At 57.6% G+C, this 234259-nt stretch overlaps 32 protein-coding genes across 57 annotated transcripts; 20 read left to right on the top strand and 12 right to left on the bottom strand.

Moving 5' to 3' along the window:
• Positions 1-888: 888 nt before the first annotated feature.
• Positions 889-13976, bottom strand: STAT3 (signal transducer and activator of transcription 3). Of its 2 annotated transcripts, none has more exons than XM_039565915.1 (24): positions 13872-13976; positions 10014-10160; positions 9337-9481; positions 9075-9173; positions 8712-8807; positions 8547-8628; positions 8069-8163; positions 7709-7860; positions 7137-7295; positions 6945-7037; positions 6225-6284; positions 5904-5933; positions 5692-5785; positions 5562-5609; positions 5256-5339; positions 5062-5160; positions 4774-4909; positions 4504-4556; positions 4322-4416; positions 3910-4049; positions 3344-3556; positions 3072-3114; positions 2625-2737; positions 889-2546 (listed from the first exon to the last, which is right to left on the bottom strand). In XM_039565915.1, exons 2-24 carry the CDS (start codon positions 10139-10141, stop codon positions 2491-2493), a joined length of 2313 nt encoding a protein of 770 aa, XP_039421849.1. In that variant the 5' UTR covers positions 10142-10160; positions 13872-13976; the 3' UTR covers positions 889-2490. The 2 variants fall into 2 exon arrangements, with proteins under 2 accessions (XP_039421849.1, XP_039421848.1); XM_039565914.1 differs by having other exon boundaries at positions 3341-3556.
• Positions 13977-14992: 1016 nt separating this feature from the next.
• On the bottom strand, positions 14993-30115 carry CAVIN1 (caveolae associated protein 1). The gene is made up of 2 exons (XM_010412784.3): positions 29467-30115; positions 14993-17409 (listed from the first exon to the last, which is right to left on the bottom strand). Exons 1-2 carry the CDS (start codon positions 29884-29886, stop codon positions 16744-16746), a joined length of 1086 nt encoding a protein of 361 aa, XP_010411086.1. The 5' UTR covers positions 29887-30115; the 3' UTR covers positions 14993-16743.
• Positions 30116-32202: 2087 nt separating this feature from the next.
• On the top strand, positions 32203-59432 carry ATP6V0A1 (ATPase H+ transporting V0 subunit a1). Of its 10 annotated transcripts, none has more exons than XM_039565893.1 (23): positions 32203-32307; positions 32460-32601; positions 32755-32833; positions 33132-33229; positions 33727-33855; positions 38160-38263; positions 39069-39195; positions 40441-40523; positions 41135-41228; positions 42541-42753; positions 43365-43515; positions 43756-43895; positions 44663-44820; positions 45274-45364; positions 46184-46302; positions 46594-46810; positions 47386-47493; positions 48195-48263; positions 50365-50472; positions 51049-51066; positions 52839-52956; positions 53368-53539; positions 58088-58181. In XM_039565893.1, exons 2-23 carry the CDS (start codon positions 32485-32487, stop codon positions 58179-58181), a joined length of 2607 nt encoding a protein of 868 aa, XP_039421827.1. In that variant the 5' UTR covers positions 32203-32307; positions 32460-32484. The 10 variants fall into 10 exon arrangements, with proteins under 10 accessions (XP_039421827.1, XP_039421828.1, XP_039421830.1 ...); XM_039565894.1 differs by having other exon boundaries at positions 38178-38263; XM_039565896.1 differs by having other exon boundaries at positions 38181-38263.
• Positions 59433-59647: 215 nt separating this feature from the next.
• Positions 59648-64717, top strand: NAGLU (N-acetyl-alpha-glucosaminidase). The gene is made up of 7 exons (XM_039565569.1): positions 59648-59695; positions 60469-61427; positions 61539-61686; positions 61813-61959; positions 62148-62233; positions 62370-62626; positions 62839-64717. Exons 1-7 carry the CDS (start codon positions 59648-59650, stop codon positions 64053-64055), a joined length of 2862 nt encoding a protein of 953 aa, XP_039421503.1. The 3' UTR covers positions 64056-64717.
• Positions 64718-65086: 369 nt separating this feature from the next.
• Positions 65087-66813, top strand: HSD17B1 (hydroxysteroid 17-beta dehydrogenase 1). The gene is given in 7 exon segments (XM_039565943.1): positions 65087-65113; positions 65115-65217; positions 65367-65528; positions 65826-66005; positions 66082-66175; positions 66275-66458; positions 66530-66813. Coding segments are annotated over 7 exon segments (921 nt in total). The 3' UTR covers positions 66701-66813.
• Positions 66814-67030: 217 nt separating this feature from the next.
• Positions 67031-71101, top strand: COASY (Coenzyme A synthase). The gene is made up of 9 exons (XM_039565570.1): positions 67031-67646; positions 67967-68181; positions 68331-68462; positions 68673-68862; positions 69215-69279; positions 70065-70149; positions 70275-70372; positions 70462-70608; positions 70848-71101. The coding sequence occupies exons 1-9, from the start codon at positions 67031-67033 to the stop codon at positions 70902-70904; spliced, it is 1605 nt and encodes a 534-aa protein (XP_039421504.1). The 3' UTR covers positions 70905-71101.
• A 470-nt stretch (positions 71102-71571) lies between these two features.
• Positions 71572-75181, top strand: MLX (MAX dimerization protein MLX). Of its 3 annotated transcripts, XM_039565937.1 has the most exons (8): positions 71572-71659; positions 71961-71997; positions 72122-72211; positions 72650-72756; positions 72976-73075; positions 73341-73440; positions 73665-73866; positions 73979-75181. In XM_039565937.1, exons 1-8 carry the CDS (start codon positions 71615-71617, stop codon positions 74033-74035), a joined length of 738 nt encoding a protein of 245 aa, XP_039421871.1. In that variant the 5' UTR covers positions 71572-71614; the 3' UTR covers positions 74036-75181. The 3 variants fall into 3 exon arrangements, with proteins under 3 accessions (XP_039421871.1, XP_039421873.1, XP_039421872.1); XM_039565939.1 differs by lacking the exon at positions 71961-71997 and having other exon boundaries at positions 71583-71659; XM_039565938.1 differs by lacking the exons at positions 71961-71997; positions 72122-72211 and adding an exon at positions 72212-72260 and having other exon boundaries at positions 71600-71659.
• Positions 75182-75349: 168 nt separating this feature from the next.
• On the bottom strand, positions 75350-77280 carry LOC104697817 (PSMC3 interacting protein). The gene is made up of 8 exons (XM_039565940.1): positions 77067-77280; positions 76847-76953; positions 76687-76776; positions 76507-76618; positions 76248-76393; positions 76056-76109; positions 75916-75975; positions 75350-75836 (listed from the first exon to the last, which is right to left on the bottom strand). The coding sequence occupies exons 1-8, from the start codon at positions 77095-77097 to the stop codon at positions 75777-75779; spliced, it is 660 nt and encodes a 219-aa protein (XP_039421874.1). The 5' UTR covers positions 77098-77280; the 3' UTR covers positions 75350-75776.
• A 360-nt stretch (positions 77281-77640) lies between these two features.
• On the bottom strand, positions 77641-85236 carry RETREG3 (reticulophagy regulator family member 3). The gene is made up of 9 exons (XM_039565933.1): positions 85022-85236; positions 84400-84506; positions 83228-83258; positions 82021-82147; positions 81245-81329; positions 80699-80836; positions 80158-80237; positions 79670-79802; positions 77641-79178 (listed from the first exon to the last, which is right to left on the bottom strand). Exons 1-9 carry the CDS (start codon positions 85219-85221, stop codon positions 78745-78747), a joined length of 1335 nt encoding a protein of 444 aa, XP_039421867.1. The 5' UTR covers positions 85222-85236; the 3' UTR covers positions 77641-78744.
• A 173-nt stretch (positions 85237-85409) lies between these two features.
• TUBG1 (tubulin gamma 1) lies at positions 85410-92479 on the top strand. The gene is made up of 11 exons (XM_039565932.1): positions 85410-85522; positions 85745-85857; positions 86435-86602; positions 86859-86927; positions 87747-87826; positions 88414-88540; positions 89258-89344; positions 89565-89714; positions 90940-91092; positions 91378-91539; positions 91768-92479. Exons 1-11 carry the CDS (start codon positions 85474-85476, stop codon positions 91963-91965), a joined length of 1356 nt encoding a protein of 451 aa, XP_039421866.1. The 5' UTR covers positions 85410-85473; the 3' UTR covers positions 91966-92479.
• An 872-nt stretch (positions 92480-93351) lies between these two features.
• Positions 93352-100407, bottom strand: PLEKHH3 (pleckstrin homology, MyTH4 and FERM domain containing H3). Of its 3 annotated transcripts, XM_039565904.1 has the most exons (13): positions 100175-100407; positions 98166-98221; positions 97413-97501; positions 97087-97281; positions 96750-96907; positions 96468-96591; positions 95973-96270; positions 95669-95876; positions 95302-95438; positions 95066-95186; positions 94538-94987; positions 94274-94465; positions 93352-94192 (listed from the first exon to the last, which is right to left on the bottom strand). In XM_039565904.1, the coding sequence occupies exons 1-13, from the start codon at positions 100325-100327 to the stop codon at positions 94010-94012; spliced, it is 2364 nt and encodes a 787-aa protein (XP_039421838.1). In that variant the 5' UTR covers positions 100328-100407; the 3' UTR covers positions 93352-94009. The 3 variants fall into 3 exon arrangements, with proteins under 3 accessions (XP_039421838.1, XP_039421837.1, XP_039421836.1); XM_039565903.1 differs by having other exon boundaries at positions 94274-94987; positions 95311-95438; XM_039565902.1 differs by having other exon boundaries at positions 94274-94987.
• A 1732-nt stretch (positions 100408-102139) lies between these two features.
• On the bottom strand, positions 102140-104683 carry CCR10 (C-C motif chemokine receptor 10). Its single transcript, XM_019293825.2, has 2 exons — positions 104619-104683; positions 102140-103610 (listed from the first exon to the last, which is right to left on the bottom strand). The coding sequence occupies exons 1-2, from the start codon at positions 104628-104630 to the stop codon at positions 102528-102530; spliced, it is 1095 nt and encodes a 364-aa protein (XP_019149370.2). The 5' UTR covers positions 104631-104683; the 3' UTR covers positions 102140-102527.
• Positions 104684-106836: 2153 nt separating this feature from the next.
• CNTNAP1 (contactin associated protein 1) lies at positions 106837-115408 on the top strand. Its single transcript, XM_039565890.1, has 24 exons — positions 106837-106973; positions 108053-108154; positions 108349-108542; positions 108644-108791; positions 108992-109195; positions 109263-109447; positions 109533-109676; positions 110011-110272; positions 110349-110498; positions 110567-110738; positions 110827-110933; positions 111039-111158; positions 111301-111504; positions 111587-111743; positions 111899-112026; positions 112141-112308; positions 112385-112603; positions 112681-112920; positions 112994-113230; positions 113392-113519; positions 113630-113723; positions 113841-114074; positions 114197-114244; positions 114330-115408. The coding sequence occupies exons 1-24, from the start codon at positions 106895-106897 to the stop codon at positions 114518-114520; spliced, it is 3915 nt and encodes a 1304-aa protein (XP_039421824.1). The 5' UTR covers positions 106837-106894; the 3' UTR covers positions 114521-115408.
• Positions 115409-115775: 367 nt separating this feature from the next.
• Positions 115776-128293, bottom strand: EZH1 (enhancer of zeste 1 polycomb repressive complex 2 subunit). Of its 3 annotated transcripts, none has more exons than XM_039565911.1 (20): positions 128159-128293; positions 126963-127083; positions 126486-126614; positions 126083-126202; positions 125448-125568; positions 124587-124760; positions 123601-123703; positions 123165-123328; positions 122300-122391; positions 121559-121733; positions 120945-121141; positions 120453-120544; positions 119876-119916; positions 119307-119432; positions 118614-118792; positions 118018-118113; positions 117561-117642; positions 117340-117420; positions 117153-117237; positions 115776-117044 (listed from the first exon to the last, which is right to left on the bottom strand). In XM_039565911.1, the coding sequence occupies exons 1-20, from the start codon at positions 128275-128277 to the stop codon at positions 116984-116986; spliced, it is 2358 nt and encodes a 785-aa protein (XP_039421845.1). In that variant the 5' UTR covers positions 128278-128293; the 3' UTR covers positions 115776-116983. The 3 variants fall into 3 exon arrangements, with proteins under 3 accessions (XP_039421845.1, XP_039421846.1, XP_039421847.1); XM_039565912.1 differs by lacking the exon at positions 128159-128293 and adding an exon at positions 127649-127718; XM_039565913.1 differs by lacking the exon at positions 128159-128293 and adding an exon at positions 127645-127663.
• A 285-nt stretch (positions 128294-128578) lies between these two features.
• Positions 128579-134326, top strand: RAMP2 (receptor activity modifying protein 2). 6 transcript variants are annotated; one of them, XM_039565935.1, is made up of 8 exons: positions 128579-129464; positions 129548-129652; positions 129975-130118; positions 130225-131807; positions 131950-132100; positions 133163-133273; positions 133666-133768; positions 133899-134326. In XM_039565935.1, exons 5-8 carry the CDS (start codon positions 132040-132042, stop codon positions 134152-134154), a joined length of 531 nt encoding a protein of 176 aa, XP_039421869.1. In that variant the 5' UTR covers positions 128579-129464; positions 129548-129652; positions 129975-130118; positions 130225-131807; positions 131950-132039; the 3' UTR covers positions 134155-134326. The 6 variants fall into 6 exon arrangements, 1 of the variants encoding a protein (XP_039421869.1); XR_005603708.1 differs by lacking the exons at positions 133163-133273; positions 133666-133768; positions 133899-134326 and having other exon boundaries at positions 130225-131031; positions 131174-131807; positions 131950-132042; XR_005603705.1 differs by lacking the exons at positions 133163-133273; positions 133666-133768; positions 133899-134326 and having other exon boundaries at positions 128579-128745; positions 129237-129464; positions 131950-132042.
• Positions 134327-134622: 296 nt separating this feature from the next.
• On the top strand, positions 134623-137410 carry VPS25 (vacuolar protein sorting 25 homolog). Of its 2 annotated transcripts, XM_039565858.1 has the most exons (6): positions 134623-134733; positions 134864-135009; positions 135104-135157; positions 135562-135650; positions 136157-136232; positions 136763-137410. In XM_039565858.1, exons 1-6 carry the CDS (start codon positions 134687-134689, stop codon positions 136873-136875), a joined length of 525 nt encoding a protein of 174 aa, XP_039421792.1. In that variant the 5' UTR covers positions 134623-134686; the 3' UTR covers positions 136876-137410. The 2 variants fall into 2 exon arrangements, with proteins under 2 accessions (XP_039421792.1, XP_039421793.1); XM_039565859.1 differs by having other exon boundaries at positions 135009-135157.
• Positions 137411-142066: 4656 nt separating this feature from the next.
• Positions 142067-154248, top strand: WNK4 (WNK lysine deficient protein kinase 4). Its single transcript, XM_039565652.1, is given in 21 exon segments — positions 142067-142414; positions 142417-142617; positions 147764-147936; positions 148116-148336; positions 148417-148574; positions 149102-149190; positions 149265-149484; positions 149561-149891; positions 150052-150182; positions 150260-150327; positions 150418-150559; positions 150641-150757; positions 150831-150986; positions 151261-151318; positions 151459-151593; positions 151730-152304; positions 152542-152638; positions 152751-153177; positions 153292-153494; positions 153617-153714; positions 153796-154248. Coding segments are annotated over 21 exon segments (3867 nt in total). The 5' UTR covers positions 142067-142165; the 3' UTR covers positions 153814-154248.
• Positions 154249-154407: 159 nt separating this feature from the next.
• LOC120411328 (cytochrome c oxidase assembly factor 3 homolog, mitochondrial) lies at positions 154408-155238 on the bottom strand. The gene is made up of 2 exons (XM_039565697.1): positions 154887-155238; positions 154408-154806 (listed from the first exon to the last, which is right to left on the bottom strand). The coding sequence occupies exons 1-2, from the start codon at positions 155221-155223 to the stop codon at positions 154694-154696; spliced, it is 450 nt and encodes a 149-aa protein (XP_039421631.1). The 5' UTR covers positions 155224-155238; the 3' UTR covers positions 154408-154693.
• A 10-nt stretch (positions 155239-155248) lies between these two features.
• CNTD1 (cyclin N-terminal domain containing 1) lies at positions 155249-159467 on the top strand. Its single transcript, XM_010412793.4, has 7 exons — positions 155249-155658; positions 155751-155826; positions 156069-156240; positions 156670-156832; positions 157289-157433; positions 157808-157904; positions 158290-159467. Exons 1-7 carry the CDS (start codon positions 155487-155489, stop codon positions 158449-158451), a joined length of 987 nt encoding a protein of 328 aa, XP_010411095.2. The 5' UTR covers positions 155249-155486; the 3' UTR covers positions 158452-159467.
• On the bottom strand, positions 159342-163414 carry BECN1 (beclin 1). Of its 2 annotated transcripts, XM_039565677.1 has the most exons (11): positions 163254-163408; positions 163104-163171; positions 162967-163025; positions 162496-162586; positions 162106-162242; positions 161763-161957; positions 161410-161556; positions 160775-160924; positions 160629-160689; positions 160033-160175; positions 159342-159732 (listed from the first exon to the last, which is right to left on the bottom strand). In XM_039565677.1, the coding sequence occupies exons 1-11, from the start codon at positions 163378-163380 to the stop codon at positions 159564-159566; spliced, it is 1347 nt and encodes a 448-aa protein (XP_039421611.1). In that variant the 5' UTR covers positions 163381-163408; the 3' UTR covers positions 159342-159563. The 2 variants fall into 2 exon arrangements, with proteins under 2 accessions (XP_039421611.1, XP_039421612.1); XM_039565678.1 differs by having other exon boundaries at positions 162967-163171; positions 163254-163414.
• Positions 163415-163581: 167 nt separating this feature from the next.
• On the top strand, positions 163582-169818 carry PSME3 (proteasome activator subunit 3). Its single transcript, XM_039565687.1, has 11 exons — positions 163582-163687; positions 164269-164301; positions 164593-164655; positions 165108-165212; positions 165509-165557; positions 166158-166270; positions 166754-166822; positions 167035-167102; positions 167257-167311; positions 167556-167642; positions 168104-169818. Exons 1-11 carry the CDS (start codon positions 163646-163648, stop codon positions 168182-168184), a joined length of 765 nt encoding a protein of 254 aa, XP_039421621.1. The 5' UTR covers positions 163582-163645; the 3' UTR covers positions 168185-169818.
• A 4250-nt stretch (positions 169819-174068) lies between these two features.
• Positions 174069-175730, top strand: LOC120411302 (membrane primary amine oxidase-like). The gene is made up of 2 exons (XM_039565571.1): positions 174069-175635; positions 175717-175730. The coding sequence occupies exons 1-2, from the start codon at positions 174069-174071 to the stop codon at positions 175728-175730; spliced, it is 1581 nt and encodes a 526-aa protein (XP_039421505.1).
• LOC104697770 (amine oxidase copper containing 3) lies at positions 175673-182360 on the top strand. The gene is given in 5 exon segments (XM_039565665.1): positions 175673-178992; positions 178994-179636; positions 180628-180913; positions 181088-181217; positions 181749-182360. Coding segments are annotated over 5 exon segments (2271 nt in total). The 5' UTR covers positions 175673-178065; the 3' UTR covers positions 182034-182360.
• An 877-nt stretch (positions 182361-183237) lies between these two features.
• On the top strand, positions 183238-186787 carry LOC120409621 (membrane primary amine oxidase-like). The gene is made up of 4 exons (XM_019293840.3): positions 183238-184947; positions 185046-185331; positions 186027-186156; positions 186320-186787. Exons 1-4 carry the CDS (start codon positions 183378-183380, stop codon positions 186620-186622), a joined length of 2289 nt encoding a protein of 762 aa, XP_019149385.2. The 5' UTR covers positions 183238-183377; the 3' UTR covers positions 186623-186787.
• Positions 186788-190216: 3429 nt separating this feature from the next.
• G6PC1 (glucose-6-phosphatase catalytic subunit 1) lies at positions 190217-193165 on the top strand. Its single transcript, XM_010412799.2, has 5 exons — positions 190217-190505; positions 191016-191125; positions 191445-191553; positions 191791-191906; positions 192006-193165. Exons 1-5 carry the CDS (start codon positions 190276-190278, stop codon positions 192515-192517), a joined length of 1077 nt encoding a protein of 358 aa, XP_010411101.1. The 5' UTR covers positions 190217-190275; the 3' UTR covers positions 192518-193165.
• Positions 193166-194673: 1508 nt separating this feature from the next.
• On the bottom strand, positions 194674-199190 carry LOC104697825 (alanyl-tRNA editing protein Aarsd1-like). The gene is given in 13 exon segments (XM_039565679.1): positions 194674-194898; positions 195040-195134; positions 195676-195730; positions 196179-196270; positions 196463-196529; positions 196636-196766; positions 197415-197531; positions 197622-197778; positions 198124-198181; positions 198620-198767; positions 198769-198780; positions 198855-198977; positions 199051-199190. Coding segments are annotated over 13 exon segments (1230 nt in total). The 5' UTR covers positions 199090-199190; the 3' UTR covers positions 194674-194762.
• Positions 199191-199278: 88 nt separating this feature from the next.
• PTGES3L (prostaglandin E synthase 3 like) lies at positions 199279-201575 on the bottom strand. Of its 2 annotated transcripts, XM_039565698.1 has the most exons (7): positions 201441-201575; positions 200921-201034; positions 200719-200785; positions 200326-200424; positions 199858-199947; positions 199700-199753; positions 199279-199470 (listed from the first exon to the last, which is right to left on the bottom strand). In XM_039565698.1, the coding sequence occupies exons 1-7, from the start codon at positions 201446-201448 to the stop codon at positions 199462-199464; spliced, it is 441 nt and encodes a 146-aa protein (XP_039421632.1). In that variant the 5' UTR covers positions 201449-201575; the 3' UTR covers positions 199279-199461. The 2 variants fall into 2 exon arrangements, 1 of the variants encoding a protein (XP_039421632.1); XR_005603677.1 differs by lacking the exon at positions 199279-199470 and having other exon boundaries at positions 199858-200017; positions 201441-201526.
• Positions 201576-201678: 103 nt separating this feature from the next.
• On the top strand, positions 201679-205628 carry RUNDC1 (RUN domain containing 1). The gene is made up of 5 exons (XM_039565674.1): positions 201679-202053; positions 202600-202758; positions 203024-203222; positions 203491-203580; positions 204117-205628. The coding sequence occupies exons 1-5, from the start codon at positions 201724-201726 to the stop codon at positions 204980-204982; spliced, it is 1644 nt and encodes a 547-aa protein (XP_039421608.1). The 5' UTR covers positions 201679-201723; the 3' UTR covers positions 204983-205628.
• A 350-nt stretch (positions 205629-205978) lies between these two features.
• RPL27 (ribosomal protein L27) lies at positions 205979-208043 on the top strand. Of its 2 annotated transcripts, XM_039565700.1 has the most exons (5): positions 205979-206087; positions 206191-206273; positions 206355-206524; positions 207099-207209; positions 207953-208043. In XM_039565700.1, exons 2-5 carry the CDS (start codon positions 206193-206195, stop codon positions 207999-208001), a joined length of 411 nt encoding a protein of 136 aa, XP_039421634.1. In that variant the 5' UTR covers positions 205979-206087; positions 206191-206192; the 3' UTR covers positions 208002-208043. The 2 variants fall into 2 exon arrangements, with proteins under 2 accessions (XP_039421634.1, XP_039421635.1); XM_039565701.1 differs by lacking the exon at positions 205979-206087 and having other exon boundaries at positions 206190-206273.
• A 586-nt stretch (positions 208044-208629) lies between these two features.
• IFI35 (interferon induced protein 35) lies at positions 208630-211732 on the top strand. The gene is made up of 9 exons (XM_019293830.3): positions 208630-208790; positions 208867-208935; positions 209202-209354; positions 209667-209774; positions 210075-210219; positions 210439-210572; positions 210745-210934; positions 211211-211317; positions 211440-211732. Exons 1-9 carry the CDS (start codon positions 208776-208778, stop codon positions 211629-211631), a joined length of 1113 nt encoding a protein of 370 aa, XP_019149375.2. The 5' UTR covers positions 208630-208775; the 3' UTR covers positions 211632-211732.
• A 193-nt stretch (positions 211733-211925) lies between these two features.
• On the top strand, positions 211926-218438 carry LOC120411323. The gene is made up of 5 exons (XM_039565654.1): positions 211926-212252; positions 212783-212886; positions 213834-216725; positions 217060-217268; positions 217726-218438. Exons 1-5 carry the CDS (start codon positions 212075-212077, stop codon positions 217793-217795), a joined length of 3453 nt encoding a protein of 1150 aa, XP_039421588.1. The 5' UTR covers positions 211926-212074; the 3' UTR covers positions 217796-218438.
• Positions 218439-218701: 263 nt separating this feature from the next.
• On the bottom strand, positions 218702-227075 carry VAT1 (vesicle amine transport 1). The gene is made up of 6 exons (XM_039565680.1): positions 226749-227075; positions 225672-225879; positions 225182-225352; positions 225005-225094; positions 223840-224081; positions 218702-222811 (listed from the first exon to the last, which is right to left on the bottom strand). The coding sequence occupies exons 1-6, from the start codon at positions 227073-227075 to the stop codon at positions 222710-222712; spliced, it is 1140 nt and encodes a 379-aa protein (XP_039421614.1). The 3' UTR covers positions 218702-222709.
• Between the last annotated feature and the right edge of the window lie 7184 nt (positions 227076-234259).

A 234259-nucleotide genomic window follows, 5' to 3' on the forward strand; every position in this document is an offset into this window, starting at 1 on the left:
CCAACACAGGTGCCTGGGGAGCAGGAATGGGTTTGGGGCATCCGGGCAGAGCCCTGGTTTGGTTTGACCATGAAATGGATGGGTCCTGGAGTGGGGCTGGTTCCCAAAGCAGGGATGTGGTCAGCTCAGACCTGAGCAGGATGCTCCAGGGCACAAAGAGGGCAGAGAAGGCTCTAGGGCACCTCCAGTGCCTCAAACGATCCAGCACAGCCAGTTCCACATGACCCGCATGAACAATCCCCTTAATCCTGCTCTGACACAGAAATAATCTCTCCCTCTTGGCCTCACCAGAGCACAAACCCTGGAATGATCCTGTTCTCCATGGCAGTGCAGAGGGCTAGGGGTGCAAGTGCTGGGGTGGGATCCACTGGGGCCCTGTGTGCAGAGCATGTCACTGTCACCAGCCAGTGCTCCCAGCCTCATACACCCATCCACCCCTTGCCCTGCAGAGCCTGGGACCTGCAGCCCCCAGCCCCAGCTCCAGCCCAGTCACCTCCAGAAGCACTCGCAGGGGCCCCCACTGCAGGCCCAGACACCCTGGGCTGAGAGCAACCAGAGCAGGGCCCCAGTGCAGCCGTGTCCTCCCACGCTGGCACCAGCATTTCCTTTACACAAGTGGAGGAGACCTAGGCATGTCTCTGGGGCACAGAAAGCAACCACGGGCTGGGACACGGCGATTGCCCCCTGCGTGCCCCGGGAAGAGCCCTGCAGGCCCCGCTAAGGGGCAGCTGCCCACGCGTGCCGGGCAGGTGCCGGCAGCACTGGAGCTGGTTCGCACCGAGCAAACCGCAGCTGCGGCAGCGGGGCTGCGTTTCGCTGACGGAGGCCCCAGTTCCCGGAGCGGGGTCAGGCGGGTGCCACAGGCAGAGCCAAGCTCACACGCCAGAGCACATCGCTTCAGGGCCTTTATTTTGGAGAAAGTTAAAGCCTGTAGATACAGCAATAAAATATACAAAAAATAAAATTTTTTACAGTATTGAATGCTGCCCTGGGCTCCAAGGACTGTGGCTGGAGGCAGCTGTGGCAAGCGAGCACAGGGGCAAAGGGCCCTCATCCCCTCTGAGCATCCCCAGGGCCAGCCAAGGACCTCCCATCCTGTTCCAAACACAGCTTGGAGGGGCTTGCCCAGACCCCACAGCCATGGGGATCCTCCCCCCGCCCTATGGTTCCCTGCCCACCAGCTGTGATGCAACTTGGGGGGGGGCAGCTCTCCCACTGCCTCCCCCACCCCTCCACTGCTCATCCGTATCTGTGTGCCCACTGCATGGAAAGGGCAGGAGGGCTCCCCCAACTTTGTTAAGTGCAGGACCACAACCATCAACCCCCCCCCCAAAAGTCAGGACACCTGCCTTTCACAACACCCATGTGACTGTCCTGCATTGCCCTGCAGCAGGTTCTTCTCCTCACATGCACCTGCTCCCTTCAACTCTTGCCCCTTCCCACCTTAACTGTGAGGGCCAACCTCCAACAGAAATCCACATGAAGCCCCCGAGAAGCTGCAGACCCCATGCCTGGCTTCTCACAACCCAGAGAGAAAGGGACAGGCCAGGTGCCCCACTGTCAGCCATGCTGGTTCCACCAATTCCCCAGGGTCTAACTGGTCTAATTCAGCACAGTGCTGGAAGCAAGACCATGCTCCCAGCACCAGCCTGGCCACAGGGAAGCCAGAGCAGCCCCTGTGGCTTCACCCAGCTCCCAAAATGGGCCACAGCTGCAAACACTGCTTACACGCAGGTGCCAGCACTGGGTAGCAGCACTGCCCTACCCCAGGGACACCAGCCATCCCAAGAGGAGCCCGGGCTGCTGGCATTGGCCAGACCGCTGTGCCCGAAGCAGGAAGCTGGGGACAAGCACAAGCAGCTCCCGAACCGCTGGGCTCTCAGCAAACCCAGGCTGCGTCCAGCAGGGGCGGTGCCTGCTGAGTCCAGGGAGGGAGCATCTGGATACATCCCCCTGCAGCTCCAAACCCTGTGCTGGTCATCCTGGCCAAAAACAGGACCAGGCGGGTGCAGAGAGGGGACCCACCCCAGCACCCTGCAAGCTCTAGGAGGTGCTGGGAGCAGCAGGGCAGACCCTGCCACATGGCCAATCCCCTCTGCAATTCCAGACTTGTAGGGTCTTGTGGGTTTGGGTGCAGGCAGTCAGGGCAGCAGCTTCCAGCAGCGGGACCGGGGCTGTGGAAGCGTTTGTAGGAACTGTGGCTGCAATCGGAGGCAAATAGGCACTTGAATGAGCAAAAATAATAAAAAACTGTTATGGAAGGAAATAGAAAAAGGTTCATCCCCCTCCCCCAGAGATGAGTGGCACCACCCCAGAGAGGGGCTGCTCTGTTGGGTCAGGTGAGGACCTGACCCATTCAGGGACCCTGGCCCCCAGCTGTTCCCGAGGGCAGGCCCAGAGCAGCTGCAGCCGAGTGGGACAAATCCAGGGGAGCGCTCTGGAGGTGGGAAGGCTGAGCCCGGGGAGGGCCCCGTGCGCCGGCGCAGCCCCTCACATGGGCGAGGACGCACACTCTGGGGTCAGCTCCATGTCGAAGGTCAGCGACTCTGCGGGCAGACACAGCCAGGGTTACGGGGCCCGCACGTGGCCGCAGCCAGGGCCCCCGGGAGCCCCCCCTGACTCACCAAACTGCCCGCCCGCGTTGCTCTCTGCGCCCTCGCTGCTGTTGCCGAACTGCATGAGTGAGTCCAGGGTGCGCGGGGACATGGGCAGGTCGATGGTGTTGCTGAAGGAGGTGCTGTCCGAGGGAAAGCACAGAAACCTCCAGAGTCAGGGCCTGGCCAGAGCTCTCTAACATCCCCTCTACCCGCTGAGGGCCCCCCAGGCATGGCCCAGCAGCCCCCAGAGCTCTCCAGAGGAAAGGGGCCCCGGAGGGGAAGAACAGGGCTGTGGTTTGGGCAGCAACCGGAGCCTGGCTCAGCCCCCACCATCACCTCAGGCTGGGAACCCCACAGTAACCATGCAAAGCTCAGAGGTGGAAAGAAAGGAAGGAAGGAAACCTCTCCCTCAAGCAAGGCTGAGCACACAAACACCCCTCCAAGCACTGACAGACACCCCCCAGGAACACTCACGGGGTGACACAGATGAACTTGGTCTTCAGGTATGGAGCAGCACCTGCAAGGAGGGAGGAGCTTCGTCATCAGCCACCTAAGGACGAATCCTTCTCTCCACTCCCTGGAGCACAGGCAGTACCCACCCTCTGCCCATACCCCATGGGACCCCATGGCTGGTCCCACACTGTGGCTGTGCACTCCAGGGATGGCACAGGGTCCTGGCTGGTGACAGCCAGTGCTATTCCCGGAGCCACTCTGTGACAAAGGAGCCACAGAAAGTCAACGACTACCTGAGTCCGTCGCTTCCGAGTGTTCCTGGCTCTCGGAGCGGCAGTACTTTCCAAACGCCTCCTCCTTGGGGATGTCTGGGTACAGGTACACCAGTGGGGACACCAGGATGTTGGTGGCATCCATGATTTTGTAGCCCATGATGATCTCCGCAAACGACATGTTGTTCAGCTGCTGCTTGGTGTAAGGCTCCACCGACTGGATCTGCGTTTTCCCTGTGCAAGGAAGGAGAACTTTGGCACAGGACAAAAACAGACACTCCCAGAGTGGTAGGGACAAGATGGGCCTGGGGCAGTGATCAGGTGTACTAGGCACTCAGCAGACCACAGGGCAGGACTGGGACCTGACTGGGTTCAGTGCCATAGGAAACTGCGTCCGTGGGCAGCATATGGGCACGGACACCCAGAAGGTAAAGACCAGCAAAGGGCAGCCAGGCTCAGAAGTTAACCCAGGCAGACAGCTTGTTGGGACAAGAACAAAGGACAAGTGCTTATCAGAGGGTCCAAGCCCCCTTTGGAACCTGGAATGCCAAGCCAGGCACCCAGGGCAGCGAGGGTAGAGCTCGTACCACTGATGTCCTTCTCCACCCACGTGAAGGTGATGCCACCTTCCTTGCTGCTCTCACTGAAGCGCAGCAGAAAGGTCCCCGGGGGCTTGGTGCTCAGGATGGCTCGCTCCCGCTCCTTGCTGATGAACCCCATGATGTACCTGGGCAGGAGGAAGCAAGCACAAAAAATGTGGGTCAGGGCACAGGAGCAGCTCCTCCAGGATGTGAGCCCTGCCAGCTCTGCTCAACAGCAGGACTCAGCCTGGCCACTGACATTTTACGGATTCCCAGGCAAGTTTTCACTCTGAACCAGCAAAAAGTATCCCAGTAGAGTACACCTGCACATGGACAAGGCACCCCATGCCATCAGGATGGAACCTGTGGGACCCCTTCCAAGGCCCAGCCTAACCACGGGTTCTGGGCTGGCACTCACCCTTCATTCCACAGCGCCAGGATGTACTTCTTCACCAAATCAATGATGTTGTCCAGCCAGACCCAGAAAGAGAAGCCTTTGCCAGCCATGTTCTCCTGAACAAAAGGCAGAGAGGCTGCTAGCACACCTTGGAAGAAGGGAACAGCCAAGGGAAGTTGCTCAGGGAAGAGAGGGAATTGTACCTTGCAGAACTTGGCCCAGGTGATCTGACAGCCAGAGTAATTCACGCCTGGTCCTGGCAGAGAAAAAGAACACAACCATTTAAATAGAATTGTTCTTCCAAAGACACCATTTCCAGGGTTTGTGTCATTTGGGAGAAAACCAAGCAACTGAAAATTACAGCTCTCAGGCCAAAAACGGGCCTCACTCTTGGATGACATGTAGAGGCGGGGAGTCACTCCAAGGGACAAGAGGGATGGGCAGGACACCACCCCACGTCACCCAGCACTTACCCAGCAGTTTTTCTGCCAGCGTGGTCAGCTGCTCAATGCTGAGGCCACGCTTCGTGGTGGAGGAGAACTGCCAGCTCAGCACCTCTGCCACCTGGTCCCAGGTCCCAATGGGTGGCTTGGTGAAGAAGTTCACGTTCTGCACGAGGGAACACACAGCCCTGAGTGGGACATGGGACAGGAGAAGGGCCAGGTCCTGCCTCAGCCTCGCTCCCCGGCCTCTGTTTCCCTCTCTCACCGTGACACCCCCATCCTGACACCTGCCCTGCTGCCTCCCCAAGCCAGCCCTACCTTGGGGTTGTTGGTCAGCATGTTGTACCACAGGATGGACGCCCAGGCATTGGGCATCTGGCAGATGTTGGAGATGACCACCACAGGCAGCGAGTGGGTCTGCAAAGAGAGGATGTGACCGTGGGCTGGGACAACTCCCAGGGCTCCTCTTCCCCCAGGCCCGTGGTGGCAGAAGACAGTGACCCATGCCTCACCTCCAGGTCGATCTTCAGCCCCTGGTGATACACCTCTGTCTCAAAAGTGATGAGGTGCAGCTCCTCAGTGACTATCAGCGAGGCCTGAAGCAGAAGGGGACACCATGAGCACTACAAGACACCCACCCTCAGCCCAACACATGACCACGAGGCCCGGCACATCTGCTTGGGGCGGGCCTGGCGAGCTGCCATTGCGCCAGTTGGTGCCAGTGGATCCCCCACCTCAGGGCTAGGCTCCTGCATCCCCTCCCATCTCAGCTGCCCCTGTCAATGGCCAGTCCCCCTCCCAGGGCCCCCTACACTCACGTCACAGTTGGCTCGGCCTCCATTCCCACAGCGCTGCTCCCGCAGGGTCTGCAGAGAGAGGGACAGGCTGAAGCAGCACCACAACGACACCTGGCCGTACAGGAGCAGCCCAGGAGTTCATGGTACCCACCAGGTGCTTGAACTCTGCTGAGAGGCTGCCATTGTTTGACTCCTCCATGTTCATGACCTTGGTGTTGGTCCCCAGGATGTTAAACTTCCGGGACCTGGGAAGAGGAAAGAGTGTGGCTGACAGGGCTGTCTTGGAATGAATGTGTGGGAGAATGTTTGCCAGGAGTAAAAGCAGAAACAAGAAAAAATGACCAAAGCAAACAGTGCACTTACCCCCTAAGTGCTGCAACATCCCCAGAGTCCCTAGGAAACAGGAAAGAGACACCAGGTCATGGCAGTGGCCTTCCCACCCTGATGCAGACAAGCTGGTGTGTGGTGCTAGCTGTATTCCAGTATGAGTCCCATGAGCCCCACAGGCTTTTCTCCCACGTGGGGATGAACCCTCGGGATTCAGCACCACCCTGCACCCTCCCCTTCAACTGGGGGCCACGCTGGCCCTCAGTGTGGAGATGGAGCCCAATCCAAGGGCAGCAGGAATCAGTCCCATCCCAGTAAGCCCACCCAGTGCCACTGGAAGGGAAGCACAGGACTCACTTGTCAATGCAGACTTTGATTTTCAGCTGATAGTTCAGCTCTGGAAACTTGACCAATAATCTGCAAGAGTCAGGAGACACAGAGCATGAACATCCTGTGCACAGAAGCACCTCCTGTTCCACAGGGCACCTGGCACAGCCAGCAGCATGGATCAGCTTCTCCGGTGGCCCTGGGCACAGCTTCACACAGGCCCAGGACATGTTAGCCCTGACACCTGTCCTCAGAACCAGGGAGGTGCTGATGCTCCCCTGAGCATCCTGAGGAGCTCGGTTGGCCTGCTGACTGCCCACACCAGGCTCTCAACAAACACCCTCCACACTACTCCAGGCCAGATTTGGGAGAGGGCAAGGGAGCTCCAGGCAGAGTCCAGTGTCAGAGCAGCCTCCCTCCATGGAAGCTGGCAGGGAATATGGCCCAGCTGAGCAGCAGCTGGCCAGAGATGCACTGATGCTTCCCACCCCCACAAGGGGATTTACCAGAACCCAGCTGCCTCCAGGAACATGGTGGATCCCCAGCCAGCCCTGCACTGAGTCATGTGGGCGGCACTCCAGCCTGCTGGGATCATCCCTCTGGGATCTATCCTGCTGGTATCCATCCCTTCCCAGCACCAGAGCTCCCCAGATAAGCCAGGGGCTGCATTTGCAGCAGCATCTTCAGAGAGCGATCCCAGCTGCCCTCCCTGCACAGCTCCCTCCCTCACCCGTGGGGACGGTGACCCACCTGACTTTGGTGGTGAACTGCACTCCTGTCTTGATGACGAGGGGCCGGTCGGGGTGCATGGGCATGCAGGGCTGCCTCTCCACGACAAAAGCGCTGCAGGAACAGCACAGGGACCACAGTCAGACCTCCCTGCCCACCCTCCACCCATGGCCATAACCAGGTCTGCCTGTGGCTCCCGCCTGCCTTCAGTACCTTTTCATCAGGTTCCTGAACAGCTCCACAATCCGCTCCTCCAGCATGGGCCGGTGCTGGACAATTGGGTCACCCTTATAGGATACTTTTTGCTGCAGTTCTTCCAACTTCTTGATCTGTTGCCGGGTCTGTAGCTGCGATTCAGCAAGAGAGGTTATCCTAGGGGAGCAGGGAGAACCAGCATTAGCTCTGGCTGCCAAGCCCACACCGTCCAGCCTGCAGAGCCCTCCTCCTCCCATGCAAGAAGATGCTCTCCATGCCAAACCAGCCAAGAACTGAGTGTGTCTGTGGCTCCAAGCCCAGAGCATTTTTCTAGGCCATGCATTACAAACAAAACCTGCACGTGCCCAGGTGACACCAGGGCCAGAAACTTTTCAGCAGCCTCAGAATCCCCCAGGCACTGGGACACCATTCCAGCACTGTGCCCACCATCGTGGCTCAGGCTATGTTGACATGTGCAGGCATCAGAAACCGTTTTGCAAGAACATTTCCAGAGACCAAGAGCTCATCTCCACAGCAGGTGTATGAGTGCCACTGCTCTGGGGACTGACACAGTCCCAGCCAGCTCTCACCAGTTCTCAAGCCGGTCCAGACAGATATTTGGCGGGCCACCGATGCAGGCAATCTGCTGCCGCCTCTTCCAGTCTGCCAGTTCCTCATCTGCCAGCATCTTCTGCACATATTCCATGGCTGACAGCAGCCCAGCCAGCTCGCTCACTATGCCCTGCCAAGAGAGAAAGCAGAACCTTCAGCACCCTGTGACTTCCCCCACGGACCCACAAGTTTCACATTCAAAGACAAGGAAGAAGTCACATAGGGCTGTGCTTGCTGCACTGCTCCTGGTTCTGGCCATGCAGGAACTACCAAACTGCGACCCTGAAGAAGAGGGATCTGCACCCGGGGGAATCTGGAGGGCCAGCTGCCCCACTTACCCTGCGCATCTGGTCCAGTGCCGTCAGCATTTGCTCCAGCTGCTGCATCTTCTGCCGGGTCACCGACTGGTTGTTCCCGTTCAGGTCCTGCATGTCTGTGCAGAGCCACACACATGGACTCTTCCCACCTCTCCAAGTGCCACAACAACACAACACTTCCCAGCAAAGTGCAGGCACCCTGAAAGCGCCCTATAGCCAAGCAGGAATCTGGCACAGCATCCAAGCACCTCCGTGGCTCTGCTGCACCCACAGAGGCCAATCCCTCCCCACCCCACTGCTGTGCTTACAGCAAAGCTCAGTTCAGCTCCCTCAAGGGCAGCATCAGTGGTAGAAACAAAAGACCAGGCTTCTCTAATTGCCATGCAAATGCCCTGAGCCTGAGCACATTCCCGCTGGGAGTGGAGGCTGAAACACCTCTCCAGCAAGTTTCCTTGCTGGAACACACTGTGGTTTGCAAATGGTAATGAGCTGTCATTACCTCCTTGGCTTTTCAAAGTCTTGTAGTTAAAATCGAAATCATCCTGGAGATTCTCCACCACTTTCATCTTCTGCTCCAGATCCTGCAAGGCAAGAGATGTGGTTTCATTCAAAGCATTCAAGAACTGTGGTGGGGAAAGCAGAAGGTGCCCAGGAAGACACATACCTGCACCCTCTTCCTGACATCCTGCAGGTGCTGCTCCAGCATCTGCTGCTTCTCTGTCACCACAGCTGCTGTTGGATGTGTTGCCTGTCCCCCTTGCTGCAGAGGGGACAAGAAGGGCATTAGGACAGGGCTGTAGCCTGGGGATGCTCCCTCCCAGCCTGAGGAGGTTCTGCAGGGTCTTCACCCCATCCCTAACACACACTGGGGCAACCAGCTGCTCACTTCAGCATCAGCTCCAGGATGGCACAGGGTCAGGGAGAGAAGAGATGGGGGCACCCAGCTCGCCACACCAGCCAGAACACCCAGGCTGTGTCCTGGCTGTCGGGAATCAGGATGGAGGCCCTGGGATACCTGGCCACTGACCTGGGCTGCAGTGGCAGCAGTCTGGAGGAGCCGGGACTCTTCCCAGAGGCAGCGAGCCACGATGCGGGCTATTTCCATTGGCTTCTCCAAGTATCTGCTCTGTAAAGGGTGGAAAAACCCACGGTCAGCAGGCACAAGGCAACCCCTAGGATCTCCACATCCTTGAGGGCTGTGGATGGTGAGCTGTGCCAAGGAATTGCTTGGACTCTCACCAGCTTCCCCACCATGCCTACCCCTGCCAAGCTGGCACTTCCCACCTCACCTGCAGGAACTGCTTGATGCGGCGCAGGTTGTGCTGGTAGAGGACATTGGACTCCTGCAGAAAGCGGCTGTACTGCTGGTCGATCTCCCCCAGCAGGTTGTGGAACACCAGCGTGGCGTGCGACTCCTTGCTGGCAGCGTATGCCCTGTACAAGGGAGGGAGAGAGCCCTGAGTGCCTGGCACAGGGGGCTCTGCTCACACCCACCATCCCCTGTGCAGCTTACAGAATCACACAGTCATTTAGGTTGGAAAAGACTCTAAGATCGAGTCCAACTCGTGACCGATCACCATCAAGTAGACCAGAGCACCAGGCAGATGGTGCACACCAGCACCTCATGTGTGTGAGCACGTCCCACATGCTTATGGATGGGATCCAGGTATCAGCGCTCTGTGTCAGCCCCGTTTACAACAGAGGTCAGTGTTAGCCAGCCCTGGATGGGGACATCCTCCTGCTTCAGAGCTGCCTCTTCTCCCGGTCCAGGGTCTAACACAGTGCACAGAGTCCCACTCCATGCATAGTCCTGCTTCCCTCAATGCCACATGAGCCCCAGGGAGGAACGTCAGTCCCACCACACTGAGGGCCCAGGGAAAGTGACAGAGCTCCTCCAGCCCACTCGGACCCCTGCGGGTGGGTGTTCTGAGCAAAGTCCCCTCGCTGGCGTTTCACAAGGCCTTACCAGTCCTGGCTTTCAATCCAGGGGGCCAGGAACTGTCGGAGCTCCATGGGGAAGCTGTCACTGTAGAGCTGGTGGAGCTGCTCCAGGTACCGCGTGTCGAGCTGCTGTAGCTGGTTCCACTGCGCCATCCTGGCCAGCTCCGGAGACCTGCCGGGATGGGCACACACGTGGCTCAGAGCTGGCTCCCAGTGGGCTCCTGGCTCCCTCCTGCCAGGACCCAGCTGTGACCCCTCTGAAAAAGGCTGAGGGGCCAGAATCAGAGGCAGCCAGGGCACAAGCCCAGGGCACAGTGCTCCAGGACAGCTGGCACAGGCAGGCTGGTCACTGGCAATAGGTAGGAATGAGGCTTTAATTTGGTCTCACAGGCACCCCTGGTCGGCCCTGCTGGGAGGCAGGGAAGTGGCTGTGGAGCTTACAGTAAGTGCAGAAGGCGGAGACTGCCAGGAAACTACAGAAACAAGGAAGGAGCAATTTTCAAGTTCATGACTTGTATCAATGGAAATCAAACTGACGCTAACGAGGGAACTCCAGCTGTGCTGGAAAACGAAGGCAGAGCTCTGCGTGACACCAGCAGTCACTTCCCTAAAGAAAGCGGTTTGCTTTTCCCACAGGTCCCTGCGCTGAGTGATGCAGCATCACTGCATATCCTGCTCTCCCAGGAGACTCTTTCCCCATTTGTCTGGGTGGGAGGAAGGAAAGGTGGAACATCATCTGTGAGCTGAGGCACCAGGAGGGGACAGACATTGGCACTGACATGGGAGTTAGAGAGGTTTTTAGAACTTCACAGCACTGAACAGCCCCAAAGGCAGGAGCAGCAGGACAATAACCTTGAACTACAACCCTCTGGTGCAATCCTCAGGGAGGTCCACATGAACCAAACCTGCTTTCAATGGAGCAATGAGTGAAGACGAAAGGAGAGAGCCAGTGGCCATGCAAGGTTCTGCAGACAACAGACTCTTTCAGCTCTGGAGTCAGACCTGGCTGCAGACCAAGGGCTGGACTGTGAGCCATGGGCCAGGGCTGCGTGTGGGGCAGCACAGAGGAGCCCCCATTCCACAGGGCGCTCAGCTCTTTGTGGCCAGTTCTCAGCTGTAGCGGCTTGGGGAATGCTCCCCCTTGCCCCAGCAGTTGCAGGGTCCCAGCCCTTCCACTCGGTCCTGGAGGCCACTCCTGCAGCATGAGTGGTGCTGCTGCTGGGGGGGAAAACCCAACAAATGCACAGGCCAGGCAAGAGCGAAAGCCCACCAGCCCCACAGGGAGTGCCCCGCCGGGATGGTGAGCTCAGCTGCCTCGCTTCCTATTGCGCCATGCACCAGGGGCGGGGGGGCTGCACCAGCCCCTCCGGAAACAGCAGCAGCTGCTGCCCCAGCCCAGCTCCTGCCAGAGAAGTATTTCCAGCTCTGAGCCGAGGACAGTGCTGCAGCACCATGGCACAGGAGGCAGTTACCTGGGCAGTGCCTGGTGCCAAGTGGCTCACGGGCCATCAGGCTGCAGAAACTGAACCAGACGCCACATCCGGACCCATGATCCAAGCAGATGTTCCAACTAAAAGCCACAATCTCGGCATTTCAGGGCAGTGCTGGAGTCACAATCTGAGAGCACCAAAGGGCCAAGAGCAAAGCTCCCAGGCTGCCACGCGGCAGCAGCACTTGGACGGGACTCAGCCACTTCCCGCTGCCACAAACAGCTGCAGGACAAGCCAGCTTGCAGCACTAAATTCCAGCTCTTCCCGGCATCCACACAAGGCATTCTGACATTCCTGGAGGAAAAGGGTCCTTAAGACACTCCTTACTGCAGCAGGCACCACTACCAGGGAAATTCTAAACCTGCCAGCCCTGGAACCCCACGCAGGAGCCTCTACCTGGCCAGCCCCACCAATGGGAAGCCTCCCTTGCCTGGGTTAAAGATCTGAGGGTTGAACCTTTCTGATTCCGCCGGGCTTGCCCATCTCTGCGGTTTGCCTCTCCTCCGTCTCTGGAATGGAGCCAGAGAGCAGCCAACATGGCCAGGACCAACAGAGCATGATGCAAGCTCGGGGGTAAACATGCTGTCCAGAGCTCAGAGGAGGGCTGCTAAAAGTAGCTCAAGAGCTAAAGTTCATCTGTCTTTATCTCCCTGCAAGGGCAGAGCACAAGAGTCGGGCCCAGCTGCGCAGTGTCACCAGCAGCCTGGGACAGCTCTGCGCACTCCAACCACCTTGCTCAAAATGCCCTGCAACTGCTTTCTGTCTGCCTTCTCATCTCTGGGACACACCTGGGAACACCCTTCACGTGTGCCCCCACAACAAGCAATGAGTCCTAGGGAGTCACTGGAAAGGGCCTTAGAAGGACCCCGGGACTCTGTGCCCCTTGCAGTGACATGAGTAGGATGAAGCTCAGTCACTGACAGAGTTGCACAGGCCACATCATCATGGTGTCATCACAGGGTCATGACAGATGCCATCAACAACACTTCACAGAGTCCCTGCACCAGGCACCCTACACCAGCACCAGGCACCTCGCTGCCCTCTCTTCCACACAACCATCAACAGCCCGATGGAAAACTGTTCAACACAGCAGCCATTTGCTCCGGCAGCACAAGGGCCCATTTGGAAAGGCTGCTAGAAGAATTTGGCTCTGCTCCTCTGGAGCGATTTCAAAGCCAGGCTTGGAGGTGGAAAACAGTGATGCAGAGATTTGCAACAGGAGGAGGGAGATGGCAACCTCACAGTCATGGCATGAGTTTCTTTCACCCCACATACCACAGTTCCTCATCACAGCTCTCCATAGTCCATCCCAGCGGAACTCCCACTGCAGGAGCTGCGAGTGACACTGTCACCATCCACCCCGGGGCAGGGGACACCCAGCCCACACCCCTCCTGTCTGCCGTCACCGCCCCTCCAGCAGCTCCACAGGAAGCAGAAGACTGGAGGAGTGACAGTGACAGCGATCACCTTCAGGGTGGAAGCGGGGTCTGCTCCCTGATGTGCACACCAGGCAGGGCCAGTCCCTGCAGGTGCGAAGGGAGTGGGGCCCAGGGCAGCCACCCTCCCAGTTCTCCCCGCAGCGCCAGTCTCGTGGCTGTGTCCCTCCGACAGGAATGCGGGGGTGTCCCATGGCCCGTGGGACAGGAGCCACCCACACACGGGGCAGCAGCGCAGTGCCGGGAGCCGGGGGGGCAGGAGCAGCGGGCAGCACTGTCAGCTCCCGCAGAGCTCTCGGGCTCGTTCTGCCGAGCTGCAGAACTCCACTGCTCTGCTCGGCCACCACCCGTCACACCAAGCACCCACGGGGACAGTAAGCGAGGCAAGGCCCGGTCCGGGCAGGAGGCCCCGAGCTGCTGCTGCTGCAGTCCAAGAGGCATGTGACAGCCGGGAGCTCGCAGCTCCACAGATCCCAGCCGGGTCTTCCAGCCCCGGTGTGCCCGCGCCACCCTTTCGGCTCCCAGCCCTGGTTCTGAGTCCTGGCACCAGCATAATGCCAGGAGCGCAGGGACAAGCCGCACCAGCCCGTGCCTCGTTCCGCACGGGAGCGCCGAAACCAGGGCACCGTGCCAGCCTCGGCCCATGCCCAGCTGGACCCGGGCGGGCCGCACCTCCTCCGGCCCTGCCGGTCCCGGCGCTTTTTGCTCTCCGAGAAGCCGGTTCGGGCTCTGCCCCTGTGCCGGGCCGTGTGCGGTGCGAGCCCGGAAGACCGACCCGGGCAGCACAGACCGACCCCGCTCCGCACCGAGGCGCGGACCTCCAGTGACGGGGGAGCCGGGACAGGCCTCCCCCGCGTCATCCCGCGATGCCGGCCCCGCTCCCGCCCCGGCCCCAAACCGGCCCGGGGGACACCGGCTCCCGGCGACGAGCAACGCCCGCGCGCCTCCCGCGCTCACCGGCGGTCCCGGCGGGCGGGGCGGCGACTCCCGGTGACGGCGACGATCTCGTCCGGCTGCGCCGAGGGACCGGACCTGCTGCGGCCCAGCCCTACCTCTCCGTGACGTCATCATCCCACTGCCAATGGCGACTCGGTGCTCCCGCGACCCCGCCCCGGCCGGCCTCCGACAGCCAATCAGCGCGGCCGTCGTGCGCCGCGTCACAGCGCTCGGCGGAGGGGGCTGCCCCCCCGGCTATTCCCGGATGGCGCCGCCTCCCGCCGCAGGGGTGCGCTGGGCAGAGGCGGTGCAGGGGGCCGGGGGGGGGAGGCTACCGGGAACAGCCGTGCGGGAAACCCAGCTGAGTTCCGGGCAGCGCCGTGACGTCACGCGGTCGCCGCCGCCGCAGCCTCTTAAAGGCGCTGCGCCGCCGGGGGCCGGGCCGTGTGCTGCGCCGGGAGCAGCGCCCCCGCGTGGGGAAACGGGGAAACGGGGATCGGCCCCGCGGGGCAAATGGGGATGGTCCCTGTGGGGCGGTGGGGATGGATCCCTGTGGGGCTCTGGGGATCGGTCCCTGTGGGGCGGTGGAGATGGGTCCCTATGGGGCGGTGGGGATGGGTCCCTGTGGGGCGGTGGGGATGGGTCCCTGTGGGGCTGTGGGGATCGGTCCCTGTGGGGCTGGATCCCTGTGGGGCGGTGGGGATCGGTCCCTGTGGGGATGGATCCCTGTGGGGCGGTGGGGATCGGTCCCTGTGGGGCTGGATCCCTGTGGGGCGGCGGGGCTGGATCCCTGTGGGGCGGTGGGGATCGGTCCCTGTGGGGCTGGATCCCTGTGGGGCGGCGGGGCTGGATCCCTGTGGGGCGGTGGGGATCGGTCCCTGTGGGGCGCTGTGGAGATGGATCCCATAGGGCTGTGGGGATGGGTCCCTGGGGGGCTATGGAGATCAGTCCCTGTGGGGATGGATCCCTGTTAGGGGCTGTGGGGATCGGTCCCTGTTAGGGGCTGTGGGGATTGGTCCCATAGGGCTGTGGGGATGGATCCCTGTGGAGCTCTGGGGGTCAGCCCTGTAGGGCAGTGGGGATCGGTCCCTGTGTGGCAGCCCCTCCCCAACGCCCGGTGCCACGGACGGGCTGCACGCTGGTGGTTTACAAAAGAGACTTTATTGCTGCGCTGCTGCCTGGGCACAGCCAGGGACAGGCGAGGATCACCCGGGCTTCTGCCGCCCTGGCCTTGCTGTCCTGGCCCCGCTGCTCAGAGAAAACCCGCGTGAAAACTGCCTGTGGGCCCGCAAGAGACTCTGTGAGGGCCGGTGACCTGCGGGCTGGGGCCCACAGTGGGCCAGGAACCACTGCCCTGCCGGCAGCCAAGAGCCGGTGCCCAGTGCCTCCCCACACCGGGAGCCCCGGGGCCACCGCTGTCTCAGGGCTGCCTGCAGCCGGCACACGGAACCGGCTGGTCACACCTTCTGTGGGGAGGGAAGCTGTGGCAGGACCCTGAGGCCGGGACAGGCTGGATGCACTGGACAATATGAAGGAAAATAATTCTTAAAGGAAAAACAAGTTTATATATTGGGTTATGTGAGGAGCAGCAGCCTCGTGCTGGGGGAGCAGGATGGGGGATGCGGGGCTGGGGCTTGCAGCAGGGGCTGAGTATGTGAGAGCCAAGCGGGGCCGAGCCAGGCAGAGACCCCAAGCCACCGTGTGCTGCCTTTGTGCTGCCTCGCTCAGGGCATAGAGTGAAGCTGCAGAAAGCGGGACACAGGGAGGAAAGCACAGGACATGGGCACGGGCATGAGCCTGAGCTGAGCCAGGACCCCTGCAGAAAGCAGATGCTCAGAAATGCTCAAGGTCCAGTGCTGGACAGGCGTCAAAGCCTCTCTGATGGTCTAGAGCTTCACATGGCAGCAGTGCATCCCATATCTCACTGGAAACCAGTCGCTAGCCGTGGCAGCTGCTCTGGCACCACTGCCTGCATGTCCCCCTCTCCCTGGGCAGCAAGCCTGGACCTCACTGCCTGCTGCCACCACCTCTGTGGGTGTGGAGGGTGCAGATCCACCACCCTACCTCCATGCTACTCCCTGCCCCCAGGACTCGCCAGATCTCTGGCAGCCAGATCCATGACCCGGGCGGGAAGCCTGCAGCCTGTGCTGTTCCTGCCACGGCCCCAGGGCACAGCGGGGAGGAGCAGCAGGCCCCAGCTTTGTGACACCCCACAGGCACCCATGGCAGGCCCAGCTGCAGGGTGGCTTCATGCAAAGGTCACCCAGTCCTTGGGAGGGCAGAGAGGAGCAGCCCCACCTGCCCCACACCAGCTCAGCTTTGCCATGCTCTGCCCATCAGCAGGACTTGCTCGGCTCTTCCCTCCTATGCACCAGCTGCATCCCAGTTCCTCTGGTCCCCCGAAGGAGCAGCCGGTTTGGGTGCTGGGAGTCCTCTTGCCTGTGGGGTGGCTGCACAGCCTGGCACAGGGAGCCGGGTGGTGTGGGCTGGTGGGCTACTTGCAGGAAGCTTTCTTGACACCAGATTTTTCTTAATGGAGGACTCTTGAACTTTCAGCTGTACAGCCATTGTCTTGGGATCAGAACTCTCCAGCTGGGCCGGGGCCCTGTCACTCAAAGCCCATCTTCAGGTGTGGGGCAAGAAGGCTGCAGCAGGAATGGTCTCCGAGGGTGATTTAGTAGTGTAAGAAAAACAGTTCTGTGTTCCTAATGTGTGCTAAAACTAAAATATAAAATACACCTTGTACAAGCAGGCAGGGGATCGGCGTCGGCTCTGCAGGGTAAGAAGGATGCATCGTGTACACTTCCCTGGGGCTCCAGGGCAGGGAGAGCTCGAAATGTGAGTGATAATGTGTTCAGCCGTCGTCCGCAACCCTTGCGCACTGCAGCCTGTCCTACTCGCTGTCACTCTTGTCCACCAGTACCGCGTCAGTCTCCTCCGTGATCTCCAGCAGTGTGTGCACATCAGGGCTCTCCCCACGCATCAGATCTGAATTTTCTCCCTCCTCTCCACCAACCTCCACCAGCTCTGTGGCTTTCACCTCCACCTCACCCTCTCGTATTTTCTTGACGTGGAAAGTGAAGGGTGGAACTTTGTAGACGGCTGTCTTGGACCTGGCATAGATGGTGTGGTCAGGGGTGAAAGACTTCCTCAGTTTGTCCCGAGAGCTCTTCATCTTCTCTCTCCTTTCGTTAGTCACAATTTTCGTGCCCAGTTTGTTCATCCTCTTCTCCAGGTTGTGGCGGGTCTTCTCCAAGTTGTGGCGGGTCTTCTCCAGGTTTTCCTTGGTCTTTAGCTTAGTCTTTTCCATCTTCTCCTTTGAAAATGCCTTCTTAAAGTCATCCACCCTTTTCATGCCGCTCCTTTTGATGCGTTCTGCCCGTGACTCTTCGATAATCTCCTCAATCTCCACCTCCTCATCCGAGGAGAGCTGGATGTGGTCCTCCTCTGCATGGTCCTCACCCACAGGCACCTCTTCACCCTCACCTTCCTTCTCCAGCTTTTCACCTTCCTTTAGGGACTTGCTGATGCTCAGTTTAGATGGGAGCTTCACTTCATCCTGCAAGACACAGAGCGGAGCCAGTGAGACACACACACACGGGCAGCCCTGGAGCCAGCCCATCCTCCCTCCCACAGTGCCATGGAGACATTGACCTCCACCCGGCTAAACAGACCCAGGTACCTCAGGCCTGGGCTCATCCTCCCTTACTGCAACTGATAAGTCATTGTAAAGAGGATCTGCTTAGGACTCTCTCGTACCAGGACTCAGGCACCAGCTCTGCTCACCCTGGGTTGGCTTCAAACTCATCTGTGACCCCAAAAGTATGGGAAAGGTGCAGCACTGAAACTAGAGCCATTTCACTTCCTCCTCTGCTCCTGTCACAGTCCTGTGCCCTCCAGTTTCATCTTTATCCCAGGACCTGGCCATTGCAGCCCCTCACTCCTGGCCGCAGGATGGTTGTCTTCAGGTCTCCAGCCTGGCCAGGTTCAGCTGTGTCCCCAGGCGCAGTGCAGGGCTGCAGAGGCATGGCCGGAGCTGAGAGTCTGGCCACAGCGGCAGCCTGCACACACTGTCCTGGCCACCCCCAGTCTGCACTCAGACTTTCCCAAGGCCTCAGGATCCAGATGTGGGGCTGGGACATCTCTTGGGATGCAGCAGGCTGCCCTGTTTTTCCTATTTCTCCACTGGGGAATAAGTTAGACAATTTGCCTGAGTCCATATCTGGAGATGGTGGAGACAGTGGCCCCAACTCACCCAGCCTGGTCTGCAAGGCTACACAGCTCTACTTGGGACAGGGCTGGATTCATTCAGCTTCTCCACGAGCCTGAGCCAGCCAAGTTTCTGATCCCAGTGGCAGAGGACAAGCATGTGCCCGTGAGAGGGGCACAGGTCTGGAGTGGGATTGGTTTTCATCTGAGCAGCACATAGCATGCGTCCCTGCTGCAGTGATTCACCTCTCTGTTCCCGGGACAGGCTGGAAATAGCCCATCACTGTACGGAGCGTCACAGCTGCGGGGCTGCAGCCCACGCTCAGAAATTTATTGCCCAAGCAGTTTTAATCTACAGAGCTGGGTGGGAGCTGTCAGAAATCCAGCAGCAGCCAAAGGGCAGTGTGTGGAACGGGCACACAGCATGCGGAGCTGCTGGGCTGAGGTTTGGAGAAGAGCCTGGGCAGCAGGACAGCCAGGTGCCATTCTGAGCCCTGGGGCAGACAGCAGCAGAATGGAGCTAGGACGGGATTCCAGTCCTGCACTGGCAGGAGCCAGGGCCAGGGAAAGAGGCAGGCCCTGGTGTACCCCAAGTGCATGGCAAACCCTGGAACACTGGCAGTGATTTGCCTGCCCCTGCCTTGGGGAGGTGCCCTGTGACCCGGGAGGGTGACTTTGCTGAGGCACCTCCTGTGCTCTGCATGTCACAGCAGCTGCCACTGCTCCACTGCAGCCGTGCACGAACGAGCTGCACAGGTGCAAGAGCCAGGACACTGGGGATGGTCATTCCATCGAGCACGAGGAGGGGCGTCCCTGGCGCTGCTGTGGGACAGAACATCCCGGTCCCTGCTCAGCGCCGGAAGGGACGGTGTGTGTGCACACCTGCACCCTCAGTGCTGTCCCACTGCATGCCACTGCCCTGGCTGACCAAGGTCACTGCCACTCTGTGGCTCTGCTCTGAGCCCCTGGACAGAGGCAGGAGGATATGCCCTCCCTGCAGACACGGGTGCTGTGCCTGGCCCTCTGCGCTGTCCCCTGCCCTGTTTTCCCTTGCACCCCTGGAGAAGTGACACAACTGATTGAATACGTGACGCCAGCACAGCTTCACCTGGTGAAATCCAGATGCTCTCAGCTGCTTTCTCATTTTTTTCCCAAGCACAGGTGCTGTTCCTTGGGCCAGCTGAAGTTCTGGAAGCACAAGGGCATGTGGAGAAACCTTTGTGAGCAGTGACAAGCCAGCTTCATGGAGCACTGGGCTCAGTGAGGATGGCACAGGCTACAGTGTCTGTGGTGAAAACACAGAGCCTGCTGGAGCAGAGGTTTCGTTCTGGGTTTTCTTCGGAGCAGAGAGCTGTGCTGGGTGAAGCTCTTCACCCTCCAGATCACAGGTCAGGTCCCAAATACTTTGTGAAGATTAGGGTGAAGTGGCCAACACATGTTTTCTTCATTCGATGAGCCACTTCAGCAGAAAACAATACACACGTTCTCCAGAGGGCCAGGTCAGTCCAGGGCAAACCTACACCATGGGGAAGGCAGGGATCCTGTTCTCCACAACAACACCTGCCAGAGCAATCCCAGAAACTTCCAGGGACCCTGCCCAGCCAGCAGAACATCAGGAACTCCAGCCACTTCCTTCCCTCTGAGTCAACACAATGAGCCAGAACAAAGGCATCCCCCTCTCGCCTGGCACGGCTGTCCCTGGAAATGGGCCATATCCTGCAAACCCTGATCCTATCAGCCCCTTGTGAGCTCCAGAATATGTGTCTGCAGAAAGAAACACCACCTCAAAAACTCCACGTCTGTCACATAAATAACAACCTTTCCTCCTGGTACACCAGTATATCCAGCTCCTGACTGAATTTTCTGATGTGGTGGGATGAGCTGCGCAAGCAATGCTCCCATCCAGCCTCAGCAGCATCCTGCAGCTCTTCCCTCACAGCCATGAAGACATGGCCAGCAGGAGCAACCCCTGTTGGGGTGCCTGCAACTCTCCCTTAATCCTGCACTTCACCTGGAGCACAGCAGCTGCCCGGCTCTGTGATCCCACAGGCTGCATTCAGGCACTTCACCCCCTTCTGCCAGCCCCACTCCATCCCCACAGCCCAACCCCAGCCCAGCAGCGCTCATGGCTCTGCTCTTGCCTCTGTCAGGAGGCACCTCATGGATCAGACCCAAAGGCACTGAGGGAGCACAGCCCTTCCCATACGTGAGGATCCCAGCCTCCCTCTTGGGACTGTTTCCGAGAGCTTTTCTCCAGCTGTGCTTGGGAAACCCTTCACATCCTGCTCCTGGCCTCTCTCTCTCTTCTAAGCATGGTATAATTCCTGCATTTCCCCCCCCACCCCAACTCCTCCTCACTCTGATGCTGATCTGAGCAGTAGATAACCAGCCCACTGGAGGATTTTCAGCAGTGTGCTGTGGAACACTCCCTGGAGTCCAAGCTCACCTGCATTCAGGGAGCATTCCTGTGGGTTCAGGCACAGCACAGCTGGTGCGAGAACATCCACAGCTGTGGCACATCAATGGGGACGAGCACATTCTGCTGAGCATCCCTTGCATGTACCTCCCCCCTGCACCCAGGCATTGCCTGAAAGCCTCCAAGCGTCTCCTCCTCCCTGCCTGGGAGGTTTCTCCAGTGGGGAAGGGGAAGGGGAACTGCCTGGTGTGCACAGGACATGCCTGCAGACACAGGAGTGGAGGATAATGGGACGTGAGTGGAACAATCAAGAACCATCCCAGGTCCACGGGTGGCTGCTGCACAAATCCCTGCTCTGAGCAAGGCACTATGTTCTCTGCACTTCATTTCACTCATGACTCATCCAGTTGAGCCACATTTTTAACACCAGGCATTCTATTTTTACTCGGAAAACACTGATCCTGAAGTGGGCGAGTCCAAAATCCTGTCTTGGCATCCCTGCCTGTTGGGGTGTTCAAAGCCTGGCTCCCAATCAGCAGAGGCAAACCAGTTCTGTCCTCTCAGCTTGGATCCAACTGGCACAAGGACAGCGGGTAAACAACATTTTTCAGAAGGTTTTGGTACCAGCAGCAGCAAACTCTGGCCCTGCTCTGTGTATGGTGCAGAGCTGCACCCAGCAGCAGGACAGGGACGGGGAGCGTGTGCTGTCCCTGCAGCACAGACCTCCTGGGAAGAGCTGTGCTTCAGGAAGCTCTCTGGCACTGGGCCGGTCCATCTGTGGACTTTGTGGGCACCCAGAAGGGCCCCAGTGCCCACAGCCAGCCCCAAAGGCAGCTGGCTGCCAGCTGCTCTGTGTCCTCCTACTTCAAACAATTCCGAGCTGTTGGATCCACAGCAGTCTCTTCCCGGCTCCCCTGAGTGGGCTTTTATCTGACATTGTTTTCGAGTTCCCTGGCAGTGAGTCACCCGCAGCCCACGGCCATGGACACCCGCCTGGTTGCTACAACACACGTAAACACTTCCCCTGGCGTATAAAAGGCCAAGGAGGCACAGAGCTGAGCTGCATTCCCAGTCAGTGTGTAAGAAACAGAGTCCCAGCACTCCCAGCCACTCCAGTCTCCAGTTGGAAGGTTTAATGGAAGGTTCTCACATGCACATGCAAATCACATCTGCAATTCATTTCACTACGTTATTTTTACACAACTGCAACAGCACAAACTGTGAGTTTGGTTGACATTTGCAGCCATAACATGCAGAAAACGACCAGCTCACATTCTCGGGCTCCACTATGACCAAACCAGACAGATCCCAACGCTGGGTGAGCTGGAGCCTGTAGCCCCTCCTGCACCCCAGCCCTTCCTCTGCCCACTCCGGACAGCACAGCCCGGCCCCGGCCTCGGGGAGGCCAGGGGAGGATTAGGAGCTCGGGCAGCAAACAGCCCTCCAGGTCAGATCAAGCTGTGCCAGAGGAGAACAAGTTCTGCTCTCCCGTTGCTATGATAACTGCTCTGCTCTGCCAGGCCTCAGAGGAGACTGTTCTGTGCTGACCTTCCAGCAGTGCCATGGGAAGGAGGATTCAGCTATTCCTGAGTAACAGCAGCACGCCTGAGAAGCACCCTGAGCCTAGCAGGGCTCAGGGGTGTCCGGATACACAGAGGAGGCTGTGCTTTGGAACAGACCTTTCTGCGGAGACTGAAATTACTAGATTTTTTTTTTTTTTTTTTTTTTTGCTAGATCACAAAAAAATGGCCTTTTTTTTACATCCTTGAAAAGGAGAAGTTTTCCCTGGCATCTTTGCCCTGAGACCCCAATTCCTGGACTGGGTTCACCCTCACCTGGCTCTCGGAATAGTCCTGTCCACCCAGGCAGCCATTCCCACTGGACAGTGCTGTGCACGCTACTGGGTGACCCCCAACGGGCAGCGGAGCTCAGGGCATTTTGTCCAGTAGCTACACAATGAGAGGAAGGCAATAGGCCACTGTGGCCTCTGTGGCCTAAATGTTATATGATCAGCAGTTGAAGTCACCACTCCAGCCTGTGCAGGGCCTGACTCCAAGCAAGCAGCACCAGGGGCTGCAGCCAGACAGAAATGGGAGATGCTGCAGGGGCTGCCCGAGGCACTGGAAATTTATGTCACAGCTTGTGCTCTCTGCCTGTTTTACCTGTTTAAAACAACAACTTCAAACTATTTCACAATCACAAACTAATGCTCACAAGAAGCCTGAGGAGGTGGGTGTTCCAGGGCTGTGTTTCAGAGGGAGAAACAGCAGCTCGGAGAACAGGTGGGATTTGCCCAGTCACAGCAAACTCCAGCTGAGCCAACTGCCCCTGGCCACTTGGCGCCCTTCATGCAAGCCACACAGCAGCTTCTCCCTCCCAGATCGCCTGAGGGAAGATCCAGGCTCCTCACACCCACGCTCATGCAGAAAGCGCATTAGTCAGCAGCAGGATCAGCCTCGCAGGTCTGAGAGCTTGAGGCAGCCCCAAGCAGGCAAGAAGCAAAGGCTCGGAATCAGCAGCTCCCAGAGCTTCAGAAGAGGTTCAGAGTGATCTTCAGGGGGTGCCGCTGATGAGGCCCTAAAGTGCTGCCTCCTCGTGTGTCTTCTGCTGCCCTGGGCCTGTCTCCACGGGGTGGGCTCACAGGGCAGTCCCTGGCGAAGGCTCAAGGCACACGCGCGGGATCTTCTCGGGCTAAGATGAGGAAAACTGCGTTTCAATGGCCGGGGAAAGGAAGCACAATGGAAACACTTACCTGTTCCTGACGGGAATCTGTTTGGGAACATGCCAACAGTGATCTGGGTTAGCACGAGAACAGGCAGAGGGAAAAGGCACAGGGGTACGTTTTAGTAAAGGGAGAAGCCAGGAAGCAGAATTTGACAGAAAAGAGTCAGCAAAGATCTATGGATGGAAGAGTGTCCGTCTCTGATTCAGAAGGTCCCAGGAGATGCAGGATCCCTTCTGTGGGTTCAGGCACATTCACACTGCCACTGCCACAGGGCCAGACTCTGCTCCCGGTCACAGGGATTCAGTGTTGCCTGTTGGGGATGTGTCTCCCTTTGCTGTGGTGTAGCTCAGAGTTTGCTTGTAAGTGTAAGATCATGAAAAAAAGGGTGTTGATTTTAAACCCCTGTGTTGATTAATTCAAGTGCAGAGGCTGCAGAGACTGAAACAGCCGGGTGCAACTCCAGAACTCTATCTGCTGGTTTTGTCACGTACTGACCTTACCCTAAACCAGCACCGGATAATTCCCAGCAGCTCCCAGATCTCTGCACCCAGTGACACAGCAAAGTCAGGCATGGCCTTGACACCGGGTTCCAAGGGTTGGACAAAGTTTGTCTCCAATAGTGCCAAGAGGTTCATGAAAAGAGAAGCCTCAAGCCTTAGAAACGAGACTTTTGAGTCCTGCATGTAAGAAGTCACCAAGGAATATTGCTGAGAGAAAAAGATCTAAAATATGAGGGGAGAAAGCAAATCAGGTTGGGATTAGGTAAATGTTGCAGGGATAAGTAGTTCATCCTCAAGTAGCATCTCCCTGACTAGCAGAGTCCTCCCACCCTCTGTAATTCTGGGTGTTGTGCAATCTGCCTGGCATTTCTTTCTATCAGGCACATCCAGTTACCCTGTGTTCTGAAAGCTGTGTCTGAAAAGCTGCATCTGCTTCATCAGCTGTGAAAAACAGCAGCCTGGTACAGGGTGCAAAGGAAGGGAGGGAGGGTGGGGAGAGGAGGAGGCTGTGCTTGGAAAAATGCTTTTGCCTATAGTGAGTCAGAAGAGAGGCAGGGCTGTAGGAAACAGAGAAGTAAATAGACTGAGAATGGAAAGGCGCTTTCTTCCCCTCTGACATCATTAAAAAGTTTTGATGCCATTATCAGTCTGTTTGTACCACTGGCTTTGCTCTCAGATCTACTCCTCCCGGATAAATCTGTCTGAGCTGATTGATGACTCTGGAGCTGCTCCTGAACAGCAAAGCAGCAAAGACGGGGTTTGTATTACAGATGATTTGCAGACACTGACATTTGCATTCTCACATAAAGCTGGAGACTAAACATCCTGAGACTTTTTATTCTAAATATTTGATTTTCCTTTACCGATACTGCACATTTTGTTTCTGTTCTTTGTCTACCTCGCAGCTGGACAGTGGACCCACAATTCTTCAGGTGCCCTGTAAGTTGTAGGAGATCTAACAAGAATCAAGAGGACAATCCCAAATGGGATAAAAGAGGGCTAAGCCTGTTGCTGAATACTTTATGAGTCATTGCTGTGCCTTCTGGGCTGTGCACATGAGAGGCCTGAGGGAGGAATATGTGATCAGGAGGGATATTACCCTGGGTTTATTTTCATGAGCCACTATTCATCCAATCTAACCCCATCCCTACGGCTGGGCAGCCTCTGGCCCTTTGCTCTGAGACAATTTACAGCTGCACAGCTCAGTCTGTAACTATACTGGTGAAAGGATTTCAGCAAAGCAAACAGTTCTGGCACCAACTGCTTATAAATAATAGCTGAGTAATGAAATATTAATGCAGTTGATACTAGATTGCAACAGAGAAATCCATGCTTCAGAGTTGTATATGGGTAGACTGGTAATCTGCACTAAGAAAAATCCTGGAAGCCAGAGCTATTAACATCCTGACTTTTTCTTAAGGCTCAGTCTCCTCTGAATTATTATCTTGAGGCTCTTATAATTCCATAATATGCAGAGAATATGCAAGATTTTTGTACATTGGGATGTTCATGTGGTGCCCCTGCAATGGAGGCAGCACTCACAGGAGCTGCTTCAGACTGGATTTGCAGTGAAAGTGAAACGAGCTTTTTATTTTAAAGTAATAACAGAAAATAAATACAGGGGCTGCTGCAATGCAAATGCCTGCAGTGACCCACTGGGAAGAGGGCTGGATGTTCCAGCACAGAGAGCTCTCAGCCACATGGAGCCAGCTGGTCTTGCAGGAAAAGCACCCTGTGGGTACCTGGTGCCCGTGCCTATCCCAGTGCTGTCACCCAAATTGCTTTGGAAATTCCTATTTCCTTTTTAATGCTGGTAGCTGGGCAAGCTCCGCTGAACTGCAGGCACATCACCCACCAGGCTGTCCCTCAGGCCTGGGGATCTTGCTGGGTCTTGTCAATGCTCCACAGCCACTAAACTCATCATGGTTTTGTTTCTGAATGATTAATTTGAAACAAAACCATAGCTCAGGGCAGATGCCATTCTGTTTGGGCAGTGACGAAAGGCTGCAGCCCCGGGGCAGTGGGTTTGTATGCCCTGGGCTCCCTGCCCTGGGCTCCCTGCGCTTCTCCTCAGCCCCCTGAGCTCTTTTCTTTATGTCCTTTTCCATACTCTCTTTTAAGGAGCACAGACCCAAAACCGAGGCAGTTCAGGTCTGGCCTCTAAATCTGTCACATTAATGTGTGGGCTTGAAATCTCCCCCTCCTTCTCATGATGTACAGTCTCGCTGCTCCCATCCGTATAAGGCCCATGCAAGCACAAAGCCAGGCTGGGCTATTTATATTTCCTTGCCCAGCCCTATCCACCCAACACTGCATGGCTGGGATCCAGGTCCCACCCTGCTCTCCCAACTGCACAGCCCTTCCCACGGAAACTCACATCTCACACAGCTCAGAGCGGCCACCAAGGCCCCCTGAAGAGCAGATGAGCCCCACTGGAGCCTCTGAAAAGGACAGCGTGGGGAGTGCTCACTCACACCCCTCGGGCAAAGGCTGCTCTTCCCAAGAAAAACACTGCACATCCCGAGCCAGAGTTCCCGGAGCTCGGCGCCCACACGAGCCTCAAAATAAAGGACCGGCACACTTTAGAAATTCAATACTCAGTGTGCGTGCCGAGTGCTGCAAGGGTTTGTCCGGTTGTAAGAAAATCAGCCTTTGACATTTGCAGGAATAAGTTTAATTGTCAAAAATTGTTTGGAGGAAAATGCCAAGCTTACATAAACTGCCACGTGCCACTCTCCAGCTGAACACGGCACAAAGTCTGGTTTCAGAGCAGTAGCTGCTTGCACAGGACATCCATTATTTACCCGTGAACTGCAGTAACCAGCCCCAGATTCAGGATCCTAAAACCAGGAGATTTGGGATGAAGTCACTTTAGTTTATTTTTATTAGCAACTACTCTCACCGAATTTTTTGGTGTCCTGATTTCTCTGAAAGACAGGAGCCCGGGACAGAGGCACAAAGGAAACTCTGAGCTCTGTTCCCAGGGGCTGCTGAGCAGTGCAGGCACTCACTGATGTCAGACTTTTTAGGAAGGTAAGTTCTGCCCTGAACATCTGCGTACACAGTAGCCTGTCAAAGCTGTCACCTCTGCTTTGGCTCGGCAAGTTTTCAAAAGAGAAAGATGGGGCAATTTGGAGGGGTATGGTTGTTTTTGAGTTTTATTCTAAAGAATTGATCTAATTCCCTACATTAAGTCTATAAAAAAACTCTTAACTTGGTAGAAATCAGACTAGCAAAATTAGCTCAAAGAGAGTAAGCAAGTGAGAAAACGTGAGCATGGACGGGACTGAGAGTGACGCCTGTAAATGTCCTGCTCCACACCTCCCCTTAGCCAGGATGTGGGAGTGATATCCAGCCCTGCACTTTCTCCCCCACATTTTGAAACTACCCCAGCAGATGTGCTCAGGATCATCCCACAGGTCAGGCTTACCCTGAATAAAATTTGGTTCTCATCTTCTCCTAATCCACAGCGAGCAAAATGCATTCTCACAGGCAGCCTGACTTCCCCTCCAAGATGCAAAAGGTCTTATTTGCACTCCTGAAATAATCCCTCCACAATGGCTGAAGCCTCAGGACTGGATACTGAGAGAATAATCAAACATCAAGAACCAGCAAAGAGCTCATTTATCTTTACCTCCTTTATTTCTTCCAACTGCAGAACTGTGCAGTAGTGAATCCTACGGAGCACGACTCCTGCTCCGCTCAGCTCTCTCACCCAGAAACAGCCACCGCTGGGATTATGGAATATTTTACGTCTCTTAGGATGAGTTTTTCTCTTGTTCTCCAAAAGAAAAGACTAATAAATCTTCGGACTTTTTTGCCACAGCAACTGAAACCACATAGGAGTCACTCCCAGCTTGGCAAAGCAGCTTTCCCTGAGTCAGAGAGGAGCAATAATGTGCTCAGCACTGCAGAATTAATTACATGACCAGTAATGTACCCAACAGACCCTTTGGTAGGTGGGGGGTCTGGGAAGTGAGATATTGAATTAGATAAGAGTTATTTTGTAATTATTTGGTTTTAACTGTAGACACTGTTAGGAAAGCACAGTGAATTCCTCAGTTAACCCCCAGGGTGGACCCCAGCACTCCATGTTTTCCTGCTGGGGCCGGGTCTGCTCTGGCTCCCATGGAAATGCCAGGATGTCCATGAGGGCACAAACGGCTCAATTTCACATGGCACAAACCTGGAGAATTCCTTACTTGTGCTCTGTGACATTCAAATCACACTAAATTCCATGCTGGGAAAGTATTCCAAATCCCAAATTATTTCTTCCCCTAATATCTCCATGATTCCCCAAGTCCCTGGCACTGTCCCTGGCCAAACAACTCTTTCAAGGCTTCTCTGTCCTCACCACAGCAGCAAGGGCAGGCCTCAAGCCTTTAGAAGCAGGATTGCTTTTTCATATTCAAAAAGAAACTCTGCTCAGTATCAATAAGCCACAGTAAACCAATACAAACTGCTCGTGAAACACTAACCTGCAGATGTTTGGGATGCTTCCCAAGGACCTTGAACCTTGCCAACTTCCTACCTATTTCCGTAACTGACATGGAATGTTATGTTTAAACAATTCCCTTCACTCCTCTCATTTTGCAGTGGTTGTTGCTTCTATTTTATTTTTCCAGGGATAAATTGATACAAAGAGCTTGTAATAAATCCATACACATATATCTGTCTATAACTGGTTGTGTTTCCTGTATGACCTGAACAGGCTCAAGTATGTCAGCCTTTCAGCCGTGATAAAACAACAAATGCTCAAGCTCTGAACCAAGGAGTCCCACAGGCCCTGTACATGTCAGACCCCTGAGCCTGTCACGAGCCACTCTCCCTCAGACCTCACAGTAAGGACCATTCTCCCTTTCATTCTGCTTTTCTTCTCTCTCTTCCCATGATCAGCACTCGAAGCTTCTCCATTTGTCCCTAGCGCTGGCTATTATTAACCCAGAGGCTTCCAATTGTAGCATTAACTGTTTCGCTCACTTTTCTCCCGTGGCCCAATAGAAGAGTTTGCTCTGATGCGGAAAACGAACTCCAGGCAGGAAACCTGACAGAACCATGTTCCTCTCTCTCCCCTTGTTTAATGATAAGTGAAAACTCCAACACTTAGTGCAGGGGGTGAACATCAAGCAAATCAAAGCTGTTATTGAGACCAAACAACAAGAATGTTCAAGGCTTGCAGGATGCGGAAGAAAGAAGGTGGGAATTGTACAAGCCCTCAGCAAATGCTGCCCCGAGCAGGTCAGGGGGCTGGGCTGGATTTTCTCTGACAGCTCTATCTGCCCTGGCTGGACAGATTAACCCTGAGGCTGGGGTTACTATCACTTGTTACCAGATGCATATCACAAATCTGAAATATTATCGGTCTCCACGTAGCCATACACATGGTGTCTCTTGGTAGAAGAGACATTGGCAGACAGATTTACAACACCCCCTTCCAGATCCCAGAGCACTCTTGCTCTTTGTTGAGCTAACCAGTAAAATCAGGTTATTTTGATACTTCTGGTCCATTGCAGTGAGTTCTTAGGGCCTCGTTCCCGATCTGCCTTAAAATTCCTGTTAAATGGGACAACTCTGTCAAACTTTATCTTAGGCCACAGAGAAAATGTTAAACCACAAATGAGAGTGACGAGGGACCCGCCTCAGTTTGAACTGCCAGACAATCTGGGGAGTTTGGGAGAGGGCTGGACCGAACATGCAGCGTGACAGGACCCTTCGCAAAGAAAACACCCACTAACAGGATGTAAACATAGTGAAACAGTTCCTTACCTGATAGATCATGACTTTGAAGTTCCTGCGTTTCAGGAGCTCCGCTTCGTTGGCCTCCAGCTTCTTGATCTGCCCGGCTTGCTTCTCCAGGTTCTGCCGCACTGTTTTCACGTTGACGCTCACCTTGCGCACCTTCTCCAGCATTTTGTTGACAGTGTTGCTGGTGGTGGTGTGTGCCTTGGTCAGCTTGGTCAGCTCTCCCTGGATGCTGGTCACTGCGCTGTCCATCTCTTGCTGTCTCTCCTCCAGCTGTGTTTGGGTCAGCTGGATCTGATCCACTGCTCCGATGATCTTGTCCAGAAGGGTCAGCACCATCACACCGTTGATCTGGTCTGATTTGATGGGCTCCTCAGGCACTTGCTCCTCCGAGGTCTCAGAAACAGTGGGTGGCTCGATGATTTGCAAGGTGGTGTCCTCCATGGTCGCTTGGGAGTCCTGGCTCACGGAGCCCGGAGAAGCTGTCACTGCAGGGAGAGAGCAGGGAAAACTGAGCCCGAGCCTCAGCTAACTCTGCGCTGGGAGACACGCCAGGAATGGAGAGCGCAGTGAGTGAGAGTCTGTGCTGAAATTCAAATGGCACAGCTCCGCACAGCCGTCCAGTGGAACTGCCCTGCAAAATTTTCCAGGCTTGCAGGTCATTGGCTGACTCCACCTCAGCTATAGAAAAGGAGCCACTGCCAAATGCCTGCTGACCCACCCTTTTTGAAATGATTAAAATAGTTGGAGGGGAGGCGATGGCTCTGCATGCAAACACAAGCACGGCTCAGCCAGGAATGCAAAGCTCGGGAACTGCAGCCGCCCCTTCTTTACCCTCAGTCTAAAGGCACTGTAAGTAACGGGAGGAAAAAACAAAATCCTTTAGTAAACGGCTCGGGAAGCTGCTGGGAAGAGAGTGGGAAGCAAGCAGCCCCATCTGGGCACAGCTGTGTGCATTGAAGGCTGGTTTAAACAACAGCACATGCTGAAGTTCAGCTGGAAGTTCAGACACTTGTCAATACTTAGGTTTGGGGGTTTTTTCCAAGGACTATGAGAACCTGATTTTCAATATTTTAAAGACATGCTACAATTTGAATTCAGTAGTTACAGCATGAAAACGTCTGTATCTTAAGAATGCCCCCTCCCATGTATGTGAATGTACAACAGGCACACACAGTACATGCAGGGTGCAACACGTCTCCACACAGATTTAGCTCCGAAAAGGATAATTCACTCCTGAAGTGAGGCTGCTGGGCACTCCCTCTAAAGGAGCTCTCCCAGCTCCACAATCCTTGAGCCTTCTACAGATCCAGTCACCAGACTTTCAATGCAGGACACGCTGCAGTGTACACTGCACAAAACTGTGCTTTGTAAACAAAGCCCAAGTACAGTGGGTTACTCGTGGATTTAGTGGTAAAACCTCTAAATGATTCAAAACAGGGAGACACATGGGAGGCACCACCACAGACTTTCCAACAACCCAGCTGGAACATGCCAGGAATGTGGGGAAGGAAAATTCAGATCTTGGGAGTGACCCTGGGCCAGACCTGGGCCAGACCCTTCACTTCTGGGGTGGGCTCAGCCACAGGGAACCAAGCTCCCATGCACAGGAGCGGCCACTTGGGAAGGCTGTGGACACACTGGGAAGGTGGCAGCTTCTCTCATTCTAAAGCTTTGACAACAGTTATTCATCCTCAGCACCTCCTGCCTCCTGCCAGGCCAAGTCTGCTCTCGGCCTTTGCCACTGGCTGGCAAATACCAGGAATGCCCGAGAGCCCTGGGCTCCTCCCAGCTCAGCTGCCTCAGGGCAGACGGGGAGAAATGTTCCGTCCCAACCACACACTGGGGAACCCGGCTGTCCCACAGATGCAGAGGGACATTGTTCATTCACAATGCCCACAGCAGTCAGCACTTTCCCTGCTGCGTCCCTGCCCCGTGACCGCTCGCTCTCCCCACTGACCTGGGCCTGGTGGCTCTGGGATCAGAGGATTGTACTCTGTGCCCCCACAACAGCCATTATGTCACAGAGTGAAAACAGGCTGCTTTCTGTACACTGCTCTTTCCTGGAGGGACCTTTTTCCAGAGCATTCATTTCCCGTGTTTGCTGCTGATCAGAGTTCCATGAAAAAACCTCTCACTATAGGCAGCCAGCCCAAGGCCCCAGAGCTGTTTGTCCCTGGGGACACCTGCTCCAGGGTGGGCTTCCACAGATACATGTGTGGGGATTCAGGTACGGGACGGGATGCACATGGAGCAGAGCTCCTTGTAGGCCTGTCATCCATTCCATGTGTGACTGCAATGCATCTCTTTGCCTTTGGATCTCCATCTGGGAATAATAATAAAAAACTCTGCCTGAGTAGGTCAGTCTGGATAGACCCAGATAAACCAACAGGACAGGGATTTACATCTGTGCCTGGGGCTCAGCGAGATGAAGATCCCCATTCGGTGCCTCTGTGCCCACAGCAATTGCCCCGGGCTGGAATGCCAGGAATCATTTTCTGTGTTTGGATTAACTCCAGTTCAGCCCCTTTTCTGCTGCAGAGACGCACCCGGAGCAGCCAACGGGCGGGAATTTGCAGCCTCCCCTCTGGAGACTCAGTCTGGAGTCGATCTCTCCCAGTGGGAGCAGCGGCTGGATCTGGGGCTGCTCCTCGCTCACGCTGTGCCACGGACGTCAGTGCGCTGGACACGCTCCCGGTGACGTCACCGCGCGGGGCCGCCCCTACCACCACTTCCGGGGCGGGGCCGTGCGCGGTCGCCAGGAGACGTGCGCGTGACGCCGCCCCGCGCGGACGGTGACGCCGCGGACGGGAGCCGGCTCGGGTGAGGCGGCGGCGGCGGCAGTGTCAGCAGCGTCAGCGGCCGGTAATGGGGGGAACCCAACGGAACGGGGCTGGATGGGATGGGATGGGGACGGGGACACCGGGCCGGGGTGGGGTCCAGGTGCAGCCGGGCTGTGACGGGGCGGGAAGGCCTCAGTCCCTGCCCCTCCCGGTTCTCACGGCCCTTCTCCGCAGAGGCCGCGGCGGGAGCGGCGCCGCCATGGGGGAGCTGTTCCGCAGCGAGGAGATGACCCTGGCCCAGCTCTTCCTGCAGTCCGAGGCAGCGTACTGCTGTGTCAGCGAGCTGGGCGAGCTGGGCAAGGTCCAGTTCCGCGACGTGAGTGTTCCCTGCGCGGCCCGCGGGACCGGGGCGATCGGGAGCACCGGGAGCCCCGGCCGGCCCCGCTGGGGCTCAGCAGCACCGGCCCCGCTGCCGGGAGGCTCGGCCCCGGGGGTAGGGGTTTGCTGAGTCCCGTGTCTCTCCCTGCAGCTGAACCCCGACGTGAACGTGTTCCACCGTAAATTCGTCAATGAGGTCCGGAGGTGCGAGGAGATGGACCGAAAACTCCGTACGTTCCCACTAGGGTTGATGTGGCTCTGACTCTGCAGGTTTTGCTTAAAAAAAAAACCCAGTCAAGGCAGGCTGAAGCTGCAGGGCAGTGTTAGGAACCGAGCAGAGGGGTGAGGGCAGGGGCACGGCTCGCTGCCTCCAGGGATTCACCTCCCCCTCGGAAGATAACTGGCCAAGTTAGACAATCTTGGAATAGGAGGTGAAGGAATCAGCTGCTGCTGGGGCCAGGTGCAGGTTGGGGTAACTGTTTGACACTGAAGTGTTTGTAATTAACACTTTTGATGCTGTCTCTGCAGGGTTTGTGGAGAAGGAGATTAAAAAGGCAAACATTCCTATCATGGACACCGGTGAAAACCCGGAGGTGCCTTTTCCACGTGACATGATTGACCTGGAGGTAATGATGTGTTAAGACTCAACTAATGTTGGACTCTGGACGGAAACAGGGAAAATTGTCTCTGTTAGTCAATGCCTGCAGAATTTAGTGGCAGGAGGGCATTAGCTCAGTCTCCAGCTGTCCCTGGAAGCAGTTCTGCCAGCACACAGTGGGCTGGCTGTGTTTGTCCAAATACAGAGGTGAGAGTACTCAATAGGAATTTCACCATTGAAGTGAGCCAAAAACTGATGGAACTACATGATTTATGGTGGTGAGTCATAAAACTCTTATCAATCCAGTCCATAAAAATCTGGCTGAGTATGAGAAGTCTGCAGTTGCCTGTAGATGTGGCAGATCTGGATCTGTGCCACAGCAGGCTGGAGATGCACCTGTAAATCCATGCGAGTTAGGTGGGGATGTGAAGCATCTCACCTGCTTCTGTGGGTTGATAGACTGAGCAGCACTTACTTATGGAATTGCTTAAAGTCCTTTTTCTTTCTCCTTTTCACATCTTCCAGGCAAACTTTGAGAAAATTGAAAACGAGCTTAAAGAAATCAACACCAACCAGGAGGCTCTGAAGAGAAACTTCCTGGAGCTGACAGAATTAAAATTTATACTGCGTAAAACTCAGCAGTTTTTTGATGAGGTCAGAATACCAGTGGGGTTTAACACTTGGGGAGCTGGCTCTTCTCATAGAAATTACCATTTTTATTCTCAAATATATTTTAGTTGCTGTTTTGGACAGCAGGGTCATTTTATGCTTCATTTAAGAAAGCCGCACAAATTGTTTTCCATTTTTCATGCAGTACACACCCATGATTTACCTCCTACGATGCTGATTTGGGCTTGTTCTAGTTAAGCAATGGTTTGTCTAAAAATTGTGTAAAATAATTAAGGTGTGAGTAGTTTTGAAAGCACATCAACAGCCCCAAAATTTGGTGCTACAGCAAGCAGTGTCCCGAATGGGTAAGAGTCTCTTCGGTGCACGTGCAGAGGAGTTACGATCGAGCTGAATTCTCTTCAGCCTTTAAAGTGTTGTGTGGAGACTCATCAGGGTCATAATAAAAAGTCCACTGAAGTAATAGATTAATTAATTATTGAATTGAGCCTTTGATCAAACCCTGAAGCTCTCAGAGGTCAGTTGTGGAGCAGAGCTGACATTTAAAGTCTTCGACATTTTGTCAAATACCATCTGGGCCAGGAACTGGCAACTTTCACTAGACCTGAGAGGAGCTTCTCCGATGTCGTTCATGGCACCGACATAAATCCTGCCTGGGAGAAGACATAACCCTTCCTTGTAAAGCCAAGTATCTCAAGAGTCTTGGCAGTTCTCTCAAAGAGCTCCCATATGTTTTTCAGGACGTGTTTTTGCCGAGTAGATGTCCTGTTTCCTCTAATCTCAGGATTTGATCAAAGAATTCTTAACGGAAATGGCTCCTGGTATTTACAAGGGCTATTGTCAAGTGGAGCTGGACTCCTGCACACTTCAGGCCGTTTATCTAACCGGTTTTTTTTGTTGTTGTTTTGGCACGAGGTGTTGCCTGTTCAGGCACCAAGGTTGGTCCTGTGCCAGTCATAGTCACTGCTGACACAGATACTGCTGTTGGTGTGAGGGCTGCTGGGTTGTGGGGTTGATTTCAGTACAAAAAACCCCTTGTCTTCGAGTGTTGAATGTTCACTTCAAAGTGTCCCTTGGACAAACAGGATTAACCTGATAATCCATTACTTTACTGTGTTAAAGTAGTACTGCCTGTTCTGAGTATCATGTAAACCCAAGTCCTGAGCACTTTTGTATTGAGAATGAATCCCAGACTGGTTTGGGTTGGGAAGGACCTTAAAGCTCATCCCCATCCACCCTCCTGCCATGGGCAGGGACACCTTCTACTGGGTCAGGTTGCTCCAAGTCCCATCCAACTTGGCCTTGTTAATTACTGTCCTCTCCAGTGAGGGCTGCCCACTCCTCTTCTTCAGCTGCAGTGGGATCAAACTAAATTTAAAGATTAAAATCAATTTTCTAAACAGTCCATGTCAGGTCACCCACAGCCTTACACAAACCAGCCACAGAAAGCTTAGATGTGTTCTGCTTCTCTTTGATTACTGTTTTCTGTAGTAATAAAACAAAATACACCAAATAACATGTGCTGCTCTATGTAAAAGCAAACAGAACAGCTCACAGGTGATGTTCAGTGAAACGTAAGTGTGGACAATTTAAACCTGTCTCAGTTCATGCTGTGCTCAGCAAACAGCCGGGGTGAGCCCCGAGCAGCCCAGAACTGCCTCTGCTCATCATCCTGGAGTGGCCAATGCTCCCCTTCTCCATGCTACCATTGCACAGCACTTTCAACACTTGAAGACTACAATAACTTGTAATTAAGATTATGTTATTCATAGTAATGAGTTGCACAAGAAATGGCTGACTCTCCAATTCCTTCGTGCTTGACGTTTACTCTCCAGAGTTCGAACATGGGGGGAGGGAGGGTGGCAAAATGTCCTCTTGTTCCTCCTGTGACCATTCCAGCCCAAGCAGCCATTTCTTGTTCCAACACACCATGTTGATGATTATGCTCCTTTTCTCAGTCTTCTTGTCCTTGCTTATGAAGAGCGATATGAGCTGGAGAGATTTCTCTGAGAGCTTTGCCTAGAGTCTGAGCGTAAAAGAAGACTGGAAAAGTAACGGTTAATGGCATGCAGTCCCTTCTTCCTCCCTCTGACTCTTCTGCCATCTGCTTTTCTCTGTTTGCTTTACATCTGTCACTTCTGTCTGGCTCTGGGTTACTAGTTAGGTGGTGACATGAATCTTTTTTTAGTTCTTGTGAACATTGATTTTTGTCCTGTTTGTGACCTGGAAGGGGCTTGAATTGTATGGTGTTGCACTGGGCAAGAACCATCCCTGGGCAGGACTGGAATCATGAGTGGAGGAAATGAACCTCTTTTGAGATGAAAGGTGCTGTTCTGGATGCTGATCAGGGGATCAGTAAGCAATTTAAAAATGTTTAATAATGAAAACTCTGCTTCTTGATTACTGACATGGAAATGCTTGGGGGATTCCAATCCTGAATGACCTCGTGTAGTAAAAAATACTCCACAATAACTCTGACATTTCACTCACTGCTGGTGAAAACTCATTTTCAAAGTAAATTTCCCAGAATCCTGTTTTCCTGCACTGGAACTGGATAGCTCCTCCATTTCCACGTAGTCTCAATTTTTTATTTCTATTAAATCCCCCAGCAGTGCTCTAGTTATCCTTCCAGCTGCAGAGCTGCTGCTGCTGTGCCTTTTCCTTTCTAGAAAGCGTGTGCTCATCAAAGCAGAATGGTTGAGAAATGAATTTAAGGAACATGGAATTCGTAATGCAAATAATCCCTGCAAAAGAACATTCTCTTTTAGTAAAACTGGTTTAATCCACATTTATTCTAAACTGTTCTGTTTTGTAATTCTAAGCAGGACTTGTCCTGAATAAAGGACACAAGTGGGCCAAGCTAGTATTAAACATATATAACAAATTATCTCTCAGGTGGGGCAAATCCAAAGGTGTCACATGTGCTGTCCTTCCTTTTTCATGAGTCATCTGCTAAAATGTGCATCACGTCACAAAAAATTACTGCAGACAGAGTCTTGATTACTGGAAATACAATACAAGCCTCTTAAAATTGTAACTTAGTGTTCTTCAACATCCTGAAATTGAGATGTCAAACAGTTGCTGGGATGTTTGGTCTGTGTGTTTCGTTTTCAGGTACCAAACTTTCTTATTTTAGTTGTGTTCTCTATGAAGTGAATTTTCATTCAGTTTTTGATGTTGCAACAAGTTGCCTTAGAGCTGAAAGGATCAGGGATTCCCTGTGGTGCCTTTCCAAGCTGAATGAAGAGCTTCCTCCCTCATGTTACATCCTAAGCTGCAGCAAGTGTGTGTACAAGCAGTTGAGCTGCATTTGGTGTCAGCCTTGCAAAAACTCTCTTGTATATGGCAAACACTTTTATTTGACAAGCAGGTAAAGTGTTGGAGAGATTTTCATTCTGACACAACTACTGCCCAAATACAGAGACTGGGGCTGTTACTGCACTTGCCACAGATTTTGCAAGGCTGTGCTCTGTGTGTGTGTGGATATGAAGTGTCCTTGGGTCAAACTCTGCCTTCCAGTGTGATTTAGCAAGTTCCCTTGATGGCTTTGTGGGAAAGACCTCGAGCATACCACAGAGGGTAGACTTTGGCCCTCTGGTTGTTCTCAGGAACTGTAATTTTTGGCATTTCATTATATAAGCTGCAGAGGTAGAACTAAGTGTGAGGCGGGGTTGAACAAGTGTGAAGATGGTGCACAAGAGGATGTGATCTGAGCATCCTTGACCTGAATTTCTGACACTTACAAGCCATATTACTAAGAATTTTAGCCTGCAAATGAGTTGCAAAGAAGGACAGTGTAAAACTGTCCTGTTTTAATGCCTGGCTGGCCAAGAGATGAGCCATGTTGCCAGCCTGCCCTAAGCAGTGTGTGTGCCTGGTGGTGAACCATACGATGAATAAGGATAAATTAATTTAATATCTGGGGAAATACATGACTCAAGTGTGTTTCTCTGGTTTGTGCCATTAAAAATGATTCTTGGGAACATCACTTGTATTTAAAACTTGGAATTTTTTTTTGAATTCTGCCTTTCTTCAGACTTATATATCTCTCAGCCCCTTTGTTGCAACAATCCTCAATCCTCTTGTATGGAAGCCCTGCTGAGCCATTCCATTTTTCCTCTTGTTTTTCTCCTTCCACGTGTGATTCTTGCTGTCTTTTCTGTCATCTCGTTCCTCTTTTTGCTGTCTTATGTTTGCTCTTCCTTTTCTTTTCTTTCCTTTCCTTTCCTTTCTTCCTTTCTTTCTTTGTCTCCCCCAACTATCTCCTGGCTCCTCATTCCCTGCATGCCACTAACTGGTTTCATTAGATATTAATTGATTTGTGAATTCAGGCTGAATTGCATCATCAGCAGATGGCGGATCCAGACCTGTTGGAGGAATCCTCTTCACTGCTGGAGCCAAGCGAGATGGGAAGAGGTGCCCCACTCCGACTCGGGTAATTGCAGTTTGGGATTCCTGGATTTGGGATTATCAGCCTGTGGAAGCCACAATGATTTGAGCATAGTTGTGGAACTTCCACACCAAGCAGCTGAAAGCTGATCTAAAACCAGCTCTCTGTTCTTTTCCTGCCCATATTAACTTCCCATTTCATGTTTATGCTTCACACGTTTCTCTTTGCACCAAAGAATTAACCCAGTTTGTTCTGTGTAAGTCTGTCTGGTGCTCTCCTCAGACATTCTGAGATCTCACAGCTTTGTTGAAAGTTGTAACTACTGTGGGCACATAATGGTCTGAAATAACTGTATAGTTCTACATCCTCTTTATCAGCTGCTTCCAGGCTTCCCTGTGTGTGTGCAATTCTTTATCTGGATGTGGGGGTTTGGTTCAGTGAGGTCTGAAGCATGAGCCCAGGACATAGTCACTGGCAGCTGTGGCTGCTCTAACCCTTGCAGCCAATGTACCAGGACTGTAGGGAAATGAAGGCTAGAAACTGTGTATCTAAATGCGTTTGTTTCTTCTATAAGCAGTGATTTTTTTTTTTAAAGATTATTTCATTCTGTTAAAAAACAGAGCCTGTGCTATGGTGCAGTTGTTTTGTTGTGTGTTACCTCCATGTATTTAGAGGACCTTGCATTTTGCTTGAAGAACTAATGTTAAAACCAGATTTTTGTAGCTTTCGCTGTGGCGCTGACCCCCGGTTGCCGTCGTGTGCTGGGTGCGAGGCCCTGGGGTGGTTCAGGTGGTTCAGGTGGTTCAGGTGGTTCAGGTGCAGCCCTTCAGGCCGTGCTGTCCCCTTGCAGGTTCGTGGCTGGTGTGATCAACCGCGAGCGCATCCCCACGTTCGAGCGGATGCTGTGGCGCGTGTGCCGCGGGAACGTCTTCCTGCGCCAGGCAGAGATCGAGAACCCGCTGGAGGACCCTGTCACGGTAAAGGGACTCTTGGGTACAGCAGCAGAAGCCTCCGGTGTGTAGCAGGATCTAAGAGCTGTGGATCTATAGATCGAAGCCTCTGTCCCTCAGTGAGGTCCATCCCAGCACCTGCTGCAACCTCTGTGCTTCATTAATAAATGTTTTCCTGTTTAATTAATACAAAATCAGGAGGCCGGATGGGGAATGTTGTTGGAAGGGGGAAAACAACTCAAAACACAGACTGTGGCAGGGCTTAGGGGTTTCTCTGGCCCAAACTACAAGTGCAGTTCTGAATAATTAATGATCCTCCTTGGAAGAGGCTCATTGGGCATTGTGTAACATCTGAAGTTCATTTCTCTAAACTCAAACTTTTCGTTTTTTTCTTAATTCACTAATCAATAGTTTAAACATACACCTTAGAACTGTTTGCATTAGTACAGATATAAACAGTAAATGTTGTGATTTGGCCTGGTGTTACCCCCAGTGTCCTCTGTGCTCAAACCAGTGGGCACTGCCCAAACTTGGGGCACCCTTGCTCTTAGCTAGTAAAGGCTGTGTGTGGGCTGCCCTGGAACACAGACCCAGGAGGTGAAGCTCAGTAACAGCCTCTCTTTCTCATGTGAGGCTGATGCATTCCCTTGTCCCACCAACCACTGGTAGCTGACCTGTGGAATCATCTGTCAGCTAGGAGAGACTTTGTTCTTATTGTGCAGAACTTCCTTAAATTGAGGTTACACCTAATGTAATTATTCTTGAAACATTATGTTAAAATTTCCTAAGTAAGGTAGAACAATAACTTGTCAACAAATGCAGGAAAGGGGCCCTGACTGCCCCCACGGACACAGCTGTGCAAGGAATGTGCCTCTGGCCTCCCTGGGAACCACACTAGTTAAACTCCACTTTGTTTTATCTTCATTCACTCTTTTGGCTTGATTCTGTAGGTGAGCTGACTGCGCTAAGTGCTGATAAATACTTCGTTGCATCTTCATTATTTTTGGAGATCTTACCAGGTTTTCCCATGTGCTGTATTGCATAGAATCACTACTGGATAATCTGGGGCATTTTGCTTCAGTAAACACAAATACAGTGCAGGTATTCTGTACTGAGGCTGAGAAAATTGCTCTCTTTGTGACTCAGGTGACTCAGGTACATTCTTGACCCGCTGTGCAGATCTGAGCTCTGATGTGCAGACCCAGAGAAAGGAAAAGTAGAACTCTGGTAATTATCTAATGCTAATTTCTACAATTCTTTCTATTGTTCTAGGGGGATTACGTGCACAAGTCTGTATTTATCATCTTCTTCCAAGGTGACCAGCTGAAGAACAGAGTCAAGAAGATCTGTGAAGGGTATGAAAGTCTGACAGCTGGGCAGCTCTCAATTATTTGAAACACACTGACATGATTTAATACCGATATTTCTCAACTCCCTTTTTTGCAGTGGCTGCAGGAGCACATATTTAGACAGCAAACAAAATGTGCCATAAGTAACTGAAACATGTTTTACAGTCACACTCACCACTCTCCAGCCTGTAATGCTCAAAGTACACAACTGCTGTGCTAGGGAATGCAAAAAACCAAGGGAGTGTTGATTTGTGGGGCAGGCCCGATGGGACATTAATGGGATATTCTCACAGCGGAGACAACAGTGACTGCTTCTGTCAGCAGTTGCACTGGCATGACAGCATCCCCCCTCAGCTGGATGGCTGACCAACCTCGTGACAGTGCCTGGAGACACCGGCAGCATAGGGAGCAGAGGATTCTCTCCCACTTCTGTTTTCTTTAGTACTCAGCTTCTGCTTTGGCCTAAAGCAAACTTCTGCATCCCTTTGATGTAGAGGCTGGAGCTCTGCTTGGCAGTCTCTGCTGATCAGAAGCTTCTCTTAAAGTGCCTCTGGCTCAGCCCTGACCAACTGATCTTCTTTCCATCTCTGTCACTGAGGTGCTTCCCTGTCTTCCAGGTTCCGGGCCTCCCTCTACCCATGCCCAGAAACACCCCAGGAGCGGAAGGAAATGGCTTCTGGTGTCAATACCAGAATTGATGATCTTCAGATGGTAAAATAACTGGGCTCAATGACCTTTATTTGGTTTTTTCTTTAATAATATGGTTGAAAAGTATATTTGGATCCTGTTAAAACAGGAGGATTTTTGCCCCTATTAGATGACCATGTTTTCAGCTTTGCGTAGCTTGAGATCAGCAGTGCAAGAGAGATATTTGGAGACTGCTCAGTTGTTTCCGTGTCAGGGTTTGGGATGGGGTGGTTTGATCTTTCTGGAAGGCTGAGCAGTTCATTATATACAAGAAAGTACAGAGAACTCCATACCAGGGAGCAAAGAGGAACTCACACGTGTAGGGATATCCTGTGTGTTCCGGCTCTTGAGAGCATGTTGTGTAATTGCCTATGTCATCTGAAAGTACTTTAGAAACATTTAAACATTTTTCCAAGCTGAGATAACAATGCTAACATTAACTTAGCTCTTTTTTTTCCTGCCTGTCTTTATATTTTAATATTGTGCTGTCCTGAAGAGCTTCTGCTTTACAGCTAATCTCTTGTGCAGCAGCCTGAGTGTTGGTAAAAAGTAATTAGCACCCAGATGTTGTGGGTGCCACCTCTGAAATACCTGGTGCTTGCTTCAAGGAAGAAAGGCAGTATGTGATAATGTAGAAAGATTTAAGGGATTTGAGACAAAAATCAAGAAAAAATTAATTAAGGTTCAGAAACTAAAAGGAAAGAGGGTTGAATTTGACCTGCTTATTTGATACAGAAACTGTCTCAAGCTGTGAGTTGTGCAGTGTAGCTCAAAACATAGTTTAAAGTAGACAAGAACTCAAAAGCAATGTAACTGCTGTAATCTGCATGTGCCTTGTGTCCTCACTTTCCCTGCAGTCTAAGACTTTCCACTCTGGAAATCTGACTTGGCCTGAGTTTGATATGTTCCAGTTGGAAAACACCCTCAGTAGGAAACACTTTCTCCATTTCCCTTCAGTAAACAAGTCTTTCAGGGTAATTTGTGTGTTTTCTCAAGGCAGCAAACCTGTTAGTTGCAGAACTCCTCTCTGCTCTTTTAACCTGGGTGGAGGTAAAACTGTTCCCTGTGGTCTTGGCACAGTTCATTGTTTGAAACAACCACTGACCTTGGAGCTGGAGGAGGTTAATAATCAGAAAGCGTCCCTGGAGAAAGCCCTTAAGCCTTTCAACAGAACTAATTAATATGGGGGCTACGGCGTAGACTGCAGGCATGGGGCAGCCTATGCCCAGGGTGGGGGAGCAGGCTGCTCGTTCATCCTCTGTGGGTAAAGCTTTGTTGGTGCACCTTGAGCTTTGGTCCATGACTTGGTCTCGTCTTTCTCCTGCTTCTCTGAAAGGTGCTGAACCAAACGGAGGATCATCGCCAGAGGGTTTTGCAGGCAGCTGCTAAAAACATCCGTGTCTGGTTCATCAAAGTGCGGAAGATGAAGGCGATTTACCACACCCTGAACCTGTGCAACATCGACGTGACACAGAAGTGCTTGATTGCTGAAGTGTGGTGTCCTGTTGCTGACCTCGATTCCATCCAGTTTGCTCTCAGGAGAGGCACTGTGAGTGGCTGCTGTGCCAGTCAGCTGTGGCATCACCGCATGGATTCATTGCCTTTTCTGTGTTGTGAGCCTCTGAACACCATCCCCCTGGGCTGTTGGAATCAGCCCTCACAGAGGACAGTTTATTTAGCGTGCAGGAATGATGACTTCGAGATAAAAGTAGTAACAAATGTGTTGTGTGAAGCTTAAAGCTCAGGTGAATGCTGGAATGGTGAGGATTTTCCCATGTGTGAGTCCTTTGGAACATTTAGTTACCCTGGCTGTGCTCTGTAGTTCTAGTGTCTGGATGCAGGAGCTCTCCGGGATGTTGGCAAACTCACCCTCTGCTCAGATAGACAAGAGAGTTGGATTTCTTTAAGTCCTTCCACTTGCTTTTTGTTTTCTTGTCTGTCCTACGGAGACAATGTTCACCTTTACTCCTGCTACACAAAGTGGAGGGCAGTGGAATCCTGGCAGCCTTCTTCAGCTGCTCCAGTGTCTCATTGTGCAAGCACACTGCAAACACTCAAGCTTGCAGTTTTCCAAATGCCAACGGGACAGCTGTGTTGTACTTTGTCCTCCAGTGCTCCAAGGGTGGGTTTGCTGATCTTCCCTTTGTTTTTCTCAAACAGGAGCACAGTGGATCCACTGTCCCATCTATTTTAAACAGGATGCAAACCAATCAGACCCCACCCACGTACAACAAAACCAACAAGTTTACTTCTGGCTTTCAAAACATTGTTGATGCTTACGGCATTGGGACATATCGGGAAATAAATCCAGGTAAATTCACACTTGGATAAGTCCAAGACTTCTGTCTCAAATTTTTTAGCCGTGATGTTTATCTGTATTGCCCGTCCTGTGTGGAAGTTTCTAATGGAGAATTCTAGTAGAGACTCAGCAGCTTTCAGTAGCAGAGGGGAAGCTGGGGAATTATATTTGCTGTATTGCCTGAATTGTACCGTGGTGAATCTGGGCTGACTCACACACAGTGCCCTGGGAGTGTTGTGTCTTCCTTTACAGCGCCCTATACCATCATCACCTTCCCGTTCCTGTTTGCTGTGATGTTTGGGGATTTTGGCCATGGAATCCTGATGACTCTGATTGCTGTCTGGATGGTGGTGAGGGAAAGCCGGATTCTGTCCCAGAAGAGTGACAATGAGGTGAAGCTTTGCATTTCAAACAAAACCTTGGAGCTTTGTTTACTCCCATCCTTTTGCCCTTGAGTTGACAATGCCCATTACTCCTCCTTTGGAATTTTTGGAAGCACATGGACAGGCTGGGAAGCCTGAAGAGCACACACACACTGAGTAGTGTAGTTTCATAATAGTATTGAGTTCCCTTGGTTTTCCATTTGGATATTTATAGGAAATTATTAATTTCAGTTTTCTGAATGAAATTATCAAGTGTAGTAGGTCAGTTAGTGTAAACAAATCACCCCAAATTTAGCTGGATCATACTGGGGTTCAGTCACTGCAAACCTCCCAGTTTCTGTATGTAAATATCCTATCCCCAGCATTTTTCCTATCTGCTACTCAAGGTGGGTTTTGGTATCTCAGGGCTGACAGGAGCTGAACCGGAGTTAAGATACACTGGCAGAGCTGGAGAAGGCTGCCAGGGTCTGTGCTCCTGGTTCCAAACTCATGCTGCCAGCTGGGAGTTGCATCAGCCTGTGCAGTGCAGTTTGTCCTCTCTAGCTAATCCCAAGTTCCCTATGGAGAGCTGCACGGCCCCTTTATCCTCGTTATCTGTGCTGCCATGCTCCCTCAGGCACCCTTAACCCCTGCCAAGGGGGAACAGAGACTTTGGGCTCTCGGTTGATATGGCCAATGTTTGTCCTACAACAGACTGATTCCCCTGGTTTGGCTTTAGGAGGGACCTTCCCTGTTCTCATGGACTTTCTTTGTTGCTTTTTGGGTTTTCACACCAGATGTTCAACATGGTGTTCAGTGGTCGATACATCATCCTGCTGATGGGGCTGTTCTCCACGTACACAGGCCTCATCTACAACGACTGCTTCTCCAAGTCCCTCAACATGTTCGGTTCCTCCTGGAGCGTCCGGCCAATGTTCAATAAAGCCAACTGGTCGTGAGTAAACTCTTGGTAACTTTGTAGAGACAGTGAGAAGCGGGTGACTTGTCCTTCCCCATTGTCCTCCCAACTCAGGAAAAGAAAAACTTCTGAACTCTCTCTCAGGTAGATTCAGAAGAGGGGTGTAAATGGGATGAAATGTGCCAAGATTCAAAACAGCCTTTTTTTTTCCCCCAGAAAACTTACAAAGTTGCAGTTTCTCACCTATTTCCCCATAGACATTTCAAGATTCCTGTCCCCTGCACCTGTCTTCTTTTGATGCTGAGTAAAAGGTCAAGAAACAGGGTTTTATTAATTTGGGAAAATCTAGAACCATCCAGGTTCTAGAACCTTAATGTTCTCTCAATTTGAGCTATTCCTTGCTCTCAAAAGGGAGGAGTGTTGTTAGTTTTTACAGAAGGAGGGTGGCATTGCTTTTGTTAATGTTTATATAATCTTATTCCCAAACAGAGATGCTCTGCTGGAGACCACCCCCCTGCTGCAGCTGGATCCTGCTGTCCCGGGGGTGTTTGGTGGGCCTTACCCGTTTGGCATTGACCCGGTAAGAGCTCATCCTTCCTCTGCATCTTTTGGGCAGAATCCTCTGTGTCAGCAGAAAGAGAAGTACCTGTTCTGTTCACAGTTCTGTGAAAGATTCCCCAGCCCAGCCATTCCCTTAGCAAGTCCATCAGTGGTGGGAATACTCCTGAATGATAGAATTCCTACTGAGATGCTAGATTTGGGATAGAGACCCTTGTTTTGAGCTCCATTAAAGGCTGCTTTCTCACCCTTTCTAACCTGCAGTGCTTTAATCAAATCTGATTAGACTTGAAAATCACTTTCTGAAGTTACTTTTTTACCCTGGGGAAAGCTGTTAATCTCTTATTTCAGTCACTCTTGGAAATGTACACTTCCCAGTAATCCTGTCACTTTGTACCTGCCTGCATCAACAGCTCTGCTCTTAAGCCTGCTTGTAATATATAACAAACCTTGTGTGGGTTCCACATAAAGAGGAAATGCAGGAAATCAGAGCTGTGTGTAATTGTTCCTTTAGATGGATTATCATATTCTTACAGTTAAGGATAGATTATCATATTCTTACAGTTAAGGATACAGCCTCTTTTCTCCTGCACCTTTGAGGTACCATGAAAACACATTTGATTCCTGCTCAATGGTGGGCTCAGTTGCTGTAAGACTGTTCCCAGCTGAAAACTTGTCTGCTCATTTCCCCAAAAGATACCCGTGGGACAAACACATCTTTAAAAACCTGCTTTTTCAGCCTCACACTTCCTGACTGGTTCACACTGCTTAGCTTGAAGGGAGTGTTTTCCTTCTCCTGTTTTCCTTTCCCTGGTGTCTGACTAGGTGTTGTTTTTCACAGATCTGGAATATTGCCAGCAATAAGCTGGCCTTCCTCAATTCCTTTAAGATGAAGATGTCTGTGATTCTTGGCATTTTCCAGATGCTCTTTGGTGTTGCATTGAGTCTCCTCAACCACATGTGAGTGCTTTGTTTTGGTTTTCTCATGGTGGGGGCAATGGAATGTCTTCGTGTGTCGCGTGTGTGTTGGTTTCAGATGCCCGTCAGCCCTCACCTCCTGATGGAAGGTGCAGTGCAGTTGTCTCTGGCTGTGTGTGGAACTGTGCCTGTCAGGCAGTTCCTGTGCTCCAGGCCCAGCAGTTGTTGAGCTGCTGAGCCCCTGCACTGTCCAAAGACTCTTATTAAAAGCTTTCACCCTAATTCTAACCAAATGTAATATAAATTTTCTTTTTTTTTTTTTTTCCCCTGTAGCTATTTTAAGAAGCCACTGAACATATACCTCGGATTTATTCCAGAAATGATTTTCATGTCCTCCCTCTTTGGATACCTTGTTATTCTCATCTTTTACAAGTGGACAGCGTACGATGCTCACACATCCAAGGAAGCACCGAGCCTCTTAATACACTTTATCAACATGTTTCTGTTCTCCTATGAGGACACCAGTAATAAGATGCTTTATAGTGGGCAGGTGCGTGCTCTTGCTAGAACAGAATCAGAGATGCTTCATGATACTGGAGTGTTTCATTAACCTTGTCATAATTGTGAAATCAAGCATGAAACGTTCTTCCACTGTGACAGAGCATTTCTGAAAGTTGATACTGTGTAATGTTGAAGAAGGAAGGAATAATCTCTATACCAGGAATTTTATCTGTCTGACCATAAGTCATCTGTGGCTTCAGAACATGTGGATCCTGATTAATAGTGGAAAGCAATTAGGAATATTGTCCCGTGTCTACAATGGGATACCTCTCCGCTTGGCGCAGACACCAACGCTGTTTCCTCGCAGCAGTATCAGACATCTGCCAAATTCTCATTCCCTGCAGAATCTTTTGAATTTTTCCCTAATCTCACCCAGTCTCAGCATTAAATGCTGTGCTCAGTCAGAGGTGGCAGCTGCAGGCGTTAAGTACTTAATTGCTGTTCCCAGAAGAGAGAGAGGTAGTGAAGCATCCACATACTGGGAATTCAGCCATTCTTGCTGGGTTCTGCATGTGTTTGAGCAGGGGCTGCAACGGAATTACCTGAGACTTGTTTCTTTTGCAGAAAGGGCTCCAGTGCTTCCTCGTGGTGGTAGCGTTGCTGTGTGTGCCGTGGATGCTGGTAGCCAAACCCCTGGTCCTTCGCCAGCAGTATTTAAGGAGAAAACACTTGGTGGGTGACTCCCTTTTATATTTTACACGTGAAAACTGTTTTTGGTTGAAAAGCTGTGTTCTCCATCCTGAGCTTGGATTCATGGGTTCACACTGCATTGAAACCTGTAAAGTGTTTTTGCATATTCCTGGGCATACCAGGTGGGTGTTACTGGAGACAGAGTGTGGCCTGCCTGCTTCCCAGATCTGGATCCAGCATCAAACCTGCTTTTAAAAACCCCTTATGTTGGTAATGATCAGAACAGTGTCTCTGGCTCAGGCTTTGGCAGCTGGTTTAGGAACAGTCTCACTGGCTGCTGGATGCACTTCTGTGGCTGGGCTAGGCTGGCAGTGGGCAACAGAGATGGAATTGGCTGGCAGACTTCTCAGCTATCTTTGTTAAAGCAGCTTGGATGGTAAAAAATAACAGTTAAAAGGAAAAAGAGACTTACAGACTCTTGTAGAGGTTGTCTGCTCTGGGGTGCTCTGTAGGTTCCCAGCTGCACTGTAAAGTACCCGTGTGTGAGATGCGGAGACGCGCGAGTTCTCCCTGCACGTGTGGCAGCGCTGTGAGGATGTGCAGCGAGTCAAAGATCAGTTCAGTTACAGACACTCCCTCTCCCTTCTCTGACCATCTTTCATCTTCCCATGTCCCCTCCATTCGTCTCCCTTTCTCTTTCTGTTTTCTTCCTCCTCCCTTTCTCTTCTTCCGTCCACCCCCAGGAGGGGCAGCCCGAGGAGGCCCAGGGCAGCACGAACGCGCAGGCGCTCGAGGCAGCAGCGGCTGCAACAGTGAGTGCACTTCAAACTCGCCTGATGCATTACAGATGGGAGTTGGCTTTGTGTCTGATTATCGAGGGAGCATGGAATGTATCTGAATTTCATAAGGGAATGGCAAGTGCACCTTTAGGGTGAAAAACACTTTCTCTTGGAAAGAGCAAAGTTTAGCCAAATTGATACATTCTGGATGAACACCCAGGCTGGAGGATGGTAGTTGTGTGTGCACAGAGACACTTCCTTGCAGGAGTGCTGCTGAATCCAACCTGCAGAGCAGCACAGGATTTCCTGCTACCACATCCCCCCATGTTAAATTCCCTTTTTTTCTTTGGCTTGTGTATTTGTTTAAGATAGATTAGGATTCTTCTCAGTGCAGCATTTCTGTTTGCATTACATGTTCCCAAACACACAGTGATGTGATGGCCTCCAGCAACTCCATGTCAGTAATCATGTGGATTTGTGACACATCTGTCCTGTACACACTTCGGCCTGAAATTATTATAAAATGGCTGTGCACAAAAAGCTTCTCAGTGGCGGTTGTTTTGACTTACGTGTTTCTAAGCCTACAGATGGCCCTTTGCTGCCAGAGCTTTCTGGTGAGGATTGTGGCAGCCCCCAGAACTTAGTCCCTTCCCCAGTGCTGCCTATTTCAGCTCGATTTTAGTTCTGAATCTGCCTGGCTGACTGGGAGGTGTGAATCTCACCGACAGTGTGAAGCACATCCTGCTCTCCAGGTGCCACAGGTGCTGGGAGGGACATGTCAGCTGGTTCTCTCATGACATTTTAGTCTCCTCACGGAAATGTCAGAAATGAAAATGGATCTTTTGTGTATGATCCATCCAGCGTATGAAATGCATCTCCATCGGGAAGCTGCAAGGGGAGGTCTTGTGTGAAGTGTGCTTAGAAGGATCAAGTAAACAATTGGAGCTGTTGGAGCTGTGTTTAGGATGGTTTATAGGGAATGGATCTGAGTGGAGTGCGAGGAAAAGCTGCTCAAGTGCAAGTTCACACAGACTAGAAATATATAAATAGAATATTGACAGGAGTCATCAGTGACTTGTGGTGTTTCAGAGATACTGAGAGTCCTAATAAAAGCATTGTCTTTGTTGTAAATATGGGGGGTTTTAAAATTGTATTTCTATTTTCAGAGCATAAACACCTACCTAATTTGTTTTTAGAAACCTGACAAAATCTCTAATTCATATCTGGCATTTTGGGCAAATTTACAGTTCAGCCTGAAATAAAAGCAGGCTTCTAAGGACAAAGGAGGTAGAAGAACTCAGAGCAGCTGTTCTGCTGGTCTCTGCAAGCGCCAGGTCACGGGACCTTCAGCCTCTTTTCATCTGCATGGGCATCCCTGGACTTCTGCAGTCTGGATGTGGCAAGTCAGCCTGGTCACATCCTGTGTCTCAGGTGACCCAAGACAGTGCTGAAGCTGGACACAGGGTTTATTTATATTTATGGTGTTGTCGTTTGCCTCTCTAGGGCTCAGACTCAGGGGTCAGGTGGGGAACTGCTCCCGATTTCAGCATTTCAGCTCAGTCTGTGTGTTGTTCTTTTGCCTTTGGAATCCTGGAGGTGCAGCTGAGGGTCAGATGCTGAATGTCAGCACAAATGTCTCTAAAAGGACCTGCTTGCACAACGTAGAGTTCCCAAGCAGGGGAAGATCTGGTTTTCTGCGCGGTGTCAGTGTGCCTGAGGCTGGTGGGAGCAAGCGTGTGTGTGTCTGTGTTCTGCTCCATGACCTGATCCAGTACCCAGCAGTGGTGTCGGTGCTTGTCCAGCCGTGCTGGGCAGGACGTGGGGCTGTTGAATGTCAGAGCCAGCAAATGTCCTCTGAGAGGTGTGCCTTTCTTGTCCTCATGATTGCAGTTACACTGTAGAAATGTACCAAGGATTCACTCAGACAGACTTTTTTTTTTCCCCAGCCCCAGCAGGAATCAGCACCTTTCCCATCCAAGCTGGGAAATAGAATTGTACCTGCCTTAATCTGGGCCTTAATATTTAATATTTTGTTTTCCTCTGTGAGCTGCTGCTGCACATGGAGTATGAGAAACCTGCACTTTTGCACTAAAACCCAAACAACACTTTGCTCTTTCTTTTCTGCATGTGTCAGGGCACGCACAACTTTGGTGGGATCCGGGTGGGCAATGGCCCAACGGAGGAGGATGCTGAGATCATTCAACATGACCAGTTATCTACCCATTCTGAGGAGGGGGAAGAGGTAAGCACCTGAGCATCCTCGCTCTCAGGGCACTGCACTCGGCAGCAGGATGAGCTCACTGGGACTGTAGTTACTCATTTCCAGGCTGTTTAAACAGCAACATTCCCAGTGAAGTGTTTTCCTAGCAGTTTTCTCACTGACTGTCTCTTGGTTACTCCCAGGAATCCAGAAAAAGCAGCATTTGTATATCCTGGGAGATGTGGCTCTATTTGTCCCCAAAGAGCCACCATCTCAGGGGTGCACAGCACTCCCAGGTGCCACATGTTACCTGCTTCTCCCATGCCAGTGGAAGTTCAGGGGCTGTGTTTCTGCAGCACTGAAATTTTGTTTATATATTCATTTTGACTGATGGGGGTAATATTAATTACTTCCCTTTCCTCCGGGAGAGGAGAAAAACAGTCAGTCTCACGTAGCTGGGGAGTTTTCTGATGCTCTGAACGACTGCAGCAGATCCTGCCTCTGTAGTGCATGGGATGTGTTACTGCTTTCCGTGGCGTGCGTAGGAGGGAATTGCTGAATGTGTTCATGATTAATGTGATCAAAACACTGCACTAAATGTAAATTTATGTTTTCAAGCCTACAGAGGACGAGGTGGTAAGAGCACAGCAGCTTTGCATTCATGTGTACCTGGGCCATTTCCCATCGGTGTACAGCGTGCTGAATGGAACTTGTTATGTCACAGCATTTTGTTTTCCAAAAGATCTCGCTGTTTTCATGTTAAAGGCCATTTTTAATTCATACATACATACATATATCAACAGACTTTTAATTACTTCATCTATACAGCTTGTCTGTCTGATCCCCTGTCTGCAGATTGTTCCCAGTTACCTGGGAAACTGTTCAGCTGGAGGTCTGAAATTGAAAAGTTTTCACTTTTGAGCCTCCAAAGAAATCTCAGGTTTTTTATGTTGTGGCTTTCTTAATTCTGTGCTGCAGCAAAATGTGTAAAGAGATTTCTTCCCACAAACTATCTGCCATGTTAAGGATGATGCTGGTTGACCCAGAGCAAACGCAGCATGGCCAGTCCGGTTTCATGTAGTTCAAGAACTGAACTGGCCAGAGGCTTTGTGTAAAAGAGAAGCTCCGTTCTTAGAAACTGCTCATCCATAAGCACTTGTAAAATGGGGGGTTTAATACTGATGCAGGATTGAGTGTAGGTTTCAGCACTATCAGGCAACCAATTTTACTACAAAAAAATACAAATGGCATGAAATCAGAACAGCTTGACCAGGCCACTGCTGCTGAAAATTGTGCTGAGAGTGGTTTGCTCAGAGCTCTGCTGTGCACAGGCCTGTGTGGAACTTGGGGAAGGGAGGGGGCATGGGGGTCCTCTTCTGGTGTACCTGATGTCTCACTGAACCTGGGGAAAATGTGTAAATCCGCAGGGACTATGCCACAGCAATCCCGATGCTCCCGCTCCTGGCACAGTGGTCGCTCTCTCTGGCAGTTGCACTCAGCTTTGTAAGGTCTTTGTTTCAACAATTCCCAGATTCCCAGTCCTGCCGGTCAGCTCGTGTGTCCAGAGCTGGAACTGTTGGCTAGGGCAGCCTTTAGTGAAGAACTTCACAGCTCATGTTCTGTGGAGAAAGGATTAGGCTTTTGACAGCTAATTTAACTGAATTGTTTGAAATATTTATTGCCTTGGATATGCTAGGGAAGAATTAAGAATATAAATAGCTTTGTGTGCATGCCTAGAGCATTAGTCACTGGATGTATTTAAAACATCATGTTCACTTAAATCTGAGCAGTTTCTGAAGCACGGATTAAATCCAAAATGCAGGGAATGCTTTCCCAAGCTACAGAATAAGAAACTGCCTTACATGGCAGACTTCCTTGTAAGTTCTTCTTTTATTATTGCAGAAAATTACCAAGACACAGAGACTTTGCCAGTGAATGGTGCACAGAGGTGACTTTTTCAGGATAGCTTAATGCATTATTTTTGCTTTCAAAAAGGGCAGGTTCATGTCTTGCAAAATGCTCCTGTAGCAAAGGCACACACAGCTTGGAGCACTGCCTCCTTCCCATAGCAGCACCTCCAGGTTACCGGGCAGTGCACACCACCACCACCTTCTGCTGAACAGTCTTTTCCTGGCTAAGCCCATGGATGAATTTGGAATATCTGACTTTCACACGCCAGAATGAGAAAACAGTATTCACATCACAGCATTTGTCATTCTGCAAAACCTGTCAAGACAAGATTCAGTTTGCATTTGTGAAGCTGGCGCGCTAAACCAGGAGAAGACAGTGTCAGTGTGCAGCGTCACACACAGTGTCCCTGGTGATAGCAGCAGTTCCCCTGCCCGTGCCCCTGCCTGGCCGCCCCACGCCACGCTCCCAGCTCCCCTCATCCTCTGTTCCCTTTGCAGTTCGACTTTGGGGACACCGTGGTGTACCAGGCCATCCACACCATCGAGTACTGCCTGGGCTGCATCTCCAACACCGCGTCCTATCTGAGGCTCTGGGCCCTCAGCTTGGCCCACGCACGTGAGTGTCCCTCAGGGAGCTGAGCCCTGGGTCCTGTGCCTGCTCAGCCCGGGCAGGTGGGAGGCAGGAACACAAGAGGCCTCTTGGGGCCCAGCTGGCACAGGACAGTGCTGCGTGTGCATTACCTGGGAGCAGTGAGCTCCACGCACCAGGGTCTGCTCCCACAGCTCTGCTGAATGGGAGGAATGGAGTCAAAATCACAGAATAAAGCAAAGAGCTGCTGAGCAAGGACTCTGCCCTGCCTGTGTGACAGATGGAGGCAATGTCCTGACACACTTGGCTGTGAAAGCTCTTGTTCCTCTTCAGTTTCCATCTCATTGTAGCAGGAGTTTGCTTGACTTTAGTTTTTGCTTTATAAGTAAACAACTCCCTGTTCTGCTGACACAAGTCTTCTCCCCTTTCTCTTGGCAGAGCTCTCGGAGGTGCTCTGGACCATGGTGATCCACATCGGCCTCAGCGTGAGGAGCCTGGGGGGAGGCTTGGGCCTCTTCTTCATCTTTGCTGCTTTTGCCACCCTGACAGTGGCCATTCTGCTGGTCATGGAGGGGCTCTCGGCCTTCCTCCACGCTCTGCGTTTGCACTGGTGAGTTACTGGAACATCCAGAAACTTGGAGAGCTCTTCATAACAAGAAATTTGATGTCATTTAGACTGTGCAGAAATGCCGTCTTCTAGAAGGCAGAAAGTCTTTAAAAGGGTCAGAGATATCAATCCTGTTTGTAGTAAAACACCTCTCCCTGATTGTTGCTTTAAGTTGTGGAGCTCTGCTTAGAAATAAGCACTAAAGGACTAAAGCTGTAGTACCACAGCTTTGGGACCAGGGACTGGGGAGGCTGTGCTGGCTGGAGCAGTGTGCTTTGTGGCTTTCAGCAGGACTTTGTCGTTCCATCTCTTGGTCTTTTCCCTGGTTCCCGTGTTTGTTGTCCTTTGTGTGCAATAGCCACTGACTGCAGGTTCCTTCTCATGCTCTTGTTCATCGCTGTAAAACCTTACCTTGGACAGGAGTGGCTTTGCCTTCTGCCTTTGAGGTACTTTGGGATGGCAGCGAGTTTTTGCTGGTCTTACTTTTGGAAGCTGCTTTTGCAGTCCCTTTCCTGTGATCATGAAGCTCCTGTGTATGCAGCCAACAAAGCAGAAGGAATTACTCTGCTCCCAAGTGTTCAAGAGCTTTCTCTAATCCATGTTTAAGAATGTTCATTGTTCCACTTCAGGTTCCCTTGTTAGTGCACTGGTGGGATCAGAGGAGCAACTGGCACTGGGATTTTCTCAGCCTGAAGTGTAGGAGAGTCTGTGCCTCTGTGGGGTTCAGGCTGCTGCCACCTCCTCAGGCTGCTGATTTCCTGGGCAGGGGGGGTCATTAGAGCAAAGGGAAGTCCCTGAAGATCACAATAAATATTCTGTCTTGCTTAAATGGGAAAAAAAGGTTGGGGGCACTCTCTGAAAGTAGTTCTGTAAGTGGAAAAGGAAGCCAGTGCCTCTAAAAACAACCCCAGAATAAAATCAGCCTTTTTGTACTTTTCCCCTGCTTGTGGGGAAGGAAACCTTTGGCCTTTTACCCTCTCCCTTGGCAGCTGGTGAGGTGCAGGCTGGAGTGTCCTGGTCCACCTGTGTCTCTGCAGCTGAGGGAGCCAAGCTGATCCTGGCATCCTGGGGCGAAGCCATCTTGTGCCGAGGGAGCCGGGGGGGCACTCCTGGAAATGGCTGCTGGACGGTGCCTCTGTTTTTCCTGGCATCCAGCCTGAACCCTGCATAGCAGTTGCTTGGAGCTCTCACTCGAGAGCTCCTTGCTGGCTGGCCAGAGCTCCCTCATCCTCTCCCTGCTGTCGCCGTGCTGGGCCACTCCAGCAGTGACATCAGGAGCCCTGCAGACCCTGCTGGGCACTGAGAGCAGTCCAAGAGGAGCAGAGGGCAGCAGTGCTGTAACTCCAGATGTGGCGGGTTTGCTCTGCAATTCCTTGAGGATTAGAGGATTTCCAGGGTCTGACCTCTCCGGGCTGTGGAGCTGCATGGCCATTTCTAAGCAGCAGCAGGGGAACAGCCCTGAGCAGCTCTCTAGACAGGCTCCATGGAGCAGAATGTACATTTTTGGGGGGGACCAGTCTTGTGTTAATAATCACAAACTGCACCTCCAGATATGGCTCAGATACCTGGAGCAGGTGTGAGCTGGAGGTCATGGTTCACAATGCTAGGCTTTCCCTAAAGGGCCATTAAGAAACCATCTGTATATGGTCAGTGAAATGGCAAACAGGCAAACCCAGGGGCAGCAGCAGTGAGTGCACGGATCACTCTGGCCGTGCAGACCAGTGCAGGGCAGTTGTGGAACTGGAGTGCTTAACAAAATGCTGTTTTCCCTAAACATGTGTTTCATACTTGCAAGCCCTCCATGCACAGGCTCTGAGAAAAAATCTGTTCAGGCTCAGAGCCCATAAAGCTAGTTTGAGGTTCTATTTCAGACTGCAAGTGATCTGCTAAAATGATTTTGGGGTTGCTGCATGTTGCTTATCACAGGGAGGCACCTGCAGTGGTTCCAAAGAGCACACTGTTCACATTCCTTTTTGCTCCTGAACCAAAAACAGGGTGTTCCAATGGCAGGTGTTCCCTATTTAGGAAGAGGAAGGGAGAGTGGAGGTCAAATACAGCTGTCCTGGGAGGAGCAGATGGGATTCTCTGGCTATGGGAGAAGAGTCACCTATCAGGAATTTGAGGAGTGGGTGGTTCAACCTTCCTGGAAAGGAGGAGGAATTGAGCATGTGTTTGACTGGTCAGGGAATTCACAGGTTGTTCCATATGCTGTGCCTGGCAGTCCCAAATGAGGGAGGTTTATTTTGTGCTTTTTCCGTGTGCATTCTTTGAGCAGGTTGGGCTTTTCAGGCCATTCTGGGGTGGAGGCAGCACTCTGGATTGCTGCCAGGATTGCAGGGTGTGAATCAGGGCTTCACTGCAGCTCTGTATGTGTCTGAGCTGTGGTACTGTCAGCTTCTTTTGCTGTAACTCTTCTGAAATATTTAACCTTTCCATATATTGCTTTTCAGTGATGCAGTTTGAATGTTCAGATTAAAGCAGCTTCCCCCTTTTTAAGATAGTCACCTCTTCTAGTGTGAGCCAAAACAGACTGTGCCCAAAAGAAAAAGTTTGTAACTGGATTCAGAGTGCTGCATCCCGAGAGGCGTGGGTGTGTTGGGGCTGCATCCCACTCCCAGTCCAGAGAGTGGGAATGGTGGAGTCCAGGTGCTCACTCACCTGCAGGATCTGATTTTCCTTTGTAAAGGTCACAAGCCAGCACTTGCCTGCAGTGTGGCCACAGGAGCTACTGCTCCAAGGGGCAGCCACAGTCTCCTGTCCATCCTGGCAGGATGGAATATCCCATGGTGACAGATATGGTACCTCTGTCCTTTTTGGGAAGGAGTAGCTGCAGCAGTCTCTGTACAGACACCCCAGTGGCTTCTGTCTGTCTGGTGTGCTGTCCTTGAGGTGTGCCTGGTTTACACCTGACCCCAGGCTCTGTCTTTAGGAACACAAACATAGAGTGGGAGTTTGCAGTTGTACCGAGTGACAGTCGGGGTTCCCATTGCCTCCTGCTCATGGGACTGGAGCTGCCTGGTTTTCCAGTGTCCGTACCCTGACTCTGTGGGGTTGGAAAACCCACCCCAGAGCTACACTCTGACAAACACTGACAGTAACTGTTAATGCAAAAAGCTGCAGAGTGGGTTTCCTGGAGCACTGCTGCTGCCAGAGGACTCCTGGGCTGTTTGCTGATAGTGCCACTGTCTATAAATTCTGTGCAGAACTTGGTCACTGATGGGAGACACATGGAGGGTTTAGCAGTAAACTGGGACACGTGACAGGCAGTGAGCCTGGCAACAGCAGTGCCTCTTGCTGGGTTCTGGGTGTTCCTGGAGACACCTGCAGAAAACCCCACTGACTGTTTACTGTTATTTGGTTAAATACACTGTTCTCGCTAGTTCTCTAACCTTAGAGCAGCCTCTCTTCCACTGTCAGGCCTCCAGTTGTGGCCAGTTGTAAAGGAATGTCCAAAGGGAGCATTTGGATGCTGGGGCCAGCTGGAATTGTGAATCATCAGGGTTAACATGTCAGTCACAGTGAGCTTGGGTGACTCAGATAGCCAACCCTCTGCCTCTCATTTCCCTTTGCTTACAGAACAGTTACTTAGTCACAGGATACTTACAGAGATTATCAGGGTTCCTGAAAAACTGGAGCACACTGGCAAGGAGCCCTTCCTCCCACACGGAAAATCCTGCTCATCCTGGGGATCCCTTGGCCTGTGAGGCAGCAGCAGATACAAGCTAAAGCTGGTTTTCCTGAGCGTTTCCTTCCTGGGCTCTGTGGGGAAATCACTTTTTGCTAGCTGAATCCAGCAGCTCTGGAGTTTGCCATGATTCCCCACTTGGAGAAAAATAATTCAAGTTTGTCCTTTTTTGCTGAAAAAACCCTTCTCCTGTGCTATGTTAAATGCTCCCCAGTTTGCTGTCACTTGCTGCCTGCAGAGACTTTGTTTTCCAGCAGATTGTGCAGGGGAAAGTGTCTGTGAAGCCTGGGCTTGTTTTTGCTGGGAGTCAGGGGATTAGTTTTCCCTGTCCCTATTTGGCTGTCGCTGACTATTGGGCAGTTCTCTAGAATAATTCCTTTCTTTACTCGAGTTCATTAGGGGCAGCAGCAAATGGGGCTGAGCTAACGCTCGGCTGGAGCTGGCGGGCACGTCCCAGTGCAAATGTGCTGCAGGGAATAAACAGAAGTGGCTGGTGGGGGAGTCTGAGCTCAGTGTCACGTGGCTGAGGCTTGTGGTAATGAAAAAGGGAACTTTAGCAGCTGGTGTAAAAAATGCTGTGTCTGCTCCCTGTGCTTCACAGGACACGGCGGTCAGGGCCAGTCTTCTCCTCCTGTTGCCCTTTTATTGTCTCTGAGGGTGGGATCAAAGTCTCTGGGCAGCTCTCTGCTCCACACAGAAGCATCACACATGGATGGGGGGGTTATGCCAGAAGATACATTATGTTACAATACCTCTTTTTCTCTTTAAAGCTTGCTTTCTTATAGTCAATAATCCTACTTTTAATGGAGTTCTTGCAAATTGTTCCTATTGATTTTAATGCGTAATCACTCTTCTATCTCTTGCAGGATTGAGTTCCAGAACAAGTTCTACACTGGCACTGGGTTCAAGTTTCTCCCTTTCTCCTTTGACATCATCCGTGAGGGGAGGTTTGACGACTGAGTCCTCCCCACACCAGCAGTGTTAAACGTTGTGTGTGTGTGTGTGTGAGACCCTCCCCAACACCAAGGGTGTGACTGACCCCTCCCCGTGTGTCTGAGTCACATGTGTAGCGACAATAACTTATTGCAGCACCCTTGAGCGTTACCATGGCATCCCCAAGCCAAAAGCTTTGACGTTCTGGGGTAACGACACTGGATCACAGAAACTTTTTGTTCCTTAAGTTTACTCCCAAAGGTACCAAGTGCATGAGGTGTCTGGTGTGCAGTCGTGTGCTCCCTGTATTGTGCATTCCTTGGCAGCTGATCAGGGCAGAAAAGAAATGCAGCTGTGCTGAGGGGACATGGAGAAAAGGCCCAAAGACCTCAGCTCAGGAATAGTGAGGGCTGTTCTCCCTCTTATTGCTGGAGGCAGTGGTGGGGAGTCCTCATTCGATGGGACTCAGCTGCCTGACTGTGGCCTGGGGGCAGGATGGGGAGGGATGAGCCTTGGTGCAGACTGTCACTGGTCACTGCAGGTATTGCCACTGGCAGTGGAACTTCTGGGGTTTCTGGTTTAAAACCAAAGCCTTTGAGGCACATCAGATAGTGTCTGTGTGGGCTTGGCATCAGTGGAGGCAGCTTTTGCACAGGTGGATGTACCAGTGACTCACGTTGTTCTGTACACTCAGGGTCTGAGGAGCCCTTTCAGAGAGAGCAGTGGCCCAATCTTACTAAAATAGCTCTGTGGCAGGGGGATCTCTGTGGTGTGTCCCTGCATTAGCTGTTGCTTTCTTTCCTGTCTGAGCTGTCAATATTTCCTTGCACTCCTCAACTCGATGTAGCTGTAGCAGCAGTGTGGTGTGTGTTAGTGCTGTGTGTGACTGTCGTGTTTGATTCTCGCAGTGGAGCCGAGTATTTGTGTATGAACAGATTAGAACAATAACGAGACTCATTAACCTGGAAGCAAGGAGGAAATGCCTCGAGGTGCCAGGCTGCTTAAAATTAGGTGAGAAAGTTACATGTACCTTGCACACTGCAATGGGCACGTGCGTGGGGCACAGGGACCCTTGTGCTGCACCTGGGCAGGCCCTGGGTACTCACTGTGTTACAGGTGGACGTGGTGGGTATTCACAGAGGTGTTTGCAGACTGAAGGATGAAATCAAAGCATAGCTGCAGGTGGAGCTTTGCCATGAGTCCTGCTATGTTCTGCTGCCTGGGTGAAACATGTTGCTGACAGTCACTGTATAAATTAAATGAACTCCACAACAAGCACTGTGGCCTGTTTTCTGCTTCCCCAGTGCTCGCTGAGGGGGCTCAGGGGCAGCCATTCATCCCTGACCTATACTGAACACAACCCCCAGAGCTGCTGGGAGCAGCTGGGACCTTGGGCATTTCTGCTCAGGATCGTGTCACCTCCATGGCCAGAACCATGGGGTGGGAAGGGCTGGTTTGTACAGCAAGACCGGCGTGACCCTGCCTGGGCTGCGATGTGTCTGTGCTTATCGAGCCCCAGCGACATCCTGAGCGAAGGCCGGGTCAGAGCCATTTGTCCCAGGGCTTCCTGCTCACCCTGATAGACCCCGTAACTGGGTGGAACGAGGAGTTGTGTAGGAGGAAAAGTTCTGGAGTGCTTAACCCGGGTGCTGTGGGTACCATTGGATGGGGAATGGGGCAGCATGCTCTGCCTGCCCGGGGCTGTGCCCTGCTCCTGCTTTCCCCAGGCGCAGGGACCCCGCTCCCCGCGGACGGCCGTGTTTACTCAGGCCCTTCCTGCCGGAGAGGGTATTTCCACATGTGCGGGAGCAGCGGAAGGGAGGGTTCTGCAGGGTTTTGGCGATTGTGTAGCTGATGTCGGTGTGTTTCCCATCTCCTGATCTCTCCGGGAGGGCGAGAAGCCGCGCTGAACTGCGCCACCGGCCTCCCGCACCTCTTGGACGAGGAACCGGCTTCCCGCTGGTCCGGGGGATGCTTTTTCCTGCAGCTGTAGATACTAGATGGCCGGGGGGATGTTCTCTCTCCTCTTTCACCACTCTCCCGTGCAATCACAACATTTCTGCCCGTTTCCGTGGCTCTGGGGTCACAGGCGCAGCCCTGGTGCTGGCAGGAGACCCCGGCCCCCCGTGGGCTGCGCTGGGGGGTGCTCGGGGAGCCCCGAGTTCCCCCGTCCCTCCCCCGGGCCGCCCCGCAGCCGGGCTCTGTCCTGGAAGTGTCTACGAATTCTCCCTGGAGCTGAGAGAGACCCCGGGCAGCCTGAGCCCGCCCCGTTCCCCGTTTCCCGTTCCCCGTTGGGGTTCGCCTCGGCGGCCAGGGACGGGGCCGCTCCGGCTGGTGCTGGGGCTGCCGGGGCGCTCCCCAGCCCCGAGGCACCGGCGCTGCCCGGTCTCGCAGCGCCCCCCGCCGGCCGGAGCGGGTCCGGGTCAGCCCCGACAGCCCCCGGGCTGACGGATGGACGGGGCCGCCGCGGCCCGGTTGCCCCGCTAGTGCGGAACCGTCACGGGTGGAAAACGCGGGACTGAAAACAGCCCGGAGCCGTGGGGATCCCGCTGCCCCGGGCAGGAGTTGCAAACCCGGCCCCTGCTCGGGCACCCGGAGCGGGCGGGGAAGGGGCCGCGGTGGCTCCGCGGCTCTGGGAGCGCCTGTCCCCGTCCGCAGCCCCAACCCGCCCCGGCTGCCGGAAGCGGCCGGCCCGGGACATCCCTGCTCCGAGAGGCCGGTAACAAACCAGGCCCGCCCCGGCCGCCGGGACCGCCCAGCGCCGCGGGACCGTGAGAGGCGGGACCGGCGGGGGGCGGGACGGTACCGGGAGAGGCGGGCCCGGCGCAGGGGTAGGAGGCGGCGATGGCGGTGCGGAGGGGACCGGAACCGGGATCTGAACCGGGACCGGATCCGGGACCGGGGCTGGCGCTGCCGTTTCTGCTGCTGCTGCTGCTGGCGGCGACGGCGGCGCGAGCGGGGGGACGCGCGGCAGGAGGAGGCGGTGCGGGCGCTGGCGCGGCGCCTGCTCGGCCCACGGGCCGCCGCCGTGTCGCTGTCGGTGGACCCGGCGCTGGCGGCTGGCGGGCCTGACATCTACCGGCTGTGGTCCCCTCCCGGCGCCGCCGTGGCCGTCGCCGTAACGGGCTCCAGCGGCGTGGCGGCGGCCGCCGGCCTCTACCGCTACCTGCGAGACTTCTGCGGCTGCCACCTGTCGTGGTCCGGGGCGCAGCTCCGCCTGCCAGACCCGCTGCCGCGGCTGCGGGCCGAGATCCGCGCCGCCGCCCCCGGCAGGTAACGGGGACGCGGGGCCTCACGCCTCCTTAGCGCGGGACAAGGCGCTGTTATGTAATGGGGGCCCGGGGGGCGCGGGGGGCCCGGGCGCAGCCTCCGCCGCTCCCGCAGGTACCGGTACTACCAGAACGTCTGCGCCCAGAGCTACTCCTTCGTCTGGTGGGACTGGGCGCGCTGGGAGCGGGAGATCGACTGGATGGCGCTGAGCGGCATCAACCTGGCGCCGGCTTTCGCGGGGCAGGAGGCGGTCTGGCAGCGGGTGAGGACTGGGGCCGAGGGCGACGGGGACCGGGAGGGCGTCGGAACCGGAACCGACAGGGTGGCGGTGGCGGGACCTCTGGAACCGGGAGCCGTAGGGCCGGCTGACCCCCGGCGCCCGGTGCAGGTTTACCGTAACCTGGGGCTGAACCAGTCAGAGATCGATAAGTACTTCACGGGCCCCGCGTTCCTGGCCTGGAACCGGATGGGGAATCTCCGCCGCTGGGCCGGGCCGCTGCCGCCCGCCTGGCACCTCAAGCAGCTCTACCTGCAGGTACCGGGGGCGGCCCCGCCCGCCCGGGGCAAACCCCTGTCACCCTCTGGTCCTCCTGGCCGAGGCTGTCCTCGCGGAGCCTCGGGCATCCCCCCACCCTATCCCGAGCTGCGGCAGCCCCCGGGGTCCCCTCGCGGGAAGGTGGGGGCTTCTCTCTCTCCCTCTGCTCCCTCCCTTCTCTCTCCCAGTACCGGATCGTGGAGCGGATGCGCTCGCTGGGGATGACCACGGTGCTGCCGGCCTTCGCGGGCCACGTGCCGCAGGGGATCCTTCGGTAGGTGCAGTTCCCGCCCCGGGGTCTCATGTCCAGCAGCACCTCCCACTGCGACTTCCCCGGGAGGCTGCCCTGTGCCATGGGCACAGTGGTCCTGTCCTGTTCTTCTGATCCCCATCTCTGCCCTCCGGCCCAGGGTCTTCCCACGCGTGAATGCCACTCACCTGGGGCACTGGAGCCACTTCGACTGCACCTACTCATGCACCTACCTGCTGGACCCAGAGGACCCCATGTTCCAGGTGATCGGGACCCTCTTCCTGAAGGAGCTGATCAAGGAGTTTGGCACAGACCACGTCTACAGCGCAGACACCTTCAACGAGATGACCCCCCTCTCCTCTGACCCTGCCTATCTCTCGAGAGTCAGCAATGCCATTTTCAGGTCGATGACGGGAGGTGGGTCAGTGTGCGGTGCTGGCCTGGCCACAGGGGTCCAGGTGGCATAGCAGGGGCTGGGGGAGGTGGCTGCGGGCCCCATGCAAGTGCAGAATCCACTGGTGCCAGACCCTCAAAACCCCCTTGAGGGGTGGTTGGTGGCCTCAGGGCCTTGTGAGACACCTGTGGGCCCTGCCTGGAGAGGATCTCACCTGGTGCTCTTGTATCCCCAGCTGACCCCAAGGCACTGTGGCTGATGCAGGGCTGGCTCTTCCAGCACCAGCCTGACTTCTGGCAGCCAGCGCAGGTGCGGGCCCTGCTGCATGGTGTGCCCCTTGGCAGGATGATTGTTCTCGACCTCTTTGCTGAGTCCAAGCCCGTCTACCAGTGGACAGAGTCCTTCTATGGGCAGCCCTTCATCTGGTGTATGTTGCACAACTTCGGGGGCAACCACGGCCTCTTTGGCACAGTGGAGGCCATCAACCATGGCCCATTCACAGCCCGACGCTTCCCCAACTCCACCATGGTGGGCACGGGGCTGGTGCCCGAGGGCATTGAGCAGAACGACATGGTGTACGAGCTGATGAACGAGCTGGGCTGGCGTCAGGAGCCCCTCGACCTCCCCAGCTGGGTGACGCGCTACGCCGAGCGCCGCTACGGTGCCCCAAATGCGGCCGCAGCCAGCGCCTGGCGCCTGCTCCTCCGCAGTGTGTATAACTGCACTGGCGTCTGTGTCAACCACAACCGCAGCCCGCTGGTGCGCCGGCCCTCGCTGCACATGGACACAGAGCTCTGGTACAACGCCAGCGACGTGTACGAAGCCTGGCGCCTGCTGCTGAGCGCTGGCACCGAGCTGGGCTCCAGCCCCACCTTCCTCTACGACCTGGTGGACGTGACGCGGCAGGCGGCCCAGCAGCTGGTCGGCGACTACTACCTGAGCATCCGCCAGGCCTTCCAGAGCCACGCGCTGCCGGAGCTGCTGACGGCCGGCGGCGTGCTGGTGTACGACCTGCTGCCGGAGCTGGACAGCCTCCTCTCCAGCCACAGCCTCTTCCTCCTCGGCCGCTGGCTGGAGAACGCCCGTGCCATGGCCACCAGTGACCAGGAGGCTGAGCAGTATGAGCTGAATGCCCGGAACCAGGTGACGCTCTGGGGGCCCAGCGGGAACATTCTGGATTACGCCAACAAGCAGCTGGGGGGGCTGGTGCTGGACTACTACAGCGTGCGCTGGAGCCTCTTCGTCTCTGTGCTGGTGGAGAGCCTCAACTCAGGCCGCCCCTTCCACCAGGACCAGTTCAACCAGGCTGTCTTCCAAGTGGAGAGAGGCTTCATCTACAACAAGAAGCGCTACCCAGCTGTGCCAGCTGGGGATACGATGGAGATCTCCAGGAAGCTGTTCCTCAAATACTACCCCAGCGCCCTGCAGCGCAGTCTGGCTGGGCCTGCGTGACTTTGGGTTCTGCCTCCGGAGCCTCCCCCAGAGAGGGTGGACAGAGCCCCTGCACCCTCCCCCATCTGGACTTCTGGCCTGATGGCTGTCCTGGCTGTACTGGAAGAGGGGCACAGAGCCCTGGTGGCCCCCAGCCAGCCTGGACCCCCCACTTCCCCCACATGGGCAGGACATGCCCCAAGAGGGGCTGGCACGTGGACAAGGGGCTGGCAGATGGATGGGGACCAGGCTGTGTCCCAGGGACCCATCCCGCACGGCGCTTCGTGCTCAGCACTGCCTAGCTGCCCTGAGCCTGTTCCAGGAAAGCTGGGCTGTCCCAGTGCTCTCAGCTGGAAGCTTGGTGGGACACTGCAGAGGGACAGGACAAATGTGTCCCTGCTGTGGGGCCTTGGCTGGCTAGCAGGGGCAGTGATGGGGGACAAGCAGCCAGGGAGGTGGCATTGGGCGGAGGGCAGAGCAGCCCTGGACCCCGGTGCCTGTGGGGACGTGGCACTGCATGGCCTTGTCCACATTTGGTGCCTTTTGTATCATAAAATACTTGGCAGCATTGCCTGCAGTGTTGCTGGGGCTGTGCTCCCCAGGACAGAGTTTTTGAGGCCTTTTCCACAGCTGGGGCTTGGGCAGAGCCCAGCTGCAGAGCAAATACAGACTCTCTTCTCCTATGTGTGCCCAACTCCTTTTGCTAGTACAGGGCTGTGTGGAACATGGCAGGGGCAGAGGAGCAGCTCAGCCCTGAGCCTGCATAGCAAGAACAACACACTGCCAGATGTGTCCTGGCAGCCGGAATGCCTGGCACAGCAAAGCACGTCTGGTGCAGATCCCCAAGGGCTGCGGCTCCCCTTGTGCCCCAGAACCTCCTCCGGCAGGGAGGTCCTGGCTCAGCAGAGTCTTTTATCACAGCACCTGCACGAGGATCAAGGCACAGGGAGCACCAGGCATGCACAGGGAGGTGGGTGGAGGGGCCTTGAGATAAGGCAGCAGACACAACACGGTGGCGTGGGGCGGGGGGACCCTCTTCCCAGCCCTCTTAAATGGCCTGGCCCCGTTGGCCAGCACTGCCCAGCCATGGAGAGAACCACAGTGCTGATCACAGGCTGCTCCTCAGGCATCGGCCTGGGGCTGGCTGCACGCCTGGCGGCCGACACCACTCGCCGCTTCAAAGGTAAAGGGTCGATGCTGCCCCGGGGGGTCCAACAGCCCCAGCTGGTCTCTGGGCTGGACCAGGCAGCGCCTCACCAAGGAAAACAGAGCGTGGGGGTGGGCTGGGGTTGGTGCTGGCCGCACAGCTTGGTGGCCACACTCTCTCCCCAGTTTATGCCACCATGCGCGACCTGGCCAAGGGTGAGCGGCTGCTGGAGCGCCTGGGGGGCTGCTGCCCTGACACGCTGGAGGTCCTGCAGCTTGATGTCACTGACCCACGCTCACTGGCAGCTGCTGCACAGCGGGTGCAGGGACAGCGCCTGGATGTGCTGGGTATGGCTCTTCCTGCTGGCCCCAGTGTCCCTGGGGTGGCTGAGGGGACCTCTCTGGGGTCACAACCCTCCCCAGGGCACCGGGAGCAGATGCTAAACCATGGGAGGTGCAGGCAGTCCTAGGGCTGGGACAGGATGTGTTTAGCAGGGCAGAGGTGCAGGAGATGGATTTGGGGGTGCCAAGGGCCCATCAACAGGGAAAGGCCCCCCATTTCTGCCTTCTGGCACTCAGTGGTGTGCAGGGCTACAGTGACTGGCTGACTGCGCTGTGCCCGGCTGACTGCACCATGCCTGGCAGTCTGCAATGCAGGGGTGGGACTGATGGGACCGCTGGAGACCTGCTCCGACCAGGCCATGAAAACTCTCTTCGACGTGAACCTCTTTGGGACTGTCCGCACCATCCAGGCATTCCTGCCTGCCATGAAGAGCCGCAGGGCCGGGCGGATCATTGTCTCCAGCAGCATTGGGGGGCTGCAAGGTGGGACCCCCAGCATCCTGTAGTACAGGGAGCTGTGGGGAAGAGTTCTGGTGCTCAGGGTGTGGCTCTGCCCCAGGGCTGCCCTTCAATGCTGTGTACTGTGCCAGCAAGTTTGCAGTGGAGGGGCTGTGCGAGAGTCTGGCCATCGTCCTGCGCCCCTTCAACATCCAGTGAGTGCCGGTGATGCCACGAGGGCTGGATCCTGCCCACCAGGATGGGGGAATGCCAGGGCGGGGGTACGGTGGCAGCTCATGCGCTCCCTCCCGCAGCCTGACGCTGGTGGAGTGCGGGCCCGTCCATACCAGCTTCCTGGCCAACCTGCAGCGCCCCGACCCTGAGGGCAGCGAGATGCGGGGCCTGGACGCCGCGACACAGGGGCTGTACCGCCGGTACCTGTGGCACTGCCAGAGCATCTTCCGCGACGCGGCCCAGGAGGTGGAGGAGGTCCTGCCGGTCAGTCACCGCGGGGCGGGGGTGGCCGTGGGGCCGTGCCGGGGACGGCTCTGACCCGTCTGCGGTGCCAGGTGTTCCTGGAGGCCATCGGCAGCCCCTGCCCACCCCTCCGCTGTGCCAGCACCCAGCTCCTTGCTCCGCTCTGGCCCCTGCGGCTGAGCAGCCCCGACGGCTCCGCGTACGTCCGCGCCATGCACGACTTCGTGTTCGGCGGCAGCGAGGCCGGCGGGGACCAGCCCTGAGCGGAGCCACCGGAACCCCGGAACCCGCTGCCCATGCGAACCCCCAGCCCGCACCCGGAGCCGGTCGCGTACTCGGTCCCGCCGTGTCCCCAATAAAGCCCTTTGCAGCCGCACGGCTCCGGCTCCGTCCCCCTCACGCCGCGGTCCCGCGGGTCCCCCGGGCTCCTGCCGCGCTGCGGGGCGGGCGGGGCTGCAAAGTGCCCGGGCCTGCCGGTCCCCTCCCCCCGCGGGCGGAGCCGGGCGCTCCTCCCGCCCGCGGCGGGGCTGCCCGGGAGGCGGTGCTGTTCCGGTGCCGCTCCCGTTCCGGTCGGCGGCGCTTCCGGCGGGGCGATGCCGCCCTTCGCCTCGGGGCTGCTGGTGTTGACGGCGCCGCTGCCCGCGCTGCCCCGGCGGGCGGCGGGGCTGGTGGCGGCGGCGGCGGGGCTGGTGGCGGGGCCGCTGTACGTGCACCTGCAGCCGGGGCTGCGGCTGGGCGGCCCCGCCACCGGCCCCGCCGCGCCGCCCGCGGGCCCCGCGCTGCTGCGGGCTCTGGCCGCGCTGTACACGGCGGCGGCGGCGCGGCGGGGGCTGGACCTGCGCGTCCTGCTCGGGCCCGGCCGCCGCCTGGCACGGGCGCCCCGCGTGCTGCTGGCGGCCGCTGCCGAGGCGCCGGGGCCGCCGGAGCCGGTGCAGCTCGGGCTGCAGCGCCTGGCCGCGGCTGTGTACGGCTGCCCGCCGAGCCTGCCCGCGCTGCTGCTGGGCGAGGACACCGCGGGGGACGCCGGGGGGGATCCCGAGGGGGATCCCGAGCAGGATCCTGACGCGACGCTCCCCGAATTCTTGGACGTGGCGGTTGGCGGCACCTTCGACCGGCTCCACGGCGCCCACCGGCTCCTGCTCAGCGCCTGCTGCCTCCTGGCCCGGCGGCGGCTCCTGGCCGGGGTGGCCGACGGAGACCTGCTCCGCCGTGAGTCCGGGGCGGCCGTGGCTCTGCGTGGGGACGAGGGGTCAGCCCGGTGCTCCCCGGGGCAGGGCAGTGGTCTTGGGGCCCAGTGACCCGTGAAGTCCTGGCAGCCACCCACCCAAGGCGGTGCCATCCAGGCAGAGTGTCACTGGGGATCCAGTGGGGACCTAGTGTCCTGTCCACAACCAGCAAGGTGTCCAGGTGCAGAGAGGGCAAGGGGAGCGGGAGGCAGCGCTCAAAGTCCCAGCTGGGTGTTTTCTCCCGTGTCCTGGTCTTGCTTTTCCGTCACTCTTGTGCTTCTCTGCCCTCCTGGCACCCGGCAGACAAGGTCCTGCCGGAGCTGATCGAGCCGTACGAGCTGCGGGCAGCGAAGCTGCGTGAGTTCTTGGAGGACGTGAAGCCCTCACTGTGCTATGACATCGTGCCTCTGGCCGACCCCTTCGGCCCCTCAATCACAGACCCCGACCTGCAGTGCCTGGTGGTCAGCGAGGAGACCCGCCGGGGAGGGGAGGCTGTGAACAGGAAGAGACTTGAAAACGTAATTCGCATGCTGAAGCCCGGTGGGCTACCCCTGCCTGCCCTCTGGCCCTGCCTGACGCTGCCTGGGGACAAATTTGGTCTGATTTGCCCCTTCCCTCTGCTGTATTCTCATGGCTGACAGCCCTCGGGGCTCCCTTCTCTCGTCAGGGGCTCCCCGAGCTGGCTCTCCATGAAATCCAATTGATGAAGGACCCCGACCGCAGTCAGAACGAGGAGGAGAAGATCAGCTCCTCCAGCCTCCGGCAGAGGCTGCTGGGGACACTGCTGCAGCCCCCACGGGTGAGGAGGGCCTGCAGAGCCACAGCTGCAATGGGAGTGGTGTGCCCGGGAGGAGGAGTGGGAGCCTCGGGGGCCGAAGAGTTTGGAAAGGCTGCCTGCTGCTCTGCAGCCCAGGGCCTTTCATGGCCATCTCCAGGCCGGGGTGTCAGGATCCTTCTCCAGCAAAGCCCAGTTCTCCACCTGCTGCCACAGCTTTCCTCTTTCCCTTAGCAAGACCCAGCTCTGCCGTTGCGCCCGTATGTGATTGGCCTGACTGGGGGAACTGGGAGTGGGAAAACCTCCATCGCCAAACTCCTGGGGCACCTGGGCGCGTTCGTCATCGACGCTGACAAGCTGGGCCATGCCGTCTATGTCCCCGGTGGCCCGGCCTATGAGCCAGTAGTGGCGGCCTTTGGGGCAGGTAGAGTCACTGGAGGCTGCAGGGAGGAAGAAGGGGAGGGATGGGTGTCCCAGCATCCCTGAGAGCCCTGGCCCGTGTCCCCCTCCCACCCCATGGGTTTTGGGCTCCCCAAGTGTTGTGCGTCCCATGTCAGAGCTGCTGGTGGGGAAGGATGAACCAGGCTCCTGTTTGCCTGGAAAAAGCTTTTGCCTGTCCTTTTCAGGAGTCTGAAGGTGAAGAGCTGCCAGGTTAGGTGTTACAGCCCTTTTCTACATGCTGTTGAGAGCCCTTTGCCAAAGTCCTTTCCCCAACCCAGGCTTGCCACAGGGATGGGAGTTGTCCCTCCCAAACCTGTTGTGCTTCTGCCTTGCAGAGATCCTGAACAAAGATGGAACAATTAACAGGAAAGTCCTTGGGGCTAAAGTGTTTGGAAACCAGGTAAAAGCAGATTTATTGTAAATATTTAATCTGTGAGTGGGGGCTGTTCTCCTCTTATGCCAGGGATTTTTAGTTTTTAGCCCTTTTGAGATGATGACATCTTCCTGGCTGTATTTCCTGACAGTGGCATGGGGACAGGGTGGGACAGATCACATCTCTGTAGCTGAATCAGCAGCTGTGCTGAATACATTCCTCTTGTCCTGCAGCTGCTGCTGCCTCCCTGTTCCCATCCCTGTCCCCATTGCCATCCCCATCTCCTCTGTACCATGCTTTTCCTTCACTCAGCTCGGAGCAACAGACCTGACACACGCAGAGCCAGTGCTCTCTGCCCCTTGTACCCAGCAGGGCTCAGTGTCACCTGGCCTTTACAGGTGCTCATCCTGTTGCTCTGCTGCTGCCCCAGGCCAAGGTGGAGGCAGCTCAAGGGGTTCCCTGGATGGACAGGTCTTATGTGGGACCTGCTGGATGGGGAGCTTGCTGTGCTGTGGAGCGAAGCACCTCTCACAGCAGAGACTCAGGTCTCTGCTAAAGGCAGGGCCCTAATGGCAGGGCAAGGGAAATAACAGGAAAAAACACCCTGACCCTGGCAGCAGGAATGGAAGCCTCCAGCCAGTGTGAAAGCTTTCCTTCCGGGTGCTTAGTGATGGGCCAGACCCACCTCCTGAGCTTCAGTGGGTCCTTCCTGGGTGTCCCCTGACTGCTTACAACCCCACTCTCCTGGTTGGCTACCCAGAGGTTCTGAGGGCAAGGGACCAAATCTCAAATCCCACTGTGGTCCTTTCTAGGAGCGGCTGAAGAGCCTGACGGACATTGTGTGGCCCGAAATAGCCCAGATGGCAAAAGAGAGGGTCAGGGAGGCTGATGCTCAAGGTAACGGGGGCAGCTCCGTGGCAGCCTCAGCTCAGCAGTGAAGCGTCTGCACTGCAGGAAGGTGGGACTGAGCCCAGGCTGCTGCTGTCCATGGCTGGGCACTTAGGAATGCCCTTGTTCCCTAGGGAAGGCCGTGTGTGTGCTGGACGCTGCTGTGCTGCTGGAGGCCGGCTGGCAGGACATGGTCCATGAAGTGTGGACAGCCATCATCCCGGAGGAGGAGGTGGGCCATGCCCTGGGCCCCTCACTTGCTGCCAGGGCTGGTCCTCAGCCTCTCCCAAAGCACCTGAGTGTCCCCCGTGTCCCTGCCAGGCTGTGAGGCGCATTGTGGCCAGGGATGGGCTGAGCGAGGAGGCCGCTCGCCGCCGGCTGCAGAGCCAGATGACCAACAGGCAACGGGTAGAGCAGTCCCAGGTGGTGCTCTGCACCCTCTGGGAGCCGGACATCACCCGCCAGCAGGTGAGCCTGGGGCTGCTGCAGCTCCAGGGGTGTTCTGGGTGACTGGGACAGGAACCGCAGGGCTCAGTGCTGTGCTCAGGCCATGCCTGGGTGCGCTGCTCACCATCGAGGCTGCCTCCGGACACGGCCACAAGGGGTGGGTTTGGGGCTGTAAATTCAGCCGGCTCCTGCCCCGAGCCGGGGTGCTGCTCGCCTTACCCGTGGGCTCTGAGGTGTCGCCCCGGATGGTTCTCCGGCAGGTGCAGAAGGCCTGGGACCTGCTGCAGCAGCGCCTGAGCCCGGAGCGCGGCCCGTGAGGCCCTGTCCCGCACGGTCCCGTGAAGGTCCGTGTCCTGCCAGCACTGCCCGCCATCAGCCGGCCGGTGGAGCAGCGTGGGACCGAGACCACCGGCCCCGTCCGGCTCCGGCGAGGGTCCGGGGCGTCCTGCCGTCCCCCGGTGAGGGGGAGCCCTGCAGGGCTGAGCAGGGTGACAGTAAAGAGGCTGCTCCCGCAGTGCGTGTCCGTGCGCCGGTCCCGTTCCCTCGCCCGCCCCCGCAGGGGCTCCGGTGCCCCCAGCCCCTCCCCGCTCCCGCTGCGGCCCGGGCTCGGTGTGGGGCTCCCGGTGCCCCCGGCCCCTCCCCGCTCCCGCTGCGGCCCGGGCTCGGTGTGGGGCTCCCGGTGCCCCCGGGCTCGGTGTGGGGCTCCCGGTGTCCCCGGCCCCGCCCAGCTCCCGCTGCGGCCCGGGCTCGGTGTGGGGCTCCCGGTGTCCCCGGCCCCGCTCAGCTCCCGCTGCGGCCCGGGCTCGGTGTGGGGCTCCCGGTGCCCCCGGCCCCGCCCAGCTCCCGCTGCGGCCCGGGCTCGGTGTGGGGCTCCCGGTGCCCGCGGGGATCCTCCGGGCGGCGTTCCGCACCGGGGGCGCGCGGCGGAGATGACGTCACACCAGTGCGGGGTTGGGCGCAGGCGCCCCCTGGCGGCGCGGAGCGGAGCGCGGCCGCCGCGGCGGTCACGTGAGCGGGCGGGCGGAAGATGGCGGAGCCGCCGGGCGGCGCGGCCGAGGACTCGTGGGGGAAGGTGGGACCGGGGTCGCGGCGGGCCGGGCCGCCGGGTGCCGCGGGGCGACGCGCCGGGACGGGGTACTCACGGCGGTCGGGCGGGGTGAGCGCCGGGCTGGGGGTACTGGGGCGGGGAGCGCACAGGAATCAGTGCCTGGGCGAGGGGCGGCGGCCAAAGGCCCCGGCGGAGCCGCCGCTCGGGGCTGGCGGGTGCTCCTCGGGCCGACCAAGCTCCTGGGGCCGGGGGGCTCCGGGGCGCGGGCCGCGGTCGCCGCCCCAGCCCCGCTGACGTGTCTCCTCCGCCCGCCGGCCCCGCGCAGGTGGACGCGGCCTACGGCGACAATGGCCTGGACTCCGGTAGGTGCCCGGCCCGCGCCGCTCCCGTTCGTGGGTGGCAGCGGCTGCCCGGGGACGCCTCTCACGTCCCTGCGCCCGGTGACACCCCGCGTTGGGCACTGACCCTGGGACGCTCTTCTTCCAGCACTCTTCATGGAAAATGCCCGGAAAGGCAGCATAGTGTCCCGGGCCAACAGCATCGGCTCCACCAGTGCCTCTTCTGTCCCCAACACAGGTGGGGTTTGTCCTCCGTGACCGGGTGTTTCTGCTCGCTGGGGAATCCGGTATGTGCCGGGTTCCAGGTCTGCCCTGCACCGAGGGGGGGGTGAGCGTGGCTGGGCAGGATTCCTATCCTGACGAGAAAGAGGAGCAGGAAGGTGTTGGGAACAACATCAGGGTTCTGTGGTTTCCAGCAGGGTTTGGAGTCGAGAATCACTGTTTTTGACACCTTCCCAAGGGAGCTGCCAGCATCTTCCTCCTGCCCAGCTCCCCAAGATGAGGGAAAGGGTTGCTGGGGCCCCTTGGAAGGCTTTTCTTTGGCCCAGCCTGCTGTAGCTGACTGTGGCGGGGGCTATGCTGGGCCTGGCTGCAGCTGTAGTGATCCCTTGAGCTGTCTTGTGCCCCTCCTCGTGCCTCTTGACTCCTCACCCACAGCCACACTCTGTTCCCACAGATGATGAGGACAGTGACTACCATCAGGAGTCCTACAAGGAGTCATACAAGGACCAGCGCCGCCGGGCGCACACCCAGGCTGAGCAGAAGCGCCGAGATGCCATCAAGGTGAGGCAAGAGGCAGCAGGCACTGCTGGAGCACTGCTCCTAGGCTGCTCCAGCACCTGGCTCTTCCAGCACTTCTCTGTTTTGCTGCTGGATGTGCCCTTCCTGCATATGTGTGTGTGCTGGGAGGTGCCCTGGCTCTGACAGGCTGTGTTGTGGGAGCTGGGTGTGGACCTGGTCTCACAGGATGAGCCCAAACTCTGTGGCTCTACTTCCCTGCAGAAAGGCTACAATGACTTGCAGGCCATCGTCCCCACCTGTGAGCAGCAGGATTTCTCCATCGGCTCGCAGAAGCTGAGCAAGGCCATCGTCCTCCAGAAAAGTGAGTCCCAAGGGTGGGAGGGAAGGAGGTGCTATCAACCCCCAAACCTCCTCCCTAGAGCTGTGCAGGGCAAAGTTCAGCACCGTAGAACCTTCTGGTGTGATGAGGCTCTGGGGAGCTCAGGTGCTGCTCACCCACACCCACCCACCTTCCCAGGGGAATTGGGTCAGTGGCAGCTGATGGTGCCCTGGCTCAGGCACCTCCCATGGGGATCTCAGGGGTCCATGTGTGCTCCCAAATCCTCACTCCGTGTCTTCATGCTCAGCCATCGACTACATCCAGTTCCTGCACAAGGAAAAGAAAAAGCAGGAGGAGGAAGTTTCTACCCTCAGGAAAGATGTGATGGCCTTGAAGATCATGAAAGTGTAAGGGAAGAGCTGTCGGGGTCATGCCCTCTACTTCCTGTTGTTCCCTCACATCCTTGCAGGGCTCTGCAGTGGTTCTCCATCCGGGGACAGGCCTGGAGCTTGGAACCAGGAGCAGGAGCTGGGTGTGGGAATTCAGAGCTGGGAGCAGGAGCTGGGAGTGGCAGCTCAGAGTCAAGTGTGGAGGCCTCACTGCTGCCCTTGGTGTGCTGTGCTTGTTTCAGGAACTATGAGCAGATCGTGAAAGCTCATCAGGACAACCCGAACGAGGGGAAGAACCAGGTCTCTGACGAGGTGAAGTTCAATGTTTTCCAAGGCATCATGGACTCCCTGTTCCAGTCCTTCAATGCCTCAATCTCTGTAACGAGTTTCCAGGAGCTCTCAGCATGTGTCTTCAGCTGGATTGAGGAGCAGTGCAAGCCCCAGGTGAATGCAGGACTGCAGGGGGGGTGGTGCCATGGCCAAGGGGGCAGAGACAGTGGCACAGGGGTGGCTGTTCCTCCTCAGACCACCTGACCGTGTCCCCTCTCTGCCACAGACGCTGCGGGATGTTGTCATCAGGGTCCTGCACAAGGTGAAGAGCCAGCTCTACTGAGCCTCCTGCGCCACTTCTGCGCCCGTGGGGATGGGGCACTTCCTGCCCAGGGGCCTGGGTGATGGGCACCACCCTGGGCCCTCTCCCTTGTGGCTGTTTTTAAGGTTCTCTGAATTATTTATTGTATTCCTTCTGAAGCCCACCGGTGGCTGTGCAGACACTGCTGCTCCACTCAGTGCCACTGAATCTTTGTAGGGACTGGGCAAGAGGGGAGGGAAAGGTGGTATGGAGGAGAAGGTGGGGGGCAGAGTCTCTGGCTCAGGCAGTGCCCTGGGGTTGCCTGTGCCACTGACTCTCCTTGCAGAGCTGATCCCAGAGCAGTTCCATCCTGTGCTCTCAGGCCTGTGACAGCCCTGCTCTCCCTGGGGTGGGGAAATGCAACAAATGCATATTAAAAATGATGGGTTTCTGGAATAGCAATGGGAATGGTTCTCCCCAGTACCCACTGGGCTGTCCCCTGCCCCTCTGAGGCAGCTGTTTGGAGTCAGCTATTGTGTTTTGGGGGAGCCTGGCAGTGCTGGCAGCATGATGAGCCCATCAAGAGCTGGGAGCTGTACCCCTGGCAGCACATGCTAGGGCCCTGATGAACCCCAAGCACTGCTGCAGCCGTGGATCCCTGGGAAGGAGCACAGGAGGTTCCTGCGAGCACTGGAACACATCTCCTTTTCAGAAACTGTGGCTGTACTGCACAGGAAAGTTCTTCAGCTGTAGCACAACGTGCCCAGGTGCGCTTGCTGCTCCTCCACACACATACCTGACCAGCCTCAATTTGATTTTTATTTTTGTAAATTTTGAAATGGTCCCAAAGCACTGCCTGTGCCAGCTGTACAAGCCTGGGTTTGGACATGTTTGACCCTGTCCCATCCCCAGCTGGGTCACAGCTCTGCCTGGTTGAGGGTTGGTCACTGTCCAGAGTGATGAGACCAGGGTGCTGCCAGCAGCAGGGTTTGTTCTCCATAACCATGTCTGTGCTCCTGCTCCAGGGGCACATCCAGGGAATGTTTATTTCAGGCAGTTTTTCCAGCGCTGAGGAGGGAGCGCTGCCTTGGGAAGAGGACGTGGAATTTTACAGACCTCACAAGTGAAAGTGATGTATTTTTCTATTGTGAAAAGTAATTAAATAAATTTCGCTGAATGTTTTAACGATTTTTCTGATGCTGAGTTCCTGGAGCTGTGCCCTAGAGCTGGTAGTTTCCAGAAGCCCCTTCCAGCCCCTGTGGCTCAGGTTACCCTCTCCTGGCTCCTGCCTTCTCCGCTCCTCAGAGCCTAAACCCTGCCTTGACACCCTCTGAAGAGACAAACACCACAAGGATGTGCACCTGAACCAAAATCCTGGTGTTTAATAGATCAGATTCTCATGTGACCACTCAGGCACACAGGAGGAAGCAGCTAGAACACATACAGAGCTCTGCAGCCCAGACAGTCCCTTGCTCCCTTTCCTTACCAGAACACCAGGGATACAGCACCAGTGCCCCCACACTCAGCACCCTCAGACCCCAGCCAGGCAGCTGCATGCACTGCAGGGCAGGAAAAAAACAACATTCCACTACAAGGAGAGGGCCAGTGCAGAGTCACTCCCACCCACCACCCTTCCAACTGCAAAACATTTTAAAACAAAAACAAATAAATACACAGGACAAGCCCCAGTCCTGCAAAAAGAGAAAAAGAACAGCCCAACAGCTTGAGTTTCAGAGGCAGCTCTGCAGCAGCTTCTCCCTAGAAAAAAGGCTCCCCCAGCACCTCACACAGTCGCTGGCAGCACAACGCCGTGGTCCTCATCCGTCTCTATCCCAACCTCCTCCTGCATGGCACCGAGCAGATCAGAACAGGCTTAGGTTTTGGCTCAGCAGCCCTGGGCAGGGCCCAGCCTTTGTACTTACAAAGAATTGCTTCTTGCTCTTGGGGTACCCCTCCAGGATGGCATCCAGCAGCTCGGTGGCCTGGCGAGACAGGGCACGTGAGGGCTGTGGGCAGCGGTCCCAGCGGGGCCGTCACCGCCCACCCGCACCACAGCCGGTACCATCCGCTTCCTCCGGCGCCACTCCCGGCGGTACAGCTGCTGCTCCCGGCACACCTGCCAACAGCACCAGGTCAGAGCCGCCCCGTGGGGCTCTCATGAGCCCCGGGCAAGCAATGCCTGTAAGGGAAGTGCTGGGTCCTGGCAGAGGCCCGGCCCAGACTGGCCCCGGGTTCACACACAGCAGCTGTTCACCTTCTCTTTTTCCTCTGGAGTCACGTGGTTGGTAGCAGACTTAATCCTCTCCAGTTTCTCCGTGTAACTGGCACAGTCCTTCCTCAGTGCCTCGATCTCCCCGCCAATCTCAGGGGTTGTCATGGAGCTGTTCAAGTCCTTCAGCTCTGGGAAGGCGGCACCGATCACCGGCCGGGCTGCCAGCCGGCACCAGGGCACAGCTACCCGTGCCCTCGGAGACCCCCCGGTGCCTCGGGGCTGCCCGGCCAGGCACACTCACCCGCCTCCATGTGCCGGCAGCTCTGCTGCAGCGCTTGCAGCTGGGAGGAGCGCGCGGCGATTTCCCCGTCCAGCTCGCGGAGCTCCGCATCGCTGGCGGCCGGGAGCTGCTCCTGCGGGGAGCGGCGGGTCAGGGGTGCGGGGTAAGCGGGGCCAGCGAGCGGCGGCGGCCGGAGCTCACCTGGTCAGCGAAGTAGATCTTCTGCTTCCCGTAAACCTTCTCACGCACGCGGCCCTGCTGCGCCAGCTGCTCCAGCGCCTTCACCACGGCCTGCGGGACGCGGCGTCAGCCGGGGCCGGGCGCTCCTCGCCCCAGCCCGGCCCGGTCCGGCCCTGCTCACCGCCTTGCCCAGCCCGTGCTCCCGCTGCAGGTTCCCGAAGGCATCCTGGGCGCTGTACGGGCGGTTCTGCTCCCGCAGGTACCGCAGCAGGACAGCGGTGGCGCCTCCTGCGGGACCAGCCCCGGTCACCGCGGCCTCCTGGGACCGCAGAGGCCGCCCGGTGCTCCCCCGCCACTCCCGCACTCACCGCCCGGCGCTCCCCCGCCACTCCCGCACTCACCGCCCGCCGCGGCCTCGCGCCCTTTACTCATCCCGCGGCCCCAGCCCTCCAGCCCCGCTCCGCTCCCGGTTGCCGCCGTTCGCGCACTTCCGGCGCGCCGCCTGCTCCCCGCCACTGGCGGAGAGCGCACGGGCGGACTGTGATTGGCGGGGCCGGCAGAGCCGCGCCCCCAAAGCGCCGCCGAACGCTCGCCGCTCCGGTGCCGCCCCGGCCCCGCGGAACAGGGCGCGCACGGGCGGGGCGGGAGCGGGGCGGGCCCGTGCGCCGCAGGGCGAGGGGCGAAACGTCGGCCGCAGAGCGCCGGGCGGGGTTGGGTCGGCGAGGAGGCTCCGCGCCCCCGGGCAGGCACTCACCGACCGGACCCGGGCCCGGCGCTCCCGCCGCGGGGTGAGAAGCGCAGCCCCCTCGCCTCCCCACCTCTGCACCGGACGCGGCCAGCGAAGGGGCTCGAACCCGTATGGAATAACCCGTTACCGACTTCCCCTTCCCGGCTGAGGCCGCTCCCCCGCCCCCAACCGCAGCCCCGGCACGGCCGACGCAGTCGGTTAGGCAGAGTCAGACAAACAGCAGCCGGTAACAGGGTCCCTGACGAGGTACGTTCTTGGCTGCACAAACGTGATCAGAACCGGGTCTATGGCTTAGGAAAAATAATGGGGCCGCTCGGTGGGCAGAGTGGGGGTGGCTCTCCCTGGGGTTTGCTGGTTTGTTCACGGGACCGCGGCAGGTGCGAGCTCCTCAGTCACTGGCGGTCTGGGCTGCTGTCCCCCGTCCCGTTCCCACTGCTGGGCTCTGCCTGCACAAGGCTGGAGGTAGCAAGGTGTGCCCAGGGGACACACCACCGCCCTGGCAGCCCTGCTCCACCTCCTCCTTCCTCCAGGAAAACTGCCGGGGGATGTGCAGCCTCAGCCCTGCCCACGGGAACGCACTGGAGCAGCACAGGGGTTTCTAGCAAAGTGTTAGTTGGCTGTTAACAAAGGCTGTTAGTTCAGAAAAGCAACACAAGAGCAGGGGCTACACGTGGATGTTCTTGCGGGTGGTCTGGTGGTCACAGCAGGTGTCTTATTGCCATTGGGCTCTTACAAAACAGCATCACAAGGAGCTGGAGCCGAGGGAGCAGCCAGTGCAAGGAAAACATTGCGGCTGCACAACATCCACAATGGAGCAAGGGGCTTGGTTCCACCTGGAGTTGGATATTGCTGGGAGAGAAGACTTGGATTTGGGCACATGAGGAGCGAGGAACAGCTGTCTGAGACAGAACAGCACTGAGTCCCAGACACCGCGTCTGAGGGGCTCTGTCCTGTTCCCCTGGTTACACATCAGCGCCAGAATTCAGTGCACAATTGTCCCTGGCGATGCTGTCAGTCCCACTGGACTTGAGAGCTGCAGACACCAGATTTATTGTCTTAGAGAAAGTTTGGAGCAGGTATCCTGTCAGACAGCGCAGGGTGATTGTGGAGCTATCCCATCAATGCCTCTTCCCTACAGATTGCCAGCGTCCTTTATTTTAAAATCCAAGCGAGGCTACAGAGTCACAAGTCACAGTGGTGTACCCAGCCAGGACTGGCTGTCACATCACTCAGACTCACGGGAGACAATTGAGAGAACTGTGCAAGGCTTTTCCTTCTAGGATTCCCTCCATGATGCGCAATACAAAACCAGAGGGAAGTGACAGGATGGCTTACTGGCCCCGGGAGCCAGTGGGATCCAGCTGGTTCAGCTCAGACTGATCCAGCAGTTCAAAGTCATCCCCTTCGGCGTCAGTGTCCAAGTCCGAACTGGCCGCTCTGAGGTGAGTCTTTGCCCCTCTCTGAGGATTGGTGCTGCGTGAGGAGCCTGCCTGAGGGGCTCCTGACAGTGCCAGCTGGATCATACCCCTGGTGACAAAGCCAGTGATGTTGTTGGTGAGATTCTGCACTGACGGCAGTGTGCCAAATTCCTCCTGCTCGTATGGGAGCTGCAGATCCTCTGTCCCTTGTGGGCGGTATGCCAGGCTCGGGATCCCAATGCTGGTGTCATCTTCATCATCTATGCCGATTGCTTCTGGGTTTATGGAGGGGAAGTCAGGGAGATCCCTGGCAAAAGATTCTTCTGGGTCACTGTGACCATCCAAGTCTGGAAGAGGAGAAAGTGCTTTAATTGCCAGCACCCACCCAGCACCCACAGGCCCAGGCAGGAGCTGGGCCAGCACCTCCCCTGGACGGACTGTTGGGAGCTCACAGACCACACTGTCTTCAACCTCTCCCTCCCTCCCATCCCAACTGTTCATATCCCATTGACCTCCCAGCTCACTCACAAGGAATCCCAGTGCTGAACCAGCCACCACCGAACCCCCAACTGCGCTGCACCCGCACCCACAGCCAGCCTGGCAGAGCTGGATCTGCCTTTGCAGAGCTGCTGCTGTCACTCCACTCAAGCACCACACGAATGAAGGAGGAAGCTTCAGTTCTGAACAAAACAGGCAGTTGCAGCTCATTTCCAGCAGCAAGGCCGACATCAAACAGCCAGACTTCAATGACGGGAGGTAACACATCCTCCCTCTAACCCATCACACTGGTGCCTGCTTGGTATTCCACACCTTCCAGAAGCTGCCTGTTTCCTCTCACCTTCTGATCCCTCTGTCAGGGGAGTCTGGCCCCTTGAAAGGTTAAACATCCCATTTTCAGTATAGGAAACCTCAGCATCTGAATGCTCTGAGTCAGAGATGGTCAGTTCCTTGGCGACCATGGAGTCATCCAGCTTTGAAATAAAAGATAAAATTGAAAATATCAGCACTAGAAAGCTTATCCCCATGCCTCAAGACAAAACAGATGATAGAGTGGCCTCCAGCTAAACCTGGTCCTCACAGGAGACTGGTACCTGAGTCTCATTCAAATTTACTGTGCAGTCTAGGAGACTGCAGCTGGCACAAGCAGCTTTGGACATTCTTTAGCGGGACAGAATGGGAAAGACCTCTCTGAAAGGATAGTGCCCTCATCTGCTCTCCCATCACTCTCAGCTACACTGTGCTGACACACAGCCAGATGCTGCATGTCCCCACAGCGTGGTTTGTTCTTTCCAGCTGAGCTCTTCCCTCTCCCCGAGGGTCGGTTACCTTGGGGCAGAATGCAGCCAGCTCCTCTTCGCTGTCACTCCCGTCGTCCGTGGCCTCCTGACCAAGGGCCCGGCCACGCACTGTTAGAAACCAGACACAAAGCTGTTACTGCTGCTGGGACAAGGCTCTGCAGAACCAGAAAACCCCAAACTGAATGTAACAGAGCAGAGCCAGCTCTGTTCCACAGCAGAGCCATGATCATTTCTGACTGCGGCTGTAGCAGGTTTTTTGCTGAGATGAACATGTTTAGAACTCCCTCGCACAGAACCTTTCCTCCTTTTTCCATAATAGAGAACACACAGTTCTGGCAGCCAAGAACTGGAGCAGCTCAGTGCTGTGAAAAGCCCACAGCAGCTGCTTCCTAGGAGATGGCTGCAGAGGCAGAGCTGCCTCTCTCTCTTCCCAAGGCAGTTCCAAGAATTTGCCATGCCAGACATGCAGCCCTACCGCCCACAAAGGTGGGGGCCTCTGTTCATAGCCCGTTTCAGGTACCAAAGATCAAGGTTTGAAACCCTGGGGCCAGAAACAGCACAGAACTCACGTTGCCTCTCCCGCTGCCTCGCTATCATGTATCCCCGGACGCTGAAATCCAGCCGCTGCAGCAGCGGCTCCAGCCGCAGGGACATGCGCTGCCCCAGCCTGTGGTACACGGCGAGGGGCCACAGCAGGACGAAGAGCACTGCAGTGAGTGGGAATGCGGGTTAGAAGGTTGTTCAGGATGCTGCTTGGCAAACATCCTGCCCGTTTTGTGACGCAGCACAACACACAGAGCACGGCAGATCTGAGCACTGAGGGCAGTGCTGTGGGAGGCCGTTAGAACTGGTGCCATCACCTCTGCCAGTTTAACAAAATTGAGAGGCCAACCTGTTAGTGCTCAGATCTGTAGTTACCAAGCACTCAAAACATGTTCTCTCCAGAGCAGACTTTGAGACCTGGTAAAGAACCACCACATTCCTGGCAGAATGTATTATTTTAAATTTTAAAGTCATTCACACAAGCTTTCCTCTTGAGCCCCATTCCTTGGATATTTGGCACCCACTCATCTCTTTTCACATGTAAGTCTGTATTGGCACAGAGATTTACTTACACAGCAAGTATGAGAGCAAGAGCCCAGGGATATACCGGCCCAGGACAGCCAGGAAAGTGAACACTCCACACACTAGAAGGCAAAACTGAACATGGGAGACAGTGAGTTTCCAGGGTTAAGCAGTAGGTTCACTCACTTCTTGACCATCTCAGTCTCTGCAAATTCTGGGTCAAGTCATCGTTCCAAGGAGGGTGAAGCCTTCACAGCATCCTACCATGTGCTCCAGCATGGGCACAGACACAGGCACATCTGCCCTCAGAGCCACAGGCAGCCAAGGCCTCCTGCCTGAGGGCAAGAGGAGCTTCCTAAAGCAGGGACACCAAAAGCAAGGAAGAGGCTAAACAAGAGAGCTCTTCAAGGTGAAGAGGACAAGGACAGTATCACTGTGCTACAGGTTTCTCTTTCCATGAACTCAATAAAATAAAGAAAAAGCTTGACACACTTTCTCAAGCTGCTAAAACCCAGTGAGGAGACAAGTTTGACGGGCACTTGAAAAGCCAGAAACCTACAGAAGGAGCAGCCACACTCTCACTTCAGTGGTGCAATCCACACACTAACGTTCACTTTCTCCTCCCTCCTCCGCAACCTGGTTATTCTGACTGTGCTTTCCATTCTTCCCCACCACCTAATAGGCACGGTGTTGTGGGAAACATCCCGTGGCAACCTCCCATCCAGGAACGTGTTCAGCCAGTGCTGGATGCCAGCACAGGAGGATCCTTGTGGTCAGCAGAGGCTCCACACCAAATAGGTTATTTCTGAAGTCTCTATGTTCTTACCTTGCCAGGACTTTGCCTCTTGAAAACGAAGAGATTACTTAAGAAGTTGGTCCCAGCCACCCATCCTTCAGCCAAATGATGACAGAGCTCCGGCACTCCGAGCAGCCGAGGGTGGACGTATCCCCAGCTGCAGTGAAGGCAGAATTTGGGAACAGATATTGCTGCATCAGTGTCAGTGTTGAAGACCCTTGTTACAAATACTTGTCTCAATGCTTCCTTCTGTTCCCAGCCCAGCATGGAGCTCTAGAGATGAGGGTCACCGGCCCTCCAAGCAGTGGCCTGCCCAAAGCAGTTCATCTACAGCCCTTAGCAGCCTCTACAGCATCCCCGTGCTCCCACAGCAGCTGAAGAGCAGGAATTTCAGTCAAGAGCCTGGACTAGTTTCCATACTGCTGGAGGGAGTGTGCAGTGCAGAGGCAAATCAAGTGAATCCATTTACTTTTTCTGTGTTTATCTGGTCAACTGCAGCCTCTAAGTGTTCAGCATGAGGTCTAGAAGCAGCCTTGCACCTCACTTCATATACTCAGTTACTCGAGAGGCCTTGAATTGGTCAGTTTTGTTAGTGCTGCTTAACTGCTAGTCACGAGTACCTGAAGGTTAGAAAGAGCAATTCCTTTTGTGCTTGGGCCTCTTAAAAAAAATTAATACAGACAATTGTCCTTTGGCACCAGCTCAGGTGATTTAATCAGGAGCTGACATCCAGCAGAGCCTGGCAGTGGTGGCAGGAAGGTGTGCCCAGAGAGGCAGGTGTGAGCAGTGAGGCAACACCTCAAAGTTTCTCAACCCATTATTAATGCTGCAGTCAGATCATAACTATGCAGGAACAACTGCTGGAACAAGCCTGTTAAATATTCCCTATCAAGTCTCAGAAGACTTCATTAATTCCCACAGAAATGCTGTTTTCCTCCTACTGGAGGCCCATACAAGAGGAATTGCTCTTAAGGCAGGGGGCAGGGAATCGAGCACATGTATCTGGAGGCTGGTGTGAAGGCAAAGTATAATAAAAATGGCTTGGGCAAGTTAAAAACTTCTCACAACCACCTGACTGCATCTGGGTCTCCATCTGCCCTCCACAGAGCAGCTCCCAGCTCCCTCCTCCCTTCTCCCCCTCCTCCTCACCCGAAGGAGCCATCATCCCAAGCATGTGCAGGTAACAACACAGTATCACAGCAAAGTATCACAGCAGAGGAGTCAATTAGTTTCCTACCTCTCATTGTCTAATTCATCAGGTCTTGCCACTAAAATATTAAGAACAGACACTACATTAGTTGCAAGGAATTTGCCATGGGAACGCTTAGCTCTTGGGATTTAAGTAAAGCTTTAATGAGCTGGGGAACACCTGGATAAGACATTAACTGTAATTACAGGATGGAGATGCATCACTCCATAACAAAATCTTGAGTGTGTACGTGTGACAGTACAGGACTGCAAGAGTCTTCCTGTTGCTCCTCGGTGTTTGTTGGACACTAGAGGCTGCCCACTTCCCTCTCCCCAACTCCTGCACACACCAGCTGGGCAGCAGGAACAGCCTGCAGACTGGAGGCATCAGGGATTTAAGTCTTTTGATACTTTCTCACCCAGGCTGGGACTTGAAAGGGACGTACCAGCCACCCTGAGAGATCGAATCAGAGGGATGAGGGAGTTGGACAGACACTGTCTCCTAAGAAGGAGCCTGAGCCAAGCTTTGAAACCGAGGAAAGCTTTAATGTCTTCCCAGGAACTACAGAGAACATGGATTGAAGCAGAAAGCTGGGAGCCAAACTTGCTGGTTAGTCAGGGAACCAGCCCTGGGAACATGCAGACCCTCACACTGCTCCAAACTAACCTGTCCATGCGAAGCCAAGGGACCCCGAGCTGCTCGGAATGGGGGTGTTCATCAGTGTATTAATGTCACAAAGGAGGGACACAACTGCTTTGGTTACTGAAAGCTGAAAACTAACTTCATTAACAGCTGTTCAGATGCCTCTTCTCCCAAAGAAATCTCTGATCAACAGCAAGGCTGGGACTTGTCTTCATCCTAAACTGGATTATTATGGATTCTGAGGAGGAATCCAGATGAGTTCCACATATGCTTCAATTTCTCTGGTACTGAATGCTCAGAAAGTGAATCACTGTCTCAAACCTGCACTAGGTCACGTACACCCTGTGGTTCAGGATTACAAGACAAATACCAGTGTCACAAGCACAAAAAGGACTTATGTTTACACAGGTTAGAATTTTCCAGCTCTGGAACGGGCATGCCTGCAGTACTCTTGCCAGCTTCTAGACCCTTAAAGCAAAAGGCTCAGGTTTTAACAATTTAACTGCAGGCAGTGCAGAGCCTGTACTTGTGGGGCTGGAAACAGGGCTTGATTTGCTGCTATGAGCTCAAAAACTTACCGCCAATTTCTGGCCAGATTTTGTGCTTCCACTGGTCTAGACACACTACTACTATGAGGGTAAGTGCAATCAGGAACAGCAAACGAAGGGAAGTCAGAGCAAAGAACCTGTGGGGAAGAAACCAACGAGTCGGTGCTGGCCAGATCTGTGTGAGACACGAAGAGGTAACACAAACCAACCTAAAACCAGCCGCTCAGAGAGAAAACTCAGCACCTACTACTGAGTCAACACACACCATGCCCCGAGGGCAGCTGCCGGGTGACCCTGGTCTACTCGTGTAAATTCTCCCGGGCCGGCCCTGATGTACAGCTCCTGTCCCAGGCAAGCTGCCCTCCCTCCACTGGCACACAGCAGGCTGAGTTTTCCCGGCTACTGTGATGCTCTCAGGTACACGGAGAGCACGCGGACGGGGCTGCAGCAGACCCAGTGCTCCCAGGTCCCTTCTGCCCGGAGCGGGACACGGACCAAACCCGCGGCCCCTGACGGACCCGGGGGCAGCTCCCCCAAACCCCCGACCCCCGCAGCCCTGGCGATAGGGGCTCGGCGGGGCCGCTGCACCGCCTGCCCTGCGCGGCCCGTTCCCAGTCCCGGTGCCGGTGCCGGTCCCACCCCCGCCGCTCACCAGAACAGGCCGTGCACCGCCGCCCAGCACAGCGCGCTGCGGCCCGGTCGCTCCCACACCAGCGCGGCCTGCACGGCGCCTAGCAGTGGCTCGTAGGGCCCGAGGCGGCAGCGCAGTGCCGCGCTCAGCGCCTGCACCCGCCGCTGCCGCTCGCCGGGCCCGGGCCCAAGCCCGGACCCCGCCGCCGCCGCCGCCGCCATCGCTCCCTCACGGCGTCAACATCCGCCCGCCCGCCGCGCGCGCGCGCCCGCCGCAGGCATGGCGGCCCCCGCCACCGACCGCAACTCCGTCCTGGGCGCCGCCATCTTGGCGCAGGCGCATCCTGCACCCCCTGCCGGGACGCACGCGCGTTGCTAGGGCGCCGTCACGGGCGGAGGTGCGCGGAGCCGGCGGGAGACGCGGCGGTACCGGAGTCGGGCGGGGCGGCGGAGCGGAGCGGAGCCTCGGCCGCGATGCCGCGGGAGATCATCACCCTGCAGCTGGGCCAGTGCGGCAACCAGAGTGAGCGCGCCACGCCCCGTGGCGGGCCCGGAGGAGCGTGCACCGGGCGGGGTCGGGATGCTGGGGGGGGGGGGCTAGTTAGCGGGGCCTGGCGGGACGGACAGGGCGGGGCTTCAGGCGAGTGGGGCGGGGCCTGTGGACCGGGGCGCTCCAGGCCCTGCCCCCGTCCCGGTTGCGGCCCCGGTCCCGCTGCCCGGCCCGTCTGACCGCGCCTTCCCGCAGTCGGGTTCGAGTTCTGGAAGCAGCTCTGCGCCGAGCACGGCATCAGCCCCGAGGGCATCGTGGAAGAGTTCGCCACTGAGGGCACCGACCGCAAGGACGTCTTCTTTTACCAGGTACCGGCGGCCCCAGGCCGTGGAGCGGGCACACCGTGCTAGGTGTGCTTCCCTAGTCCCTGCGGGGCTCCGTGCCCGGAGCAGGCTATAAGCAGGTGCAGCCGGGCTGTGTGTGCCCATGCAGCCCTCCCCACAGCCCTCCCCACAGCCCTGTGCACAGCCCTCCCCACAGCCCCCGCAGGCGCAGCGACGGCTGGTCGGGCGCTGACCGCGCAGACGGGAGCCGAGGCTCAGCCCGGGCTCCTGCTTATAGCCTGCTCCGGGCTCCCGCCTGCGCTCCCGGTCTGTTAGTGGAGCGTTGTGGAGGCGGAGCAGAGGCACGCGGCTGTGGCTGCCATAGATAGTGTCTTATGTAAGCACGAAGAGTCCCCTGCTCCCACGCTGGGAGTGCTCTGGGGCACAGAGATGCTGCACTGAGGCTGGGCTGCACAGGACCAGCCTGTCTCCCTCCCTCCTTCCTTTCCCTCAACGGCCTGGCCATGTGGGGCTCACCTGCAGCCAGGGGGTAGCTCACACCTTCGCAGTGGAAGTGGCACCAAGCTGCAGCAGCATCGAGATCCTCTTGCTCTCGTTGTAGGCAGATGATGAGCACTACATCCCCCGGGCTGTGCTGCTGGACCTGGAGCCCCGCGTCATCCACTCCATCCTCAACTCCCCTTATGCCAACCTTTACAACCCAGAAAACATCTACCTGTCCGAGCACGGAGGGGGAGCTGGGAACAACTGGGCCAGTGGCTTCTCGCAGGTACCAGCTCTAGTGCTGCTGGGTGAGACACAGGGCAGCTCATCAGGCCTGGGGCTTTGTCCTGGCTCCCTCATGTCAGCTCAGTCCCAGTGTCTGAAGAACACCTCGTCACTGGCAGGGACTGATGCTGGGTGCCCTGTGGCACCCTGGGCACAGGACCAAACTGCCAGTCTGGCTTGACTTCACACTGAGCTTGAGCAGCTCTTCTGTGTGTTCTGTTGGAAAGGAACAAAACCAGTCCTGATCTCTCTTGCAGGGAGAAAAGATTCATGAAGATATTTTTGACATAATAGACAGAGAGGCTGATGGGAGTGACAGTTTGGAAGTAAGTAAACAAGGGATTTGGATCTGGTGGCTCTGCCTGGTGTTTTCCCAGCCAGGTTGCTCTTTGTAATGTTGAGCTCAGCACTGTAATGGGCACAGACTTGCTCAGTGTGCTTGTGGGACTGAGCACAGAACATGTAGAGAGGGGATCTAGGGACAGGAGGTCTGTCTATCCCCACTCCACCTGCCAGCCTGCCCCAGAAGTTCTTTCACTGTTTGCTTGTGGGGCATTTTTCTTTACACTGTCCATGTGAACCTGTACCCTGTGTGCAGACAGACAGGGCTGCCGGGTGTTGATGTCAGGCTGTCACGTGGCAGCAGCAGAAGGGAGAACGTCACCAAAACAAGCTGGCAGGAGATTCAAGCGCCTGTTGTGGGAGCTGAGCAGGTGGGAGCTGCCCTGGTGTCAGACAGTGGGAGCTTGGGAGCTCAGTGACTCCCCTAGAAGGAGGGAGGGGTGTGGAGGACCCAGGAAAGGGCTGAGAACGTGCACCTCCATTTCCTGTGATGGACTGGACCCTGGAGGTGACATTGGAGCTATTCCAAATCCTTTTCTGGATGGGAGGAATCCTGAATATTCCCGAGCAGCTGTTGCACTTTGCAGGGTGTGCAGAGATGTAGATCCCACTGTGTGGGCAGGCGTGGCCTGCTAGGCCTGGGGGAGCTGGGGTCAGTCTCTGCTGCATCCCTGCTCCCAGCTGGCACAGGGAGCTCTGTCCCTGTCTGGCAGGACTCTGCTGGAGGTTATGGAGGTGACACATTGTCTGCCTGCTCTGGGGCTGAGCTTCACCTTCAGCCCCTGCCTTCTGCTTCCTTCCAGGGGTTTGTGCTTTGCCACTCCATTGCTGGTGGAACAGGCTCTGGGCTGGGCTCGTACCTCCTGGAGAGACTCAATGACAGGTGAGCACAGCCCTGTCCCCACACCACAGTGCCTGGCCTGGCCTGGGCAGCCTGCCCAGAGCGGGAGCTGGAGAGCGCTGACTCAGAGCCACCACCCCCACCCAAACACTGCCTTGTGCAATCCCTGGCATGCTGCCTGCGGAGGGACGGCTCCTGATATGCCTGGGGACTTCAGAGGCTCTGAAACTGAACTTGTTCTGTCCAAGCTCTGTCTTCCTTCGGCCGTTCTTATCAGGCAGCTGCCTGCGGACACCCTGATAGTTCAGGGGAGGGTGGGAGGCTCTGGCTGAAGGCTGTGGGCTGCCATCCTGGCCTGTTCCAACTTGCATCTTCTTGAAAAGACTTGTGAGCAGCTGCTTAATCAGCCTGTGGATGGCTCAGCCTCCCTGTAGCTCCTCTGGCAGCCGGCTCCTGTGCTGCTGGGGTAGGCATTGCTGGGACACATTCTCTCCCTCCCTGGGAGCCACTCTGGCTGCAGCTCTGGTGACTCACTCTGTCCTGAGCCCTGGAGACTGCTAAGGCAGCTTGTGGAAGGGGAGAGTGCAGCTTGATGGTGTTAACCCTTGAGATGCTGTACTTCTCACCAGGTATCCCAAGAAACTGGTGGAGACCTACTCAGTGTTCCCAAACCAGGATGAGATGAGCGATGTTGTAGTCCAGCCATACAACTCTCTGCTGACACTGAAGAGGCTGACTCAGAACGCTGACTGTGTGGTAAGAGGCCCATGGTGCAGCCAGCCCCGAGGAGACAGCCCTGTCCCCACAGCTCAGAACTGCAGCCCATCCTGGGGGCAGCACTGTGGCAGCGCCCGTGAGCCCCAGGTGCAGCAATGAGCACGCCTGGAACAGAAGGGCCAAGCAGCTGTGGCCCCAGGGACCCTCATTGGTGCTAACCCCTGCAGAGCTGCCTGGCATTTCTGCCTTGGATCCAGCACATCTTCCCAAGGTAGTGAGGGCTGGCTGTGCTTCCTGTGTGTAGCTGTGCTGCACCCTCTGCCTGCACTCAATCCCTGTGTCATTTGCAGCACCCACAACATCCGCAGCCGGGCAGCACCTTGAACCTGCACCGGGGCCTTCGGTCAGGTCTGACCGAGACGCTGCTCATCCCCCACAGCTGATCCCTGCATGTGGCAGTGGAGGAGCAGTTGCACCAGAGCTGCTGGAACTGACGCTGCTGTGCAGCGCTGGCCCAGGGGCAGAGCTCTTTGGGAGAGCACGGGGAGCACAGCCAGGAGGGAGGGAAGAGGTTCCATTGACGGTGTCGGTTACGTGCCACAGATGAGTCAGCTTGTGGTTTCGAGTGTCTGCCACTTGTGCAGAGGGCTCCACTCAGGGCCTGTGCTGGACCACCAGTGCCCTGGGACACATGGCCAGGACTGTCCTTCCTCAGCTGCCTCAGGGGCCCTTCACAGAGCCAGGTTTCTGTTGCAGGTCGTTCTGGACAACACAGCCTTGAATCGGATCGCGACAGACCGGCTGCACATTCAGAACCCGTCGTTCTCGCAGATCAACCAGCTGGTGAGAAGGGCTTCCTTCAGGAGAAGCCAGCATGGGGTTTCCCTGCTGTGTTCAGTTCAGTCTGAACCTGTTTCATGGGCTGGGCTCAGGGGTGGGCAGCCTGGAGCTGTGAGCGAGGCTCCTGTGCCCTTCCAGGCGCCCCAGCTTCCCTTGGCATGTCTGCAGGAGGCAGGTTTTGACACGCTCTGCGACCCTCTGCTGACCCTGCCCTCTCCCCTAGGTCTCCACCATCATGTCTGCCAGCACCACCACGCTCAGGTATCCTGGGTACATGAACAACGACCTCATCGGGCTGATCGCCTCACTGATCCCCACGCCCCGGCTGCACTTCCTCATGACGGGGTACACGCCACTCACCACCGACCAGTCGGTAAGGCAGCCCCAGGCACTCCTTCCCATCCCCAAGGGCAGAGAAGCTGCCACACTCACCTTGCAGCATCTTTCAGCCCCGTCCCGGTGTGAGCTGTCACTGCATGTCCCAAATCCCAGGCCCATGTGCTCACACCACGTGACGGCTGCGTGTGCAGTGAATCAGACGTGAGCAGGCAGTTGTGCTTGTGCCAGGCTACCTGCTGCATGCATCAGGGCGGCTGTCAAGATCATCGGGGTCAGGACTGGCAAAAGCCACCCTTAGCAGTGATCAGAGCAAGGCCAGGAGAGTGGCCCTGCCACCCCCGTGAGCCATCGGCTTGGGCAATTTGGGTCCAAACACTAGTGCTCATTGTCACTGATGGTGGGTGCCATGTGTCAGCCCCTTCCTGAAGCTCAGTCTGTGCCTGAGAGGGAATTTGCCATCCCTCAGCATTTCAGATGATGCTGCTTGCGTTTGGCTTGACCCTAGCTAGTGCCCCCCAGTTCCCCCATGCCAGTGGGGCAGTTCTGTTTTGGGAGGTGTTCACCTGCACTGGCCCACCACGGTTCAGCAGGAACTAACAGCTGCTCTTCTCCTCTCCCTGTGTGCATTTCCTCAGGATCTTTCTCAGAGAAGCAAATCTGAAAAACTGCTGGCTCTGAAAAGGGTATCCGTGTGTGATCTGTCCTCCAAGGGAGGAGTGTGGGCAGGGCTCAGCCAGTGGCTCAACCAGAGCAGGAGGGGGCTGCCACGTCACCCAGCTGACCCTGGCTGTGGCCCCCCTGGCCAGTAGCAGCTGGGCCAAGCCCCAACAGCACTCGGGGAGGGCAGTGGCCAGGCTGCCCATGGCTCAGAGCTGGGCAAGGCGGGGAGGGGATGCAGTGGGGAACAACCCCTTTCCTGTTGAACCCCCACTGCTCCCTGCCTGGCAGTGGGACAGGACCCATGTTTGACAGCAACATTAAACGGGTCCCTGTCCCTCTGTTCTCAGCTGAGCTTCACCCCCAGCCCCTGCTGTGCTGCAGGGGGGGCCAGACAGCCCCCAGGCTGGAGCCTCCACTCTGTTTCTCGGCCTGGCTGTGCCTGTTGTGTGGTGTTGAGATTTTCCTGTCCTGCATGTGGCTTTGCATGTGGCTTCATCCCCGGGGTCAGGGCATCTCTGTCCAGCTGCCCCCTGCTCCTGGCAGCAGGAGAGCAGGGAGCAGCACGCCTGCTCCCTCTGACCCCTGGCTGGCCTGTGCAGGTGGCCAGTGTGAGGAAAACCACAGTCCTGGACGTGATGAGAAGGTTGCTGCAGCCTAAAAACGTGATGGTGTCCACAGGGCGAGACAGGCAGACCAACCACTGCTACATCGCCATCCTCAACATCATCCAGGGGGAGGTGGATCCTACACAGGTGAGTTCCCACGGCTGCTCAGGTACTGATGGCCATGGCATGGCCCAGGGAAGAACATGGTCACTGTCCGTGCAGGGATCCTGGGGTGGAACTAGGCAGTACCTGAGAGCTGGCCTCAGATTGCTCCTGTTTGGGCTCTGACCTCATGGAAAGGCTGCAGTCCTGCTGAAATCCACCTTCCCGTGGCTGTGCCTCCTGTGAGGAGCAGCTCCTGGGTCTGCTGCAGCCAAGAGCCAAGCTGTTTGTCCCTCACCCTGCTCCCCCTCACCATTCTCATCCCACCAGGTTCACAAGAGTCTGCAGCGGATCCGGGAGAGGAAGTTGGCAAACTTCATCCCCTGGGGCCCTGCCAGCATCCAGGTGGCTTTGTCCCGCAAGTCCCCTTACCTGCCGTCTGCTCACCGCGTCAGTGGGCTCATGATGGCAAACCACACCAACATCTCCTCGGTGAGTGCCTTCCCTCGCCTTGCCGGGCCCTGCAGCCCCGGACCTCGTGTCTCTTCAGTCTGGGCTTGTCACGAAGCCAGGGCATACCTTGACAGGGATGGGGTGGGTGGCTCCCAGCAGGGCTCAGGGCTGGTCCAGAGTCCCATCAGTCCTGCTGACCAAGGTGCCCTTCTCTTGGGAAGGGTCCCTGGGGAGCTCTGACCCCCCTGACCCTGCGCTGCTCTCCAGCTCTTCGAGCGGACGTGCCGGCAGTACGACAAACTGCGCAAGCGGGAGGCCTTCCTGGAGCAGTTCCGCAAGGAAGACATCTTCAAGGACAACTTCGACGAGCTGGACAACTCCCGGGAGATCGTGCAGCAGCTGATCGATGAGTATCATGCAGCCACACGCCCTGACTACATCTCCTGGGGCACGCAGGAACAGTGAGTGCCCTGCCAGGAGACAGGAAGGTCCCATGGCCACCCCCACGCACGCCGGCAGGGCTCATCTCTGCCGTGCCCACATTTATCACCCCCCAGCGCTGCCTGGCGCGGCAGAGCCCTCATGCCGGCCGCACACTCGCGGTGCTCCCCTGCGGAAGGCCCTCTGCGGGGAGCAGCACTGCGCCTGCAGCTCCTCGGCGGGGGACAGCCCCCAGCCCACTGTGTGCCCTGGCCCAGGACAGGACTGGGGCAGCTGCGCCCTATGCTGGGAGGGAACCTCTGCCAGTGGGAGCAACAGTTGCTGTGAGGAGGAGGAGAGTGACCCTGAGGCTGGGAACAGGCCTGGCCCCCTGAGTTGGGTGGACATGACCCCCGTGGCCAAAGGCTCCGTGTGGCTGAGCTAGTCCTTGCCCTGGGCAGGAGCCTTGTTCCTCCTTGGCCAGATCAGGCCTGGGGCACGGGCTGTATCTATATTTTTGTAGGTTATTTTGCTTTAATAAAGGCTGTTCCTGCACTGATGCTGCCTGCATGACTCCAGATGGAACAGCCAGGCTCCAGGGAAGCCAGCTGCAGAGACTGGGGCTGGTGCTGGCCTTGTCTGGCCGGCCGGCCAGCCCCACTGCACGGGAGCGCCGCGACCACTGCTCACCAGCACGTCCTGGGGTGTGCAGGGACAGCTCTGCCCTGGCTGGCAGTGCCATGGGGCCCAGGCAGCACTGGGCAACTGCTGCAGCAGAGCCAGAAATACTGGCAGGACCTGCTGGCACGGCTGACCAGGGCCGGGAGTGGCACCGCCCTGCCCGCAGAGCACACGGCACCCACATGGATAGTCTGCAGGAGTGAGGCCCCGTGCAGGGATGGGCCATGAAAGGCTGGGGGTGCCCTCAGCACTCAGGATCTGAGGCAGGGGACAGCAACACCAGGGAGGACATGGGCTTGAGGCCGTACAGTGTCAGGGGATATGGACACAGCAGCTCTAGGCCTGACCTGTGGGAGCTGGGCTGGGGAGAAGGGGCAGTGCTGGCGCCATCCCAAGCTCAGGCAGCCCAAGGTGAAAATGAGCATTTTCCTCTTGCTCTTCGGGGCACAAAGCAGGAGACTAAAAATACAGCCACCATGGCAGCATGGGCTCCCATGCCCTCTTTGGCAGCAGCCCCCGTGGCTGAGGCAGTTCCCCCCGCCGGGGCAGCCAGTGCCAGGGGCTGCCGGGGAGCTGGAGCTGCCTGTGCTCTTGGTGAAATGCCAAAGGTCGCCTGGCAATGACCAGAGGGACACGCTGTGCTGCTCCTCCCCGCTGCCTGTCCCAGGCCCCGCTGCCCTTGCTGCTCCAGGGATCTGACTGTCCCAGCCTCCTGCTGTCAACCCACGCTCCAGGACAGGAGGCCCAGCCTTTCCTTTGTGCATTTATTTAGAAAAACAACCAACCAACCCCCCCATCCCAAGACAGAACCAACAAACTCTACAGAGGCAACACTGAGGGGCCAAGCCCCAGCCGTACCAGCTGCCGCTCCACCAGCCACCCCTGTGACATAAGCCTGGCCACAGGGCCACCGCAGAGCCCAGCCACTCATCTAGGAGGAGCCCACGGGTCCCCGGGGCAGCTTGGCCAAAAGCTGCCCGCAGCTTTCCAGAAGGGGTGGGTCCAGAGGACGGACAGACAGATGATGGCACAGCACTACTGCCTGGTACCCTCTGCTGTAGGCAAAGCCCTCGGGGCACGAGCAGAGTGGCCAGGCAACACAAGTGCTGGAGGCAAAGGCACCAGGGTATAGGGGACAGGGACAGGCCTGGGGGCAGCGTGGGGGGACCACAGCGGGGCGGCCCCACTGCCCACCAGGGAAAGTGCTGGGAGACGTGGGGCGCGCAGGCGTCTCAAAATAAATTAAGGGAATAGCCAGAAAGGCAATGGCAGTGGGGGGAGCATGACCCCCTGGCCCCCTGCTCTGCGGAGCAGCTGGGGGCCAGCACAGACCTGCCACTTGCTGCTGGGCTGGCTGCCCTCTCACGCTAGCCATCAGAGCACCTGCATGGCCACACCAGCTGCTGGGCTAGCTGTGGGAGGAACCCACTGGTGGCTGGTGCTGCCAGGGCCCGGCCCCAGGGCAGAGCCCCTGCGGCAGCACAGTGGGCTCCGAGGTGGGGGGACTGGTGGGAGGCTCCTGGGGCCGGGGCAGCCGCTGGGCACCTGCAGAGGCGAGGTACGTGTTGAGGAGCTGGGCGATCTCATCCACCTGCAGGTAGAGGGGGCATAAGGGGTCAGTCCGGGGCACCTTTGCTGAGAGGGGGAGGGTGGAGGGACGGTAGCCCCTTACCTGGGAGGTCTCAAAGAGCAGGTCTCGATCCTCCACAGAGAGGCGGAAGGTGCTGCTGTCAGAGGCACCGAAGGAGGAGATGCGGCCATAGCAGAAGCTGTCCAAGGGCTCGGGCTCTCCCGGCTTGTAGAGCGAGACGGCCTTGGCCCCGATGCCCAGCCACAGGCGCTGGGGCCCAGAGCCCACCGGGCTCTGCGAGGAGAGGGGTGTCAGGGTTGCCCACTGCCAGGGCTGCCCCTGCCCCACGCCCAGCCGGGGCCTCACCGCATGCAGGTCGACATCGAAGAGTGTGGAGCCGAAGCCAGGCCACTCCCGCACCAAGGCCACGTAGGCGGCCATGGCCTCGGGCCGGCCCATGCCCTGCAGCAGCTTCCACTTCTCTACAATGGCAGCCATGGTGCTGGCCCCCTCCTCACGCAGGCGGCCCCGCAGGCGCTGGTCCCGCTCCGCCCGTTGCTTGGCCAGCGCCTGACCCCAGAGCCCACTGGCCAGCAGCCCTGCGCGCAGCCGGGCCCCCCGGCACTTGCTGGGGGGCCGGTGGGGCGGGGGCGGCAACCGGGCATGCAGCACATGGGGCGGGAAGAGCTCCTCCAGGCGCGGGAAGGGTGCGTGGGTGGAGAAGTCACTGTTGAGACTCTGCAGGCGCAGGGCCGCCAGTGTCTGCAGCGTCTCCTCTGATGTGGGCACGTAGCCCCGCAGCACCATCTCGTGCGCCTGTGAGAGAGCAGGGTGAGCCGGCACGGCATGGCCACCACGGCACGGCACAGCACAGCACCCCAGTGTGCCGCTCACCTGCTCAAAGAGGAGGGCAAACTCCAGGCTGTCCCGTGGGACGTTGTCCGTGTCCAGGAAGCCGTAGTGCTTGAAGCAGAGCCGGCACGGTGGGTCTTGCTCCCGGTCCTCTCCAGCCAGGCTGCAGCAGACAGGACCGGCTCCATCAGCTTGTGGACATGCCCCACATTGTGTGTCCCCCCACCCGTGGCTCCCCCAGCCCCTCTCCTCCATAGGCAGCAGAATAGGACATTTACTTTTCAAACCTGGTGAGGACATCAGCCAGCAGTGTGGCACTGCCCACTGGCTGCTCCCGTCGCCGGGACTGCTCGTAGAGCGCAAAGAGGTTGGGGCTCTGGGACAGCCCCAGGCGTGACACAAGCTCCTGGGCCACCTGGGCGAGACAAAGGCAACCGATGGTGACCACGTGTCCCTGGCCACGGCACTCAGGGCTGCAAAGGGACACAGACAGGTCATGGTGGGCAAAGGCAGACAGCCCCTGGCCCCTCTCCACCATGGCTCAGCTAGGAGAGACCCTGCTCAGCTGCTGTGGCACACTGCCCACCCAGCCCTCAGCGCCAAAATGTCCCCAGCCCCCTGCCTGGCACAGCTGTAACCCCTCACCTCCTCGGCTGTGGTGTGGGAACTGATGGCCACACTGCAGGCGGGCGCCCCAGGGCAGTGCACTGTGCAGATCATCTCTTGCCGCTGCATCAGCACCAGGATCTCCTCCAGAGAGGGCACGCACTCCCTCCCCTTCGTCTTTCCCAGCGCCTCCCGGATGAAGCAGGCGTACTTGGCCATCTCCGAGGCAGGGAAACGGTTCTCTGTCCTGCAAGAAATGCCAGGAGGGTGAGGGTGGCACTGATCTGAGAGGCACCAGGCACCTGGCGAGCTCCCTGATGGCAGCTGGCACCCTGGCACTCACCTGTCCAGGTGGAAGCGCAGGAAGCGCAGGACAGGCGGGGAGGGCAGGAAGGTGCAGCTCATGCAGGTGAGGAGCTGCCAGTAGTGCAGGTCGCCCTGCCCGCCCGGCGCCGGCGGCTCCGTAGTCTGCTTCACCAGCTGGCAGTAGATCTCATCCACCAGCGGCGGCAGGTCCAGGCAGGTCTGCAGGACACCCTGCATCAGCGGCACTGGGTCCCGCTCTGACTCCAGCTGCTGCAGTGAGTTGAAGAGCTTCACAGCCTCGTCGCGCAGCGTGGTGTAGCTGCGGGGGCCAGGGGCTGTGGGATGGGATGAGGGTTAACAGCCCCGTGGTCCTCCCCAGGACCCCCAGCCAGCAGCTGGGCACTGTCCTCACACCCAGAGCCAGCCAGGCCCCAGTCCAGTGCCTGCCTGCCCCGCAGAGCAGCCAGCCCAGCCATCGGTGCCACCAGCCTGGAGTGTAGGACCCAGCTCCGTGCCCCCCACCGCCCCTCACCGCTTTGGTCCAGGCTGCCATAGGGGAAGGGCAGCAGGGGAGCATAGAGGGGGCCACTGGTGTAGCGCAGGATGGGGTTGCAGCAATAGATCTGCTTCAGAACCTCAGGGCTGTCTCTGTGCTCCTGTGGGGGCAAAGCAATGGCAGCAGCTGCAGAGGGTTCACCTGGCTGAGTGCCTGGCACAGACCCCCACCGCCACCCTGGGGCATGCAAGGCCCCAAACATTCATCCCAGTGCTGCCTACGGCTGCAGCCATGGGCAGCCCGGTGCCACGGGCTCACCTCCACATCACGAATGAGCAGCTGGGTGGGCGTTTGGACAGGCGCTTTGCTGTCAATGACCTTCTGCACGGCGCACACCCAGCGCACAGCCTCGTTCAGGTGCTCCGTGTACAGGCGGTAGCAATGCTTCCTGCCAAACACCGTCACACTCCAGTAGCCTGCGAGGGACAGACTCACTCACCCCCTGTCCACCAGCATCCCAGCCAGGCCAGCTCAGCGCCCCAGGGCTCAGCACAGCCTCTCCTCTGGGCGAAAGGGGCCCTAAGGGCTGGGAGGGTAACACAGGGCACAAGGGGCTGGGAAGATGTGGCCCAGCCAAGGGGAGTGGGCACCTCACCAGTCTCCTTGTAGAGCTGCTTGTCCGGCCAGAGCACAGAGCAGAGGCTGGTGAGCACAAGGGAGCCCAGCCTCCTGGCCCCCTTCTCGTTGCTGCTGTAGTAGTCCAGGGAGTCAGGTGTTAGCACAAACCAGTACTTCCGAGGACGGATCCAGGGGGTCTTCATGCAGCCCCGCATCTCCCGCTGCAGCCAGCCTGGAAAGGGGAACCCTCAGCCCCACTGACGGCACCACCCGCCCCACGGGCTTCTCGGCACAGGGAAGGGTCTGTGCAGGTCTGACCGTCCCTCTGGGATGGGATCAGCCACAGCTGGGGCACAATCCCACCTTTCACAAGAGCATCAGGGTCATCCTCCACTGGCCCTGGGCCCTTCTCCACGATGAGGCTGCGCATCTCCTCCGCAACAAGCAGGGACCTGAGGACAACACGGGGCTGAGCTCAGCTGCCCGTGGGTGTCTCCCACAGCCCCTGAGCAGGGAGCTGGCCTCGGGGCTGGGGTGAGCTAGGTCCCAAGGGGCTCTGTGCACCCCACAGCCCTGCGGTGGGAACACGGCAGAGTCACTGGGTGCAAATGACCCCGGCTAAAAATAAGCTGTTTGCAGTCTTGGCCCTGCCAAGGAATTCGGAAAATGAACAACCAGGAAGGAATGTTGGCAGCAGCGTCAGTACTGCGAGTACAGGGAGCGAGCAGGCCCCCGTGCCCCAGCACCCTGTCTTCCTCAGCACTGACCGCTGCAGGGCACAGCCTCTGCTGATGGACACAGCCTGGCAGAACCTCCTGGTACAGGAGGAGTCATGCACAGCCCCATCAGCTAAGCCTGCAGCAGTCAAGCTATCTGGCATGGCAGAGGGATGGAGACATGCCTGAGGATGCGCCAGGCATGGGGACAAGCAGAGCAGTCCCGGCTCTGCCACTCCCTGCTCTACCCGACAGAGCAGCACAGCCTGGTGCTAGCTCTGTGTGCAGGACAGTTCGGCACATGCCAGCACCAGGGCAACCTCCCACAACATGCCAGTCCCCAGCTCCTACAGCACCACACAAGGGACACAACGCAAACCGGAGGCAGCAGATCACTCACCGCTCTGAGCCGCTGCTGCTGCGGGTGGGCTGGCTCAGGCTCACCTCCAGGGATCCCTGGGGAGGAAGGAGACATCTCAGCCCCACGATCATTAGCTGGCACCCTCGCCATCACCCCATTACTGTATGCCTCCTCGTCAACCCAGCTCTGGGCCCAGAGAGACAGGCTCCCATCCTGCTGCCATGGGGCAGAAGAGCCCTGGCACCCGCAAGGCCACGGCAGGAGCCAGGGCTGCAGCTGGGGCACCCCGGGTGCGGGGGCAGCCGGCGGGAGTGCTGGCCATGTGTCCTCAGCTGACCCGGCTGGCTGAATACCGTGCAGAATTGCACAAGGTCAGTGCTGAGTAATACGCTTACGGCACAAAGTCCCATTGTAATGGGGCCGCTGACTTCCTGCCCGCGGCGGTGGGACGCAGCACTGGGAAGTCCCTGGCCCTGCAGTAGGACAGGGTCAGTTCCTCCTCACGCAGCACAACTTGACATGGACAGTGCTGCTCACGTGATAACCCTGGCACACATGCTGGGACACGAGGCAGAGCCCAGGCACAGGCAGGCACCGGGTCGGGCAGGGCGCCCAGCAGAGTGGGGTGCGGGGACATGGAAGCACCGGCAATGCTGTCCTGGGAGATGCACGGCAGCTCCTGCCAGCTGCAGCCCAACAGGGCAGCCAGAGGCATGACAGGCCAGAGCACGCAACGCCAAGAAAAAGAGACAGATGCTAAAAATAGTGACAGGGAGGGGGGAGCCGCTGCAGGTATGGTTGTGCTGTGGGGCAGGGCCGGGCACCACTGACCTGTGGCATTAAGGGCACCTGTCACATAGTGCTGGTACCCGTGCACAGGGCCAGCACCTCCAGACACTGTCCCACTGCCGAGACTGGGGAGGGCCTCACATGCTCGTCAGGGCTGCAGGCATGGAGGCAGTGCCCAGTTTCTCATGGGCAGTCCACAGGAGGCAGCGGTGGCAGCCAGCTCCTTCTCAGGGATATAAATAAACAGGAGAGGAGCTGTGGTGGCAGGGCCAGGGTAGCTGCTCCCATGTTCCCACGAAGGGGTAGTCGACGCTGTGGGTTTCCAAGGACCCCCCTGGCCACAGCAAAAGGCTCTCAGGGGAGCTGGCGTCACCAGCCGCCCACGCCAGCCCGGAGCCAGTGTGGCCCACGGGATGCGGGAAGCCCAAAGACGGTTCCTGACATAATTGTGCCCTTGGCACTGCCACCAGTTCCCAGAGGGCCCAGCTCCAGCCCTGTCACTGTCCCCACTTCCCACCGTCCCAGGGGGCTGGCACTGCTGGGAAAGGGGACCTGATGCTACGGGATTGACAGCATAGGGGGCTCAGGTTGCCTCCAGCCCTGCGCAGCCAGGGCCGTGCTGCAGCCCCCACAGTGGGCAGGGGAGAAGGGCCACAGCAAGCGGGACCAGGCTGTCACCACCCACTGAGTCCGGGCTGGGACTCAGCCCCACGGCCCTCGGTGCCGGAGACCGCCGGGACAGCCAGGAGGCCCCCGGGAGCCGGGGTTCCCCCCGCACCCCGCGCTATCAGCCGTCGCAAAAGCAGCCTGGCCAGAGGAAGCACCGGTTTCCGCCACTCCGTTTCCCTCCAGAGAGGAAGCAGCCGGAGAGGGGAGATCCAGGCCCGCTCTCCGCGCCCGGCACGTGCTCCCGGGACAGTCCCGGCCCGCTCCGGCGGGGCAGTCCGGGGCCCCTCCGCGCACCGGGCCGCCGCCGGTCCGGCACGGTAGCCCCGCGGCCCCTGTCCTAAGGAGCGGGCAGCGCGGGCCGAAGCAGGCAGGAGCAGGCAGAGCCCGGCTCCGGCTGCACCCAGCCGGCAGCGGCTCCCGCGACGGCCGGCCCTGCCCCGCGGGCCCGGGACCTCCGCGCCCGCCCGGAGGCTTCGCTGAGCTGCAGCTCTCCCGCACCCGCCGGAACGACCCACCCCGGAGCGGGACCGCCCGGGCAGCGGCGTCTGTGCTCGTCCCGGTGGCTGTCCCAGAGCCGGTGCCTGCCCCACCTGGTCTCCCTGGGCGCGGAGCTCGAAGGACGCCTCCTCCTCCTCTTCGGCCTCGCCGTCCGCTTCCCGCTCCGCCTCGCCGTAGTCCCGCCGCAGCAGCGTGAAGCCCCGTCGACAGCACAGCAACCACCACAGCCCGCCCGGGAACGGCATCGCCCCGCCGACACCGACGGGACGGCACCGGGACGCGACGGGACCGGCCCGCCGCCCAGCCCCGCGCACCGGCCGCCGGCCCCGCCGCCGCCCCGGGCGGGCCGGGCTGCGCGTCACCGGCCGCCGCCAATCGCCGCGCGCGGCCCGGGGCGGAGCTCCTGCCCGGGGCGGCGGGGCCGCCGCTGCGTCAGCTGCGGGGCGGGGGCAGCGCGGGGCCGGGCTGCGGTAGGGCCGGTGCTCCCGGAGCCGCCGCGGTACCTGGAGTGCACCGGGTACGCCCGGCACCTGACGGGGCACCGTCACTGAGCAGTGCCCGCACCCGGTGTGGGCACCGACACCGGGCACGGGCCCCTGCCCTGCCCCGCGGCACCCGCATCATGTGCTGCCCTGGCTCCTGCGTGCGGCAACGCTGGCGCCCGTCCCAGCATGGCGACTCAGCCCGGTGCGGTGCCAAGTGTGTTCCAGCGGGCAGCTTCATGGGCTCTGTGCTTGGGCAGGAGGACACCGTGGGCAGGAGGACACCGTGCCCGGGCAGGCCTGTCCTGCAGGCCCTCATAGCGCTTTTCCCCAAAGGAGCTGGTGAAGGGCGTTCGTGGTGCGGTCACACCCGCTGCCACAACTATGTGGCTCAGCTCAGCCCCGGGCTCTGCCCAGTGGCAGAGGGTCTGCGGCACCCTCGAGCCGTGGGTGCCGCGGCAGCGTCCAGGCCCTGGCCCCACTCCGGAAGCCCCAGGAGTTAAGGCTCTGCTACAGCTGTTGGGTCACCGCCGTCCCTGGGAGCCTGGGTGCTGGGATGCGCAGGCAGGAAGCTCCGGCTGCCAGTTCCCCTCCCACGCAGCCTGCTCCGGATTGTGCCTGGGGCTGAGCCGCCGGTGTGGGGCCGGCTGTGCAGCCAGGGCAGTCACGGGCATCGAGCAGAGCCGACCAGCTATGGGGGCAGTGGAGGACTGGAGCGGGACCACCCGAGACCACAGGCTGGGTGGGCAGCGGGGGCAGCTGTGCTGTCTGGCCAAGAACTGCGCGAATCTGGCCCTTGATCCTCACTGAGGGCTGCGGGGGACAGAGACCCATCACCGTGCCTCTGCGGCTGCTGAGTCAGCAATAACCTGTTTCTGGCCCAGCAGTAGGTGAATGTTCTGGAATGGCTTCTTCCAGTTGAGCCCTGGGCTAATCCCCAGCAGAGCAGGGGTGAACGGGAAGTAGCCTCCAGCCCCGGCAGGACCGGGAGGTGCTTCTCTGCATGCCCAGCTCCACTGGGAGACTCCATGACCAGCTGCACCACAGTCAAGCCCAATCCTGTTCCCGGCACTGTGCAGCGCTTTAGCCAGGCCTGGTGAGTGGGACACCGCACGGCCCCGGCGCTGCGGGCCCGTGGCACCGTGTGGCAGCCCGCGGGACATGTGTCGGTCGCCATGTCCCAGCCCGTGGTCATGTGTCGGTCGCCACGTGTCCGGGCCGGGCCAGCCCCAGCGCAGCACCCTGGTGCCGGGGAGCCTCCGGGCCGGGATGTGCCGTGGCAGAGGAGCTCGTGGGAGGAGTAAGAAGGGGAGAGAAACGTCCCTCTGCCCCCGCCCTACGGGGAAGGACCCAAGGAGGGTTTTTCCGGAGCGTCTCTGCTGTCCCCAGTCCGGGAGCTCCCTGTCCCTCCAGCGGCGGGGACGAGCAGAGGGGGGCCAGGAAGCGCGAGGTTCTGCTGCCTCCTGCAGGCATCGCCCGCCAGCGCCGGTGGCCAAGGAGCCGCCCCCGGCCCCACAAACCCCCCGGGGCAGCGCCGCCCAGGACGGAGACTGCTCTCGCCCACCGGGACTCGTTCGGGGTTTATTGTGAGAATAGGAACCAGCTGCCTGTTGCACCCACCGACCCGGCTCACCGGCACCGCACGGATCCCCAGAGCACGCGTAACTTTGCACGCCCCGCGACGCGCGTGACATTGCAGGGTTCCCCTGCAACACGCGTGACATTGCGGGAACCCCAGCCCGGCAGATCGCCGGGCAGTGAAGGCACTCGCAGGGCAAGCAGGCGCTGTGGGGCTGCTCTTCCCTCTGCCCAGGCGTGTGCAGGCGCCGTGCGGATTGTCTGGTGCTGCCCGTGCCCAGCTGCTCACTGGGGCAGGTCCATGCACGGATGGGGCTGTCGGGGAGTCGCGGAGGGACCAAACCCCAGGGCGCAGGTCCCTGCCCCGGCCGCGGGCACTGTGCTCCTACATCACGTCCATGCAGCTGGAGAGCGATGTCCGCCGGCGGGGACTGGGGCAGCCGGGGCAGCGCGGGTCGAGGGACCCCACGCAGCCGGCGTCGCTGGCGAGCAGCCACAGCTCCCGGCGGAAGCGCTGGCCGAGGAAGGCGTAGAGCAGGGGGTTGAGGCAGCAGCGCAGGTACGCCAGCCCGCCGGTGACCAGCAGTGCCAGGTCCTTGCGGCGGCTCTGGGCGCAGCTCATCTCCCAGCTGGCCAGCAGCTCGGCCGCGTCCAGCAGCACCATCAGGCTGTGGGGCAGCTGCAGGGCCACAAACACCAGCACGAGGGCCAGCAGCACTCGCAGCGCCCGGTGGGGCTGGGCACCGCGGGCCGCCAGCAGTGTCCGTGCCACAGCTGCGTAGCAGCTTGCCATCACCAGGAAGGGCACCGCGAAGCCAAGCACCACCTGCACCAGGTTGGTGGCCCCCCGTGCTGCCCGTGAGACCACACGGGGGAAGACGACACGACAGAGCCAGAGATCCTGGTGCTGCTCTGCCTGGCTGTAGATGAACTGGGGCAGTGCTAGCAGCATGGCCAGCAGCCAGGCCAGCCCCGCCGTCAGCCAACCGTGGCGGCGAGCTCGTGGGCGCAGGCGGCAGGCAGCCGGCACCTGCACGATGGCCACATAGCGATCCACGCTGATGCAGGTGAGGAAGAGGAAGCCGCTGTAGAAATTGAGGGCGTAGAGGCCCTGCACCACCTTGCAGGCGGCTGTGCCTGGGGACCAGCCCTGCAGCGTGTCAGTGATGGCGAAGGGCAGCGTCAGGAGCAGCAGGAGGTCGGATAGGGCGAGGTGCAGGAGGCAGACATCGGTGACACTGTGTGCCTGGCGGTAGCGGGTGTGTGTGAGCAGCACCAGCCCATTCCCCACTGTGCCCAGCAGTGAGAGCAGCAGATACACTGCAGGCTGGAAGGTGCGGGCGAAACCCTGTACTGCCTGCTTCTCACAGAGCTCAGGCAACATGCCAGCCTCGCCCGAGTACCCATCCTCCCAGGGGTAGAAGTCAGTGGTGGCCATCAGCTCTGTTGAGATGGGGCTGGGGGTCACCTGTGCAGAGGGAGGCTGAGTGAGAACGGCTTAGCAGTGGTGGCCCAGCCACGGGATGGAGAACCACACCCAGGGCAGCCCTTCTCCACCCAGCCCCGCCTCTGGGAGCCCGCGTGTGCCGCAGCCACCGGTCCCTGTCCCCACGTGCGGGGTTGTTTCCATCTCACACCCATCCCGCAGCAGCGGGATGTTAACTGTGCTCAGTCATTGCAAGAGTGACCACACACTTCCCGTGCAGCCGCCTGCAATGCAGAGCTGGTGGAGGGACATGACCCCAGTCACGGCGTCCCTAGCACAGCACCGTGTCCCACGAACTAACCCTGCACCTGCCAGCGGAGCTGCTCTGGGGCTCAGCACCCAGCCTACGGCCCCAGCCGCCCTGGGCAATCGAGTTTTGGGTCTCCACACCAGCATCCCCGGGTGCCCAAAGCACCCACACACCCATGCACCACCCTGGGGACGCCAGTATGGGTACAGCCTTGCACTGCCTGGTCCTGCTCCCAGATAGGAAAGTCCTGGGACATCCTGCTGCCTCACACAGGTTGCAGGCAGCGGAGCACAGTGCTCCCACCTCCCAGCTGCTCAGCCCTGCTCTGGGACAGCAGGACAGTGCTGCAGCCTAGTACTGCTCAGTCAGGACCCCACTGCCCTGGAGACCAGGATCTGACATGCTCTGACTCAGAGCAGCTTCACAACAGCAATTTCACTCTGGCCCCTGTCAGCAAGCCCAGACAATTGGGCCTGAGACCCCCAGGTGCTCCGGGGCCACAGGTGGGATCAGAACCCAGTGCCACGGCAGGTTGACCCTCCAGCAGTTCCTCTAGCCCCTTTCCTGCTCCGGCCCCCAGGGCCCTGGACCACCAGGCACTGCTCTGATTCCCCAGGGTTTTGGCCTTTCAGCCCAAACCCACAGAGCTCACAAGAAAACGACCTAAAAAGCTAAGAAAAGCCAGTGATGGAGGGTCCTGCCTGGCTCCCAGCAAACCCCTCACCCTGCAGCCCCCTCACCTGCTCCGTCATTGCACAGCAGAGCCTTTCCCCTGGCTGGTGGGTCTGAAGCTGTTGGTGTCTCAATGCTGTTACTTGTGGTTTGACCACGTGCTGCTCCTGATACTGAAAATGGTGCAGAGCACAGGCCCAGCCCTGGGGAGGAAGGCAAGGTGGCAGGTGCGACCCCACTTTGGAGCCTGTCCTGAATCTTTTATTTGGTCCATCTTTTACATCTGCATGCTGGGGACAGAAATAGCAGCTCTGCTCAGTCTCTGTCATGCGGGTGTGCAGGCCAAACCCAGGAGCATCCAGCCAGCGGAGCAGAGTCTGGCGAGGGCATCCAGCACATGCAGGAAACCCCAGCCCTCTCCAGGGCTACTGTTGGCTCCTGAAGGACCAGAGGGAATGGGGCCAAGGAATGGAGTAGGGGCTGCTGTGGGCTGGCACTGAGCTGGGCACAGGCAGGACGCAGAGCCCTGTCTGGTCTAGGATTGTCTTTTCCTGATGGCAGACATGGTGGTTCCAGAAGTTGGGGTGGCTGCTGGTGCAGGGCATACCCCTCACCCAGGGGCCCCAACCTGGCGCTGCATCCCCACAGTGCTGGGCACGCGTGTTGCTGGTTGTTGACAACAAAATTCCCAGCTTCTCACTAAGAAGCAGATTAGTTCCTGTGGGGCAGAGGCCCCACTTTCCTCTCTCCAGGGGGGAGAAAATTGATCCCTAGCTTTAACGGGCTCCTGGCCATAATCCCTCAATCCCCCTTTCTCCCGGCTACAGCTGTCTTTGCCGTGGCTTATCTCAGCTCTGCCCTCGGCCCTCCTGCTGCCTCCAGACGGGGACAGGATCCTGGGTGCTCGCTGTGGGGCTGTGGGGCTGCCGCACCCTGGATGAAGAACAGTGGGACAGATGCCCCCCAGCCTCCACGGAGTCCCCAGGGTTCTTAGCTGGAGGGTCTCTTCCCCTTCTCCTGGTCTTTCTGCAGTGCAGGGATGCTAGCTGCAGATCTCTGCCCTGTGCTGGCTCTGGGGGTGCCTTCCTGCACCCTGCATCCTGGGGGAAGGGGAGGGAGGAGGGTTCTGGGGCCAATGCTGGCCCTACAGCCAGCTGTGGGTGCAGAGCAGGGACTCTGCATGTCCCCTTTGGGGCTGTCACAGATCTGACCCCACACAGGCTCAGGACATGGGGCTGTGGCCAGAGCAGGCAGCACCCCCGGGGTGTCAGGATACGGTCAGGTGGGCTGTGCCTCTCCTGGGGATGGACCTGCAGGCACTGCCAGGGTCTGGGGGACAGGAGGGCGGGTGCAATGTCCTCAGCATGTGGTTCCAGCTCCTGGTAGCAGAACTCCTGGTGCACTGCCAGGCGTCCCTGCCACACCTGGGGCTTTCTGTTCGCTCTTTCACTCCCCAGCCGCGGTCTGGGCTCTGCCTGGGCAGGGAGCAGGTTTAGCACCGGCTGCCTGCAGTGACGGCTGTGCTGCCCTGCCCGCGGCAGCCAGGCCCGGCACGGGTCTAGAGCCACCGGTGTGGAGCTGCCTGCACCGGGCACAGCCTGGCCGGGCTCCTGCTCTTCGCTTGGAGCCAGCCTGGACCGAGCAGCTGCTGGGGCATCCCCGTCTCTCGGGACTGCTCGAGGCCCCTGGGAGAGCAGGTCTCCTGCTCTTGCAGAGCCAGGGGACAAGGGGCATCGCGGGTCTGTAGGTGTATGTAGGGCACGCAGGCGCTAGCCCCCCAAGCCCCTCTGTGGGCATCTGGGGGTGGCTGAGAACAGATATAAGCTAAATCCCTTCTTCTGCACCACTGGAGAGAGCAGCAACCCCGAGACCCGCAGGCCTTAATCCACGGCTTGATTACAAACCGCCGCCACATCTGCTGCGGGGGGGCTGCGGGCACCGCTCCGACCCTCCCTGCACGGGGGCTGCAGAGCGGCAGGGACGGCGGAGGCTCGGCGTTCGGCGAGGACCAGGCAACGCATAGGAACCGACCGGGTGTGCCCGGGGAGCTCCTGCACGGCCTCACTGTGCCCCCTTACCCGCACCCCCAAGAGCCGCGTCCCGGTGCAGCCCGGGGCGACCGACAACTCGCCGTGCCGAGGACCGGGGGAATCGGGCGCACGGCCGGAGCATCTCCCAGGGGCGCGGCAGCGGGTGCCGCGGGGGCTGGCCGGGGCTCTGCGCCGCGCCTGGCCCGGCCCGGCCCGGCTTCCCCCCCGCCCTGTGGGCGGAGCCGCCGGCCCCGCTCCGCCGCGCGGCTGCAGCACCGGGAGCGGCGGCGCCGAGGGCGCTCGGGGCGCGCAGCATGGGCGCCCGCCGCCTCCTCGGGCTCCTGCTCGCCGCCTGCGCCGGCTTCCTGTGCCCCGGCCCCGGCTGCCTCGCACGTAAGTGGGGCCGCAGTCCCGGGAGCGGCCGCTCCGCACTGCGGGACCGCGCCCGCCGCCCCGTCCCCGCATCCCCGAGCAGTCCCCGCATCCTCCGTTCTCTCGGGCATCCCCCCTTCTCCCCCGGGCATCCCCCGGCATCCCTCGGTATCCTCCGCTGCCCCTGTTCGCATCGTTCCCAAGGTCACTGCCGGACACGGGCGTCCGGGCTCTCCCCGCGACCGCGCCCCGCCCGGGGCGGCCCCGCCGCAGCCCCCCCCCCCCCCGCCGCCGGCGGCCCCGCGCCCGGCCGCAGCCTCTGGGGACCCGAGGGAACCGGGACGCCCCGAGAATCCGGAATACCCGGGAATGCCGAGGAGAGCGGGGCCGCCCCGCGGGACCGGCCGGGCTCCGCCAGCACCTCGGCCAGCGCCGCCACCCGCCGGGCTGGCCCCGCCGCGGGGCTGCACCGGGCCCGACCCGGTACCGGGGCTGGGGGCAGCCGCTCGGGAACGGGAATCGCCGAGGCCCTGGTCGCACCGGGCAGCTCCCCGCGACCCCCTGAGCCGGGGCCCCTTCCCCAGGGCCGGGGCAAAGTAGCATCGAGGCGGGGGGCGGTGGGACCGGGGGTGGTAGAGTCAGGAGGCGGTGGACTGGGGGGTGATGCAGCACGGTTCCTGCAGTGAGAGCTGGGGATGCTCCTGGGTTCCCCGGAGTCCGTCCGACCCAGTAGGGGACCCTTCAAGAGATTCGAGACCCCGGCCCCTCTGGAGGGTCTTTTGCCGGTGCCGCGAGGGTTTGCACGGGATCCCCCGGGCTCCCACGCGGGATCTTTCCCCGCCGGGGCGGGGCAGAGCGGGGGGTCCCGTCGCCCACGTCAGTGCGGAGGCGGCTGGTGCCGGCGCCGGGGCCCGCAGAGGTGTGTCAGCTCCGCTGCAGTGGGAGGGGAGAGCAAAGCGGGCCCGCCGCTCCGCCGGCCCGAGGGAGCCGCGGGGTGCCCAGAGCCCTCAGGGTCTGCAGGGCTGGGACGGGGGAGCTCCCACAGAGACACTGCCCAGCTCAGTTCCCCGAGGCCGCCCCCAGCTCCGTTCTCCCCTCAGGACCCTGCTATGATGAGCTCGTTGCTCCCCTTTACTCCTACTCCATCGGTGCCTCCTCCAGATACAACATCTTCTACTCGGCCAGCTTCGCCCGTCTGCACAGTGAGTCCCCCCGCGGAACTGGGATGCAGGCGGGGCAGGGGACGTGGGCTGGAGGTGTCCCCGGCCGGGTTTTGCCCCTCGCGAGGCTGAGGGGTCCAGTCAGGTGCTGTGGTGGGGCCGAGAAAGCAGCCGCCGCCCGGTCGGGAGCCGATGGGTGTGGGGCTGTGGGGCCAGCTGAGCCGCTCCCCCCGCAGGCACCAGCGGCTGGTCCCCCGACCCCCGGGACAAGCAGCCCTGGCTCCAGATCGACCTGATGCAAAAGCACCGGATCAACGCAGTGGCCACGCAGGGAACCTTCAACACCTATGACTGGCTTACACGCTACATTGTGCTCTATGGAGACCACCCTACGAGCTGGAAACCCTTCTTCCAGCAGGGCAGCAACTGGGTAGGGGGGAGCCCGGGGTTCCCTGTGAGAGGGGGCTCCTCTGAGGGGAGTAGAGACCCCTGGCCTGGAGCAAGGGGTTGACGGTGACCCTTCATCCCCAGACATTCTTTGGGAACGTGAATGAGAGCGGGGTGGTGCGGCATGACCTGCATTACCCCATCCTGGCACGATACATTCGCATCATTCCGGTGGCCTGGAACCCACGCGGGAAGATTGGACTGCGCCTGGGCCTCTATGGCTGTCCCTACCGTGAGTACCTGGCCAGGGGCTCCAGCAGCCCTGTGTGGCGGGATCCTGGCTCTGGCACACCTGGAAAACTCTCTCAGAGGGTGTTGTGCCCAAGCAGTCTGCAGCCATGGCATAGACCATAGCAGAAGGGAGTGTTCCCTGTGCCAGGGCACCTGCTGCTGCAGGCAGTGACATGGCTGGGGCTGCTCTGCTTTCCCCAGGGTCCCACGTGCTCTACTTTGATGGGGATGATGCCATCTCCTACCGTTTCCGAGCCAAGAGGGTCAGTACCTTTGAGGATGACATCTCCTTCAACTTCAAGACACTGGAGCAGGATGGAGTGCTGATGCATGGGGAGGGCTCACAGGGTGACTACATCACAGTGGAGCTCAAACAGGCCCAGCTCCTCCTGCACATCAGCTTAGGTGAGCTGGGGCCAGGGGCCGGGCGCGTGGGGCCAGGGGGCCACCGGCTGATGCTGGTCCTCCCCAGGCAGCAGCCCACTGCACGCCAGTGAGGGCCACACAACGGTGGCGGTGGGCAGCCTCCTGGATGACCAGCACTGGCACTCATTGCACATTGAGCGTCTCGGCCACTACATCAACCTGACACTGGACGGGGAGGTCAAGCGCTTCCGCTGCCGTGGCACCTTTGACCAGCTTGACCTCGAAACTGAGGTGGGTGCAGTGGGCAGGGGGCTGCCAGGATGTTGAGCTGCGGTGTCCTCCAGAGAGGGGCCGACACCCTCCCTCTGCCTCCCAGGTATTCTTTGGAGGGGTGATTGACCACGACAAGCAGCACCTCACCTACCGGCAGAACTTCCGGGGCTGCGTGGAGAACATCATGTTCAACGGGGTCAACATCGCCGACCTGGCCCGGCACCGGAGACCCAACATTCGCTTTGAGGTCCAGCCTGGGGAGTGGCCCCTTCTCTGGGAGTCCTCTGCCTGCTGTGGGGGGACCCCTTTCCTGTGGGTCCTTAGCCCCACTGCGGGGTGACCCCTTCCCTGGGGTCAGGTTCCCTGCCCACTGTGGGGTGATGCGGGGCCAGGCAGTGGCCTTGCTCAGCCAAGCGGCGCCGGATTGACCATGCAAGGTTGTCCCTGGCCTGGGGCACCCGCCTGGCTCTGCCAGGCATTGGGATCAATTGGGCATAATTGAGGTCAGGACTGTGGGGATGAGAGGGCCTCCCCTCCATGGGAACATTCCCTTCCTCACCCCTTCCCATGGTCACTCCCAGGGCAATGTGGGCCACTACTGCCAGGACCAGCTGAACACCCCCATCACCTTCGCTGGCATCAATAACTACGTGCGGGTGCCGGGGATCCCACGGAGGAACCGCCTGGCTGTCAGCTTCCGCTTCCGCTCCTGGGACACTGTTGGCCTCCTGCTCTACACCGGCTTTGCTGACCGCCTGGGCTCCCTGGAGATGGTGCTGAGTGAGGGGCAGGTCAATGTCTCCATCGCCCAGCCTGGCAAGAAGAAGCTGGAGTTTGCTGCAGGTGGGCTGGGAGCCAGCACGGGGCGGGGGGCCAATCTGGCAGCAGAGCCTCCCCATGCACCTTCCTCTCCACACAGGGCATCACTTGAATGATGGCTTCTGGCACTCGGTGCACCTGGTGGCACGGGAGGGTTCAGCTGTGGTGACCATTGATGATGATGATGGCTCTGAGTTTCGGGTGGTGCACCCCTTCCAGCTACGCACTGGCAGCCAGTACTTCTTTGGAGGTGGGCAGCAGGGCGGGGTTGGGGGGCACTGGGTGCCTGAGGGCTGCTCACCCTGATCTGTCTTACAGGCTGCCCCAAGCCGGCCTCAATCACTGGCTGCCGGTCAAACCAGACGGCTTTCCACGGCTGCCTGCAGATGCTGAACGTAGACATGCAGCCTGTGGACGTGGAGCTGCTGGCACAGCACCGGCTGGCGCAGTACCACAACGTGTTCTTCAATGTCTGTGGGATCACGGACAGGTATTGACTGGGACAAGGGTGCTGCCTGGGAGTGGGGGGCACGGGGGGGCTGTGCTGGTGCTGGGACAGGAGCCGTCTGTGCCCTCAGGTGCACCCCCAACCTGTGTGAGCATGACAGCCGCTGTATCCAATCCTGGGATGACTTCATGTGCATCTGCGACCTGACGGGGTACAAGGGGGAGACCTGCCACAAATGTGAGCCTGGAGCCTCATGGGTCAGGGACAATATGGGCACCTGTGGCCCCTACTGCTGCCTGGTGCCTGCCTTGCACTGACCTCCACCTGGCTCTTCTCTTCCAGCCCTTTACAAGGAAACATGTGATGCTTACCGGGTCAGCGGGAAGACCTCGGGCAACTACACCATTGACCCAGATGGCAGTGGGCCGCTCAAGCCCTTCACGGTGTACTGTGACATCCGAGGTGGGGGTAGCAGGAGGGCAGGGGGGTCCCTCTGCCTGGTACCCCTGGGAACCAGTCCTTGCCTGTGTATTGGAGCTGGAACAGGATAGAGGGAGCAGGGGTGTCCTAGGGGACAAGTCCTAAAGCTCCCCTTTCACTGCAGAGGACCGAGCATGGACCATCATCCGGCACAACCGTCACTACGCTACACGGGTGACGGGCTCCAGTGTGGACCAGCCCTATCTGGGGGCCGTGGACTACTGGAACGCCTCCTGGGCCGAGGTCTCAGCCCTGGCCAATGCCTCTGAGTACTGCGAGCAGCGCATTGAGCTCCACTGCTACAACTCCCGCCTGCTCAACACCCCCTGTGAGTGCCGGGGGAACGGGGGCTGCGCTGCGTGGCTGTCCGTGATGCGGGACCATGTCCTGACCTTCCTCTGTGCCTGCAGCTGGGCTGCCCTTCAGCTTCTGGATGGGTCGGAACGATGAGCGGCACTACTACTGGGGGGGCTCGCGACCGGGCATCCAGCGCTGCGCCTGCGGGCTGGACAAGAACTGTGCTGACCCCCAGTACTTCTGCAATTGCGATGCTGACCATGCAATTTGGTCAGTGGCTGGGGCTGCGGAACAGGAGCTGTGGGGTGGGGGCTGCAGTCATGGGGGGCGCAGACTCTGGGGCGCTCAGATGGGGGTAACAGGGCTACGAGCTGGCAAAGGGAGAGAAACACCTCATGGCCCCTCTGATGCACTCACATTTGCAGGAGGACAGACAAGGGTCTGCTGACCTTTGTGGACCACCTGCCCGTCACCCAGGTTGTGGTTGGAGACACCAACCGCTCTGGCTCTGAAGCCCAGTTCGTGCTGGGGCCCCTACGGTGCTATGGAGACCGTAAGTGACCGGCCCCACAGAACATCCCCTGACTGCAGAGTGCCTACACCAGCCTGTGGTGTCCCACATGGAGGGACCCCACCCATCCCTCACTGCCCCTCCTGTTCCCCGCAGGCAACACCTGGAACACCGTCTCCTTCAACAGGGGCGCAGCCCTGATCTTCCCCACCTTCCAGGCCAACTACAGCCTTGACATCTCCTTCTACTTCAAGACCACTGCCCTGTCTGGAGTCTTCCTGGAGAACCCAGGCTACCGACACTACATCCGCATTGAGCTCAACAGTACGGGAGGACAGAGGGTGCAGGGCTCTCAGGGGCAGTAGGGCTGGGACCCCTTCTCAACACCACATCCTTGCAGCCACTAGGGACGTGGTGTTTATATTCGACATTGGGAATGGGGACGAGAACCTGACGGTGCGGTCGGTGGTACCCTGGAATGACGATGAGTGGCACCAGGTGAAGGCGGAGCTCAACGTCAAGCTGGCGCGGCTGCGGGTGGACAAGCTGCCCTGGGTGGTGCGGCCATTCCCCCCACAGAGCTTCGTCCGCCTGGACTTTGACAGGCCCCTCTACGTCGGTGAGAGCCCCTGGCCACGTCCCTGCACCCCCAGATCCCCATGTGCCACAGGGCACTCAGTCTTGGCCCCGCTGCAGGCGCAGCAGAGCACAAGATGCGCCCGTTCCTGGGGTGCCTGCGGGCACTGCGGATGAACGGGGTGACGCTCAACCTGGAGGGCAAAGCCAACGAGACAGAGGGCGTGCGGGTCAACTGCACCGGCTACTGCCAGGACCCGCCGGTGCCCTGCCAGAACAGTGGGCTCTGCGTCGAGCGCTACAGCCACTACACCTGCAACTGCAGCATCTCCGCCTTCACCGGGCCCTTCTGCAACCACGGTGAGTGGCTGTGCCCTGCAGGGTGGGAGGGGCCGAGGAGCCGGCGCTTCCCTCACCTTAAGCCCTCCCACAGACATCGGTGGCTACTTCGAGGAGGGCACCTGGGTGCGGTACAACATCCTGCCCATGTCGCTGTACGCCGCCCGCGAGTTCGCCAGCATTGTGAGCAGCCCCTGGCAGCCCCTGCCTGGCTACAACCTCACCAGCGAGGAGGTCAGCTTCAGCTTCAGCACCACCTCAGCACCCGCCGTGCTGCTCTACGTCAGCACCTTTGTCAAGGACTATATGGCCGTGCTCATCAAGGATGATGGTGAGGGCAGGGTCCCCAGCCCTGGGGCTCACCCAGAGCCTGTCGGGCTGGGGCTTGCATAGGATGCTCTTCTCTGTGGATGCCACTTTCCAACCCTATAGACGGGCTGGATGTACCCACTGAGAGGTCCAGCCCTGCTGACGGCCCTGTGCTGCCCACAGGGAGCCTACAGCTGCGCTACCAGCTGGGCACCAGCCCCTATGTCTTCACTCTCACCAACAAGCCAGTGACGGATGGACGGCCCCACCGTGTCAACATCACCCGCCTGCACCGCACACTGTACACCCAGGTATGAGCTGGGGCACCCTCCCAGCAGGGTCTGAGGGCTTCAGGTCAGGCTGGGAGGGGGCATGGGCAGGGTGGCTCTGTGGGCACTGACGCTGTGCACCTATCTTGCAGGTGGACTATCTCCCCGTCATGGAGCAGCAGTTTTCCCTGTTTGTGGACAGCAAGCTGGACTCGCCCAAAAACCTGTACCTGGGGCGTGTGATGGGTGAGCTGGGTCCTGCCCTCAGCTGGGCTCCCATGCTGGGGTCTCCGGGGTCTGCTCTGCACAGCATGGTCCTTGCCCTCTGAGGAGGAAGAGTAATCTCCTTCTGTGGCCCCACAGAGACTGGCGTGATTGACCCCGAGATCCAGCGCTACAACACACCTGGCTTCTCAGGCTGCCTCTCAGGGGTGAAATTCAACACCATCGTGCCCCTCAAAGCCATCTTCCACCCTACCAGTGCCCTGCGGCCCTACAGCATCCGGGGGGAGCTGGTGGAGTCCAGCTGTGCCTCAATGCTCCCCCTCAGCACAGTCCTTATCCCTCCTGAGATGGACCCCTGGTACATGGCAACAGGTGAGTGCTGTGGTGGGACCCTGGTGGGGATGGAGCCCTCGTCAAGCAGCAGCTGCAGAAGGGAAGCTCTGGCATGAGACTTTGCTGCAGCCTGGTCTCAGCTGCCTACTCTGTCTCTGCAGAGTTCCCCCACGTGCACGACGATGGCTGGATTGGGATCATCATCGGGTGTAAGTGAAGCCTCTGGCTGGTACTCCACACTGGCACGGCCCCGCAGCCCCTCCCCAGTCCCTCACTGCTGTCTCTTCCCTGCAGTCGTGATCTTCCTGCTCCTGCTGCTGGCAGGGCTGCTGGCGCTGCTCTACTTCTACCACCACCGCTACAAGGGCTCTTACCACACCAATGAGCCCAAGGCCATCCAGGATTACGGCGGTGCCGCCAAACCGCCATCGGCACGCAAGGACCAGAACCTGCCCCAGATCCTGGAGGAGCCGAGAGGGGACTAGCGGGGCCGGGGGGGTGGGATGGGCTCTCACAGCCCCCGCAGCCCCGGGAGCCGCCCGGGAATGAGCAAGCATCGCGGGACCAAAAGGCCGAGCACACCTGAACTGCCACCACCCGCCTTCAGACTGACCGGACCGGACCGGACCGAGCGCCACCTCCTCCCCAGAGCCGCCACCGACCGGCCCCGGAGTGCGGCCGAGATCCGCCGAGCCCCAGCCTCGCTCGCCCCGGACACGCCGACAGCCCCCATGCCGGAGGCAGGCTGCTGCCTCTACAGCTGCCAAATCCTGCCTGGCCTCTGTCGGGGAGCCCCGGGCCCGGCGCCCACCCTCCCTGCGGCCGGGGCCACCCGGCTGCTGCTGCCGCCCGTTAGTGCTGCCCGCGTAGATGACCCGCTGCTTTGCTCGCTTCGCCAGCACCACGCCGAGCCACGAGCACCGGCCCCGCACAGCCGGGGAGCCAAGCAATACTCCACTCCGGCGCCGCGCATGCCGCCACCGCACCTTGCTGAGATGCTGCTTTCATAAGATCAGGTACAGATCCTTTCTACCATTTTTGTTGCTGGATATTCTACTACACTCCGGTTTTTTTATTCTATCGGTTTGTATAAAAAACCAAACGGAAGCTCCCGCGGGCGTGACGTCCCGCGTGTCGTGGTACGTGGTCTGTAGTTTGCTACTTCTCTGTACGAAGTGCCAGTCCTGCCGATTACCTCCAGCCCAGGGAAAGCTCCTGTTCACTTGCTGTGTTGTGGTAAGACGATGTTACAGATATGCATTTATTTACCCAAAGGCCTGGCTCCACTGGGCACTTTATTTTTAAAAAACCTGTTCTTTTGAATGAGATGTGAAGATAATCAAATAAAGGCAGAATGATGGCGTTTGACACTCCCCAGCCTTCACCTTGGCAGCCTGGGCAGATCCTCTCCTCCTATCCCGGCTCAGCCTGCACCAAGGGAGGGACCAGACTGACAACAGCAATTCCTGGTCCCGGAGCGAGATGCAGGGTGTAGGAGCCCGGGCTAGAGGCAGCTCAGCTGCTGCTGCATACACACATCACATCCTGCTCTCCCCACCACGCACCTCGGCCTCCTTCCCACCCTGAGCCAGTGTGATTCAGGCAGCCGGCGGCACCGGGTCACTCGTGATTCCCCCTGGACTGTCGAGGACAGCCGGGCTGAGCCCAGCAGGCAGGGGACAGTCAGGGAACAGGCTGCTGCCAGCTGCTCCCCAGGGTAACAGAGGCCAGCAAGCAGGGGAGGGTCTTTGCTACCACTTTATTATGACAAAGGCTACAAGCCATGTTATTTAAAGTGCATTATTATTACCATTATTCACCGTCAACAAACCACAGACACAAGCCTGGCATAGTGCAGATATGGCCAAAGTGGCAGAAGACGCTTAGGCAAGAGCAGGGTTGGCAGGAGCTGGGTGGATGGAGGTGGCAGGGAGCAAGGCTCAGGCAGGTGCTGGGATACAAGCACTGCTCCAGACAGACCTAAACACCTCCAGGCTCCACAGGGCCATCATGGACAATGGGAAGGACAGAGAGCCTGGCCTGCCATGGCAGGGGACTGGGAAAGTGTGGTGAGGGCTGGGCCAGGGAGGCCCTGGCTCCCAGGCAAACCCAGCACCTCTGTGTATTCCTGGACTAAACAGCTGGGAAGGGGCTGGGGCCCTGGAGTCACGTCAGGGCTCATCATGCTCCCCCTGTCATCCTGGGAACCCAGCCCTGGACATTGGGAGCACAGCCCAGCACCCAGCACCAGGCCAGGCAGGCAGCTGGTGGCATATGTGGCTCTCAGGGGACAGCCCCAACCTTCAGGTCACCCGAGATCCCAGCCAGCCTGCCGTGTCCCAGGCCTGGAGCAACACCCCAGCAAAGGTGCTGATGGAGGCAGGACACCTGGGACGCCTGCAGTCCCTCCACCCCAGCGCAAATACAGGGCCCAGCCACCAGCTGAGGATTAGTTTAAAGTGCTTTTTTCTTTCCTTTTTGCATGGGGTGCCAAGGCTAAACCTCACCCTGCCAGAGAATACTTCCTCTTTATTCCCAGGGCCAGGGGGTCACAAAGCCCAAGGAAGGTTTCTGCGGAGCCTCCCCTAGGTCACCACAGGCAGTGACTGTAACATCGTCCTCTACCCAGCTCAGTGGCACCCCTACTCAAAGTATTGTGTTGCATAGTGCTGCTCTCCCATCCCCAGGCATCCCTTGGTGCCACTCCAGCCACACCTGGGCAGTCCCTGTTTCCCAGCCAGCTGGGGCAGAGGAGAAACCACCCTGGGACAGCAGCCATGGCCCAGGGACTGCTTACACTCCTGCCCCGAGTCTCTCTGGTGTCTGGATGGAAAGTAGCACTTGTGACACACACAGCAGCAGGAACAGCAGCAGTCATGTCAGCGTGAAGCAAACATGGCATTGCTTACAAGGTGCAGCAGCAAGGTGTGCCAGGACCACCCTGGAGCTTAGATGATGTCCGTCTCCCTCTCTATGCCGACATACTTCAGGGCATCTGCCTGGCTGTACCTACAGGACAGCAAGTCATGGCTGCAGCAATGACCTCCCACACAGAAGGTGGGGTTGACCCTGCAGCCCAAGGTCCCTGCAGCCCAAGGTCCCTGCTGGCCAAGGTACCTGTAGTCAAAGAAGAGCTCCTCTCCTGCCTGGATGGCTCTCTTGGCGAAGATACCGATCCGGTGGTCTCCGTTCACCATCACAACTGCAACCAGAGATGCAACATCAGAGATTTGCAGCCCCAGCCTGGGCCAGAGCTCTTGCAGCACTGAGCCCCATCCGTCCTGGCTGGGCAGCGGAACCTCACCTTTCGCATAGCAATTGGGGTTCACCGAGTGGTTGGCAAAGCGGATTTTATTTCCTTTGCGAGTAGCGTCAACAACAAAATCTATTACCAAAAAAAAAAAACAAAAACCCAAACAAAACCTGATGTAAGGCCAGGCCCATCACCCAGGCAAGAGGTGGGCTGAGCCTGCCCACCTGGCCAGCAGCTGTGGCCTCTCACCCCTGAACACCTCAGGAAGTTACCATTGTTGAGGTTGAAGAGGAAGCTGGACATGTACTTGTCGTAGACCTTTCCTCGCCTGTCAGCCTCATCCTGTGAAATGAGCTGTAGAGGGAGAACACCTTGAGAGACTCAGCAGCTGAGGGCTGAGCCAGGTGCTCACCTGCCTCCTGGAAACACCCTCCTGCTCTCCCTCCCACCTCATGGGCAGGAGCTTGCCGGGGCTCCCAGGGATGGGGCAGAGGCCAGAGCAGGGCTCTCAGGTAGCAGCACACACACAACACGCTCCTCCACACTGGAGGGCCACTGAGACGTGTCCCCAGACAGCAAAGGGCTCGATCTCCAAATGTGGTCAGAGTGAGCCCACGGGCGCAGCCGAGCCAGGGAAGGCAGCTGACCCCACAGGCAAAGGAAGTTCTCCCAGCACCCGCAGCCCCCGTGTGCCTGGCGTGCAGCCCCAGCACAGGCAGCAGCACTGACCTCCCCACAGTACTCAGAGATGAACTCGTTCTTCTGCACAGCCTCCTTGATGAAAGTTCCCCAGCCAGCCACGTCTGATGGGGCCAGCAACAAATGCTGGAATGAAAATGGAAGGAGATGGGGACAGCTGGCAGGTACAGCACCTCCCAGCACACAGATCATGGGGGCAGAGGGGAGACAGTGTCCACCCAGCATCCCCTTGTTATGGTGACACACAGCTCCCTACAGACTTACACCATTACGTGGAGCTGCACAGGACTTGACACACACTAATCTGGAACTTTCTCTGAATTTCTCTTTTTTTTAATGTGCAATTCCTTGCTCTGACCAGCAGAATCCAAGACTAAATCTTTCTCTGGAGTCACTTTATACATTCCCTTGCTCTCACCATTCCTCACGTAACTCCCATCTCCTGATTTTCACATCCACAATCCCTACTCCAGAGTAAGTGCTGCAGAGGCCCGGGGCAGAGCAGATTCTTTTCCACTTTGGCACTCTGGCAGCTGCAGGGAAGTTATTCCCCCCCCTCCACATAGCAGCAGCAGCTGGGTATCAGCTCTGCCCTGAGCCAGCCCCTGCCACACTGCTGTCAATACCTTTTTGAGGCCTCGCTGGATGCTGCAGTTCTTGCAGGAGACCACCTTGCAGTCCCAGTGCTCTGAAGCGCCACAGGTCAGGCAGAGGTCTGGGTCGCACTCCCGCACAGCCAGGTAGCAGGGGCACTGCTTGGTGTTGCACTGGGTCTTACAGCGGCAGCCTGGGAAGCGGTTCTGACCTGTAGCAACACAGACCATGGGTTTGCACTGTGAGGTTTGGCAGAGAACAGAGGGGCCATGCAGGGTCTCTGCCCCAGATGCTCCTCCCCAGCCAGATCTCGCCCTGGCAGGCCTTGGGCAGGGACAGAACAACGTCTGGCTGTTATCTCCATTGCAGAGCTGGGAATGGAAGCCCAGACAGGAAAAACAAACATGGCAGAGCAGTGACCCAACGCCCACCCGAACTGCTGGAGGCACATCCTGCTCACAGGGGACCAGCAGCAGCACCTGCAGGATACAGACACAGGGACAAGCACTAACAGGAGCGTCTCGGCTGCCAAGAGCTGCAGGGCAGCACGGAACCAATTCCCTTTGGACTTTTGCAGGCTGCTAACAGAACTGCTGCAGACGGACAGAGCAGCGAGTGCAGGAATAAAGCAGGCCTCCAGCAAGCCCCAGCTCTGCACCCTCCCTGTGCTCTGTGCCAGGAGAGCTGGCTGCTTTCCTGCCCGATAGTCCTTGACCTCTCCTTACAGTCAGGGTTGCACTGGCAGAACTTCTCACAGAAATTCTGAGTCATGATGCAAGGGCAGGAGCTGTCACAGGGATGCTCAGGGTGGTCACAGGGCTGATAGTTGTACACCTGGGTCGGTGAATTATCTAGAACAAGAAGAGAGATGCCAAGATCAAAAGCTGCATGTTGCAGGAACCTTTTCAAGGCAGCACATGCAGGGTGCTGGAGCCGAGAAGGTGCAAGCTGCCCATCTGCCTGCACTGCACAGGGAGCCTGGCAGCACCCAGCTCCCACAGGCACACACATGGCTGTGCCCACTGACCACAGCCCAGTCCACTGCAGGGCTGCACACCAGCCCTCAGCCTCCCCTGGCTGCAGCAAACCCCGCTGCACATGCAGCCTCGGCGGGCACTGGCACGGCCACAATGCCCCCAGCACCCCAAGGAGCCTGGTCAGGGGTAGTCACTCCCCTCCATGCTGCTGGACCTGCCAGGCTGGTGAGCAGGACGTGGCCATCCCGCTGCGGCAGTCGGAGCTGGAGAACTCAACCCTCGCAAACCTCCCATGACACAGCCACGGCCAACGCTACCTTTCTTCAGCTGGATCTTCCTGCAGTGTGCAGCCCACAGCCTGGAAAAGGAGCAGAGAGGGTTGAGGGGATGCGTTATCCATCAGGGAGAGCCGGCCAGGGCCGCTCGGCACCAGCGGCCAGCACAGCAGAGATGGGCCTGGCAGATTCATGCATTAATGATCAGCAGCCACCATAGAGTAGAGAGAGATGAGAGTGATGCAGCTGCAGCAGAAGCTCTTTAAGTCAAACACCAGAGCCAGAATAACACTGGACACATTGGGATCAACACACAAAGTGGGTGACAAGTCAGGGAGCTGAGGCTGCTGTTAGGGAAGTGGCACCGGGACCAGCAGCCAGTGCTGCCCTGTCCTCAAGCCGAGCCTGGGGCTGCAGGGCCACGGAGCCCCCAGCCAGAGCAGCAGCCCTGGAGCTGGGCCAGGGCCAGCGCCCAGCAGCAGCAGCAGCAGCAGCCCCATGTGACAGCAGGACATGCGCACAGATGGGAGCCAGATGGGGATTACCAGGAATGCGTTGGCACAAAAAGCAGCGGATCTGGTTGCATTTTAAGAACAAAACAAGCTTGTCCAACACTTGCCTGTGCTTCCTTTTCTTCTTCTGGGATGGATTCATTAACTCGTTTGTTGGCAGTTTTGTTATAAGCGATTCCTTTACTGCAAACTGAAAGACCTAGTGAAGAACACAAGCAAAAGTAAGAAACAAGTTCAGTGCACTCATGTTGTTTTATCAGAAGCATAAGGAGAGTGTGACTAAGCACAGCAAGGCTCCCAGGCCTGGGCCCAGAGAGCAGCATCTCTGGCCCATTTTCCTGTCTACAGGCACCGTTGCTCCTCCTGCCTGAAAAATGAGTGCCTGCACACCTGGTGTGACACTGCATGTGGGAGGGACACAGGCACACACGGCTCACTCTGCCAACAGCAGCACTGCTGCAGAGTAACACCCTGAACTCCAGAAGCGTAGATGTGGCACTTTCCAAAGGGAGGTTTGTGGCAGAGAAATAAAACCAACAGGCACTGGCTCTGGCCTGGGCCCCTCTCTTGCTGCTGCATTGCCTGCTCTGGGCACCCACCTGCTTGCAGGTCTTTGTCCCCAGCAGCCTGGCAATTGAGCAGAAGTTGTTGAAGTAGGTCCCATGGAAGACGCGGAACAGTGACTCCTCGGCTCCTGTCCACTCCACGGGCTCCTGCGGCGTCTCCACCGCAAACAGCTGGGAGGAGGCCGGGCTCAGCTTCTGCTTAGTGGGGGTTTGGCAGCGGGAGTTGGCCTCTGGCAGGAAAGGCAGATATTAAGCCTGGAAGAAGGCACCTGGCCATCATGGTTCTGGGGGCAGTGGTCACCCCCTAGTGCCCTGCAACCCTGCACTGCACTCCCAGCCACACACTCCTGCTTCTGGCCAGGCACAGTGCTCAGGAGCCAAGGGCTCACTCTGGCCTCTGCAGGTCCCAGCAAAGCTCTTGCTTTGCCTGGCAACATTCCTCCTTCCTGGGAGAGGACAGTGAATCCCACAGCAGCAAGGGCAGAGCCGGTGTCCCTCAGGTTTGCTGGGAACACTGACTGCTAACTCCAAATTCTCCAGCTGTGCAGGAAGTAGAGGGGAGCCCGGGAGTGCTCCAGCTGTGAGGAGCTGCCTGCCCTCACTGCCCACACAGAGAGGAGTGGGGTGTCTCAGGACTGGCACCATACCCGAGGAGCTAGAGGCCCACTCGTTGCCTGTGTCCCGGTCGCTGTCGCCCTCCCTGGTCTCAGTGACAGCCGGGGTGTTGGAGCAGGATGCACCCACCACGTGGTGCCGCCGGCGGCGACGGCCCGAGCACTTGGATCGGGGGTTGTGCAGTGCAGCAAACTCCTTGGCTCCTTCCTGCAAGCAGAGCAGAAGACAAGAGAGGTGGCAGATGACCAGTGAATGCAGGAAGGCTTTTCCACAGGCCCTGGGACAAGCCCTGTCCTGCCACCACCAAGAGCAGGTAGAAGAGGCCGGCCACGTGCGGTCCCTTCAGCAAGTGCCAAACCCTGCCAGCTGCCTGTCCTGCAGATTCCCACTTTGTTCCCTTCGGCATCTCTGCCTGGTCAGCAGAGGATCCCTGGCCCTGAACCCCAGCCCACTCCTCTGGATACTCCTGATTTCTCACTCTGCTCCTTTTTAACATGGGCTTAATTTCTCTAACACTGCATTGAGTCTAGAGAAATCATTTGTCACACAATTTCCCATCTGCTAGCTCTGGAATTAGTCTTTGTTGGAGATCTACTATAATATGCATCTGGTAAGGTCTGCATTTGCATTCATGCTCCTTTGAATCCAACAAGGACCAGAACTAATTCTGAAAAAATCATCCAAGTTGTGAAAAGGATCCACAGAGCTCTGCAGAGCAGAGCTGGCCAGGGCACTTCTCTCATGGTTGCTAAAGCAGTGACACAGAAACATACCAGCCAGAGGAAACAGTCTGCGCCGCAAGGATCTGGCTCAATCTTGGTCTCTCTATTCTTTCGTTTGTACACATTAGGAGTAGCATGAAAAGCTGAAAAAGTAACAATTATCTTTACTATTAGCATTCTCCAAGAGTCTCCCCCCACTCTGCAAGGGACAGGAAGCAGGAGCCTGTGTTCCTGAGGGTTCCCCTGGCAGTGGGGCCTGAGGCGACCAGACCCGTGGCGTAGCCCTGCTCCAACCCACAACGGGGACTAGGCAGCTTGGGAAGGAGAGGCCAGAGGAGAAGGATCCGCTTTCACACTGAAACAAAAAGACCACGTGATCTCAATATTATATCTTTTAATAAATAATTCACTGGAAAAAGTCCTGTGACTTCCCAAAGAAGCCCTTAGACCTGGAGAACAGCAGGTCCAGCAGCTAATCAGTATCCAAAAGGCTTTGGCAGGGGCCAACCGCAGGAACATGACTAAGACGAAGCCGTAAGTTCCAGTGAGGCAACAAAACACAGGGGCATGTCCAGACTTTGGCAGTGAAACATTCATGCCTTTCACTGACGAGCTTCTGCAAAGCAAGAGCAAAGTCTGGTGGCGGCAGGACTACTGCACAAGCTGCCGGGAGCTCGGACGCGGCGTGCTGAGCGCGGAGAGGGCACGGCCACGCGTGTCGGTCTGCCATCCGTGGGAGCAAAGAGCGGAGCCGTCTGTACAAAAGGCTTCTGGGCACCTGTCAGCTCCTAAGGCCCCACTGCAAACTCATGAGGCACCACCCTCCAGAGACTCCGGCATGGAACTAAACAAGGTGTGCAGAGGAAAACTGAGGAGAAAGGGCTCTAGGGAAGCGTCCGGCTGAGATGGCACTTACGATGCAGAAAGCAGTCGTATTTGAAGCAGCGGCGGCAGAAGAGGGTGTGGAAGGAGTGCAGGGACTGCTCCCGCTGCACCGACTTGGCGCACGGCCCGTCGATGTTGGGAGTGCACTGCGGCGGCAGCACGTTCGGGTCTGACACCTCCGTGAGCTCCCGGTACCTGGTGACAAACACAAACACCCAGGGATGTGCACGCTTTCCCCACCGCCTGCGACAGCTTTACATGCCTACATCACTATCTGGGCCTATCGGGCTCTGGCCCAGGTACCTCAAGGCCAAACTGCAGTTTGTAACACTCAAAACACACTCTGCCTGTGGAGCCTGCAGGCACCGAGCTTTGTGGCCCAGCCAGCCCACAGTGATGGTCTCAGAAATAAAGATTTTAAATCTTGCTAAGAAAGGTAACAGACAACCAGAGCAGGGATTTTCTACCTTTCTTTCATATCCTCTGGGAAGCCATACTCAGGAAACATGGAAGAAATAGCAGTGAATATCATGTCATTGGGGAACCTCTTCTTGGAACACTTCTTGTTACCTGCAAAAAGAAGACACAATTCCTCACCCAAGCTGATGTGAATGGGTCTTCCCTTCTTGCACAGAGCAATTCCAGAGATGCTCAGGATTGTATTTTATCACTGAAATGTAATCCCATGCACAACAGATAAACCTTGTGTCCTGCAACCAGGCTAAGGCATTTCCAGAAGCAGCGCTAGGCCACTTTCAGCATAGCACAATGTACTGCTGGAAGTACCAACTCTTCTTAAGTGCTATTACTATTTATTTCTGCCAGGACAGAACTTGCAGACAATGCTTTTCTACATCCACAAAAGTCTTGGTGTTTGTGCCACCTGCATCCCTACAGATTAAGGACAAAGACAAAATTACCCATCAGCATTCAGAAGGTCATCCAGGACACATGAAAATCCCACAAACCAGAGCTTCCTCTAAGCAACAAGAGCTCCAGGTGGCACAGGAGAGGGAAGAGGAACACTAATACATGGAAAGCAGGTCTGGAAGGGATTTGAAAAGGTCCATCTTCCTGCCTCCCACAGAAACAGATCCACCCACACCTCCCTGACAGGTGCTTGCCAGACCAGCACTTGAAAACCTCCACCAGCAGAGTTCCCACAACCTCTCAGATAACACCCAGCTTTGCTAATCTTACCAGGAAGTGGGTTTCCAGATGACGCATCTAAATTACTCCTCACCACACTCTAAGCTGGTGATTTCTTCTCCTGTCCACAGCGGACAGTGAGAGCAAACCATTTCCCTTCTGCTACAGAACTTGTCAAGCTGGAACTACTCTTGGTGGCACATTAACAACCCACTGATGGCAGGAGAGCAGTGCCCAGTGCTCAGGCAGGGCAGGATGGAAACATGACCAACATAACCCCCACTTCTCTGGGGGCCAAACCCACCTTCCACTGCAATTCGCTTTCTTTTCCTTGTCACTGGCAGCTCCTCTTTCCCATCCTCCTGTTTCACCTCAGAATCATTGTGTCCTTCCTCTTCCTCATCCGAGTACTGATTCAGAGCATTCACTAGCTCCAGGAACACAGCATCACTGATGAGGACTGACCCTGAGATCATTTCTGAAACACACAGAAGTGGGAGTGCCACCATCTTTCTCATTTCTCACCATGGCAAACCACAAGCCAATGTGCTCTGCTACCAACCAGAGCCCTTCTCTCAGTTTTGTTGGGGTAGGTGGGATTTTAGCACTGGAGTCAGTAGTGTTGTATCATTTTCAGCAATCTGGGGACAGGCCACACCAGTTTTCCCTGTCTTCCTCCTGGGCAATTTTATGATGAGGCAGGCAGCGCTTTTCATTGATTAAACTCTTGGCTAAGGCAACAAGCAGAACAGGGTTGCTGAGCTCCTCCTGCCCTCCAGCACATTTTCAGCATCCCAGAGAATGCCTGTGAATCCCTGTACACAGGAGCACTGGCTCCAGAGCACTCCAGGTGTTAAAACGGAGTGAGGTATCCAAAGGCAGGAATGTGCCCATGCAAAGGAGAACAGCACACACCATCCTGTTTCCCTGCTCTGAGAGCTCTCACAGAAAAGCTGGTTACTGCTGCCACCTTTTGACTTCTGAACTACTTGGATATGTGATTTGCAAGAGACTGAATCACAGAACCATAGGAAGGTTTGGGTTGGAAGGGATCTTAAAAGCTCATCTTGTTCCATCCCTGCCATGGACAGGCCACTAGACCAGGTTGCTCCAAGTCCCATCCAACCTGGCCTTGAGTGGACACAGCTGGTTGCTCCCAGGTTACCTTCCTCTCCGTGAACTTTCCCATCATAGTTATTAATAAGTTCTTCGATGAAAGTTTCATCTTCTTCCTTCACCTCGTCGCCCATGTAAGGGATATTGCACAGAACCGTTTCATCCTCCACCTGAAGAGAGATCAGACACAACTCAGAAAAAGCAGTGTTTGCTGACCCCAGCAGGGCTGTGCCCAAGGCTGCTCTGGTCCCTCAGACCTGCCAACAACATCATACACAGCAAAGGTTCAGATGTCTCATCACTGACACATCAGTGCTATCCCACTGTAACCCATTCACAAAGGAAAGGACCTGCCTAAGAAATAAAACTTTTCATATAAAAGGAAATAAAAATCCTAGGAAAAAACACAAACAAACAAACCCCCCCCCAAAAACTATATTTACTCCTTGAATCCTGTGAAGAAATGGTGACTCTGTCAAGGAGTCACGTGTAAAGGAGACTGTCTGGGTGAGGTAGCGTGGACACAAGGCTGGCTTATGGGATTCTACAAAACAAGCAACTAAAGCAACACTTTCCATCATCCCTCAAGCACATGTTGCCTGAAACAACTGGGATGAAGAACCACTTCCCAACTGTGTAACAGTCAGACACTGACCTCACTGAGACCCCACGCTTCCCACGTACCATGAAATTCTGCTGAAGAGGGGACCAGGAGTACATGATGGGCACCAGTGCCACTGTGTTCAGGGTCCTCATGTACAGTGTCTGACTTGAAAATCCTGGGAAAATGCTCTCAACAGTGCACTGGAATACAAGTACAGAGAAGGTCAGTGAGGAACCACTCTGGGAGGCTGCCACAGCCTGAGGAAAACTGAATCCAGGACAAACACAGAAGCCCCACATCCACTCTGTGGACTCCATCACAGGAAAATGCCTTGGGGGTATTTTTTGTCCATTTCTGCATTCCAGAAATGTGAGGCATGGCCTGACACTGACCTACGGCAACACAGACAAAAACTCATCCCATATCCCCACAGCTCCCTGCAGAGTCCTGGTTCCAGCCCCCACTTGCTGTTGCTCTGCACACCTGTTTCAGGAATGGGTGCCCGCTGACTGGCTTCATCAACTGCACTGGCTGCACTCGAAGCTTCTTCCAGTCTTCATTAAGGATTTGAGTCTTTTCATGAACCTTTGCAAAGTTGGCCACAAAGAGAGCCTGAAAGGAGAGAAAGGAGCTCTCAAAATTTAAGAAAACCCATTGAGAACTCCCACAGCACTGAAAGGGCTCAGCAGGGAGATCCTGTAAAAACCAACTGGGAAGGAGCTCTCCTGCTGCAGTTACACCAGCACTTGTTCAACGGCTTTGTGTGTGCGACAGCTGCTGCCCACACGGCTCAAGACAGAGCACGAGGAGAAGTGGCATCTCTTCCCATTTATCCAGCTTGCAAGTCAAGCACAGCTTATCAATTCACCTTGCTGACACCCTCTGGCACAACTTGGACACTCTGAGCTGAAATGAAGCCTTTCTGGGGACATCTCAGCCCAGTCCTTGCTGTGGCTGTACCTTTGCTCCCATGTTCGCCTGGAACCTCTTGAGCTGCCGCAGACGCATGTACTCGGACTTGACTTTCCTTTTCCAGTACATGATACACTTGGATGTCGGAGGAGCGGTAATTTCCATTTTTCTATAACAATACAGAAAGAATAAACATTAAATAATGGAGAGCTCAACCCCAAAACAAGTGATATTAGAATAACATCCCTGTGGATGGGAAAAACACTCTATGCATCATAGACTTAAACCAAACAAAATAACGGCGTTGCTCTGCAGCGCTGCTGACTGCGGAACACCCACAGCCAAAGCGCACGGACAGGCCCGGGACAGCAGCGAGGGGTGGTGCTGACCAGAACCGGCCGCTCCTGTTCCCCGAGCCCCCGGCGCAGCACCTGAGCCCGGGGGTTGCTGGGGTGCCCGCCCTCTCCCGGTACACGCCGCCGGAGAGCCGCGGGTCCACTCCAGCCGCCCTCCCTGCCGCTCCGGCCGGGCCCGAGCGCTCCCCACGCCCGGCGACAAGAACCGGAGCGAGCCGAGGCCGGCGGCGCCGCCGGGCCGGGGGAGCGGGTCCGAGCCGCCAACTCCCCGCCCGCGGGGCCCGGCCGGTACCACGGGGACCCGCTGCCCCCCGGGGCCCGGCCGGTACCACGGGGACCCGCTGCCCCCCGGGACCCCCCGGCCCCGCCCGCACTCACTGCTCGGCCATCGCGACAGGGGGAGGCCGCGCGCCCCCGCGACACTGCGCGCGGCGCCGGCCCGCCCCGCGCCCCGCCCCGCCTCGCCTCAGGCCCCGCCCCGCCTCAGGCCCGCCCCGCCTCAGGCCCGCCCCGCCTCAGGCCCGCCCCGCCTCAGGCCCGCCCCGCGCCCCGCCCCGCCTCAGGCCCCGCCCCGCCTCAGGCCCGCCCCGCGCCCTGCCCCGCCTCAGGCCCCGCCCCGCCTCAGGCCCGCCCCGCGCCCTGCCCCGCCTCAGGCCCCGCCCCGCGCCCCGCCCCGCCTCAGGCCCCGCCCCGCCTCAGGCCCGCCCCGCGCCCCGCCTCAGGCCCCGCCCCGCCTCAGGCCCGCCCCGCCTCAGGCCCCGCCCCGCCTCAGGCCCCGCCCCGCCTCAGGCTCCGCCCCGCCCCTCACGCCCTCAGGCCCCGCCCCGCCTCAGGCTCGCCCCGCCCCTCACGCCCTCAGCACCCGCCCCGCGCCGCCGCTGCCGGTACCGGTGGAGCCGGCCCGCATGGGCTGCCCCGGCGGAGAGGACCCGTTCTGGCCTGGAGAACGCCCCTGTCGGCTGCGGGGATCGGGTTAAAGGCGGCGGCTCGGTGCCGTGTCCGCCCATTCTCGGTGTGCCTGGTCTTGTCTCTCCGCGGGCCCTCCCGGCCGCTATTGCAGGCCCGGCCTGGTCCCGCGGGAAGCGCTTGGTGGGACAGCGGCGCTCCCGCCCGGTTCCGCCTCCCTCCGGGCCCCGGGACAGCCTTGCCCGGCGTGGCCACGCTCCCCGACGAGTCGCCCCGGTGGTCCCGGGTCCCTCTGGTCCCACCGCTGGGCCTCCCTGTGGCGGCGCCGGGCAGGAAGCGGCTGCTGGCGGCCGCTTTCCTGCCCCGGGGGCCCCGGCGCTGGGGAGCGGACGGAGCTGGCTCCTGCCCCGGCGGGGGCCCCGTCCGTCCCTCGTCCGCGGTGCGGAGCGCCGGCTGCCCCGGGGCACCCTTTCCCCGCGGCTCCGGCGAGTGACTGCGGGCGACGAGCAGGGCCGGCCCGCGCCCGCAGCCGTGCATCCCGCCTGCATGTGGGAGCTCCGCTGAGTCAGGTGGGGGCGGGGGCCCGGCGTTCCCCGACCTTCCCGGGCATTGGCTCGGCAGCGGGCGGACAGCGCTGGGACGGGCCGGGGTACGGGATAGATGCCCAGGGGGCCCCCAGCCCGGGTGCAGCGGTCGCACTGTCGGGAGGATGAGGATGCTCTCCGGGCTATGGCTGCTCTGCTGCCTGCTCCTGTCTCTGCTCCTGTCTCTGCTCCTGTCTCTGCTCCCGCGGGGTGGGGGTAGCCCGACCTGCCGCCGGGACTGCTGCAGTGCGGCAGAGGCAGCTGGGGGTGCTGCACGGAGGCCCCAGGGGGTTGGGCACAGGGTCTGGCAGACAGCGAGTCCCCACAGGGCTCCTGGCCTGTTTCTCTCCTCTGTCCCAGTGCAGCTGTGCTCTCCAGGCCCCTCCTGGCCTTCTTTCAGAGGATCTCTGAGCAGGGTTTGCCACACACTTCTCTGCCCCCAGGAGCTGGTGTTGGCTCAGAAACTTCTCTTCCAGGCTTCAAGGGCCAAGGCAGAGCCAGGAGGCCCCTGCTCCCTTAGCCCTTTCACCTCTACTGTGCTCAGCTCAGCCTGGGAGGAGGAGGAGGAGGAGGAGGAGGGGTCTCTGCTGTGCTGGGACCACTGACTGGGCACTGGGGCTGTTCCTGGCTGTGCAGCCCTGGCATCCTGTGTCTCCTTGCTGCAGGGCACGGGGACACTGAGCATGGGGATCTCAAGGATGAAGGTAATACCCTGGTGCCATATCCCAGTGTGGCTCCAGCCCCGGCTTGTGCAGCAATGCTATAGTGGGGGCTCTACCACTGGCAGGGCAATGTCCGGCACCCCTTGGACCTCACATGGTCCCACAGGTCCTACCACCAGCAGTGGCACAGTCTGTCCTTCCAGGTGACTACTTGTACCTGAATGAGGATGGTGAGTAGAGCTTCCCTCTTGCCATCCTGGCTGTCCTTCCCATCTGCCGCAGACCTCGGTGAGACCCATGCAATCTGTGCTGGGGCTCACAAGAGCCTCAGAGGCTCACTCCTGGCTTGGCTGAGCCCATGGGGCCCCACAGGCAGCCCTGGCAGCCCTAGTGTGGGACCCCCAGGGCTGTGTGTTGAACTGCACAACAAACCGAGTGCCTGCCCCATCCTGGGCAGAGTCCGGGGTGACCCCAAACAGCCCTCCTGAAACCACACCAAGGGAGAGAGCTGGGAGTGGGGCAATATCCCAGGGTCTGTCTGGTGCTCTGCAGGACTTCTGGAGGTGCTGGGGGGGGTCCAGCCCACTGCCAGGACACCTACCAGGGCTGGATCTCCCTCTACTGCTGGGCCCCTTTCCATGCCACCTTCATGGCCATCCCCAAGGGAAGTCACTGCCACTGGGAGCAGATCAGCAGGTGGGTCAGCATCATCCCCAGTGTGCCGCATGCACACTCGGAGCAGGGCTATCACAGGGATGTGTCCCTAGCCCTGCAGGCTGGCCTCATGCTGTCCCCTCCACAGCACCTACAGCGAGCTCTCCAGCTGCACCGAGCTGCTGGCCCAGCTGCTCTCCTGCCCTGGTCTGGGGCCATCCTCTGTACCTTCTTCCTGCGGGTCCATGCTGAATACTTCACCAGCTGCACAGAAGCCAGGCTCCCTGAACTGGGCAGTTGGCCGCCCACTGTGGCTGTGGCCTTGGGGCTTAGCTGCCTCGTTCCCCTTGCAGCTGCCCTGGAACTCAGCAGAGCCTGGAAAGGGAGAAGCTGCCCATCTCCTGCGTTCCTCCATGTCTGTGAGGGACCAGCGACAGCCCACTTCCCTCCCAGTCCTGGCAACTAATGAGTGGGAAGAGAGGACTGAGGGTGAGGGTGACAGGGCAGAGCATGGATGGGGAGTTTGGGATTCCCTGGGGTTGGAGTGGGTCCCATGGCACAAGGAGAGGCTGGGCACAGGGCTCCAGATGCCTGCATTTGCCTGGGAGGAACACTGGGAAAAAAGTCCCAGACAAATGACCCTGCACGGGCCAAGCCCCTTCCTCAACACCCCGGGTGGAGGCTGGCAGGGAGTGCCGGGGATGCCAGGCTGGGTGGGGAGCCCAGGCCCATGGCAGGCAGCCACTGTCCTGTCCCTGCCCATCCCCTCCGGACGCCCCACTCCGTCCCAACCCTGGGGCCGCTCTGAGATCATTGGGTGTCTCCTTGGCAGAGGCTCCTGCCACCCGGCTGGAGGCTCCGCTGGCTCCACCAGAAAGAGGGACCAGGGGCTCCAGCCCTGCAGCCACTGGAGTGCTGGGGATGACTTCCAGATGTGGCCACTCGCCTGCAGAAGGTGGCTGCTGCAGGCCGGGAAGCATCAGACAGCTCTGCCAGGACCTTTGCTGGGGAGCTGAAGCCCAGTGCGGTCCACAGCAGGGAGGGTCCCTCTGAGCTGGCCGTGATTGCACTCCAGTCCCTGCTCTGCGTGTCTGCAGGCAGCTGTTAAAGGGGAGGCTTTGGGCTGCGCTCTGCCCCGGCCAGGCGTGAAAGAACGACCTCACCCAGCCTCAGCCAGGTCCTGTGTGGGAATGCCGCAGACCCGCGGGCTGAAGTCACCCTCAGTGGGGGGGACATGGGCCCCTGGGCAGGAACTGCTCCAGGAACGGGGGCTCTGGCAGAGTCAAGCAGGCGCCAGGCTGGACGGTGCAGGGGGAAGGCACTGGGGCCAAGGACTGGCAGAGTCGGCCAAGTGTCTGCCCTCTCCCCACCTCCTCGGCCTCGTGCCTGGGGGTAGGTTGTGTCATCAACCTTCCCTCCTTGGCCGCGGGTAGGAGCTGGGGCTGCCCCGGCAGTGCTGCCTGTGGGGCAGGTGCCCGGGTGAACCAGAAACTGCGGTTTTGGGGCCGTGGGTCCCCCTGCCGCCCCCATTCCCGGGCGGCAGCGCCCGTCCGGGGACATTATGCTTTCCCGTCCACTCCCCCCGCTGCTGGGCTGCCTGCCCTCCACGCAGGAGACGAGGGATTTCACAACCCAGCCCAGACAGGATTAAAGAGAAATACACAAGTAAACAAATCGCGGCCTCGTAACGCTGGACGTGCCGTGCAGGGAGTGGATCCTCCAGGCCGGTGGGTAAGGCGCGGGCTTCGTGGGTGCCGGGGTGCGGGAGCGATGCCCGCGGGGGCCGGCACCGCACGGGACAGCGCAGGGTCCCGCCGGGAGAGCCGCTTCAGAACAGCACTGAGCAATCTCATTTTTCACACGTCTCCTGTAGTCAAACTGCCCCTGTCAGAGGAAAGGAGTTGCTTCCTGTTATTTCCATTGAAATCCTTGTCCCGGTCGTTAGCCGGCAGGCTTTGGCAGGATGGCACCGCGCGCGCACATGAGCTCCGGCCGTCTCTCCCAAGGGCTCCTGCTGCTCTGGGGTAAGTGCGCAGGGGGCCGCCCCGGGGGCTCCGCACCCCGAACCACCCCGCACACGGCCGCCCTCCCACTCGTGGGGCCTGAGGCCGGGGTCTTGACTCAGCCCGACCCACTGCCCTACCCCAACATGGGACCAGCCCGGCAGCGCTGAGGTTAGCTGGGGCAGCCATTGCGAGCATGGCCGGGGGCAGCGGCAGTTGAGCACCAGGTGCTGTGGGGCAGCTCCCACCACGCTCATCCACGATCCGGCAGGGAGCCCTGCAAAGACCCGGGCTGGGACAGGAGTTGTAGCACCACACATGTCCAGGCAGAGGGGCCGAATGGGGCCGTCAGGGACAGAGATTGGGACAGGGTGGGCTGCCCTTACCACAGCCAGCGTACCAGCCCAGGAGCTCCCCGTGGCCAGTGCCCAGCTGTGCCGGAGCTCTCCATGAGCAGCCCAGGCAGGGCCCACTCGGGCAGTTCAGCGCGGAGCCAGCATCAGTGCCCCATGCTGCAGGCCCTCAGCCAAGGGCAGAAGATGGATCGGGCAGTTTCCTTGAGCCATGGGGCTCCCGTGGGCCAGGCGAGACGTGCCCCACGCCCTTGGCAAGCTGTGCTGGGTGTGGGACTGACGGCAGGCGGAGGGACTCTTCAGCAGTTCTGTGCTGTGGCCAGTGCTTCCTCTTCCTGCCCCAGCCCTGTCCGGCTGCAACACAGCACCACGTTGACTCCCCATGGGTGGGGGTCCCAGTTTGCTCCTGTACTGTGACTATGGCCCAGGGTCCATAGCCCCTAAACAGCCCCTCCAAACCTTTGGACAGCTGCCTGCAGCCTGGCTAGCCCCTCCCCACAGCTCCTGCCATACGGGGGGCTGGATACCCTAGCCCCACCATGTGCCAGGCTCTGGGCAGCTCCCTGTGCCCCACATGCCAGCTCCATTGTCCCCTGAGGGACACCCAAAAGCAGGTATCTCCTGTAGACCCACCCTCTGCCCGGGCAGCTCCTGCGTGTGGAGCCCTGTCAGCACTCCTACACCCCCCAGACCCTATGTCTCCTCTCACCCTGTGTCCCTCCCTCTGCAGTGCTCCTGGGGACTGGCCTTTGTCACACGGACGCCGTGACAACGAGCTTCGGCCAGAATGCTGGGACAAGCCCACCCACAGCCATGTCCAACGGGACAGCCCAGCCCATGGGTGAGTGTTGGGGTTCAGCGAGGGCCAGGCAGCACTGTAGGGAAAATGGTGAACTGGCCTGGGCTGGCCCTGTGCCACAGAATGACCCCTCCTTTCCCCTAGTCATCCCAAAAATAGCTGGCCAGTGCCATGAAGCTCTCCCTGCCACTGCCCACAGTGGGGGCAGCCAGCAGCAGCTTGCCCTCCCTCTGTCCCCCTGGCATTGCTCTGTGCTGCTGCAGGCTCCAGGCAGCACCCCAGGGCTGCTGCAGGGTCCATTCCTCACTGTGCTGATGTCTCTCCTGCTCGCTTGGGCAGGGCTCCAGATGTCAGGTATCACCTGGCAGCAGGGGCAGGCAGGGATGCACTGCGGGCAGAGGCATGCTGCCCATGCTCAGACCCTTTCCTCACAGAGAGGAATTACACCTACATCACACAGAAGTGCTGGGATTACTTCGTCGACCTGATGAGGAATGTGACGACGGCAGAGTTGTGCGAGTGGAAAGTCATCAGCAGGTATGGGGCAGCAGGACCTTCCCCACCAGTAGCAGGGTGCAGGGGCTGGGCAGTCCAGAGGGGTAGTGCTGCTCTGGGATCTGTGCCTCTGATGTCCCATCCCCTGCCAGTGTCCCGGCTCTCTTCCCAGGCCCTACAGCGAGCTGCAGAACTGCCTGGAGTCCTGGGCCGACCACCTGAACTACAGCTACCCCAACGCACTGGCAGAGCAGTACATCTTCCAGAGCCATCATCTCTACTTCCACAACTGCACCCTGGAGCACCCAGTGTACTTCGACCCGCCCGAAGATGTGCTCCTGGCCATGATCATCGCACCCATCTGCCTCATCCCATTCCTCGTCACCCTGGTCATCTGGCGCAGCAAGGACGGCAAGGCACAGGCCTAAAGCTGCCGTCCCGTCCCGCGTCGGGGCACGGACCCCCGGCTGCGGGGCTGCCCGACCACCCGAAGCGCCCGGTGGGCTCTCGGGGCCACCAACCCGCGCTGCTGAGGCGGCCGGTTCCCCCTGCGCCTTCCCCCGCCCCGCGGCCCGGGATTAAACGCTTCTCCCCCCACGCCTGGCGCTGGTTCTTCGGCCGCTCGATCCCTCCATGGTCCCGGCCCGGGTCTCCGGCACAGGCCTGGCGGCAGCTTCTTGCCGTGGGGAACGCGCCCGGCGGGACACCGGGACCAGCACCGGGCACCAGAACCGGAGCCGGCGCCGTCCGGGAGGGGCGGAGGGGGCGGGGCCATGGGGAGGGGCGGGCCTTGAGTGGGGCGGGCGCGGCGCGCGGGGGGCGCGGCCCGAAGGTGGCGGGCGGGGCTTGTGGTGGGGCGGGGCCCGCGGCCGGGCCGGAAGCGGGGCGGGGCGGAAGGCGGCGGCGGCGGCGGTTCCGGCGGCGGCAGTGGCGGCGGCAGTGGCGGCGGTTCCGGCGGCGATGAGCTTCGTGTGGCCCTGGCAGTACAGCTTCCCGCCCTTCTTCACGTGAGCGCGGCCGGGGCCGGGGCCGGGGCTGGGGCTGGGGCTGGGAGGGTCGGGGCGGGGAGCGCGGGAGTCGGGACGCGGGCCGGGGCTGCCGGTGTCTCTCCGCCTCCGTGCTGACCCGACCCCGCAGGCTGCAGCCCAACGGCGAGACGCGGCAGAAGCAGCTCTCGGCGTGGTGCGCGCTGGCGCTCGCCTACAGCCAGCAGCACCGGCTGCCCGCCATGACGGTGCGGGAGGCTCAGGACATTCCGCTCTTCGCCAACCACCGCCTCCAGCGTATCCTTTGGGCCCGCTGCCCGCGGCCCCGTCGCCCGTGCCCCTCTCGCCCCCACCCCCCGCCTCCATCAGCGCCTCCTTAACCCGCGCCCAGGGAAGCTGCCGCTGGAATCCATCCAGGTGGTGTTGGAGGAGCTCCGCAAGAACGGTGGGTGCCTCGTCCATTCGTCCGTCCGTGCTCCCGTCCGCGGCCTGTACCCGACCCGCAGACCGCGGGGCAGGGAGGGCAGCAGCCACGGGGCAGCTCCGGCCCGGGGCTTGCCCGTGCCACGGGTGTGGGCTGTGCCTCCGTCCGGGGCTGCTCGCGGCTCCGCGGGACCCAGCCCTGCCTTTGCAGGCAGATTTGGCTGCGTGGGGAAGAGAGGGCTCGACAGAGAAATCACTTTCTGAAGACACAGCAATATTTTTGAAGTGGGTGCGAACTGCAGGGGAGGGGCTGGTCCGTGGAGTCTCCTCTGGGTGCAGTGTCTGGCTCTTGTACCAAAATCTGCATGTTGGATCCTTACTTGTGACTTGTGCTCTGCTTCAACCCCTGTTCCATGTTGTTTCTAGGGAACCTGGAATGGTTAGATAAGAACAAAACCAGCTTTCTGATCATGTGGAAGAGACCAGAAGAATGGGGAAAGCTCATCTATCAATGGGTGAGAGCATGGGGGCTGCACACCCAGACCAGGCTGTGTCCATGAGGACGGGGGGCCCTGGCTGCCGTTTGGGAAAGACCACTGCTTGCTTCCTCACTACTTTTACCTTTCTCCTTCCATTTCTCTCTGTTGCAGAGAGATGAGGACTTATTAGCAGCTTGTCACTTGCTGTGAGCCGCAGTGTGAGCGGTGGGTGTTGCTGTCCACCCTCGGTGCCATTGGCTGTTCCGTGGGGAGGACAGGGCAGCGTCGCTGCCTGGCCTCTGTATGTCCTGAATCCTCACTGTGAAACACACAGGCAGGAAGAGCAGAGCAGCAGGAGAGGAACCATCTTCATTCCCTCAGGCTGCACTTCCTGATCCCTCTCCCCCAGTGTGTGTCCAGGGGGCTTCTGCTTATCAAGTGTTGTGCACACTCCATGTTACACGCTCTGGGATGTATGAGAGATCGGACAAGGATGGTCAGCCACACGGACGAAATTTGCTAGATTGCCTTCGTGTTTCCAGGTGTCGAGGAATGGCCTGACCAACTCTGTGTTCACACTGTATGAACTGGCCAGCGGAGATGATACAGAGAATGAAGGTAAAGTTCATGTTCTGGAGCAGGTTTTCGGAGCTCATTGGATTGGAGCACGTAAACACTTGATTGTCAGATAACAGTTTTGTAGATTAAATATTTTGAAGTCTCAAATGCAAACTCACCTTTTCCCACCAATGGCATGTGCTGCTCCAAAGGCTTTTATCAATTTGCAGGAACGTCCCCCTCTGTAATTGCATTTTTCACTTCCCCAGTGCCCAGCATTTTACCTGGTGTGGTGGGGGGTGTTTTGTTTTCAAGCCAAGCTCCTGCACTACATTACAGGCTGCTGTGATTCATCCCTGCTGTCTGATGACCTTCAGGCTCTGTTCCCAAAGCAGCGATGTAGAGATGAGCCTGTCAGTGTAGCCATGACTCTGGATTTGCTGTAGTGTTACGGTGCTCTTCAGAGCCCTCAGCATTGCTGACCCCAGTCCCTGGAGCTCACCAGCCTGTTTGTTTCCTGATGTTATTTTTCTATTTTTATTTATTTATTATATTTTTATTTTTCGATGGGGATCTTTGTGCTTCCCTAGAGTTTCACGGCTTGGATGAGGCTATGCTGCTCCGTGCCCTGCAAGCCTTGCAGCAGGAGCACAAGGCTGAAATCATCACACTGGATGACGGCAGAGGTGTCAAGTTCTTCTGACAGGAGCCTCCTCCCCTTCCCCACTGCAGTCTCAGGTTTCGCTGCCAAGAGTCGCTCTCTGGGCCTGGCTTCAAAACTGTGACTGCAAGTAGCTGCATCTCGGGATTTCTTGGGGCAAGATGAGTCTGCGAACCCTTCCAAAGACTTAGGAATATTCCGAGATCCTCTGTCTGTCTGTTCTCCCTGTTGATGTGTTTGAGAGGCTAAAGCTGCTCTAGGCAGTTCTGAGAGGGACCGCCCAGAAGTGAAACTGGGGGCTGCAGCTGGTCCCTGTTCCTGTGATGGCCTCGAAGCAGTCCCAGCTGGCTGGTCAAGCTTGGCCTCAAAGGGCCCCCCTGTATCCCTGCCAGCCACGTGCCTGGGTCCTGCCGTCCTGCTGTGGTGCCAGGGGGTGAGGCAGGAGCAGGGGACTGGCCGTTATTGCTACGCTGTGGAAGCCCTCAGTGGCAGAAGGAAATGCACTTGCTGCCAAGCAGGCTGGGGGAAGCCAGAGAACTAATTTCAGGTGATTAAAATGAGATGTATTTATAGAGCAGCCTGGGTGTTTTCATCTATCTTTATTTTTCCATCAGAAACAAAACAGAGCACTGTACCAGATTTTTGCCCTTCAGTCATATTTCCTTGCTGCCCCAGAGGAATGCCGTGGTTCCAGGGTGCGAAGCAGCAGCACAAGTGCTTTTCTCCACTTGGCAGAGTTGTGGCCTGTGGGGGTCCTCGCTGTCCTTCTCAGGACAACATTTACTTTAATTTTGCATGTGCAGCCTGCTGGAAGCCCCTGGGTGTGTGCAGAGGTGATGGGGTAAGCTCTGTACCACCGTGGCTGGGAGAGGGATGACTCAGCTTTAGGCTCTCAGTGCTGATAACAAAGTTCCCAGCTTGTCAGAAAGTGTGGCCCAGGTACAGTCCCTGACCCTGTCAGTCCTGGGGAAGCAGATGGCTGTGCTGGGGCAGGATCACCTTCCCCTGATTGTTCTGTGCATGTCGCTGGCAGAGGTTGGGGGCAGCGCTGGAGTGACCTCTGGTCAGACCAACGTGGTCAGACCAACGTGGTCATTTTGGGGGTCCAGTGGAGCAGATGGTGCTTGCACCCCACAGGCTGCCACTGTCTGCCCCTGAGCAGTGTGTCTGGCATTCCCTGTCCTTGGGGATAACCTGGCACTGGCTCAGCTGTGCTGGCAGCTGATGTCAGCATTGAGGAATTCTCAGTGTAGGTGAGATGCTGGAGTCTAGGGGCTGTGAAATTTAAAAATTTGTTTTGTAGCAGGAAACCATTGACCTGAACTTGGTGGGATGTGCTGCCCTGGTGTGGGCACGTTGCTCTGGAGCTGTGGCTGGAGCCCAGGCTTGCTCTCCGTGCCAGGCCCAGCAGTGCTGTGGAGGAATTCCTGAGTGCCAGCACTTCTCTGCTGAAGAAAGGCACCAGCAGTGCTTGTGATAAGTCCCTGACACAGTGGGCTGGTGTGGTCTCCTTTCTGACCATCATCCCTACAGCTCTGTCATGGTCCTGCTGTGCACTGACGGTGCTGAGGAAGCCCAGCAGCAAAGGCTGTGCCACAGCATGTGCCATGAGCCCCGCAGTGCCTCTGTCCCCACAATGGGCACAGGCTCTGCCCAGCCCCAAACTCACTGCTCCATCAGGGATCCTCCCTCATGTCTGCAGCCACCAAGATCTCTGTATAGGATTCATATGCTACCAAGTGTCTGCCCTGGGTTTGTTTCAGTGTTCAGGATCTGCCTCCTCTTTCCTCCCCATGCCACCCACATTGCCCCTTCCCTCCATGGTTGCTCTGTCTGCTCTGCTGCTCTTGTACCCCTGCAGAGAGCTGGGGTGCTGTGCCTGAAGGCTCCTGCATTTGATCCCAAGCAATGAGCCTTCAGCAGCCGGGCCCGGAGTGTCTGTTCTTGCTGCCTGTGTGCACGATGCTGACCTCCCAGCACTGTGTTCCAAGCTGGGAGTGCCATATGTAACCTGGCTGTCCTTGAGGGAGTCTGTGTTCTTAATTAAATTTGCTCCCTTCTTAGGAAATGGCTGATGTGACATTAGATAAGCCTAAAACCAGCTTTTCATTCCAAGGCACTCCTGGCAGCAATTCCCGTCTCTTTTTCAGCTTCCTATTTAGTTGCTTACTCAGTGAGGGGGGGAAGGAGGAGGAGGAGGAGGAAGAGTATGTCCCCTCTGCAGAATGGATGTGGTGTAAAATTCCTTTTCCACACCCTCTGGGCTGGTTACCAGAGGCCGCATCCAGCCGTGCCTGTGAGGGCCCTGTGGGACCAGCTTCCCCGGGCTGGGCAGTGCCACTGCAGCGAGGTGTCACTGCTGAGGCTGTGGGATGGGTCCTGGCAGCTGGTGCTGCTGCCCTGGAGGGAGCAGATGTCCCTCTGTGGAGGTGCTGCCCAGCCCAGCCACGCAGCTCTGAGGAGCTGGAGGAGGTGGCTCAGGGTGGTTTCGGGGGGGCTGGCGCAGCCCCGTCCTCCAGCCTGTGGCCCCTCAGAGGCCCTTGCCACGTCTGGCCGTGGTGATTAGGGCTCGCTGGCCAGGGCGAGGCAGAGCTCAGAGGGGCTGGTGCCAAGATAAGGCACTATCAGGCGAGGCACACTCGGATCCCACTGGTCAGGGAGGAAAAATTCCGAGAGATGTTTTATTTAATGCAGCTGCTTAGGAGCAAGAACTGTTTCAGTTTGATAAATTTATATGTTGGGATAAACGTGCAGGTGGGTCCCATCTGTGCCTCTGGGCTGAGGAAATCCTTGCAGTGATCTGCCCAGGGTTACAGCCACAGCTGAGGTTTGGGTGCTGTCTTTGCCTCCCTGAACTCATGTGAGTTGAGAGACACCACGGAGCTCCCATGAGTATGGGGTGGTGAAGCCAGCTGTGGAACAAGACCTGGGGGTCCCTGGACCCCTCCTGGGACAGGCACCCTGTGCTGTGCTGCCCCAGCTGTGCATCCCCCTTTGTCCAGACCCATCCTGGCCCCTCTGTGATCCTGCCCCGAGCTCCGGGATCAGAATGGACAATTCCTGGCAGGGCTTGGCGGAGCCTGGAGCTGAGCAGGGCTTTGATTCATGATCTAATTCTGAGGGAAGTGATTACACAGTCCCCTGTATTCTTTCTGGCAGCCAAATGTAGGCGAGAAATGGGTTATGTTCCCTGATTGTGGCGGTTCCTCAAAGTGAAGGCTGGCACTGGCACCTGCAGCCCAGAAATGTCACCCTGATAACGCTGGGGAGCTGCAGTGGGCGCCTATTGTGGAACAGAAGCCTTTTGGTTTCAGGCCAGGCTGGCTGCAGATTGGGAACAGGAGAGGACCTATTCCCCTGCCCGAGCTGCCTCCCCTCTACCAAGTTCTGGTGTGGAGTGGCATTTGGGGGGATCATTTAGGGAATTTCTCAGACCACTCACAAGAGAGGTGTGGGAGGGCAGCAGTTGGAGCAAGCTTCACCCCTAATTTCCTCTCCTGTCTGCAGGGGCCTCACTGGACTGGGATACTCCCCTGCTCCTCTGGGATCTTCCAAGGCATCTTGTTTCACGATGAAAACCCTTGATAAGGAGACATGAGCCTGCCAGGGACTGAGCTGAGATCCCTACCTGGCTCTGTGTCTCTTGTTGGAGAGCTGAGGCTCCCTGCCAGCCTGGGCTGTGTTCCTGGGCCTGGGCAGTGCATGGGCCCTGGCAGGGACCCCTGTGTGGGGGCAGCCACAGAGTCAGCCTGCAGGGCCTTGGGCAGCATCCCTCCCCCCTTTCTGGCGATGCTGAGAAGTGGGCAGGTTCTGAGCAAGGCTCACCTGAACAAAGAGCGTTGTTTAACAGAGCTGAGTCAAACCATGTTGCATCTTACAACCCGAGAGTCACGCGTGGCCGGGCCAGTGCAAGCACCGCACCCGTGGCCTGTCAGTTTTGGCCTTTTGGCTCCAGTGGCCATGGGCAGCCAGTGCCCCAGCAGCAGGCAGAGCCCTGCGGGGGCCGGTGCTGGACACGGTGTTCTGCCAGTGCTGGTTGTTCACCTGAGACTGTGCCCCTCACGTGCTCCAAGGAGTGCAGGGCTGAGCGGGGATGTGGTTGCTGCTCCCTGCTCACCAGCCAGTATTGCACAAGCAGGTCCTGGCAGGGAGGCATCGGTCAAACTCCTTGTTGGGAAGGGGGTACCTGGCTCCTCTGGTGCTGGAGAGGAAGCTTCGGGCAGGAAGAGCTGGGTCGGGTGGGGTAGCAGAGCAGAGATCAGCAGTGTGACACAGGTAGGCCAGGGCTTTTGTAGGAATTTCATTGATTTCATTAAATGCTTCTCCCTTCCTCTTGCTGGTGGGGATTTGTGGGGAGCAGCTGTGCGGGACGTGGCCACAGCCGAACTGCAGGTCAGCAGCCCCAGTCACCCTGCGTCACCCTGCGGGTGCCAGGCTGGCGTTTAGGACACCATGACTGTGTTCCCTTGTCGATCCACTCCTTAATGTTTCCGGTATCATTGAGTAGAAACAATCTGACCTCAGGGAAAAGAAATTAGCGGTGGCCTCAATTGCTTTGTGTTTTGTGTAAACAGCCTCACCGGCAGAACAACCTTCTCCTTCAGCCTGGAGAGACAACACGCTCTTGTCCGGCTGTTGGCTCCCGCGGGGCTGACACACACCTTCGACTCTTCCTATTTGCGTGACCCTGATTTCAGGATTTCGGACCGTAGTGAACCCGAGCGGGATTGTCTGGGGCAGCGTGAGGGGGAACCCGCGTCCGGGCAGTGGGACTCGGCTGCTCTAGGACACGCTGCTCCAGGACCAGAGTCAGAAACTCCAAGGAAATGTTTAAACCAGGGACGTTCCTACGTCCCGGCTCCGGACGCGTCAGTCACAGCAGCCCCGTAGCGCCAGGGGGGCGGCGGCAGGGAAGGGGCTGTCCTGCGGGGAGGGGAGAGCAAGGAGCCCCTGGAGCAGCCACGGCAGCGCGGATCCGGGCGGGCGCCAGGCGGTGACCCCCGGCTGGGAGGGGACATCCCGGCATCCCGGGCTGCTCGGGCGCGGTGTCGGGGCGCGGGGCGCTCGCCCGCTGCTCGCAGCCCGTGTCCGCAGCTGCAGCGCCGGGCGCTGTCCCGGGGCCGCTGCCCGGTGCGGTGTCGGTGCGGGGCGCGGGGCCGGTGGCGCAGCGCGGGCGGGGGCGGCGGTCGAGCGGGGGCGGACCCGGGCGTGGCGGGGGCGGTGCCGGGGCCGGTGCCCGGGCCGGGTCTCGGCGGTCGCTCCTGGTTGCGGAGTGGCGGCGGCAACGGGTGCGAAGCTGCGCGGGAGCGGCCGCTCCGAGCGGGCTGAGCCGATGCTGGCGGCCGAGCCCGCCGCTGCCGGAGCCATGTCCCAGCCTGAGGCGGAGCGGGCGGACAGCGGCTCCGAGCCGCAGCCGGAGCTGGAGCCGGGTCCGGGGCTCACCGGACGGACTCCGCACCGTAGCCGCAGCCGGCGGCCCTCGGGGCCCGATTCCCGACGCGCTTCCTCCCGCTTCAGCCGGCGGAGCTCGGCCGAGCTGGAGCTGCTGGGGTACCCGGCACCGGACGGGGTGCGCGGGGGTCGCCGCCGCCGCCGCCGAGCGCTGTCGGGCTCCGGGAACCCGAGGAGACGGAGAGCGAGGAGGTGGAGACGCGGGCGGTCGCCACCTCCCCCGACGGCCGGTTCCTCAAGTTCGACATCGAGATCGGCCGCGGCTCCTTCAAGACCGTCTACAAGGGGCTGGACACGGAGACCACCGTGGAGGTGGCCTGGTGCGAGCTGCAGGTACGGCCCCTGCCAGCGCCTCCGCCCCTACCTGCCCGCACCCACAGACCGGGGCGAGGGGCTCGAGAGAGGCTCTTGGACCCTCTTCTGTCCAGTTTCTCTGGCGTGTGCAGCCCTCCCCGCCCCTGAGCCCGCTGCCCACTGCTGCCTGCCTGGGTGCTGTGTGAGACCCGCGGGGCACTTCCCCGGGCTGGAGCCTGTGCCGGCGAGGGCAGGCACCCTCGAATCTCCGCTTCTGCCAGTCACTGTGGCGCCCCGCTGCAGTCGGGCCACAGCAGCAGGGCAGGGCAGGGACCTGCAGCTGGGTGCGGGCTCCCCTCGCTGCCTTGCACTGTGCTCATCACTGCCAGTGCCTCGGTGCCTCGTGGGTCTCCTGGCCCGGACCCAGACTCCTGTTTAGTGTCGCCGCTCCTGGCCCTCCTCCTCATCACGTGCTGTTTTCCATTTGCTTTCTTTCTTCCTGCACTGTGGAGCATGCCAGGGTGCCCAAGTTCTTGATGCCAGTCCCTGCTCTGGCACTTTACAGGTGCATCCGGGGCTGAGCATCCCACTGTCTTTCTGACGCTCACCAGCTCACAGCTTTCCCTCCAGGAGGGCAGCGAGGGCAGCAGTGCCCTCTCTGCATGCATGCCTGTGCTTGTGCTGGAGCTGGCTCCTAGGTTTGCTCCGATAGCCCTTGGTGTGCTCTGGGGCGCGTGCCTGCAGCGAGCTGGGGCTGGCTGTCAGCCGGGAGCAGGGTACGACGCGACCTTGTGCTCTCTGCCTGCTTGACCTTGGCTGAAGTAACGTACATGGTCACCTGTGTGTGGTTTCTGTGATGCTGCCAGGGGCTCTCTACTGGGAGCAGCTGGACCTCTGGTTCCAGCTCTCTGAGGAGCGTCCCCATCTCCTCTCTGCTGCCACACTCCTCCATCTCCTTGGCTGCCCTGCAGCCTGACAGCAGGATGCTGAGAGCAGTGGTGATGGTGCTGCCTCCGCAATGCCTTTGCCCCATTCAAGTGCTTTTGATGAGCCTGATCTTGTCCATGGAGGTGCACGGGGAGATCCGTTCTGTGGGTCTACCTTTTCTCCTTGGAGCCCTGGGAGGGGCTTTGGTTAAGTCCAAAGTCTCCCACAGGTTCCTGGCCCTGGGATGGCTGCTGTGGTGGGAAGGTCCAAGTCCTTGTTGACACAGAAAACCATGTCTTGCGAGTTTGTTGTCTTGTTCCTAAAAGCTCGGTGCAGTTGCAGTTTCAGCTGCCTGGGCTGGGTCCTTGGGGTGGCTGCAGCCGAGCAGAGCAAGAAGAGATCCTGAGAGAGTGGTGGGTGCTTTCTAGAGGGGCTGACTGTGGCCTCTTAGTGAGGAAGGTGAAGTTTTTTCCCCCATCCCAAGGGTTGCACAATTACTTCAGTTGTGAGAGCTCAGTTCAGAGCCACCTCAGTTCTCCTGCCCTCATGGCCCCACAGCTCCATCCAAATACCCCTGAACCCCATTGAGTCCTGTGTCCCTTCAGGTGGCAACCCCTGACTGGAACAGGCTCTCCTTGGCGAGTCCAGGACCTTCTCTGGATGAGTCAGCTGTCCCCAGTGCTTCCCACTCAGCTGGCTTCGTGTCCCTCCCTGTGGGTCTCAGCCCCATGTCACAGCTGTGCCCCAGCTCCCCTGCACAGCAGGGCTGGCACGTGTCTCGTTCCCTGCCCCGCTGCTCGTCCCCGGGGCTGTGTGCAGGCAGTGCTGGTGTCTTGCAAGGGGCTGCCGAGGGGATGAGGCTGCACCGTCTCAGGTGGGGGGGGAAAGGGAGTTGGGAAGCAAAATGCTGCTGTGCCCCAGTCCAGCAGGCACGTGCTGGCCCCCTTGCTGGTTCTGCGAGCCGGCCAGGCAGGAGTGGCGGAAGCCACTCACTTGTCCCCTGGGGCTGGGTGTGGAGAGGCTGGCGTCCAGGCTGAGCTCCTGCCAGGGACCCTCCTGTGAGCATCCCATGGTGTTGGAAGACCTGGCAGACCTGACTCCTCTTGGCCCACCCCCTCCTATGGGAGCTCAGCCAGGTCCCTGTGGGCAGCCCCAGCCCTGCTCCCACCCCATGCCACCCTGGTGCCTGCCCCTGCAACCCCTCTGCCCCAGCCCTCTCCCCTCCCCACCCAAGATTTGGCTCTGTTCCACTGACTGCTCTTTATCCAGTGTCTCTTGTACCCAAATCTGTGTCCCACAAGGGGCTAAGAGCACAGATGCAGACATTTAGAAGTTTGTTTTTCAGCAATCATGCAAAGAATTGGACACTGTGACACAAATCCAGGATTTGGAACCACAAATAAAAATGGTTGTGGTTCTGCCATTTTAAAAATAGCTTTGTCCTGTGCATTTCACAGTTCTCCTTCTATTGCCTTTCGATTCCAAATGAATACTTAACCTCAGGCCTGACCTGTTCTGCACCAGAGAACCTGGTTCAGCTGCTGTGACGGATCCCAATCCCAAATCCCAGCTCTCTCTTCTGTCCTCGCCTGTCCTTCCCTCCACAGAGCCTGGCGAACTGGAGCCTGGTTTTGCCTGTCTTCTGTCTTCCTGTGAGACCCCTCTGGGGACCTGCCCATCCCTGTCCCCTCTCCTGAACGCAGCGTCTGTCTGTGCCTCCCGCCCATGTCCACAGCCCCACTGTTTGTGCTTTCCAGCTTTAGCCTGGCACTATTTCTGTCGTAGGTGCTGCGGGCAGTGGGGAAAGAGGAAGCAGGGAGGAAGCCAGAGGCCCAGAGCGGGGTCGGGCTGTAAATACCTAACTGTGCGATTTTCCTGTGGAACCCCTTGGGGTTCCCCAGTGGGCAAAAGCATTCTGGGCAGCAGGCACTGCTGTGCCTCCCCTGGCTCTGGCACCCAGGTTGGGCAGGTAACCTTAGCCAGCAGCCCCGGGGCTGCAGGGCACCTTGAGTGTGTGCTCACATGGCTGTGAGCACGCACAAGCTCCTGCTCGGCGGGGCAGACCCACAGGGAGAGCAGTGAGGTGCTGGCATCCACTGCTGACATAGAGCTGGCTCCTCTGCGAGGGGCTCAGGACCGCCCTGTGGCTGTGGACGTGGCTGGAGGGAGAGTGCTGGGCACTTTCCAGCACTGGCTCTGTGCCCCACCGTGGTGTTGGTCTGAATGCCCCTCCAGAGTGCAAGTGTCAGTGCAGAGCCAGGGCCCTTGAGGGCTGTGGGAGTGGGAGAGCCCTGTGAGCGCTGCAGAGTGCCCTGAGCACCAGCGCTGCCAAGCTGGGGACAGCCTCCTGCTGCAGAGGCAACAGCCGTCCTCGGCCACTCGGCCCCACCCTCCCTCCTCCTGCACTGGCCTCAGATCCTGGTGTTGGCTGCGCTGGGCTCCTCGGCAGCCAGCTCCTGGCTCACAGGATGGGCTGGACCATTGCCACCCAGCTCCTCACTGTCCCCATGCCACCATCCCCAGCGTCCTCCTCCGCCCTGTGCTGATGCTGTTAGGAGAGGACATGGTGTGCCCATGCTGTGTGGTGTGTCTGTGCTGGCAGCACTGTCTGCCCTGCCCTTCGTGGTGCTCCTCCTGCCAGGCTATGGCCAGGCTGGGCTCTGGTGCCCACACTCAATGGGGAGAGTATCAGCACGCACAGGAGTGGGAGCTGCTGCCACTTTGGTCATGAGGAAGGAACAGTGCCAAGCGAGCCCAGCAGTCCTGGCACAGGCTCAGGGGGGCATGCTTGGCTCCCCCAGACCTTACTCCAGGCACTCTGGGAGAGGTGGCCTTGTGCTGGGGTTCTGCCTGGAATTGGGCATGGCACAGTGAGGGCTGCGCTGGCACAACTGCTCCGGTTGGGGTCCACTCTCGCTGAGCTGGGAGAGCCGTGGCCACCCATGAGTCCCCACCTGCCCCAGTTCACAGCCAGTGTCAGCTTCCTCATGCCCTTGCAGGTTTTTGGGGTGCAGTGAGGCCTCTGGACACCTCTTGGTGAGGAGGAGGGGGCCAGAGGGGTGGCGGTGGGCCGTGGCACTGGGCAGGACAGCCGGTGTGTGCTGCTGGCCATGCTGGGGTTCGGGTGCTGTTTTCCTCCTCGCATATGAAAGGTCCCATTCATCCCGTGGCAGCAGGCTCAGGTTCTCGTCTGGGCTGAGCCTGTCCCTGAGCATGTATTAAATGTGGGGGGATTATGGAGCAGCTCCAGCCAAGCCATGGGGCCGCCTGTGATGCAATAAAAATATTACGAAAGCTGACGGGGTTGATGGATGGTGGCCACTGGCCAAGCACAGCTCTGGCAGCACTGGTGGTGGGAGCTCTGGGGCAGCTCCAGTTTCCTTGGCCTCTGAATGTGGGCTGGGCAGGGGTCCCAGCTTGAGGCCCCCAGGCTGAGCTCCTTGGGACCCCAGGCAGTGGTGGAGTTATCACTGCTCCTGCTTCTGCCCAGGGCTGAGCACTCGCAGCTGCCCCACTGGGGGCTGGACCCGGCTCCTCTAGCTCTGGCCAGTCAGCTCCCCTCTTCCTGCACCCTGGGGCTGTGCCCCTTCAGGATGAGGGGGCTGTCCCCTCCGCTGGCCCCTGCCCCAGCTGCAGTCAGCACCCTCGGCTTGTGTTTCTACTTTAATTAACTCGAGCAGCAGAAACATGGAAAAACTCTGGCTGGAGCCTCCCCCTGCCTGCTTTCCCCAACAAAGGCCTCATTGAGGCTGGCCCAGCACCCGGCCACACAGAGCCCAGGGCTGGTGCTGCCCTGGTGGGGGCACAAGAGCCACGGCCATCGGGTCTGCACAGGGCAGGATGGCAGCAGCTCTGCAGAGACCCCACACATCCCCTCCAGCTGCAGGCTAGGGTTCCCTGCCCTGAGGCAGGGTGGTGGGCTCCAGCTGGGGGCTGAGTGAGGGGAGGGGGGACGGGTGGTCCCAGCACAAGGCAGTGGAGAACTGCAGGGGTTCCTTGGTGCCCCGTCTATCGTGCACCCACCCAGAGTGGTGGGCAGGTGGGGGACCACAGTGCAGGGCAGCCCCAGCCATGTGTGAGCCACGGTGCTGGGGCACAGCAGGTCTGACCCCAGCTCTGCACCGGGGCCACAGAAGCCTCCTCTGTCTTGCCTGTAGGGAGTGGGGAATGGGACGTGAGGGTCTTTTGTAGCCAGGGCAGCCCCCTGTGCTCGGCAGGACCCCGTGTGCCCCCCTCACACCCTCACTGGCTCCCACAGACGCGGAAGCTGTCGAAGACGGAGCGGCAGCGGTTCAGTGAGGAGGTGGAGATGCTGAAGGGGCTGCAGCATCCCAACATTGTCCGCTTCTACGACTCCTGGAAGTCAACTATCAAAGGCCAGATCTGCATCGTGCTGGTCACAGAACTCATGACGTCCGGCACCCTGAAAACGTGATTGGGGCGTGTAGGGGAGGGAACAGGGTCCCTACCGAGAGGCTCTTTGTTGCTTGCCCTGTGTGGGCATCGAGTCCGGATGGGCTTGGCATGGCAACAGGAGGAGGGTGGGCTGGAGCCAAGGCTGGGGCACGAGTCTGAGCCCCACAGGTCTGAGCCCCGTTGGTCCCTGGCAGGTATTTGAAGCGGTTTAAAGAGATGAAGCTGAAGGTGCTGCAGCGCTGGAGCCGGCAGATCCTCAAGGGTCTGCACTTCCTGCACACTCGCTCGCCCCCCATCATCCACCGTGACCTCAAGTGTGACAACATCTTCATCACGGGCCCCACGGGCTCTGTCAAGATTGGCGACTTGGGCCTGGCCACGCTCAAGCGAGCCTCCTTTGCCAAGAGTGTCATAGGTGGGGCCGGGCTCGTGGGAGCTGTGGGGGCTGCAGGGGGTGGGGGTCCCAGGGGTACTGAGCTCTCCTGCTGCCTGCAGGCACCCCCGAGTTCATGGCGCCAGAGATGTATGAGGAGAAGTACGATGAGGCAGTGGATGTCTACGCCTTTGGGATGTGCATGCTGGAGATGGCCACCTCGGAGTACCCCTACTCTGAGTGCCAGAACGCCGCCCAGATCTACCGCAAGGTCACCTCGGTGAGGCCTGGTCCCAGCTGTGGGTGATGCTGCTGGCTGATCCCACAGGAGCCAGGACAGGGGGCTGGGGGGATGGTCAGCTGGAGCTGTCAGGCCTTGCTGCTGTCAAAATGTGTCACTGTGCAGGCTGTGTGAGTGGCTAAAGATAGCCTGGGCGGTGAGGGGTTGCTCTGGCAGGGCATGGAGCTGTGGGTGGTGGGGCCATGGCTTGGCCAGACCCCACATCCCTGGCTCTGCACCAGCCACTGCCAGTGTGTTAATGGGGTGGAACGGGAGCACGTCTGCTCGGCCACGCTGGCCTGGGGCACTGCAGCTGCCCTGACCGGTCATGGCTGGCTCCTGCCAGCTCCTGCCTGCTGGGGTGGAAACTCAGAGCCCTGGGGCGTCCTGGCCCATGCAGGCACACGTGGCCTGGCCACAGGAGCCATGCAGAGCTCGTGGGGCCCTGGGCTGGTTCATCCCTGGGCCCTGGGAGCCCCATGCTGTGGTGGGTTGGCACAGGAGGTGCTCACTCTCGTTACCCCCAGGGCCTGAAGCCCAGCAGCTTCTACAAGGTGAAGGTGCCAGAGCTGAAGGAGATTATCGAGGGCTGCATCCGCATGGACAAGAACGAGAGGTGGGGGCAGAGCGGGGCCTGGGTGGCAGGGTCCCCCCTGGCTCCGAGCCTGCGCTGAGCTGTGCCCTCTGCAGGTACACCATCCAGGACCTGCTGGAGCATTCCTTCTTCCAGGAGGACACAGGGGTGCATGTGGAGCTGGCTGAGGAGGATGACGGAGTCAAGTCTGGGCTCAAGCTCTGGCTGCGCATGGATGACACAAAGAAGCTGCACGGCAAGTACAAGGACAACAACGCCATCGAGTTCCTCTTTGAGCTCTACAAGGATGTGGCAGAGGAGGTGGCTCAGGAGATGGTGGGTACAGAGATGGGGGAGCCCTGGGTGCTGTGGGGCCCCTACTCCCCGAAGTGACGAGCTCCCTCCTGTGTAGGTGGTGCTGGGCTTTGTCTGTGAGGCCGACTACAAGCTGGTGGCCAAGGCTGTGCGGGACCGTGTGGTCGCCATCAAGCGCAAGCGGGAGAAGCTGAAGCGCGCCCAGGACGCGCCATCACCCGCAGAGCCAGAGCAGCCGCCAGGTGTCCTGCAGCTGCTGGAGGAGCTCAAGTCCCCGCTGCCACCTGGTGCCCCCACGCCTGCCCTGGCCACCCCTGGCTCTGGGGACTCCGTCTTCAGCAGCACCTTCCCCCTGGAGCCTGAGGAGCCCGAAGCTGACCAGCACCAGCACTTTACCTACCGGCACACCAGCTACTCCTCAGCCACCTGTGCGTAGGCACCAAGGGAGCAACAGCCGGGTGGGCAGCAGGGGACCTGGGGCGGGAGGTGGGTGGGGGGTCCGTCCCCTTCTCCCAGCCCCACAGCCCTTTCCCAGGTGCCCAGCCAGGGAAGGGACTTGCTTCGGTTCATGCCAGCACTCCTCCGCAGCCGACTGTGAGACGGATGGGTACCTGAGCTCCTCCGGCTTCCTGGACTCCCCGGACCTGGCCCCTCGCAGCTTTGTGGCAGTGGAGCCCACCAGCCCACGGCCCACCCGGCCTGTGCGCTGCTTCCCCACGGTGAGCAGGGCCCCGCGGGCGGGCGGGAGGGGGTCAGGGCAGCTGCGGCACCGGCTCACCCCGTCCCCTCCCTGCAGAGCATCGCCGTGCAGCTGCCCACGGAGCGCCTGCCCCCCGCCAGCGGCTTCTCCTCCTCAGTGGACAGGTGAGGCTGGGGGGTCGGGCGGGGGCTGGACAGGGAGTGTGGTTCTTGGGAATGGCCATGCTGATGCTCCGGAGCTGGGGCTTCCTGCAGCTACACCTCAGATGTGGCATCGGGCATGAGTGATGGCTGTGAGGGGCTCTCGGCCAGCGAGCAGAGCTCCAAGCTGCCGCCCAAGCGAGCCTCGGGGAAGCTGCTGCGGCGCCGAGCCCGCTCCAGGCTGCGCATCACCAACGTGAGTGCCACAGGTGCCAGGCGGGTGCCAGGCGGGTGCCAGGCGGGTTCTCCTGGGCTGAGCCAGCCCTGCTGCCCACAGATCTCCGACAAGAGCGACCGAGTGGTGGAGTGCCAGCTGCAGACCTACAACAACAAGATGGTGACCTTCAAGTTCGACCTGGATGGAGACAACCCGGAGGAAATTGCAGCCGCCATGGTGAGAGCAGGGTGAGGGTGAAGGTGGGGTCTGCCTGGCCGTGCTGGGTGCTGACCGGCCCCTCCACCCTCAGGTCCACAATGAGTTCATCCTCAAGTCGGAGCGGGACAGTTTCATCAACCGCATCCGGGACATCATCCACCGCGTGGAGACCCTGCTTCGCAAGGATGGGCGCAGCAGCACCGAGCTGCCCAAGGGCCCCGAGGCTGAGAGTGCTGTGGGCAGCCCCGTGAGTGCCAGCCTGGCCCTGCCAGTGCTGGGGAAGCTGCTGATGCTGAGCATGGCTTGGGGTGCTGCCTGGCCCCAGGGAGTCCAGGGGGAGGGGGCTGGGGTGCAGGGTCCTCCTGCGGTCACTTGCCCACTCCTGTGACAAGTCAAGGTGCTCCCCAGCCCAGAAGAGTCTCCAGCTCCTGTCCCCACAGGTGGTGGGGCCCAGCGGGGGCTTGGCACAGCCTGGCTGGGGCCTCTGCCCCAGTGCTGGGCTCAGCTCATCCTTCTCGCAGGTGGACCTGCAGCTGCAGGGGCTCTCACGCTCCATCTCCTCCTCATCCTCACTCAGTGGTACGTCTGTGCCCCTGTGCAGGCCCTTCCTGTCTCCCCCAGGCCCCATGCAGGGCAGGTGATGGCCTCAGCCAAGCCCAGAGGGTCTCAAAGGACATGTCCTGCCCCAGCTGAGCCTGGCTGTCACCCCTATGCCACAGACCTGAGCTGCACCAGTCCCAGCCTCCCTGTCCAGTCCCCTGTCCTGCCGTTGCTGAGCCGCTCCCCATCGGAGACCAACCTGGCCAGTCCTGCGGAGCCGCTGGCAGCCCCAGCACCCCTGGGGTCCCCCACAGGTACCAGCGCTGGCAGCATGGGCATGGTCATTGCACTGGGGCTGCCAGCTGCTCGCTGGCTTGAGGCTCCGGGGTGCCTGGCCATGGGGTCTGAGACGGCCCTTGGGGGCTGCTCCTGATGCTTCCCTCTCTGCAGGCTCAGCCCAGACCTGGCCTCTCGTCTCGATGACTCCTGCCTGGCTGACATCATCACCAGCACTCCCACTGACCCCCCCAAGGACCCCAGGGGGGCCTGTTCCCCCAGCCCTGCCCCAAGCCCTCCTGTCCCCACAGCCTCTCCCCACATCCCCTGTCCCCTATGAGCCCAGCAGTCCCCTGAGCCCCCCTGTGACCAGCACACCCTTGTCCCCCACTGCCCCCCTCTTGTCCCTGGCCAATGTCTTCTCCCTGGCAGTGATGACCGTGGCCCACACTGTCTCCTCCATTGCCAGCTCAGGCGGGCACCTCTACCCACCAATGCTGCCACGGCCACAGAGTCTTGTCCTGGGTGCCCCACGCTTTGTCTACCCTGACCCCACCAGCAGAGACAAGCCAGTCCCACCTGGCAGTGGGACCCTGGAGCCAGTGGGATCTGATGTCCCCACTGCCGGGGGTCCCATATCCTCCCTTCCCTCAACACCAGCCCCAGTGTGCCCCACAAGCAGAGAGCCCATGGGGAGTCCTCTGCAGTTGCTGAGCACATCCACATCTGGGAGTCCAGAGGGCAGCACGGTGAGTGTGGGTGTGCAAGGGCTGCCCAGGGCTGCTCGAGGTGGAGCTCAGTGTCAGGAGGGCTGGGTGGTTGCTGCAGATGCTGCCCTGGGATGGGATGGAGCCTCGTGGCTTGTGGAGCCACTGGGATGCAGAGAGGGCTGAGTGGGCGGCAAATCCCAGGGCACAGAAGCAGCAGGGGGAGGAGAGGACAGGAGGACTGGGGTGGGGCTGCTGATGGTGCTCAGGTGCCCACAGGTGCTGCCCAGTGCCCCCAAGCCCAGCCACTCTCTGATCATCTCGGAGGCACCAGCCCCCAGCGTGCCCAAGGCCCAGCTCTCGCCCATCAATGAAGGTAAGGTGGGGCAGGGCCAAGGCTGTGCTGCGCAGCCGTGCCTGTGCCAGGGCACCGCAATGCCCCGGCCAGCCCATGTGCCCTGAACCCCACCAGCTGCCCCTGTCCCCAGCAGAAACCAAGCCCCAGGTCCTGGGCCGGTTCCAGGTGATGCCAGCCAAGGACCTGGCTGTGACCTCTCCAGTGCTGGGCAGCAGTGACGGGGAGCAGCACAGCACGGAGCCAGCAGTGAGTGGCTCCCCGCCACCCGTGGTCCCTGACACAGGCCACAGCTCAAGCAGTGACTTGGATGTGGTGCTGGAGGCAGCGGAGCAGGACCCCAAGGCTGAGGAGGTGTCAGCCGAGGGGGGCACGGTGCCTGTGGCACCAGTGGGGAGCGACCGGGAGGGCCCTGGGGAAGAGAGCACAGAAAACGTTCCGCAGGCCATGCTGAGCCAGGTGTGGCTGAGCTACTCTCGCAGTTTGTCCTATGTGAGCAGTGATGACACTGAGAGTGAAGACGAGGAGATCTGGGAGGAGCTGCAGAACCTGCGACAGAAGTGAGCAGGGGGGTGGGCTGCATCTGGGAGGTGACAGGTCTTCCCACCCAGCCCGCGTGCGTGTTCGCTGTCCCTTCCCCGAGGCCCCACTGCCAGCCCCTGTCTTCTCCCCAGGCACCTGGCTGAGGTGCAGCTGCTGCAGAGCGCCCAGAAGAAGGAGATCGAGGAGCTGTACCTGCGGATGGGGAAGCAGCCACCGCCAGGCATTGTCTCGCCCGCTGCGATGCTGTCAAGCCGCCAGCGCCGCCTCTCCAAGGGCAGCTTTAACCCCTCCCGTCGCAACAGCCTGCAGCGCCTGGAGCTGGCGCAGCCCGCAGGTGCCGGCCCCGCTCCCCACTCCCCGCAGGGCCCCCGGGCTGGGCGGGGGCCGCAGGACGGGGACCCCCGGGCTGGGTGTCGCACAGGCCCGTGCCCTCACTCAGGGCCGCTGTCCCTGCAGGCATCATGCGCCGTAACTCGCTGAGCGGCAGCAGCACCGGCTCGCAGGAGCAGCGGCTGAACAAGGGGGTGACCTTTGCCGACGACCTCGGCCGCATGGTAAGGGGCAGCGCCCAGCCCACGGCCTTCTCGGCTGCTCCCGCGGCACTCCCGGCTCACGGCTGCTTCTCTCCCCAGTAGCTGGCTGGCCAAGACTGACTCCATGAACTACCTCATCCAAGTGCCTGCATCCCCAGGATGGGCAGAGCTCCTGCACCTCCCGGAGGGCAGTGCCAGCCCTGGAGAACCTGGACTCCCCGCTCCCCTTGGCTGTGGCCTGCAGCAGGGCAGCCGTGGGCTTCGCAGGAGCGGGAGTGCTGGCCTTTTGCAGGCCTGTCCCACAGGTGCTCTTTGCTGGAAGACAGGTGCCAGGTGTCTCCACCCCTCGTGGATGGAAGGAGCTGATCCCGCCCTGAGGAACCCCGGCTTGTCCCCCGCCAGCTCAGCCTTGCACCAGAGCCTGCCCACCCTGCAGAGTGGCTTGAGTGCCCTGTGGCCCTGTCTGCTGCAGCACCAGGAGCAGCAGGATCCGGGAGCACTTTGTTATGAACTGGTGTTTGGAAAGTGTTTTCATAAACATGGATTGAATACAAACTGTGTCTGTGTGTGTGTCTGTCGGGCAGGACCCGTGGCTGCATGCCTCACTGCGTGATGATAGAGAGCAGAACAGAAAATCCCCCCTCAGCAGCCCTTGAGCGGGGCAAGATCTTGAGCTGGGCTCAACCCAAGACATTCTTGACAACGGGCACTGACTCGGTCTCCAGTGAGAGGATTTATTGTGGGGAGTGGCGGGAGCCGGGTGTCCCTGTCCCTCCCATGGGCACGGCCCCGGCAGAGGCCCCAGGGCGGGGTCTGCCCGCGGGGGGGCCCTGCCTGTGGAGAGCCCCCGGGGCCTTCTCCGGCCGACGCAGAGCAGGGGGCAGGCCCGAACCCCTCAGGCGCGGCTGCCCCGTGCCAGAAGCCCATCGTGCCAGGCGAGGGCGGCAGCTCAGTCACGGGCCGGGCCGGGCCGGGCCGGGCCGGGCCGGGCGCTCCCCGCTCAGCTTGCGGCGCCCTCGGCTCGGGCCCGGGCCCGCGCCCGCGCCGCCTCCGCCTCCTGCTCCAGCTCGTCCAGGAACCGCTCCTGTGACACCGAATAGAAGGTGTAACCGTCTGCGGGGGGAATTAAGGAAAAGCAGCGGGCGCGGCCCCGGAGCCCCCCGGCCCCACCCTGCCCCGGCCCCGGAGGATACAGATGCCAAACGTCACCGCGCCGATGCCGAGCGCCAGCAGCACGTTGCGGCTGCGGAGCCGGCGCTGCAGGGCGCGCTGGCGCTGGGCGTGCTCCACCTGCGCCATGAGGCGGCGCTGCTCGGGGCTGAGCCCCGGCTCCCGGGCCGGGTCGATGCGCCGCGCGAACGCCGCCGCCTCCCCGGACTCCCCGGACTCTCCGGGCGCCGCCATCTTCCCCCGCCTTCTTCGTGCGCCGACGTGACGCCACATCCGGGAGGGGCGCTGGCCAATCGGAGGGCCCGAGCGGCGCGCGCCGTCGAGTGGTTGGCTGAGGCCCAGCGCGTGCCGTCGCGGCATCGGCGCCTGCTGATTGGCGGAGCGGGGTCACGTGACGGGAAACGGCGCTGAGGCGCTGCAGCGGCGGGAGCCGCGTCTGGACCGGGACCGGGGCCGGGGCCTGCCCGAGCCCCCGCCCCTTCCCCGCCACCTGCCACCGAGGGGCCGTCCCCTCCCCGTGCGGTCTTCAGGCGGCCGGGAGGAGCTGGAGGAGCCCTGTCGCGGTCTGTCCCTGTGGGGCTGGTGAAATCATTGTCCTTACGGCTTCGGCCCTGACCCGCTAAATGGGGTCTCAGGTGCCATTGGAACCCCGGGGCCGTGACTCAGGCCCCATGTTCAGTGGGGTTGCTCCTGAAATTATTGAGGACACACTGATCCACTTGGCCACGGAGAACGAGCAGTACTTGAGTGAGCTGCCGGAGCAGGCTGGGTACTTCAAAGAGACACGGATCGTGGGTGAGGCTTAGCTACAGCAGCTCCTGGGGCAGGTGACAGCTGTACAGTGAGCTTCAGGAGACTGAAATGAGTGACTGCTGTGCTTTTTGTAGAATTTATATTCCTTCTGTCTGAAAAATGGCGCTTGGACCAATCGACACGGTACCACGCAGTGGAGTTACTTGAAAGGTAATAAGAGTCCTGAACAGCATTTCCCATTCTCTGATGTGGTTGTAGTGCCCGTGCCCTGTCCCACTCTGTCCCCCTCACACAAACCACACATGACTAATGTGCGTGTTGAGGGCTTTGCCTCTTCATTCCTTTAATCCAAATTATAAATTCTGTGTATAGTCTTAAGCATCAGTGGAATTGCCTTTCTTCCTTTTCCTCAGCAGACAGAACCGTTCTCTGAGCAATTGTGGGTTTTGTAGGTTCATGATCAAGCAGGTAGAGCAGATGTGTGATAACAGCAGGAACGCTAAAGGTCGTGACCAGGGGCAGAGGAGCAGCTGGAGCTCTGTGAGGGATCAGATAGCCAACACCTTTGTCCTGCGGCTCGTGTCGTGTGTTCAGCTCGCGAGCAAGCTCTCCCTGCACTACAGCGTAAGCCAGCTCAGCCTGCCCTTGCTTTAGCAGTGTGCTTAAACCTGCAGTGTATGAACCTCTCTTAAAAATAGATTTCCTTTTTGAAAGACAGTAGTGATAATGAAATGCCAAGGACATGACATTCCCTTTAGGGCAGGCAAATTCCTACTCATCCAGTAACAATTTGCTCTGTTCCCAGTGCTGGGGGGAAAAACTGCAGGAAAATCTTGGCCTGTGGTTGCCAAAAATCTTGTGTCTACAGGGGTTCACACCTGCCTGGGGATGGTTTATTGAGTGGAGGAAACCTGTGGGAAAGGTCAGAGCTGGATTTCTCATGCCAGCTCAAAGGACAGGCGGGTGAGCTGCAGGAGGAGAGAGGTGACAGGACACTTTGTTCCTACCAAGTGCTTTATTTGCCTGGAAGACATTTTGTCTCTTTTTTTTCAGAGAGTGACCAATGACACAGCTTTAAAATTTCTGCAATCCTTAAAATACTCCTACACTAAACAGGAGTTGCTGGAGTCGGAGCTTGCTGTTTTAAACACTCTGCACTTCCACATCAATGTGTCAACTCCGTTGGCCTACGTGGAATTGCTTCTGGAGGTTCTAGGTGAGAGTATCAGTCAGAGAGAACGGGAAGGAAGTTTTTTAGTAGGGTCATAGAGCTGCTGCCAATCTGAACCAAAATGTCTCATATTACAGATTTTTGCACATGGAACTGTTCAGATTGTCCAGGGCTTCACTTTTTAGATAAGAACTTTGTCCTTTGTAGAATGTGATGAATGTTGTTGGACAGCCAGTCATGACTCATTCAGTAAAAGATTAAGAGTTTAAAGGCTGTGAACCTCGTGCCAGGCCACATTTCCTACAATCACTCACCATTTTCTTGGCTCTGGTCTGACAGCCTGAATTTCAGAGTGAAATTATATTGAGGCTCAGGGATCCTGTGGCATTCAGAGACAGGGCAGTTGTCCTCAGAACTCTCTGTCTCTCCATAATGGTACCTGACACTTCTGATTGAATTTAGTGACCCAAAATGTGGGACTGATGGTGTGATCTCTGCCAGGATACAACGGCTGCTTGCTTCCTGCAAAACCCTTACACCAGCTGTGTGTAGAGCTACTGGACTTCTGCTACCTGACCAGAGAGACCATCTATGACACTTTGCTGAAGATTGCCATCGAAAACTCCACACCAAGCAAACTGCAGATGTAAGGGTCTTACCTGACAATGACTTAAAATAACCCTTTGGAATTAAAACCCTTAAAAAAAGCTAATAAATAGTAGCATAACTCTCATTATGCCATTTTGGGGTATGTTAAAAAAAAAAACCAAACTAATTTGGGGGACATTCGTCATTGTTTCTGATACACCAGTTCAAAGCAACATGCTTCTCCACAGCTGCTTCACAGGCAAGGAAAGTGTTTCACCTGGTTGTTGAAGTCCAGCCTTGCGCTGTCAGTTCCAGCTACTGGTGTTGGGCTTTGGTTGGCCTGAATAAGCCAACATATCCTGGGCATTGACAACTGCAGCAGCAGAACTGTGAAGCAGCGTTTTACACCTGAACACACTTTTCCTTCTGCAGAGCCAAGTTTTTAACAGTGAAGGAAGATTTCATGCTCTTGGCTGTTGGAGTCATCAGTACAGGTGTGTTCATCCTGAGCCCTGACCACTGGGAGCAGGTACAGTCGCTGCTGAACACGTTGGCTCTACGGGGACACAATGCCAAGGTGGTTTATCTGTTTCAGCACAGCAAGGAAACGGGTGGGGCTGCACTGGGAGTGGTATGAGGGAGGGAACACCTCTGTCTTTTCAGCAGAAAGCGCGTGGGCCTCTGTCAGAGCTGAGGGCATGGGGCAGTTCTGTGTGCAGCACGTGCTGGCACTGGTGAGTATCCTCACCTTCAGTGCTTCACAGCCAGAACAAAACTCCACAGGCAACGTTTCACTGGCAGGTAGAGAAGCAATCTCATGGGACAACTCCCTGTGAAATGCACCCATGGAGCAGTTACTCTTGTTAGTCTGTAAACTGACGGCCTTTAGCTGCTGTATCTTTTCTTTTTTTCAGGTTGTGGAGCATTTAAACTGTATCACTGGCATTACTCCACAAAGCATTCTGGAGTTCTCCTACGCTGTGGTGAGGCGCATAGTTGGCAGCACCACACCCGAGCAGCAGCACAGGAACTGTGGAGCCAAATCTCCCAAGAACAGAGTTCTGCCTCAGAAATAGAACCACCCTGTCCATCCGGTCACTGGTGCAGCAGCAGGAACTGTCACACTGCTGACAAGTCTCTCCTCTGTGACACTGCCCAGGCACCAGGGATTCTGTGACAGCCTGTCAGGCACGTGTTAATTAGCAAAGCTCATCCTGCTGGGCATCGCACTCATGCTCTGAAGGGAGGCCCAACAGCACCATAGCGTTTAGAAATGCCCCACAAGATTTACTGTAAGAGCTGCATCTTCTAAGTTGTGAATCTGAGTTCCCTTTGACCAAAGAGACTCCTCAGAGGAGTCGTGTTTGAAAGGTGCTGCCATGCCCGGGGCTCGGCTGGGACCGGGAGCAGCTCTCACACCCGCATTACAAACGGGGCTGTGCTGTCTCCTCTCGCTGCTTTTATACAATCCCTGTCTCACCTGTGATTGTTCCCTCTCTGCCAGCACTTGGAGCCCGTTTGCTCTTGCCCTACCACAGCCAGCAGTGCCCAGGCTGCGTGTCCCTGTGAGTGCCAGGGGTTAGTGCCAGGGGTTTGTACTGGGCAAGGCACTGCTGGCTGAAAACACCTGGAGTATGGAATAGCTTTATTGTTTCCTCAGTGCAGCCCTGTGCAGGAACAGGCTGCAGGAGAGATTACAGTGTTAAAATGGTATCAAACCTTGTGTAAGTTCAGTAGCACAAAGAAGTGCTGATATGACTTAGAACATACTTTATTTCAAACTGTAGTTACTCTTCAATGACCAGGCAGAGTTCAGGGAGTTTTTTCCACATTATTCCCTGTTTGTAATGTTCTGCTTTTCCAACCTTGCATTAGCTGTAACAGAGCAGCATCAAACTCACGGTGTTCTGAAGTTTGACAGTGATTTACGTGCGTGGCCATAAACCCCAAAAATACCAGTTCAGAATCCATTTAATAGCTGAGTTTTATTCTGTTCAGCTCAATGATACAACTTTGCATATTGCTTTTCTATAAACTACTTGTAATAATGGTATTTTAAATAAAGTGTCTTGTGGATTTTTGGTATTGTAAACATTTTGTACTGGTTAATATTAAGAGACATATTAATTTGTCTTTCTCCAACACAATGCAGACACTCCACAGCTGCCAGGCCAAGTTCTGACTTCAGTTATTTGTTATAGAACTGGGATGAGACCCAGGCAAGGCCCCATTTCAGGTTAGTTAACATGAATTTTAGTGCTTTTGTCCATTGCTCTTCAGAGTTAAATTGTGTTTTAATTGAGTAAGAGCCACCACTGCCACCTGTGTCTTCAATCTTTCCTTTCTCCACGTCCATCCTGTATCACACACAAGGTTTAATTAGTGCATTCCTACTGCAAACATTTAATCTCACTATGACATCAAGCACTAAATTTTAAATCTGACATTCATGCTATCCTGTCAGAATACTTTGTTTTTAAAGGGAATTGAGCAGGCCTCAGGACTTCCCCAAGGGAGCTGGCTTTAAACTTCAATGAAACTAGCAAACACACATCATAAAGAATTGCAGATGATTTCTGAAAGCCAGGACTGAAACAGCAAGCAGTGCTAGGGGGAGCATACTGGGGTTAATTTGACAGTTTTGTGGCAATACTCACCTATAAGGCAAACAAAACCGAGTTTCACCTTTTTCCACTTCCTCTTTGAACTGTTGCACACAGTCCAGGAATGCCACCATGGCGTGATCAAACTTGTTGTCCCAGAAGAACCTCAACCCTCCAGAGCAGTACAGGGGGAGCTCCTGGAAAAGAGGTTTGTATCAGGCACACCAAGCACTTGTTTTTGATATGGTCAGTGCAGCTTTTTAACCTCACATGAAGCTTAAATTTGTCATGAGATGCTGAGAAATGGCTTGTGGCCCAGAGCAAGTGTGACTGGTTTTGTGCAAGTACCTGCCATGTGTGGGCACGTGTTCCTGACTTCCACCAATCCCCAATCAGGCCATCTACCTGCCAATCACCCCAAAGCATGCCATCTGCCTCTGGCCAGGTGTAGTGTGTCATTCAACAGTTCTGTCACTTTTATCACTGCTGGCTGGCTTTGGAGTGAGATGTTACCGTGTTGGAGGAGCTGGGGCAGCCAGCTCTCCTGGACTCCACATTCACAGGGACCAAGTTTGTTTCCTGCATCCCCAGCGTGACCAGGGCTCTGGCACTCAAGCTCAATGTCCCAGGATTTGTATGGGATCTCTTACCTTGGATTTGTCCGTGAGGGACTCCAAATACGAGTGGTTGCCATAGGGGACAAGACGGTATCTGAAAAAAGGAGACAGAATTCAAAGGCACCCGAGTCTGCCTGTCCTCTGGGCTGTAAGGGAACTGTGTGTGGTAGTGCATGTACCTCTGAAACTTCAGGCCCATTTTGTTGGCCAGGGCATGCAGCAGCAGCACAGTCTGCCCCCAGGCAGCGTTGATCTCGTTCCACTCCACAGGAACGCTGGGGAGACGGCCAAGCCTGAAGTTATTTATTGTACCAAACTGCCCGCTGTGCCTGTGATAAGAGAATTATAAATAAGTGTGCTGGGCTGGGAACAGCTCGGGAACAGCTCCTGGCCTGATAACCAAATAGGGGCTGTGTCCCACCGGCACTGCACACACAGTGCCAGCCGTGCACACGGAGGGTTTGGGCCTATTCTTAACAAGTCTCTGTAAATACCAAACACTTGTTCTCTTTTGGTTATAAAAACACAACAAAAACCCCAACCAGCCCCCCCAAGCTACCTGCTCAGTGAACCCCGATGCCAGTGTCACCGCTGGCTGGCACAGGGGTTCCCAGTGCGTTACTGGGGCTGGCGAAGGAGCCATTTCCCAGTCCCACAGCCTGGCACACCTTACTCAGCTGCCACTCCTGGGAGGTGGCATTCATTGCTTTGCCTGTGAGCTGGCTTGCACCTTTCCTGTCAAATGCAGTGACTTAAACAGCCTCACACTGCAGATTCCAAGAAAATTGATGTAACATTCCAGTGTCTACGTTACCAGATGTGAAAGGTTGCGTTGAACACGTTGGTTTTCTTTAATTTATCCAACTGCATCTGGGCATAGCGCATTTGGTTGTCCACACTTTTCAGCTCATCATCCAGCTCCAGCTGTTGCCTCTTGAACTCACAGTATTCCTTCTGATACCTTTGAGCAAAAGCAAGACAAGAAGGGCTGAGTGCTGGCTGCTACATCAGAGTGACAGCTCTGCAGGCCGCTTTGGTCGGGCCACCTTTCCTTCTGCAGAGAACGAGCCACTGGAGTTTGAGCACATTTACAGGTTTCTCATGTTACAACCTCATTTATCTGTTGCCTCCAACCCCTGCCACAAGCTGCAGCTGCAGCTCACTCACTGAGCCTCCTCCTGCTCCAGCCGCTCGGCCTCTGCCCTGACTCTCTCAAAGTCCTCAGCCACAATCTTGCGGTTCTTCTCAACATCCTCCAGCTCCTGAATCAGCTGCTCCTCCTCCAGTGCCAGTTCTTTCAGTTCTGTCTGCAGCTTCTCTTTATCATCCTCGTTCATCTGTTCCAGTATCTCCAGACATCTCCTAAAGGATGACAACAGGATTACCAAAACAGGTATCCTGGTAAGTCCTGCACTGCCAGTCCCCAGTTCTGTGTCAGCCCCAAGCTCTCTGCACTGATCGTGCCTCAAGCTACAGCAGCTCTGTCTCGGGTCATCGCTGGATCACTCACTTGTAGTTCTGGCACTCGTTCTCTGTGATGTTGAGCTGTGTGTCCAGCTGGTCCAGCAGAGTGTCTGTGCACTCCTCACACAGTGGGTGATCCACATCCGTCTGCCCAGACATGATGTCAAAGAGGTCGCCAGTGACCTGCAGGAAGACCTCACATCAGTGCAAGTGAAACCACACTGCCTGCTGGTTTTCAGCAGTTTCAGTTTGCAGAAGTCTTCTTTTGCAGATCAAATATTGATTCAAATAATCTGGCTCACCGGAACTACTCACCAAACAAACCCCTGGAAAGCAAATGCTACGGGAAACTTTGCAGTTTAGTTTTGCAGAGCACCAAGAAAAACTGAAGCTCCATTCCCAAGCATCTGAGTTTACCAGCTCATGACCCACTTGCCTTCAGCCTCCGGCTGAGGTTTTCCATCGTGCCACCATCCGACGCCTCTCCGATCAGCGTGAAACTGTTGGCACTTTCCGTTGACATCATTCTTGGAAAGAACGTTACTGAGGTGAGTGTCAAGGTTCATGAGGAGGCAGCTCAAGTGCCACACCTGAATCTGGGGCTGGGTCAGGGAAAAGGGAGAGCAGGAGACTGGGGCAACCCATGTTTTAGGGGCTCTGTCGGGTTTGTGCTGACCCGCAGTTGAGGAGCAATGCCCCAAGAATGTGCAGTTCTGTGTTCAAACTGCCAAGGAGCCCGAGGGCCACGGGGATCCTGCAGGGGAAACTCTAAGGGGTCACAGGAGCTCTCCCGTGTGACCTCCCCACCATGGGGGGGGGGGGGGGGGGGCAGGGCATTCTCAGGCGCTGTCACAACATCGGCTCAAGCTGCGCGGAGGGAGCAGCCAGGCTCCGAGCTAGGCCATACCTGGCTGGCGGGATGAACCTCCTGGACACGCCATCCTGCCGGTTCTCCGCGAAGGCTTCCTGGGGGCAAGGAAGCATCGTTACCGGCAGGCCCGGGGGAGCTACCGCCGCGCCCCACCGCGCCCAGCCCGGCCATACCTCCGTCAGGGCGCTCTCCTCTTCGTGCAGGTCCCCGGGCCTGGCAGGGGCTGCGGTCACCAGCGGGGCTGTGGGAGAGAAGGCGTCAGCCGGGCCCAGGCCTGGGCCCTTACCCCAGCGCCGGCCCCCCACCCCGCCGCCGCCCGGTACCGGTGAGCTCCTGGATGGTGAGGCGGTCAAGGACTTTGAAGGAGGTGTCGAGCTTGAGCGGCTGGCAGCAGCGCTGGCACACGAAGCTGACGTGCGCGGTGCCGCCGCCCGCCCGCGCTCCCTCCATCGCGCCGCCCGCGCGCGCCCCGCCATCGCCGCGCGCCGGACGTGACGCAGGCGGGGCGCGGTCCTGGCAGGGGTGCGCGGGCCGCCCGCGCCATTTTCTGTGTCCCCGCCCCGGGCGGCCGTCGGAGCGGCCAGGACCCGGCGGCGCGTGCGCGCGCGGGGTGTCACGCGGGCGGCGGGCGCGCGCGGCATTGGCGGGCGCGCGGCGTGAGGTCATTTCCGGTGTGGGCCCGGGGAAGCGGAGCGGCCCCGCGACCGGACCCGCCATGGCCTCGCTGCTCAAGGTGGACCCGGAGGTGAAGCTCAAGGTGCGCCCACCCCACTACTCGCCCTGCCCCGCCTGGCCTCGCCTGGCCCGGCCCGGCCCGGCCCGGCCGCCGCCTCTGCCCCGCCGGCCCGCTCCGAGCTGGGTTGGTGCCGGCCCGGGGCGGGGCGGGCTTGGGGCCGCCCCACGGTGCCTCCCGGCCGTTCCGCCCTGGCCGCCGAGCGCGGCCCCCCCGCCCCGACGAGCCCCCGGTGTCCCCACCCTCGCCCGGCCCTGCACCGCCGGGGGGGGGGGGATGCGGCCGGCGCTGTCCCGTGGCCGAGTCGTGCCCCGGCGGAGCGTGGCCGCTGGCCCGGGGCGGCCCGGCGGATCCTCCACCCCGGCGCGAGGCACGCGGCTTCCAGTTCCCCGCAGCGCCCGGAGTCCGGGGCGGGCGGACAGAGCCGCTCCCGGCGCCCCCGGGCAGCTCCCGCTCGGTATTCGCAGATTCCTCCCGTTCTCCGCCTTTCCCGGGAGAGCGGGAGCTGGGCTGGGAGGGTCATGCGGCTGCCGGGCTCGGTGCGCGGCCTCCCCGGGCCCCGCTGGTCAAGAGCGACCCTGACCTGTCCCTGTTTCACTCTGCAGGTTGACTCCTTCAGGGAGCGGATCACGAGTGAGGTGAGTCGAGCAGGAAAGAGGTTTTTGGCCATGTCTTTCTGACAGACTGGATTGCCGGCTGAGCCTGCCCTGGAAGCTTAGCAACACCTGGGCATCAGTCACCCACTGCAACGAGGTTCTAGAGCCTCGTGGCTCTCTTCTCACCCGGGCATTGTTTGGTCTTGGCAGCAGGAAGAACTTGCATTCTCTCTGTTTCCTGCTCGTGGGCAGATGATTTCCCTGGTGTTCCTGCCTGCTGGTGGGAGCCGTGTGGCATTAGTTTCACATTGCTGTTTGTTCTTTCTTTCTCAGGCTGAAGACCTCGTAGCAAACTTTTTTCCAAAGAAGCTGTTAGAGCTCGATGGGTTCCTTAAGGTAGGGTGTGCCTTGTGCTCTGTGTCCTTTTCCATTTTCAGCTGCGTGTTGAAAGGGGATGTGGCAGGTCTCCTCACAGCTGCTTTCTGTGCATGTCACCTTGTTGCAGAGACATGAGGCAGCAGCTAGTGGCTCACATGCACTGCAGTGCTGTTGGCTCTGGAGGGGGTGCTGCATTTTGCAGTTTTCTTTGTGTGATCTCTCACATTTGTCTTTCTACATGTTCCCCAGTGGGCTGTCCCTGGCAGTCCTGGGGTCTCACACAGACACCAATAGCTGACCGTGGCTCCTGGGTGGGGGGGTCACAGCCTATTGCTAGGCCTTTTGTTTTCGTTCATCCTAATTTTACAGTTGGACAACAGGGAGGTCTGAATCTTTTGTCTTCTCACGGTGTTTGGTGTGGCAGAATTTGTTAGTTCGTAATTAAATAAGAAATCTGCTTTATTTTCCAGGAACCCATCCTGAACATTCATGATCTTACTCAGATCCATTCGGACATGAACCTCCCAGTGCCTGACCCAATTCTTCTCACCAACAGCCATGATGGACTGGATGGGGTAAGGTTACTCTCTTGGCTGTGATCCCAGCTTCTATTAAAACTGCATGGTTTGCTCTGTGCTGGGGTAGGATGTTCTTATTTAACAACAGGCCTTGGCCCAGAGGCTTTTAGAGATTGATCTCTCGAGCCTGGGAAGTCTGCTGGAGGTAACACTGCTCTGCAGTCCTTCTTGGGCTTTAAGGAAGAGTGCTTAGAAACCAGGAACATGGCAGGGCTCTAAGTTTTCCTTTTTTCCTTTGCAACACCTTTACAGCTTACGACTAGTTTGTGAGTAAAACATTTTGTATATTTTAGCCAAATATGAAAAAGAGGAAGCTGGAAGACCACGAAGAGACCTTTCAGGGTAAGAATCCCCCAGCCCCTTGTATTGCTGCCTGCCCCCTGAACTGCTGCACTGAGCCTTGGGGATGCAAATCATGTGAGCCCCACTTGCCCTGCCCTGACAGCAGCTGCTGCTCATACAGGCCAGAGCCTGACCTACAGATGTCTTGATGTGGAGGAGTCAGGTTCCAGCTCTTAGAAGCATAATTAGTACTTCTCTGACAGACATAACTAGTACTTGGCTTGAACTTGGCCTCCTGACAGAGGCAGCTGATCTCCTGGTGGCTCTGTGCAGTTCCTCTCTTTGTCTGGAAGAAGATTCCAGGCTTTGGATTAAGCTGAGACAGAAACTTCTTGTACATGTGCACCAGGAAAACCCTTTGTGCTCAGCCTCAGCATCCACGAGCTCTTCAGTCTCATCCTGCTCTGTGTTTTCTCTTTTCCTTCCCTTGTGGTAACTGCTGTTATCCCATGTCCCGTTTCCCCTTCCCTACAGGTAGCCATAGCCTGGCTCAGTCCCTTTCTGGCCTTTGTGGGAGATGAGGCTCAGGTGACCCCTCGGTCCGACCGTGGCGCGGCCGTTCCCGCGAGTCGCTCATGCTGGGGTTTGTCTCTGCTGCAGGTACCAAAGTGTTTGTGATGCCCAATGGGATGCTGAAGAGCAACCAGCAGCTGGTGGACATCATCGAGAAAGTGAAACCAGAAATCAGGCTGCTCATTGAGAAGTGCAATACGGTGGGTGTGAGCCTGGAGTAAGGGGAGGTAGCAGGGTGGTTTTACTCCTGGAGAGGGGACGCTCTGAAAGGAGCGGGTCCCTCTGTGCTGTAGATGAGGAAAAGCAGGGCTTTGCCCTGTCTGACAGTGGCTGGGAGGCAGGTGAAACCCTTGGGGAGCTCCTTTGTTCACCTGAAGGAGAAGGATGTCGGTTCTCAGGCCTCATGAGGCTTTGCTTTGCCCTTCTTTTGCACAGGCACGGACTCCTGCCAAGAGCTCCTTTGGCATGGTGAGGAGAGCTTCCCATGGGAAGCTGGGCCTCTGCTGGCTTGCATGGCATCCCAGGCATGTGGGAAGTGATCTTGGTAGTGTTATAGGTACATAAGGGACCTGCAGCCAGTGGTGTGGCAAAGGCAGGGTCCTGGGAGGCTTTTACTGACATTGCTGAGAGCAGTCTTTGCACAGGTGTTGGCATTGGTCAGCATTGTGATCTCTCCACTGCAGGTCAAAATGTGGGTGCAGCTTCTCATTCCCAGGATAGAGGATGGGAACAACTTTGGTGTTTCTATTCAGGTGAGGCACTGCTCTGTGGTCCAGGGACTTGGATCTCTGGGGTTCCTCTGAATCTTTCAGTTCATGGTGTCCAGCAGCTGCAGTCATGGGGTTGGTTTAGGTTTTAAAACCCAAACCTGAGCTTGATGTGGTGCTGCTGAGACATTGTTTTCCGAGCCCTGAAGGCCAGCTGCAGCCTCCTGGAGCTAATAGCTTCCTTGTCTTCCTTGCAGGAAGAAACAGTTGCTGAGCTTCGGACTGTGGAGAGCGAGGCAGCATCTTACCTGGACCAGATTTCTAGGTAAGCATGCAAGAACAGACTTCATTTTTGGGATCTCCTTGGAAAAGGAATGTGTTTGGGAAAGGTCCCCCAGCTGCTGTGACAGGGCAGCTTGGACCTGAAAACAATCCTGGTGCTGTTTATCTGAGCTTTAGTCTCTCCCTTTTCCTGCCAGATACTATATTACAAGAGCAAAGTTGGTTTCCAAAATAGCCAAGTACCCTCATGTGGTAAGTCAGCGGGGACATGGAGATTTGCATGTTTATGCTGCTGCTTTTTGGGACTCTTTGAGCTGCTTTGTCACCATCTTTTTTGAGCTGAGGGTCCTGGGGGAAGAGGAGGGGGGATTATACAAGGATTGAGGGCAGCAAGCTGCAGTGGGGGGTTCCTTTGTGGAGGGCAGGACCCTCCCTGAGAGTGTGGGAGGCTGAGCTGAGCTGAGCTGGGCCGCTGAGCCGCGTCTGCTCTCGGCAGGAGGACTATCGCCGCACCGTGACGGAGATCGACGAGAAGGAGTACATTAGTCTGCGCCTCATCATTTCAGAGCTGAGAAATCAATATGTAAGTGGAAACACAGAGCTCACACTGGCTCCTCGTGCAGCAGTGGAGAGAGCCCTTGTGATCCTGCTGCTGCTTGTCTCCCCTTTCCCCCGAGCACGTCCACTCCTGGCAGGAAGCCTGCCTGCTTCCCACTTTTGCTCCAGCGGGACGAGCCAACTGTTGCTTCTCCACCATCTCCTAGAGATGCAGATGTTTCCAGCAGTGTTCACAGGGCCCTAGCGCAAAATATTCTTGCCCCCTCTGTGGGAATCTGATCCTAAGCTCTTCATACAGTACGAGCCAATCCTAGGGTTTCTGAATAAATGTTTTTGGTATTACATGTACTGGCTGAAGGAAGCCCTTACCTTAACCAGGTGTGTGGTTGAGGGGGGTGCCAAGGAGAGTGGTGCTGCTGTGGTAACCAGTGCTTATGGTGAAAGCTGGATGGCTTCCTGTCTGAGTCCTGTTCTTCGTTTTTGCAGGTCACTTTGCATGACATGATCCTTAAAAACATTGAGAAGATCAAGAGGCCTCGGAGCAGCAATGCTGAGACCCTCTATTAAGTGTCAACGTTTGAACTTGAGAACTGTTCAGTCAACTAAAGACCGTCATTGCCTTGGTTTGTTACGTGACTATCGAGATGGGAAACTGGCTGGAAATAGTATTGCATTCTTAGTTAAACTCTAAAGAAATTCTTGCCTAGTTCTGTGATTGGTTTTGTTCAGGTCTCAGGAGCTCTCCCTCTTCCTCTAGTCACTGGTAGTAGAGGCCATGCTGCATTGGACGCCCCAGAGGCTGCTGCAGCCAGGCAGGGACATTCCTTCATGCCTTGCTTCCTACCTGAGTGGGAACACTATAGACCAAGCCCTTGTCCTGTCCCATCTCTTGTCTGGTGGCTGCACTGGGGTCTCTGGGAGCAGGGCAGACAGCCCAGCACGACGGCAGGCCCGGCAGTGCCACAGCAGGGAAGCTCTGTCCCCGCTGCCGGCTGTGGCCAGGCCCCTCTGCCACCAGCTCTGCACTGACCAGGGACCCTGCCCCTTGGCAGCTGAGCTCTGATGCCACTGAGCCATCTGCACTCCCTTTCTTGCTCTCTCCTGGCTCAGCAGAGCCTGCCCCATAGGTCTCTGCCTCACCAGTTCTGTCTGGATCGGTGCAGAGCAAATGCTTGGAACTAGAGCTGGTGCTGTCCTGGCTGTCATGAGCTCAGGTGGCTTCTGCCATTTGACTAGAGCCACTTTCTTGGCTAAAACCAACGTTCTTTCACATACGTCCCGGTTGCCCCTTCAGCATGAGTTGCTTTTGCCTGGGCTGAGGGAAGGGACGGGCTGGAGATCTGATGCTAAAGTCGTAAAATATCTCTGCATGTGATCAGACTGAGCCCCCCTGTCCCTGGCAGTGCTCCCTGGTGCCTGGGCAGAGCAGACTGGCTGCCACAGCTGGCTGCCACAGCTGGTGCTTGACGGTGAGGGTGGCTGATACCCACCTGGTACCTTGCAGACCTTGCAGTCTTTCCCCTGCAAAGGGCACGCTCCCGTGCCTCGTGACTCCTCTAAGCTGCCAGAACATTTCGTGGTCCATTACAAACCCCTTTGGAAATGACTGGTTGTATTGCGTCAGTTTTTGTGTGTGGCAAGTGGGCCCATAACGCTGCAGGCTTCAAAATTTTCTTATTTATAGTATTTCTACTTAAGTCCCTAATCAGGGAACGTTAAATCATTTGTTTCAGGAACTCGCTGTTTCGCAGGTCTCGCTGTTACACCTGTATATTCTTATTGTGCAGTAGCCTTAAGAGTTGTGTTAATCTCATTGTAACAACAGTGACAAATGGAATGAACTTTCTTCCCTTATTTTTTTTACTTTGTTTTTAGTTTTTTGGGTTTTTTTTCTGCTTCCACATCTAAGAGCCATGTTGTCTCTTGCTGGTTTCCCAGGGATTTGCCCAGAGTGCGGCGGGCTGCTGGCCCTTGCTATAGACTCTTCTGTTGTTGTTTGTAGTAAGTCAACTCTTAGTCTTCCCGCTAATAAATATTCAGTAACAAACCAACTGCGTTGAGCTGCTGTCTGGGAGCAGCACTTCCCCTTGTGTTTCTTTGTATTGATTCCTTTCAATTTGTTCAGCTTTCTTTGCCAGATGAACGTATGTAAACTTTTACCATGTCAAGAAATTAAAATAAGGTACTTGGAATTCTTTCAAGGCAGCCCCCTGTGTGTGATGCTGGGCTCTTAGGCCATGCAGTTTTAGCGTCCAGTTCTGGTTCTGCCTTTCTCACGTTCAGTTGCTCCTTCCCTTCATTCTCCTCATTCCTCTTTTTGACTGTGTTATAAACTAGCCTGCTGTGTAGGTTGTTTCTGTTCCTTCAGCATGCCTCACATTGGGCATGATTTTGCCCGTGGGCTTGGGTTTGGTGGAATTGTCCCATCTCAGCCAAGAAGTGGGACTTGGGCCATCCCAGTTCAAAGAGATAAGGGGACGTTGCATGGTGTTTCTCTGAGCCTGCAGTTGCTCCAGGGTTTCTCTGCCAGGCAGGTTCTTCTGGGCAGGTGTCTCTGGGCTGTCCTGGATGCAGCACCCAGCATCTCTGTGGGGCACAGAGTCTGTTGCTCTTGCCTGCTCCATGTGTGTGGTACCCAAGGAGAGGCAGCTGCCCTGCTGTCCCCAGCCACAGTGCCCTTTGCTCTTCTGGGGATCATCCTGTTCCTGCCTTTCTCCCATGCCGCAGCACAGAGGCCTCCCGAGGAGCACTTGAGGCTTTCCTGAGTGTCCTGCCCCCAGCTGCAGGGCTGCAGCCCCCATGAGCCAGCCCCTGGTGCAGGGTTCGGTGCCTGCTTGGGGTTGTGCCTGTCCTGGCCACGGTGCTACTAGGCAGGGTCTGTGACTGGCCCTGGGAGCAGCCGCTGCAGACCGGGGCTCCCAGCTGTGGCACCTCCGGCTGCCCAGGAACAGGAGCAGCCACTTGTGCAGGGAAGTTCCTGTGGTGTGGGAAAGCCCTGCAGGTGCCTGACCCGTGCAGGGAAGGGGCAGGGAGCTGCAAACAGGTCTCAGGGCCAAGGTGGCTGGAGCAGAGCCCAAAGGAAGGACTTGCTGGCAGGACTTGATGTCGTGCAGCATGAGGGGCTCCTCCTCACTGCAGTCAAACAAACTGAACTCCCAGGGAGTCAGCGCCAGCAGTCCCGTGGAAGGATGGAGCATCCAGGACAATTGTCTTGGCAGGTGCTGGCAGGGAGTGGGGTTCATCCGTGGGAGCAGGGGAGGGTTTGTTGTTGTCTGTGATCCCAGTGAGTCTGGCAGCAGTCACAGTGTGCAGTCAGGGCTCCGCTTCACCGGTCCTTGAGACATCCCAGCTTCAATGCGGGGCAGGAGGATAATGGCTCAGCAGTTGTGTGCAGCCACAGGCGCTGCCGGCAGCGCAGCTGGCATGGAGGAAGGGTCAGGCAGGTTCCACTGTTGTGCTTTGCATAAGCTGACCCCATGAGGTGAGGCACTGGGAGTGGGAGCTTTCTGAAGTCTGAGCTCTGGTTTGGGGCTCGCTCAAGCCTTGCCAGTGTCGGAAGTGTTGGCAGGGGTTTTCTGTGCTGTGCCCTTTCCCCAGCTGTCGCAGTTGCTGTCTCAGAGTTTCCCCAAGCCAAAACCTGTCTGTGTCTGGTTTGGGTTTCAGTAAATTTCAGATGCTATTTTTTGCCACCTCTACCTTTCTGTGTGCGTGAATAATAGCACTCCCATCTCCCTTTGTTCGGGGAACGTGGGCAATTCAGCAAATAAAAGATGGGCAGTGCCTAAAAGCAACCACGTAGCCAAAATAAAACATGGGTAGGATGTGAATTCTCCATATGGGATGTGGGTCAGTGATGGGCTGATCTCGCTGGGGAACTGGCATGTGGGAAGCAGTACGTGCACTGAGCAGGTCATAAACAAGTTATGCTGCTGTTACGGAGACGTGCAATTTCTCTAATTCTAGGTTAGCTTTAGGCTGTTGCAGGCTCCTTTTGGAGAGGGTGCACAAGCAGTTCCATGGTGTGCATGGCCCCCAAAGATCCCTCATTGCTTTTCATCAGGCAGTTATTGACGCAGGTTCTGGCTGTGCAGGCTTAGTTAATTACTCTGCTTCCTGAAATTCCTGCTGCAAGATGAAGGTGGATTTAGGGCTATTTTGTTTATTCTGAAACAGAGCTCTAAACCAGAGCAGGAAAAGTCCAGCAGAAGCAGACAGTACTAAAAAATCCAGTATCAGACGTGGCTTCCATGGGACAGGCTCTGCAGTGGGGCAGAGGCAGTGCAGAAAGCTGCCATCCTTATCCAGCAGCCCTGGGGTGTTTGCTGTGCTTGGTTTGTCGTGGGGTTGTCAGTACAGATTAGGGTTTCTCTTTCTTTCCAAGCCCCCAACATGCAGAGAACCAGGAGTGTTCCCACACTCTATTTTCGGATCTCTCCCAGCCCAGCTGCAGGGTTGAGTTGTGATTTGTGGGGCAGGAAGGCCTGTGGAGTTTTCTTAAACTACTGCTGTGCTGCTTGGAAAAGGCCCTTCTGTAATTGCAGCCTGTGCCGTGGCTTTGAGGGCCTCAGGGTGCAAACCCGAGAGGCAAAATCAAACCTGAATGATCTGCTCTTTGTGTACTTCTTAAAGGAAAGGTCCACACGAGCTTTGTGGAGGTTCTGCTGTGTGCTCCACACCTGACCCAGGGCAGCAGTGCTTCTGCTCTGTGCTCCACACCTGACCCAGGACAGCAGTGCTTCTGCTGTGTGCTCCTAGTGAAATGGGCACCATGTTCCAGGCCTACACCAAAAGGGAATTTTTCTTTCAAGTCTAACCCCAGGTAATCCTCGAAGCCTCACTGACTTCATGGGTTGAAAGACTGACTTGGAAATGAGCGCTGCTTTGCCTGATTTGGGGTTGCTCAGAGGTGTTCAATTCTGCCACTGTGAGCTGATGAGAGCAGGTACTTCAGCACAGCTCTGTTCTTTTCTGTCCTGTCCCTGCCCATTGCTGTGTCCGTGCTGCAGTGAGCCCCTTTGCTGGCACTGTGACTACATGAAGCAAGTGCTGTGGCTCTGAGGCTCTCCTGGCGTGGCAGCTGGTGAGGCAGAGCCCTGTGTGCTGGCACAGAGAGCGTGTCTCTGGCCTCACAGCTGCAGCCTGTCCTGAAGAAGGCTGAGGCTGCCAGTGGTGGTGAGGATAATGGAGTGTGACCCACGACAACGTGGCCTTCTGCCTCCCAGCCTGGTGTCTGGCATGGCCAGAGGACCACAGAGGGGCTGAGCCCCAGGCAGGATCTGCCACAGAGGAAGAACCAGAGGCTGGTGGGAGCTGTCTCCCATCAGGAAACTGACAGGAGGAAGAGAAGACGAGGGTGAGGTGAGGTGAGGCTGGCAGCAGGAGTGGAAATATTGGGTTGAATCTCCAGCCCTGGTTCTCTTGGATGCCGTGACCTACTCAGCACCAGCTCCGGGACTGTAGCCAAGGTGGTGCGAGCATCTGCTGCGTGGCAGGATGGAACACCAAGTCCTTCTGGCTGCCTTGTTCTGCCAGTGCCTTCAAACAGCGCTGTGAGGCCAGCAGGGACTGTCTTTGGGGTGGCAGAGGGCAGCTGTGGCTGCCCAGCCTGGGCACTCTGGCTGGGCAGCACTGATAGCAGGCACTGCCCTCAGCTGCTGCTGGGTGCACGTTCAGGATCTCTCTGTCTTTGAGGGAACCTCTTGGGAGCTGCACCTCAGTTTATCTGTGAATTGGAGGGAGAGACAAGGGCTGGATGATCCTGTGACAGTACAGTGCTGGGGATTAATTGGCTCAGAGCTGTTCTAAGGTGCAAACTAAGAGCTGGTTGTTCACAGCACGTTGGGGCCTGATTCTCCTCCTGAACTACATCTCCATGCCTGCCAAAGTTTTTCTGCTGCTACACAGAAGGATGTGTTTTCAGCAGAGGCTTCCATGTGGAAGATTTAAAAAAATTAAATAAAAAGTAACTCCAAGCTTGGAATGGTGCTGCCAGGGAGAATGTTTACAAGGAAGCAGCCTGATAAACAAGGAAAATCGGTGAGTTGTAAAGAGGTGAAATTGTACAGTGTGGCAACAATTCCCAGCTTGTCAGAGCCTCACAGTGGTCACAGCCACCTCAGGCTGACTGCAGGATCTCCGTTTTTACAGGCAGCCTCAGGAAGCCAGGCTGGACTGAAAAAGTAACAGAATTATGTGGAACTTGTCTGAGTCACTGACCCTACATCTCCACAAGTTCTTTCAGGGCACTGCCGTGAAGGAGGACCAGAGGAGGCTGCAGCTGAGAAGAGATCTGCCCTTTCTGGTCACCAAGGATTTCAGATCTCCTCCCCTAGCCTCTCCCAGTCTTTTGTACTTTCTGCGTTAATCCATCCAGTGCAGCATACACTGACAGAGGCAGGAGCTGGAAAGCCTGCTTTGAAAGCCTCTGAATGCTGCTGGACCAGCTGGAGGCATGAACCTAAAAACCGTGCTCATCCTCCTTGGTCTGGCATTAGCCACAATATTCGCTTTGGTCTGCGTGTTGCTGACCAGAGGAAGGAGCCCCAGAAGCTGCCAGCACCTGCACCCGGAGCAGGAGGACATGGAGGATGGCCAGAGCCTGGTCTTTGCTGACCTGACACCTGAGGAGATGTCCCAGGTGGTGCGGTACCTGCAGGGAAAGCTCGGGGTGCCGCTGGTTGAGGCCTCGCGTGCCAAACCCTCGGACAACTGCATCGCCTCCGTGGATCTGCAGGTCCCCGCCAAGGCAGAGGTGCTGCGGTTCCTGGACGCAGGGGGGGCTCGTCCCGCCCGGGAGGCGCTGGCTGTGCTGTACTTTGGGAACCAGGCAGACCCCAACATCACCGAGTACGTGGTGGGGCCGCTGCCGACGCCAGTGTACCACCGAGACGTGACGGTGCAGAAGTACGGGGGGAAGGTGCCCTACCACCGCAGACCGACACTGGCTGTTGAGTACAAGCAGATTGGAGGGTTTTTAAAGAGCCAAGTGTTCCCCTCAGCTCCAGCTTTCATGCAACAAGTAATGGAGTACGATGGAGCCAATCTTGCAGTCGTGACAGCTGCTCCCCGGGGATTCCAGTCTGGAGATCGGGTCACCTGGTTTGTCCTGTTTCAGAACGTGAGTGGATTCTTTGTGCACCCGGTGGGGCTGGAGGTGCTGGTGGACCACAGCAGCCTGGACATCTCGCAGTGGGCGGTGAGCAGGGTCTTCTACAATGGGCAGTACTACAGGGACATGGTTCATCTGGAGAGTGCCTATGTGCAGGGTCGTATCAGCGTGGAGAAGGTGAGGAAGGCACCGTGGGATGGGGACTTCTCGTCCATGAAGCCTCGGGCGCCTGTGGCCGCGCTGTTCCCAGTGCAGTACGAGCCGCAGGGTCCCCGCTACAGCGTCAGGAACAACCACGTCCTCTTCCAGGCCTGGAGCTTTGCCTTTGGGATGAGCGTGAGCACGGGCCTGCGGCTGTTTGACATCCGACACAAGGGGGAGAGGGTTGCCTATGAAATCAGCGTGCAAGAGGCGCTGTCAGTGTACGGCTCCAACTGCCCGGGAGGGATGTCCACGCGCTACATGGACGGCAGCTTTGGCCTGGGGCGCTACACCTCCCCCTTGGTGCGAGGGGTCGACTGCCCGTACCTGGCCACCTACGTGGACACACACTCTCTGTCTGAGAGCCTGAGGCCCAGGAAGGGGAAAGCTTCGCTCTGCATCTTTGAGCAGAACCTGGGCTCCCCTCTGAGGCGCCACTACTCCAACTTGCAGTCGCTCTACTACGGGGGGCTGGTCAACTCCGCTCTGGTCGTTCGGTCCATTGCCACTGTGGGCAACTATGACTATGTGTGGGACTTCATCTTCTACCAGAACGGGGCCATGGAGGGCAAGGTGCAGGCCACGGGGTACCCAAGCTCATCCTTTCTTCATGGGGATGGCCTGAGATACGGCAATAGGCTTTGGGAGCACACGCTGGGTACCGTACACACCCATTTTGTCAACTATAAGGTGGACTTGGACGTGGGAGGTAGGTCTGGATCTTCTTTCAATGCCTTCCATTGTACTGATAAACCCCAGAGCTTTGAGGTTTGCCTCCTTGTCCATACAGTCCCTAATAAGTGACATCAGAACTCTGCTTCTTTAATCTCCTAACCTCTTATTTCACTGCAAAAATGTTTTTCGATATGTAAAACAGTCTGTCAAGGTCATGGAGTGGAAAGCACTCAATGGGAATTTCTGGGAGCTCTGTGTTCAGCTCAGGGAAAGTATGAAAGGTAGCAGCTGAAAAATGTTTGTGTTTCCTTGAGGCCTCACGTCTGGCACGGTGTGTGTTGCCATAGGCATGAGCGGGCAGACAGGGAGTTGGCCCTGTCTGAGCGCAGACAGTGTGAGCCTGCTTTCGCAGCGCCCGGTGCTGTTCCTGGCATTCCATCTCCCTTGGGAAAATCCTCTTCGTGTCTCACTGCCCCACGTAAAGCAGGGCAGCTGTCCTGGTGCTCCGTGGGGCTGAGCCCCTGCAGCTCTATCCCCTTCTTCTCTTGCGGAAACACTCGAGCCTTGGATCCCAAGTCTTGGGCTGCAAAGCTGCTACAGCAACCTGGTGAGTTCCCCTGCTCCCATGTGCAGGCACAGGCTGGCAGTGGATGTCTGCACAGGGTTATTTGAGCCCAGGAGCAGCCCCTTGCTCACAGTGAAGTGCTGGCAGCCACCCCTGAGAGTGCAGCGATGCTCAGCCTCAGGGGCACCTCTGCTCCCCCACAGACGGCTGTTGCAGTACCTGCCGTCCGGGGACAGTGGGGACACGGCATCTGTTATTGAAAACCACTTCTGGGAAAGGCAGAGGGAAAATGTTTTACATCTGCACAGGACCAAAGAGGTCGCTGGTGGGCAGTGGCTACATCTGAACCAGCCCAAAGAGAAAAGCAGCCCCAGGGATCCAGGCTGTCTCCTGGATTGTGGAAAGTAACCTCAGAACTATGTTGGTCAAGCTGCAGATAACTCCAGAGCAAGCATTCAGTCCCTGCTCACGCCCTCCTGTGTACCTGCCTGTGATGCAGGGGTTTGTATGGCCTGGAAAGGTGCTGCTGCTGTTGTTACGGTCAAAATCGGGGCTGATGCTGGTTCCTTCCTGAAAGCAAGGCTCGAGAATGTGCTAAAATACAGTTCCTGTGTGGGGGCAAGGTCCTTTTCTGTGACTTCGATATCCCTCAGTGCCCCTCTCTGGTTACAGACCCTGAGCCCTGACTGCTGCAAAACGCTCTGGCGTAGAGTTGTGTAAATCTCAGACTTGTTCCCTGTGGTGAGAGGGGAGCTGTGTTCCAGGCAAGAGGGCTTGGGGCCATGCAGGGAGCTTGGGAAGTTCCTGCAGGAGCCCTACCTTCCAGCACTGGGAGGGCACAGCTGTGTCACAGCTAAAGTGGGTCATGCCCCACACAGGTTCTTGGATCCTGATCTGAGGCTGTGGGGCTTGCAGGGAAAAAGGGCAATTATTGCCTAGTTGGAAGTGAGAATGAAAACATAATTCCTAAATTAACACAAATGCAGATGGGGTAAATTGCTGCAGTGCTGTGGTGGTTCTGGCCCCTCCTGCCTGTGCCTCAGACTCTCCCCAGCAGGAGGGTGTTTGGTGGACCCTGATCTCCAAAAAGGCATCCTCGCTGTCGGTGGTGTGTCACTGCCTTGCATGGGGCCAGGTGCCATGGGGGAGCCTTGCAGGAGCTGATGGCCACGCTGGAGCAGCCCCTTCACACCATTTCTGTCCGTGGTAGCTCTTGTGCAAAGATCTCGTCTGCTGGAATGGGACTGGGATGATTCAGCAAGTGCTGCCTTTTCTCACCAGAGAGCTGCCTCTGGTCTGCCCACAGCCAGAGCCAGGCTGGAGCTGCCAGGTCCCTTCCTTCAGGGCTGGGAAGGACATGGAGGCAACAGAGAATGGTGACAGGAAGAACTGGCATGTGGAGGTGCTGGGAGCCAGCGGGTCTCGGGCTGTGCCAGCACAGACCAACCCTTCAGGGGAGTGGGGCTGGTCCAGGGGCACTGGGTGCAGAAGGACCAGGCCGGCTGAGCCTTCCCCCGCGGCATCACCATGCTCCCACAGGAGATGGGGCGTCCTGGGAGACACTGAAAGAAGCAAAGGCCCCTAGGCTGGATGAGACTGGGGCTCTTTGTGGTGTCACCCTGCAGCGGAGAAACCCATCAGTAGCTTGGTGAGTGAGCCAGGCACTGGCTCCCTGGCTGGCTCCTTTGGTGCATCTGGGGTGGGGAGGAAACAAGCCAAACTGGCTGGGACCTGGGATCTCCTCTCGGAGCCCCACGGGAGCTACAGGTTCCCTCCCCACCTCACAAGCGTCGCCGTTACGCCCACAGTTGCAAATGAATAAAGACCTTGGTCTGCAGGTGAGGGACGTGCTCTGGATTCTTCAGCCAAACTGCATGTGCTGTCACTGCACTTGGAGTGATGAACCCCAAACTTCCCTACGTTCTCCTGGTTGGGGCTGCAGTGATAATCTTCATTCTCTCCTGCATGCTGCTGAGCAGGGGTAGGCAATCGCCCAGCTGTGAATCCCAGCCCAGTGTTGTGGAGAAGACAGGATCCATGAGCCAGAGCCTGGTCTTTGCTGACCTGACACCTGAGGAGATGTCCCAGGTGGTGCGGTACCTGCAGGGAAAGCTCGGGGTGCCGCTGGTTGAGGCCTCGCGTGCCAAACCCTCGGACAACTGCATCGCCTCCGTGGATCTGCAGGTCCCCGCCAAGGCAGAGGTGCTGCGGTTCCTGGACGCAGGGGGGGCTCGTCCCGCCCGGGAGGCGCTGGCTGTGCTGTACTTTGGGAACCAGGCAGACCCCAACATCACCGAGTACGTGGTGGGGCCGCTGCCGACGCCAGTGTACCACCGAGACGTGACGGTGCAGAAGTACGGGGGGAAGGTGCCCTACCACCGCAGACCAATGCTGGGCAGCGAGTACAAGCAGCTGGGAGTGTTCTTGGAGACGGTGGCATTTGCTGCAGCACCAACCTTCCTCAAAGAAGTCTTTGAGTATGACAGAACCAATGTGGCATTTCAGACCACAGTCCCTCATGGATTCCAGTCTGGAGATCGGGTCACCTGGTTTGTCCTGTTTCAGAACGTGAGTGGATTCTTTGTGCACCCGGTGGGGCTGGAGGTGCTGGTGGACCACAGCAGCCTGGACATCTCGCAGTGGGCGGTGAGCAGGGTCTTCTACAATGGGCAGTACTACAGGGACATGGTTCATCTGGAGAGTGCCTATGTGCAGGGTCGTATCAGCGTGGAGAAGGTGAGGAAGGCACCGTGGGATGGGGACTTCTCGTCCATGAAGCCTCGGGCGCCTGTGGCCGCGCTGTTCCCAGTGCAGTACGAGCCGCAGGGGTCCCCGCTACAGCGTCAGGAACAACCACGTCCTCTTCCAGGCCTGGAGCTTTGCCTTTGGGATGAGCGTGAGCACGGGCCTGCGGCTGTTTGACATCCGACACAAGGGGGAGAGGGTTGCCTATGAAATCAGCGTGCAAGAGGCGCTGTCAGTGTACGGCTCCAACTGCCCGGGAGGGATGTCCACGCGCTACATGGACGGCAGCTTTGGCCTGGGGCGCTACACCTCCCCCTTGGTGCGAGGGGTCGACTGCCCGTACCTGGCCACCTACGTGGACACACACTCTCTGTCTGAGAGCCTGAGGCCCAGGAAGGGGAAAGCTTCGCTCTGCATCTTTGAGCAGAACCTGGGCTCCCCTCTGAGGCGCCACTACTCCAACTTGCAGTCGCTCTACTACGGGGGGCTGGTCAACTCTGCTCTGGTCGTTCGGTCCATTGCCACTGTGGGCAACTATGACTATGTGTGGGACTTCATCTTCTACCAGAACGGGGCCATGGAGGGCAAGGTGCAGGCCACGGGGTACCCAAGCTCATCCTTTCTTCATGGGGATGGCCTGAGATACGGCAATAGGCTTTGGGAGCACACACTGGGTACCATACACACCCATTTTGTCAACTATAAGGTGGACTTGGATGTGGGAGGTAGGTCTGGCTCTTGTCTCTCCACTTCAAAAAGTACTCTCCAAGTACTTTCAGACTCAAAAAACGTGACTTTTTTGGTGGTTATACAGATTTTCCTTTCCACTTGTCAGGCAGGGTGGTGTGCTAGCAGTGGGGGGTGGCAGAACTGCAGGAAGAAGGAAAAGGCAGATGGAATCACACTGTCAGTGTTAATACTGGCAGGGGAGGTGTGGGGTAAGAAGTTCTGTTCATGCAAGAAAAAGAAAGAAAATTAGCTCAGTGCTGCTAGCTGTGCATGGATCTTTTTCTGTGGGGCTCCAACCTTCATACATGGCCACAGCTTCAGCTCTGAAATGGCTTTTATGAAAAAAATGTAAAAGGAGGAGAACACAGAGGGGGGTCATGGTGGGACGGGCAGGAGGAGCTGAGCAATAGCTCCTCTGCCAGACCTGCAGAGGCACTGGCCATCAAATGCTCTCGGCAGCCCTTTGCCACCCTGTCCCTGAATTGATTTGCTCCCATGCCCCTCCTGTTGCTCCTATCCTTGGGCCCACGTCTCTTTGTGGCAGGACCTGAACTGCACAACACTGCTTTTGTGTGTGATGTGCAAATGTGTTCATCACCTGGGCTGCTCCAGGTGCCTCCACTGTGCAGGATGAGCTAATGAGCAGTAACAAGGCTCTCTAGTTAACTAGATTACGCTTGTAGGGGAAGCAAACCTGTTCCTCTGCCCTGGGGTGAGGCTCATCCCTTGTCCCCTCTTGTCTCTCACAGAGTCTGCCACAGAGTGGTGTTGCCTGGCTCAGACAAGTGTCCAGCCATGGATTAAGACACAAGTGCTGTTGTCGTGGCATGGCATGTGGAGCTGCAGAGCAGCAACTGCTCTTGGACAGGGTCGTTGCTCAGAGCACAGGGTGCAGGGAGGGAGAACAGGGAGAGCAGGCACTCTGATGTCCTTGGGGAACAGGGGACTGTGGGGACTCACCTCAGTGACTTTGTTTTGGCTTCGCAGGGGTGAAAAACTCCCTCGTGGCCCATGACATGGCATTTGAGATGACACGGGCTCCCTGGAGCCCAGAGCAGCAGATAGAGCGGCCACGACTCACCAAGAAAGTCCTGGACACGGAAGACCAGGCTGCCTTCCGACTCCAGTCAAAGATGCCCAGATACATCTACTTCGCAGCCAACAGCAAAAACAAGTGGGGCCACCAGCGTGGCTACAGGATCCAGATCACCAGTTTTGCAGGGGACCACATCCCCGAAGCCAGTTCCATGGAGAGGGCCATCAGCTGGGCAAGGTCAGGCTGTTCTGGCTGGGATGGCAGGTTCTCAGAGACCCTCTCAGCCCTGCCAGCTGGGAAGGCATTGCTGGATGTCCCTTGATGGGAGGCACAGGGAAACATTCTTCTGGGGTTGCTCCATTAACTCTGCCCTGCCTCAGGGGCTGCTCCCATCTCTTTTCTTGTCCTCAGGTACCAGCTGGCTGTCACCCGGAGGAAGGAGGAGGAGCCCACCAGCACCAGCGTCTACAACCAGAATGACCCCTGGACACCCACTGTCACCTTTGCTGACTTCATCAACAACGAGACCATCACCAACGAGGTAAGCCAGGGTCCCCTGGGCTGGGATGTAACACCCAGCCCCAGGCTCAACGGGAGCCCCAGGGCTGCCTCAGGAGTGGAGTGACTCCAGCATCACCCGTGGGACAGTGGGCCCAGCTGTGAGAGCAGCAGCCCAGGGGAAAGAGGGAAGTGGGTTTGAGCATCCCCTTCTCTGTGTGTCTGCTCGGTGCTTTGGTCAGAGAACACAGATCAGAGTGTGCAGAGCAGAAGCTTGTTTCTCCCTGTGGAGAAATGCTGGCAAAACGTCATGAAGATCTCTGTGAGGCCTTGGAGGTCAAGGCAAGGGCCCTTCCACTGGGTGGATGTCTGCAGCCGTGGCTGTGGCAGGTCTTTGGGGAAGGGAGGAGTTCTTTCCCAGGAGAAGGGAGCTTGGCGTGGGAACGCGGCTTGCTGGTGCCCATGGGGGTCCCCCTCCTTCTCTCCTGTCACTCCCCACGGCCCCATGTGTATTTTGGTCACTGCTGCTGCAGCTTCTGGAGTAACCCTGGGCTTGTGGCTCTTCCCTGCCTAGGACCTGGTTGCCTGGATAACTGCTGGCTTCCTTCACATTCCACACTCTGAGGATATTCCCAACACTGTGACCGTGGGAAACTCGGTCGGTTTTCTCCTGAGACCCTACAACTACTATGACCTGGACCCCTCTATATACTCCCACGATGGTGTGTTTTTCACCAGCCAGCAGGACTTTACAGCATGTGAAATCAACCCTCTTGCCTGCTTGCCCAAAACTGCCTCTTGTTTGCCAAACTTCCCCCCATTCACCTATGATGGTTTTCAAAATATGAGCAGGCTTTAATGCTACAGGACAGTGTGAGGAGATGTGGTCAGAGACACCAGGCTGACCGTTCTGCCTCCGATTTTCAGCTTTTTAGTGAAGTTGTCTCAATTTCCAGTTGTCCGGTGACTTCACATTTTATCATTGCTTTTGAAATAGTGCTCTTGAAAAGGGAAGCGTGATTTTCCTAGCGTGATACCAGATGGAAGTCTACGTTATCTGTTAATTCCTGAATCTGAGTCTGTCACTAGAGGAAAGTGAGGAGAAAATCCTGTTCCTCTGCTGTAGAAGCAAGTGCTGTGTAGTGCATATCTCAGGTCAAAATAATGAAAATGGTGCTGGTCCAATGCTCTCAAGTGTCTCGTTCTTACAACCTACAGCAGCGTCTCCTGGGGGGTGATGCTGGTCTCTGCCACGTTTCTTGTGCCCACAAACCAGCCCAGCAGTGTGGCTCTGGGTGCTCATCAGGGCACAGGGATGTCCAGCTGGAGGGACAGGCTGGGGCACGCGCCAGGGCTCAGGGGCAGGGACTGAGGTGGGCACTGGCACCAAGCCCTGTGGCTGCTGGGGGGAGGCTGGGTCATGGCCAGGACTGTGTGGGTTGTGGCTTTCAGGCCCTCGGTGCTGGGCACAAGGGTGGGATCCAGACAGGACCTTGCAGGAAGGGGTCTCGTGGCTGCTGGTGATGCAGCATGGCCAGAGCCACTGCCTGTTTGCCAGGATGCTGGTTGGGCTCTGGCACCCTTGTTCCCCTCCTCGCAGCCCCATCTGTGCTAGGATGTAGCTCAGGATCAGCGGGCACCATTGCAGGGTGACAAAGAGCTGTCCCCTCCCTCCTGGCTGCAGGACCATGGTGACATGGGCAGCAGCAGTCAATGCTGCTGGTGATGGCAGGGCTGTGCCAGGATGGGGCACTGGTGCTGTGTTCAGCACAGCTCTGCGCAGGGAAGGCTCATCTCTACAGCCGCTGCTGCCAGCATCTGTGGGGTTAAGAGGAGGAGGAGCAGGGAGGTGTGCTTATTCCCCCTAAATGACTGGATCCATCCTCTCTAAGCTCTGCAGTGTAGGATCTGGGACCAGAGGGGAAGCACAGATGTACAAACATTGAGTTTACTTTAAATTATGACCCTCTAGGGAAGCAGAACAAAGTTGCCTTTTATGGTTCCCAGCAAACCCTGGCAATGTGTGAGAACGTCCCCTCGCGCCCTCCCTGCGAGTTCCTCTGGGCTGTTCCCTGCTGCGAAAACAGGGGAGAAAAATAAACCCAACCCAACCCAGCCCCTTGTTCTAGTGAGTCTCTGGGAGGATTCCGCAGCTGGAAACGTGTCCTGCCAGACTGCAGGAGCACTCGGTGCCCCAGCAGGCATGAGCCTGAAAACCGTGTTCATCCTCCTTGGTCTGGCATTAGCCACAATATTCGCTTTGGTCTGCGTGTTGCTGACCAGAGGAAGGAGCCCCAGAAGCTGCCAGCACCTGCACCCGGAGCAGGAGGACATGGAGGATGGCCAGAGCCTGGTCTTTGCTGACCTGACACCTGAGGAGATGTCCCAGGTGGTGCGGTACCTGCAGGGAAAGCTCGGGGTGCCGCTGGTTGAGGCCTCGCGTGCCAAACCCTCGGACAACTGCATCGCCTCCGTGGATCTGCAGCCCCCCGCCAAGGCAGAGGTGCTGCGGTTCCTGGATGCAGGGGGGGCTCGTCCCGCCCGGGAGGCGCTGGCTGTGCTGTACTTTGGGAACCAGGCAGACCCCAACATCACCGAGTACGTGGTGGGGCCGCTGCCGACGCCAGTGTACCACCGAGACGTGACGGTGCAGAAGTACGGGGGGAAGGTGCCCTACCACCGCAGACCCGTTACCGGCAAGGAGTACATGGATATCAACACCCTCATTCAGAGGGAGCTGAAAAAGGCTCCGCGCTTCCTGGCTGCGTGCTGTGAGTCTGATGGGACCAACCTGGTCATCCTCACCACAGCCCCACGGGGCTTTAAGTCCGGTGACCGCATGACCTGGTTTGTCCTTTTCCACAACGTGGCTGGCACCGGTTACTACCTGTCTCCGGTGGGGCTGGAGGTGCTGGTGGACCATGGGGACCTCCAGGTCTCCCGTTGGCAGCTGCACAAAGTCTTCTACAACGGCCGGTACTTTGCCAGCACAGGGGATCTGGAACAGGGGTTTGTGGCCGGTGTGCTGGAGGTCGTCAGACTCAAGCAGCCCCAGGCTGATGCAGTGCTGGGCTCAATGAGGCCCCGGCGCCCGCCTGAGTCCCCAGGTCCACTGCAGTTTGAGCCCCAGGGTCCCCGCTACAGCATCAGGGACAATCGCATCACCTTCCAGGGCTGGAGCATCGCCTTCGGCATGAACCCCAACACCGGCCCGCGCCTCTTTGACATCAGGTACCGTGGGGAGAGGATTGTCTACGAGCTGAGTCTCCAGGAAGCGTTAGCCCTGTATGGCTCCAACTGCCCTGGGGGCATGTCCACCCGCTACCTCGACGGGAGCTTTGGCATTGGCAGGTTTGCCTATGAGCTGGTCCAGGGCCTCGACTGCCCCTACACAGCGACCTACGTGGACCGGCACTACCTGGCAGAGACAGATACTCCCAAAACCAACCAAAACTCACTCTGCATTTTTGAGCATGACTCTGCCCTCCCTCTGAGGCGCCACTTCTCCGACTCGCAGTCCTTCTACTATGGCGGGCTGCGGAAAAACACACTGGTCATCCGTACCATCTCCACGCTCATTAACTACGACTACATCTGGGACTTCATGTTCCACGGCAGCGGAGCTGTGGAGGTCCGGGTGCATGCCACTGGCTACATCAGCTCCTCCTTCTTCCATGGCCAAGGCACTGACTATGGCAACAGGGTTGGGCCCCACACGCTGGGGACAATGCACCTCCACCACATCCACTACAAGGTGGACCTGGATGTTGATGGTAGGTCTGGCCACCTTTGTGCATGGCTGTGGTTTACTGTGGCCTGAGGCTCTTCCTGGGGTGCAGGGCTCGAGAGGGTTTTCTCTTCTGCTTCACAGGGCAGCTGAATTCCCTGGAGACCCAGGACATGGAGTACGAGTTTGTCAAAGATCCCTGGAGCACACAGAACACCATTGAGCGGCCATACCTCCGCAGGGCAAGGCTGGAGAAGGAGGATGAGGCAGCATTCCCACTCAATGCCCCTATGCCCCGCTACCTCTCCTTTGTCGGCCCCAACCCCAACAAGTGGGGGCACCCACGCAGCTACCGGGTCCAGATCATCAGCTTCGCCGGGAAGCACCTGCCCACCAACAGCTCCATGGAACCGTCCATCAGCTGGGGCAGGTGGGTGCCAGGGCTGGGGAGCGTGTGGCCTCAGCTGGTTCTGCTCCTGGCGGAGGGAGACCCTCACCTCTGGGTAGGCCGGCACCAGGCTGCAGGGAAGGGTTAAACAGCAAACATGCATAGCTTTTGGCTCTGAAATTTCCTTGAAGTGTTGCTCAATAACATCTGCTCCTGGTAGTTCACAGGCAGGAATCTGACCTCACGTCAGACTAATTTAGAGCAACCCCATGTGTTTTTCCCTTTGAGGGGAAGTAGGCTGCAGGACAAATTCCTAGGGGAAGCACTGGTATCGCCAGGTTGTGATATCTTCCCAAGAGGACAGAACGTCTTTTGGAGAATGCTTGGGATAAGCACGGTCCAGTCTCAGTGCCAGGGTGAGCTGATGGAGCTCATGCTGGGGAAGCCTGTGTGGGGGAGAAGTAGCTGTGGCTTGAGGGAGCGCATCAGGTGTTGAGTGGCAGCATTTGTGCCTGGATCCATTCATGTTTCACAGCAATGCTGGAAAAGCCACGGGGGGATCCCCCTCAAGCTCGAAGATGCTGGGGCTGTTGCCCTGCTGGCCCTTTCCCTCCCCACTCCAGGGCAGACCAGGGATGCATCCAGCCCCAGTTTGCCAGTGCACCCTGGCTGGCAATGCCACGGCTGCCCTGCCCTGTGCTGGCATGGATAAGCCCCTCTGACCCCTGTGCTGCCAGGTACCAGCTGGCTGTCACCCGGAGGAAGGAGGAGGAGCCCAGCAGCACCAGCATCTACAACCAGAATGATCCCTGGACTCCCACTGTCGCCTTTGCTGACTTCATCAACAACGAGACCATCACCGGCCAGGTAAGCTGGGGTCCCTGGGATGGAGAGAAGCTGAGCCTTGTGGGGGCCATGCCGGCTCCTGCCCTGCCCAGAGGCTTCACCCATTCCAGAGCCAGACTGAGCAGCTGCTGGGCTGGCAGAGTCCTGCTCAGCCTGACAGATGCCTCATTCCTCTTCCCCCCAGGACTTGGTTGCCTGGATCACTGTGGGGTTCCTGCACGTCCCTCATGCTGAAGATGTCCCCAACACGGTGACCGTGGGGAATGGTGTCGGCTTTTTCCTGAGGCCCTACAACTACTTCAACGAGGACCCCTCAGTGGATTCATCTGACAGTGTCTACTTCAGCAGTGAACAGGACACGGGGGCGTGTGGGACCAATCCCCTCGCCTGCCTGTCCTCTGCTGCTGCCTGTGCCCCCCACCTGCCCCCCTTCCACTTTGGGGGCTTCCTCAACCTCAGCCTGGCCCCGCCGCTCGGCGGGCTCTGATGGGCCAGGGGCTGCTGCTGGCTGTCGGGTGGGTGCTCAGAGGGGCTCTGTCCCACACCAGGGTGTTGCATGCTCAGGGTGTTGCATGCTCAGGGTCAGGTTTTCAGAGAAGCTCAGTTCTCATTTCAGCACTGCTAAAGGAGGATACAAAGCCTCTGAAAAACAGCCTTTGGCAGTGACTTTTTTTATTTCATCCAGGATGTCACCCTGTGCACTGTGAGGTGCCCGCAGCCACTCCCCTCCTCTGGAATGGGGCTCTCACCACCTTCCCAACGTCGGTGCACACAGGGTGACGGTGCTGGCCGAGGTTGTCCATAGTACAAAGCTGCAGCTGCCCTTGGAGCTGTGGTCCACCCGAGGTTTTGCCCACAGTGGCAGGAGTGAGTGGTGTGGCGCTGCTGTGGAGCTGCCACAGGACGCCCCAAGCATCCTCCCCAGCCACGCAGCCATTGCAGCATCAAGGCCACCGGGCCCAGGCACCGCCAAGCTCTGGCCGCTGCTGCAGTGCCAAGTCTGCAGATGGAGACGGTGCACTGGGCTAGCCAGGAGGCTGCTGGAGGAGCCCACAGCTGGGCCTCCGGATGGGCAGTCCCCAGGCTGGGCTGTCCCGTGTCCGCCCTTCCCAATAAACAGGCACTGGAGTGCTTTCCCTGGACAAACTCGCGTAGCTCATGCGTGCTGCTGTGGCTCTTGTGGCCGGGGCCAGACCCCGGCATGGCTGATGCTGTGGGAGCTGATGGCCTGTAAGGGATGGCCCTGGCTCAGCTCTGCGGGGGTCCAAGGGATGTGGGGCCACCTCAGTGCCCGGCACAGTGCCTGGCATGGAGCAAACAAGGGAGTTAATGTTTAACAGTTGTTCTGAGCTGTGTTAATCAGTCCTGGGCTTGGCTGCTGCCCAGCGTGCTCAGCCCCCCTGTGTGGGGACTCTCCTTCTACACCCCCAGCTGCACGTGCAGCTCTGGGCTGCAGGATCCCACAGCCCACAGAGCCCATCCTCCCTGTGCCCGGCTGGGATGGGGACACCAAGAAGCTTGGTGAGGCCAGTGCCATCCCTGGCACACGGCTGCAGGTGCTAAGCACTCACCAAGGTGTCCCTGGGGGCATGGTGGGTATCCATCCCCTCTGACCCCTTGCTGTAGTGGATGGGTCTGTCCAGAACCATGGTGTGAGGGGCTCGAGAAGCCCTAATGGCTGTGGTCTGTTCCCCTGGGAGCCAGCTCAGCTTGCTGCAGCACAGGGGAGTGGGGGTGGGAGGAGGGGGAAAATAAGGCCACGGCTCAGTGTGAGGCTGCAGTGGTCCCTGGGTGCCCTGGGGTGACAGCAGGGGCTGTGCCCAGAGGCTTCTCTCAGGCCTTGTGCGAGAGGAAGGTTGTGGCCAGCCAGCTCCCTGCCCACAGCCACGTGCCCACGTGTGTGTGGTGCCGCCTGGACTCTGCTCGTGTGCTGATGCAGTGACCAGAACACTGCCACAGCCCAGCCTGCACCTTGAGGCCATCTGGGAACATTCTGGACCAAACACTGGCACCTGCCATAGCTGCATCTGGAACCTTGGGAATCACGGGGACACCCAGAGCCAGCTGCTGCCACTGCAGTCACACGGCTCCTGGGCTGCCAGCTGGTCCTGGGCTCGGTGTGCACAGACCCAGGGCAGAAATCAGGCTCCCCCAGCCTGGCCCCATTCCTTGCCTGGGAAAGCCAGCCAGCCAGTTTACAGAGCACATCCCCTCCCATGCTGCTGCCAGGGCTGTTTGGTGCAGGGGATGAGCTGGACCCCAAGCAATTGTCAGACTGGCCAGGACGCAGAACCCTGCAGTGCCCAGGCAGCTCCATCTGCCCTGCCCTGCCCCAGGTCCACACAGTGACTTTGGGGCCAGGGATTTATCCACAGGGCAGGGATGGAGTGACACTGGGACCGTGTGGACCCTGGCAGCTCTGGCACAGTCCTGACCTGTGGCATGTGCACCTGGCACTGCACAGGGGAGTACTGGTCCAAGCCACTCTGTCCTCTGTGCTGGGAGGGAGGAGGTGACTGCTTCCATCCTGCTTCCTGCCCACTCCCCACTATGGCCCCAGTTTTCCTGCAGTGACTTTTTCCAAGGGGACTGGAGTGCTAGTCCCCATCCCCCAACACCTTTTGCCCCGTTTTCTGCTGTGAAATCTCCTGTGAAGGATTTATTGCTGATGGTTTCAAAATATTTTTGGAACGGAAGCCAAGTCTGCTGCATTCCTTCACGCTGGCCAAAGCCACTCTCAGTTGACGACCCTGGAATGAGCTGTCAGGGAATTTGTTTTGCAAGAGTAATTCCATTTCTGTGCAAACTTCTGTTTTGTTGGGATGTTTTGTAGGTCAGGAGCTCAGTCCAGGGTCTGCGACCATCTGCCTTGGGTGCAGCAAGGCCAGGCTGGATAGGATGTGCCTGTGGGCTGAGTCTGTGGCCTTTGCCTGCTTCTCTCACAGGCCATCCATGCCCATATCCCAGGGAGCAAGGTTTGCCAGTGTTTCACCTGTCAGACCCCGTGGCTCCCTGGGCTCTGCACGGGCAGAGGGGCAGGATGGGGCCTGGAGCTCCTGCTGTTTGTGAGCAGGACTCAGTACTGGACACAGTTCCCACAGAGGCAAACAGCACAGGGCAGTGGTTCAAGGATGTTGACCTGGGTTTTCTCAGGAGGGAGATAAGTGATGCATTTCACTGGCTGTTGATCATTAACGCCTTGCTGCCTGTTCAGCTGCGGTGGGTGCTGTCTGGGCACCCTGTGCTGCTGCCACAGGGCTGTGTGTCTTTGCAGTTGTGGATGATAAAGCTGTGGTGCCAGCACTGCTACCAGGGACAGCAGAGTGTGGCTGGGGTTGAGGGGACAGCCATGGGCACCGCAGGATGAATGGGGTGTTCGGCTCTGTCCCTGCAGCCTGGGTCTGATGGCGCAGGAGGTGTGGTGCTGGGAGGAGAAATGCTGTCCCTATTTGCAACGGTCCTTTAGCCCCATACTAGAGATCAGAAGAACATGCCTGGCAGCCAGGAGCATCCCAGGCCTGGCTGTCTGGCACTGCAGGGACCTCCAGGAATGGCTTTGAAAGTTTCCCATTATGCGAAGTCCTGGTTAAATTAGCCTGGAAAAGGAGGAGGGCGGTGGGCAGTCTGCCCTCTGCTCCACGCACCTGCTCCACGCTCCTGGGCATCCTTGCCATGCTGCAGTGGTGGTTCATGGGGGGATGGCAGAGAGATGAGAGCAATTGTCAGCCCTGGACATGGCAGCTCTGCAGGACTGTCACACAGAGCGTGGGATAACGGAGCAAAGGCTGCGGTTCAGTCGGAGCAGCTGAACTGTGGTGTTGGATAGCCGGAGGAGCCAGGGCTGCAGGGTCCCCCCGAGCGAGGGGATGGGGCTGGGCAGGGGATGGGGCTGGGGCTGGAGCACCTGCACTTCACGTGCCCTCAAAGCCTGTTTTCCCCTTTTACGTAAGTTGTTCCAAACATGTTTGTTACAACCTCCTGGTGATGTACCTTTGGAAAGAGTGGTTTTGGGTCCAAAGATCAGTGCTGGGACGGCGACCTGGCCGCCGCAAACAAGACCCTGCAGAGTATAAAACCCCAGTGGCACAGTGGAGTACAGGACAGCCAGAGCCACGCTGAGGGCAGCGGCAGCAGGGCAGGATGGAGGCCAACATGAACCTCCTGCATGACGCGGGCATCCGGACAACGCACTGGCTGCAGCAGCGCTTCCAGGGCTCCCAGGACTGGTTCCTCTTCATCTCTTATGCCGCTGATCTCAGGAATGCTTTTTTTGTCCTCTTCCCCATCTGGTTCCACTTCAGTGAAGCGGTGGGCATCAGGCTCATCTGGGTGGCTGTAATCGGAGACTGGCTCAACCTCGTCTTCAAGTGGTGAGTGGCCCTGAGCCAACACTCCCACCGAGTGTGTTGGCACACCTGGACTGGTGAGGGCCAGATGGGTGCTCTCGGCCCCAGTGCTGGAGTAGAAGAAAGACCAGAGTTCAGCCCCAGCTGGGCAGTGACAACAGTCACTCCTTCCCAAGCCATGCAGTGACAGCTCCCCTCTTCCCAGTGCCAAGCAGAGAGATGGAGCTTCCTGCAAACAGAGCTTCCCATCAGCCAGGGCTGTGGTGCTGCCTGGAGGGATCTTCACAGAGCCCCTCACCACAGGAGGTCACATTGACTTGCTTCCAGGAAGTTCTTGCTCTTCCCCCTCAGGGCTGGGGATGAGAACATGGACAGGCAGTGCCAGCTGTCAGAACCAAGCAATCAGCTGGCTGCTGTGTCTGTCAGGATGCCCTGGACCACTTGTGGGTCCTTTGCTTCTTCCATCTCCCAGCACAGATCTAAAGTTGCAGCTGTGCCCAGGACCTCCCCAGATCCCTTCTCTTTTCTTTTCAGGATCCTCTTTGGGGAGAGACCATACTGGTGGGTCCTTGACACAGACTATTACGGCAACAACTCTGCACCAGAGATCCAGCAGTTCCCGCTCACCTGTGAGACTGGCCCTGGTAGGGTTCCCCAAGCACTGGTAGGGTCCCCCAGCCCCAGCAGGTTGACCTGCACACACAAGGAGGGAGGTGATGGCCTGGCCAGGGCTGTGGCTGGCAGCCTGCAGGCGGCACATGCCCCTGGACAGCTCTGGAGAGAGGGCCACTACTGCTGTGCTCCTGGGGACACTGCCTGTGCCTGCAGTGGAAGGAGGCAGGGCAGCCCCTGCGAAGAGCAGACCTTGACCCTTGGTGCAGCTGTGGTGGTTCAGTGCAAACCCCTGCCTGTGCTTGGCTCTGGCCCATGCAGAGTCTGACCTGGGTCTCTCTTCTTGCCCAGGAAGCCCATCTGGCCATGCCATGGGTGCAGCAGGCGTGTACTACGTCATGGTGACGGCCCTCCTCTCTGCTGCTGAGGGAAAGAAGCAGTCAAGGACACTCAGATACTGGTAAGCTGTGTGCCAAAACCACCTGTGCTAGGCAGAGGCAGCTCCAGCACTGAGAGGCACAGCCAAGCCCATCAAGGCACAAAGCTGTGGACTGACAGCTGGGTTGAGGCACCTCGGGTAGGGTCTGCATGAGGACAGGCTCAGCAGGTAGCCAGGCATTGGTTGGAGTAGGTGATGGCAGTGCCATGGGCAGGGCAAGCTGGCCCTGGCACTGACAGGGCCACCTGTCCCTCACAGGGTGCTGTGGACAGTGCTTTGGATGGGGTTCTGGGCAGTTCAGGGCTGCGTCTGCGTGTCCCGAATCTTCATTGCTGCTCACTTCCCCCACCAGGTGATTGCAGGGGTTTTCTCAGGTGAGTGTATCGGACCCCCCATCCCTTTCCCTGCAGCACCATTGTGCTGGGCTGCAACACCTGCAGCTCTGACCAATGCTCCCACCTTGTTACCGGCAGGGATGGCCGTGGCCAAGACCTTCCATCATGTCCGCTGCATCTACAATGCCAGCTTCCGTCGGTACCTGGGCATCACCTTGTTCCTCTTCAGCTTCACCCTGGGTTTCTACCTGCTGCTCTGGACGTTCGGCGTGGACCTGCTCTGGACGCTGGAGAAGGCGCAGAAGTGGTGCAGCCACCCTGAGTGGGTCCACATTGACACCACTCCCTTTGCCAGCCTCCTCCGTAACCTGGGCATCCTCTTCGGGCTGGGGCTGGCCCTCAACTCCCACATGTACCAGGAGAGCTGCCAGTTAAAGCAGGGCCAGCAGCTGCCCTTCCGCCTGGGCTGCATCGCTGTCTCCCTCCTCATCCTCCACATCTTCGATGCCTTCAAGCCACCCTCCCACATGCAGCTGCTCTTCTACGCCCTCTCCTTCTGCAAGAGTGCAGCTGTGCCGCTGGCTACTGTCAGCCTCATCCCCTACTGCCTCTCCCAGCTCTTGGCCACGCAGGACAAAAAGGCTGCCTAAGGCAGGCAGACACCCCGGCCCTGGGCTCAGGGGCAGCTACCAGGCCCTGGGTGCGCCTCAGCCACTGTTTGCTTCCCGCTGAATCCGCACAGGCTGACCCTGCCCTGGGAGCGGGCCATGGAGGCCGGGCCAGTGGTGCTGGGTGGCTCCCACAACACGGACCCACAGTGTCAGTCACACCGGTCTGTGGCTGGCTGAGGGCACGGAGAGCCCTGCATGCCCACGACTCCCCTGCTGTCCCTCCCGCACCCACAGGTGGGGATCACCTGCCCAGGACTCAGCAGCAGCAGCAGCGGGAGGTCCTGCACTTCCTTGCAGCTCGTGGGGACAATGCCACCTCCGCACTGCAGGACCGGGGACGGCACCAGTCCCACTGGGGACTGGGAGAAGGGTTTTCACCTCTGCGTGTCTGGGGTCTGCTGAAGAGGCAGCTCTGTGACAGGAATGGGCAGACACTATGACATGGAGATAAAGTGCCAGTGTGGGGACCCCCCCAGCCCTGGGACGGTCGGTATTCGCCCCTGTGTGACGCGGCGTGGGAGGCACGGATGCCCATGTGTGTACAAACTGAACCTGCATCTCTGCACACATGACAGGGGGGTGTGCTTGTGCACAGGAGGTATTTTATTAAAGCTGAAGGTTGTTGAGCTGGTGAGTCTGTGTCCCGCTGGCCAGCACCATGGGATGAGGGATGAGCTCCTGGGTGCAGGGCTGTGGCATGGCCTGCAGATGGTAGAGGAAGGACATTTCTCCTGGGTGCTGAAGACCCTCAACACCTTCAAGACACATTCAAGCCACTGGGAAGGGCACAGCCTGGTGCCCTGGTTCTTTACCTTTTGTCCTGAGGTGCAGCTGAACACTGACAGCACAGTGGGGGCAATGAGCTGTTTTTTGTGCTGTTCATCCAAGTATTCTGGGTGTACCTTGTGTCAGGAACAGGGACAAACTTGTGTCACCTCGCTGCTTACAGAAACAAGCTCAGCTCTGGGACCAACTGGCTCAGCTGGGGCTGTGCTGAGCCCCCAGGGTGTTGGGGACAGAGCTGGCATTTAGCTGTGCTGTGGGGTTTGGGTCAGGCCTCTGCCACCTCAGTCTCCCAGCCCCTGCCTCGGCCCAGTGCTCACTCGGCAGCAGAAGTCCTGTGGGCTCAGCCTGCTGCCTTCCAAGCTGTGCAGGCTGTACAGCCTGGCTATGAACGCTCTCAGTAAACATCCTCACTCAGTCTGAGAGAGCCAAAAATAGACAGGGAGGTGCAGATACTTTCTTCCTGCCAGACCCTCTGTGTGCATGTGCAGGATCGCTCCCAAAGCACCAGCCCCTGCAGCACTGACCCCACACCCAGTTCCAGGCCTCAGTGGTGCTCCCTGTCTTCTGACGCCATCCCAACAGCTCAGCCACAGGCTGTGGGTATGCAGCAGTCACAGCAGCCATGGGCAGGAACACAATCTGCTGGGGCTGCTCCATCCCCTTGTTCATGACAGATAAACTTCCTTAGGATGGAGGTTTCTTTTATTCTATTTCTCTGTTTATTACTAACATCTGGAGTAAACCCGTCATGCCATTTCTAGCAAGAAGGGGAAGGGTAAATTCTCAAATTACCTGGGGTGCCCTGTTGTGGCTCCACAGCACACTTTAGTTCCTCCAGAGGAGACTGCAGCAGCTCCAGGACCTGCCTGGGCAGGAAAGGTGAGCTGAGGGAACACTGGGAACAGCCTGATCCCGAGGGAATTTACAGCTGCATCAGCCTGAGACACTACCGATGGTCAGAAAACGGCCAGTAACAACTGTGCCCCACCAAGGGAAAAGACTTGGTACATGGTGGGGAATGATCTCCTGCCTGTGGGACACCTGCTCTCCCTCCCAGCTGCTCCCTGCCCAGCCCAAGGTTTCTGGGAGGACCAGTTGCCTCTTGCTTGAGTGCTCGTGCCAAGCAGCTCCTCCTCAGCAACTGGTGCAAAGCAAAACGCCCCAATGTATTGCCAGCGGGAGGCCCCTTCTGGGTTTAGGAACCCTACAGAGCGGTTAACTAAGGACTACGTTAATCCCTGTACCATCTGTCTTGAGAAATGAGCCCTTGCAGCAAAGCGTCCATGGCAGATCCCCTCCCCGTTTCCGTGAGCACCAAACCAGCCCGTGCAGAGCATGTGCACACCAGCTCTTGGGTTCAGGTCTTTATTCTCTGGTAGAGAAGTTAGTGGAGCCTATGCAAACAAAGGGAAGACAAACCTACTTTGAGAATTGTTTCTTATGCTTCAGGGTTTTGATGGCTAATGAACTCCTGGAGCAGAGCTTGCACTTCTCCTCGACGGCTCATCTTGGCTGCCTTGCCCTGGAAGCGGCCGCGCTTCCCAGCTCCTTTCCCACCCAGCAGTTCTGCCACCCTGCAGCAACAACACCACAGGCTGAAGCCCAACCTGCTCCAGGCAGCAAACACGGATCCATGCCTGGATCACACTGTGCAGCTGCTCAGTCTGCAACATCAGAATTCTTACTCATGTTAAACAAATCACAAAACATGTTACCTGGGACCTAAATTTTCAACTGCTTCAACAGGTCCAGCTAGAAGGAAGAGTCCTGCTTCTTTTTCATCTCCCACAGTCAGGAATAGCAGGGTTTCCTGTGGACAGAGATGGGCCTTGCTCCAGATAAATCAGTGCCCTCCTCATCCAAGAAGAGGACAAACACTGGCCACAGCAAACTGACAGTTCAAAAGTCTGCGCGCATTACTGGACTGAGATTGCTTGAAAAAAGTAAAAGGGAAGTGGCAACTGAACCTTTTGTGCTCAGTCATGTGCTGTTGGGACAGGGAAGTACCAGGGTATCCCAAGTTTAAAGGATACAGCTGGCAGTTGAACTAGCTGATTGTGACTGAAACCTTCTCTTCTTTCTATTCTACATCTACTTAATCCTATCCTAACCTATTTCAGCCAATGAGCGCTCCTGGGGGATAAGGTTCTTCCCCAGTGCTCTGAATTCTCACTGCTGGTGATTGCCCTACAGACTGAGGTTGCTGGGGACAGGTAACCTCAGGTACCTGTCAAAGGAACCAGATCTGCAGCTCATGACTGTGGCAGGAACAGCAGCCTGTCCAGCCTCTGTCCATGCATAACTGGGGTGAAAAACCAGTGGTGTCAGTTTAGTCTTCATCAGCAACTCACCTCTGTCCCAATCTCATTAGCGATGATGTTCATAAATTCAGAATCACCCTCTTTCCTGTATGGAGGGATAAAAAAATACTTCAGAAGGAAGCAAAAACTCCCTCTAGAGTACAAAACCTCAATCAGAACCCAAATGCCTGACCAGGGATTTTGGTGTCTTGCTCTTATTTGTCTATATATGTAAGTACTTGCTGAGCACTCCTGTGGACATGTTAGGAATTATTTAAGTGTTGTCTTTAAGAAATAGAGCTCCCTGGTTTTATTTGAAAATATCAAGTGCAGAGGATATTAGATGGACACAGTAATTTCTCAGCTACAAAACCAGAAGAATTCAGTGACTGAATTAACAAACAGATTCCTTTAATTAGGCAACTTTGCAGCAGGCTGAGGCAGTTTAATATTCTACTTATTTCACTGAGAAAACAAGCTGAACAGGTGTGAGAGATCCACACATAAAATGTGTGGGATGCTGTTGGCCCCTCTTTCCCTGAGCTCCCCCATACCTGTGCAGTACAAACAGCTGCCTTGGAGCAGGTTTGCTCTTGAAGTCCCGGGCTATCAAAACAGCAATGTCTCTAAGCAGGTTCAGGTTATTCTGAAAGAAAAGCAAATGAACTGTACTGCAGCTGGAGAAGTCAGTGTGAACACAGTTGTGTTCCCAGAGGTTTGAGCACTTTTCATAATAGCCACAAAAACGGAAGCCTACGACTTGATTCCCAGTTACCAAAACTAAAGCTCAGGTCTACAGGAAATAGTGACAACCCACTTTTCCCAGCCATTCTTGTACCTTCTGGAGCAGTTTCACAGAGCTCTGCAGTCTCCTCACAGCCTCTACATGCTCACCCGGTCCATTTCTGAAAGAAATGGGAGACTTTGGATCACTGCTGGGAAGGACAAAGGAAGGATTTCTTAGAGGAGCAAAGAGTGAAGACGAAATAACAGAAGTGGAAAGGGTATTACTTGAGCAGGGAGGTTAGAGCCTTCTCAGTATTGTGACTTTGCTCGATTGACTTCAGCACTCTGTTTCCCGCCAAGAAAACCAAGTTGGTTTTGTTCTTTTTCCCTTTTTCCACGCCAAGGAGTTTAATAACCTTAAAAAGAAAATCAACCTGGTCAGAACAGCATTTTGGTAATACACACGGGTGGCCAGTTCCTGCCAGATTATGTCTTGTGGTGAATATTGACTCTCTGCCAGTGAAAATAAATTGATGAAAATCAACCATGAAGTCAACATACCAAAAACAAAGTATGGTGCTACAGTGGAATTTATGCAATTCTCTAGCCATGAGATGTACTCTACAGGGCATCTGGATGTCTCTGCTGGGAAACAGACTCCAACCAATGACTGAGAAGGCACAAATACTTAAAGGCAGGCCTAGAATTTTATTGCCATTTCCCTGCACAGAAGATTTCTCATCCATGATGAGCACTCAAAAATATCAGAACTTTAAGCAGAGGGAACATGCCAACAGCCCTGGCAGTGCAAGAACATCACTGATGCACACAGGGCTGAGTTCTGCTACAAGGAAACAAAAGAGCCTGAGGCTGCCAGCCTGTGTGTGACCCTCCTGGGACTCCCTCAGCCTGGGGCTCCCTCAGCCTGGGGCTCCCTCAGCCTGGGGCTGCTGCCACCCCCTTCCCCATCAGGACAGTCTTGAGCAGCCTGTGGATCCCAGGGACTTTGGCTGTGTTCTGTGTGGAGTGTGGCTCCCAGAGGCAGCCCACCTGCAGCTACACACCTGGAGGTCACTCAGGTTGGAGACATGAGTCCCACAGCACAGGTTGGAGTCAATGCCTTTGATGTCCACAACACGCACTGGCCCTACGTGGTCATCGGGCAGCCCTCGGCTCCTCACCTGGCAGAGGAGAACAGTGACAAACACAGGGACATTTGTGCTCAGTCATTCCCGTCCCACGAATACCATCAGCTCTCTCCCACCACTCACTGTTTCAACTTCAGGGTCATCTGCAGCCAGTTCCCTCACTGTTACAGGGACCCTGTCCCGGATTTTCTCGTTCACGCTCTTCTCTAGGGCTGTGACCTGGTCTGCTGTCACCAAGGGGGTGTCCAGCTCAATGACACTTCGCTGATGGCCCAGCTCCCTGCACCAGGGAAGAACATCTGCTGCTGTAGCTGAGACCAGCTGGGAGGTCCCTTTGTGCATCCCACTGGTGGGAATGTGGTGACTGAAACAAAACAGATTTCCCTCTTCTCCCTGTTATGTTCAAAGCACCAGATGGAAACCAAACACTTGAGGAGGACAAGACAGAGCAAACATTTTGTACAGCTTCTCTCCAGGTCAGTCACCTCTCCTGTGACATCTGAGCTCAAGTGAAATGTCCAAATTGCTTTTGGTGTTTCAGTGTTCAGGCTTTGTGCAAGGAAGCATGGTGGCATGTGCCAAACAAGAAAACACTGGGGTCAAAAGGAACCTTTATCCTGCTCACCATGAAGTCGTCTTGAATCCAAACATCTGTTCTGCAATGGCACTGATGAGATGCTGTCCTGGAAAGAGACGTGCAAGCACTAGCTCTGAGTGCCACTGCTATTTTCAGTCAGGCTGTGTCTTTGCTGTTGACATTCTCCACAACAGGCGAGTGCTGGATGCTATGGGGCTCCTGCCAGTGCTCAAGAACAGCGAGGAGACAGCTCTGGCCTCATGGGCCTCGGGTCCAGGCAGCACTACAGCACACGCTGGGGGCTGCAAGGCAGGTTGAACTTTCCCTTCCAAACCTGTTTTCGGTAGGTTTGTTTACAAACCAAGGAGAGCTTGCAGAGGGGCACCTGCTGCCTCCAGCAGCCCCAGGAACAGACTGTGCACACAGAACACAGGTAGGTTTCACCCTACCCTGACCAGGGTGGGGACCGCACCCCCCGCCCAAGGCCGCACCGCCGGCACCCACCGCGGGGTGTTCCCGGGAGCCCCTCAGTATCGGCACGGACCTGAATGCTGCTGCATGTGGTCGAAGCGGCGCTCCCAGTCCAGCGACAGCAGCACTTCAGCGCCCGGTTCCAGCGCGGCCGGCACGAAATGCACGGCCTCGGGGCCCCGCCGGGTCACGCGCAGCACCGGCACGTCCCCGATGAGGCCCGCGATCATCCGGCTGCGGGACACGGGACGTCAGTGCCGCCGGCCCCGGCCCGGCCCCCGCCCGGCCCGGCCCGTCCCTGCCCGTACCTGCCCGCCGCCCTCGGGGAAGAGGATGGTGTCCTCCAGCACCACCTGGAACCCGCGCACCGGCTCCCCGCCGCCCTCGGGCCGCAGCTCGGCCGCCCGGCACGACACCACCCTGGTGGTGAACTGAGACAGAGACGGTGGCGCCGTGAGGGCCCGCCCGGGCCTGCCCCACGCCCCGGCCCCGGCCCCACGCTACCTGCCGGGCCCAGCTGTCCCGCTGGCACCGGAACACCATCGCGACCGTTCGGCAGAAGCGACGCGAGACTGGCGGCGACAGCGGCCGCGGGCGGACAGGGCCTGGCAGCGGCGGCCGCCGTGCCGCGAGCGGGCGGAGCCTGCACGGTGACGCGCGGGCGCGCTCCCGCCGGCGGTGACGGCTCCCGAGCGCCCGGCGCGGCGGCGACCCGAGCGCACGGCACACGGCTGCGGCAGTTCACGTTTATTGCCCCGTGCCCCGCGCGAGTAACCGCGTACGGGAGACCGGAGCGCTTCCGCCGCCCAGGGTCGGGAGCGCTGCTCGCGGCGAGGCACGAGCTGAGGCAGCCCCGCTTCCTCGGAGAACCCTGCCCGCGCTGCTCCTCGGTGCGTGTCCCCGGGGGCCTGGGCTTCAGTCATCCTGCGGGAGGGAGGAGCGAGGTGCCAGGGACTGGGCCGAGACCGGGCCAGCCCCGGTCGCAGCAGGTGGCACCAGCCAGTTGTCCCGGGGAGCGTTTCCACGCTGGCTCCAGGATCGGCTGCCCGAGGGGTGCAGCAGGAGTTGCTGCCGGTGTCCCGGAGCCGGCGGAAGGCTGAGGCTGGGCTGTGCTCGGCAGGGCATCAGGAAGCAGCTGGGTGGTGGTACTTACATCCAGGTCATCCATGGCTGGTGGGGGGCCTTTGTCTGTCACCTTCTCCAGCATCTGGATGGGAAACAAATGGCTGGATCCCCAAATGGCTGGTGTCCCCCCATCCCAAGCACCCACACAATGTGTCCCAGGATCCTGAGGCCGGTGGCCCAGCTCACCTCTGCGTACTGTTCCACCATGGCCCTCTCCACCTCCTCGTCCCCTTCCCAGTCTCGCCAGTTGTCAAAGTCCACGGAGAGCCAGGCTGGCTGTGGGCACAGACAGCATCCCCTGAGGGGGGGAGCAGCACCGCGGGGACACACAGCCCAGGGGCAGCTCCTGCATAAGGCGAGGGGCCTTGTCAGACTGGGGAGGGGCAGGAAGCAGCAGTGTCCCTTTGCCTGCAGGCACTGGTCCTGATCCTGAGTGTGTCCAGGAAAAGGGGTGCCACATCCTTCCTGGAGGGCAGAAGTCTGTGACTAGAGGTGATTATCAGGTTGGGCTTTTTTGGGAGCTCTGTCTTGGGGTCCCCTGTGGGAGCCTCTGTGTCTGTCCTGGGGGCAGGTTGGTTCCTAGGAGCCACGAGGAGCTGAGTGGGCATAGCACACGTGCTGAGGCTGGTCCTGGCTGCCAGGTACCACACACACCTTGATGTTCTCCTTGGTGATGCGTGGCCAGGCCACTTTCTCCTTCCACTTCCTCATAAAGCACGTGATGGAGCGGTCAGAGCGCTTCTCCCGTGAGTCCTGCCAAGAGATCAGGGGTGCCTCAGTGTCTGCCAGGTTCCTCTCTGCACAGGGTTAAAGCTCAGCCCTGCACAGGCTGTGAGGGACACAGACCCACAGAGACAGGTTGTTTCTGGCTCAAGACAGCACCGCGAGTATCAGCCCCAGGGTCAGGGCTCTCAGGCTCACCCCACTGAAGTTCTCAGGATGACAGCATCCAATGCTAAGCAGTGTTGCTCAAGACTGCACAGATTGGCCCTGACTCTGATGCTGACAGAGGCTGTCGAAGAACTGTTTGTTGGCGGGAAACCTCACCTTGGAGTTGACCCTGGCATACAGGTTGATCTCGTTGTAGAACTCCACACCGTCTGCATTTTTGCAACTGCCAAAACATCGTAACAACCTGGCTTAGGAGAGAGCTGTGGCCATGCGTGCTCCCCTCTCACGGAGTCCTCCTCGCCCTCTGAAACACCCCCAGAGCAGGGCCATGTCGGTCGTTAGGGCAGTGGTAGCTCACCTGAACACCAACCGCTGGTCCTCGATGACGACCTTCACGTCCGTGCTGTCCTCGACACAGAACTCCAGGTACACGTACCGCGGCCGGTCGTACCACAGAGTCTTTGCAGGTTGCCTTGGGGAAGAGCAGACCAGCGGGAATCACCAGCGGGGCATTTCCCCGGTGCCCAGCAGTGCTCAGCAGGGCCCGCGCGGGGCACGGCGGGCGGGGGCGAGGGAGAGGCCCCGGACACGGGCTCTGCCTGGGGCCGAGCCCCGGGACTGGCGGCGGGAGCCGGGAGGGTGCTGGCGGGGCGGTGGGCAGTGCACACTGGCCCCGGGACGCTCCCCTCTCCCGCCCCTCACGCCCTTGGCCGGGCAGTCGGCGGGGCCCGGCCGGCCTGTGTCCGCTCCCCTCTGCCTGGCCCGGCGCCGTTCCCCGCCGCTCCAGGTCGGAGGCTCCTGTCCCGTGGTGCCTCAGCCGGGCACCGGGCGCCGTGCATAGGTTCCGGGCGCTACCAGTCCCGTCCGGCCGTGCTCACCTCGCCATGGCGGTGCCGACCCGCCCCCGCCCCGCCCCGCGCTATTTCGGGCCGGGGGCGCGGCTGCCGGGCGCGGGGACCGGGCCGCGCCGAGCCGGGCCGGGGGCAGCCAACCCGCGGCCCTGCCCCGCCCCGCCCCGCCCCGCCCCGCCCCGCCCCGCCCGGGGCGCGCCCCCGGGGCCGCCGCAGCCACCACGCCGGGCCGCGAGGGGGCGCGCTGGCCCCGCCCGGTCCCGCCCCGCGCCGGCAAGATGGCGGCGGCGCGGCGCCGGTAGCGGCGGCTATGGAGGGGGAGGGCGGCTCGCTGGGCCCCGGCGAGCGCTGGGCGCCGGTGGGCGCCGTGTCGGCGGAAGAAGACGAGGAAGAGGAGGACGAAGAGGCGGCGGCCGCGGGGGGCGAGTCGCCGCAGTCGGTGCCGCAGCTGCGGGCCGAGCGGCGCCGGCTGCACGGAGCGCTGCTGGCCCTCGCCTCGCACTTCGCTCAGGTGCAGTTCCGGCTGCGGCAGGTGGCCCGGGCCGGCCCGGCCGAGCAGCAGCGCCTGCTCCGCGACCTCGAGGACTTCGCCTTCCGCGGCTGCCCCGCGCCGCTTCCCCATGGTCTCGGCGCAGCCCCGGTGAGTGAGTGAGTGCCCGCGGCAGGGCAGAGGGGGGCCTTTGCCGGGCAGAGCCCCGGGGTCGGTGTGTGGGCCTGACCGCGGCTGAAGCCTGTTAGCGGCGGCTGCGATCCTGCTCGCGCTGCTCGGGTTCGAGCTCAGTACCAGACGTGCACAGGCCCCTGGTGACTCGGAGCCAGCTCGAAGGGATGTGCCCTAGAGCCCTGAGTGGTGTGTCACGGCTCCACGCCCTGGTACAGCACAGGTGACTCAGAGGATCTGTGATATGTACGTTATTTGGCTCCTTTCTCTCTGGATCCTGGCCTTGTGGGACAGGACGTGGGTGCAAGAGGTCTGGAGAGGTGCTTCCGCTCCCTTATCAGAGGAGGTGATGTAGCTGGCACCTCTGCTTGGTGCTCAAACACATTTCTGTCTCAGACTGGTTTGCAGTGCTCACTAATTAAGTACATGAGCTGCAGGAAACACTCCTCATGTCATAATCCTGTTCTCTGGGGCTTGGATATGACAGTAAGTCTTCCATTTTATTTATTGATTTTTTTTTTTTAGGGTGAGCGAGAGAAGCAGGAGCAAATTGAAGTCCAGAAGGAGAAGCAGAGAGAGCTGATCCTGCAGCTCAAGACACAGCTGGATGACCTAGAGACCTTTGCTTACCAAGAGGGCAGCTATGATTCTCTGCCACAGTCTGTGGTTATGGAAAGACAACGGGTAAGGCTCACAAATCCTCCTGCTGTATTTCCTAGCCCTTGTGAGCATCTTACAGACTCACTCATCAATCTGCATTTCTCACCAGCAGCTGTAATAGAATGTCAGGAGTTTGTCTACATGTGTGAACCTGTCCCGTGTCTTTTGCAATTATTTCTGTGCAGCAAAGGTATCCTGTTTTTGAGGGAATCTCTGGGAAAGGAGCATTTGAAGCTCCTGGGCAGCAGTGCCACATGGTGGAATTGTGCTGCTCACTTGTGTTTTGCAGATGATTATAAATGAGTTGATAAAGAAACTGGACATGGACTTGAGTGAAGATATTGCAACGCTCTCTCCAGAGGAACTGCGACAGCGGGTGGATGCTGCCATAGCACAGATTGTAAATCCAGCCAGGGTGAAGGAGCAGCTGGTGGAACAACTGAAGACCCAGATAAGGGACCTCGAAATGTTCATCAACTTCATTCAGGGTCAGTGATGAGTTTTTGAATGAGCAGACTGAATTGCTTTGTAATTCCCTGACATAGTCATGGGGAGAGAGGTCACAGCTGTCGGGAGATGCAGGAACAGCTTCTGGGTGACAGGAAAGTACAAATCTTTCTAAACTGATGATGAGGAAAAGTATCGATAGAGTGACAAAAGAGGTCCAGAGGGGTCAGAGGAATGTTGATCTTAATATTTGGGATATGCAGCTGAAATTCACAAATGGGAAATAATGATGGGAAATCTTTTTTGTAGATGAAGTTGGAAGCTCTGGCAAGGCAGAAGATGGACACTGTGACTGCGGAGGCTCTTACAAGCCCAGCACCCGGCCTTCTGGGAACAGAGGTGGGCACTGCTGGGCTCGGTGCTGCTGGCAAAGCTCCAGTTCCTCCCTGGAGCTTTCACAAGCATGAACCAGTCATTCTCTGTTTTTTCCTGGCAGCTGGTCTTTGTGCTTCTGCATTCCCTCTGCTGAAGGCCTGCGTCCTGTTCCTTTACCCTCCTTGCATGGGATCCTCAGAGCAGTCACAGAGCCTGAGCATGTGGCACAGAGGGTGGGCTTGGTCCTCAGTGGGGGTCAGGAAGAGACTGCTGATACTTGGTGCAAAACACACTGTAATTAATTCATGCTTGTCAAGCTCTGAGATCTGTGAGCAGGTACAGTGAGCCAGGGGGATCCAGTGTTCTTTAGAGTTTGAGACCTCCCTACTTATCCCGTGAACCTGCTGGAAATACAATAATGTAGCATGAGGCATCTGCTGCTGGTCAGAATGTTAGTCTGAAGGAATTTTCAGATATTTGCACTCCCTTTGTGTGTATGAACAAGCAGAGTTGTTGACTCCCTGATGAGAGAATGTTTTTCTCTTTTCTAACCTGGTCAGTGAACCCAGAAGATGCCAGAAGGATGCAAGAAACGGGCCTGCAGCTCATGCGCCGCGTGCTGGCCGTGCTGCAGATCTTTGCTGTCAGCCAGTTTGGCTGTGCCACGGGTCAGATCCCTCGCACCCTCTGGCAGAAGGACCAAGACAACCAGGACTTCTCCCCCTTAATAGAGAAACTGGAGTTGTCAGTGGAGCGGGTGAGGCAGCTTGCCCTGAAACACCAGCAGGCAGAGCATGTTATCTGCTCCTCTGAGCTGCAGGACGTTCCCCTTGGAGGCAGAGATGAGCTGACTCTGGCTGTGCGCAGGGAGCTGACGATCGCTCTGCGGGACCTGATGGCTCACGGGCTCTACGCCTCTTCCCCAGGCATGAGCCTGGTGCTGGCCCCCATCGCATGCTTGATTCCTGCGTTCACGCCCTCGCCGCGGACCATGCACCCCTGGGAACTCTTTGTCAAGTATTACAACGCTAAGAATGGACAAGCCTTCGTGGAATCCCCAGCTCGCAAGCTGTCCCAGTCCTTCGCCTTGCCTGTGACAGGAGCAACGGTGGCTACCCCCAAGCAGAGCCTGCTGACAGCCATCCACACGGTGCTCACAGAGCACAGCCCCTTCAAGCGCAGCGCAGACTCGGAGCTGAAGGCACTGGTGTGCATGGCACTGAACGAGCAGCGCCTGGTCTCATGGCTCAACCTCATCTGCAAGTCTGGAGCTTTAGTTCAGTCTCACTACCAGCCCTGGAGCTACATGGCCAACACAGGCTTTGAAAGTGCGCTCACCCTCCTCAGCCGCCTGAGCAACTTGAAGTTCAACCTCCCGGTTGACTTGGCTGTTCGGCAGCTGAAAAACATCAAAGATGCTTTTTGATGTGTTTTTATTGTAGATCATCCCTTTTCCACTAGTAGGCAGCTGTTGGGCTCAAGAAGCCTGGCTTTTGTAAGACCCAAGTTTGTCTCTTTGGTATTTGCTTTTAGGGAAATCTTAGGGTGTCATGATGCTGGCAGTGTGTTGTCCGATGCTGCCCCTGCACAGCAGCTGGAGGCTGCGGGTTGGGCAGCACCTTGCTCTGCCCCCTCCCTGCTCCTCTTGGGCCAAACTGCCTTGTCCAGCAGCCAGTGACTGTTGGGGGTTGGGGGGCAGAGGCCTGGCCACGGGACCTGCAGGTGGGGGAAGACCCTTGGGATGTGCAGCTGAGCTCCTTTGTGGTTATTTCTGCCAGTGTCTGCTCTACACCATGTGCACATGCAATCCCTCATGGAGGAGGGAGCTGGCAGATGTTGAGGCACATTGCAGGTTCCCGGTCACATGGGACTTGACCTCTCCCGGGAGAAGACGGGGCAGATCCAGAGGTGCCAGGGGGCTCCTCCAGCGGTTCCGCAGTCTGTGTCTCTTGGGCTGCCGGGGCGCTTTGTCCAACGGCCCCAGCTCCTTGTTCCAGGCTTTTGTGCGGCGGTCAGTGCAGGCCGGTGTCCCGCGGGGTGTATTAAATACCTGTAGTACATGTGGGCCGAGACTGCCGCCGTGCCGTGTGCTCTGTCCGTTACCGGGGCTGTGACGCCGTGCCCGCCGTGCCCGGGGAGCGCGGGGAGGGCGGACACCCGGCACCGCCGTGCCCGAGGGGGGCGGACACCCGGCACCATCGTACCCGGGGAGGGCGGAGTGGGGCGGACACCCGGCAGCGCCGTGCCCCGGGGAGGGCGGAGGGGGGCGGACACCCGGCAGCGCCGTGCCCGGGGAGGGCGGAGTGGGGCGGACACCCGGCAGCGCCGTGCCCGGGGAGGGCGGAGGGGGGCGGACACCCGGCAGCGCCGTGCCCGGGGAGGGCGGAGGGGGCGGACACCCGGCAGCGCCGCACGGTGCCGGCCGCGGCTCCCGGTGACGCGGCGGAAGTGACGAAGCGCCGCTCAGCGGAAGGCCGGCGCTCGGCGTTCCATTTCTCTTCCGGCCTGGGCGCCATCGCAGCGGAGCCTCGGTGAGTGCGGGCGGGCGCGGGATCGGGATCCGCCGCCATCCGCGGAGGTGGCGGCCGGGGCGCGGCTCGGGCCCGCTCTGACTGCCGGCTGCTGCCTCCGCAGAGATGGGGAAGTTCATGAAACCGGGGAAGGTGGTGCTGGTGCTGGCCGGGCGCTACTCGGGGCGCAAGGCCGTCATCGTGAAGGTGAGCGTGGCGCTGAGCCGGCGGGGCCGCGCCCGGCCGCGGCTCCTCGGTGCCATCGCCGCCGCGGCCTGTTTATTTCAGAACATCGACGATGGCACCTCGGACCGGCCGTACAGCCACGCCTTGGTGGCCGGCATCGACCGCTACCCGCGTAAGGTGACTGCTGCCATGGGCAAGAAAAAGATCGCAAAAAGGTCCAAGATCAAGTCCTTCGTGAAGGTTTACAACTACAACCACCTGATGCCCACCCGGTGAGTGCAGCCCCCGGAGTGCTGCTGCCGGCAGGGCCGGAGGAGTCTTGGCTGCTTTCGTGTTTCTTGTGTTCTGTACTGAACACCGGGAGTCACCAAGGCTGTTAATGCTGTGGCTGGTGAATATGAGGCTCAGGCTCTGCAAAAACAGGGAGCTGGGAGTCTGAGGCTGAGTGAAAATATTAATGAACTTTTGGAATGAGGTAGCTGGCTCTTATTTCAGCCGCACTAATCTCTTTGCTCAGGGGGTGTCAGCAGATGAGCAATTTGAGACAGCTGTGAGGGTCTGGAGCTGGCAGAGCCATTCCTTACTGTGCCTCAGAGCTCCTAGAGCAGCTCCCATGCGCCACGTTGAACAGAGCTGCATATCCCTCACAAAGTGTGTGGCTGTTTCCTTTATGGGCTGAACTGAGACTGCTGTAGTGCTTTGGTGATTCCTGAACTGAGGAGACTTTTCAAGCTGTAGCTCCTTGACTGGACACTAGAATGAATGTTTGACTGCCAGGAGCTCAGCTTGATTTTCAGCCCTGTGCTGGGTACCATGCCCCTTTTGCACCATTCTGCTCTTTCCCAGGTATTCTGTGGATATTCCCCTGGACAAAACAGTGGTCAATAAGGATGTGTTCAGGGATCCTGCTCTGAAACGCAAAGCAAGACGTGAAGCCAAGGTGAAATTTGAGGAAAGGTGAGTTGGGAGCTCGTCTCTTCAGTGGTGTTGGTTCTCATCCCCAGGGTGAGGACTTGGTGGGGCTGTGCCGCAGCCTGTGAGTCTCCCAAGTTGGCACTTCTGCCCCAGCTTCCCTGCACGCATGTTTGTTGTTTTCTTTTCACCTGTGCACGTGTGCAGCAGCTTCGTATGTGTAGCACTGTGTGTGTGCAGCATCGTGCCAGCATGTGCAGGGCCTTTCAGGTGCCAGAGGATGATCTGACAGCATGCTGCCAGTTCATCCTCTCTTATCACTGGGCTGGGTGGCCAGGGCAGTGCTGACACTTCGTGTGGGGGTGCTTGGGTTACTTTCTTTAGGGTTTTCTGTTCAGAAGCTCCTTCAGAGGAAGGAGCTGTGTGGCCTCAGTGGGATACGCAGTGCCTTGGGCAGCCCCTGAGCTGTTCTCCGAGGGCATCTCCCAGTGACTGCCCTCCACACGAGGTATCCAGCAGGATGGCTGTGTCCTGTGCTTGTGCCTGTTGGGGTGGAAACTGCCACAGTGCAGGTGTCTTTCATGAGAAATCTGGAACCTAGCACTTGCTTCCCTTGGAATTTCAGTATTTAAAGTGGGTTTAGTTGTAGCCTAGGCCAAAGAGACCAGGTGGATTGCCTCTGGGTGAGCTGGGTTCTGCATTCTGTGTGTCTGGGACAGCTCAGGTACAGGTTTGGTGCTGTTACCTGCTAGTACAGATCCTTCTCTAACCTGTGTGTTCTCTTTCAGGTACAAAACCGGCAAGAACAAGTGGTTCTTCCAGAAGCTGCGATTCTAAGGGTGTAACAAAGTTGCATCAATAAATGTTTATTAAAAACCATGGTTTTTTGTTATTTTAACGCACAAGCAGTGGGCTTTGTGTTGTGGTCATGCTTGCTCTGTGTCTCTAAGAGCTGGGAAAGCCATTGCAGTCTAGGTGAACGTCAGCATGTTTGTGGAGCCTTGTGCAGCCCGAGCTGTGAGTGTAGGTGTCACCTCTGGGACTGCTCCGTGTGGGGCCAGGGCTGTGCTTCCCTTCTGCAGCTGCGGGCTGGTTGATGTTCCTGCCACAGTGGAAATCTCTCATTCCCAAAACTGCAGTGATCCCTGTGAGAAAAAGAGCGAGAGAGGGAAGGCAAATTCCAGGTGTCTACTGAGTGCGCAGTGAATTGTGTGGTGACTGATTTGTGGGTGAACGGGGCAGTGCTGGCTGCTAGCTACCTGTGGAGCAGGGGCTGGGTCGGGTTGTAAATCCAGGAGTGGGGCAGGAAGAGGTTATTTCTTAGCTGACCACGTTCGTGGCAGGGCGAGTTGGGTGGGGGGAGGATGGGGGTGATGGGTTCGGGCGGGGCTGGGCGGGCCCGGCCTTTCACCGTCCCCGGGCCGCGGCCGGGGCTGCGCTCGGGGGAGGGCGGGGCGGAGCGAGGCGGCGAAAGCGAAAGCGAAAGGCGGGAGCAGGCGCGGGGTCCCCGGCAGCAGCACCGGGCAGGGGGAGCGGTCCCGGCGGGCAGGACAGGGCAGGGCTCCCCGCGGGACCGGGGCTCCGGTCCGTGCTGCCGCCAGCGCTGCGGGGATGGATTCAGAGGAGGTGAGGAAGGACTGAGCCGCGGGAGCCTGCGGGCTGGGGGGCGGCGCAGCGCGGCTGAGACCCCTCCTGTCTTTAGGACTCCTTCGTCCGGCTGCTCCCCGAGGAGAGCCCCGAGCAGCTCCGGTGGGAGATGGAGCGGTGTAAGGTGGGTCCAGCTGCGTCCGAGAGAGAGAGGCTTGGTCGGCCGGATCCCGACTGCCCGGGATCCGCCCGGCCGGCCCTGGGCAGGAGCTCGAGTGTGTTTTCTTGGACTACGAGTCAGAGGAGGCAGAGAAGAGTAATTCCACGGAGAAAAGAGCCTGTTCTGGGGTCCAGGCTCATTCCCAAAGGCACAGCCTGTACCAGGGCTGGGTGGCTGGTGGGGTCATACAATGTCATCAGGGTCTTGCTGTCTGATGGTGCTTCTCACAGGAGCTCAGTATTCTGGGGCAAGACCATGCAAACCTACAAATGGCCAACGAAGCTGCAGAGCGAGGGACACGAGAGCTGAAGGAAGAAGAACTTCTTCATAAAATCCTCGAGCAACAGCTGTCTTTAAACGGAGATCAAGAGAGAGCCCACCAGGTCAGTGTTCAGTGGATGTGTCTTAGGCTTGGAAGGGTGGCAGGGGGTGCAGGGGCTGTATCACTGGTCTGAGATCACTTGCTTGGGATCCAGTGGAGTTTTCATGGGAAACATAAGGTCTGTGCCGAAGCAAAGGGAGGGCTGTCCTCAAAGGAGAGGAACCAGGGCAGGGCTGCAGGCAGTCAAGAGCAGGAGAATGGGATGGAGCTGTGTGCCCAAGAACAGTGCTGTGCTCAGAACAGTTGTGTACTGCAGCCCCTTGTGTCCTGGTGTTCCCTACTGCCCACTCTTTCCTTCCTTCCTTCCTTCCAGATTTTTGCAGCAAAGGAGGAGAACAACAGACTGAGGCAGGAGAAGCAGGTCCTGAAAAATAAACTGGAAGAACTGAAGAAGAGAGTCCTCTGGAATGATCCTGTGATGGTAACAGAGTGTGTGTGGGCACCTGGGTCTGCTGGCAAGGGCACAAGCCTGGCTGGAGAGGCTGCAGGTGAATGCAGCTGGGCACTGTGTGATGACTGGAATAGCTCCTGTTAGCAGGCAGCTCCTCTGCCAGGGCCAGGAGCTCCAGTCATGGCTTTGGGATTCCAGGCACTGCCAGACCCTAGGAGAGACTCTGCTGATGTTCTCCAGCCATGAGTTTATTTCTAGTCTGTGGATTGGCAGGGACATGCCCTGTGCAGGATCCAGTTTCCTCCAGGTGCTGTCTGTATTTAAACCTAGATGCTGTCTGCCTTGCCGGAAAAGAAAATGATCTTTAAGGGACTCACAGTAAACAAGGAGGACATGAATAAGCTGATGCTCACCCCACTGATCCACTACCCTATGCCAGGGGGCTCAGCTCTCATCACCTTTGAGGAGGCAAAGGGTAAGTGTGAGAAGAGCACTGCTCCGGCCAGGTCCTGCTCGACTATTTTGGGGCCTGCCCTGTGTCCCCTCCCTGTGCCAGAGTTTGGCACTGTCCCTCTCCCTGCCTTGTGTGGGGCTGTGCCCCCTCCCCGAAGCGTTTGCTGTGCCGTGTCCTGTCCTGTAGAGCGCTGGGAGCGGGCAGTGACTCCCCTGTGTTGGGGGCTCTCCCTGCTCGCAGTGGCCCAGAGGATCATAGAGATGAGGGAGCACATGGTGGAGCTGAGCTGTGGGGAGGAACTGGAGGAGCTGGACCGGTGCAGAGTGCGAGTGCAGGCAGTGCCCGTGGAGATCCTGCTGCCGTCTGCCCTGGAGGTAGGGCCCGCAGCTCGCCTGCTCCCCATGCCATGGAGCTGCCCTGGGCATGCTGCATCCCCTGTCTGAGCCTGCCTCGGCCAGGGCACTGCTACCAACCCCACTCAGCACTGCTCCCCGGAGCTCTGGGGTCAGTCCTGCCCTGGCACTGACTGGCCGGTGCCACCCACAGGTCAGGCTGACTCAGAGCAGCAGGAGCATCCTTGTGTCTGACTTGCCCAGCCTGGGCATCTGCAAGGAGGCACTGCTGGACAAGCTGGAGCTCTTCTTCAGCAAGGCAAAGAATGGGGGTAGCGAGGTGGAGAGCAGGGAGTTCCTGGATGACTCTGGCCAGGTGGTGCTGACCTTCACACAGGATGGAGGTGCGTGGGGTGTGCTGAGCTTGGGTGGCTGGCAAGGATGGAGCAGCCCAGCTTGCTCTGGGGGGGAAACTCCTGAGAGCAGATGAAGCTGTGTGTGGGGAACAGGGAAGGTAGAGTGAGCCCCAGGCTGTCCTGCCTCCCCCAAGACTGTGCTGGTGCCAGTGAGCTGAGCAATGAGCTGGGCAGCATCAGTCTTGGTGCCTATGCCAGGGACATAACATTGTCTGGAGCTTACCTGGGACCTGGACAGCTCAGGGCTTTCCTCTCCATATGCAGTGGCAGAGCCGCTAATTGAAAAAGGACATATCCAAGTGCTTATTGGGAAAGGGAAATACAAAGTCAAAATATCACCATGCATGAGTGGAGACATCGCTAACCTGCAGGTAAGGGCATGACCCCTGTGCAAGCAGCACCTGCCAGCCTGGGCTGAGGCAGCACAGGTGGGGGGGGCTCCTGAAGCCCCTCTCCCTGCACTGCTCTGCAGCTCACCCCCTGCTCTGCCCAGCTCCAGCCCTCCCGCTGCCCCAGGACTGTCCTGCTTTTGGGCATCCCCGACGTGCTGAGTGAGGAGTCCATGAGAGACGCCCTGGAGATCCACTTCCAGAAGGCCAGCCGCGGCGGCGGAGAGGTGGATGCCCTTGCCTACGTCCCAGCAGGGCGGACAGGGGTGGCCGTGTTCGTGGAGGACAGGGGCTAGTCCTGGCCAGCTCCAGGCTAGTCCTGGCCGGCCCCGTCAGCCCGAGGCTGAGGAGCTCCGTTGGCCGGCGGGCACGGGGGAAATTAAAGCGTCTGTTGGGAGCACCGTGTCTGTCGTGTTGGGGTCGGGCTGGGCCGGGTCGGGCCGGGCGCTGCCTGCGGCAGCCTGAGGGAGGCTGGGCCCTTCCCCGGCCGCGCTCTGTGGGGCCGGGCCGCGCCTTCCCGCGGGGCCCAGGGCGGGGCAGCTCCGCTTTCGCTTTCATTTCCCCGCGGCGGCGGGGCCGGGGCGGAGGCCGGAGAGGAGCTGGGGGCCGAGCAGGGGCTGCAGAGCCGGGGTGGCACCGGGAGGGCGAGGGCCCGGTGTGGCGAGGCAGGGCAGCCGCCGCCGGGGCTCCCGGGAGGCCGTGCCGGTGTGGCGGGGCCCGGGCAGCCGCCGCCGCGGGCATGGCGGGCCGCACGGTGCGGGTGCGGGGCTTCCCTGCCGAGCTGCCTCCCGACAGGGTGGCCGACAAGCTGACCATTCACTTCCTGCGCTCCCGCAACGGTGGCGGGGACATCGCCGACGTCCGGGTGCTGCCCGGGTCCCCGCCCTGCGCCCTCATCATCTTCGAGGCACCAGAAGGTAACGCCCGCGGGACCCTCGGGGGCCCGGCCTGTCCCGCCATCCCCAGCCCCACTCTTCCCTGTCCCGCCATCCCCAGCCCCACTCTTCCCTGTCCCGCCATCCCCAGCCCCACTCTTCCCTGTCCCGCCATCCCCAGCCCCACTCTTCCCTGTCCCACCATCCCCAGCCCTACTCTTCCCTGTCCCGCCATCCCCAGCCCCACTCTTCCATGTCCCGCCATCCCCAGCCCCACTCTTCCATGTCCTGCCATCCCCAGCCCCACTCTTCCCTGTCCCGCCATCCCCTGTGCCACCATCCCCAACCCCGCCCTTTCCTGTCAGGCTGTCCCCTGTCCCACCATCCCCAGCCCCACTATTACCTGTCCCACCACCCCCTGTCCCACCATCCCCAACCCTCGCTTCCCCTCTCCCACCATCCCCTGTCCTGCTGTCCCCATCCCACTGTCCCCCGTCCCACTGTCCCCGGCCCCACCGCCACTGCTGCCCCTTGGCTGGGCTGACGAAGGTCCGGGTGGCTTTTCCCACCAGTGGCCCAGAGGATCCTGAAGGTGAAAAACCACGTGCTGGCAGTCGGAAGGACACTGTACCCACTGGAGGTGACCCCGCACGCTGCAGAGCTGAGCCCCGATGAGGTACTGAGGGGCCATGGCAGCCCCAGCTGCTCCCACTCACTCTGTGCCTGGCAGACAGCTTGGGAAGGGAGACCTCACTCTCTCCTTTAATCTTAATTACACTTAAATCCATTTTCATTCATATTCAAATGAAGACGTTTTTTCTGTGCTAATAGCACAGGGACAGCCTGGCAGCCTTGTGGGCTCAGTCATCTGGCGTTTGTGCCTGTCAAATGAAGGATAGTCAGGCTGGAGAGAACAGGCACTTTTCTCCAGTCCATCTGGTGCCACATGGGGAATTGTTTTAATGCCTCTGCCATGTCATCAGCTGGATGTACAGTGTATTGTTCCTCTCTCCTTCTCAGGAAAGCTTAGGATACAGACATGCTGGTGTCTAGGGAGCACTGGGGAGTTCTTGCCTTTTCCTCCAGTCTCAAGAGACTGTGGCAGTAGCCATGTCTTGTTTTTATGTCCGAGCTTTTTGGGGCTCAGACATAAAAACGAGAGGCAAGGCCAGGCTAATTCCCATACCCTTGTTTTTTGCATACCCAAAGCTTTTTGCAAGTCTATGGTGCCAAAAGTGCTTGAAGATCTGGAGCTGAAGCTCTGCAAAGGCAAGAGGGCAACTGCATTTCAGATGCAGAAACAATAGTGGATTTATTGGGTTTGGGCTTTTTGAAGAACTCTGTGTGTGTAGAAATGTGCAATTTCCCCCTCTGGCTCCTTGTCTGCAGACAGCTTTTGACAAGTGCACGAGGTCAAGGATTTGCTTAGCCTGGGTCTTTTGGTCCTGTCTGTGTCACGGTCCATCTCTCTCAAAAGTAGGATGCTGAGGGAGAGAGGTGGAAGACTGTGTCATCTCTTCTGTCATAGTAATGCAGGGGCCAGGTGCAATTGCCTTCTCCTGTACCTTTAGAAGGGGTTGGTTTTGGTCCTTGCTCTCTCACTCCTTTGCTATCTACTTGCAGATCTTCCTATGTGTGTGCATGACAATTGACTATGGCAAGCTTCCCACTGGCAAAATCCTCCTGAGGGACTTGCAGAAAGGCTACAGCAATGTACAGTTCAACTTTGACTCAAAGAATATGCACTGCATAGTCCAGGGACCGTTCACTGAGCTGCAGACCTTCAGCAGAGACCTGCTAGGCAGCCTGAACCTCAGGAACCAAGCCATTGGCGAGATCCTCCTGCCAGCTTCCAGCCATGGGGCCAAAGAGATGGGAATGCATGACCACCAGCAAGTGCCTGACTCCCCTGGGTCAGCACAAGAGACAGCAAAGCTGCCAAACTGGGACCAGGTGCGTGAAATGGCAGCTGAAGTCCCATCAACTCAGAGCCCAGTGGGTGAGGAAGCTGGGGAATTTTTGAGGAAGCTGGAGGACTTTTCCCTAGCAATGGACTTGGACATTTACTTGTACATGCAGAGGTTCTGTGCTGCTGAGTACCAAGGTGTGCTGCACCAATATCACGTGGATGTGGTGGATATTAGTGGCGATGGCATTGCTGTATTGTATCTTCAGCCATCTGGAGGTCTGTCTGGGAACGTGGAGGCCTTGCAACAGGCCCACCTGGCCCTGCAGCAGCTCTACCAGCAGCTGGAGGTGAGCCTGCGCAAGGAGAGGATTGCTAAGGAAGGGCTGGGAATGGACAGCCAGGCACTCAGCACTCTGACACAAGAACTGCAGCAGCTGTATCCCCACTTGCTCTGCCATGAGGATGTGAAGCAGCTTTATCTTGTTGGAAACCTTGTTGATGTGTCCCAGGCCAAGCAGCACCTTCAGGATTGTGTCACCAGGAGAGGTGCTGCACACATGGTTGACACGCTGAGCAGCTCCCAACCCTCACACCTTGCAACCTCTGGCACCACAGAGGCTGCACTACACCTGGCCAAAGTGCCTGTGGATACTTCAGCCACAAGACTTAGCCCAGGCAGGCCAGAGCTGAAAGGTGAGTTCAAGCTAGCTGCCAACTTCAGTGCCCTGAAAGCTGACAGGTCTCAGGCTGGCCAGAACCTCTCGCTGGATCAGGACTCTCCACCAGTGGGACACGTGCAGCTGTCTGAGAAACATTCATCAGAGATAGATGCCTGTGGTCTGAGTGACCCAAGAGCACTGACCCAGCAGTATCGGCCTCCCACCCCTGTGACAGATAAGGTTCTGGGGTCAGCAGCAGAGCCTCAGCAGAATGACCCCACAGAAAGGGACCATATGGAAGGAGGTGCCAGACTTACAGGACAAAAGGTGCTGTTGCCCTTTGTGGGCAAAGAAAACAGGACTTTTCAGCAGCCTGAGGAGTCTAAAGGCTCAGGTCCCGTTAAGCACCACTCCCTGGCTGGCATCTCCAGCACCTGTGATGTGACATGGACCTCTTCTGCTTTAGACTCCAAATCCTCTGCATCCAGGCCTCTGCTGCGACGGTCCAACAGCTTCTCCCTGCCAAGGTCAAAGGAAAGCAACGACTCCGGAGACAGCAGCAGCAGGGTGAGTGAGGAAATGAGCCTGGACTCTCTGCAGTGGTTTTACCTGAAAGATGTCTGCCATGCCACTATTGATGAGCTGTGCAGGGCTGGAGGGGTGCACATCTCAGAGCGCCACGCTGGGGACTGCACAGTGCTGACGCTGCAGGCAGCAGACAGGAGAAGGCTGCTCCAGGCTAAATGGAAGGTGGAAGATCTTGTGCAGAAGTGCCCTGACTTGGTGTGCCAGAGTCTGAGCTACTCAGAGCTCGCTGTAGATGGTCCAGATGACAGTGCCCTGAGTGAACTGTGCAGCCTCTTGCGAGGAAAATCCTTCCAGGTTGGACTCAGCAAAGACAAGTACAAGCTATATCTTGTCTGCCCCAAGGAGATGGTGCCAGGAGTGGCTGAGGCATTCCACATGTTTTCTTCCAGGAGGCTCTGTGCTGTGAAGTCTTCATCTATGTCTCCTGCACTAGAAAGTACAGGGAAATCAAGTGTCATCCAGCCAGGCAGAAGCCAGGACCCAGTGCTGGATGCAGCCCTTCCTGGCAGCCCAAATTCCCTACAGCACCTGAACATCAGCAATAAAGTAGACTCTACAGATATGCTCAGGGCTTCCTGGGTGCCAGAGGCTGAGGAAAAGAGGTCCTCCAGTCCTTGGAGGTTCCAGCAGGCTTGGGGGAAGGAGGAAGCCAGGGTCCGTATTGATTCTGGGGCTGGGAGAGGAGGAAGCAGCCTTCTGAGCGTTGGTGCAGGGGATAAGCCAAGTCCTTCTGGCCTGAGGGAGTCCCAGGAACAGCGGAAGACAAAACTGTCTCTGGGGGAGCCTGACGCCACCCGGCTAAAACAAGTCTTGCCAGACAGATTCCAGTTTGCAAGAGACAAGAGCAGAGGAGGCCACAATGAAGCAATGGGACAGCAGCACTGTCCAGTCCCTGCAGCTGACGGAGCTCCTCAGTCTCTGCCCACCTGGCTATCCAGGGCCACGGCTGCTGAGCCACCACCAGCTGTGGCCCAAGAGGAACCTGCAGCAGAGGCCAGGGATCAGGGAACGGCCCCGCTCCCAAAGGGCAGGAGCAATGAGCAGGAGGAGCCTGACCTCCCATCACAGCAGAGAAGAGACCCCAGCCTTGGACAGGAAAGCAGCACAATCCCTCTGGGCCAGTGTGATGCTTGCCAGGGCTCAGGTGTGACCTGCCAGGGCGCCTGCGGTCACGCCTTGTGCAGGACATGTTTTGCAGCAGACAGTACGCAGCCAGCTTGCTGCAGATCGTCCTCCACTGCCCCAAGCTGCAAGATCTTGGGGACATTGAAGATCTCCTCCCTGTCTCAGAGCCTGCCTGGATACTATCGAGACCCAACACTTCAGCTTGCTTACAGCATCCCTGATGGCGTGCAGGGGGTAGGTACCCAGCGCAGGGATTCCCCATCCCACTGCAGCCCACACGGTGGGGGTCTGTCAGGGTGGTTGGGGGGAAAGAACAGCCACAGCTCCCTGCCCCACATGCAAAGCAGCAGAGGTACTGACCTATGAAAGGCAAAAAGCCCCACACCAGGTTTTGGAGCAGTTTGCTGCTTCTCAAGAACGTGTGATCTCTGGTTTTAGTTGACATTGACTATCAGCCCATGGGGCCCATAGTCATCAGTGTAGGTTTCCAGCTAGACAAAACCGTAGAAATCCCCTCAGAGGCACAGCACTCCAGCCATTGTTTAAAATGTCTTATTCCTGTTCTAAGGTTGGGGACCCTCACCCAGGACAGCCTTACAAAGGGGGGAATTTTTGTGCCTTCCTGCCTGACAACAAGGAAGGGCTGAAGACAGCAAAGCTGCTGAAGAAAGCATTTGAACGCGGGCTGACATTCCAGATCAAGTCCTGCAGTGGAGAAGAAAAAGTAACATGGGGCTTTATCCCCCACAAAACCTCCTGGGATGGAGGCAAAGCCAGGTATGGCCCAGCTCATCCTAAGCTTCTGGGTATGGTTGTGGGTTTTTTAGCAACTGGAGGAGGAGAACCATGGGGTCCAGCTCAACAAATCCTGTCAGGGATGGCTCTTCTACCCTCCCACAGTGGCAGAGTTGCTGCCTCCCTTTGCTTCAGTTTGCAGGGCAGCTATGGCGTGGCAGACCAGCCCTGGCACCCTCCAGCTGGAGCAAAAGCCTTTGCCCATCCCACAGCCATAAATGGTGTGGAAACCCATAAGTTCCCTATGGACAAGAATTCTGGGCCGTGTTCACTTCCAGCCTTTCCCATGACATGGGCCTGCAGGCAGCAGGGCATCCCCAGGAGCAGGACTTCCACTCTCAGCCCCTGCTGAAAGGTTGCGGCAAAAATAAAGGGCTGCTTCCCACTGTGTTTTTGGCACATCAGCAGGGTTTACAGTGCTTCCCTCTCTGCCCCACAGGAATGGCTACCCGGATGCCCAGTATCTCCGGGAGGTTGGTGCAGTTCTGAATAAACTGGGCCTTGTGTGATTCTCCCACAGCCACGGCCTGTGGCTTCCCTTTGCCTTCCTTTCCTGCTGAGAAAACTGCAGCTTAACAAGAGACAGCTCAGGAAGAAGCAGGTGTTTGTCAAAGGAGCTCCTGCGTTCCCCAGATGTAGCCAGAAATCTGCGCGTTAGCAAACAGCGGCACCTCCGTCCCTGCCCCATGAAGGCCTCAGCATGGATCAGTGCTTCCCAGAAACTCCAGCTCCTCTTGGATGTGTGTCCTGGCAGCCAACTGCAGAACTTATTTCATTCAGCTGACTGCAGGCTGAGCCCCGTGTGGCTTTCAGTAGCATGACCCAAACCCGGGCAGGAGTCTGCATCTAGTCCAGCCCCAGCTTCTGGAAGTCTCTTCCGCCTCCTGCCACTACAGGTAGGTTCCAGCTCAGCTGCTGCCAGAGCCCAGGCTGGAGATGATCTGTCGCTAGTGTCAGCTCTTCACACTGACAGTTCAGGCCTCTGCAGACAGCCCCATGCTCCAGCCCCTCCCCAGCACCTGCTCTGAAGCCAGCAGGTGACCTGGTGCTCTCTTGAGGAGAACATTAACAGCTTTCAGCACCCACAGCAGCTGCCTCCCAGGGACAGTCTCTATGCTGACAAATAAATGGGATTTATTCTCATGTTTGGTACTGGCTGTTCATGCCTTGTCTTAACTTCAGCCCAGGCACCCACTTCAGTCCCACCTGGCTACTGAGGCACAGAGCCCAGCTAAGGACTTTGCAAACAAAAATCACCATGGAAGAATGTCAGGAACAACACTCAAGCCAACAATTAATAGTTGTCCCTGAGAGCAGAGGCATCTCCTCATGCTGGGAGTGTTACACTTTGTCAATCAAACCTGCCCTGAGCTGTGGGCAGAGGGGTCATGACAACAAAAACCTGAGCAGTGTACTGTGGAAGGTTTTGTTATGCATTTAATTAACATTTGAAACACATAAGGCATATGGTAACAGTTGACAGAGGAGCAGTACACATTGTAGTCATGTAAACAGCAGTGGCACAGTTGTTTTCTGTCCAACGTGGTTACACACACAAAGCGAAATATATTTTTTAAACAAAAGATTTGCTATCTGTCTGTAGGATGACCATCACTCATATCACATATCTGCAAATCAACACAATTCAGACAGTACAGACCAGACCATATGCTGTAAGAGGCTCACTCAGAGTCTAACACGTTTCACATCATGCTCATGTACTACTTGCCAATAACACTTTGCCATCACGAGGGCTCAGCACACCAGAGACTTCAGGCAACCAGAGTGGTTTAACACCTATGATAGCAGCTGTCAGCGGGCCAGGATCCTGCATCAGTTGAAGCCTGACTCACACAGTGCTTCTTACTTCTCCCTGGCCAGTCAATTCTAGTTTAATACAGGTGTCCAAAACAAAACATAGAGCTGAACTCCTTCCCAGAGCACTTGGCAGGGGCCACCTCTGTTCCCTTCCCCTCCTGCAGTCAGCTTGCAACACAAGTGAGCTTCAGAGAAACTGAAGAGTCAAAAATGTGGCAACCAGCTGCCTGGTGATAGCAAAGGAGTTGCACTTTGTCCCAGACCAGCAGCACCAGGCTGGGAGGCCACTACAGCAATGACAGGAGAGGCACTCGCACTGAGCCCCCCTGGAGCAGGCAGGGCTGTGGACACCTCCTCCCACTCATCAACTCCTTACACTTTCACTTGGACTCCTCATGGCACAACCTTTGAGTCAGACAATCAGTAAAATAAACATTAAATTGCACTTCTGGAATGGCACACATGATTAAGTACAGGAATCTCCCAGTTCCTCAGTAGCACAACTTTGTCCTAAACAAGCAACATTGAATGGAATGATTTTTATCCTAGGGTTTCGTTTTGGTTTTTTTGCTTTGGTCCTTAGTATACAAACCGGCTGGTTAACTTGATTAAGACACTTGAAATTGTTTTACACAGGTTCTATACTGGCCCTTAAAAAAGAAGTAAAAAACCAAAACACAACCAACCACACCCACCTAGAGCAGAGCATTGAGAAGGGGCGGAGGATTGCAAGGTTACAGTTAATCTTGGTCTTCCTGTAGAAAACACTGTTGCTACCAAGAGACACAAAATAGCCAGTGCTGAACTGAACAGGCAGTAACTGCTCGCCATTCCTGCCTTGATAGGGGCTTCAGGAATTCCTAGCTAGAAGACATGTGAGCAGCTACCCCAAGAGAGCCAGGAGCTGGGATTGTTTCCAGAGAGCCAAGGCCGGAGCAGCTGATAAAGCCTCACTCAGGGCTCACTCTGGAGCCAAACAGCTGCCCTGGGGGAGACAAGGGCTTTACAACAGGTCTTATGGACTGGGGAGTACAGAACCACCAGGTCAGCCCTGGAAAGGCTGGAACACCCGGGGAGAGAACAGCTAATTCACGGAAAGTCCCACAACACCACCAGTGTTCACAAAACAGAGCTAATAAGAGTCAAAACAGGGTTTTGGCAATACTTTGAAAGGCCAGAATGGAAAAGGCCCCAGTGACTTCCTAGTCATGTAAGCAGAAGGCACCGAGATGCTGTTTCCCGTGGCGCACAGGAGGCAGCAGGTCAGAGGGGTCTGATGGGAAGCTGCCAGGCTCCCGGGCTGTGAGAGCCGTGCCACGCCGCCTGACCCAAGGCCATCCATGTAAGGCACTGAGCACGAGCTTGGCTCAGAATAAAGCGGGGAGAGGATGTTACTGTGAAACACACCATATTTTTCCCTTTTCGTGCAGAACCAGAAGATGTGCAGGGTTGCGTGCCTTTTGAACATGCTGCCCTGTCAAGTCCAGTTTCTCAGAGGAACAGGTCCAGGCTTTCCATTTCAGCAATTTAGACAGTCCTTCTGTTTTCACACCTGGTAAAGCAGCATTAGACACTGTTGGATTTAATCTAAATTAGCATGACAGGGCAGGTTGAAAGAAGCAGCAAGATTTTGGATTCAGAAAGGTAAAAAGTTGTGCTTGTGAGTTCCATCAGCCCATGTTTATGAAGTTCAAGAGATGAACTGACAAAGATCTCTGAGAGGGCTCCAGGACTCCTCTGAGGTTGTAGGGAACCGGGTTGTTGCAATATTTAAAGTGAGCCAGGGCAAGACCCCTGGAAGCTGTGCCTATGCATTTCTAAAGATCTCTGGACTGAGCCCAAGCACCTGAACCACAAGCTGCACTGACAGACGGGAGCCCCACTGGAGCAGGCTGAGGGAGAAGCCACACAGGAACCCCAGCCCTGCATGGCATGGGCTCTCTTGGGTGGCAGTGGGGCTGTATGCCCAGCCCTGTGCCCAGTGGGTACCTGCCCTCCTTGAGCCCTGGGCCCTCCCTGTGGGCTAGTTAAGCAGGATTCTTGTCTCAAGGTTTTGTTTCTGGAGCCCGAGTTCTTCCATGATGAGCAGCTCTTCTTGGTGCCCTCGAGTTTACCATTTCAAATCCAAAATTAAACCCAAAAGCCCACACCTACAATCCATGATAAGTAAGCACCAACAGCACCAGAGCTGCCCAGGGCTGCAAGCAGGGTCCAGTGGGAAGGACAGCATCACCCAGGACTCAAGGTGCTCACAGAGCTGGGCTTAGGTCTCTACACAGCTCTGTTTCCAAATGCACAGAAGGAAAGAAAAGTAGAAGTGAAACAAAGTTCTGGTATAGGAGGAGCACCCCAGGCAGCTCCTAAACCCTCAGCACTGGAGCCCCAAGATACAGATTCAGGGGAAGAAGAGTCAAGCCCTACTGCAGCAAGTGAGCTAGAACACGATAGAAAACTGCTCAGAATATGCAGGTTAAGAGGTTTGACACACAGCTGGGCTGTTTATCATCTAACTGCTACCGTGGCAACAGCTTTACTAACCAGTGTGCCCCAGGGAGAGACAGCCCAGAGGACTGGCTCTTGAAATTTACTTCCCAAACTGCAACAGTGTACAGGGCACTGCACAAAGCATTAACAGGGGATTAGTTTGTTCCCATCTCAATGAAGTCCAACCCAATACTGCAGCCCTTGGAAATAAAAACACGAGGGTGAAGCCCTAACAATACCAACTCGGAGCCCAACATAATAAAGCACAGAGCCAACATCAATTTTTCCAGTCGTTTGAGACACAGTTGAGTCCTTATGGTCTCTAAGAACCAGACACTGCTCAGATCTCTCTATACAATTTGGAAATAGAAAATGGACAGGATCAGGTTACCTAATTGAAACTTTTCTTCTGTAGTCAGACATAGCCCAGCCCAGCCTGTCAGGTTATTTACTGTCTGCACAGAGAAGTGACTGCAAATGAAGTATGATATGCCATAGACTCCAAATTGCCAGGATGGCCAAGGCAAAGACAACATGAGCTGTTACTGTCTGACTGTGTTAGTGGCCTACAAAAAGCAGAGGGAATAGAGCCCAGTTAGTGTGAACAGAAGAGAAACCCCTGCTTGAATTAAACTAGGCCAGCTGTGGTTTTCCTTTGGCTGTGGAGGAAACATCCTACATTTGGCCAATGCTCTGCTGAACAGGCTTCCCAAAGCTGACAGCACAAATGCTTCAGCAGGGCTCAGTTTCTGCAGAGATACTTGGCAGTTGTTACAGTACATTGCGCCATGACTTTACAGTGACAGGCTGTGCAGTTGTTAGTCACCAACTGCTTGGAAGCTTCAGCCTCACTGCCAGAGAAAAATAAGGTTAGTCTGGAAATTCAGTAGAGAAACAAGTGGTTAGAAAACAGTATGAAATAAACAGGCTTCAAAAGAGAGAGCAGGAGGCATATCTGGCAAAGGGTCAGTCACAACAAGAGCATGCAAACCTCATCTGAATGATAACCATGATGTTCTTGTACTGGTGAAAGATGGAAGATACTGATCTGTCCATTTCCAGGTCCCAAAGAGATCAGGGAATTAAACCACAAATTCATAATCTGCATACATCTCTTCTCCTTAGTTCTCTGCTTTTTTAGATTCTTCCTTGGGTGCTTCAGGAACCAGAATGACTTTTCCAACATTCTTCTTTTCTTGCATCTGCCTCATAGCCTCTGCCACCTGGAAGCAAAAGGAGTGTGGTAAGACCCCCACCCACTGCAGAGTGTGTCCATGCCCTTCCTGGCCCCCTCAGTCCCCCCAGACCAGTCTGAGGCATAGCTGGGAGGCAGCTTTCCTGGCAGTTCAAGCAAGTCCCAAGCATTCAAGTGCCTCTGCATAGGTGTGTTTTGGACAGACCTGGGCAACTACCCCAGAAAGCCAATAGGAAAACTGTCCTCAAGAATTCACACAGACAAACCTTGACACACACAAGGATGCTCTGCTCACACAAATGTGGAAGTGCAGTGTGTGTCACCACAGCTTCCTCTCCAAAGGGAGGGGAACTGCAGGAACCTGGCCACCTGCCAGGAGGAAAAAGCCTCTACTAGCTGCACAAAACAATACATGCACAGAATTGTATCATTATTATCATTGTTTTTAAGCACCTGGACCAGGCCTGGAGTCAAAGTTTTCCTTAGGCTTTTGCATCAGACTAGTTCTCAGGTATGAACACTGACTGATCATCACTAAGTTCTCTGCTCCCCTGCAGCAAGTCCTGCTCCAGCACAGGATTTCCAAGGGAAGAGCCTGACTCTGCATGGACACACGCCCATAACCCTGAGCAGAACAGAGCTGCTGAAAAACCTGCTGCTCCCTTCCAACATCCTCATTCTGCTTCACTGCCTGGGCTCTTTTGCACTCTTGGAAGGGCAGCAACAGCCTTCCCATCTGTCTGCTTAATTACAGAGTACAGACTACCGAGGGCATACTCCAGTCTGATGCATAACCCAGCCCCTTCCTGGCTGCTGCTGCCCATGGAGCTCAGCTGAGCACCTGCCCTGCTCCACAGGGACACTGTCTAGCATTGCCCAGCCCTATGCATTGGAGCAGAATAGCCCAGCCACTTTACTCAGCCTTAATATTTTAAAAGGAATAAGGCACTGAATGTCTGAGAACAGATGGCTATTAGACATTTTCAACAGTTCAGCCCCCAGGAACAAGGCGCTCACTCTGTACCACTGCCAGCCTGTATGTTAGCTCAGACTCACCTGGTCAAAGGGCCATACAGAGTCTATTTTGGGCTTGATTTTGCCTTGACTGTACAGGTTAACCAGCTTGGCTACAACACTTCTGATAAGCTCAGCTTCCTCATCCATGTATCCAAGATGGTAGCCACATACAGCCTTGTTCTGGTGCAGCAGCTGCAAGGCAGTGATGCTGAACTGGTTCCACCAGGTTTTAGCCATAGCCATGAGGTTCTTCTTCTGCCCAGTGAGCAGGTTTGCTACACCTGAAAAGAAGGCAAGCCACAGATAAGCTGGAACACAGCACAGGAGGCAATGGGCATCCCATGGAACAGCTCAGACCACGCACAGGGGAACAGCCACTCAGCAGAGTGAGGGACAGAGCTGAGAACTGGATCACAGCAGAACCTGCCCAGCTGACCTTCAATGGAAACAGGCACCTGCCTCAGCCTCCAGCTATGCAAAATTTGGATTATCGCACTCACATGGCAAAAATATAGAACGACTACTCTCTGGCCCTCCTAAGGCAGCAGCAGTGCAGCTAGACTGGAGGGCTGGCAGAGGTAAGAAAGGGTTACAATTGACAGCCAGCCAGGCTGGCAGGACAGCTTTCCCCTTCTCCTACAGCCCTGCTTCTTCAGGGGAATCACACGCTGCAACGGCCGGGACAACCAAAGCAGCACACTGGTGCAAGTGTCTGGAATCCCACTGGGGGTTGTGTGAGGGCTTTGTCTATGGGACAAAATCACAGTGTTCCAGGGCTGGGGAATGGAGAGATAAGTATTCAGTAGCCTCAAACCTCATCTCCCACACATCCTCTAAAAGAAAAGCAAGGCTGTGCATTAACTCAGCCTAGAAAAAGCAGCTATGCCAGTATTCCTCTGCGAGGACATTCCAGCTTCCCCTGCAGGCACCAGCTTTTACTCTAAGAGAAATTTCACCATGGGAGGGAGGAGTCCTGGAGCCTGTGAACACAGCTTTGGGGACAAGACACAAATCTCACTCCCCTCAGTGTCTCACCAAGGCAAAGCATCCTGAAGACCTTCATGAAATAACAGAACTACAACACAGTGCAGTGAGGAATAGTGATGGTCCCTGACAGCCAAGAACCCAGACACGGAGCATTCCTGTGTGGATCCCATTCTACCACCACACAGTCTCTGGGTTTGGGCTCCTTGCTCACACTCACCGTAAGTGATGAGTTTGCCCATTGGCTTCAACAGGTTAAATGCTTTGGACGTATCAGATCCTCCCAGCGGGTCCAGGACAATGTCAACACCTAGAGAGGGAATTGGGAGCAATTAGAAGTTTCTCTGCAATTGAAAGAAATGCAAAACAGTTGCAGAAGTCCTCCACCTCATCATACCTTTGGGAGAGATTTTCCGGACCTCCTCTGCATAATCCATCGTTCGGTAGTCAATGGGGTGAGCAACTCCACTCTCCTTGAGTGACTCGTGCTTGGAGGCAGATGCTGTGCCAAAAATGGTGACATTTTCTACAGTCTTGCACAGCTGGATGGCAGCAGTTCCCACACCACCTGGAAATCAGCAGTGAGAAAGATTTAGAAGCAAACAGCCCCAGCAGTCAGAAAAACCTCTGAATAGGTAAATTATCCCTGCCTGTACCAATCACACAGCACAGCAGCCTGGGGAATAGTGACTCTGCCTGGTGAGGTTGATACCTGGGACACACTGGGAGAGACTAAGCCCAGCCACTGGGAAATGGGGCAGCATGAAGCCTGCATCTCTGCTAGGTGACGTTTTGTCAGTCCAGCCCCATTCTGATCATTTCCTCACCCATGTCACTTATTCAGAAGATGCATGGTGAAACCAAGAGTCTCAGCAAGAACTGTTTACCTGCAGCCATGTGGATGAGGACACTCTGGTTGGGTCTCAGGTTTCCAAAGTCAAACAGAATCATGTAGGCAGTGATGTAGTTAACAAGAAGAGCAGCTGCTTCTTCGAAGCTCATCCCCTCAGGCATTGGGAAAGTCTGACTGGCAGGCACATTCACAACTTCTTGCCAGAGCCCTGACCTAGCCAGGACCATCACCTTATCTCCAACCTAAAATCAGAGGACAAGGTGGTCGGAAACAAGCCCCCAAGCCTAACAGAAGCCATCACACCCTTGCCCTTGGTAAGTCAGAGCTAGTGCATGCACACTGTTCTCTGTGCAGAGGTCTGCAGGGACTGCAGCAACCCAGGACTCAGGCAGGAGACCACACCTGCTCCATCCTCATCGGGAGACTGTAGCACAGCACCTCTCACCACAGACCTGGGCACATGCCAGGATCCCCAGAGAGACCACAGGCACTCCATGCTCTGGCTTTGTAGTGGTACCCAAACCCAAACTATGGTTGCCCAAAGCAACCATTAGATCCGTGTTGGATCCCCAACAAGGCAAGAGGGATGAGGATCATGTCCTGCCCTCCTTACCCAAGCTGGGAGCAGAAGTCTAAACACCGAAGGCTATTACTGCTGCTCCTTGCAAGGATCATCCTGCCGAGAGGCAGCAGCCTTTGGGAAACGTTTAGTAGCATCCATCATGGAAAATGCATGCCCAACCTTAGGAAAACCTCCTGAATCTAAGGCACACGGCCGTCCCCTGCTCCTCCCTGCGGCTCCGGCCCCTCAGCCCGGCCCGTCGGGTGGCTGCGCTTCCGTCCCCCTGGAGCAGCAGGATTCCTGCCCGCCCTGCCCCTTTGTCCAGGGCCTTTGTCCGCCGCCCGGTCGCCGCCGAAGCCTCCGCGGGTGGGATCGGACGGGGCCCTGGCGGGGGCTCAGCGCTGCCGGGGGCCGCCCCGACGGGGAGTCCCGGCCCCGTTCCGGCGGGTGGAGCGGCCGGGGCTGCGGGCACCGGGCCCGGCCGGGGGCGGGTCGGGCGGGGCCGCACCTGCGGGGCGGCGGGGCGCTTCGGGGCCCCGTAGCCCTCACCTGTCGGTCGCGGACGCCGTCGCCAAGGGCGCGGACGGTGCCGGCGCACTCCATGCCGGGGCAGACGGGCGGCGGCGGCAGCCGGTCGTACAGGCCCTGCCGTGCCATCAGGTCGGCGAAATTGAGGCCGCAGGCGCGGACGCTCACCGAGACCTCTCCGGGCCGCGGGTCAGCGGCGCGCCGCGCCTGCACCTTCACCTTGTCGTAGCCGCCGAACCCCGTCAGCACCAGCGCCCGGTGCTCGGCCGCCTCCCCGCCGCCCGTCGGCGGCTCGGGGCCGGGGGCCGGCTCGGGGGCGGCGGAGGCCGGGGCCGGCTCGGCGGACATGGCGGTGCGGAGCGGCGAGAGCGGCTGCGGGCGCACGGCAGCGGCGGGCGGGGAAGAGCCGGGGCGCGGCCGGGGGCGGAGCGGCACGGGCGGGGCAGCGCGGAGCGGCGGCGGGGGCGGGCGTGGCGGCGGTCCCGGTCAGCCCCCGCCCCGGCTCCCCCAGCCGTACCCGGCTCCCCCAGCCGTACCCACCCCCCCGCCGTCACGGACCGTCTTCTCCTCCACGCCGCCTTTTTTATCTTTTGTATTCCTTGCCTTTTTTCGCCCCTAAATGATCCCTTTCGAACAAACACGCTGCTTGCGTCCTTCCTGGGGACATGGTCGAAATGGCAGTTTTGCTGGAGCATCATTTCCCTGAGTTACTTCTATAATTTATAGTGCGGAAATCCTGACTCTTGTGGGGAGTTCAGTGGCCATCGCCTTGCTCGCGGCCCTGCGATGGCTGCGGGCGACAGGGCGGAGGCACGGCCTGCACACAGGTCGGAGCGGGGGGAGCAGAGTTCTTATCCTGCAACTAAAGAAAAATAAATTAGGTAGCGTGTGCAGACAGACCGCTGGATCCAGGCTCTCTTTCTGCCAGCAGACATCAGCCTCCTCCATGATCTCACTGCTCGGATCCCTTTTCGGCTCCCAGATATCACACTTGCCATCGGAAATGCCGATTCGGTGCCACTTTGTGCAGAGCATACCAGAATCCACGCCTCAGTTGTCTGTTCTTGGTGAACCCGTCCCTAAGAACCTGCAGCCACTGCAGGGTGACTGCTCAAGCGAGCAAGTCAAAGAACGCCCGAACCAGAAAAATATCCATGCCCAAAAAGAAAACACAAACCACCTGGAGGATAATCAGTGTGCTGGGGAAGTTTCTGTGTCATTTTCAAGCCAAGCAAAACCCAGCACAGTGCCTGAACGAGGCAGGGCACTTCCAGCACTCCGACAGCTCTGGCTGGCCTATGGATCAGCAAACCCCGGCATCTCCAGGGCCTTTGTTGGCTGCAGAAGGCCCAGTGTGGCCTGCTGAGCTGGGCTGCAAGAGCTCTGCATGACTGTGGCTGTGTCTGCAGGGCCACACTCTGGGCTGGGCTGGCCCTGAGACTGACAATGTCTGGGACTGCTCAGGAAAGAGGAGCACAAAGACAGGAAAGGAGGCAGAGGGCAGAGCCTGCGCTGCACAGCATTTGGCTCTGCTATGTGGCAGATTTATGGGTGTTGGGGTGGCTGCAGTGGGAACAAGGAGGAGACTCATGTCCAGTTGCAGGCAGGACCACAGTCCAGCCTTACCCTTTGTTTGCTGTTGGTCAGCTCTGAGAAATACAGATGTGCCTTCCTGATATCTGGGCATTTCCCACACCCCAGATTAGAAAGAAGCAGTCAAAGCACAATCCTCTATCTTCTACTGCTCTTCCTAGGAGCTTTCCTGGCCTTCCTTCTTTCACTGATTTATATTCACTGCTGTCAGGGCTCTTGGGATGGATGAAACATGCTGGTCCAGAGGGAGCCTCTATAGACCTGAGAGTTCAGGGGATGATCCCCAGAGGCTGAGTGGTCAGTGAAGGTGGTGGATTTGGGAAGTCAGATTCCTCTTCTGGGAGACTGCTCCAGCTGTGTGAGGCTCTGGAGCAGATTGGACAGGACAGGGACATTTCTGCACAGTGGCAGGTCTCTGTGGTTGGGCAGGACGCTCTTTCTGCCTTTATCTCTTTTGTGTTTCTGAGTCAATTTTTCCTTATCAGCTCAGTCAGTAACATTTTCCCTGTAAATCCTTACCCACTTCACTTTGTGTTCTGCTGGGGTAGTTTTCTCACTGTATTTGAAGCAGCAGGGCTAAGGTCAGCTCTGGCTTGTTGCTGCTCTGGAACTGGTGTGAGTGAAGCCGTTTTGGGGAGCAGCCAGGGAGGTGCTGGTGTGCGGGCATGGGCCGGGCATTTGCAGCTGGCACGCTCTGAGCTTGCAGACCTGGGATCCCCAGCAGCTGCCCACTGCCTGCTGGGGGTGGGACACTGGTGCAGAACAGCAAGGGAGCATTAACTAGAGAAAACTAGTTTTCCCAGTGGAATTGGTGCTCACTGCTCCAGACCATTTTCCAGCAAGCTCTCCAAATGTGAGCTTTTGCTGCACAGAAGCACATGGCCAAGGGCCCTTCTGAATGGTGCTCACTTGTGATTTACAGCCAGAGGTGGGCACAGGCCACTGAGGTAACTGTTCTCATTCTCTCTCTGCCAAACACTTAGCTTTCCAGCAGCCCTGCACCTCCCCAAAAGCTGCTGTCCTGCTTTTCCAGCCTCCTGCAGTCCCCTCTGATTCCCTGAAAGGGGTTGAGGAGGATGTGCCACAGTAGGAGCAGTGCCAGCTCCCCTGCCTGGCCCTTTGTTCCACGCCCTTTTATTTCTATGCAGGGCTCTAGCAGTCCCTCCCCTCTGCTCTCAAGGACATTTTAACAATGACCAGGCAGGAGACAAAAAAAACTGACAGCAGTTTTCTTGTCAGCAGGCAGCTGCCTGTGCCTGCTCCCAGGGCTCTCTCAGGACAGAACCCCAGAGGCTCAGGCCCACAAAAGCAGGGCAAGGCTTCCTGAGACCCCACTGGTGGCCAGAGGCTGGCTGCTGGACATGGGGTGGCTCCACACCACCGGTGAGGTGCTTGGACCTGAGGTTCCCCATTCCAACTCTGACCCTGACCTGGTGCCACCATCCCCCTGTTCTGCTCTGCTGGTGCTGCCCATGCTTCCCGAGCCTCCCTGCTCCTGGCCAGGGCAAGGGTTCGGCTTGGGAAGCACCTGTGGGGCTGCCCCCACAGGGTGCTGGGACCCACACACATGCTGTCAGGGCTCTACAGTTTGGTATCCTGGCTCTACAGTGAGTGTTGACCTTGATGCATCTACCTTGATTTGTTGGAACTCAAGAGAAAGATTCGTCCTGCCTCTGTTCTGCCTTTTCTTCACCTGTGTCTGCAGAGTGTTAGGATGCACAGAGAGGAAGACACAGACAAGATGTCCCATCTGCATCACACGTACCAGGAATGCTGTGCCTCCTGGGTGACACTGTGCCTGTATCACAGTAAATTACATTTAGATTTGACAGGTAGAGCAGCAGGTGGAAGAGATCTGACAAAACCCCTCAGACATACCTGCCACTCACAGCTGCAGTTCCCTGCGCCGCAGTTTTGATCACAGAGACAAATGGAGGCAGTTGTCAAGTGGGAACTGAAGCTCAGTGGACGGCAGCTCACTCCTTGCACTGGCAGCAGACTGAAGAAATCCTCCCAGCACAGAGCAGCATTCCCACAACGCATGGACTGTGGCTTCTCAGCCTCTTCCCCTGCACAACCCCAGCACCAGAGGCTGTGGATGTGCAGCACAAGTGAATGGTATGGCTGGCATGAGGCCAGTTTCCAGGTGTGCACGGAACAGCATCCCACCGTGTCCTCCTCTGGAAGGAGGCACTTTCTCCACTGCAGTCCTCGGAGAAATTGTGTGAAATGAGAATCCTTCTCCTTAACTTCAACTTCATGCCACAGCATCAATAATTTACTGACAATTATAGTCCCAAAATTACAGGCTTAGCACATCCACATGCTGTGCATCCATGAGAACCCCATTATCTGGTCAGCGTGTCTTACCTCGCTGAAAATGCACAGACTTGCCTCAGTGTGCTGAGGCTTTCAGGGGTACAGCAGGCAGGACCGGGCAGCGTGGCTGTACTTTGGATCAAGACCTGCGTTTCTCTGCACCACCAACACCTCTGCGGCTGTCTGAGGGCCCTGGCTCCTGGCAGGTTCTGGCACTGCTGTGCTTTGGCAGTGCCAGCTGCTCGGTGTTTCCCTGGCTCACCCCAGGAACAGGAGCAATTCTGTTCCAGAAGAGGGAAAAGCAAGGGTGGGACTGAAACACATCAGGGCACAACAGCGGGTCCTCAGAGGCAAGACCCTCACCCGAGCCCACCGTGGTGGAGCACCCAGAGAAGCCCCATTCCTCAGATGCAGCAGGGACATTCCCACCAGCCTGCAGCCCCACAGGCACAGGCATACACAGCCTAGAGGATGCTCCCTCACTGTGTTTTGAAGGAAGATTTCAAAAACTGTTTTTTCCCCAACTTGTGTTTGGGATATGCAATTCATTTTCTAAATTAAATGGAAAAGAAACTGAAGATTTGAGTGTTTATTTCTGTTCATCCCTTGTCCACCCCATCTCCACCACTCTCCACATGAAAAAGAATTGCAAATCTGAACAGATGATCTCAGATGTGAAGGCAGTGGAGATCACTCCTACTGCTGGAGAAGCCATTTCCACCGAGCACCTCTGCCAGGGAGCTCTCAGCCGGGCTCGCTCCCTCACCCAGACAGCTGGTGCCCTGTGCTGGAGCTGCAGCCACCCCGGCAGCCTGGCAGAAAGGGATTGCTGGGAATGACATGTGGGTGCTGCACTGCCTGCACCCAGAGAGAGGTGAGGGTAAGGGCAAGGCCAGCGCAGCGCTGGGAGCTGCAGTTCAGGTGGATCCAGCGTGGGACAGGACAGGTGGGGCAAGGAGGTTTCCATGCCCAAGAGGACAGAATCAGCCATTTTCCTCCTCCCACCCTAAGTCTCTCTTTATGCCTTCACGCTGCAATGCCCCTCCAAGGAGCCTCCTGTTCCCTGGAGGAGGGCAACCAGCTGTGGCCAACCTACGGAGTCTCCCAGGCCCCCCATTTCTCTCCAGCTGCTACTGGGCCGGATGAACCCTAAGGAGAGATGTCTGGAGAGAGAGAGAGGGAGAAAAGGGAGCTGCTCACCTCCAGAGGAGTGCTTCAGAGGCTCCAGATCACTGTCTCGATACAGAGAAATCCGCAGCAGTAATTGAGGCATTGTGCTTCCTCAGCCTCTAGCACACATGCTCCGACTGCAGTCTTTCCAGCAGAAGCCTTGGCAGTTGAATGCCTCCTTGCTTTAATCCCCGAGATTGCTGAAGGATGCTGCTTTCATCTGATAGCGTTTATGGACTGTTATAATGAGCTTTGGCTTGCTGAGATAAATTAAATTGCTCACCCAGAGGTGCAAACTTCATTAATGCCAGCAGTGAGTCAGATCAGGACTATTCTAGCCCAGAATGTAAACAGGCTGGACACATGAAAGGGGATTTGGCTGGGATTTTTTTTTCTCTTTCTTTTTTTAACCTTCCTAATTGCTACTGATTTGTATTCTTTTGCTGCATCTCTACTGCTTTTCCACCTCTTTATCTTCCAGGGGAAAGTGTCAAATAACACACCACTCTGGGCTGAATGATTTAACTCCAAGTGTTCATAGTTTTCATACTCTACAGCTTGGCCTGGAAGTTTTCTAGCTCTTTCCCACATTTGACAAGTCCAAAAAGATATTTAGGACTAGATCTGTTGAGAAACTAAAGTGTCTCTTATTTCTGTCCCAGATTATGGGCTGGGAAATAAGACATTGCATGTTTCATCACGTTTGAAGTTATGTCCAGAGCCTGTGATTGGCTGCACAGGACCAAACTTCGGAGCTCTGTGGACCAGAACAAGATGTCACAGGATGCAGGTTTCAGGCTGTGGGTCCTTCAGTGAAGGTTGGCTTCTCACAGGATATTTTCCCAGTACAGGATGCTTCTGGTTTCTTTGTACAGGAGATGACACAAATGTAACACAGTAAAGTTAATTCATAATAGCAATTAAGACCCTGAGAGTGTGGATCAGCAAGGGAGGATCCAGCCACTGGGGAAGCATTTTCAGGAGCAAATGTGTGAGAGCCATCTGTCGCCTCTCCACACACAGTGACAGTCACAGCATGTCTATGCAGCCTACTTGGAAAACTCACACCGTGATGGTGGGGTTTTGAACATATTCTGCAAGTGTTGCCTGCCAAGGGGTGCTCTGCACTGAAAGGGATGTGAGACTCAGCAATGATGGTGCCCAGCAGCTCTGAGCAGGAGGGGCAACTCGCTGCCTCTCCCAGGGGAAGGAAAATGTAGCTGTTGGGTTTGCCAGGGTCTGAGTATTCCCTGCAGAGAGCGTCCTGCCTCCACTGAAGCAGGGTTTCAACAGTCTGTTGGTTGGGAGCAAAAACCTGACTCCTGTTTAGAAACATGGTGAAGCACAGTCAGAAAGGGCATTGGCCAGGGGAAGAGCTTGCTCCAGGTGACACTGATGAATACCCTGCACTCCTTGACCTGCAGTCACAAGACAATGAACTTTTCTTTCCATTCTTCTGCATAAAAATGGAGCGACATGCACACATATGAGAAGGCAAAAACCACTATAGGCCTTATAAAACCTGTCACAGTGCTGCACAGGCTCCTTTCCCCAGGGAGGGTTGGAGAAAACAAGCATGAGACAGTCACTCATCATTTTGCTTAAGACAAGGCTGGGAGGCCCAGAGATGCTGCAGCAAAAGCCACAGCAAACCTGCAGAACAAAGAACTGACTGAGCCACTTCCTGGCTCACAAAATGCAGAAATCAGACCAGTTGAGGACAGGAGCTACAGGGATTCCAGGACTACCTCATCTCCTTGGACCACCTCATTCCTTCGGCTTTCAGGTCTTCTCTGGTATGTGATGGATGAGGTGGGACCTGAATTCCCATTTGGCCAGCTGAATGTGCCATGAACACACCTTCAGCCCTGCTTGCACTTGGCTCCTGTCCTAGGGGTGCATCCTGAAACGGGGACCTGCATGGCTTGTGACCACGTGGAGGCATCCGGCTCACCAAAGTGCTGACTGAGGCTGATGTGTCCCTGGCGGCTGGCAGGGGTGTCAGAAGGCCAAGCAGCACCTGAAACCACTGGGTACCCGCATGGCATCCCCCCCATGCCTTGCATCCTGTATTTGCTCTTTACTTGTCCCAACATCACGCACAGCACCAATATTTATATACAAAAAAAATGACTGTGATTTCAGCAAAAACAATCTGCCCCCTCAGTTCATTAATAATCTGGTTTCGCTGCCAAAACATTTTCATTTCCACTTCTCCAGGCCTGCTTTGTCTTCCTTGTGTCTATTTTTACTGCATTTTGTGACAGGCAGCTTGTCAGTTTGCCATTCAGGTGAAATCTTTCTGCAGTGTGGCCAGCAAAATATTAGCAGCAGAGAAGCCTGCTAAATTAAAATCACTGCCTGTAATTTATAGATGTGCTGTCTGTGCTCAAGGAGGAATGGAGAGCAGAAACTGCTGCCCTCTCTGCAGAGGGCTGTGAGGCAGGCCT

The sequence above is a fragment of the Corvus cornix genome, chromosome 27, assembly GCF_000738735.6.
Source record: "Corvus cornix cornix isolate S_Up_H32 chromosome 27, ASM73873v5, whole genome shotgun sequence".
Lineage (NCBI taxonomy): Eukaryota > Metazoa > Chordata > Aves > Passeriformes > Corvidae > Corvus > Corvus cornix.

Bases quoted from the DNA above. Each gene is read 5' to 3' on its own strand.
- STAT3 (XM_039565914.1), bottom strand. From the start codon at position 10,141: ATGGCGCAGTGGAACCAGCTACAGCAGCTCGACACGCGGTACCTGGAG. The intron at 4,417-4,503 runs GTACAATTCCCT...CCTTTTGTTCAG, and splicing joins CCTGGGCCAAGTTCTGCAAG to GAGAACATGGCTGGCAAAGG. The intron at 2,547-2,624 runs GTGAGTCAGGGG...GTCTGCCCGCAG, and splicing joins CAACGCGGGCGGGCAGTTTG to AGTCGCTGACCTTCGACATG.
- CAVIN1 (XM_010412784.3), bottom strand. From the start codon at position 29,886: ATGGAGGACACCACCTTGCAAATCATCGAGCCACCCACTGTTTCTGAG. The intron at 17,410-29,466 runs GTAAGGAACTGT...TGTGTCTTGCAG, and splicing joins TCAAAGTCATGATCTATCAG to GATGAAGTGAAGCTCCCATC.
- ATP6V0A1 (XM_039565893.1), top strand. From the start codon at position 32,485: ATGGGGGAGCTGTTCCGCAGCGAGGAGATGACCCTGGCCCAGCTCTTC. The intron at 33,230-33,726 runs GTAATGATGTGT...CACATCTTCCAG, and splicing joins GTGACATGATTGACCTGGAG to GCAAACTTTGAGAAAATTGA. The intron at 45,365-46,183 runs GTAAGAGCTCAT...TGTTTTTCACAG, and splicing joins ACCCGTTTGGCATTGACCCG to ATCTGGAATATTGCCAGCAA.
- NAGLU (XM_039565569.1), top strand. From the start codon at position 59,648: ATGTGTCTGTGCTTATCGAGCCCCAGCGACATCCTGAGCGAAGGCCGG. The intron at 61,428-61,538 runs GTAACGGGGACG...CCGCTCCCGCAG, and splicing joins CGCGCCGCCGCCCCCGGCAG to GTACCGGTACTACCAGAACG. The intron at 62,627-62,838 runs GTGGGTCAGTGT...TTGTATCCCCAG, and splicing joins TTTCAGGTCGATGACGGGAG to CTGACCCCAAGGCACTGTGG.
- COASY (XM_039565570.1), top strand. From the start codon at position 67,031: ATGCCGCCCTTCGCCTCGGGGCTGCTGGTGTTGACGGCGCCGCTGCCC. The intron at 67,647-67,966 runs GTGAGTCCGGGG...GGCACCCGGCAG, and splicing joins CGACGGAGACCTGCTCCGCC to ACAAGGTCCTGCCGGAGCTG. The intron at 68,182-68,330 runs GTAATTCGCATG...TTCTCTCGTCAG, and splicing joins ACAGGAAGAGACTTGAAAAC to GGGCTCCCCGAGCTGGCTCT.
- MLX (XM_039565937.1), top strand. From the start codon at position 71,615: ATGGCGGAGCCGCCGGGCGGCGCGGCCGAGGACTCGTGGGGGAAG. The intron at 71,660-71,960 runs GTGGGACCGGGG...GGCCCCGCGCAG, and splicing joins CCGAGGACTCGTGGGGGAAG to GTGGACGCGGCCTACGGCGA. The intron at 71,998-72,121 runs GTAGGTGCCCGG...CTCTTCTTCCAG, and splicing joins CGACAATGGCCTGGACTCCG to CACTCTTCATGGAAAATGCC.
- LOC104697817 (XM_039565940.1), bottom strand. From the start codon at position 77,097: ATGAGTAAAGGGCGCGAGGCCGCGGCGGGCG. The intron at 76,777-76,846 runs GTGAGCAGGGCC...CGCGTCCCGCAG, and splicing joins AGCACGGGCTGGGCAAGGCG to GCCGTGGTGAAGGCGCTGGA. The intron at 75,837-75,915 runs GTAAGTACAAAG...GGTGCCATGCAG, and splicing joins AGAGCAAGAAGCAATTCTTT to GAGGAGGTTGGGATAGAGAC.
- RETREG3 (XM_039565933.1), bottom strand. From the start codon at position 85,221: ATGGCGGCGGCGGCGGCGGCGGGGTCCGGGCTTGGGCCCGGGCCCGGC. The intron at 80,837-81,244 runs GTAAGTAAATCT...CACTCACTGCAG, and splicing joins CTTGCTCTCATACTTGCTGT to TGCTCTTCGTCCTGCTGTGG. The intron at 80,238-80,698 runs GTGAGTTCTGTG...GGTTTCTAACAG, and splicing joins GAGGCAGCGGGAGAGGCAAC to TGCGTGGCCGGGCCCTTGGT.
- TUBG1 (XM_039565932.1), top strand. From the start codon at position 85,474: ATGCCGCGGGAGATCATCACCCTGCAGCTGGGCCAGTGCGGCAACCAG. The intron at 85,858-86,434 runs GTACCGGCGGCC...CTCTCGTTGTAG, and splicing joins AGGACGTCTTCTTTTACCAG to GCAGATGATGAGCACTACAT. The intron at 86,928-87,746 runs GTAAGTAAACAA...GCTTCCTTCCAG, and splicing joins ATGGGAGTGACAGTTTGGAA to GGGTTTGTGCTTTGCCACTC.
- PLEKHH3 (XM_039565902.1), bottom strand. From the start codon at position 100,327: ATGCCGTTCCCGGGCGGGCTGTGGTGGTTGCTGTGCTGTCGACGGGGC. The intron at 97,282-97,412 runs GTGGGATTGTGC...TCCCCTTTCCAG, and splicing joins CCCTGATGCTCTTGTGAAAG to GCTGGCTGCAGCGGGAGATG. The intron at 95,439-95,668 runs GTGAGGGGTTAC...TGTCTCGCCCAG, and splicing joins CCCACACCACAGCCGAGGAG to GTGGCCCAGGAGCTTGTGTC.
- CNTNAP1 (XM_039565890.1), top strand. From the start codon at position 106,895: ATGGGCGCCCGCCGCCTCCTCGGGCTCCTGCTCGCCGCCTGCGCCGGC. The intron at 113,724-113,840 runs GTGAGCTGGGTC...GTGGCCCCACAG, and splicing joins GTACCTGGGGCGTGTGATGG to AGACTGGCGTGATTGACCCC. The intron at 114,245-114,329 runs GTAAGTGAAGCC...TCTTCCCTGCAG, and splicing joins GATTGGGATCATCATCGGGT to TCGTGATCTTCCTGCTCCTG.
- EZH1 (XM_039565911.1), bottom strand. From the start codon at position 128,277: ATGGGCGGACACGGCACCGAGCCGCCGCCTTTAACCCGATCCCCGCAG. The intron at 122,392-123,164 runs GTAAGTGCCATC...TTACTTTTTCAG, and splicing joins ATACGACTGCTTTCTGCATC to CTTTTCATGCTACTCCTAAT. The intron at 117,643-118,017 runs GTCAGTGCTGCT...CTCCCTCTACAG, and splicing joins TCTCTGAGTACTGTGGGGAG to CTCATTTCACAGGATGAGGC.
- RAMP2 (XM_039565935.1), top strand. From the start codon at position 132,040: ATGGCACCGCGCGCGCACATGAGCTCCGGCCGTCTCTCCCAAGGGCTC. The intron at 132,101-133,162 runs GTAAGTGCGCAG...CTCCCTCTGCAG, and splicing joins AGGGCTCCTGCTGCTCTGGG to TGCTCCTGGGGACTGGCCTT. The intron at 133,769-133,898 runs GTATGGGGCAGC...CTCTCTTCCCAG, and splicing joins GAGTGGAAAGTCATCAGCAG to GCCCTACAGCGAGCTGCAGA.
- VPS25 (XM_039565858.1), top strand. From the start codon at position 134,687: ATGAGCTTCGTGTGGCCCTGGCAGTACAGCTTCCCGCCCTTCTTCAC. The intron at 135,010-135,103 runs GTATCCTTTGGG...ACCCGCGCCCAG, and splicing joins CGCCAACCACCGCCTCCAGC to GGAAGCTGCCGCTGGAATCC. The intron at 136,233-136,762 runs GTAAAGTTCATG...GTGCTTCCCTAG, and splicing joins AGATGATACAGAGAATGAAG to AGTTTCACGGCTTGGATGAG.
- LOC120411328 (XM_039565697.1), bottom strand. From the start codon at position 155,223: ATGCCGCGACGGCACGCGCTGGGCCTCAGCCAACCACTCGACGGCGCG. The intron at 154,807-154,886 runs GTATCCTCCGGG...TTCCCCCCGCAG, and splicing joins CGCGGTGACGTTTGGCATCT to ACGGTTACACCTTCTATTCG.
- CNTD1 (XM_010412793.4), top strand. From the start codon at position 155,487: ATGGGGTCTCAGGTGCCATTGGAACCCCGGGGCCGTGACTCAGGCCCC. The intron at 156,241-156,669 runs GTAAGCCAGCTC...CTTTTTTTTCAG, and splicing joins AGCTCTCCCTGCACTACAGC to AGAGTGACCAATGACACAGC. The intron at 156,833-157,288 runs GTGAGAGTATCA...GATCTCTGCCAG, and splicing joins ATTGCTTCTGGAGGTTCTAG to GATACAACGGCTGCTTGCTT.
- BECN1 (XM_039565678.1), bottom strand. From the start codon at position 163,380: ATGGAGGGAGCGCGGGCGGGCGGCGGCACCGCGCACGTCAGCTTCGTG. The intron at 162,587-162,966 runs GTATGGCCTAGC...GTTCTTTCCAAG, and splicing joins AGGTTCATCCCGCCAGCCAG to AATGATGTCAACGGAAAGTG. The intron at 160,925-161,409 runs GTAACGTAGACA...CTCTTATCACAG, and splicing joins AACGCAACCTTTCACATCTG to GCACAGCGGGCAGTTTGGTA.
- PSME3 (XM_039565687.1), top strand. From the start codon at position 163,646: ATGGCCTCGCTGCTCAAGGTGGACCCGGAGGTGAAGCTCAAG. The intron at 166,271-166,753 runs GTGGGTGTGAGC...TCTCCACTGCAG, and splicing joins TCATTGAGAAGTGCAATACG to GTCAAAATGTGGGTGCAGCT. The intron at 167,103-167,256 runs GTAAGCATGCAA...TTTTCCTGCCAG, and splicing joins TACCTGGACCAGATTTCTAG to ATACTATATTACAAGAGCAA.
- LOC120411302 (XM_039565571.1), top strand. From the start codon at position 174,069: ATGAACCTAAAAACCGTGCTCATCCTCCTTGGTCTGGCATTAGCCACA.
- LOC120409621 (XM_019293840.3), top strand. From the start codon at position 183,378: ATGAGCCTGAAAACCGTGTTCATCCTCCTTGGTCTGGCATTAGCCACA. The intron at 184,948-185,045 runs GTAGGTCTGGCC...TCTGCTTCACAG, and splicing joins GGTGGACCTGGATGTTGATG to GGCAGCTGAATTCCCTGGAG. The intron at 185,332-186,026 runs GTGGGTGCCAGG...CTGTGCTGCCAG, and splicing joins CCGTCCATCAGCTGGGGCAG to GTACCAGCTGGCTGTCACCC.
- G6PC1 (XM_010412799.2), top strand. From the start codon at position 190,276: ATGGAGGCCAACATGAACCTCCTGCATGACGCGGGCATCCGGACAACG. The intron at 190,506-191,015 runs GTGAGTGGCCCT...TTTTCTTTTCAG, and splicing joins CTCAACCTCGTCTTCAAGTG to GATCCTCTTTGGGGAGAGAC. The intron at 191,126-191,444 runs GTAGGGTTCCCC...CTTCTTGCCCAG, and splicing joins CACCTGTGAGACTGGCCCTG to GAAGCCCATCTGGCCATGCC.
- PTGES3L (XM_039565698.1), bottom strand. The intron at 199,948-200,325 runs GTGTGTGTGGTA...CTGTGCCCACAG, and splicing joins TCACCAAGGAGAACATCAAG to CCAGCCTGGCTCTCCGTGGA. The intron at 199,754-199,857 runs GTGAGCTGGGCC...TTTCCCATCCAG, and splicing joins TGGTGGAACAGTACGCAGAG to ATGCTGGAGAAGGTGACAGA.
- RUNDC1 (XM_039565674.1), top strand. From the start codon at position 201,724: ATGGAGGGGGAGGGCGGCTCGCTGGGCCCCGGCGAGCGCTGGGCGCCG. The intron at 203,223-203,490 runs GTCAGTGATGAG...TCTTTTTTGTAG, and splicing joins GTTCATCAACTTCATTCAGG to ATGAAGTTGGAAGCTCTGGC. The intron at 203,581-204,116 runs GTGGGCACTGCT...TAACCTGGTCAG, and splicing joins CCGGCCTTCTGGGAACAGAG to TGAACCCAGAAGATGCCAGA.
- RPL27 (XM_039565700.1), top strand. From the start codon at position 206,193: ATGGGGAAGTTCATGAAACCGGGGAAGGTGGTGCTGGTGCTGGCCGGG. The intron at 206,274-206,354 runs GTGAGCGTGGCG...TGTTTATTTCAG, and splicing joins GCAAGGCCGTCATCGTGAAG to AACATCGACGATGGCACCTC. The intron at 207,210-207,952 runs GTGAGTTGGGAG...GTTCTCTTTCAG, and splicing joins AAGGTGAAATTTGAGGAAAG to GTACAAAACCGGCAAGAACA.
- IFI35 (XM_019293830.3), top strand. The intron at 210,220-210,438 runs GTAAGTGTGAGA...CCCTGCTCGCAG, and splicing joins CACCTTTGAGGAGGCAAAGG to TGGCCCAGAGGATCATAGAG. The intron at 210,935-211,210 runs GTGCGTGGGGTG...CTCCATATGCAG, and splicing joins GACCTTCACACAGGATGGAG to TGGCAGAGCCGCTAATTGAA.
- LOC120411323 (XM_039565654.1), top strand. From the start codon at position 212,075: ATGGCGGGCCGCACGGTGCGGGTGCGGGGCTTCCCTGCCGAGCTGCCT. The intron at 212,887-213,833 runs GTACTGAGGGGC...ATCTACTTGCAG, and splicing joins CAGAGCTGAGCCCCGATGAG to ATCTTCCTATGTGTGTGCAT. The intron at 216,726-217,059 runs GTAGGTACCCAG...TCCTGTTCTAAG, and splicing joins TCCCTGATGGCGTGCAGGGG to GTTGGGGACCCTCACCCAGG.
- VAT1 (XM_039565680.1), bottom strand. From the start codon at position 227,075: ATGTCCGCCGAGCCGGCCCCGGCCTCCGCCGCCCCCGAGCCGGCCCCC. The intron at 225,353-225,671 runs GTAAACAGTTCT...GCTGATTTCCAG, and splicing joins CCTCATCCACATGGCTGCAG to GTGGTGTGGGAACTGCTGCC. The intron at 225,095-225,181 runs GTATGATGAGGT...TTCCCTCTCTAG, and splicing joins CCGGAAAATCTCTCCCAAAG to GTGTTGACATTGTCCTGGAC.